At 59.9% G+C, this 266712-nt stretch overlaps 4 protein-coding genes and 5 long non-coding RNA genes across 20 annotated transcripts; 2 read left to right on the top strand and 7 right to left on the bottom strand.

The window, feature by feature from the left end:
- Positions 1 to 32453: 32453 nt before the first annotated feature.
- LOC148051832 (uncharacterized) lies at positions 32454 to 36583 on the bottom strand. Its single transcript, XR_015699445.1, has 3 exons — positions 36464 to 36583; positions 36034 to 36118; positions 32454 to 32722 (listed from the first exon to the last, which is right to left on the bottom strand). It is a non-coding gene; the product is annotated as an uncharacterized LOC148051832 (long non-coding RNA).
- A 4586-nt stretch (positions 36584 to 41169) lies between these two features.
- Positions 41170 to 56720, bottom strand: LOC148051831 (uncharacterized). Of its 2 annotated transcripts, XR_015699443.1 has the most exons (6): positions 56366 to 56720; positions 54875 to 55034; positions 54445 to 54529; positions 51112 to 51423; positions 44331 to 44426; positions 41170 to 43509 (listed from the first exon to the last, which is right to left on the bottom strand). It is a non-coding gene; the product is annotated as an uncharacterized LOC148051831 (long non-coding RNA). The 2 variants fall into 2 exon arrangements; XR_015699442.1 differs by lacking the exon at positions 44331 to 44426.
- Positions 56721 to 59660: 2940 nt separating this feature from the next.
- Positions 59661 to 86290, bottom strand: LOC148051830 (maestro heat-like repeat-containing protein family member 7). 4 transcript variants are annotated; one of them, XM_087735232.1, is made up of 22 exons: positions 86226 to 86290; positions 82387 to 82604; positions 82024 to 82108; positions 76562 to 76661; positions 75028 to 75076; positions 74342 to 74378; positions 68761 to 68855; positions 68418 to 68543; positions 67510 to 67630; positions 67202 to 67288; positions 66358 to 66462; positions 65881 to 66061; positions 65303 to 65409; positions 64736 to 64885; positions 64376 to 64530; positions 63847 to 63994; positions 63010 to 63147; positions 62141 to 62317; positions 61899 to 62054; positions 61493 to 61594; positions 60974 to 61076; positions 60137 to 60638 (listed from the first exon to the last, which is right to left on the bottom strand). In XM_087735232.1, the coding sequence occupies exons 8-22, from the start codon at positions 68456 to 68458 to the stop codon at positions 60265 to 60267; spliced, it is 2145 nt and encodes a 714-aa protein (XP_087591358.1). In that variant the 5' UTR covers positions 68459 to 68543; positions 68761 to 68855; positions 74342 to 74378; positions 75028 to 75076; positions 76562 to 76661; positions 82024 to 82108; positions 82387 to 82604; positions 86226 to 86290; the 3' UTR covers positions 60137 to 60264. The 4 variants fall into 4 exon arrangements, with proteins under 4 accessions (XP_087591356.1, XP_087591358.1, XP_087591357.1 ...); XM_087735231.1 differs by having other exon boundaries at positions 76567 to 76661; XM_087735230.1 differs by lacking the exons at positions 74342 to 74378; positions 75028 to 75076; positions 76562 to 76661; ... (1 more) ...; positions 82387 to 82604; positions 86226 to 86290 and adding exons at positions 68018 to 68097; positions 69344 to 69461 and having other exon boundaries at positions 59661 to 60289; positions 60579 to 60638.
- A 4400-nt stretch (positions 86291 to 90690) lies between these two features.
- Positions 90691 to 94032, top strand: LOC148051829 (uncharacterized). The gene is given in 2 exon segments (XM_087735243.1): positions 90691 to 91545; positions 91547 to 94032. Coding segments are annotated over 2 exon segments (2403 nt in total). The 5' UTR covers positions 90691 to 90957; the 3' UTR covers positions 93362 to 94032.
- Positions 94033 to 94321: 289 nt separating this feature from the next.
- LOC148051828 (uncharacterized) lies at positions 94322 to 97092 on the bottom strand. Its single transcript, XR_015699441.1, has 2 exons — positions 97026 to 97092; positions 94322 to 94843 (listed from the first exon to the last, which is right to left on the bottom strand). It is a non-coding gene; the product is annotated as an uncharacterized LOC148051828 (long non-coding RNA).
- An 8122-nt stretch (positions 97093 to 105214) lies between these two features.
- LOC148051827 (uncharacterized) lies at positions 105215 to 151714 on the bottom strand. Of its 2 annotated transcripts, none has more exons than XR_015699439.1 (4): positions 151563 to 151714; positions 151133 to 151217; positions 147508 to 147822; positions 105215 to 105748 (listed from the first exon to the last, which is right to left on the bottom strand). It is a non-coding gene; the product is annotated as an uncharacterized LOC148051827 (long non-coding RNA). The 2 variants fall into 2 exon arrangements; XR_015699440.1 differs by lacking the exon at positions 105215 to 105748 and adding an exon at positions 113026 to 113196.
- Positions 151715 to 180482: 28768 nt separating this feature from the next.
- Positions 180483 to 209862, bottom strand: LOC148051826 (uncharacterized). The gene is made up of 3 exons (XR_015699444.1): positions 209775 to 209862; positions 206153 to 206464; positions 180483 to 180735 (listed from the first exon to the last, which is right to left on the bottom strand). It is a non-coding gene; the product is annotated as an uncharacterized LOC148051826 (long non-coding RNA).
- A 5077-nt stretch (positions 209863 to 214939) lies between these two features.
- On the bottom strand, positions 214940 to 241645 carry LOC148051825 (maestro heat-like repeat-containing protein family member 7). Of its 7 annotated transcripts, none has more exons than XM_087735238.1 (23): positions 241578 to 241645; positions 237746 to 237963; positions 237383 to 237467; positions 237066 to 237255; positions 231847 to 231941; positions 230306 to 230354; positions 229620 to 229656; positions 224039 to 224133; positions 223696 to 223821; positions 222788 to 222908; positions 222480 to 222566; positions 221636 to 221740; positions 221159 to 221339; positions 220582 to 220688; positions 220015 to 220164; positions 219655 to 219809; positions 219126 to 219273; positions 218289 to 218426; positions 217420 to 217596; positions 217178 to 217333; positions 216772 to 216873; positions 216253 to 216355; positions 215416 to 215917 (listed from the first exon to the last, which is right to left on the bottom strand). In XM_087735238.1, the coding sequence occupies exons 9-23, from the start codon at positions 223734 to 223736 to the stop codon at positions 215544 to 215546; spliced, it is 2145 nt and encodes a 714-aa protein (XP_087591364.1). In that variant the 5' UTR covers positions 223737 to 223821; positions 224039 to 224133; positions 229620 to 229656; positions 230306 to 230354; positions 231847 to 231941; positions 237066 to 237255; positions 237383 to 237467; positions 237746 to 237963; positions 241578 to 241645; the 3' UTR covers positions 215416 to 215543. The 7 variants fall into 7 exon arrangements, with proteins under 7 accessions (XP_087591360.1, XP_087591364.1, XP_087591362.1 ...); XM_087735236.1 differs by having other exon boundaries at positions 237066 to 237252; XM_087735235.1 differs by lacking the exon at positions 237066 to 237255.
- An 8746-nt stretch (positions 241646 to 250391) lies between these two features.
- On the top strand, positions 250392 to 253636 carry LOC148051824 (coiled-coil domain-containing protein 81-like). The gene is made up of 5 exons (XM_087735228.1): positions 250392 to 250455; positions 251060 to 251172; positions 251724 to 251880; positions 252768 to 253024; positions 253436 to 253636. Exons 1-5 carry the CDS (start codon positions 250392 to 250394, stop codon positions 253634 to 253636), a joined length of 792 nt encoding a protein of 263 aa, XP_087591354.1.
- Positions 253637 to 266712: the final 13076 nt, after the last annotated feature.

Raw genomic sequence — 266712 nt, 5'->3', positions numbered from 1 at the left:
TCCCACCCACACTACCCACTCCTCATCACAGGCCAACTTTGCAAAGCAGCTCTAGTTTTGCAGCAGTCTTGCTGCTTGTCTACCGAGCCGCATCTCCCCGTACTCCGTCTCGCTACAGTTCCTCATCTCTGAGGCCGGACGACGCCGGCAGGGTTTCAAAGACGTGGCAGAGGGGCTAGGATGCTGCCGTTATCTTGCTGGGCCCGGGGGATCCTTTCTCCGTCATGGACAGCTCTAAGCTTCCCGGAAGCAACGTCCTTCTTTCCAGGGCCGGGCTGTGCTGTCCTTTCTTTTCCTTCAGCGTGAGCAATACCACAGCCTCCAGGAAAACTCCACTACCTCCTCACATTGCAGGGGATCACGTGAACTCCGCGTCTCTCTCTCTCTCTCTCTCTCCCCCGCCCCTCTCTCCACAAACCAACCTAATACACTTTCATCCTCTAAAGGCTGGTTGATGAAATGGTTAAGGACGGGACTCTTGGTAACGTGCCCTGAGGGTCCCAGCAGCCAGGGCCCCAAAAAGCCAGGGACAGGCTGACGGAGAGCCAGCAACCGCTGGGCTAGGACACCATCCCGGGGCTGGGAAAGCACCCTTGGGATGGGAAGCCATCATGCGGATGGCAAACCACCGTTGGGATGAAAAACCCTTGTGGGGGTGGGAACCCATCCTTTGGGACAGGAAAGCATGGGCAGGATGGGCAATCCTTGAGATGGGCAGCTGTTGCAGTAGGAAAAATCAACCCAGCGCAAGGCTGGCTGCAGCAGGTGCTGGCGGAATGAGCGCCGTGGAGACGAGGGCTGCTTGCCCCCAACAAACCCCACCCGGACCAAGCGCCATGGCAGGTACAGCAGCAGGCTCCCGCTCCTCCCGGTGCTCCTGCCCTCCAGGTAGCCCCCCAGCCGCCTCTGCCCGCCAAGCTCTCACCCCATTGCTCCTCTGTGCTTCCCCCAACAGACAGGTTCCCTCTCCGGCTGCCGAGGGCATCGGAGGTGCCCAGCGGGAGCTCCAGCGCCCCGGCCATGCCGCCACCGGTCACTGCCAGCGTGCTGCCCTCCTCTGGCCCAGGGCTGCCGCTGTCCCGCGCGCCTGCTCGGGTGCACGCTGTCACCTCCCAGCCGGCCCAGGCCACTGTCTGGCAGGGGGTGCCGGGGCCCCTGGGGGCCCCGGGCCAGCTCCTGCAGCTCCCTGGCGTGGTGCCGCTTCCGCCGTGGTGCAGCTCCTCCCGATGGCGCCGCTCCCCCGTGGCGTGCAGCTCCCCCACCAGGTGCAGCTCCCTCCCGTGGTGCAGCTCCCCCACGGGGCGCAGCTCCCCACCAGGCCTGCTCCCTGTCCCCCTGCCTATGGCTGGGGACAGCAGGTGCTGACGGGGACGCTGCTGCCCCACCAGCCCATGGGCCTGGGGCCGTGGGCCGTGCTCCAGGGGGAGCCCCTCTACCCCACAGGCTCCTGCCTGCTGCATGTCCCCGCCCGCCCCGGCCCCCCGCCACCGCGCCGCCCCGCGCCTCAGCACTGCCTGCAGGGCCCCCCTGTGCTCCACACCCTGCCCCGCACTGCCCACAAGCCGCCAGGGGCCTTCAAGAAGGATGCGGTGGCCAGCCAGGACAGCCACCCTGCTGCCAGCCCCCACCAGCCTGCCCTGGCTCCGCCGACCGGCACAACCACCACCAAGCCCAAAGGTGAGCAGCTGCGGGTGCCAGAGCCCGCGGGCGCGCGGCCCGCCCCCAGGAAACCTTGCAGCGCCACGGGCTTGGCTTGGCTTGCTTTGCTTTTTCAGCAGCGGTGACCACCCTGGCGGCCCTGCAGAAGCCCGCGCACCTGTCCCAGCAGGGGCCACACACCTTCGCCGAGGCCCTTCCTCAGCAGCCAGGTGACACCAACGTCAACGAGACGCTCGCCTGCCTCCAAACCGCGCACGGCACCGAGGCCGTCCCTGACATCTCCGACAGCCCCAGCTTCACCGCCTTGCTCCACCAGCTCCCCGACCTCTCCCAGTACGTGCCGAAGGGCGGCTGCCCCAAGGAGCGAGCGGTGGTGGCGGGGATGGGGGACAGCGAGGACACCGTCCCCGATGGCCCCGACGGCCCCGACTTGACCACCTCCCTCATCAACCTCCCTCACCTCTCCGAGTACAGGGCAGGGGGCGGCGGCACCAAGGAGCCAGCGGCAGCGCCCATGCTGGGGGACAGCGAGGCCACCGCCCCCGATGTCCCCGACGACCCCCATGGCCCCGGCGGCCCCGACAGCACCGCCTTCCTCAACCGGCTCCCCAGCTTCCCGCAGGACAGGGCGCAGGGCGACTGCCCCCAGCACCAAGCGGCGGCAGCCATGCTAGGGGACGCCGACGCCTCCTGGGCGGGGCTGCCGACATCCCCCTCGCTGGACCCCAAGAGGAAGCCCCACCAAGAGGTGCAGGAGGCGCTGCGGAGGCAGCCCCGCGTGCTTTTGACCTGCTTGCCGCTGCCGCCGGGCGTCACCTCCTGCCGGGTGGTGCCCAGATCGGGCAAGGCGGGCGGCAAGCAGGCCAAGCGCCCCGCGCCGGCCGGCACCCCCAAGACGCAAGACACCTCCCCGCGGGACAACATGCCGCCCAAGAAGAAGAAGGTGGTGGTGTGCCGGGTGGCAAAACACTCCAAAACCCCGCGGGAGGGGAAGCCGGACAGGGACGGTGAGGCGGCGGGTGGCAGCGGGCAGCAGGTGGGCAGCGGCGCGCACCAAGCGGGCGGCACCAAGCGCAGGGCATCTGAGGACACCAATGGGCCCGCCTCGGTGCTCCAGCCACCCAGAAGCCCTGGGGACGCCGGGGGGCAAAGCGCCCCGCCCCCGCCGCCCACCCGCCCACCCCGCCCGCTGCTGCTCGAGAAGGCGCGCAGCACGCATCCCCGCGCCATGCGACCCCACGACAGGCTGCTGCGCAAAAGCTCCAGGCCAAAACACTGCGGGGGCCGAGGACGCCCCGCTCCGACCTGAGGGCCCACCTGCTGGCCTCCATCCAAAGCTTCCACCCGCTGGGGCAAAGGGTGAAGGCGGTGGGGCCCGTGCGCCAACCGCCCCAGCCGGAGCCCCAGGCCGGCCCCAGCGTGCCCCCCAAGGTCCCCAGGCCCCTGCCCCCTGCCCCGACAGCCGGCGAGGGGCCCGCTGCCTCCGAGGCCCCAGCTGACGGCCAGAAGGAGACGGCACCGGCGGCGCCATCGAGCAGCAAGGCGCGCACCGGGGCTGCCGCCAAACCCAAGCGGCCCAGCTGGCTGCGCCTCTCGCCCACGGGGGGCCAAACCCCGCGGGAGGGGCTGCCGCAGCAGCTGCACATGCCGCCGCGCCTGACGCGCCCTCCCGCCGACTCCGCGCTGCCGCCTGACTCCCGCTGGCCCCGGGCTAGGCCCACCCCGCTGGAGGAGCAGGAGGAGTCCGTGCCCATCACGCCTGAGCAGCGGCCCGAGCGGGAGCGCCTCAAGAAGCTGGCCCAGCAGGGGCGGCAGCGGGCGGCCCTGCAGATGACACTGGGGCAGCTGCAGTTTTTTGTGCAGAGGGAGATCGACATGCAGATAGCCGACGCCTACGGCTACCCATAAGCCACCGCTCCAGCACCGTCCCCCCTAGCACCCACGCACAGAGCAGATGCGCAGGCAGGGACCTGCACCCACCCGCTCCATCCCCAGCCCTCTCCCACATCCCCCCGCTTCTTCTTTCCGTCATTAAAAGGCTTGCCTGTTCGCTTTGCAGCGCCTCTCTCTGCCTGCGGCCATTTGCTCAGCGGGGGGGTGGGGTGGGGGGGGTTTAACGCAGCCTCTGCCCACCCCGCGGGTGCCTGAGCTGGGCTGGGGATGGCCACCCAGACGATGGGTAGACGGGGCATCGCTCCGGGTGGCAGGCGCCCGTGGGAGAAACCACACTGATTCGCACCAACGCCGGGAGGACGGAGGCCTCCAGCACTGCCCCACTACCGGCATCACCGCCCCGGTACCGCCATCACCAGCACCGCCCCAGCACCAGCATCACTGCCGGCCAGCTGGATCCGGCCCTGGCAAGGAGCCGCGGCCGCCCCAGGGGGCCAGGCAGAGACAGCCTGAGCGCGCAAAACGCAGCTCGCCCCGTGGCCGGCCAGCGGGCGTCGCCTGCCAAGGCTCGCGTGCCGAGATCCCGCAGCTGCCGCTGCAACGGCTGCACGGCTCGCTCGGACCCCCTCTATGGCCTCGTCCGGCGCTGCCCGGACCTCATCCACCAAAAACCCCTGCCCACACGCCAGCCCTGAGCCGCTCTCACCAGCAACTCGCAAACGGCCCGTGCCGAACGAGGCCAGAGGCTAGGACGCAAAGGGTCCAAATACAGGGGCCAAGATTCTTTCACGCACGTGCCGGGTCCCAGCCCAACTGGGGCAGCCCCAGTGTGCCTTTACACAGGGTTCTTGTACCCTTCAGTCGGTCAGGGACCAGACCACTTGACTGATCACTCCCACCCACGCTACCCACTCCTCATCACAGGCCAACTTTGCAAAGCAGCTCTAGTTTTGCAGCAGTCTTGCTGCTTGTCTACCGAGCCGCATCTCCCCGTACTCCGTCTCGCTACAGTTCCTCATCTCTGAGGCCGGACGACGCCGGCAGGGTTTCAAAGACGTGGCAGAGGGGCTAGGATGCTGCCGTTATCTTGCTGGGCCCGGGGGATCCTTTCTCCGTCATGGACAGCTCTAAGCTTCCCGGAAGCAACGTCCTTCTTTCCAGGGCCGGGCTGTGCTGTCCTTTCTTTTCCTTCAGCGTGAGCAATACCACAGCCTCCAGGAAAACTCCACTACCTCCTCACATTGCAGGGGATCACGTGAACTCCGCGTCTCTCTCTCTCTCTCTCTCTCTCCCCCGCCCCTCTCTCCACAAACCAACCTAATACACTTTCATCCTCTAAAGGCTGGTTGATGAAATGGTTAAGGACGGGACTCTTGGTAACGTGCCCTGAGGGTCCCAGCAGCCAGGGCCCCAAAAAGCCAGGGACAGGCTGACGGAGAGCCAGCAACCGCTGGGCTAGGACACCATCCCGGGGCTGGGAAAGCACCCTTGGGATGGGAAGCCATCATGCGGATGGCAAACCACCGTTGGGATGAAAAACCCTTGTGGGGGTGGGAACCCATCCTTCGGGACAGGAAAGCATGGGCAGGATGGGCAATCCTTGAGATGGGCAGCTGTTGCAGTAGGAAAAATCAACCCAGCGCAAGGCTGGCTGCAGCAGGTGCTGGCGGAATGAGCGCCGTGGAGACGAGGGCTGCTTGCCCCCAACAAACCCCACCCGGACCAAGCGCCATGGCAGGTACAGCAGCAGGCTCCCGCTCCTCCCGGTGCTCCTGCCCTCCAGGTAGCCCCCCAGCCGCCTCTGCCCGCCAAGCTCTCACCCCATTGCTCCTCTGTGCTTCCCCCAACAGACAGGTTCCCTCTCCGGCTGCCGAGGGCATCGCAGGTGCCCAGCGGGAGCTCCAGCGCCCCGGCCATGCCGCCACCGGTCACTGCCAGCGTGCTGCCCTCCTCTGGCCCAGGGCTGCCGCTGTCCCGCGCGCCTGCTCGGGTGCACGCTGTCACCTCCCAGCCGGCCCAGGCCACTGTCTGGCAGGGGGTGCCGGGGCCCCTGGGGGCCCCGGGCCAGCTCCTGCAGCTCCCTGGCGTGGTGCCGCTTCCCCCCGTGGTGCAGCTCCTCCCGATGGCGCCGCTCCCCCGTGGCGTGCAGCTCCCCCACCAGGTGCAGCTCCCTCCCGTGGTGCAGCTCCCCCACGGGGCGCAGCTCCCCACCAGGCCTGCTCCCTGTCCCCCTGCCTATGGCTGGGGACAGCAGGTGCTGACGGGGACGCTGCTGCCCCACCAGCCCATGGGCCTGGGGCCGTGGGCCGTGCTCCAGGGGGAGCCCCTCTACCCCACAGGCTCCTGCCTGCTGCATGTCCCCGCCCGCCCCGGCCCCCCGCCACCGCGCCGCCCCGCGCCTCAGCACTGCCTGCAGGGCCCCCCTGTGCTCCACACCCTGCCCCGCACTGCCCACAAGCCGCCAGGGGCCTTCAAGAAGGATGCGGTGGCCAGCCAGGACAGCCACCCTGCTGCCAGCCCCCACCAGCCTGCCCTGGCTCCGCCGACCGGCACAACCACCACCAAGCCCAAAGGTGAGCAGCTGCGGGTGGCAGAGCCCGCGGGCGCGCGGCCCGCCCCCAGGAAACCTTGCAGCGCCACGGGCTTGGCTTGGCTTGCTTTGCTTTTTCAGCAGCGGTGACCACCCTGGCGGCCCTGCAGAAGCCCGCGCACCTGTCCCAGCAGGGGCCACACACCTTCGCCGAGGCCTTTCCTCAGCAGCCAGGTGACACCAACGTCAACGAGACGCTCGCCTGCCTCCAAACCGCGCACGGCACCGAGGCCGTCCCTGACATCTCCGACAGCCCCAGCTTCACCGCCTTGCTCCACCAGCTCCCCGACCTCTCCCAGTACGTGCCGAAGGGCGGCTGCCCCAAGGAGCGAGCGGTGGTGGCGGGGATGGGGGACAGCGAGGACACCGTCCCCGATGGCCCCGACGGCCCCGACTTGACCACCTCCCTCATCAACCTCCCTCACCTCTCCGAGTACAGGGCAGGGGCGGCGGCACCAAGGAGCCAGCGGCAGCGCCCATGCTGGGGGACAGCGAGGCCACCGCCCCCGATGTCCCCGACGACCCCCATGGCCCCGGCGGCCCCGACAGCACCGCCTTCCTCAACCGGCTCCCCAGCTTCCCGCAGGACAGGGCGCAGGGCGACTGCCCCCAGCACCAAGCGGCGGCAGCCATGCTAGGGGACGCCGACCCCTCCTGGGCGGGGCTGCCGACATCCCCCTCGCTGGACCCCAAGAGGAAGCCCCACCAAGAGGTGCAGGAGGCGCTGCGGAGGCAGCCCCGCGTGCTTTTGACCTGCTTGCCGCTGCCGCCGGGCGTCACCTCCTGCCGGGTGGTGCCCAGATCGGGCAAGGCGGGCGGCAAGCAGGCCAAGCGCCCCGCGCCGGCCGGCACCCCCAAGACGCAAGACACCTCCCCGCGGGACAACATGCCGCCCAAGAAGAAGAAGGTGGTGGTGTGCCGGGTGGCAAAACACTCCAAAACCCCGCGGGAGGGGAAGCCGGACAGGGACGGTGAGGCGGCGGGTGGCAGCGGGCAGCAGGTGGGCAGCGGCGCGCACCAAGCGGGCGGCACCAAGCGCAGGGCATCTGAGGACACCAATGGGCCCGCCTCGGTGCTCCAGCCACCCAGAAGCCCTGGGGACGCCGGGGGGCAAAGCGCCCCGCCCCCGCCGCCCACCCGCCCACCCCGCCCGCTGCTGCTCGAGAAGGCGCGCAGCACGCATCCCCGCGCCATGCGACCCCACGACAGGCTGCTGCGCAAAAAGCTCCAGGCCAAAACACTGCGGGGGCCGAGGACGCCCCGCTCCGACCTGAGGGCCCACCTGCTGGCCTCCATCCAAAGCTTCCACCCGCTGGGGCAAAGGGTGAAGGCGGTGGGGCCCGTGCGCCAACCGCCCCAGCCGGAGCCCCAGGCCGGCCCCAGCGTGCCCCCCAAGGTCCCCAGGCCCCTGCCCCCTGCCCCGACAGCCGGCGAGGGGCCCGCTGCCTCCGAGGCCCCAGCTGACGGCCAGAAGGAGACGGCACCGGCGGCGCCATCGAGCAGCAAGGCGCGCACCGGGGCTGCCGCCAAACCCAAGCGGCCCAGCTGGCTGCGCCTCTCGCCCACGGGGGGCCAAACCCCGCGGGAGGGGCTGCCGCAGCAGCTGCACATGCCGCCGCGCCTGACGCGCCCTCCCGCCGACTCCGCGCTGCCGCCTGACTCCCGCTGGCCCCGGGCTAGGCCCACCCCGCTGGAGGAGCAGGAGGAGTCCGTGCCCATCACGCCTGAGCAGCGGCCCGAGCGGGAGCGCCTCAAGAAGCTGGCCCAGCAGGAGCGGCAGCGGGCGGCCCACCAGATGACACTGGGGCAGCTGCAGTTTTTTGTGCAGAGGGAGATCGACATGCAGATAGCCGACGCCTACGGCTACCCATAAGCCACCGCTCCAGCACCGTCCCCCCTAGCACCCACGCACAGAGCAGATGCGCAGGCAGGGACCTGCACCCACCCGCTCCATCCCCAGCCCTCTCCCACATCCCCCCGCTTCTTCTTTCCGTCATTAAAAGGCTTGCCTGTTCGCTTTGCAGCGCCTCTCTCTGCCTGCGGCCATTTGCTCAGCGGGGGGGTGGGGTGGGGGGGGTTTAACGCAGCCTCTGCCCACCCCGCGGGTGCCTGAGCTGGGCTGGGGATGGCCACCCAGACGATGGGTAGACGGGGCATCGCTCCGGGTGGCAGGCGCCCGTGGGAGAAACCACACTGATTCGCACCAACGCCGGGAGGACGGAGGCCTCCAGCACTGCCCCACTACCGGCATCACCGCCCCGGTACCGCCATCACCAGCACCGCCCCAGCACCAGCATCACTGCCGGCCAGCTGGATCCGGCCCTGGCAAGGAGCCGCGGCCGCCCCAGGGGGCCAGGCAGAGACAGCCTGAGCGCGCAAAACGCAGCTCGCCCCGTGGCCGGCCAGCGGGCGTCGCCTGCCAAGGCTCGCGTGCCGAGATCCCGCAGCTGCCGCTGCAACGGCTGCACGGCTCGCTCGGACCCCCTCTATGGCCTCGTCCGGCGCTGCCCGGACCTCATCCACCAAAAACCCCTGCCCACACGCCAGCCCTGAGCCGCTCTCACCAGCAACTCGCAAACGGCCCGTGCCGAACGAGGCCAGAGGCTAGGACGCAAAGGGTCCAAATACAGGGGCCAAGATTCTTTCACGCACGTGCCGGGTCCCAGCCCAACTGGGGCAGCCCCAGTGTGCCTTTACACAGGGTTCTTGTACCCTTCAGTCGGTCAGGGACCAGACCACTTGACTGATCACTCCCACCCACGCTACCCACTCCTCATCACAGGCCAACTTTGCAAAGCAGCTCTAGTTTTGCAGCAGTCTTGCTGCTTGTCTACCGAGCCGCATCTCCCCGTACTCCGTCTCGCTACAGTTCCTCATCTCTGAGGCCGGACGACGCCGGCAGGGTTTCAAAGACGTGGCAGAGGGGCTAGGATGCTGCCGTTATCTTGCTGGGCCCGGGGGATCCTTTCTCCGTCATGGACAGCTCTAAGCTTCCCGGAAGCAACGTCCTTCTTTCCAGGGCCGGGCTGTGCTGTCCTTTCTTTTCCTTCAGCGTGAGCAATACCACAGCCTCCAGGAAAACTCCACTACCTCCTCACATTGCAGGGGATCACGTGAACTCCGCGTCTCTCTCTCTCTCTCTCTCTCCCCCGCCCCTCTCTCCACAAACCAACCTAATACACTTTCATCCTCTAAAGGCTGGTTGATGAAATGGTTAAGGACGGGACTCTTGGTAACGTGCCCTGAGGGTCCCAGCAGCCAGGGCCCCAAAAAGCCAGGGACAGGCTGACGGAGAGCCAGCAACCGCTGGGCTAGGACACCATCCCGGGGCTGGGAAAGCACCCTTGGGATGGGAAGCCATCATGCGGATGGCAAACCACCGTTGGGATGAAAAACCCTTGTGGGGGTGGGAACCCATCCTTCGGGACAGGAAAGCATGGGCAGGATGGGCAATCCTTGAGATGGGCAGCTGTTGCAGTAGGAAAAATCAACCCAGCGCAAGGCTGGCTGCAGCAGGTGCTGGCGGAATGAGCGCCGTGGAGACGAGGGCTGCTTGCCCCCAACAAACCCCACCCGGACCAAGCGCCATGGCAGGTACAGCAGCAGGCTCCCGCTCCTCCCGCTGCTCCTGCCCTCCAGGTAGCCCCCCAGCCGCCTCTGCCCGCCAAGCTCTCACCCCATTGCTCCTCTGTGCTTCCCCCAACAGACAGGTTCCCTCTCCGGCTGCCGAGGGCATCGCAGGTGCCCAGCGGGAGCTCCAGCGCCCCGGCCATGCCGCCACCGGTCACTGCCAGCGTGCTGCCCTCCTCTGGCCCAGGGCTGCCGCTGTCCCGCGCGCCTGCTCGGGTGCACGCTGTCACCTCCCAGCCGGCCCAGGCCACTGTCTGGCAGGGGGTGCCGGGGCCCCTGGGGGCCCCGGGCCAGCTGGTGCAGCTCCCTGGCGTGGTGCCGCTTCCCCCCGTGGTGCGGCTCCTCCCGATGGCGCCGCTCCCCCGTGGCGTGCAGCTCCCCCACCAGGTGCAGCTCCCTCCCGTGGTGCAGCTCCCCCACGGGGCGCAGCTCCCCACCAGGCCTGCTCCCTGTCCCCCTGCCTATGGCTGGGGACAGCAGGTGCTGACGGGGACGCTGCTGCCCCACCAGCCCATGGGCCTGGGGCCGTGGGCCGTGCTCCAGGGGGAGCCCCTCTACCCCACAGGCTCCTGCCTGCTGCATGTCCCCGCCCGCCCCGGCCCCCCGCCACCGCGCCGCCCCGCGCCTCAGCACTGCCTGCAGGGCCCCCCTGTGCTCCACACCCTGCCCCGCACTGCCCACAAGCCGCCAGGGGCCTTCAAGAAGGATGCGGTGGCCAGCCAGGACAGCCACCCTGCTGCCAGCCCCCACCAGCCTGCCCTGGCTCCGCCGACCGGCACAACCACCACCAAGCCCAAAGGTGAGCAGCTGCGGGTGCCAGAGCCCGCGGGCGCGCGGCCCGCCCCCAGGAAACCTTGCAGCGCCACGGGCTTGGCTTGGCTTGCTTTGCTTTTTCAGCAGCGGTGACCACCCTGGCGGCCCTGCAGAAGCCCGCGCACCTGTCCCAGCAGGGGCCACACACCTTCGCCGAGGCCTTTCCTCAGCAGCCAGGTGACACCAACGTCAACGAGACGCTCGCCTGCCTCCAAACCGCGCACGGCACCGAGGCCGTCCCTGACATCTCCGACAGCCCCAGCTTCACCGCCTTGCTCCACCAGCTCCCCGACCTCTCCCAGTACGTGCCGAAGGGCGGCTGCCCCAAGGAGCGAGCGGTGGTGGCGGGGATGGGGGACAGCGAGGACACCGTCCCCGATGGCCCCGACGGCCCCGACTTGACCACCTCCCTCATCAACCTCCCTCACCTCTCCGAGTACAGGGCAGGGGGCGGCGGCACCAAGGAGCCAGCGGCAGCGCCCATGCTGGGGGACAGCGAGGCCACCGCCCCCGATGTCCCCGACGACCCCCATGGCCCCGGCGGCCCCGACAGCACCGCCTTCCTCAACCGGCTCCCCAGCTTCCCGCAGGACAGGGCGCAGGGCGACTGCCCCCAGCACCAAGCGGCGGCAGCCATGCTAGGGGACGCCGACCCCTCCTGGGCGGGGCTGCCGACATCCCCCTCGCTGGACCCCAAGAGGAAGCCCCACCAAGAGGTGCAGGAGGCGCTGCGGAGGCAGCCCCGCGTGCTTTTGACCTGCTTGCCGCTGCCGCCGGGCGTCACCTCCTGCCGGGTGGTGCCCAGATCGGGCAAGGCGGGCGGCAAGCAGGCCAAGCGCCCCGCGCCGGCCGGCACCCCCAAGACGCAAGACACCTCCCCGCGGGACAACATGCCGCCCAAGAAGAAGAAGGTGGTGGTGTGCCGGGTGGCAAAACACTCCAAAACCCCGCGGGAGGGGAAGCCGGACAGGGACGGTGAGGCGGCGGGTGGCAGCGGGCAGCAGGTGGGCAGCGGCGCGCACCAAGCGGGCGGCACCAAGCGCAGGGCATCTGAGGACACCAATGGGCCCGCCTCGGTGCTCCAGCCACCCAGAAGCCCTGGGGACGCCGGGGGGCAAAGCGCCCCGCCCCCGCCGCCCACCCGCCCACCCCGCCCGCTGCTGCTCGAGAAGGCGCGCAGCACGCATCCCCGCGCCATGCGACCCCACGACAGGCTGCTGCGCAAAAAGCTCCAGGCCAAAACACTGCGGGGGCCGAGGACGCCCCGCTCCGACCTGAGGGCCCACCTGCTGGCCTCCATCCAAAGCTTCCACCCGCTGGGGCAAAGGGTGAAGGCGGTGGGGCCCGTGCGCCAACCGCCCCAGCCGGAGCCCCAGGCCGGCCCCAGCGTGCCCCCCAAGGTCCCCAGGCCCCTGCCCCCTGCCCCGACAGCCGGCGAGGGGCCCGCTGCCTCCGAGGCCCCAGCTGACGGCCAGAAGGAGACGGCACCGGCGGCGCCATCGAGCAGCAAGGCGCGCACCGGGGCTGCCGCCAAACCCAAGCGGCCCAGCTGGCTGCGCCTCTCGCCCACGGGGGGCCAAACCCCGCGGGAGGGGCTGCCGCAGCAGCTGCACATGCCGCCGCGCCTGACGCGCCCTCCCGCCGACTCCGCGCTGCCGCCTGACTCCCGCTGGCCCCGGGCTAGGCCCACCCCGCTGGAGGAGCAGGAGGAGTCCGTGCCCATCACGCCTGAGCAGCGGCCCGAGCGGGAGCGCCTCAAGAAGCTGGCCCAGCAGGAGCGGCAGCGGGCGGCCCACCAGATGACACTGGGGCAGCTGCAGTTTTTTGTGCAGAGGGAGATCGACATGCAGATAGCCGACGCCTACGGCTACCCATAAGCCACCGCTCCAGCACCGTCCCCCCTAGCACCCACGCACAGAGCAGATGCGCAGGCAGGGACCTGCACCCACCCGCTCCATCCCCAGCCCTCTCCCACATCCCCCCGCTTCTTCTTTCCGTCATTAAAAGGCTTGCCTGTTCGCTTTGCAGCGCCTCTCTCTGCCTGCGGCCATTTGCTCAGCGGGGGTGGGCGGGGTGGGGGGGGTTTAACGCAGCCTCTGCCCACCCCGCGGGTGCCTGAGCTGGGCTGGGGATGGCCACCCAGACGATGGGTAGACGGGGCATCGCTCCGGGTGGCAGGCGCCCGTGGGAGAAACCACACTGATTCGCACCAACGCCGGGAGGACGGAGGCCTCCAGCACTGCCCCACTACCGGCATCACCGCCCCGGTACCGCCATCACCAGCACCGCCCCAGCACCAGCATCACTGCCGGCCAGCTGGATCCGGCCCTGGCAAGGAGCCGCGGCCGCCCCAGGGGGCCAGGCAGAGACAGCCTGAGCGCGCAAAACGCAGCTCGCCCCGTGGCCGGCCAGCGGGCGTCGCCTGCCAAGGCTCGCGTGCCGAGATCCCGCAGCTGCCGCTGCAACGGCTGCACGGCTCGCTCGGACCCCCTCTATGGCCTCGTCCGGCGCTGCCCGGACCTCATCCACCAAAAACCCCTGCCCACACGCCAGCCCTGAGCCGCTCTCACCAGCAACTCGCAAACGGCCCGTGCCGAACGAGGCCAGAGGCTAGGACGCAAAGGGTCCAAATACAGGGGCCAAGATTCTTTCACGCACGTGCCGGGTCCCAGCCCAACTGGGGCAGCCCCAGTGTGCCTTTACACAGGGTTCTTGTACCCTTCAGTCGGTCAGGGACCAGACCACTTGACTGATCACTCCCACCCACGCTACCCACTCCTCATCACAGGCCAACTTTGCAAAGCAGCTCTAGTTTTGCAGCAGTCTTGCTGCTTGTCTACCGAGCCGCATCTCCCCGTACTCCGTCTCGCTACAGTTCCTCATCTCTGAGGCCGGACGACGCCGGCAGGGTTTCAAAGACGTGGCAGAGGGGCTAGGATGCTGCCGTTATCTTGCTGGGCCCGGGGGATCCTTTCTCCGTCATGGACAGCTCTAAGCTTCCCGGAAGCAACGTCCTTCTTTCCAGGGCCGGGCTGTGCTGTCCTTTCTTTTCCTTCAGCGTGAGCAATACCACAGCCTCCAGGAAAACTCCACTACCTCCTCACATTGCAGGGGATCACGTGAACTCCGCGTCTCTCTCTCTCTCTCTCTCTCTCCCCCGCCCCTCTCTCCACAAACCAACCTAATACACTTTCATCCTCTAAAGGCTGGTTGATGAAATGGTTAAGGACGGGACTCTTGGTAACGTGCCCTGAGGGTCCCAGCAGCCAGGGCCCCAAAAAGCCAGGGACAGGCTGACGGAGAGCCAGCAACCGCTGGGCTAGGACACCATCCCGGGGCTGGGAAAGCACCCTTGGGATGGGAAGCCATCATGCGGATGGCAAACCACCGTTGGGATGAAAAACCCTTGTGGGGGTGGGAACCCATCCTTCGGGACAGGAAAGCATGGGCAGGATGGGCAATCCTTGAGATGGGCAGCTGTTGCAGTAGGAAAAATCAACCCAGCGCAAGGCTGGCTGCAGCAGGTGCTGGCGGAATGAGCGCCGTGGAGACGAGGGCTGCTTGCCCCCAACAAACCCCACCCGGACCAAGCGCCATGGCAGGTACAGCAGCAGGCTCCCGCTCCTCCCGCTGCTCCTGCCCTCCAGGTAGCCCCCCAGCCGCCTCTGCCCGCCAAGCTCTCACCCCATTGCTCCTCTGTGCTTCCCCCAACAGACAGGTTCCCTCTCCGGCTGCCGAGGGCATCGCAGGTGCCCAGCGGGAGCTCCAGCGCCCCGGCCATGCCGCCACCGGTCACTGCCAGCGTGCTGCCCTCCTCTGGCCCAGGGCTGCCGCTGTCCCGCGCGCCTGCTCGGGTGCACGCTGTCACCTCCCAGCCGGCCCAGGCCACTGTCTGGCAGGGGGTGCCGGGGCCCCTGGGGGCCCCGGGCCAGCTGGTGCAGCTCCCTGGCGTGGTGCCGCTTCCCCCCGTGGTGCAGCTCCTCCCGATGGCGCCGCTCCCCCGTGGCGTGCAGCTCCCCCACCAGGTGCAGCTCCCTCCCGTGGTGCAGCTCCCCCACGGGGCGCAGCTCCCCACCAGGCCTGCTCCCTGTCCCCCTGCCTATGGCTGGGGACAGCAGGTGCTGACGGGGACGCTGCTGCCCCACCAGCCCATGGGCCTGGGGCCGTGGGCCGTGCTCCAGGGGGAGCCCCTCTACCCCACAGGCTCCTGCCTGCTGCATGTCCCCGCCCGCCCCGGCCCCCCGCCACCGCGCCGCCCCGCGCCTCAGCACTGCCTGCAGGGCCCCCCTGTGCTCCACACCCTGCCCCGCACTGCCCACAAGCCGCCAGGGGCCTTCAAGAAGGATGCGGTGGCCAGCCAGGACAGCCACCCTGCTGCCAGCCCCCACCAGCCTGCCCTGGCTCCGCCGACCGGCACAACCACCACCAAGCCCAAAGGTGAGCAGCTGCGGGTGCCAGAGCCCGCGGGCGCGCGGCCCGCCCCCAGGAAACCTTGCAGCGCCACGGGCTTGGCTTGGCTTGCTTTGCTTTTTCAGCAGCGGTGACCACCCTGGCGGCCCTGCAGAAGCCCGCGCACCTGTCCCAGCAGGGGCCACACACCTTCGCCGAGGCCTTTCCTCAGCAGCCAGGTGACACCAACGTCAACGAGACGCTCGCCTGCCTCCAAACCGCGCACGGCACCGAGGCCGTCCCTGACATCTCCGACAGCCCCAGCTTCACCGCCTTGCTCCACCAGCTCCCCGACCTCTCCCAGTACGTGCCGAAGGGCGGCTGCCCCAAGGAGCGAGCGGTGGTGGCGGGGATGGGGGACAGCGAGGACACCGTCCCCGATGGCCCCGACGGCCCCGACTTGACCACCTCCCTCATCAACCTCCCTCACCTCTCCGAGTACAGGGCAGGGGGCGGCGGCACCAAGGAGCCAGCGGCAGCGCCCATGCTGGGGGACAGCGAGGCCACCGCCCCCGATGTCCCCGACGACCCCCATGGCCCCGGCGGCCCCGACAGCACCGCCTTCCTCAACCGGCTCCCCAGCTTCCCGCAGGACAGGGCGCAGGGCGACTGCCCCCAGCACCAAGCGGCGGCAGCCATGCTAGGGGACGCCGACCCCTCCTGGGCGGGGCTGCCGACATCCCCCTCGCTGGACCCCAAGAGGAAGCCCCACCAAGAGGTGCAGGAGGCGCTGCGGAGGCAGCCCCGCGTGCTTTTGACCTGCTTGCCGCTGCCGCCGGGCGTCACCTCCTGCCGGGTGGTGCCCAGATCGGGCAAGGCGGGCGGCAAGCAGGCCAAGCGCCCCGCGCCGGCCGGCACCCCCAAGACGCAAGACACCTCCCCGCGGGACAACATGCCGCCCAAGAAGAAGAAGGTGGTGGTGTGCCGGGTGGCAAAACACTCCAAAACCCCGCGGGAGGGGAAGCCGGACAGGGACGGTGAGGCGGCGGGTGGCAGCGGGCAGCAGGTGGGCAGCGGCGCGCACCAAGCGGGCGGCACCAAGCGCAGGGCATCTGAGGACACCAATGGGCCCGCCTCGGTGCTCCAGCCACCCAGAAGCCCTGGGGACGCCGGGGGGCAAAGCGCCCCGCCCCCGCCGCCCACCCGCCCACCCCGCCCGCTGCTGCTCGAGAAGGCGCGCAGCACGCATCCCCGCGCCATGCGACCCCACGACAGGCTGCTGCGCAAAAAGCTCCAGGCCAAAACACTGCGGGGGCCGAGGACGCCCCGCTCCGACCTGAGGGCCCACCTGCTGGCCTCCATCCAAAGCTTCCACCCGCTGGGGCAAAGGGTGAAGGCGGTGGGGCCCGTGCGCCAACCGCCCCAGCCGGAGCCCCAGGCCGGCCCCAGCGTGCCCCCCAAGGTCCCCAGGCCCCTGCCCCCTGCCCCGACAGCCGGCGAGGGGCCCGCTGCCTCCGAGGCCCCAGCTGACGGCCAGAAGGAGACGGCACCGGCGGCGCCATCGAGCAGCAAGGCGCGCACCGGGGCTGCCGCCAAACCCAAGCGGCCCAGCTGGCTGCGCCTCTCGCCCACGGGGGGCCAAACCCCGCGGGAGGGGCTGCCGCAGCAGCTGCACATGCCGCCGCGCCTGACGCGCCCTCCCGCCGACTCCGCGCTGCCGCCTGACTCCCGCTGGCCCCGGGCTAGGCCCACCCCGCTGGAGGAGCAGGAGGAGTCCGTGCCCATCACGCCTGAGCAGCGGCCCGAGCGGGAGCGCCTCAAGAAGCTGGCCCAGCAGGAGCGGCAGCGGGCGGCCCTGCAGATGACACTGGGGCAGCTGCAGTTTTTTGTGCAGAGGGAGATCGACATGCAGATAGCCGACGCCTACGGCTACCCATAAGCCACCGCTCCAGCACCGTCCCCCCTAGCACCCACGCACAGAGCAGATGCGCAGGCAGGGACCTGCACCCACCCGCTCCATCCCCAGCCCTCTCCCACATCCCCCCGCTTCTTCTTTCCGTCATTAAAAGGCTTGCCTGTTCGCTTTGCAGCGCCTCTCTCTGCCTGCGGCCATTTGCTCAGCGGGGGGGGGGGGTGGGGGGGGTTTAACGCAGCCTCTGCCCACCCCGCGGGTGCCTGAGCTGGGCTGGGGATGGCCACCCAGACGATGGGTAGACGGGGCATCGCTCCGGGTGGCAGGCGCCCGTGGGAGAAACCACACTGATTCGCACCAACGCCGGGAGGACGGAGGCCTCCAGCACTGCCCCACTACCGGCATCACCGCCCCGGTACCGCCATCACCAGCACCGCCCCAGCACCAGCATCACTGCCGGCCAGCTGGATCCGGCCCTGGCAAGGAGCCGCGGCCGCCCCAGGGGGCCAGGCAGAGACAGCCTGAGCGCGCAAAACGCAGCTCGCCCCGTGGCCGGCCAGCGGGCGTCGCCTGCCAAGGCTCGCGTGCCGAGATCCCGCAGCTGCCGCTGCAACGGCTGCACGGCTCGCTCGGACCCCCTCTATGGCCTCGTCCGGCGCTGCCCGGACCTCATCCACCAAAAACCCCTGCCCACACGCCAGCCCTGAGCCGCTCTCACCAGCAACTCGCAAACGGCCCGTGCCGAACGAGGCCAGAGGCTAGGACGCAAAGGGTCCAAATACAGGGGCCAAGATTCTTTCACGCACGTGCCGGGTCCCAGCCCAACTGGGGCAGCCCCAGTGTGCCTTTACACAGGGTTCTTGTACCCTTCAGTCGGTCAGGGACCAGACCACTTGACTGATCACTCCCACCCACGCTACCCACTCCTCATCACAGGCCAACTTTGCAAAGCAGCTCTAGTTTTGCAGCAGTCTTGCTGCTTGTCTACCGAGCCGCATCTCCCCGTACTCCGTCTCGCTACAGTTCCTCATCTCTGAGGCCGGACGACGCCGGCAGGGTTTCAAAGACGTGGCAGAGGGGCTAGGATGCTGCCGTTATCTTGCTGGGCCCGGGGGATCCTTTCTCCGTCATGGACAGCTCTAAGCTTCCCGGAAGCAACGTCCTTCTTTCCAGGGCCGGGCTGTGCTGTCCTTTCTTTTCCTTCAGCGTGAGCAATACCACAGCCTCCAGGAAAACTCCACTACCTCCTCACATTGCAGGGGATCACGTGAACTCCGCGTCTCTCTCTCTCTCTCTCTCCCCCCCCGCCTCTCTCCACAAACCAACCTAATACACTTTCATCCTCTAAAGGCTGGTTGATGAAATGGTTAAGGACGGGACTCTTGGTAACGTGCCCTGAGGGTCCCAGCAGCCAGGGCCCCAAAAAGCCAGGGACAGGCTGACGGAGAGCCAGCAACCGCTGGGCTAGGACACCATCCCGGGGCTGGGAAAGCACCCTTGGGATGGGAAGCCATCATGCGGATGGCAAACCACCGTTGGGATGAAAAACCCTTGTGGGGGTGGGAACCCATCCTTCGGGACAGGAAAGCATGGGCAGGATGGGCAATCCTTGAGATGGGCAGCTGTTGCAGTAGGAAAAATCAACCCAGCGCAAGGCTGGCTGCAGCAGGTGCTGGCGGAATGAGCGCCGTGGAGACGAGGGCTGCTTGCCCCCAACAAACCCCACCCGGACCAAGCGCCATGGCAGGTACAGCAGCAGGCTCCCGCTCCTCCCGCTGCTCCTGCCCTCCAGGTAGCCCCCCAGCCGCCTCTGCCCGCCAAGCTCTCACCCCATTGCTCCTCTGTGCTTCCCCCAACAGACAGGTTCCCTCTCCGGCTGCCGAGGGCATCGCAGGTGCCCAGCGGGAGCTCCAGCGCCCCGGCCATGCCGCCACCGGTCACTGCCAGCGTGCTGCCCTCCTCTGGCCCAGGGCTGCCGCTGTCCCGCGCGCCTGCTCGGGTGCACGCTGTCACCTCCCAGCCGGCCCAGGCCACTGTCTGGCAGGGGGTGCCGGGGCCCCTGGGGGCCCCGGGCCAGCTCCTGCAGCTCCCTGGCGTGGTGCCGCTTCCCCCGTGGTGCAGCTCCTCCCGATGGCGCCGCTCCCCCGTGGCGTGCAGCTCCCCCACCAGGTGCAGCTCCCTCCCGTGGTGCAGCTCCCCCACGGGGCGCAGCTCCCCACCAGGCCTGCTCCCTGTCCCCCTGCCTATGGCTGGGGACAGCAGGTGCTGACGGGGACGCTGCTGCCCCACCAGCCCATGGGCCTGGGGCCGTGGGCCGTGCTCCAGGGGGAGCCCCTCTACCCCACAGGCTCCTGCCTGCTGCATGTCCCCGCCCGCCCCGGCCCCCCGCCACCGCGCCGCCCCGCGCCTCAGCACTGCCTGCAGGGCCCCCCTGTGCTCCACACCCTGCCCCGCACTGCCCACAAGCCGCCAGGGGCCTTCAAGAAGGATGCGGTGGCCAGCCAGGACAGCCACCCTGCTGCCAGCCCCCACCAGCCTGCCCTGGCTCCGCCGACCGGCACAACCACCACCAAGCCCAAAGGTGAGCAGCTGCGGGTGGCAGAGCCCGCGGGCGCGCGGCCCGCCCCCAGGAAACCTTGCAGCGCCACGGGCTTGGCTTGGCTTGCTTTGCTTTTTCAGCAGCGGTGACCACCCTGGCGGCCCTGCAGAAGCCCGCGCACCTGTCCCAGCAGGGGCCACACACCTTCGCCGAGGCCTTTCCTCAGCAGCCAGGTGACACCAACGTCAACGAGACGCTCGCCTGCCTCCAAACCGCGCACGGCACCGAGGCCGTCCCTGACATCTCCGACAGCCCCAGCTTCACCGCCTTGCTCCACCAGCTCCCCGACCTCTCCCAGTACGTGCCGAAGGGCGGCTGCCCCAAGGAGCGAGCGGTGGTGGCGGGGATGGGGGACAGCGAGGACACCGTCCCCGATGGCCCCGACGGCCCCGACTTGACCACCTCCCTCATCAACCTCCCTCACCTCTCCGAGTACAGGGCAGGGGGCGGCGGCACCAAGGAGCCAGCGGCAGCGCCCATGCTGGGGGACAGCGAGGCCACCGCCCCCGATGTCCCCGACGACCCCCATGGCCCCGGCGGCCCCGACAGCACCGCCTTCCTCAACCGGCTCCCCAGCTTCCCGCAGGACAGGGCGCAGGGCGACTGCCCCCAGCACCAAGCGGCGGCAGCCATGCTAGGGGACGCCGACCCCTCCTGGGCGGGGCTGCCGACATCCCCCTCGCTGGACCCCAAGAGGAAGCCCCACCAAGAGGTGCAGGAGGCGCTGCGGAGGCAGCCCCGCGTGCTTTTGACCTGCTTGCCGCTGCCGCCGGGCGTCACCTCCTGCCGGGTGGTGCCCAGATCGGGCAAGGCGGGCGGCAAGCAGGCCAAGCGCCCCGCGCCGGCCGGCACCCCCAAGACGCAAGACACCTCCCCGCGGGACAACATGCCGCCCAAGAAGAAGAAGGTGGTGGTGTGCCGGGTGGCAAAACACTCCAAAACCCCGCGGGAGGGGAAGCCGGACAGGGACGGTGAGGCGGCGGGTGGCAGCGGGCAGCAGGTGGGCAGCGGCGCGCACCAAGCGGGCGGCACCAAGCGCAGGGCATCTGAGGACACCAATGGGCCCGCCTCGGTGCTCCAGCCACCCAGAAGCCCTGGGGACGCCGGGGGGCAAAGCGCCCCGCCCCCGCCGCCCACCCGCCCACCCCGCCCGCTGCTGCTCGAGAAGGCGCGCAGCACGCATCCCCGCGCCATGCGACCCCACGACAGGCTGCTGCGCAAAAGCTCCAGGCCAAAACACTGCGGGGGCCGAGGACGCCCCGCTCCGACCTGAGGGCCCACCTGCTGGCCTCCATCCAAAGCTTCCACCCGCTGGGGCAAAGGGTGAAGGCGGTGGGGCCCGTGCGCCAACCGCCCCAGCCGGAGCCCCAGGCCGGCCCCAGCGTGCCCCCCAAGGTCCCCAGGCCCCTGCCCCCTGCCCCGACAGCCGGCGAGGGGCCCGCTGCCTCCGAGGCCCCAGCTGACGGCCAGAAGGAGACGGCACCGGCGGCGCCATCGAGCAGCAAGGCGCGCACCGGGGCTGCCGCCAAACCCAAGCGGCCCAGCTGGCTGCGCCTCTCGCCCACGGGGGGCCAAACCCCGCGGGAGGGGCTGCCGCAGCAGCTGCACATGCCGCCGCGCCTGACGCGCCCTCCCGCCGACTCCGCGCTGCCGCCTGACTCCCGCTGGCCCCGGGCTAGGCCCACCCCGCTGGAGGAGCAGGAGGAGTCCGTGCCCATCACGCCTGAGCAGCGGCCCGAGCGGGAGCGCCTCAAGAAGCTGGCCCAGCAGGAGCGGCAGCGGGCGGCCCTGCAGATGACACTGGGGCAGCTGCAGTTTTTTGTGCAGAGGGAGATCGACATGCAGATAGCCGACGCCTACGGCTACCCATAAGCCACCGCTCCAGCACCGTCCCCCCTAGCACCCACGCACAGAGCAGATGCGCAGGCAGGGACCTGCACCCACCCGCTCCATCCCCAGCCCTCTCCCACATCCCCCCGCTTCTTCTTTCCGTCATTAAAAGGCTTGCCTGTTCGCTTTGCAGCGCCTCTCTCTGCCTGCGGCCATTTGCTCAGCGGGGGTGGGGGGTGGGGGGTTTAACGCAGCCTCTGCCCACCCCGCGGGTGCCTGAGCTGGGCTGGGGATGGCCACCCAGACGATGGGTAGACGGGGCATCGCTCCGGGTGGCAGGCGCCCGTGGGAGAAACCACACTGATTCGCACCAACGCCGGGAGGACGGAGGCCTCCAGCACTGCCCCACTACCGGCATCACCGCCCCGGTACCGCCATCACCAGCACCGCCCCAGCACCAGCATCACTGCCGGCCAGCTGGATCCGGCCCTGGCAAGGAGCCGCGGCCGCCCCAGGGGGCCAGGCAGAGACAGCCTGAGCGCGCAAAACGCAGCTCGCCCCGTGGCCGGCCAGCGGCCGTCGCCTGCCAAGGCTCGCGTGCCGAGATCCCGCAGCTGCCGCTGCAACGCCTGCACGGCTCGCTCGGACCCCCTCTATGGCCTCGTCCGGCGCTGCCCGGACCTCATCCACCAAAAACCCCTGCCCACACGCCAGCCCTCAGCCGCTCTCACCAGCAACTCGCAAACGGCCCGTGCCGACCGAGGCCAGAGGCTAGGACGCAAAGGGTCCAAATACAGGGGCCAAGATTCTTTCACGCACGTGCCGGGTCCCAGCCCAACTGGGGCAGCCCCAGTGTGCCTTTACACAGGGTTCTTGGACCCTTCAGTCGGTCAGGGACCAGACCACTTGACTGATCACTCCCACCCACGCTACCCACTCCTCATCACAGGCCAACTTTGCAAAGCAGCTCTAGTTTTGCAGCATTCTTGCTGCTTGTCTACCGAGCCGCATCTCCCCGTACTCCGTCTCGCTACAGTTCCTCATCTCTGAGGCCGGACGACGCCGGCAGGGTTTCAAAGACGTGGCAGAGGGGCTAGGATGCTGCCGTTATCTTGCTGGGCCCGGGGGATCCTTTCTCCGTCACGGACAGCTCTAAGCTTCCCGGAAGCAACGTCCTTCTTTCCAGGGCCGGGCTGTGCTGTCCTTTCTTTTCCTTCAGCGTGAGCAATACCACAGCCTCCAGGAAAACTCCACTACCTCCTCACATTGCAGGGGATCACGTGAACTCCGCGTCTCTCTCTCTCTCTCTCTCTCTCCCCCCCCCCTCTCTCCACAAACCAACCTAATACACTTTTATCCTCTAAAGGCTGGTTGATGAAATGGTTAAGGACGGGACTCTTGGTAACGTGCCCTGAGGGTCCCAGCAGCCAGGGCCCCAAAAAGCCAGGGACAGGCTGACGGAGAGCCAGCAACCGCTGGGCTAGGACACCATCCCGGGGCTGGGAAAGCACCCTTGGGATGGGAAGCCATCATGCGGATGGCAAACCACCGTTGGGATGAAAAACCCTTGTGGGGGTGGGAACCCATCCTTCGGGACAGGAAAGCATGGGCAGGATGGGCAATCCTTGAGATGGGCAGCTGTTGCAGTAGGAAAAATCAACCCAGCGCAAGGCTGGCTGCAGCAGGTGCTGGCGGAATGAGCGCCGTGGAGACGAGGGCTGCTTGCCCCCAACAAACCCCACCCGGACCAAGCGCCATGGCAGGTACAGCAGCAGGCTCCCGCTCCTCCCGCTGCTCCTGCCCTCCAGGTAGCCCCCCAGCCGCCTCTGCCCGCCAAGCTCTCACCCCATTGCTCCTCTCTGCTTCCCCCAACAGACAGGTTCCCTCTCCGGCTGCCGACGGCATCGGAGGTGCCCAGCGGGAGCTCCAGCGCCCCGGCCATGCCGCCACCGGGCACTGCCAGCGTGCTGCCCTCCTCTGGCCCAGGGCTGCCGCTGTCCCGCGCGCCTGCTCGGGTGCACGCTGTCACCTCCCAGCCGGCCCAGGCCACTGTCTGGCAGGGGGTGCCGGGGCCCCTGGGGGCCCCGGGCCAGCTCGTGCAGCTCCCTGGCGTGGTGCCGCTTCCCCCGTGGTGCAGCTCCTCCCGATGGCGCCGCTCCCCCGTCTCGTGCAGCTCCCCCACCAGGTGCAGCTCCCTCCCGTGGTGCAGCTCCCCCACGGGGCGCAGCTCCCCACCAGGCCTGCTCCCTGTCCCCCTGCCTATGGCTGGGGACAGCAGGTGCTGACGGGGACGCTGCTGCCCCACCAGCCCATGGGCCTGGGGCCGTGGGCCGTGCTCCAGGGGGAGCCCCTCTACCCCACAGGCTCCTGCCTGCTGCATGGCCCCGCCCGCCCCGGCCCCCGCCACCGCGCCGCCCCGCGCCTCAGCACTGCCTGCAGGGCCCCCCTGTGCTCCACACCCTGCCCCGCACTGCCCACAAGCCGCCAGGGGCCTTCAAGAAGGATGCGGTGGCCAGCCAGGACAGCCACCCTGCTGCCAGCCCCCACCAGCCTGCCCTGGCTCCGCCGACCGGCACAACCACCACCAAGCCCAAAGGTGAGCAGCTGCGGGTGGCAGAGCCCGCGGGCGCGCGGCCCGCGCCCAGGAAACCTTGCAGCGCCACGGGCTTGCCTTGGCTTGGTTTGCTTTTTCAGCAGCGGTGACCACCCTGGCGGCCCTGCAGAAGCCCGTGCACCTGTCCCAGCAGGGGCCACACACCTTCGCCGAGGCCTTTCCTCAGCAGCCAGGTGACACCAACATCAACGAGACGCTCGCCTGCCTCCAAACCGCGCACGGCACCGAGGCCGTCCCTGACATCTCCGACAGCCCCAGCTTCACCGCCTTGCTCCACCAGCTCCCCGACCTCTCCCAGTACGTGCCGAAGGGCGGCTGCCCCAAGGAGCGAGCGGTGGTGGCGGGGATGGGGGACAGCGAGGACACCGTCCCCGATGGCCCCGACGGCCCCGACTTGACCACCTCCCTCATCAACCTCCCTCACCTCTCCGAGTACAGGGCAGGGGGCGGCGGCACCAAGGAGACAGCGGCAGCGCCCATGCTGGGGGACAGCGAGGCCACCGCCCCCGATGTCCCCGACGACCCCCATGGCCCCGGCGGCCCCGACAGCACCGCCTTCCTCAACCGGCTCCCCAGCTTCCCACAGGACAGGGCGCAGGGCGACTGCCCCCAGCACCAAGCGGCGGCAGCCATGCTAGGGGACGCCGACCCCTCCTGGGCGGGGCTGCCGACATCCCCCTCGCTGGACCCCAAGAGGAAGCCCCACCAAGAGGTGCAGGAGGCGCTGCGGAGGCAGCCCCGCGTGCTTTTGACCTGCTTGCCGCTGCCGCCGGGCGTCACCTCCTGCCGGGTGGTGCCCAGATCGGGCAAGGCGGGCGGCAAGCAGGCCAAGCGCCCCGCGCCGGCCGGCACCCCCAAGACGCAAGACACCTCCCCGCGGGACAACATGCCGCCCAAGAAGAAGAAGGTGGTGGTGTGCCGCGTGGCAAAACACTCCAAAACCCCGCGGGAGGGGAAGCCGGACAGGGACGGCGAGGCGGCGGGTGGCAGCGGGCAGCAGGTGGGCAGCGGCGCGCACCAAGCGGGCGCCACCAAGCGCAGGGCATCTGAGGACACCAATGGGCCCGCCTCGGTGCTCCAGCCACCCAGAAGCCCTGGGGACGCCGGGGGCAAAGCGCCCCGCCCCCGCCGCCCACCCGCCCACCCCGCCCGCTGCTGCTCGAGAAGGCGCGCAGCACGCATCCCCGCGCCATGCGACCCCACGACAGGCTGCTGCGCAAAAAGCTCCAGGCCAAAACACTGCGGGGGCCGAGGACGCCCCGCTCCGACCTGAGGGCCCACCTGCTGGCCTCCATCCAAAGCTTCCACCCGCTGGGGCAAAGGGTGAAGGCGGTGGGGCCCGTGCGCCAACCGCCCCAGCCGGAGCCCCAGGCCGGCCCCAGCGTGCCCCCCAAGGTCCCCAGGCCCCTGCCCCCTGCCCCCACAGCCGGCGAGGGGCCCGCTGCCTCCGAGGCCCCAGCTGACGGCCAGAAGGAGACGGCACCGGCGGCGCCATCGAGCAGCAAGGCGCGCACCGGGGCTGCCACCAAACCCAAGCGGCCCAGCTGGCTGCGCCTCTCGCCCACGGGGGGCCAAACCCCGCGGGAGGGGCTGCCGCAGCAGCTGCACATGCCGCCGCGCCTGCCGCGCCCTCCCGCCGACTCCGCGCTGCCGCCTGACTCCCGCTGGCCCCGGGCTAGGCCCACCCCGCTGGAGGAGCAGCAGGAGTCCGTGCCCATCACGCCTGAGCAGCGGCCCGAGCGGGAGCGCCTCAAGAAGCTGGCCCAGGAGGAGCGGCAGCGGGCGGCCCTGCAGATGACACTGGGGCAGCTGCAGTTTTTTGTGCAGAGGGAGATCGACATGCAGATAGCCGACGCCTACGGCTACCCATAAGCCACCGCTCCAGCACCGTCCCCCCTACCACCCACGCACAGAGCAGATGCGCAGGCAGGGACCTGCACCCACCCGCTCCATCCCCAGCCCTCTCCCACATCCCCCCGCTTCTTCTTTCCGTCATTAAAAGGCTTGCCTGTTCGCTTTGCAGCGCCTCTCTCTGCCTGCGGCCATTTGCTCAGCGGGGGTGGGGGGGGTTTAACGCAGCCTCTGCCCACCCCGCGGGTGGCTGAGCTGGGCTGGGGATGGCCACCCAGACGATGGGTAGACGGGGCATCGCTCCGGGTGGCAGGCGCCCGTGGGAGAAACCACACTGATTCGCACCAACGCCGGGAGGACGCAGGCCTCCAGCACTGCCCCACTACCGGCATCACCGCCCCGCTACCGCCATCACCAGCACCGCCCCAGCACCAGCATCACTGCCGGCCAGCTGGATCCGGCCCTGGCAAGGAGCCGCGGCCGCCCCAGGGGGCCAGGCAGAGACAGCCTGAGCGCGCAAAACGCAGCTCGCCCCGTGGCCGGCCAGCGGCCGTCGCCTGCCAAGGCTCGCGTGCCGAGATCCCGCAGCTGCCGCTGCAACGCCTGCACGGCTCGCTCGGCCACCTCTATGGCCTCGTCCGGCGCTGCCCGGACCTCGTATCCACCAAAAACCCCTGCCCACACGCCAGCCCTCAGCCGCTCTCACCAGCAACTCGCAAACGGCCCGTGCCGACCGAGGCCAGAGGCTAGGACGCAAAGGGTCCAAATACAGGGGCCAAGATTCTTTCACGCACGTGCCGGGTCCCAGCCCAACTGGGGCAGCCCCAGTGTGCCTTTACACAGGGTTCTTGGACCCTTCACTCGGTCAGGGACCAGACCACTTGACTGATCACTCCCACCCACGCTACCCACTCCTCATCACAGGCCAACTTTGCAAAGCAGCTCTAGTTTTGCAGCATTCTTGCTGCTTGTCTACCGAGCCGCATCTCCCCGTACTCCGTCTCGCTACAGTTCCTCATCTCTGAGGCCGGACGACGCCGGCAGGGTTTCAAAGACGTGGCAGAGGGGCTAGGATGCTGCCGTTATCTTGCTGGGCCCGGGGGATCCTTTCTCCGTCACGGACAGCTCTAAGCTTCCCGGAAGCAACGTCCTTCTTTCCAGGGCCGGGCTCTGCTGTCCTTTCTTTTCCTTCAGCGTGAGCAATACCACAGCCTCCAGGAAAACTCCACTACCTCCTCACATTGCAGGGGATCACGTGAACTCCGCGTCTCTCTCTCTCTCTCTCTCTCCCCCGCCCCCTCTCTCCACAAACCAACCTAATACACTTTTATCCTCTAAAGGCTGGTTGATGAAATGGTTAAGGACGGGACTCTTGGTAACGTGCCCTGAGGGTCCCAGCAGCCAGGGCCCCAAAAAGCCAGGGACAGGCTGACGGAGAGCCAGCAACCGCTGGGCTAGGACACCATCCCGGGGCTGGGAAAGCACCCTTGGGATGGGAAGCCATCATGCGGATGGCAAACCACCGTTGGGATGAAAAACCCTTGTGGGGGTGGGAACCCATCCTTCGGGACAGGAAAGCATGGGCAGGATGGGCAATCCTTGAGATGGGCAGCTGTTGCAGTAGGAAAAATCAACCCAGCGCAAGGCTGGCTGCAGCAGGTGCTGGCGGAATGAGCGCCGTGGAGACGAGGGCTGCTTGCCCCCAACAAACCCCACCCGGACCAAGCGCCATGGCAGGTACAGCAGCAGGCTCCCGCTCCTCCCGCTGCTCCTGCCCTCCAGGTAGCCCCCCAGCCGCCTCTGCCCGCCAAGCTCTCACCCCATTGCTCCTCTCTGCTTCCCCCAACAGACAGGTTCCCTCTCCGGCTGCCGACGGCATCGGAGGTGCCCAGCGGGAGCTCCAGCGCCCCGGCCATGCCGCCACCGGGCACTGCCAGCGTGCTGCCCTCCTCTGGCCCAGGGCTGCCGCTGTCCCGCGCGCCTGCTCGGGTGCACGCTGTCACCTCCCAGCCGGCCCAGGCCACTGTCTGGCAGGGGGTGCCGGGGCCCCTGGGGGCCCCGGGCCAGCTCGTGCAGCTCCCTGGCGTGGTGCCGCTTCCCCCCGTGGTGCAGCTCCTCCCGATGGCGCCGCTCCCCCGTCTCGTGCAGCTCCCCCACCAGGTGCAGCTCCCTCCCGTGGTGCAGCTCCCCCACGGGGCGCAGCTCCCCACCAGGCCTGCTCCCTGTCCCCCTGCCTATGGCTGGGGACAGCAGGTGCTGACGGGGACGCTGCTGCCCCACCAGCCCATGGGCCTGGGGCCGTGGGCCGTGCTCCAGGGGGAGCCCCTCTACCCCACAGGCTCCTGCCTGCTGCATGGCCCCGCCCGCCCCGGCCCCCCGCCACCGCGCCGCCCCGCGCCTCAGCACTGCCTGCAGGGCCCCCCTGTGCTCCACACCCTGCCCCGCACTGCCCACAAGCCGCCAGGGGCCTTCAAGAAGGATGCGGTGGCCAGCCAGGACAGCCACCCTGCTGCCAGCCCCCACCAGCCTGCCCTGGCTCCGCCGACCGGCACAACCACCACCAACCCCAAAGGTGAGCAGCTGCGGGTGGCAGAGCCCGCGGGCGCGCGGCCCGCGCCCAGGAAACCTTGCAGCGCCACGGGCTTGCCTTGGCTTGGTTTGCTTTTTCAGCAGCGGTGACCACCCTGGCGGCCCTGCAGAAGCCCGTGCACCTGTCCCAGCAGGGGCCACACACCTTCGCCGAGGCCTTTCCTCAGCAGCCAGGTGACACCAACATCAACGAGACGCTCGCCTGCCTCCAAACCGCGCACGGCACCGAGGCCGTCCCTGACATCTCCGACAGCCCCAGCTTCACCGCCTTGCTCCACCAGCTCCCCGACCTCTCCCAGTACGTGCCGAAGGGCGGCTGCCCCAAGGAGCGAGCGGTGGTGGCGGGGATGGGGGACAGCGAGGACACCGTCCCCGATGGCCCCGACGGCCCCGACTTGACCACCTCCCTCATCAACCTCCCTCACCTCTCCGAGTACAGGGCAGGGGGCGGCGGCACCAAGGAGACAGCCGCAGCGCCCATGCTGGGGGACAGCGAGGCCACCGCCCCCGATGTCCCCGACGACCCCCATGGCCCCGGCGGCCCCGACAGCACCGCCTTCCTCAACCGGCTCCCCAGCTTCCCGCAGGACAGGGCGCAGGGCGACTGCCCCCAGCACCAAGCGGCGGCAGCCATGCTAGGGGACGCCGACCCCTCCTGGGCGGGGCTGCCGACATCCCCCTCGCTGGACCCCAAGAGGAAGCCCCACCAAGAGGTGCAGGAGGCGCTGCGGAGGCAGCCCCGCGTGCTTTTGACCTGCTTGCCGCTGCCGCCGGGCGTCACCTCCTGCCGGGTGGTGCCCAGATCGGGCAAGGCGGGCGGCAAGCAGGCCAAGCGCCCCGCGCCGGCCGGCACCCCCAAGACGCAAGACACCTCCCCGCGGGACAACATGCCGCCCAAGAAGAAGCAGGTGGTGGTGTGCCGCGTGGCAAAACACTCCAAAACCCCGCGGGAGGGGAAGCCGGACAGGGACGGCGAGGCGGCGGGTGGCAGCGGGCAGCAGGTGGGCAGCGGCGCGCACCAAGCGGGCGGCACCAAGCGCAGGGCATCTGAGGACACCAATGGGCCCGCCTCGGTGCTCCAGCCACCCAGAAGCCCTGGGGACGCCGGGGGGCAAAGCGCCCCGCCCCCGCCGCCCACCCGCCCACCCCGCCCGCTGCTGCTCGAGAAGGCGCGCAGCACGCATCCCCGCGCCATGCGACCCCACGACAGGCTGCTGCGCAAAAAGCTCCAGGCCAAAACACTGCGGGGGCCGAGGACGCCCCGCTCCGACCTGAGGGCCCACCTGCTGGCCTCCATCCAAAGCTTCCACCCGCTGGGGCAAAGGGGGAAGGCGGTGGGGCCCGTGCGCCAACCGCCCCAGCCGGAGCCCCAGGCCGGCCCCAGCGTGCCCCCCAAGGTCCCCAGGCCCCTGCCCCCTGCCCCCACAGCCGGCGAGGGGCCCGCTGCCTCCGAGGCCCCAGCTGACGGCCAGAAGGAGACGGCACCGGCGGCGCCATCGAGCAGCAAGGCGCGCACCGGGGCTGCCACCAAACCCAAGCGGCCCAGCTGGCTGCGCCTCTCGCCCACGGGGGGCCAAACCCCGCGGGAGGGGCTGCCGCAGCAGCTGCACATGCCGCCGCGCCTGCCGCGCCCTCCCGCCGACTCCGCGCTGCCGCCTGACTCCCCCTGGCCCCGGGCTAGGCCCACCCCGCTGGAGGAGCAGGAGGAGTCCGTGCCCATCACGCCTGAGCAGCGGCCCGAGCGGGAGCGCCTCAAGAAGCTGGCCCAGGAGGAGCGGCAGCGGGCGGCCCTGCAGATGACACTGGGGCAGCTGCAGTTTTTTGTGCAGAGGGAGATCGACATGCAGATAGCCGACGCCTACGGCTACCCATAAGCCACCGCTCCAGCACCATCCCCCCTAGCACCCACGCACAGAGCAGATGCGCAGGCAGGGACCTGCACCCACCCGCTCCATCCCCAGCCCTCTCCCACATCCCCCCGCTTCTTCTTTCAGTCATTAAAAGGCTTGCCTGTTCGCTTTGCAGCGCCTCTCTCTGCCTGCGGCCATTTGCTCAGCGGGGGTGGGGGTGGTGGTGGGGGGTTTAACGCAGCCTCTGCCCACCCCGCGGGTGGCTGAGCTGGGCTGGGGATGGCCACCCAGACGATGGGTAGACGGGGCATCGCTCCGGGTGGCAGGCGCCCGTGGGAGAAACCACACTGATTCGCACCAACGCCGGGAGGACGCAGGCCTCCAGCACTGCCCCACTACCGGCATCACCGCCCCGCTACCGCCATCACCAGCACCGCCCCAGCACCAGCATCACTGCCGGCCAGCTGGATCCGGCCCTGGCAAGGAGCCGCGGCCGCCCCAGGGGGCCAGGCAGAGACAGCCTGAGCGCGCAAAACGCAGCTCGCCCCGTGGCCGGCCAGCGGCCGTCGCCTGCCAAGGCTCGCGTGCCGAGATCCCGCAGCTGCCGCTGCAACGCCTGCACGGCTCGCTCGGACCCCCTCTATGGCCTCGTCCGGCGCTGCCCGGACCTCGTATCCACCAAAAACCCCTGCCCACACGCCAGCCCTCAGCCGCTCTCACCAGCAACTCGCAAACGGCCCGTGCCGACCGAGGCCAGAGGCTAGGACGCAAAGGGTCCAAATACAGGGGCCAAGATTCTTTCACGCACGTGCCGGGTCCCAGCCCAACTGGGGCAGCCCCAGTGTGCCTTTACACAGGGTTCTTGGACCCTTCACTCGGTCAGGGACCAGACCACTTGACTGATCACTCCCACCCGCGCTACCGACTCCTCATCACAGGCCAACTTTGCAAAGCAGCTCTAGTTTTGCAGCATTCTTGCTGCTTGTCTACTGATCTGCATGTTCCTGGAGCCAGTCTCGCTACAGTTCCTGATCTCTGATGCTGGATGACGCCGGCAGGGTTTCAAAGACTTTCGAACATGGCTACATTGCAGTCCTATGCCCCAGGAACTAAGATTTCTGACCAGCATCTTAAGTGCCTCAGGACTACAGTTCTCAGCTTTTCCCTGAAATAACATGGCCACCTTGCAGCTCTGTGCTCCAGGACTACACCTCCCAGCATGCTGCGGGGTGCTCCTTTCTTCGGTCTCACCCTGCTGGGACATTGCCTCACCGTCCTGGCTGGGCCCGATCCTCCTGCAGGCCCCGGGGTTTCCTCCCTCGGTCTGCCTGTGTCCCAGACCCCAGTGGGGCAGGGAGGAGGAAGAGAGAGGGACAGAGTGGCAGACAGGGGTGGGATAGGGTGTTGGGGTGCCCGGAGAGGGAAAGAAGCAGGACAGAGGGACAGGAGAGAGACAGAGAGAGGAGGAGAATGGGGCAGGGAGCTGGGCAGCGGGTGGAGAAAGGAAAACCCTGGTGAGGAGTGGGCACAGGGACAGGGAGTAGGGCATGGAGGGGAAGGGGGCAGGGGGTGTCCCAGATCATGGTGACGAGCAGCGGGACAGAGAGAGCAGAGGAGGGCAGGAGGGAGGACAGAGGTATGGAGCAATACAGGCAGGCTGAGGGAGAGGAATAGAGGGAAAAGGAGGAGAGGAAAAAGGAAGGGGAGAGAGAAAGGGAGAGGCAGGGACAGAGAGCAGGGCACAGAGAAGCAGAAGATCTGCAAAACAGTCAGTACTGTAAACTGCCTCTTGTCTGAAAAGATGTGAAAACTGGAGTTATCGACGACACAAGCAGCTGCACAAGCCAGGGGCCTTCTCTCGCCCTATCACCTGCTCAGCAATCAGTGACATCAGAAGAAGTGTCACAAGCAAGGGGACTTCTCATACCCAGAAAGCTACTGAGCAACACGGGACACCACAAGCACCTGCACAAGCCCAGGACGTGCTGTGACGCTAACAGCTACTCAGAGACCGGTGACCTCACAAGCACCCGCGCAGCAGAAGCATCCTCACTTCCAACATCCCAGCTTTTTCCCCTCCATCACCATCCCTGTCTCCCATCTCCCCATGCTCTCCTCTCTCCCAGGCGCCTTTCTCACCCACTCCACCACCTCCCAGTGGCTGTCTCTGGCTCTCTCTGGCAGATCTTACCTCGGCGGCAGCAGTGTCCCAGCCGGGTCACCTGCATCTCCTTCTCTTCCTCCTCTGCTGTCATCGCAACTGCGCCAGGTGCCTGATGCACTTTTTGACCTCAAAGGGCATTTCGTCCTGCCTCCCTTCTGCTGTGAAATCCTGCTCCTGCAAGAGAAGTGACAGTCAGTCACGGTCACCTCTGTTGCATCTTACCTGCATCTTCCTGAGCTGGACAGCTGCTGGGACCTGTCACCATCAGCCCCGGCTCTGCTTGAAGTCTTCTCCTGGCACAGGCGTAGCTCTGGCTGAGCTTGGGGCGGGCCATGCTTCCTGAAGGAGGACAGCAACACTCACAGTTACTCCTGGGCAGTTTCCAGCTGGGAAAAGCTGATTAGAGGCAGGTTTGCCACAGGTCCGGGTGTGCTTCTTGTCCCCCAGCTCGGCCACAGGTCCCACATTTGGCTCCCTCCAGCAGGAGCTTGGAAAACCCCTTCCCAGCTGGGAGCGCCAGGCCCAGGGCACGGGGCAGAAACAGCCCCCTCCCCTGAGCACCCCAGCCCCCAGCTGGCCTCTGCCCCCACACTCCTAAAATTCCAAACAGGCTCGCCCCCTAACTTAATTATCTGCAGTTTTAAGAAAAGAAACTGTGTACTGCCAGATTCAGTAGTCCGACTAAGACTGTTAGAGGGCCATTTGGGCTTCAGCTCCAGAACAAAAGGATTTCCAGTACAGAATCTCAGCTGCCAACTCCATGACCATCTTGGCACTGACACACAAACACGCTGTTGTACTAAAACTTACGGCAAATTAAAATTATCCTCCCCTCCCCAAATCTTTGTTCTTCTCATACCCTCAGACTGCCACAGGTAGTATTTAATGTAATAGAATATAATAATATAATCATGTCATTATTCTGCAATTACCACCGATCAGAAACCCCTCCAAAGCATTACTCCCTGACGGGACTGACAGTACGGCTGATAAGGGAGAACCATCACTACCCATGCACCTGCCTGTTAGGCCTTTTGCCTCTGCGACCAAGCACTTCTACATGGACATCTCTGCCTGACAGGAGAAGACCAGGCCCCCCAAAAATATCTTACATTGCCTTGGCTCTAGAGTAAGCCAGGGATCTATGAGAGTGATACAAACAAGTTTAAGAGAAAGCAGGATAGCGGAAAAAGCAGAAAATGTAAGATATCTCACCCACCTCTCATTTCAGAAGAAAGTTTCAAGGGCGTTTTTTTTCTGTTTGGTTTGGTTTTTTTAACCACTGCAGAGCACAAGTTGAAAACACATGCCTATGTTTTAAGGAGAACTGTAAACTACAAGAGTAAAACTATCCAGTCTATGTAATGACACTTCTTTCCAGGATACATCAGTCATTTTTCTTACATTTCACTGGAGAGGTTTATGCTAAAATCACTGAATTCTGATGTGGAAATAGCAAAATGTCATCTGTAAATCTTGGAAAAGAACACCACATTGGAGGAAAACTGTTCATAGAAACTGTAAATGACGTGTTTCTGCTGCCAAAGGTTATAATGCTTTTGAGTATCTTTGCCGCCTTCATCTTCTTTGCCTTCACTTTCTTCTGATGACATTATAACTACTGTACCTCAACATAACATTAAACTGTTCAAGCACTCTTGCAAATTACATGAAATCCAAAATGCCTTACTGTACTGGCTTTGGCTGGGAGAGTTAAATTTCTTCAAAGCAGTTTTTATGGGGCTGTGGTTTGGATTTCTGCTGAAAATACTGTCGAGAATGCACCAATGTGTTAGTTACTGCTGAGCTGTACCTACACAGCATCAAGGCCTTTTCTGCTCCTCACGCTGCCCCGCCAGCGAGCAGGGTGGAGGTGCACAGCGAGTTGGGAGGGGCACAGCTGGGACAGCTGACCCCCGCTGACCCAAGGGATATTCCATACCCTATGACGTCGTGCTCGGCAATAAAACTGAGGGGGAGAGTGGCAGGGGGGACCCTGCTCAGGTACCGACTGACTGTCGGTCGGTTGGTGGTGAGCAATTGCTTTCATTTGCATCGCTTGTTTTTCTTGGGCTTTATTTTCCTCTCTCTGTTTGTTTTTTTTTTCTCTTTTCCCTACAATATTTTTTAAAAATTTCTTTTCAATTATTAAACTGGTTTTATCTCAGCCCACGAGTTTCTTTCTCACTTTTACCTTTCTGATTCTCAACCCCATCCAACTGGGTTTTGTTATTACCATCACATCCATGACACACTAGATCCTGCCAAACCTACAACCTGCAAAACCAAAAGACCAACTTATGCAAGACACGGTCCAGAAATTACCATCAGCACAGACAAGCATACGTATCTATCTTGTTCTGTCCTTGCCGGAACTGCTGGCTGACCTGTCTTCAGCCTCGGTGACTAACAGCAGGCAAGACGCTCTCAGCTGCCTTAGCTCAGATGCAGCTCCTAGGAAAACAGCTATTTCAGAAAGTCATGCCTTGTTATTTTGGGAAAGTGTTTCAAGGAAATGTTTTTAACACTCCAGAATGGTAAGACTAAGCACGGTCATCTCACTCCAAGTTCAAGCTCTGCTACAGATTACCTTTTTTTCTTTTCCCCCTCTTTTCCCCAAAAGGGTGGCACTTCTTCCTCAACACAAGATGAGTTACATGGGGTATACAGATAGCCCACGGAAAACTGAGAAATGAGCCTGTGATCCCTTCCATCCCCATTCCTTGGCACTCCAGCACTCCTTTCACACTCCTTTCCTCGCCAGCAGTCAGGCCTTACGCAGGCTGTGCCACACGTACAAGACGCCAACTTCGCCAGATATTGCCCAAATCATTTCCTACTTGAGATCTGATGGGCTCAGCTACTGCCACAACCTTTTCTGTCCTTACATGCAGTCTTGCCCCCTTCTGACCCATCCAGAAAGCTCCTCAAAGGATCACCTCACTCACTGCCTTCATTGCAACTAACAGTCTCCTTAACACCCCAAAGTTGTTTCCCTCCCTTCACACATCGAGTTAATATGGCCTTTCATGACTTAGCTCCCTCCCTCGTTATTTCCCACCAAGTACCACGACGACAGCTCCGAATTACAGGCCCTGAGAGCAGCTTCCACCAACTGCCACCTGCGACACACCAACAGGAACGGCACTGTCTTCTCCCATGCCCGTCTCCATGCTGGGGAGGAGCTGCTCACACACCCCTGGCAGCCGGCCTTGGTGCCTGAAAATCCTTGCTGTCAACCAGAACCCCCAGATCCCTCTCCATGGGGCTGCCCTCCAGCCTCTCCTTCCCCAGGCTGTACGTACATCCAGGGTTGCCATGTCCCAGGTGCAAAATCCGGCACTCGCCCTTGTTAAACCTCATACGGTTGGTGATTGCCCAGCTCTCTGATTTGTCCAGATCCCTCTGCAGGGCCTCTCTGCCCTCAAGAGTCTCAACGGCTCCTCCCAGTTTTGTGTCATCGGCAAACTTTGATAACAAACCTTCAAGTCCTCCATCCAAGTCATTTATGAAGATATTGAAGAGCGCTGGCCCCAAGATGGAGCCCTGTGGAACCCCGCTAGTGACTGGTCGCCAGCCCCATGTAACCCCATTTACTAGAACCCTTTGAGCCCGACCCATCAGCCAACTGCCCACCCACCAGAACTAACCTACACTCCCTCCTTGATTGGCACCTCTTTCTTCATCAGGTCCTTGCATTTCTACAGTTCCTGGGGAGTACCTATCAAGATTTTCCTGTTCAAAAGAAACAAGAAACATCAGTCACAACTATGCAGAAAACCTGCCCTTCACATACACGCTGCCCACCCAGGAGCATTATCAAGGCCCTGCATATATGCAAAAGATTACATGAATGCACCGGGGAGGAGAGAGCAGGAACAGCACTCCGGCGCCCATGATGAGCAACAAGAATTTCTGCTCTGAACTGGGGCTTAGTAAATGTGCAAGTACACTACTGATCCAGACACGAAACTAAGCCTGTCACTTCACCCCAGGTGCCACCCACACTGCCCGTTCTTCCATCGCCTCCTGCCGATGAACTGTTTTCCAGGCTCTTCCATCTCATCGCAGCTTCCATACCTGCACTCTGGCTCTGGGCTGACTGGGGGAACTTCTCAGCGCTTTAACTTTGCTTGGGGCTTGCTACGAGCACGAGGCTTCATCCCTCTGGCTTCGCCCCCAGCAGAAGCTGGGCAAGTGGCAGGTTTGCAAGTGCCTTGATGGAACGGAGCTTGGACACCTACCAGGCATTAAAAACCAACCAAAGAAAAAGCCAGAGAAACTGCGTTAGAGAGCAGCAGAAAGAAACAACGGGGCTCAGCACTCTTTCACACACGGGGTTTGGAATTTGGGAGACTGGGGCTCCCAACGGACTCGCCTCTTGCAATGGAAACATCCTGTAGCTTTTGAGCCTGACAGAAATATGACAGACTGCCCCCATCCCTACGCTTGCAGTTGCAAGGAAATCAGCAAGATGACCACATCCTCCTGATCCCTGGCTCTCATGGGAACTTTGGCCTGGCAACCAAGACAGGAAATGGCAGTGGGATCACAAAACCATCAAGGCTTGCCCCGGAGCAGGTGGGATGAGATTTGCTGGTGTTCTGCAGGGAAGCACAGCACAAAGAAAACCTGCTGAGGTCTAAGCATTAACAACTTTATTGGGCTTTACTGGGCTTTTGCTGCCTTCTGCAGACCTCTCGGCTGTTAACATGCCAAACTTCCCAGCCCCCTGGGTAGTGAGGTGGCTCGTTTTGGCTTGGACTAGAGTACCAGTTAACACCTGCACTCCTGAACCCTCGTAGACCTGAGCGTGTTCCTCACAGCTCCGTACCGCTGTCCCCTGGGGGAACTGGGGCTCAGGGGGAGCAGTGCTGCACAGATACGTGCTGGAAGGCAGCGCAATGGGAATACAGATACGAGACTGGTGGGGGAAAGGTCGAGTATCGACCCTGGGAAGCGTGATGCCAGTTCAGTGTCTGCAGCAGGCTCCGGGCAGCCACAGAGCTGAGCAGCGACTCTCTTTGGAGACCAGGAGGCAACGGGTACCCTCACTCCCACAACCCGCTCTAGATGACATCCCACCTCTTGCATCCTTACCCTCCCTTTCCCCTCCAGCTTCCCAGACTGTGGCAGTCATCCTCTGAGGGTACGACAAGGGAAAGTGCCCCTTGCTGAACCGCCAGCATTGCCTCCACTGGAACCAGCCTGGCTCTGCACGCAAGGACATACGACAGTGGCAGCAGGTCACTCCCGTTCTGCTCCCTGCATCCCCCCTGATGACCTGAAGGAAGTCTGCTCCCGGCATCTTCCTCGTGCCCACACCAGCCTCCTTGAAGAAGTCGACTCTCAGCCGCTTCTGCTGGCGCAGGAGCTTGCAGTGTGACAAGATCCTGGGGTGCACAAAGGGGGTCCTGCCCTTCCCCCAGGGCCGTCGGCTCTCTGCTCGTGAGCACTGGAAAAGGTGACAAAACACCCTGAGAGCACCCTTACCCAGTCGCCGTGCCAGGAGGTGTGACACCATCGGGGGTCAAGCAGCGCAGCTCTACGGATCTCTTCTGCTCTCTCCAGCCTTCCTTTTCTCCTGACGGTTTCCGTCAGCAGGGTTTGCTCCCGAGTTCTGGCAGATGTCAACAGAAACCCTGCCGTTATGGCTGAGGAACTAACTCACCCAGGAGCCATTTTTCAGAAAGGGCTACGGTTACTTGTCTGGCATAAGCAATGCCCAAACAGAGTTTCTGAGGCACCTCCTGAGCACAGGCGTGCAAACAAGGGATTGCTAAGACTCAGAGTAACTCGCATCATTTAAGAACCCACAACAGGCAACTGAATGTGAAAAGGAGCACAAAGAAAGGGGTCTTTTCAGAATCGCTATCTCTTTCATGCCCGTATTTTCCTCACCACGGGGAGCAAACACAGACTCTGCAGCCCCTGCAGGCACAGACGGTTCTGTGGGACAGAGGGGAGAAGAAAGTAGAGAGACCTGAAGAGGGAATTTTCAAACCTCGGAAGAACCAAGTCGAAACACCTGCAAAGTGTACCAGCAACTTACAGAAATTTAAACCCGATGCAGCCGACTCGTAGAAGCGAGGATTACAGAGAACTAGAGGGGAGCACTGCAATCCAAGGGGGAAGCAACACAGGCAGCTCTAACCGCACATTTTCCCCTGATTGCATTACACACAACAGGCCTGGGATCCCCACTGCTCACCTCACCCTGGAATAGTCCCATTCCTCCTCTGAAAGCTGCTGTGTGCCTGGCTGAGGACAGGCACAATCCACACAGAGAGCAACCAGAGCTAAACGCTGCGCTTTCCTGGGTGAAGTTTCCTCAGAAAAAATACATTGACAAAAACAAATAACCTGCTACTGCAAGCACCAGGAAAAAAAAAGTCCCTGACAGGTTACCGGACCTTCCCGGCTGTGGTAAAACCATCCGCCCTCGGTACCCCCGTTTCCCAGAAGCCCGCAGCACAGCTTGGGTGGGGGGACAGGCAGGTATCCCACCTTGGGGCCCAGAGAGGGGCACAAGCGTTACCTGTGGGATTCAGAAAAGGAGTTCATTACCAAGGCCTGCTTCAAAACGTTCATCATCAAGGCCAGCTTAGAAGAAGTTGGTCACCAACAACTGACAGCTCCCAAGGACAGAGTAGAGCTAGGAAGGAAGTGAATCAGCATGCCCGCAGAAAGCAAGGACAGAGCAGAGGCCTGTAAGGTAAGAAGGAATCTCTGAATCAAAGAGTGAGCTCAGCACAAAGATCATGGGCAGTCTGAACAGAAACCAAGAAACTCCCTGAGCACTGGCGAGTGTCAGCTGTCTTCTTAACAAAAGGAAACAGCCAAATCAGCATGCTGAGGTGGAAAAAAACAACGAGGTCAACAAGCGGACAGCTGGAACTTGAGGAGAACGACCACCAAGGGCCCCCAAAAGAAGCCCCAGAATCAAACAGCGCATGCTCCGGTGGGAGGGGAAATATGGTCATGATTTCTGGGAAATAATTGCAATATCAGTGACTTTCCTCGGAAAATTAGGGAGTAGGTGCGCTTTAAGTGTGATAAACACTTTGCTGGCGTGACCTACGGCATGCACACTGGGCTGAGGTATCCCCCGTGCACCCAGCGCTGCAATAAAGAAGGCCTGCTTTCTGAATGCCAAATTGGCGTTAGAAAGTTTTTGGGCCGGTTGGCGGTTGCCCAAGCATCTGCCAAGGGAGCTGCCTCCAACCAGGAGCGCTCCCCACCGGCTGCTCTGCCAACAACGCCCCGGCGCGTGCTCCCACCAGGAGGCAGAAACAGCTCCGTGTCTGGAAATCCCCATTTCTCAAAGGCTGTCGGCAGAGGCGGGGCTGTCCATCAGCACCAGACCCACAGGAGGGGACAGCAAAGGCCCCTGGCCTGTCCCCACCACAGCATGCCTGCCCCAAAGCCCGGAGCCGCCTGCAGAGAGGAGGCCACTCTGCCTTCCCCTGCCCTGCGGACATCCAACACCCACCTCCAGCTGGCAGGGCTGGGGCTGGCGACCCTGGGGGCAGCAGCAGGAACCGCTCCCACCCTGCTGCTGGGGCTGGCCCTGGGGCTGAGCCCTCGGGCCCAGGGCTGGGGACTGGGCCGTGGCGGGGCCCGTGGGCGGTGAGGCCTCCAGGCCCCTGCCCCAGGCCCATCCCCACTGGCACATACCTGCTCCTGCAGCTCCCCTGGCCCTGGGGCCTGGGCCTGGCCCTGGCCCTGGCCTGGCCCTGCTCCCCCGGGCCCCGGCTGCCCCCGGCCCGGCTCCCGCCCCTTTCTCCTCAGGCCCCTGGGCCTCGGCCCCCTCCGGCCCCGCCCCACCCGGCTCTGACTGACAGCCCGCCTCCGGCTCCGCCGATTGGCTCCGCCGTGGCCAATGGCGCGGCTGGGGGGGCTGGGCCTGCGCAGGGCGGGAGGGGAGGGAAGGGCGAGGGGCAGGGCCGGGGGCAGGGCCCTGGGGGAGCTGCCCGGGCTTTGCTGGGCACCGGCACGGCTTTCCCAAAGGGTGGCTCTGGCTGTGCTCCAGCCACCGCCCTGGGCAGGAGGAGCTGCGTGCCGGGAGCCGCTGGCAGCGGCCAGGCTGAGCCCGGCACCCAGGGCCTCCCTCAGGCCTCGCTGCCCCCGGGCGCTGAGGAGGAGAGACGCCCTGTGCTGGCGCGGCCCAGGGCGTCCTCCTGCGGCCAGAAGGGGGACAGAGCCCTGTCCCTCTCCCCACGGGGGCTGACCGCTGTCCTTGGCTTCTGTCCCCGGGGGTCCCCGGTGCTGGCAGGCCCCGCGGGGCCTCGGGGCCAAGCAAATGCCGGGGCGCCAGGGGCTGCTGGGGCCCAGGGCGGCTTTGGGCCTCTCCGAAGCTGAGGTGCAGCCGCCCCTTTGCTTCTGCAGGTGCAGTTGTTTGCTACCCCCTGGGAGTCTGGGAGGCCTTCGGGGAAACGAGGAGGTCCCAGCACGCACGCAGGGAGGAGGACAGTGAAAAGGAGCCCTGTCAGGGTTTTTCTGCTGGTTCCCATCTGAATGCAGACACCTGCGGGCATCAAAGAGCCAGGGGGGCTGAGCTGGGCTTCGGGATAACTGCGCTCCTTTCTTTTTCAGTTGTGTGCCCACCCTTTTCCTTTTCTCCACCTTTTCTTCCTTCCCCTTTCCCCCCCAGTTGCACTCTCCGTTAAAGGTGTCCCGATCCAATGTCGGGGGAGGTTTCGATACGATCCCAAGGACGAGATTAAGACGCTGGAATTGGTCAAATGTCATACAACCTTTCACTTTTATTTGAGGGGAGAAGAGAACGGAGGGAGGAGGGAGGGCAAGGGAGGAGGGTAAAAGAATAGGGGAGAGAGAAAGAGAAAGAAAGAAAAGGAGTTTATCGCCACCACCTCGAGTCCTGACGATCTTCTGCTGGGTCTCCGGTCGCCTCGGGCGTCGCTGGGGACCGAAGTGGGAGGGGGGGGAGGCTTGATGGTGCAGGAACAGAAGGAGTGTTCTCTCACGCGCCGCCGCTGCTGCCCCCGCCGAGGGGCACGTGTGCTCCTTATATAGGGGCTCACGCACGCGCGGATCACAAATGCGTACGTGCGGCTCGCCACGGATGTGCTGTCCCCGCCTCTGCTCTTTTCGCGCCTTTTTGTCCCCGCCTCGGCTCTTTTCGCGCCTTTGGTCTGTGCGCAGGCGCACGGGGTTGTTTTTCTTAAAGCTGTGGAGAAGGTGGTCTTTTCGAAGCGCGACGCTGGATGGCGCTACAGTGGCAATGTCGAGACAAAAACCACGTTTTTCTATCGGTCCTTTACACCACCCCGTGGCTCGACATTGCAGCTTGGTGGCTTAGGAGGAAGAGAAAGAAAGAGAGAGGAAAGAAGGGGGAAAGGAAGAAAACGGGAGTTGAGGGAGTTGGGGATAAGGGTGGAGGAAAATTGTGGGAAGGAAGAAGGGAACAACATTGTTTTAGGTGAAGGAACATCTTAACACAGATGAACTGAGGTGCTGCTCAATGCAAACTCATTCTCGAACAACTTTAACAATTCTTCAACTTTGGAGGACAAACATTAGGAATGGGGTTAACAGTAACTGGCAATATGCAATTTCTTCCTTCAGGAGGAATTGGGAATGGGTTTAAATGATTGGTACAGAGGTAGGTTGTGGCTGATGGATGGTACGGCTTTTCGTTGCACCATCAGGTGGAGCGCTGGGAACAAATTGCATATTTGACACAACATGTCGAATTAATTGAATAAAACAGGGAATTATGCAGGGTAGGAACAGTAAGGTGGCAGTTGCACATAATAGATACAATATTAATTGTTTCACCCAGGGTGCCCCTGGTAACCAGGACCACAAATCGCCATTCCAACCACTCCAGGTTTGAACAGGGACATGGGCTATTTTCCTGATACCTTGGGTCAACTGGAGAACTACTTCTCCCACATCATCTATTTCTAGGCAGCAGTTAGAGATATTTAATTTTCCACACACCCCTCCCTCCTCAGCCAATAAATAATCTAAAACCATACTGTGTTGAAGGATTGCCGTGCGCATTTGTTGCGATTCTCGAGTTAACAGGTCTATGGCATCAGCAGTTTTGTTGGTGATAATTTCTAGGGCTGCTTGTAGTCTAATTATTCGATTTAGATTATAAATCGGTTCTCTTGCCCCTGCAATGGGCTCGTTAGGATTCCAGGTTGCTGGCCCATAGTGTTCAATTATTCGCTCAGGGGGCCATTCGTCATTTCCCCATTTTTGTGTCCCACCTAAATTTACCTTGGTAGATCGCGTCTTACGGGCAATCCTTCTATCCCCGAGGTTATCATACACTTTTATGCCTAGTTGGGGTCCACCAGTTTCTGGCAGGAGAAAAAAGAGGGGCCTTATAATCCCTATATAACAAACTCCCGACCACCCCGCGGGTAAGAACTTATATGCCGTGTTCCCACAAATCCAGTAATGCCCCTTTTGGGCTTTATTTCCCTGAGCAAATGGCCCATCTTTCCCGGGGGAAACCGAAAATAAGTTGTGTCTTTGTCACCCAGAGGGCTGAAAAAGGTGGTTGCCCCATCCCTTATTCAGCCAGTACAATACCAAGCCCCATAAGCACCCCTCCATTTACAAGTTTGTTTGTAATGTCGGAGAATCAAGGTTTCATTTTTGCTTGACCAATATCCCTTAAACCCCAGGTTACGCCCTGTTTCATTAAGCCACAGCCACAGGTCCTTTTCCTTGTCGAGGGGCTTACGTGTGAGAGTCCATTGACATTTGCTTTCTCCCACTTCGACCCCTCCCTTCTGGGTGCGATTCAAACAATATTGCCCCTTCGTTGGAAACTGAATTGGCCAGGTGCCACTGTCATCCCATGGATCGTCTGCGGCTTCGCTGTATTTGCTTACAATTTGGTCTGGGGTGAGAGGTGCGGATGTCCACGGCCAACTCGATAGCCCTAGGGGTCCGTCGCAAACCCAACAGTGGCTCAGATTGAAAGTTTGACTCACGGCTTTTGCTAATAACACAAACTCATTGTTCTCAAAGGGGTTGTATGGAGGAGGGGAAGGTAGAGGGAGTGGTCGTTAGTCACTTTCATGGAGGTGTCCCTGAGTTAAAATGATCCAAAGTAGCAGGTGCATCGTGATCACATCGCCGCCCTTAAAAACAGAAACAGGAACAAAAGTCGCTCCTTGCGTTAGAAGGAGGGAATAATCCATTTGGTGTGGATTTTGTGGGTTCTCCCACAGGTACCTTTCGCTTTCCATGCATATTTGTGTAGGGGGGTATCTAATATGAGAGGCACAGCTCCCACGGTGGGAAGCTTGACCAGAACCAGCTGGCCACGGGACTAAGACGATGCACTGGGGGAATTAGAGTTTTGAGAGACGGGTACCATGGTTGGGGCTTGTGGACAAAAATGCTGCAATTTTCGGACACCCGTTTGTACCCCAGTGGTTACTGACATTGGCCACTGCCTCCCCCACCCGCTCAGCCCATCCCGGTTGGTGGGGTTTAGTAGGTCTCCTTTATTATTGCAGGTGAGTTGTCTGATGAACATCCACCCTCCGCCTCCCTCCTCACCCTGAGAGGGCAGAGGTTTTAGTTTCCCGCCGCCCTTTTTGTCCTTCTTAAACCCTTCCTCCTTGTCCAACGCTGGCACAGAAGGCGGGTTCAGTTTGGGAGGGGGTCCTTGCCCAGACCACCTCCGCACCAGGAGCTCCAACTTTTTGGTGGGGAGCCCGTCCATTAGGTCTCGGGGCACACCCTTTTGCAGTCCCTTCTGCCACAATTCTTGTCGGAATGGGGGTTTCTCCCTTTTTATTGGGTCGGGGCTTCCCCCTGAAGGAGCCAGCAGTTTGTTTGCGGGCTCCGCTGTCCGCACGGCCCTCGTTTCCACTTTATTGTAAGTTCTGCCTACTGGCCCGTATTTCCTCCCATAGTTTATTAGTTCCTGGGCTATCTCCCCCCAGGTCCACACCTTTCTCCCCCACTGCCGCTGTTCGGGGGTTACCGTTCCCTCCAGGGCAGCTGCGATTCGCTCCTCGCGAGGCACATTTTGAATTCTCCCCTGTAACTGGATACCGATAGGTTTTAGCGAGTCAGGGAGTCCTCTTATTAGCGGTGTCAGCCGCTCGGGGTCTACAGGTAGCAACATTGGAGAGCTTAGATTTGGTTTCAGCTCCCGGTCGTACATCATTTGTAGGCAAGCTGCCTTTTGTACGTTTTCTAGTAGTTGCTCGACCGAGACAGTTATAGCTAGGGGATCCCCCCTCTCCAATGGGTTCAGCCCCCCCCGCCCAATATGCAGCCCTCTGGGTCAGAGACCATGGGGCTCGGCGATCGCCCGTTGTGAGAAAGACGCCGGGGCCCCAATACCCCTCTGCTTCCTTTTCCGATAGCATGATCCCGTCCCCCCCGACAGGGATACCCTCCACACGTATTCGGTTTCGGACTCCCTTGCTGTTCTAGCAAAGTTCTTTCGGAGCTTAGCCAATTCGGTGGCGGTAAAAGGGATTTCTTTCGTTACAACTTGGGGATGGCTGTCACTATCGTCCTCGTATATGTATTCTGTCTTTACCAGCGGGCACATATGGGGGCGGTAAGAAAAAGGAGGGACTGCTAGGAAAATCGCATTGCTAGGAAAAACTATCGTAGCAATTAGTCTTGAGAGTAGGAAATTTTAAGACATTTCTTAAGATCCGTCTAGTTTACGTTGGATACTGCTCAGTCATGGTTCAGTCAGCATGACTGAAGGACCCCAGCTCATTGCAAGGAGGAGAAGGACAGCCCCCACCCTGAAGAAGCAAGGATACCCCTGGACTACCCAGGTCACGCCAGCATCCCAGCCCCTCCGACACCTCTGGGGAACCCTCCCCTTATCTGCCATCAGAGATACGGAACTGCAGCAAGACCGACCGCCGGGACGTCTGGATCAAGAAAGAAGCAGATGGATGACGCCGCCACAGAATGAGAGTCGCTTTGCAAAGCAGCAGCCTGTGTGTGTGCGTTCAGCAGCGCTTGGTCAAATCGCGTTGCGCCTGAATGCTTGAACCATGGGTAAGAACGATGTGTAAGACCGCATTCGGGGTGCCCCCGTTTTAATGGGACAGCTCATGCTCACAAATGCAAGAATGCCTCTTGTAATGCTCTACTTTGCATCCCGGCCTCTCTCCTCGGTCGGCACAGGCCAGTTGCCAAATTTTCCTGACAGCTCCCCATCCCGGCCACACGGAACTGGCACCGGCACCGGCACCAACACCAGTTCCACCACAGCTGGGAGCAGCAGTTCCCCCCCTGCCGCGGCAGAGAGGGGGAGGACAAAAACGACCTAAAAGCGCCCCAACCCCACCACCGGGGTGGGATGGGGCAGCACACACGTGTCGGCATTGCAGGGACGCCAGTGCCAGCCCCATCCCTTCCCCTTGCACAGGAAATTCACCTCCCCCAAAATCATGCTTGGGATGGGAAATCGTGGGGATGGGAGACCCTTGGGTTAGGAAACCATGACGGGGGCTGAGAAATCCTCATTCGCATGGGAAACCATCATGCGGTTTAAAAGCCATTGTGCGGGTGGGAACCCATCACTCAGGACAGGAAACCTCAGCAGGATGGGCAATCCTTGAGATGGGAAGCCATCATGCGGATGGCAAACCACCGTTGGGATGAAAAACCCTTGTGGGGGTGGGAACCCATCCTTCGGGACAGGAAAGACTGGGCAGGATGGGCAATCCTTGAGATGGGCAGCTGTTGCAGTAGGAAAAATCAACCCAGCGCAAGGCTGGCTGCAGCAGGTGCTGGCGGAATGAGCGCCGTGGAGACGAGGGCTGCTTGCCCCCAACAAACCCCACCCGGACCAAGCGCCATGGCAGGTACAGCAGCAGGCTCCCGCTCCTCCCGCTGCTCCTGCCCTCCAGGTAGCCCCCCAGCCGCCTCTGCCCGCCAAGCTCTCACCCCATTGCTCCTCTCTGCTTCCCCCAACAGACAGGTTCCCTCTCCGGCTGCCGACGGCATCGCAGGTGCCCAGCGGGAGCTCCAGCGCCCCGGCCATGCCGCCACCGGGCACTGCCAGCGTGCTGCCCTCCTCTGGCCCAGGGCTGCCGCTGTCCCGCGCGCCTGCTCGGGTGCACGCTGTCACCTCCCAGCCGGCCCAGGCCACTGTCTGGCAGGGGGTGCCGGGGCCCCTGGGGGCCCCGGGCCAGCTCGTGCAGCTCCCTGGCGTGGTGCCGCTTCCCCCCGTGGTGCAGCTCCTCCCGATGGCGCCGCTCCCCCGTCTCGTGCAGCTCCCCCACCAGGTGCAGCTCCCTCCCGTGGTGCAGCTCCCCCACGGGGTGCAGCTCCCCACCAGGCCTGCTCCCTGTCCCCCTGCCTATGGCTGGGGACAGCAGGTGCTGACGGGGACGCTGCTGCCCCACCAGCCCATGGGCCTGGGGCCGTGGGCCGTGCTCCAGGGGGAGCCCCTCTACCCCACAGGCTCCCGCCTGCTGCATGTCCCCGCCCGCCCCGGCCCCCCGCCACCGCGCCGCCCCGCGCCTCAGCACTGCCTGCAGGGCCCCCCTGTGCTCCACACCCTGCCCCGCACTGCCCACAAGCCGCCAGGGGCCTTCAAGAAGGATGCGGTGGCCAGCCAGGACAGCCACCCTGCTGCCAGCCCCCACCAGCCTGCCCTGCCTCCGCCGACCGGCACAACCACCACCAAGCCCAAAGGTGAGCAGCTGCGGGTGGCAGAGCCCGCGGGCGCACGGCCCGCGCCCAGGAAACCTTGCATCGCCACGGGCTTGCCTTGGCTTGGTTTGCTTTTTCAGCAGCGGTGACCACCCTGGCGGCCCTGCAGAAGCCCGTGCACCTGTCCCAGCAGGGGCCACACACCTTCGCCGAGGCCTTTCCTCAGCAGCCAGGTGACACCAACATCAACGAGACGCTCGCCTGCCTCCAAACCGCGCACGGCACCGAGGCCGTCCCTGACATCTCCGACAGCCCCAGCTTCACCGCCTTGCTCCACCAGCTCCCTGACCTCTCCCAGTACGTGCCGAAGGGCGGCTGCCCCAAGGAGCGAGCGGTGGTGGCGGGGATGGGGGACAGCGAGGACACCGTCCCCGATGGCCCCGACGGCCCCGACTTGACCACCTCCCTCATCAACCTCCCTCACCTCTCTGAGTACAGGGCAGGGGGCGGCGGCACCAAGGAGCCAGCGGCAGCGCCCATGCTGGGGGACAGCGAGGCCACCGCCCCCGATGTCCCCGACGACCCCCATGGCCCCGGCGGCCCCGACAGCACCGCCTTCCTCAACCGGCTCCCCAGCTTCCCGCAGGACAGGGCGCAGGGCGACTGCCCCCAGCACCAAGCGGCGGCAGCCATGCTAGGGGACGCCGACCCCTCCTGGGCGGGGCTGCCGACATCCCCCTCGCTGGACCCCAAGAGGAAGCCCCACCAAGAGGTGCAGGAGGCGCTGCGGAGGCAGCCCCGCGTGCTTTTGACCTGCTTGCCGCTGCCGCCGGGCGTCACCTCCTGCCGGGTGGTGCCCAGATCGGGCAAGGCGGGCGGCAAGCAGGCCAAGCGCCCCGCCCCGGCCGGCACCCGCAAGACGCAAGACACCTCCCCGCGGGACAACATGCCGCCCAAGAAGAAGAAGGTGGTGGTGTGCCGCGTGGCAAAACACTCCAAAACCCCGCGGGAGGGGAAGCCGGACAGGGACGGCGAGGCGGCGGGTGGCAGCGGGCAGCAGGTGGGCAGCGGCGCGCACCAAGCGGGCGCCACCAAGCGCAGGGCATCTGAGGACACCAATGGGCCCGCCTCGGTGCTCCAGCCACCCAGAAGCCCTGGGGACGCCGGGGGGCAAAGCGCCCCGCCCCCGCCGCCCACCCGCCCACCCCGCCCGCTGCTGCTCGAGAAGGCGCGCAGCACGCATCCCCGCGCCATGCGACCCCACGACAGGCTGCTGCGCAAAAAGCTCCAGGCCAAAACACTGCGGGGGCCGAGGACGCCCCGCTCCGACCTGAGGGCCCACCTGCTGGCCTCCATCCAAAGCTTCCACCCGCTGGGGCAAAGGGTGAAGGCGGTGGGGCCCGTGCGCCAACCGCCCCAGCCGGAGCCCCAGGCCGGCCCCAGCGTGCCCCCCAAGGTCCCCAGGCCCCTGCCCCCTGCCCCCACAGCCGGCGAGGGGCCCGCTGCCTCCGAGGCCCCAGCTGACGGCCAGAAGGAGACGGCACCGGCGGCGCCATCGAGCAGCAAGGCGCGCACCGGGGCTGCCGCCAAACCCAAGCGGCCCAGCTGGCTGCGCCTCTCGCCCACGGGGGGCCAAACCCCGCGGGAGGGGCTGCCGCAGCAGCTGCACATGCCGCCGCGCCTGCCGCGCCCTCCCGCCGACTCCGCGCTGCCGCCTGACTCCCGCTGGCCCCGAGCTAGGCCCACCCCGCTGGAGGAGCAGGAGGAGTCCGTGCCCATCACGCCTGAGCAGCGGCCCGAGCGGGAGCGCCTCAAGAAGCTGGCCCAGGAGGAGCGGCAGCGGGCGGCCCTGCAGATGACACTGGGGCAGCTGCAGTTTTTTGTGCAGAGGGAGATCGACATGGAGATAGCCGACGCCTACGGCTACCCATAAGCCACCGCTCCAGCACCGTCCCCCCTACCACCCACGCACAGAGCAGATGCGCAGGCAGGGACCTGCACCCACCCGCTCCATCCCCAGCCCTCTCCCACATCCCCCCGGTTCTTCTTTCAGTCATTAAAAGGCTTGCCTGTTCGCTTTGCAGCGCCTCTCTCTGCCTGCGGCCATTTGCTCAGCGGGGGTGGGGGGGGTGGGGGGGGTTTAACGCAGCCTCTGCCCACCCCGCGGGTGGCTGAGCTGGGCTGGGGATGGCCACCCAGACGATGGGTAGACGGGGCATCGCTCCGGGTGGCAGGCGCCCGTGGGAGAAACCACACTGATTCGCACCAACGCCGGGAGGACGCAGGCCTCCAGCACTGCCCCACTACCGGCATCACCGCCCCGCTACCGCCAGCACCAGCACCGCCCCAGCACCAGCATCACTGCCGGCCAGCTGGATCCGGCCCTGGCAAGGAGCCGCGGCCGCCCCAGGGGGCCAGGCAGAGACAGCCTGAGCGCGCAAAACGCAGCTCGCCCCGTGGCCGGCCAGCGGCCGTCGCCTGCCAAGGCTCGCGTGCCGAGATCCCGCAGCTGCCGCTGCAACGCCTGCACGGCTCGCTCGGCCCCCCTCTATGGCCTCGTCCGGCGCTGCCCGGACCTCATCCACCAAAAACCCCTGCCCACACGCCAGCCCTCAGCCGCTCTCACCAGCAACTCACAAACGGCCCGTGCCGACCGAGGCCAGAGGCTAGGACGCAAAGGGTCCAAATACAGGGGCCAAGATTCTTTCACGCACGTGCCGGGTCCCAGCCCAACTGGGGCAGCCCCAGTGTGCCTTTACACAGGGTTCTTGGACCCTTCACTCGGTCAGGGACCAGACCACTTGACTGATCACTCCCACCCACGCTACCCACTCCTCATCACAGGCCAACTTTGCAAAGCAGCTCTAGTTTTGCAGCATTCTTGCTGCTTGTCTACTGATCTGCATGTTCCTGGAGCCAGTCTCGCTACAGTTCCTGATCTCTGATGCTGGATGACGCCGGCAGGGTTTCAAAGACTTTCGAACATGGCTACATTGCAGTCCTATGCCCCAGGAACTAAGATTTCTGACCAGCATCTTGAGTGCCTCAGGACTACAGTTCTCAGCTTTTCCCTGAAACAACATGGCCACCTTGCAGCTCTGTGCTCCAGGACTACACCTCCCAGCATGCTGCGGGGTGCTCCTTTCTTCGGTCTCACCCTGCTGGGACATTGCCTCACTGTCCTGGCTGGGCCCGATCCTCCTGCAGGCCCCGGGGTTTCCTCCCTCGGTCTGCCTGTGTCCCAGACCCCAGTGGGGCAGGGAGGAGGAAGAGAGAGGGACAGAGTGGCCGACAGGGGTGGGATAGGGTGTTGGGGTGCCCGGAGAGGGAAAGAAGCAGGACAGAGGGACAGGAGAGAGACAGAGAGAGGAGGAGAATGGGGCAGGGAGCTGGGCAGCGGGTGGAGAAAGGAAACCCCTGGTGAGGAGTGGGCACAGGGACAGGGAGTAGGGCATGGAGGGGAAGGGGGCAGGGGGTGTCCCAGATCATGGTGACGAGCAGCGGGACAGAGAGAGCAGAGGAGGGCAGGAGGGAGGACAGAGGTATGGAGCAATACAGGCAGGCTGAGGGAGAGGAACAGAGGGAAAAGGAGGAGAGGAAAAAGGAAGGGGAGAGAGAAAGGGAGAGGCAGGGACAGAGAGCAGGGCACAGAGAAGCAGAAGATCTGCAAAACAGTCAGTACTGTAAACTGCCTCTTGTCTGAAAAGATGTGAAAACTGGAGTTATCGACCACACAAGCAGCTGCACAAGCCAGGGGCCTGCTCTCGCCCTATCACCTGCTCAGCAATCAGTGAGATCAGAAGAAGTGTCACAAGCAAGGGGACTTCTCATACCCAGAAAGCTACTGAGCAACACGGGACACCACAAGCACCTGCACAAGCCCAGGACGTGCTGTGACGCTAACAGCTACTCAGAGACCGGTGACCTCACAAGCACCCGCGCAGCAGAAGCATCCTCACTTCCAACATCCCAGCTTTTTCCCCTCCATCACCATCCCTGTCTCCCATCTCCCCGTGCTCTCCTCTCTCCCAGGTGCCTTTCTCACCCACTCCACCACCTCCCAGTGGCTGTCTCTGGCTCTCTGTGGCAGATCTTACCTCGGCGGCAGCAGTGTCCCAGCCGGGTCACCTGCATCTCCTTCTCTTCCTCCTCTGCTGTCATCGCAACTGCGCCAGGTGCCTGATGCACTTTTTGACCTCAAAGGGCATTTCGTCCTGCCTCCCTTCTGCTGTGAAATCCTGCTCCTGCAAGAGAAGTGACAGTCAGTCACGGTCACCTCTGTTGCATCTTACCTGCATCTTCCTGAGCTGGACAGCTGCTGGGACCTGTCACCATCAGCCCCGGCTCTGCTTGAAGTCTTCTCCTGGCACAGGCGTAGCTCTGGCTGAGCTTGGGGCGGGCCATGCTTCCTGAAGGAGGACAGCAACACTCACAGTTACTCCTGGGCAGTTTCCAGCTGGGAAAAGCTGATTAGAGGCAGGTTTGCCACAGGTCCGGGTGTGCTTCTTGTCCCCCAGCTCGGCCACAGGTCCCACATTTGGCTCCCTCCAGCAGGAGCTTGGAAAACCCCTTCCCAGCTGGGAGCGCCAGGCCCAGGGCACGGGGCAGAAACAGCCCCCTCCCCTGAGCACCCCAGCCCCCAGCTGGCCTCTGCCCCCACACTCCTAAAATTCCAAACAGGCTCGCCCCCTAACTTAATTATCTGCAGTTTTAAGAAAAGAAACTGTGTACTGCCAGATTCAGTCCCTGACGGGACTGACAGTACTGCTGATAAGGGAGAACCATCACTACCCATGCACCTGCCTGTTAGGCCTTTTGCCTCTGCGACCAAGCACTTCTACATGGACATCTCTGCCTGACAGGAGAAGACCAGCCCCCCAAAAATATCTTACATTGCCTTGGCTCTAGAGTAAGCCAGGGATCTATGAGAGTGATACAAACAAGTTTAAGAGAAAGCAGGATAGTGGAAAAAGCAGAAAATGTAAGATATCTCACCCCCCTCTCATTTCAGAAGAAAGTTTCAAGGGCGTTTTTTTTCTGTTTGGTTTGGTTTTTTTAACCACTGCAGAGCACAAGTTGAAAACACATGCCTATGTTTTAAGGAGAACTGTAAACTACAAGAGTAAAACTATCCAGTCTATGTAATGACACTTCTTTCCAGGATACATCAGTCATTTTTCTTACATTTCACTGGAGAGGTTTATGCTAAAATCACTGAATTCTGATGTGGAAATAGCAAAATGTCATCTGTAAATCTTGGAAAAGAACACCACATTGGAGGAAAACTGTTCATAGAAACTGTAAATGACATGTTTCTGCTGCCAAAGGTTATAATGCTTTTGAGTATCTTTGCCGCCTTCATCTTCTTTGCCTTCACTTTCTTCTGATGACATTATAACTACTGTACCTCAACATAACATTAAACTGTTCAAGCACTCTTGCAAATTACATGAAATCCAAAATGCCTTACTGTACTGGCTTTGGCTGGGAGAGTTAAATTTCTTCAAAGCAGTTTTTATGGGGCTGTGGTTTGGATTTCTGCTGAAAATACTGTCGAGAATGCACCAATGTGTTAGTTACTGCTGAGCTGTACCTACACAGCATCAAGGCCTTTTCTGCTCCTCACGCTGCCCCGCCAGCGAGCAGGGTGGAGGTGCACAGCGAGTTGGGAGGGGCACAGCTGGGACAGCTGACCCCCGCTGACCCAAGGGATATTCCATACCCTATGACGTCGTGCTCGGCAATAAAACTGAGGGGGAGAGTGGCAGGGGGGACCCTGCTCAGGTACCGACTGACTGTCGGTCGGTTGGTGCTGAGCAATTGCTTTCATTTGCATCGCTTGTTTTTCTTGGGCTTTATTTTCCTCTCTCTGTTTGTTTTTTTTTTCTCTTTTCCCTACAATATTTTTTAAAAATTTCTTTTCAATTATTAAACTGGTTTTATCTCAGCCCACGAGTTTCTTTCTCACTTTTACCTTTCTGATTCTCAACCCCATCCAACTGGGTTTTGTTATTACCATCACATCCATGACACACTAGATCCTGCCAAACCTACAACCTGCAAAACCAAAAGACCAACTTATGCAAGACACGGTCCAGAAATTACCATCAGCACAGACAAGCATACGTATCTATCTTGTTCTGTCCTTGCCGGAACTGCTGGCTGACCTGTCATCAGCCTCGGTGACTAACAGCAGGCAAGACGCTCTCAGCTGCCTTAGCTCAGATGCAGCTCCTAGGAAAACAGCTATTTCAGAAAGTCATGCCTTGTTATTTTGGGAAAGTGTTTCAAGGAAATGTTTTTAACACTCCAGAATGGTAAGACTAAGCACGGTCATCTCACTCCAAGTTCAAGCTCTGCTACAGATTACCTTTTTTTCTTTTCCCCCTCTTTTCCCCAAAAGGGCGGCACTTCTTCCTGAACACAAGATGAGTTACATGGGGTATACAGATAGCCCACGGAAAACCGAGAAATGAGCCTGTGATCCCTTCCATCCCCATTCCTTGGCACTCCAGCACTCCTTTCACACTCCTTTCCTCGCCAGCAGTCAGGCCTTACGCAGGCTGTGCCACACGTACAAGACGCCAACTTCGCCAGATATTGCCCAAATCATTTCCTACTTGAGATCTGATGGGCTCAGCTACTGCCACAACCTTTTCTGTCCTTACATGCAGTCTTGCCCCCTTCTGACCCATCCAGAAAGCTCCTCAAAGGATCACCTCACTCACTGCCTTCATTGCAACTAACAGTCTCCTTAACACCCCAAAGTTGTTTCCCTCCCTTCACACATCGAGTTAATATGGCCTTTCATGACTTAGCTCCCTCCCTCGTTATTTCCCACCAAGTACCACGACGACAGCTCCGAATTACAGGCCCTGAGAGCAGCTTCCACCAACTGCCACCTGCGACACACCAACAGGAACGGCACTGTCTTCTCCCATGCCCGTCTCCATGCTGGGGAGGAGCTGCTCACACACCCCTGGCAGCCGGCCTTGGTGCCTGAAAATCCTTGCTGTCAACCAGAACCCCCAGATCCCTCTCCATGGGGCTGCCCTCCAGCCTCTCCTTCCCCAGGCTGTACGTACATCCAGGGTTGCCATGTCCCAGGTGCAAAATCCGGCACTTGCCCTTGTTAAACCTCATACGGTTGGTGATTGCCCAGCTCTCTGATTTGTCCAGATCCCTCTGCAGGGCCTCTCTGCCCTCAAGAGTCTCAACGGCTCCTCCCAGTTTTGTGTCATCGGCAAACTTTGATAACAAACCTTCAAGTCCTCCATCCAAGTCATTTATGAAGATATTGAAGAGCGCTGGCCCCAAGATGGAGCCCTGTGGAACCCCGCTAGTGACTGGTCGCCAGCCCCATGTAACCCCATTTACTAGAACCCTTTGAGCCCGACCCATCAGCCAACTGCCCACGCACCAGAACTAACCTACACTCCCTCCTTGATTGGCACCTCTTTCTTCATCAGGTCCTTGCATTTCTGCAGTTCCTGGGGAGTACCTATCAAGATTTTCCTGTTCAAAAGAAACAAGAAACATCAGTCATAACTATGCAGAAAACCTGCCCTTTGCATACACGCTGCCCACCCAGGAGCATTATCAAGGCCCTGCATATATGCAAAAGATTACATTAATGCACCGGGGAGGAGAGAGCAGGAACAGCACTCCGGCGCCCCTGATGAGCAACAAGAATTTCTGCTCTGAACTGGGGCTTAGTAAATGTGCAAGTACACTTCTGATCCAGACACGAAACTAAGCCTGTCACTTCACCCCAGGTGCCACCCACACTGCCCGTTCTTCCATCGCCTCCTGCCGATGAACTGTTTTCCAGGCTCTTCCATCTCATCGCAGCTTCCATACCTGCACTCTGGCTCCGGGCTGACTGGGGGAACTTCTCAGCGCTTTAACTTTGCTTCAGGCTTGCTACGAGCACGCGGCTTCATCCCTTTGGCTTCGCCCCCAGCAGAAGCTGGGCAAGTGGCAGGTTTGCAAGTGCCTTGATGGAACGGAGCTTGGACACCTACCAGGCATTAAAAACCAACCAAAGAAAAAGCCAGAGAAACTGCGTTAGAGAGCAGCAGAAAGAAACAACGGGGCTCAGCACTCTTTCACACACGGGGTTTGGAATTTGGGAGACTGGGGCTCCCAACAGACTCGCCTCTTGCAATGGAAACATCCTGTAGCTTTTGAGCCTGACAGAAATATGACAGACTGCCCCCATCCCTACGCTGCAGCTGCCCCAAGCGTTTGCTTGTCCATGCCCCGTTCTCTTCCATGCTGACAAGGGATGTTTAATCTGCAAAAGAGGCAGTCCTACAAACCGCCAGCCAAATGCCTCTTCTCTCTCAGATGTGAAAACTGCAGTGAAAGACAACACAGGTACAGGACAAGGCTTCTGCTCTGGCTTACGTTTTCAAAAGCAAGGTCTTCCCAACCTCTCTTTTCCAGCTGCCGCCAACACCTGCAGAAAGGGTCTGGTTTTGATCAGCTGGATGATGAGTGCTAACTACCAAATCCCAGTACAGGACGTTACACCGCAGGCTGCAGATTTCCAGCCCAACCCCAAGGACTGAATAACCTCCCTCCTGCCATTGGGCTGACGGCAGCATTGCACATCCCCTGGCTTCTCCAGCTTCTCCTTCTGCAGACCTCTCGGCTGTTAACATGCCAAACTTCCCAGCCCCCTGCGTTTTGAGAAGGCTTGTTTTGGCTTGGACTAGAGTACCAGTTAACACCTGCACTGCTGAACCCTTGTAGACCTGAGCGTGCTCCTCACAGCTCTGTACCGCTCTGCCCTGGGGGAAGTGAGGCTCAGGGGGAGCCGTGCTGCACAGATATGTGCTGGAAGGCAGCGCAATGAGAATACGGATATGAGACTGGTGGGGGAAAGGTCGAGTATCGACCCTGGGAAGCGTGATGCCAGATCAGTGTCTGCAGCAGGATCCAGGCAGCCACAGAGCTGAGCAGCAACTCTCTTTGGAGACCATGACGCAACGGGTACCCTCACTCCCACAACCCGCTCTAGATGACATCCCACCTCTTGCATCCGTGCCCTCCCTTTCCCCTCCAGCTTGCCAGACATACGGCAGTGGCAGCAGGTCACTCCCGTTCTGCTCCCTACATCCCCCCTTGATGACTTGAAGGAAGGCTGCTCCCGGCATCTTCCTCGTGCCCACACCAGCCTCCCTCAACAAGTCGACTGCAGGCCACTTCTGCTTGCGCAGGAGCTTAGGCAGCGTGACAAGGTCCTGGGGTGCACAAAGAAGGGGGTCCTGCCCTTCCCCCAGGGCCGTTGGCTCTCTGCTGGTGAGCACTGGGAAAGCTGGGAAAACACCCTGAGAGCACCCTTACCCAGTCGCCGTGCCAGGAGGTGTGACACCATCGGGGGTCAAGCAGCGCAGCTCTACGGATCTCTTCTGCTCTCTCTAGCCTTCCTTTTCTCCTGACGGTTTCCGTCAGCAGGGTTTGCTCCCGAGTTCTGGCAGACGCCAACAGAAACCCTGCCGTTATGGCTGAGGAACTAACTCACCCAGGAGCTATTTTTCAGAAAGGGCTACGGTTACTTGTCTGACAGAAGCAATGCCCAAACAGAGTTTCTGAGGCACCTCCTGAGCACAGGCGTGCAAACAAGGGATTGCTAAGACTCAGAGTAACTCGCATCATTTAAGAACCCACAACAGGCAACTGAATGTGAAAAGGAGCACAAAGAAAGGGGTCTTTTCAGAATCGCTATCTTTTTCATGCCCGTACTTTCCTCACCACGGGGAGCAAACACAGACTCTGCAGCCCCTGCAGGCACAGACGGTTCTGTGGGACAGAGGGGAGAAGAAAGTAGAGAGACCTGCACACGGAATTTTCAAACCTGGGAAGAACCAAGTCGAAACACCTGCAAAGTGTACTTACAGAAATTTAAACCCGATGCAGCCGACTCGTAGAAGTGAGGATTACAGAGAACTAGAGGGGAGCACTGCAATCCAAGGGGGAAGCAACACAGGCAGCTCTAACCGCACATTTTCCCCTGATTGCCTTACACACAACAGGCCTGGGATCCCCACTGCTCACCTCACCCTGGAATAGTCTCATTCCTCCTCTGAAAGCTGCTGTGTGCCTGGCTGAGGACAGGCACAGGCCACACAGAGAGCAACCAGAGCTAAACGCTGCGCTTTCCTGGGTGAAGTTTCCTCAGAAAAAATACATTGACAAAAACAAATAACCTGCTACTGCAAGCACCAGGAAAAAAAAAGTCCCTGACAGGTTACCGGACCTTCCCGGCTGTGGTAAAACCATCCGCCCTCGGTACCCCCGTTTCCCAGAAGCCCGCAGCACAGCTTGGGTGGGGGGACAGGCAGGTATCCCACCTTGGGGCCCAGAGAGGGGCACAAGTGTTACACGTGGGATTCAGAAAAGGAGTTCATTACCAAGGCCTGCTTCAAAACGTTCATCATCAAGGCCTGCTTAGAAGAAGTTGGTCACCAACAACTGACAGCTCCCAAGGACAGAGTAGAGCTAGGAAGGAAGTGAATCAGCATGCCCGCAGAAAGCAAGGACAGAGGAGAGGCCTGTAAGGTAAGAAGGAATCTCTGAATCAAAGAGTGAGCTCAGCACAAAGATCATGGGCAGTCTGAACATAAACCAAGAAACTCCCTGAACACTGGCGAGTGTCAGCTGTCTTCTTAACAAAAGGAAACAGCCAAATCAGCATGCTGAGGTGGAAAAAAACAACGAGGTCAACAAGCGGACAGCTGGAATTTGAGAACGACCAAGGGCCCCCGAAAGAAGCCCCAGAATCAAACAGCGCATGCTCTGGTGGGAGGGGAAATATGGTCATGATTTCTGGGAAATAACTGCAATATCAGTGACTTTCCTCGGAAAATTAAGGAATCTGTACGTTTTAAGTTTCACAAATACTTTGCTGGCGTGACCTACGGCATGCACGCTGGGCTGAGGTATCCCCCGTGCACCCAGCGCTGCAATAAAGAAGGCCTGCTTTCTGAATGCCAATTTGGCGTTAGAAAGTTTTTGGGCCGGTTGGCGGTTGCCCAAGCATCTGCCAAGGGAGCTGCCTCCAACCAGGAGCGCTCCCCACCGGCTGCTCTGCCAACAACGCCCCGGCGCGTGCTCCCACCAGGAGGCAGAAACAGCTCCGTGTCTGGAAATCCCCATTTCTCAAAGGCTGTCGGCAGAGGCGGGGCTGTCCATCAGCACCAGACCCACAGGAGGGGACAGCAAAGGCCCCTGGCCTGTCCCCACCACAGCATGCCTGCCCCAAAGCCCGGAGCCGCCTGCAGAGAGGAGGCCACTCTGCCTTCCCCTGCCCTGCGGACATCCAACACCCACCTCCAGCTGGCAGGGCTGGGGCTGGCGACCCTGGGGGCAGCAGCAGGAACCGCTCCCACCCTGCTGCTGGGGCTGGCCCTGGGGCTGAGCCCTCGGGCCCAGGGCTGGGGACTGGGCCGTGGCGGGGCCCGTGGGCGGTGAGGCCTCCAGGCCCCTGCCCCAGGCCCATCCCCACTGGCACATACCTGCTCCTGCAGCTCCCCTGGCCCTGGGGCCTGGCCCTGGCCCTGGCCCTGGCCTGGCCCTGCTCCCCCCGGGCCCCGGCTGCCCCCGGCCCGGCTCCCGCCCCTTTCTCCTCAGGCCCCTGGGCCTCGGCCCCCTCCGGCCCCGCCCCACCCGGCTCTGACTGACAGCCCGCCTCCGGCTCCGCCGATTGGCTCCGCCGTGGCCAATGGCGCGGCTGGGGGGGCTGGGCCTGCGCAGGGCGGGAGGGGAGGGAAGGGCGAGGGGCAGGGCCGGGGGCAGGGCCGGGGGGGAGCTGCCCGGGCTTTGCTGGGCACCGGCACGGCTTTCCCAAAGGGTGGCTCTGGCTGTGCTCCAGCCACCGCCCTGGGCAGGAGGAGCTGCGTGCCGGGAGCCGCTGGCAGCGGCCAGGCTGAGCCCGGCACCCAGGGCCTCCCTCAGGCCTCGCTGCCCCCGGGCGCTGAGGAGGAGAGACGCCCTGTGCTGGCGCGGCCCAGGGCGTCCTCCTGCGGCCAGAAGGGGGGACAGAGCCCTGTCCCTCTCCCCACGGGGGCTGACCGCTGTCCTTGGCTTCTGTCCCCGGGGGTCCCCGGTGCTGGCAGGCCCCGCGGGGCCTCGGGGCCAAGCAAATGCCGGGGCGCCAGGGGCTGCTGGGGCCCAGGGCGGCTTTGGGCCTCTCCGAAGCCGAGGCACGGCCGCCCCTCTGCTTCTGCAGGTGCAGTTGTTTGCTACCCCCTGGGAGTCTGGGAGGCCTTTGGGGAAACGAGGAGGTCCCAGCACGCACGCAGGGAGGAGGACAGTGAAAAGGAGCCCTGTCAGGGTTTTTCTGCTGGTTCCCATCTGAACGCAGACACCTGCGTGCATCAAAGAGCGAGGGGGGCTGCGCTGGTCTTCGCGATAACTGCGCTCCTTTCTTTTTCAGTTGTGTGCCCACCCTTTTCCTTTTCTCCACCTTTTCTTTCTTTCCCTTCCCCCCCCCGTTGCACTCTCTGTTAAAGGTAATGAGGATTTGGCTTTCTGGACACATCATCGAGTAAGCAGATACAGGAAATATAGGCTGGTCTGTGTGTCCAGAGCTGTAGGCTATAGACTAGATAGATATGGGCTACGGGTAGAATTACTATTTGCTAATTGTAATTTCTTTTCCATATTCTACACCAGGTAAGCGTGGGGACAGCAGTGTAGTCCTCCTGCTGAGAAGCTGGGCTCAGTGTAGAAGGACAAGAAGCACTGGTGAGGGGGTTGTGTCGGGGCAGAGGCCAAAGGGCTGGGAGCCCGGCCTCAGCAGCCCAGAGGAGGTGGGGCAGGGTGCCCCTGAGGGCACAGCTGCTCCCTCTCCACAGGGAAACTTCTCCCCCGGCTCCCAAACAAGGATGTGCAAGCCCAGAGCATGCCAGAGGTGGCCGCGTCTGAACAGCAGGATGAAACCTCCAGGTGTGGCAGTCCAGCAGGGCAGCTGGGGCTTTGCGGCAAGGACGCCCTGCGTCCGCGTGTGCTGTGTTGCCGTGGGCACGCTCAGGGTGCTTCCTGTGTGAAGGACACCATGGCCTCGGACTTGTGCTTCCAGCTTTAATCCAACAGAGCCATTTTCTTGGAGAGCGCTTCACTTCTGCCCAGCTTTGCAGGGCCAGCAGCAGAGCGCCCACAGGGCCCATCCCCGTTTTGGCTGCTTCCTGGGAGATCTCAGGATGAGCACGGTCTGAATTGCCAGGGATGAGACTGAGAGTTCATCATCTTTCTCCAAAAGCTGTAGGGCTGCAAGAGGAGGAAAGAGAACAGAGCTGAAGCCCACCGATCTGCAGAGACCCCCAGGCATCCCCTCCGGACCATGCCAGCCCCACCCATCCCTTTCCCTGGCCAGGAGGAGCAGGTGGGACAAAGGCATCAGCTGGAAGCTGCTGCTCAGGAGCGCCCCAAATGCCCCTGAGATGTTCCCCTGCCCTTGAAGCATTTCCCTGCAGCAGGGCAAGGCATGGCAGCACCCTGCCCAGGCTGGGGCCCCTGCCCCACCAGCCCCGCCACACACAGCACTGCCCCTGCTCACCGCTGCAGAGCTCAGCCAGCTTCTCCTCGCTTTGGTCCCTCCGGTGCCGCGCAGCAAGCCCTAGGCACAGAGCTGCGTCAGACCTCCCGCTCCCCAGCGTGCTCCCAGCAGCACAGCTCCCGGCTCTGCCGGTTTGGCTGCACACCCTCCTCCCCCTCAGCAGGGTGACCCCAGGGAAGGACGGGACCCGAGGCGGGGTGGGACTGAGCAGGGCGGCCACCAAGCCCACCTGCGTGGGCAGGGCTGGGAGAGGGAGGCCCAGAGCCCCTGGCTGCCCAGGCCCTGCCCAGGGCAGCCGGGGCTCTGGCAGCCACACGGCTGCCCCTTGCTGCCAGTGCAGCGGCTGGGACTGGGGCCAGGCTGCCAAAGGAGGGTCCCCAGGGGCTGTGGCTCACCAATGAACCTCACGGCCGCCTCTCGCAAGGGGACCTGAGCATCCTTCAAGTACGGCAGGCTCTGACTCAGATAGTCTTCAAGTCTGCTCCTGTCCTGCACCAGCTGGAGAGAGCACAAGGGCATGGGGCTGGCACAGGCCCTCCCCAGTTACCCGGACCGGTCCCTCCTCCCAGCACCCCCGGTCCCCCTCCCACCTCAGGCCCTTCCCATCTCCCAGCCAGGAGCCCTGTGGGGCTGAGGTTCAGAGAAAGCCCCAGGCAGAGGCAGGTCTGGAGGTCCTGAGAGCCCTCTGTCCCACTGCCAGGGCCCGGCTGGGCTAGGGTCTCGTTCGACATCTTGAGGGTGGGGAGGGGAGAGAAGCCTGGAGAAGAGCCCTTGGGGGGCTCTGTGCCTGGGGGCAGGGAAGGAGGATGCAGCTCCAGGCTGCAGGCTCTGGGCTGGAGCAGGGCAGGCCAGGCACAGCTGCACAGGGGCACCCCTTGTCCAGCCCGGGCCCTGGGCCTGGGGGTTGTCCTCACCAAGCACTCCCCAATTCTCCAGGTCTGCTGTGTCTGGGCCAGGTGCTTGAGCTGCCTCCACTTCAGCAGCTTTGCAGCGACGAGGAGGGCTTCCTGAGAGGCCTGCAGAGGGGGACAGGGATTGGGGCTCAAAGTCCTGGCCTCCAACACTTGCAGGGGCAGGACTGTGGGGAGCAGGGATGGGAGGGGACCCCACATCTCCATCCTCTGCAGCAGTGGTGGGACTGGGACAGGGAAGGAGGGCAGCTCTGCCCTGTCCTCAGTGACTCGGGCAGTTGGAGCCTGGGGTGAGACAGACGCCAAGAGGCCAACTGCCAGCAGCCCTTGCCCCTCCCTGATGCCCAGCCCACCCCTGTGCTGGCAGCACGCCCTTCCCCGCATCACTGGTCACGTTTGAAATCTCTACCTTGGCCACGCTCTCGCTCTCGTCACTCATGCGGAAGAAGAGGGGGAGCAGGCTTCTCCGCACGCTCTCCTTCACCTGCCGCTTGTCGTTCCCCACCACCATCTGTAGCACCTCTTTGAAGAGGCAGATGGAGAGCTCTCGCAGCTGGCTGGACTCCTGGCAGGGAGGAGAACAGGAGGACGTCAGCAACAGCCGCTCCCTGAGCAAGGGCGTCAGCGTGGCTTACATCACAGCAGCCTTACATCATCAAAGAGCGGCAGGAGCTTCTCCACCAGCTGCAGAGCGGTCAGGCTGGCCTCCTCCCTCGTCATATGACCCATCACATTTCTGAAGACAAGCAGGGCCTTCATCTTGTTGTCAGTGTTGGCATTCTGCTGGGTCTCCATGATGTCCGGCAGCAGGACCAGCATTTTTCTTGCCTGTAGGAAGCACAGAATTTTCTTCTTGTGAAGCGGTGAAAGACCACCCTGGCAAAAATGCTCTGGCCACTAAGCACCAGCCTCCTCTCCGCCTTCCTGGCAGGTGGCACAGGAATCCCAAACCAAAGGGGCAGAAGGCTTGGTAACCCTCCGGGCCTGGAAAGCTCCCCAGGCAGCCACCACCAGGCCCCTCCATGGCAGCACTCTGCGGACCCCCACGGCTCGTGCACCGCAGGGTGCGGGGAAGGGCAGCCATCTCCAAGCTGGCAATGAGCAGGCGGTGACCCCGTCATGACAGAGGCCCACTGCCCCAGCCCCAGAGTCAGCCCCTAGCATCAGCTGTACCCTGGGCTCTGGCTCATCCCCCTCTCTCAGCAGAACGCTTCTTCTGGGGACAGGGCTCCCTCGACTGAGGCACCTTGGCGCTGGCTGCCTCGGTGCAGAGCAGAAATTCCTGCCTGGCACCACAGGGATGAGCCAGGAGCGAGAGCTGCTGGTGAGGGAGCTTTTCTCCTTGCGCTGCAGCGGCAAGGTCCAAGCCTGAAGGAGCCTGGGGCCCGTGAAGGGGACAGCAGGGGCATTTGGAGCTGTCACCCCACCTCCTGACTCCCAGGGCAGGCCAAGCCACCGCATTACCCACTTCCCCAGCCCCAGGCTGCCAACATGGCTTCACTTGACCAGGCCCTGCTCACCGTCTCGGGTCTCTGCGACAGCGTGATGAGGCCTCTGAGCACCAGCGAGAGCAGCACCAGGCTTGGACGCCTCAGGTACCTCTGGACTTTGTAGAGGCTAGCAAACTCCTCCGATTCAATGTCGCTGGAGGCCAGCAGCTGAAACAAAGGCGGCAGTGAGAGACTGGCAGAGCCCACTGGGCTCCCTGCTCCGTGTGGCTCCTGCTTCCCACTGGCAGCTCAGGGCAAGGGCACCGGGGCCAGACAGCCCGACCCAGGGGCAGCTCTGCCCGTGGAGGGCCGCTTGGCTTCCCCGCGCCCTGCGCCTCGCCGCACACCACATGGTTGCCTGTGCCGGCTCCTCCTGTCCTCTGAGCATCGGCAGCCTCTTGCTCTCACGCCTCTGAGGAGCGATGCAACAGCAAGAGCGGGCACAAAGGAGGCACGACACGCGAGTGGTGACGAATGTCTCCTGCCCCCAACCTTGCAGCCTGCTCAGCCTGTGCAAAGGCCACGTCTCTGCCCCTGACCCAGCCCTTGCCCTGCCCCAGGCTTCCAGTCTGCAGAGCAGGGCAGAGGGGTGCAGGCAGGGGAGAAGCAGAGAGCTGCCTGGGCAGGCAGGGGCTGCCTGGGCTTCGTGTTTGTGCACCGGGGCCCAAGCAGCGTGGGGTGGCCCTGCATGGCTGGCGCAGGGGAACCTGCTGCTGGGCGGGTCCCTGCTGGCCCTAAGGGGCTGTGTCCCTATGTCCTGGAGAAGGCGACTGTTTGGGGCAGATGGGAGGGGAGAGGGCCGTGCCTGTTTGCCTGAAGAGGCAGGCACAGCCCCGAGGGTGAGCAAGGACTGCTCTGGTCACTCACAGCCAAGTGATGGATGCAGGCGTCCTCTGTGCTGGAGCTGAACACCCTGCGCAGCCGCTGGTCCTGGAGCTGGCTGAGCAGCTCCCTCAAGACCTTCTTCAGGGTGTGGGGCTGGGAAAGCATCACGTCCCACATGGCCAGAGCAGCACTGCAGGCCCAGAGCGCTCTGTCAGCAGGGCTGCCTCGGCCACCACACTGTGCCCGGGCCAGCCCCACAGGACCCAGGCTGTCCTGGCCCTTCCCGACCCCTCGCTTGGAGTGCCCGGGTCCCTGCCCGGGCAAGGAGGAGGGGGCTGAGGCAATGTTCCCCATGGGGCAGGGAGGAACCTCGTGGCAGGGCTCTGGGCTGCCTTGGCCAGCTTTGGCTACTGCGGGCCTGGCACATCCACCAGGGCTGGAAAGTGGCGTGGGCTGGAGGGCCCTGCTCCTTGGGGGTGTCCTGCGCTTTCCCGTGGCTCCGGCAGCCAGAAAGTCTCCAGGCCCCTCTCCCCACACGGCACAAGCCCACGGGGGCTGTTGGGCTCAGTACCTGTCACACGATGGAGAGAGCTTCAGCAGGCTCGCGACCACTTCCCTGGGGCACTGCTCCGTCATCAGGAGAAGCAGCAAGTCCAGGCTCTGCCGGGCTGACGCCGTGCGGATGCATGCCGTGTTTTCATAGATGCACCTCACGATGCTTGGCACCTGGAGGGCACACAGGTGAGGATGGTGCTGCCACTGGAATGCAGCCATTTCCTCAGCTGCCTCTCAAACTGCTGCTCTTCCCATCCTGCTCTGCTGGCTTCAGATGGCTTCAAGGTGCCTGAGGCACCTGCATCAGGGAGGGAGGGAGGGAGGGAGGAACAGTGCCTGAAAGGGCTTCAGGGCAGGGCAGCCACAGGCCGCTTACCTCTGTCAGCCAGGAGGCAGGCTCTCTCCCAGCCACATCCAGGATGCTGCTCGCCTCCTCCTTGTCATAGACGCTGGAGTCTCTCATGGCCTCAATGGCCACGAGGACGACGTCTCTCTTCTCAGAAGGCTGCAGGTATTTTCCAAACGCCTATGGGAGGAAGGAAGGCGGGGAAGACATGGCACACCGAGCGCCCTGATGGTGCTGCTTAGCTGAGCAGTGAGAGCAGCTCTGGCAAGACATGGCCCAGCAGTGCTGGCAGCGGTGCCCGCAGGAAAGCTGGAAGCAGGGGCTGCAGTACTGCGTGGTGGAGGAGGAGAAGAGAGGGCCCTCAGGGTGAGGGAGGAGGGTTGGGGTCGTGAGCCCAGCGTGCCGGCCCTACAGAGAACCAGGGCTTGCTGGTGGCCAGGCGGGCTGGAGCTGATGCTGGGACACTGGAGTGCAGCCCCTTCTAGTCCCTGCTCGGGGACAGCAGCAACCCTCTCACCAGGGACAGTGAGGCCATGCCGGCCCCACTGATTCTGGATCTCTGGGCACAAGAGGCCCAGCAAGGGAGGAGCTCATTACCATTGTTATGTTGCTGGTGCTGGGCGAAGAAAGCCAGGTGGTGTTCTCAGCTTTCCATTCCCTTTGACGCCGCGGATGCTCTGGATTATCCTCTGGCAGCATCGTGCCTAAACAGGAGGGGATCACAGACAAGTGATCAAGTAGGACAAAGTGTCTTTGCCAACAAGCTTAGCAAATGGTGAAAAGAGCTTTGAACTAGGAATGGCTGAGGAGGGGGGTTCCGACCCACAGTCAGGGGAGGAGGTGGTGGGCAGGGGTATAAAGCAAAGGGTGACGACAGGCGAAGGGAACAAGAGGGACCTCAGGGACGATGGAGAAGGATGAGACACCTGCCTCAAGCATATGTGTGCAAACGCTCACGGCCTGGGAAGCTCAAAGGAACTAGAACTCTGCACGCAGTCACACAACTCACACGTTGTTGGAATAACTGAGATGCGAGGGACAGAGAAGCTGGCAGGCTTTCCTGGACAGCCTCCAGCAGGCACAAGAACGGTCCGTTGCAACACTCGGGGAAACAAGCAGGCATCTGAGGAGATGCCTGTGTGTGGAGGGACACAGCCCACCACAGCTCCTCTTACGTTTTTGCCGCAGGATGAACCTGAAGAGGCGATGAAGAGCATCCAAAGCCCCCCAGCTGATCTCCCAGTTCGTGCAAGTGCGGCAAAGGATGAGACGCCCCAGCAGCTGTCCCAGGATGGGGATACGGATCTCTGTCTGGCAGGCACGGCTGTCATCGTCTCCTACAAAGGTGCTCCGGACCTGGGTGAGGGAGGCAGGACAGGTAGAAGGGCTGAGGGGCAGCAGCTGCGACCCAAGAGGCTGCGCAGGGAAGGATCCCCGGGGAGTCAGAGCTTTGGAGGGCCCTCCCAAAGCAGCCAGCTGGGGAGAGAAGAGCATGGGAAAAAGAAAGAAAGCAAGACCCTGGCTCCAGGGCAGAGCCTTGCTGAATGCCTCAGTCGCTGCCCAGGCTTGCCTCGCAGGCATCTCTGAGCTCAGGCTGCTCTGGTGTGCAGGCAAGGGGAGACAGCCTGGCTGGAGGCTGCCTGGCTCCTTACCTCCACTGAGGAAGAGCTGGCCAGCAAATCGCTCAGCCTCCCAATCCTCCCCACAGCCCTCTCACACGCAGCTGCGTTCTGGCAGTTGACGAAGGTCAGCAGCATCTGGGAGGAGAGAAAGTGCTCACGTGCCCTGGGAGCTGGTGCCCGCGCCAGCAGAAGCAGCACTGCTGAAGCCCTGGCTGGACTCACGCAGCCCTTGTGGCCAGGCAGGTGGGCAGATGCCACCCCCAGGGCAGTGCCTGCTCCCTTCCGTGCCCTCCCCCACAACACAGCCCTGTGTCCCCTCTCCAGTGAAGGCTGGGCTCTTGGGCAGGAGCCTGCCTGCAGGGTCTGCAGTGGGGCAATGGGGATACGGCCCCCTGGGAAGCCAGGAGTACAGAGCTTCAGGGCTGGGCTGCCTGTGCAGGACAGGCAGGTCTCAGTGGCTCTCTGCCCCAGTCAGATCTGGGGAGGAAAGCACGAGGGACGGTGAGGCAGGGGAAGAGCAGCACCAGCTGCCACCGCTGAGGTGCCTAAGGAGAGGGGTCAAATGTCTGCCACCGCTTTGGTGCAAGGAAAGCTCTGGGGACGGAGCTGGCCCAGAAGTGCCATGGGCAAGGCTTTGCCGTGACACAGGAGGAGGCTGCAGAGGGGAAGCGACATTGAGTGCAGCCAGGGGACACGGGGCTGCCAGAAGAGCATGGTGGGCCAGCCCTGGCTCCCCCAGGGAGCTGGGCACCCTCCCTGCAATGTGCTCTGTGCGTGGCACTGGGGTGGGGACCATCCACTCGAGAGTGGACACTCCCGTCCCTCCAGCGTCAGGAACAGCCCCTGCGCACCCCACTCTTTGCCAATGCCACACCTGTAAGATTGTCTGCAGCTGCGTGAAGCCAGAGGCAGGAGAGCTGAGCACCAGCGTCCACAGCATGGTATCCATGGTATCCAGGGTCTGCAAGAAGGACAAAGGGTTGTGGCAGTCTTTCTGCAGTCCCTCTCACCCTGGAGATGGATCTGAACTCCCCACGCCAAGGACTGCGGGTGAAGGGAGGAGGGTGGGAAAGCAAAGCCGAGCCCCTGCCCTGCCTTGGATCTCCGGGTGTCTCTCAGCACACGGCGGCCAGGGAGCAGCCCAGAGGGACTAGGGACTCCTGCCGCTCAGCCAGCACTTACGTTAAAGTAGAGAGCAGTGTCCAGGTCCTGCATGTCCGTTTTTGGAGGAAGCAAGAAGACACTCCTGAAGCAGGCCTGTAAGAGGCTTTTCTTTTTGCCCTCCAGCACCATCTCCACTTTGCTGCAAAGAGAGAGAGGGGCCTGTTGGACACTGGTGCTGGGCGCCTCGATGCCTTGGGCAGGTGGCCACGCGCCTCTGGAGCAGGGGTCCCCGAGAGGGATGGAGGGTGTGCAGGGAGCCCTGCCAGGAGGCACCTCCTCCCTCCCCAACATGGCCTGGGCCAAAGGACAGTCCTGGCAGGCAAGCCTCCCGCCTCCTGCCTCCCGCCTCCCGCTTTGGGGAAGAGCCGAGGCATGGCAGGCAGCTGCACGATCCCTCTGGCCTCCCCTACGCCCTCCCAACAAGCCGCGAGCAGGGCAGAGCAGAGTCCCTCTGACGGCACTACTGGACTCTGCCTGGATGGGGGACGGGGAGAGGTGCCAGCCAAACCAGGGGCTGGGCAGCTACCTCAAGGCGGCGATGGCAAGCATGGCTTGCTGCCGCACCGCTGTGTGCAGGTGGTCCCTGGGCTCCTCTTCCAGCAGCACCTGCAAAGCGCAACCGGCATGGCACCTGGCAGCCACCAGCAGCCAGTGCCAGCAGACCCAGCACCAGGCGGTGGGGCTGGTGGAGACCCTCTGCCCCCGCCCCAGCACCAACCCCAGCGTGCCCCCTGCCACTCCCGGTGATGGGGTCTCTGCTGGCAGGGCTTCTCAGCGGCACCCGAGTCCCCTCAGGGCAGCTCCGCGTCCACTCACACTTGTCCCTGCCCTACCCCTGCCCGTGCACTGCCCGCACACTGCCCGCACACTGTGCCGGTGCCCGGGGACCTTGCCCCCGTCCCCAGACCTGCCAGGTGTCCCCTCACCTTGATATTCTCTGCCAACTCAAAGCTGTGGCAGAACGCATTCAGGCCCTGTGACAAGCCCTTGCACCTGGCAGCTTCGCACAGGGTGCAGATGGTCTCTAGGAACTGTATCTTCTGGGCCTCCTCCTGGCAGCCAGGGGACAGAGAGACAAACGGGGAGCGTGAGAGGGTAGACACATGGCCAGCAGCACTGGAGCCCTGGGGCTGCAGTGCTGTGCAGGAGACCTGGGGGGAGCAGCTCTGCCCAGCCACCAGCCCCCCAGCAGCCCCGGCAGCAGGCAGCAGAGCCGGTGCCACCGTCAGGAGACGCAGGCACAGCTACCATGGAAATAGCCACGCTTACCTTTTCTGAGCTCTTCAGAAAAGCCTGGATGAGCTCTACGGCTTCTTTTTCCTCTCGGTACAGAGATTGCCAGCTGGATGCACCAGCGGGGGCACCTAGTAAAGGAGGAGAGCAGGGAGGGCTGTAGAGAGGGGCTGAAGGCAAATGCAAGGAGACGGAGGAGCTCTGCCCTCCATCCGGCCCCGTGCCCACTCCCCTGGCGCAGTCTCCCCATGGGTGTCTGGCCTGGAGGGTGCCCGGCAGATGGGCTGCGATGTTGGAGCGCAGTGCGGCACAGAAAGGCACAAGTGCACCGGGCTTAGGAACTCGCTTGCAGACAGGCTGGAAAGGTGCCCGTCCCCCACCACTGCTGCCTCCCTCCAGGCCAGCTGCCTCTTGCTGCCCCATAGCCTGGAGCAGGAGCCCCGTCCCGCCCTGGGGGAGGCTGTGCTGGGGCCAGCTCCCAGCCCCGAGCAGCATTCCGCCAGTGCCGTGCTCCCCGCCCGTGGGACCCCCACTGCCGCTGTGCCCGGGAAACAGGACCCTGGCGTCGATCAGGGTGCAGGCCCCAGCCCTGCCCAGCCCGGCGGGGCCCCTCACTTACTTCTCTGCAGCGGCTGGGGCACGCACACCTCGTAGGGCTGCGGTGGAGAGCTGCTCTCCTGGGGAGCCCTCTTCTCCTCCCAGGCCACCCTGGGGCGGCTGGGGGGTCTCTCCGCCATCCTGCGCGACGCAGGAAAGGGCTAGGGGTGGGGAAGGGGGAAGCTTTGGCAAAATGCCTTGGCACCGCGGGGCTGCCGGGGAAAGACGTGGGCTGTGCTCAGGGGCTGCTCGCCAGCTCCAGGCTCCCGCCCTGTCCCGTCGCCGTCCTGCCGGACACTGCAGGCTGGGGGCTGTGACCGCGTTGACCATATGCAGTGCCACAGGGTGTCACAGAGGCGGGTCACAAAGGGCACCACTGTGACCCGCCACCCAGGCCGGGAGGGGCAGGGTGTCCTCTGGGGGCGTCACGAGGCCCACTGACCCCTGGGCACTTGGGTCCTCTTGGCGTGCCCCAAGCCCCACATTTGCCCTCATGTTCCCTGCAGACCTCCCTGTTGCTCTCCAACTGGCCCAGAGCCCCGTGTTCACGCGTCCCAGCGTGCCCCCAGGACCTTCCCTTCCCTTCTGTGCACTCCAGAGCGCTGCTTCTCTCCCTTGGCGATGTTAGATTTAGTCAAGCTGAACACAAGTCCTAGTTTTTGTCACTTCCTCTCTTCCTCCTATCAAACAGGAAGAGCTTATGCAGAAAAGAGGGAAAAGAAAAGGAAGCATCTTCCACGGAGTTTGCCCTTTTAGGAGTTGGGAACCTTTCACAAATGGAGATTGCTCTCTTGCTGCTTTTCTCTTGGCCTGGTTTTGGACCGCGAGCGAGAAGCCCTCCTCATTGTGCTGGTGCTGGCTGAGCGCCATCTCCAGCGCTCCATGGGCATCTTGTGGGCCACTTCTCCTGCCTGATGGCCTGCTCCCCCTCCCAGCTTTCAGAACGGTGGGAAGCCCATTGCTGCGCGGGCTGCACAGAAGTTTTATAATTGGAGTCTTTTGGCCTGTGGGGAATGGTAGCTCCAGGCAGGGCTGTCTTATGCTGGGTTTTTAGCAATGTGGAAACTTCTCCCCTGCAGCACAGCAGGAAATACCACTGTCTGCTTTCAGCTCGGAGCTGCATAAGAAAGTGCAAGGCTAGGATCCTAACCGAGTGTTTCTATCCCAACTGACTTTTGATGTTGCTAATGACATTTACCAGTTCTTTTGGAATCTCATGCTAATCTTTAATCATTCCCGTGAGGATACGACACTGGCCACAGTGCGGAGTTCACCACAGATGGGACGAGATGCTCTCTCCACATTTCTACAATTTCTGGCATCTTACAATTCACAGCCTTTCCTCCGTTCTGAGAATCTCTTTCAGCAAAAAGCCGTTTACACCTGCTCCTCTCTCTGATCCTTGTTTGGTGTTACAACTGTCGACGGAACGTTAACATGCTGTATTGCTGACCAGATGCTATCAGAAGAGGAAACCGGAACAAAATATGCTCTCTTTCCTAAAGTGTCTTAACATTTTCCATCAGTCCCCTCCCCTACAGGCCGACAGACAGAGAGCTTGAAGGGCGGTTCAGCAATTCTTCTTCTTTAAACATACGGATCTCGTTGGGATCCAAAGGAAAGGTGGCTGATTTGAACAGCATCCAAGCCGCTCCTTATTTGTGCCTTTAGCGATTTCTAGAGACTTCTAAGGTGGGCAGCAGAGAGGACAAACGCTATTTGATGATGTCTGCAGTCACAGATCACAGAATCACAGAATGGTTGAGGTTGGAAGGGCTCAGCCACCCACGCAGTAAAAAAGTGCGTTCTGATGTTCAGAGGGAACCTCCTGTGTTTCGGGCTGTGCCCATCGCCTCTGGTCCTGCACTGGAAAGAGCCTGTCTCCATCCTCTTTGCACCCTCCTTTTGGGTATCAAGACACATTGATGCCGTGCCCCCTGAGCCTCCTCTTCTCCAGGCTGAGCAGTCCCAGCTCTCAGCCTGTCCTCATAGGACAGATGAGTCCCTTCAGCATCTTCCTGGCCCTTTGATGGACTCTCAAGCCTGCCTAACCAAGGGTTTTGTTGGTCTCTGCCTCTTCAATAATTCAGACCTTACTATCTGTCAGGAAAAGCGGGGTCCCACTGACTTTTGATTTCTGTTACCTTGCAGATATGAAAAATGCCAAAAGGACCAATAAATCAGTTCATTAGAAGAAATAAGTCACGTGAATGTCTCCTTGGTTTACATCCCTTTGTCTTCAAAACCATGTCAAAGCACACTGAAGTTGTCAAGGGAAGGTCTGCATTCGTCCTCTTTGTACTGATGGGCCAAGACCGCCCCTGCTAAGACCGCAGATGGAAACTGGCTGTGCCTGTACTCCCGTACGGGCTCTCCTTTACTGTCTGCTGACGAGCAGGTGTCAGCTTGCTGTCGACTTATGAAATGGTCCTCTGTTCAGAGCACAGGCCTAAGCACAGGACACACCAAGTTTGTTTTCCGTGTCTTCTTCTTCTGGTTCTTTTTCTTCTGAACGTCCTTGCCAAGATCTACACAGAAATCTGAGCATGACATCACTTTGCCATGCCCATGCAGAAGGATGCTTGCATTCGCAAACACACTCCTCTGTCTCCCTCCAAGTGTGGACAGCTTGAGTTGGACTTTCAGAAGATACCAGTTCTTCTCTGGATTCCATTTTGTTCTTTGCGCATGAAACACGTTAATATTTTTTCAGATATTCCTTAGGGAGACCTATTTCTACCTAACATTCCCAGGATAATGAGAGGGATGACTCATAGCTCACCCTATTGCTAGTTTGATAGCATGATCGTACTCCGGGGGAAGGCTCTAGAAAAGGGCCCTCGGGGCTCTGTGCAGGGCTTTCCGTTGTCCCTGCCTCGCAGGACAGCAAGAGCAGGAGAACCCCGCTGCCAGCGCCAGGCGGGTCCCCAGAAATGGCGGCTGTCCCTGAGCCTGCACAGCGTCCAGAAGGAGTGGCATACAGGAAGGGTAAGGCTATTGCCACTTCTACCACAGGAGCCACCAGAGCTGTGCATTGACTTCAGGTGCTGTAGACTGGCCTCTTCTGCTACGTCAACACGCACAGCTTTCACTACTCCACAGCTACGTGCAGTGCATATCAGTTTTGTTGCAGAAAGATGCAAAGAGAGCAAGTCTTCATGGCTACAGCGCAGTATCAACCATCAAGAAAGCACAATTTAGCCTGAAGACAGTAAAGCTCAATTTTAAAATGCCACCTTAGTCCCTTCAACTTCACTGCTTCTTTGGCAACTTGTCCAGGATGCAAAAGACTTGCACTGCAATCCGACATACAGGACTATTTAACCAACACTTCTAGCCAGATGTCCTAGCAAAATTTTGCACATACCTCTAGCTCTAAGCAAGGATAGTGACCGCATGTCAGGAAAAATCATACCTAAAAGCTGCTCAACTCAGCCTCTAGGAATTGGACTCAATGCCATTACTCCAGGAAAGATACCAACAGCATTACTAACAGAGAGCTCTTCAGACTCCTGCCCGAGTGATTTTGGGGGATAGAAAACATCAGCTACCCTGACTGTTTTCTTCACAAGTTTTTCTTTTATTGTTTTTTAAAGAACCATTTCACATTATTCCGCAGGTGTCCATTAGCATCATTCCTCCTCTCAAGGTCCTTCACCAATTTAATTGTCAAATACTCACAGCTGCTTAAACGTCAAAGGGATAAGGAAGCTGTCAAGTTTCAGCTTAAGAGGACTTAAAAAAACCCCTGGAGTTTATTTGAGAAGGAAGCATCACTACAGGAAACTTCTTTTCAGTGGAGTTTGTCAATGAATCAGCTAGTGTCTCATCAGGCATACATGCACATGGTTATGCTTTTACGAACACAGCATAGTTGCCTGGCAAAATAAGTCTTTCCTTGGGTTACTTATTTATATTTTACCAGCAGCAGGACAGTGTTTTCAAACCTGAAGAAAAACGCTGCCCCTTTTCCAAAGGTACATTCAAAGCGGTGGTAGACTGAAGAAAGGCTTCACCTTTGGGAAAGTAAAGCAGCAGGCGAGCCTGAAGTCACCGAGCTCCAAACAAGTACTGCAGGCAGAAGGTAAGAAAGATGACAGGCATTTTACCCACAAATGCACCAGGCTCTAACCTTGTGCCAAAGCGTGTACGCTGGGTTTCAGGTATTTGCATTTGCAGACAAACTGTTCAACTCAACTGCTTCATCAGGTAAAGCGGAAAGATCAACTGCAGAGCTCTAGAAGACCACTTTGCGTAGCAACGCTATTGACATTCACGGCAAGGGATTCAAAACACTTATGTACCCAGAGGGGCCCAAACAATAGCACTTCAATTTCACAGTTGTAGGAACAAATACCCAGGTATTTAAGGACACAAAAAGGAATCATTCAGCTGCACAGAACTGTCCTCCAAACATAAGGGATATGTTGGTTTTGGTATTGGTTTGAACGCCCAAGGCAAAAGTAAGAAACAGTCCCAACTTTAACAATCATGGTTTCTCAGGGGGTTTTGATAACATTTTCAAAAACCAGGAGGCCAAAACGGATTTAAAACCAAAAGCTAAGTGATACAAGGTGAAAATGGCAAAAAATACGCTCCAAACCATTTTTATTGCAAGAAACAAAAAGCACACGACACCCTATACAAACATCCATATTGCTAGCTAGAGACAGACAGATGTAGAACAGGGCACCACGTTCAGTTGGGCAAACCTCGCACCTACGTGATCTCAAAATGATCATACATTATCTGTACAACTCAAAGTCATTCAGGAAATGTTCCAGCAGATTCAAGATGAAACACAATGCACTCCTAGGCACAAATACCAGTATTCCCATTAGAACTGTGCGAACGATGGCATTACTCAGTTTTTACTATGCTGAATCAAATCCCTTCTATTCACAACATATGCTGTCTTTTACTGGGAAATACATAAAGGTAATGTTTGGAAAAGTAATACAAGGTTACATTGTTTAGAATGAAGTGCAGTGTCTAGCAAAAAGTCTGCGTTTTTACATACTGCGTTTGATGCTCGGCTCACTGGCTCAGTTGGACTTCTGGAAGAAGAAATACAGGGGATCAGAACTTAAAACAGAGCACTTGTACCCAACATAAAGCGGTGAAAACAGATTCTAAAACCTGAACATCCAAACATGATGTTCTGATAGTCTAGTGAATGTGGACATTTATTCGTACACAGAAACTGTTCTCTCTTGGTACATGCAGTGCAGCTAAAAAGAAGCCCAACAATCACATTTCTACTTTGTCACAAATCACTCTAGGACTTACAGAGACAGAACACAACAGTGCAAGAGGAAGCCCTCAGGTATTTTGTCTCTGCTACATCAGTATCAAAAAGATGAAGTCTGTCCTACAGTTTTGTGTTCTTCAATCATCAGCCATCAAAACACAAAGGTCACTTTAGCCAATCTCTACACCCCTAGTACTGCAAATAGGTACCCGATAGAGTACTTGAGTGTCTGAGAAAGAACAGTCATAGCCTAGACACGTCCAAGTGCAAGTCTACTTCAGTGAAAAAAATCAAGAAATAACAGAAATGTCAGCAGCAGAGTCTTTAGGACAGTGGTTCTTTGTGGGAGCCCAAGCCCTGTGTTCAGATATCTACCACACTTGGCCAGGAAAGGGCCAAAATACTACATGTGTTCCATATGCTGTATTGACTAAAAATAGCAGTAGATATCTCACCTGACAGCAGTTCCGAGGAGTTTGTGCGATTTAGGAGCCCCGTGACAAACTAAAAAAAAAAAAGTCTTAATTGCCAGAACTTGCTTGAAGATAATCTTGAAAATGCTACAATATTCTAGGCAACATTTATTACGTTTGAAAACTTGCTGAGATTCCACACGCTCATTCATCTGTCCCTGCATGCTGCTCATCCTGACTCAGACATGCAAGCATTGACGTAGTTAGCAACCAATTCATACATCACCCAAAGTGTCCCATGAGCAGAGGCAATTCAAAGGCTGCTCTGGAATTTCTGTACAAATAGAAAGGCACGTGCTCCCTGCCACTGCTAGAACACCACCGGGCTGGCAATTACAGCCACGCACCTCCGGCAGATGAGGAAGTACAAGGAAATACTTTAGATTACCACACAAGGATTGCTTCATCCATTTCCCTTGAAGAACATGCTACAAGGCGAGTAACGCATTGCTGAAGGCCTCTCCACCCTGACAGCATACATTCATCATTCCCAAACAGGAACCACTCTACCGGTTCTTTCTGCAACGTTTCCCGCTGAAGGGATAGAAAGCTAAGCTGCCCGGTTCATTTTCTACGGGAGAACAGCAGTGCCATTCTTTCCTTATCCCCACACACGGGTATTGCCTTGAGCTTTGATGCCAGCAGCATCTCTCCTCTCCTTTCAGGGCAGCATTACAATACCAGGAGAGGGTGCCATCCAGCCAGAAACGCAGGATGCATTGACAAGACAGCGCTAAGCATACGCATTGAAATTAGCCCCCAAAACAAGGCCGTGTTTATAAGCACAACGCTGAGACATCCAGAATTCCTAGAAGAAGGCTGGAAAACATGACCAGTCAAACAATGCCAATGTAGCTGAGAGAGAACTGGACTGCATGGATACCTAACTGACAGCATTAATCCTCCAGTCAGGACTGCATTTGAATAGCTGTCATTCTAATCAGGACACCCAATTCCCTGTCCTCCATAAATCTCAGCAATACAGAATACAGAGTTAAAACCTGGAGCACAGAGATCAGCTTAGGGTAAAAACAGACTTAGAAAGGGAACTAGCAACATTTGGTAACATGTGAAACCGCTTCCTGACTTTCAAGTTTGGAAAGGATTAACTCTTCCTTCATCGTACTGACACAAAAGGAAACACGCTTTAGGATAGTGTTGGTTTTATCTTGCCTGAAATGGACATTGTCTTTAGGAAACTAGCAGGAATCCCTGAGGAGTGGAACTTCTTGTTTGCATGGTTCGCCAGCTGGCAACCCTTGGTCTCTCCTCTAGAGCTAGCATGCAAAAGACCCCGATTTGGGGCGTAGGAATACCTGCCATATCCCGCCCCCCCCTTCCCCAAATGCAAGAAAGAGTCAAACGGATACATTAAAATCTACCCCAGGACAACAACAATTAACAGCAGCTTTAACAAGAAAGATACAATCGGAATGCCTCTGTAAACTAACAGCCGTTAAAACAGTTAACACATGGAAACCCCTGACAAAGAATACAATGCTTGTTGGAGCCTTACACAACCTATGTTTTGCTGGGAGCTTTAACTCCTCCAACAGGGATTCTTCTAACAACGACCGATGAGTGCTTAGGAATCAGGGCATTATCAGCGGTGTATTCTGAAAACAACATAAATACAGAAAAAACATTAGTCAATTCGTAAGAACGTATATTGATATCTAATTACACAGCACTTCAGAGAACCCCTTTGAGCTAAAAAAGCCAAATTTGATATCGAACATCGCGCTTCTATCGTACAGTTCAAGAAACCTGCAGGTGTGATATCAAACACAAGCAGCAAGAACGGTTTCATTTTCAACGGCTCCTTTTCCGTCTTGCCTCCCACCGTATCACTCAGGGTGGGCTTCTTGTCATTCTACACTGAGCCCAGCTTCTCAGCAGGAGGACTACACTGCTGTCCCCACGCTTACCTAGTGTAGGATATGGAAAAGAAATTAGAATGAGCAAACAGGAACTCCAACGCCAGCCTACAGCTCTGAAGGTAGAGACCAGCCCACACTTCCATCCTGGCTCTCCCTTCTCTAGGTTGTGCCCAGGAAGCCAAATCATCCTTACCTCTAAGAGAGATTGGAACTGGGGGGAAGCAGGGAGAAAGAAAAGTTCCCGAGAGTCCCTCTCCCTGGCCCGCTGAATACAGCCAGAGCCCAGCCTGGGAACGGCGAACGGCCAGGGATTCCTCCCACACCAAAGGGGCCAGGACCAAAAGCTCTTGCTGCGCTTCAAGTATCCAGGCAACCCCATTCACAGCCCCACAAACGCTGGCGCTCTCTCTTTCGGGCGCCTCCGCACGAATGGATTAGCCCTAGAGCACCTTTCAGCAGCACAGGACAGAGAATGTGCATTGTCGAATAACAGCTGCTGGGGTTTTATGTCAGTCAAGACCAGAAAAATGAAACGGATAGAAACAAGAGAAAGACTCATTTAAAAATACTACATGAAGTAAGGCAGGGATCTCTCCTGAATCTGGTTGGGTGGCTAACCTCTTGGCTCCCAGACTTAGCTAGAGGCCTGTGAACTAGAAGGATTTGGGTTGTTGTAGTCACTCTCTTGTTTGGCTTTGTAATTATCTATCTGTGCGTTTCCAGTGTTCTACTACCTTATATGCTCCACATACGACTTAAAGAAGGAAGGGTATAGTGTGACCCTGATGGTCAAAAGAAAAGGAGGGACTGCTAGGAACATCTCATTGCTAGGAAAAACTATCATAGCAATTAGTCTTGAGAGTAGGAAATTGTATGACATTTCTTAAGATCCATCCAGATTACGTTGGATACTGCTCAGTCATGGTTCAGTCAGCATGACTGAAGGACCCCAGCTCATTGCAAGGAGGAGAAGGACAGCCCCCACCCTGAAGAAGCAAGGATACCCCTGGACTACCCAGATCACGCCAGCATCCCAGCCCCTCCAACACCTCTGGGGAACCCTCCCCTTATCTGCCATCAGAGATACGGAACTGCAGCAAGACCGACCGCAGGGACGTCGGGATCAAGAGCAGCGGTTGCCCCCCTGCCACGGCAGAGAGGGGGAGGACAAAAACGACCTAAAAGCGCCCCAATCCCCCCATCCCCACCACCGGGCTGGAATGGGGCAGCACACACGTGTCGGCATTGCAGGGACACCAGTGCCAGCCCCATCCCTTCCCCTTGCACAGGAAATTCACCTCCCCCCAAAAATCATGCTTGGGATGGGAAATCGTGGGGATGGGAGACCCTTGGGTTAGGAAACCATGACGGGGCTGAGAAATCCTCATTGGCATGGGAAACCATCATGCGGTTTAAAAGCCATTGTGTGGGTGGGAACCCATCAGTTAGGACAGGAAACCTCAGCAGGATGGGCAATCCTTGAGATGGGCAGCTGTTGCAGTAGGAAAAATCAACCCAGCGCAAGGCTGGCTGCAGCAGGTGCTGGCGGAATGAGCGCCGTGGAGACGAGGGCTGCTTGCCCCCAACAAACCCCACCCGGACCAAGCGCCATGGCAGGTACAGCAGCAGGCTCCCGCTCCTCCCGGTGCTCCACCCCATTGCTCCTCTGCACTTCCCCCAACAGACAGGTTCCCTCTCCGGCTGCCGATGGCATCGGAGGTGCCCAGCGTGAGCATCACCACCCCGGCCATGCCGCCACCGGTCACTGCCGGCATGCTGAGCTCCTCTGGCCCAGGGCTGCCGGTGTCCCACAGGCCTGCTCAGGTGCCCACCGTCACCTCCCAGCTGGCCCAGGCCACTGTCTGGCAGGGGGTGCCGGGGCCCCTGGGGGCCCCAGGCCAGGTGGTGCAGCTCCCCGGCGTGGTGCTGCTTCCCCCCGTGGTGCAGCTCCCCCCGATGGCGCGGCTCCCCCCTGTCGTGCAGCTCCCTTCTGGGGTGCAGCTCCCTCCTGGGGTGCAGCTCCCCCAAGGGGGGCAGCTCCCCCAAGGGGGGCAGCTTCACCCTGTGGTGCAGCTCCCCCCGATGCTGCAGCTCATTCCTGTTGTGCAGCTTCCCCGTGTCATGCAGCTCCCCTGCAGTGTGCAGCTCCCCACCGTGGCCGCTCCTTGTCCCCCTGCTTATGGCTGGGGACAGCAGGTGGTGATGGGGACACTGGTGCCCCACCACCCGATGGGCCTGGGGCTGGGGGCCAGGGGCCAGGGGGAGACCCTGAACCCCACAGGCCCCCCTGTGCTCCTCACCCTGCCGGCAGCGCCCAGAAGCCATCGGAGGCCTCCAGCAAGGACGGGGCGGCCATCGAGGACAGTGTCCCTGCTGCCAGCCCCCGCCAGACCACCCTGCCTCTGCCGACCGGCAGAACCACAACGAAGCCCAAAGGTGAGGTTTGGGGGGTGGCAGAGCCCATGGTCGGGTGGCCAAGCTTAGCAAAGCTGGCATCGCCCCGGGGTTCAATTGCTTTTGTTTCCTTTTTCAGCAGCGGTGACCACCCCGGGGGCCCCGGGGAAGCCCACGGATCTGCCCCAGCAGGGGCCAGATGCCTTCGTCGAGGCCTTTCCTGAGCAGGCAGAGGACACCACCGCCAGCCGTGTGCTCGCCTGGCTTGACATCACGGACAGCGAGGACACCGTCCCCAATGTCCCCGACTTGAGCACCTACCTCAACAAGTTCCCTCATTTCTTGGCGTACAGGGCATACGGCGGCAGCCCCAAAGAGAGAGCGGCAGTGGCGGGGCTGGGGGATGGTGATGTCATTGTCGACAATGTCCCCGACGCTACCAACTTCCTCAGCCACCTCCCTGACTTCTCCGAGTACGTGGCAGAGGGCAGCTGCCCCAGTGAACGAGTGGCGGTGGCGGGGCTGGGGGACAGTGAGGACACTGTCCCTGATGGCCTTGATTTCCCCAACAGCCTCACCAGCACTGCTTCCCTCAGTGAGCTCCACAACTCCTCAGACCACGTGGCAGACGGCGACTGCCCCCAGGACCAAACCGTGGCGGCGCGGCTAGGGGACAGCGAGGACACCATCTTGACCACCAACGTCCCCAACTTGACCGCCGACGTCCTCAATGAGCTCCCTGACCTCTCCGAGTACGTGGCAGAGGGTGGCTGCCCCAATGAACGAGCGGTGGCGGCGGGGCTGGGGGATGGTGAGGACACCGTCCCCAATGTCCCCGTCATCCCCAGCTTCACCACCTCCCTCAACAAGCTGCCCCACCTCTTGGAGTACAGGGCAGAGGGCGGCTGCAACAAGGAGCAAGTGGCAGCGGTGATGCTGGGGGACGGTGAAATCACCTTCCCTGATGTCCCCGACAGCCTTGCCAGCACCGCCTCCTTCAGCGAAGTCCCCGACTTCTGGCACAGCGGGCTGGAGGGCAACTGCCCCAAGGACCACCTGGCAGCGGCAATGCTGGAGGACGCCGACCCCTTCTGGGGGGGGCCGGCCTCCCCCTTGCAGGACCCCGAGGGGAAGCAGGGCACGGTGGCGGCAGACCTCCCCACCTGGCTGCCACTCAGCCCCTCGGAGACTTCTGAGGAGAGCTCTCCGGAGACTTCAGAGGACAGTCCTGTGGAGAGTCCCCGCAAGGATCCCCTGAAGGCTCTTGCGGAGACTCCCCTGCTGAGCCCCCTGCGGATCCCGCTGCTGAGTCCCCTGGCCAGCCCCCCGGCTGCCCCCCGGCGTCACCCGCCCCACATGGCCCAACTGGTGCAGGAGGCGCTGCGGAGGCAGCCCCGGGTGCTTTTGACCCGCTTGCTGCTGCCGCCGGGTGCCGCCTCCTGCCAGATGGTGCCCAGATCGGGAGAGATGGGCGGCAAGAAGGCCAAGCGGCCCGCACCAGCCAGCGCCCCCAAGACACAAGAGACCTCCCTGCGCAACAGCATCCCACCAAAGAAAAAGAAGAAGAGGGTGGTTGTGCCAGGTGCCCAAAAACTCAAAAACGCTGTCGGAGGGGAAGGTGGGTGGGCACGGCACGGTGTGTGTGGCAGCGGGCAGCAGGCAGGATGCAGCAAGCGGAGAGCATCCAACAGCAACAACGTGCCTGCCAAGCCATCTAGAAGCCAGAGGGATGCCAGGGGTAAAGGCCCTTCGCGCACCAGAGGGGACAGTTTTCATGCAGCCCGTCTACTGAAACCCCGCAGCACGGAGGCCTTAAACTTCTGGCCCGGGGCTCTGGCCCCGAGCCCTGCCCCGGCCCGGGGACCCTTGCCTGCCCCAGTCCCCCGGCCCCATGCTCTTCAAGCTACGGCTCCCCGCTGCCCGGGGGCTGCGATACGTTCAATGGAACGGGTGACACAGTGCTGCCAGCTGCTGGCGCCACTGGTGTCATGGCCAGGCCGCGCCCCACAGCTCCCGGCAGCAGTGGGCCGCACGCCGCTGCAGCCCCCCGGGGCAGCCCCCAGGAGCCCCTGGGCCGGGAGGAAGCTGCAGAGCGGTGGGGGCAGGGGCAAGACAGGGCAGACGCCCTCACCGCTCTGGTATGTGGGAGCCCTCTCTGCCCACCATCACGCTGCTGGCCCCAGGCCCACCCAGCGCCACTTCCACTTCTGCTGCCTTCACACCAAGCCCCTGCCTGGCACAGGCTGCAGCCGCGGCGCCACCTCGCCGTTCCTAAAGGAACAACCGCCCCCAAACCAGCATCCCCACCCCGGCCTCGTACCCACACCCCTGCTACCGCCAGCTCTGCCCCGGCCTGCTGCTGACAGCCCCACCGCCGGCATCCCCACTGCGGGCTGCAACCAGCGTCCCCAGGAACAGCATCCCCACCGCGGGCTGCAACCAGCGTCCCCAGGAACAGCATCCCCACCGCGGGCTGCCACCAGCATCCCCAGGAACAGCATCCCCACCATGGTGTTGAGGAAGCCCCGCTACGACTTGAGGGAGCACGTGCTGACCTCCATCCCGTGTTTCCACCTGCTGGGGCAAGGACTGAAGGTGGTCATCTGAAAGCTACTGAAATACCCAGTAGTTCAGCTCATTGCAATTGTTTCAGACAAGGCTTTTGGCTAGAACACAGTCAAGAAAATTGAAAACCAGAACTAACCTGAACTCCCTCCTTGACTGGCACCTCTTTCTTCATCACTCCTTTGCATTTCTATAGTTCCTGCGCAGTACATATCAAGAGTTTCCTCATGAAAAGAAGCAAGAAAGATCAGTCACAACTATGCAGAAAACCTGCCATTCACATACACAGTGCCCACACAGGAGCATTATCAAGGCCCTGCCTAGACACAGAAGATTAAATTAAGGCACCGGGGAGGAGAGAGCAGGAACAACACTCTGGCACCCACGATGAGTGACAACAATTTCTGCTCTGAACTGGGGCTTAGTCAAAGGGCAAGCACAGTACTGGTCCAGACACGAAACTGAGCGTATCGCTTAATCCCAGGTGCCACATGCACCATACCTTCTTCCATCGCCTCCTGCTGACGAATGGTTTCCCAGGCTCTTCCATCTCATCGCAGCTGCACGCTGGCTCCGGGCTGACTGGGGGAACGTCTCAGCGCTTTAACTTTGCTTTGGGCTTGCTACGAGCACGAGGCTTCATCCCTTTGGCTTGGCCCCCAGCAGAAGCTGGGCAAGTGGCAGGTTTGCAAGTGCCTTGATGGAACGGAGCTTGGACACCTACCAGGCATTAAAAACCAACCAAAGAAAAAGCCAGAGAAACTGCGTTAGAGAGCAGCAGAAAGAAACAACGGGGCTCAGCACTCTTTCACACACAGGGTTTGGAATTTGGGAGACTGGAGCTCCCAACACACTCGCCTCTTGCAATGGAAACATCCTGTAGCTTTTGAGCCTGACAGAAATATGACAGACTGCCCCCATCCCTACGCTGCAGTTGCCCCAAGCTTTTGCTTGTCCATGCCCAGTTCTCTTCCATGCTGGCAAGGGATGTTTAATCTGCAAAAGAGGCAGTCCTACAAATGGCCAGCCAAATGCCTCTTCTCTCTCAGATGTGAAAACTGCAGTGAAAGACAACACAGGTACAGGACAAGGCTTCTGCTCTGGCTTACGTTTTCAAAAGCAAGGTCTTCCCAATCTCTCTTTTCCAGCTGCCGCCAACACCTGCAGAGAGGGTCTGCTTTTGATCAGCTGGATGATGAGTGCTAACTACCAAATCCCAGCACAGGACGTTACACCGCAGGCTGCAGATTTCCAGCCCAACCCCAAGGACTGAATAACCTCCCTCCTGCCATTGGGCTGACGGCAGTATTGTACATCCCCTGGCTTCTCCAGCTCCTCCTTCTGCAGACCTCTCGGCTGTTAACACGCCAAACTTCCCAGCCCCCTGCGTTTTGAGAAGGCTGCTTTTGGCTTGGACTAGAGTAGCAGTTAACACCTGCACTGCTGAACCCTCATAGACCTGAGCGTGCTCCTCACAGCTCCGTACCGCTCTGCCCTGGGGGAAGTGAGGCTCAGGGGGAGCAGTGCTGCACAGATATGTGCTGGAAGGCAGCGCAATGAGAATACGGATACGAGACTGGTGGGGGAAAGGTCGAGTATCGACCCTGGGAAGTGTGATGCCAGATCAGTGTCTGCAGCAGGATCCAGGCAGCCACAGAGCTGAGCAGCAACTCTCTTTGGAGACCATGACGCAACGGGTACCCTCACTCCCACAACCCGCTCTAGAGGACATCCCACTTCTCGCAGCCTTGCCCTCCCTTTCCCCTCCAGCTTCCCAGACTGTGGCCGTCGTCCTCTGAGGGTACGACAAGAGAAAGTGCCCCTTGCTGAACCGCCACCATTGCCTCCACTGGAACCAGCCTGGCTCTGCACGCAAGGACATACGGCAGTGGCAGCAGGTCACTCCCGTTCTGCTCCCTGCATCCCCCCTGATGACCTGAAGGAAGTCTGCTCCCGGCATCTTCCTCGTGCCCACACCAGCCTCCTTGAAGAAGTCGACTCTCAGCCGCTTCTGCTGGCGCAGGAGCTTGCAGTGTGACAAGATCCTGGGGTGCACAAAGAAGGGGGTGCTGCCCTTCCCCCAGGGCCGTTGGCTCTCTGCTGGTGAGCACTGGAAAAGGTGACAAAACACCCTGAGAGCACCCTTACCCAGTCGCCGTGCCAGGAGGTGTGACACCATCGGGGGAAAGCAGCGCAGCTCTACAGATCTGTTCTCATCTCTACAGCCTTCCTTTTCTCCTGACGGTTTCCGTCAGCAGGGTTTGCTCCTGAGTTCTTGCAGATGCCAACAGAAACCCTGCCGTTATGGCTGAGGAACTAACTCACCCAGGAGCTATTTTTCCAGAAAGGGCTACGGTTACTTGTCCGACAGAAGCCACGCCCAAACAGAGTTTCTGAGGCACCTCCTGAGCACAGGTGTGCAAACAAGGGATTGCTAAGACTCAGAGTAACTCGCATCATTTAAGAACCCACAACAGGCAACTGAATGTGAAAAGGAGCACAAAGAAAGGGGTCTTTTCAGAATCGCTATCTCTTTCTTTTTCATGCCCGTATTTTCCTCACCACGGGGAGCAAACACAGACTCTGCAGCCCCTACAGGCACAGACGGTTCTGTGGGACAGAGGGGAGAAGAAAGTAGAGAGACCTGCACACGGAATTTTCAAACCTCGGAAGAACCAAGTCGAAACACCTGCAAAGTGTACCAGCAACTTACAGAAAGTTAAACCCGATGCAGCCGACTCGTAGAAGCGAGGATTACAGAGAACTAGAGGGGAGCACTGCAATCCAAGGGGGAAGCAACACAGGCAGCTCTAACCGCACATTTTCCCCTGATTGCATTACACACAACAGGCCTGGGATCCCCACTGCTCACCTCACCCTGGAATAGTCCCATTCCTCCTCTGAAAGCTGCTGTGTGCCTGGCTGAGGACAGGCACAATCCACACAGAGAGCAACCAGAGCTAAACGCTGCGCTTTCCTGGGTGAAGTTTCCTCAGAAAAAATACATTGACAAAACCAAATAACCTGCTACTGCAAGCACCAGGAAAAAAAAAAGTCCCTGACAGGTTACCGGACCTTCCCGGCTGTGGTAAAACCATCCGCCCTCGGTACCCCCGTTTCCCAGAAGCCCGCAGCACAGCTTGGGTGGGGGGACAGGCAGGTATCCCACCTTGGGGCCCAGAGAGGGGCACAAGCGTTACCTGTGGGATTCAGAAAAGGAGTTCATTACCAAGGCCTGCTTCAAAACGTTCATCATCAAGGCCAGCTTAGAAGAAGTTGGTCACCAACAACTGACAGCTCCCAAGGACAGAGTAGAGCTAGGAAGGAAGTGAATCAGCATGCCCGCAGAAACCAAGGACAGAGGAGAGGCCTGTAAGGTAAGAAGGAATCTCTGAATCAAAGAGTGAGCTCAGCACAAAGATCATGGGCAGTCTGAACAGAAACCAAGAAACTCCCTGAACACTGGCGAGTGTCACAGCTGTCTTCTTAACAAAAGGAAACAGCCAAATCAGCATGCTGAGGTGGAAAAAAACAACGAGGTCAACAAGCGGACAGCTGGAACTTGAGGAGAACGACCACCAAGGGCCCCCAAAAGAAGCCCCAGAATCAAACAGCGCATGCTCCGGTGGGAGGGGAAATATGGTAATGATTTCTGGGAAATAACTGCAATATCAGTGACTTTCCTCGGAAAATTAAGGAGTAGGTGCGTTTTAAGTTTGATAAACACTTTGCTGGCGTGACCTACGGCATGCACACTGGGCTGAGGTATCCCCCGTGCACCCAGCGCTGCAATAAAGAAGGCCTGCTTTCTGAATGCCAATTTGGCGTTAGAAAGTTTTTGGGCCGGTTGGCAGTTGCCCAAGCATCTGCCAAGGGAGCTGCCTCCAACCAGGAGCGCTCCCCACCGGCTGCTCTGCCAACAACGCCCCGGCGCGTGCTCCCACCAGGAGGCAGAAACAGCTCCGTGTCTGGAAATCCCCATTTCTCAAAGGCTGTCGGCAGAGGCGGGGCTGTCCATCAGCACCAGACCCACAGGAGGGGACAGCAAAGGCCCCTGGCCTGTCCCCACCACAGCATGCCTGCCCCAAAGCCCGGAGCCGCCTGCAGAGAGGAGGCCACTCTGCCTTCCCCTGCCCTGCGGACATCCAACACCCACCTCCAGCTGGCAGGGCTGGGGCTGGCGACCCTGGGGGCAGCAGCAGGAACCGCTCCCACCCTGCTGCTGGGGCTGGCCCTGGGGCTGAGCCCTCGGGCCCAGGGCTGGGGACTGGGCCGTGGCGGGGCCCGTGGGCGGTGAGGCCTCCAGGCCCCTGCCCCAGGCCCATCCCCACTGGCACATACCTGCTCCTGCAGCTCCCCTGGCCCTGTGGCCTGGGCCTGGCCCTGGCCCTGGCCTGGCCCTGCTCCCCCCGGGCCCCGGCTGCCCCCGGCCCGGCTCCCGCCCCTTTCTCCTCAGGCCCCTGGGCCTCGGCCCCCTCCGGCCCCGCCCCACCCGGCTCTGACTGACAGCCCGCCTCCGGCTCCGCCGATTGGCTCCGCCGTGGCCAATGGCGCGGCTGGGGGGGCTGGGCCTGCGCAGGGCGGGAGGGGAGGGAAGGGCGAGGGGCAGGGCCGGGGGGGAGCTGCCCGGGCTTTGCTGGGCACCGGCACGGCTTTCCCAAAGGGTGGCTCTGGCTGTGCTCCAGCCACCGCCCTGGGCAGGAGGAGCTGCGTGCCGGGAGCCGCTGGCAGCGGCCAGGCTGAGCCCGGCACCCAGGGCCTCCCTCAGGCCTCGCTGCCCCCGGGCGCTGAGGAGGAGAGACGCCCTGTGCTGGCGCGGCCCAGGGCGTCCTCCTGCGGCCAGAAGGGGGGACAGAGCCCTGTCCCTCTCCCCACGGGGGCTGACCGCTGTCCTTGGCTTCTGTCCCCGGGGGTCCCCGGTGCTGGCAGGCCCCGCGGGGCCTCGGGGCCAAGCAAATGCCGGGGCGCCAGGGGCTGCTGGGGCCCAGGGCGGCTTTGGGCCTCTCCGAAGCCGAGGCACGGCCGCCCCTCTGCTTCTGCAGGTGCAGTTGTTTGCTACCCCCTGGGAGTCTGGGAGGCCTTCGGGGAAACGAGGAGGTCCCAGCACGCACGCAGGGAGGAGGACAGTGAAAAGGAGCCCTGTCAGGGTTTTTCTGCTGGTTCCCATCTGAATGCAGACACCTGCGGGCATCAAAGAGCGAGGGGGGCTGAGCTGGTCTTCGGGATAACTGCGCTCCTTTCTTTTTCAGTTGTGTGCCCACCCTTTTCCTTTTCTCCACCTTTTCTTTCTTTTCCTTCCCCCCCCCCCGCCCCGTTGCATTCTCTCTTAAAGGTAATGAGGATTTGGCTTTCTGGACACATCATCTGGACACAGATTTCTAAGTCTGTTTTTACCCTAAGCTGCTCTTTGTGCTCTAGGTTTTAACTCTGTATTCTGTATTGCTGAGGTTTATGGAGGACCGGGAATTGGGTGTACTGACTAAAACGACAGCTATTCAAATGCAATCCTGCCTAGAGCATTAATGCTGTCATTTAGGTATTCACGCGGTCCAGTTCTCTCTCAGCTACACTGGCATTGTTTGCCTGCTCCTGTTTTCCAGCCGCCTTAAAGATACGCCTCTCCACCACAATTAGTAGATGTCATCAGCTTGTGGTTTTGCCATGTCTTTCTGATGTTGGTTCTGAAGAAATAAAGTAGACGGATGAGTTACAGGGAGTCTCAGAAAGACAATACAGCAGCATCCTGGTACCCATGAAGCATTTGCAAGCAAAAAACCCTGAATTTATGTGGCTCTGCATGTAGACTTTGGGCATATTCCTGCAGGAGTTGCTGCAGTGCTTTCAGGCACTACCTAGTAATTCTGGACGCCACAGCGTTGTGCTTATAAACATGGCCTTGTTTTGGGGGTTAATTTCAATGCGTATGCTTAGTGCTGTCTTGCCAATGCATCCTGCGTTTCTGGCTGGATGGCACCCTCTCCTGGTATTGTAATGCTGCCCTGAAAGGAGAGGAGAGATGCTGCTGGCATCAAAGCTCAAAGCAATACCCGTGTGTGGGGATAAGGTAGCTATGGTAGATAGCTGAACTCGGGGCTTGGGCTCCCACAAAGAAACACTGTTCTAAAGACTCTGCTGCTGACATTGCTGTTATTTCCTTGTCAGATGAGTGATTTTTTTCACTGAAGGAGACTTGCTCTTGGACGTGTCTAGGCTATGACTGTTCTTTCTCCGACACTCAAGTACTCTACCTGGTAGCTATTTGTAATACTAGGGGTAGAGACATTGGCTGAAGTGGCCTTTGTGTTTTCATTCTAAACAATGTAGCCTTGTAGTAATTTTCCAAACATTACCTTTATGTATTTTCCAGTAAAAGACAGCACATGTTGTGAATAGAATGGATTTGATTCAGCGTAGTAAAAATGCCATCATTCGCACAGTTCTAATGGGAATACTGGGATCAGGCCGTGGGCATTTTGCCCCTCTGGGAAGGCCCTGAGGTGGCAGCAGGTGGAGGGAGAATCGGGCTTGAGCATCTCCTGGGAGGCGTGAGCAGCCTGTGGGCCGAGGAGGCAGGTCTTGCTCACGTGCTCAGGGAATAGCCGGTCGCTGGCGGCGCTGGGGTCAGGAAGGAATTTTCCCCCGGGGCAGACTGGCACTGCTCCCTGGGGGCTTTTTGCCTTCCTCTGCAGCATTGAGCATGAGCACTTGTCAGGGCTCCTCTGGTCCCTTTTGGCTGGGTTACTGCCTGCTGCTCGTGCACCACGAAGATGGCCTCTCGTGCCCTGCAGCTGGGGGGACGAAGGCTTTTTTCCCCCCACGCTGGGCCAGCAAGTGACCCCCCGGGGCTTTTTTGCCTTCCTCTGCAGCACTGAGCACGGCCCCTTGCCAGGGCTCCTTTGGGCCATTTTGGCTAGGTGCCTGCTGCTCCTGCTCCACGAAGTTGGCCCTTGTGCCCCGCATGCGGGGGGAGGACGCTTTCTAGACTCCCAGGGCGGACGCCCAGGGTGGCCCCCGGGGGGTTGCTGCTTCTCCTCTCTAACAGCATTGAGCGCAGCCCCTTGTCAGGGCTCCTCTGGGCCCTTGGGGCTCAGTTCTTGCCTGCTGCTCTTGCACCTCCGAGGCGCCGCTCGTGCCCTGGCGCTCCCTGGCTCTTTTGCCCATTGCAGGTTTGGAGCAGGAGCGAGCTCTGCTCTTGCCTTGGCTCCGTTTCCTGAGGTGTTCTTGCTTGTGCAAAACAGCCTGTGCTTGGAAGGGCTCCAGGCTTGCTGCCCCCTCCGCAGCTGCCGCTTTTCAGCTCTCCCTGCATGCGATCCAAGCGCAGGGCAGGCAGGAGAGCGCTTTTCCTGCCTCCCTGGCCAAGAAGCACAGCGGAGCAAGTTTTGGAAGGCAAAAGGTGTGCTTGTCATCGACCCGTGTCCTACTTGGGAAAATACCCCAGGGCACCACACCCCTCTTCTTCTTCTACCTTGCTGGGGGTGGTCGGGACCCATCCTCCTTCTTCAAGTTCTTCTGCACTGTTGAGAAACGAGGGACTGCTTGGCCCGTATTCCTGCTGCTCCTTTCTGCGGCTTTCCTTTGCCACACTGCAGGGCATGATTTTTCCAACTAAACTGAAGAACACATCAGCCTGCTCCTGCCTACACGTGCGCATTGTGCTAATGCTTGTGAGCATCGGCTCTGAAAGAGATTCAGCAAAATGGCCTAAAATAGCCTCAAATAAAATCAGAGAAAATAAAATAATAAAATGATAAAATCATAACATTAAATAACAAAATAAAATAAAAACGCATAAAGCAAGGTAAAGTAAAGTAAGATTAACCAACATAAAATAAAATAATAAAAAATAAACCCAAAGAAAATTTGATAAAATCAAATACAATAACATAACATGAAAGAAACTAAACTAAAATAACATAAACCAACATAACCAGGCAGAAAATAAAATAAAGTAAAATTAAGTCAACTAAAATGAAATCCTGTTTCTACTTGTATCCCTTTTGATTTGTGTCCTCGAAAGTGTTTCTGGAGCTGTAAACCCCCTGGCATTTCAGGCAAAAAGTGGTCTCCTTGTTCTGCGCCTCATCCTGAGTGCAGGGAAGAGAAGAGGAGAGAAGAGAAGGGCTGAGTTGGCAGGGACCTCCAGGGACCTTCGGGACTATCTAGCTGAGGGGAAGACGACTAGCAGGAGCAAGACAAAGGCTGAGAGGGCTGCCGTCACTTTCAGGAAAGGTCTTGAGGGTGAAGGCCAAAGGAGGAGAAAAGCTCTTGAGTGCAAGGAAAAAGAGGGTCAAGAAGAGAAAACAATTTGGGACTTCTTTCCCAGAAGAAGACCTCACCATAAGCAGGGGAGTAGCAAATGTCCCTTGGTGCATCGGTCAGGAGCGGCGAGGCCATCCTGCACGTGCTCTACGGCTCTGCACAGTTCACGCAGAGGGAACCCAAAGCCTTGCTTTCACCTCTGGCATCCCCACAACCAAATACGTGGCTATGGTACAAACAGCCTTCATGACGCAGTCTGAATGTCCAGCTGTATTTAGCGGGACGCCCAGCAGCTGTGCCCAGTGCATGGCCAGCAAGGGCAGGGACAGCCCCCTGAGCCTCCTGGGCCCAGGGACTGCCTCGGGGCCAGCAGCCCAAAGGCCTTCCTGGGAAGGATGCTGGGCGGAGGGCCGGCGGGCGGGGCTGCGCGGGGGGGCCCCGTCCCCCCCGTGTCACAGTGCCACCACCCGGCAACGCAGCAGTCACCATGCCCCGGGACAGCATAAAAGGGAGCACGCTCCCGCGGCCCGCTGCCATAGCTGGCCTGGGGGCAGCCCAAAGACGAAGTGCGAGAGGAAGTCCTTGAGGAGGCGGTGGAATTACTTGGCGAGGGCTGAGGGAGGAAGGCTGGAGGAGGCTTGCCGAGGCTGCTGGAGACGAGAAGAACCACCAACACGTGGAGGTTCCCGAGGCTGGCTAGCCTTTTCAGCTGGCTAGCAGTGGCAAGAGCAAGGGAATGCCTTCTTGAAGAGCACTGCAGAGCTCGCCGTCCTCATCCCCTGCGGAGCCAGTGGCAGCAGCCGTGAGGAACGGGATGCAGAGATGTTGGCGGGGGTCCCGGTGCTTTGGAGCAGCCACTGGTGCCTTGCCAGGCGCAGGAAGGATCGTTGCCCCCCCAACGGATCAGGCCGCGGGCGTTTTGCCCCTCTGGGAAGGCCCTGAGCTCCCTCCTGGGGTGCAGCTCCCTCATGGTGTGCAGCTCCCCCAAAGGGTGCAGCTCCCCCCGATGGCGCGGCTCCCCCGTGTCGTGCAGCTCCCTCCTGGGCTGCAGCTCCCTCCCATGGTGCAGCTCCCCCAAGGGGTGCAGCTCCCGTGCGGGGTGCAGCTCCCCACCGTGGCCGCTCCTTGTCCCCCTGCCTACAGCTGGGGACAGCAGGTGGTGATGGGGACACTGGTGCCCCATCAGCCGATGGGCCTGGGGCCGTGGGCCGTGGGCCAGGGGGAGACCCTGGACCCCACAGGCCCCCCCGTGCTCCTCACCCTGCCCGGCAGCGCCCAGAAGCCACTGGAGGCCTCCAGCAAGGACGGGGTGGCCATCGAGGACACTGTCCCTGCTGCCAGCCCCCGCCAGACCACCCTGCCTCTGCCGACTGGCAGAGCCACGACGAAGCCCAAAGGTGAGGTCTGGGGGGTGGCAGAGCCCATGGTTGGGTGGCCAAGCTTAGCAAAGCTGGCATCGCCCCGGGGTTCGATTGCTTTTGTTTCCTTTTTCAGCAGCGGTGACCACCCCGGGGGCCCCGGGGAAGCCCGCGGATCTGCCCCAGCAGGGGCCAGACGCCTTCGCCGAGGCCTTTCCTGAGCAGGCAGAGGACACCACCGCCAGCCGTGTGCTCGCCTGGCTCGACACCACGGACAGCGAGGACACCGTCCCCGATGTCCCCGACAGCCCCAGCTTCACCGCCTTCCTCCACGAGCTCCCCGACCTCTCCGAGTACGTGGCGGAGGACGGCTGCCCCAAGGAGCGAGCGGTGGCGGCAGCGCTGGGGGACAGCGTGGGCACCGTCCCCCATGTCCTCCACTTTACTGCCTTCCTCAATGAGCTCCCCAACCTCCCCAAGTACGTGGCGGACGATGGCTACCCCAAGGAGCAAGCAGTGGCAGCGGGGCTGGGGGACAGCGAGGACACCGTCCCCGGTGTCCCCGAAGTCCCCGACTTGAGCACCTACCTCAACAAGCTCCCTCATTTCTTGGAGTACAGGGCATACGGCGGCAGCCCCAAAGAGAGAGAGGCAGTGGCGGGGCTGGGGGACGGCGAGGTCACTGTCGATAATGTCCCCAACTCTACCAACTTCCTCAGCCACCTCCCTGACTTCTCCGAGTACGTGGCAGAGGGCAGCTGCCCCAGTGAACGAGTGGCGGCGGCGGGGCTGGGGGACAGCGAGGACACTGTCCCTGATGGCCTTGATTTCCCCAACAGCCTCGCCAGCACTGCTTTCCTCAATGAGCTCCACGACTTCTCGGAGTACGTGGCGGACGGCGACTGCCCCCAGGACCAAGCCATGGCGGCGCGGCTAGGGGACAGCGAGGACACCATCTTGACCACCAACGTCCCCAACTTGACCACTGACGTCCTCAATGAGCTCCCTGACCTCTCCGAGTACGTGGCAGAGGGTGGCTGCCCCAATGAACGAGCCGTGGCAGGGGGGCTGGGGGATAGTGAGGACACTGTCCCCAGTGTCCCCGTCATCCCCAGCTTGACCACCTCCCTCAACAAGCTCCCCCACCTCTTGGAGTACAGGGCAGAGGGCGGCTGCAACAAGGAGCAAGTGGCAGCGGTGATGCTGGGGGACGGTGAAATCACCTTCCCTGATGTCCCCGACAGCCTTGCCAGCACCGCCTCCTTCAGCAAAGTCCCCGACTTCTGGGACAACGGGCTGGAGGGCAACTGCCCCAAGGACCGCCTGGCAGCGGCAATGCTGGGGGACGCCGACCCCTTCTGGGGGGGGCCGGTCTCCCCCTTGCAGGACCCCGAGGGGAAGCAGGGCACGGTGGCGGCAGACCTCCCCACCTGGCTGCCACTCAGCCCCTCGGACACTTCTGAGGAGAGCTCTCCGGAGACTTCAGACGACAGTCCTGTGGAGAGTCCCCGCAAGGATCCCCTGAAGGCTCTTGCGGAGACTCCCCTGCTGAGCCCCCTGCAGATCCCGCTCCTGAGTCCCCTGGCCAGCCCCCCGGCTGCCCCCCAGCGTCATCCACCTCGCACGGCCCAACTGGTGCAGGAGGCGCTGCAGAGGCAGCCCCGGGTGCTTTTGACCCACTTGCCGCTGCCGCTGGGTGCCGCCTCCTGCCAGATGGTGCCCAGATCGGGAGAGATGGGCGGCAAGAAGGCCAAGCGCCCCGCACCAGCCAGCGCCCCCAAAACACAAGAGACCACCCTGCGCGACAGCATCCCACCAAAGAAAAAGAAGAAGAGGGTGGTTGTGCCAGGTGCCCAATAACTCAAAAACGCTGTCAGAGGGGAAGGTGGGCGGGCATGGCACGGTGGGGGCGGCAGCGGGCAGCAGGCAGGACACAGCAAGCGGAGAGCATCCAACAGCAACAACGTGCCTGCCAAGCCATTTGGAAGCCAGAGGGATGCCAGGGGGCAAAGGCCCCTCGCACACCTGAGGGGACAGGTTTCATGCAGCCCGTCTACTGAAACCCCGCAGCACGGAGGCCTTAAACTTCTGGCCCGGGGCTCTGGCCCCGAGCCCTGCCCCGGCCCGGAGACCCTTGCCTGCCCCAGTCCCCCAGCCCCACGCACTTTGAACTACGGCTCCCCGCTGCCCGGGGGCTGCGATACGTTCAATGGAACGGGTGACACGGTGCTGCCGGCCGCCGGAGCCACTGGTGTCGCGGCCAGGCCGTGCCCCATGGCTCCCGGCAGCAGTGGGCCGTGCGGGAGGAAGCTGCAGAGCGGTGGGGGCAGGGGCAAGGCAGGGCAGACGCCCTCACCACTCTGGTATGCGGGAGCCCTCTCTGCCCACCATCACGCTGCCGGCCCTGGGCCCACCCAGCGCCACTTCCACTTCTGCTGCCTTCACACCGCGCCCCTGCCCGGCACAGGCTGCAGCCGCGGTGCCACCTCGCCGTTCCTAAAGGAACAACCGCCCCTGAACCAGCATCCCCACCCCAGCCTGGTACCCACACCCCTGCTACTGCCAGCTCCGCCCTGGCCTGCTGCTGACAGCCCCACCGCCGGCAGCCCCACCGCGGGCTGCAACCAGCATCCCCAGGAACAGCATCCCCACCGCGGGCTGCAACCAGCATCCCCAGGAACAGCATCCCCACCCTGGGGCTGAGAAGGCCCCGCTACGACCTGAGGGCGCACGTGCTGACCTCCATCCCACGTTTCCACCTGCTGGGGCAAGGACTGAAGGTGGTCATCTGAAAGCTACTGAAATACCCAGTAGTTCAGCTCATTGCAATTGCTTAAGACATTTTCCTCATGAAAAGAAGCAAGAAAGATCCGTCACAACTATGCAGAAAACCTGCCATTCACATACACAGTGCCCACACAGGAGCATTATCAAGGCCCTGCCTAGACACAGAAGATTAAATTCATGCACCGGGGAGGAGAGAGCAGGAACAGTGCTCTGGCACCCACGAGGAGTAACAACAATTTCTGCTCTGAACTGGGGCTTAGTCAAAGAGCAAGCACAGTACTGGTCCAGACACGAAACTGAGCGTATCGCTTAATCCCGGGCGCCACACGCACTGGACCTTCTTCCATCGCCTCCTGCCGACGAATGGTTTCCCAGGCTCTTCCATCTCATCGCAGCTGCACGCTGGCTCCGGGCTGACTGGGGGAACTTCTCAGCGCTTTAACTTTGCTTCAGGCTTGCTACGAGCACGCGGCTTCATCCCTTTGGCTTGGCCCCCAGCAGAAGCTGGGCAAGTGGCAGGTTTGCAAGTGCCTTGATGGAACGGAGCTTGGACACCTACCAGGCATTAAAAACCAACCAAAGAAAAAGCCAGAGAAACTGCGTTAGAGAGCAGCAGAAAGAAACAACGGGGCTCAGCACTCTTTCACACACGGGGTTTGGAATTTGGGAGACTGGGGCTCCCAACAGACTCGCCTCTTGCAATGGAAACATCCTGTAGATTTTGAGCCTGACAGAAATATTACAGACTGCCCCCATCCCTACGCTGCAGCTGCCCCAAGCGTTTGCTTGTCCATGTCCAGCTCTCTTCCATGCTGACAAGGGATGTTCAATCTGCAAAAGAGGCAGTCCTACAAACCGCATCATTTAAGAACCCACAACAGGAAACTCAATGTGAAAAGGAGCACAAAGAAAGGGGTCTTTTCAGAATCGCTATCTCTTTCTTTTTCATGCCCGTATTTTCCTCACCACGGGGAGCAAACACAGACTCTGCAGCCCCTGCCAGTCACATACGGTTCTGTGGGACAGAGGGGAGAAGAAAGGAGAGAGACCTGCACACGGAATTTTCAAACCTGGGAAGAACCAAGTCGAAACACCTGCAAAGTGTACTTACAGAAATTTAAACCCGATGCAGCCGACTCATAGAAGCGAGGATTACAGAGAACTAGAGGGGAGCACTGCAATCAAAGGGGGAAGCAACACAGGCAGCTCTAACCGCACATTTTCCCCTGATTGCCTTAGACACAACAGGCCTGGGATCCCCACTGCTCACCTCACCCTGGAATAGTCCCATTCCTCCTCTGAAAGCTGCTGTGTGCCTGGCTGAGGACAGGCACAATCCACACAGAGAGCAACCAGAGCTAAACGCTGTGCTTTCCTGGGTGAAGTTTCCTCAGAAAAAATACATTGACAAAACCAAATAACCTGCTACTGCAAGCACCAGGAAAAAAAAAGTCCCTGACAGGTTACCGGACCTTCCCGGCTGTGGTAAAACCATCCGCCCTCGGTACCCCCAATTCCCAGAAGCCCGCAGCACAGCTTGGGTGGGGGGACAGGCAGGTATCCCACCTTGGGGCCCAGAGAGGGGCACAAGTGTTACACGTGGGATTCAGAAAAGGAGTTAATTACCAAGGCCTGCTTCAAAACGTTCATCATCAAGGCCTGCTTAGAAGAAGCTGGTCACCAACAACTGACAGCTCCCAAGGACAGAGTAGAGCTAGGAAGGAAGTGAATCAGCATGCCCGCAGAAACCAAGGACAGAGGAGAGGCCTGTAAGGTAAGAAGGAATCTCTGAATGAAAGAGTGAGCTCAGCACAAAGATCATGGGCAGTCTGAACAGAAACCAAGAAACTCCCTGAACACTGGCGAGTGTCAGCTGTCTTCTTAACAAAAGGAAACAGCCAAATCAGCATGCTGAGGTGGAAAAAAACAACGAGGTCAACAAGCGGACAGCTGGAACTTGAGGAGAACGACCACCAAGGGCCCCCGAAAGAAGCCCCAGAATCAAACAGCGCATGCTCCGGTGGGAGGGGAAAGATGGTAATGATTTCTGGGAAACAATTGTAATATCAATGACTTTCCTCGGAAAATTAAGGAGTATGTGCGTTTTAAGTTTGATAAACACTTTGCTGGCGTGACCTACGGCATGCACACTGGGCTGAGGTATCCCCCGTGCACCCAGCGCTGCAATAAAGAAGGCCTGCTTTCTGAATGCCAAATTGGCGTTAGAAAGGTTTTGGGCCGGTTGGCGGTAGCACAAGCATCTGCCAAGGGAGCTGCCTCCAACCAGGAGCGCTCCCCACCGGCTGCTCTGCCAACAACGCCCCGGCGCGTGCTCCCACCAGGAGGCAGAAACAGCTCCGTGTCTGGAAATCCCCATTTCTCAAAGGCTGTCGGCAGAGGCGGGGCTGTCCATCAGCACCAGACCCACAGGAGGGGACAGCAAAGGCCCCTGGCCTGTCCCCACCACAGCATGCCCTGCCCCAAAGCCCGGAGCCGCCTGCAGAGAGGAGGCCACTCTGCCTTCCCCTGCCCTGCGGACATCCAACACCCACCTCCAGCTGGCAGGGCTGGGGCTGGCGACCCTGGGGGCAGCAGCAGGAACCGCTCCCACCCTGCTGCTGGGGCTGGCCCTGGGGCTGAGCCCTCGGGCCCAGGGCTGGGGACTGGGCCGTGGCGGGGCCCGTGGGCGGTGAGGCCTCCAGGCCCCTGCCCCAGGCCCATCCCCACTGGCACATACCTGCTCCTGCAGCTCCCCTGGCCCTGGGGCCTGGCCCTGGCCCTGGCCCTGGCCTGGCCCTGCTCCCCCCGGGCCCCGGCTGCCCCCGGCCCGGCTCCCGCCCCTTTCTCCTCAGGCCCCTGGGCCTCGGCCCCCTCCGGCCCCGCCCCACCCGGCTCTGACTGACAGCCCGCCTCCGGCTCCGCCGATTGGCTCCGCCGTGGCCAATGGCGCGGCTGGGGGGGCTGGGCCTGCGCAGGGCGGGAGGGGAGGGAAGGGCGAGGGGCAGGGCCGGGGGCAGGGCCGGGGGAGCTGCCCGGGCTTTGCTGGGCACCGGCACGGCTTTCCCAAAGGGTGGCTCTGGCTGTGCTCCAGCCACCGCCCTGGGCAGGAGGAGCTGCGTGCCGGGAGCCGCTGGCAGCGGCCAGGCTGAGCCCGGCACCCAGGGCCTCCCTCAGGCCTCGCTGCCCCCGGGCGCTGAGGAGGAGAGACGCCCTGTGCTGGCGCGGCCCAGGGCGTCCTCCTGCGGCCAGAAGGGGGGACAGAGCCCTGTCCCTCTCCCCACGGGGGCTGACCGCTGTCCTTGGCTTCTGTCCCCGGGGGTCCCCGGTGCTGGCAGGCCCCGCGGGGCCTCGGGGCCAAGCAAATGCCGGGGCGCCAGGGGCTGCTGGGGCCCAGGGCGGCTTTGGGCCTCTCCGAAGCCGAGGCACGGCCGCCCCTTTGCTTCTGCAGGTGCAGTTGTTTGCTACCCCCTGGGAGTCTGGGAGGCCTTCGGGGAAACGAGGAGGTCCCAGCACGCACGCAGGGAGGAGGACAGTGAAAAGGAGCCCTGTCAGGGTTTTTCTGCTGGTTCCCATCTGAATGCAGACACCTGCGGGCATCAAAGAGCGAGGGGGGCTGAGCTGGGCTTCGGGATAACTGCGCTCCTTTCTTTTTCAGTTGTGTGCCCACCCTTTTCCTTTTCTCCACCTTTTCTTTCTTTTCCTTCCCCCCCCCCCCGCCCCGTTGCATTCTCTCTTAAAGGTAATGAGGATTTGGCTTTCTGGACACATCATCTGGACACAGATTTCTAAGTCTGTTTTTACCCTAAGCTGCTCTTTGTGCTCTAGGTTTTAACTCTGTATTCTGTATTGCTGAGGTTTATGGAGGACCGGGAATTGGGTGTACTGACTAAAACGACAGCTATTCAAATGCAATCCTGCCTAGAGGATTAATGCTGTCATTTAGGTATTCACGCGGTCCAGTTCTCTCTCAGCTACATTGGCATTGTTTGCCTGCTCCTGTTTTCCAGCCGCCTTAAAGATACGCCTCTCCACCACAATTAGTAGATGTCATCAGCTTGTGGTTTTGCCATGTCTTTCTGATGTTGGTTCTGAAGAAATAAAGTAGACGGATGAGTTACAGGGAGTCTCAGAAAGACAGTACAGCAGCATCCTGGTACCCATGAAGCATTTGCAAGCAAAACCCCCTGAATTTATGTGGCTCGGCATGTAGACTTTGGGCATATTCCTGCAGGAGTTGCTGCAGTGCTTTCAGGCACTACCTAGTAATTCTGGACGCCACAGCGTTGTGCTTATAAACATGGCCTTGTTTTGGGGGTTAATTTCAATGCGTATTCTTAGTGCTGTCTTGTCAATGCATCCTGCGTTTCTGGCTGGATGGCACCCTCTCCTGGTATTGTAATGCTGCCCTGAAAGGAGAGGAGAGATGCTGCTGGCATCAAAGCTCAAAGCAATACCCGTGTGTGGGGATAAGGTAGATATGGTAGATATCTGAACACAGGGCTTGGGCTCCCACAAAGAAACACTGTTCTAAAGACTCTGCTGCTGACATTTCTGTTATTTCCTTGTCAGATGAGTGATGAGGGAAGGCCCTGAGGTGTTCCTGTTATTTCCTTGTCAGATGAGTGATGAGGGAAGGCCCTGAGGTGGCAGCAGGTGGAGGGAGAATCGGGCTTGAGCATCTCCTGGGAGGCGTGAGCAGCCTGTGGGCCGAGGAGGCAGGTCTTGCTCACGTGCTCAGGGAATAGCCCGGTCGCCGGCGGCGCTGGGGTCTGGAAGGAATTTTCCCCCGGGGCAGACTGGCACTGGTCCCCGGGGGTTTTTTGCCTTCCTCTGCAGCATTGAGCATGAGCACTTGCCAGGGCTCCTCTGGTCCCTTTTGGCTGGGTTACTGCCTGCTGCTCATGCACCACGAAGATGGCCTCTCGTGCCCTGCAGCTGGGGGGAGGAAGGCTTTTTTTCCCCCACGCTGGGCTAGCAAGTGTCCTCGGGGGTTTTTTGCCTTCCTCTGCAGCACTGAGCACGGCCCCTTGCCAGGGCTCCTTTGGGCCATTTTGGCTAGGTACCTGCTGCTCCTGCTCCACGAAGGTGGCCCTTGTGCCCCGCATGCGGGGGGGGGACGCTTTCTAGACTCGCAGGGCGGACGCCCAGGGTGGCCCCCGGGGGGTTGCTGCTTCTCCTCTCTAACAGCATTGAGCGCAGCCCCTTGTCAGGGCTCCTCTGGGCCCTTTGGGCTCAGCTCTTGCCTGCTGCTCTTGCACCTCCGAGGCGCCGCTCGTGCCCTGGCGCTCCCTGGCTCTTTTGCCCATTGCAGGTTTGGAGCAGGAGCGAGCTCTGCTCTTGCCTTGGCTCCGTTTCCCGAGGTGTTCTTGCTTGTGCAAAACAGCCTGTGCTTGGAAGGGCTCCAGGCTTGCTGCGCCCTCCGCAGCTGCCGCTTTTCAGCTCTCCCTGCATGCGATCCAAGCAGGAGAGCGCTTTTCCTGCCTCCCTGGCCAAGAAGCACAGCGGAGCAAGTTTTGGAAGGCAAAAGCTGTGCTTGTCATCGACACGTGTCCTACTTGTGAAAATACCCCAGGGCACCACACCCCTCTTCTTCTTCTACCTTGCTGGGGGTGGTCGGGACCCATCCTCCTTCTTCAAGTTCTTCTGCACTGTTGAGAAACGAGGGACTGCTTGGCCCGTATTCCTGCTGCTCCTTTCTGCGGCTTTCCTTTGCCACACTGCAGGGCATGATTTTTCCAACTACACTGAAGAACACATCAGCCTGCTCCTGGCTACACAGGCGCATTGTGTTAATGCTTGTGAGCATCGGCTCTGAAAGAGATTCAGCAAAATAGCCTCAGATAAAATCAGGTAAAATGAAGTAATAGGAAAAGAAAACAACAAAATAAAATAAAAACGCATAAAGCAAGGTAAAGTAAAGTAAGATTAACCAACATAAAATAAAATAATAAAAATTAAACCCAAAGAAAATTTAATAAAATCAAATACAATAACATCACATGAAAGAAACTAAACTAAAATAACATAAACCAACATAAGAAGACAGAAAATAAAATCAAGTAAAATCAAGTAAGCTAAAATAAAATCCTGTGTCTACTTGTATCCCTTTTGATTTGTGTCCTCAAAAGTGTTTCTGCAGCTGTAAACCCCCTGGCATTTCAGGCAAAGAGTGGTCTCCTTGCTATGCGCCTCATCGTGAGGGAAGGGAAGGGAAGGGAAGGGAAGGGAAGGAAGGGAAGGAAGGGAAGGGAAGGGAAGGAAGGAAGGGAAGGGAAGGGAAGGGAAGGGAAGGGAAGGGAAGGGAAGGGAAGGGAAGGGAAGGGAAGGGAAGGGAAGGGAAGGGAAGGGAAGGGAAGGGAAGGGAAGGGAAGGGAAGGGAAGGGAAGGGAAGGGAAGGGAAGGGAAGGGAAGGGAAGGGAAGGGAAGGGAAGGGAAGGGAAGGGAAGGGAAGGGAAGGGAAGGGAAGGGAAGGGAAGGGTTGAGTTGGCAGGGACCTCCAGGGATCCTTCAGGACTATCTAGCTGAGGTGAAGACGACTAGCAGGAGCAAGACAAAGGCTGAGAGGGCTGCCGTCACTTTCAGGAAAGGTCTTGAGGGTGAAGGCCAAAGGAGGAGAAAAGCTCTTGAGTGCAAGGAAAAAGAGGGTCAAGAAGAGAAAACAATTTGGGACTTCTTTCCCAGAAGAAGACCTCACCATAAGCAGGGGAGTAGCAAATGTCCCTTGGTGCATCGGTCAGGAGCGGTGAGGCCATCCTGCACGTGCTCTACGTCTCTGCACAGTTCACGCAGAGGGAACCCAAAGCCTTGCTTTCACCTCTGGCATCCCCACAACCAAATGAATGGCTATGGTACAAAGAGCCTTCACGACGCAGTCTGAATGTCCAGCTGTATTTAGCGGGACGCCCAGCAGCTGTGCCCGGTGCATGGCCAGCAAGGGCAGGGACAGCCCCCTGAGCCTCCTGGGCCCAGGGACTGCCTCGGGGCCAGCAGCCCAAAGGCCTTCCTGGGAAGGATGCTGGGCGGAGGGCTGGCGGGCGGGGCTGCGCAGGGGGGCCCCGTCCCCCCGTGTCACAGTGCCACCACCCGGCAACGCAGCAGTCACCATGCCCCGGGACAGTATAAAAGGGAGCACGCTCCCGCGGCCCGCTGCCATAGCTGGCCTGGGGGCAGCCCGAAGACGAAGTGCGAGAGGAAGTCCTTGAGGAGGCGGTGGAATTACTTGGCGAGGGCGGAGGGAGGAAGGCCGGAGGAGGCTGGCCGAGGCTGCAGGAGACGAGAAGAACCACCAACACGTGGAGGTTCCCGAGGCTGGCTGGCCTTTTCAGCTGGCTAGCAGTGGCAAGAGCAAGGGAATGCCTTCTTGAAGAGCACTGCAGAGCTCGCCGTCCTCATCCCCTGCGGAGCCAGTGGCAGCAGCCGTGAGGAATGGGATGCAGAGATGTTGGCGGGGGTCCCGGTGCTTTGGAGCAGCCACTGGTGCCTTGCCAGGCGCAGGAAGGATCGTTGCCCCCCGATGGATCAGGCCGCGGGCGTTTTGCCCCTCTGGGAAGGCCCTGAGGTGGCAGCAGGTGGAGGGAGAATCGGGCTTGAGCATCTCCTGGGAGGCGTGAGCAGCCTGTGGGCCGAGGAGGCAGGTCTTGCTCACGTGCTCAGGGAATAGCCGGTCGCCGGCGGCGCTGGGGTCCGGAAGGAATTTTCCCCCGGGGCAGACTGGCACTGGTCCCCGGGGGTTTTTTGCCTTCCTCTGCAGCATTGAGCATGAGCACTTGCCAGGGCTCCTCTGGTCCCTTTTGGCTGGGTTAGTGCCTGCTGCTCATGCACCACGAAGATGGCCTCTCGTGCCCTGCAGCTGGGGGGAGGAAGGCTTTTTTTCCCCCCACGCTGGGCTAGCAAGTGTCCTCGGGGGTTTTTTGCCTTCCTCTGCAGCACTGAGCACGGCCCCTTGCCAGGGCTCCTTTGGGCCATTTTGGCTAGGTGCCTGCTGCTCCTGCTCCACGAAGGTGGCCCTTGTGCCCCGCATGCGGGGGGGGGACGCTTTCTAGACTCGCAGGGCGGACGCCCAGGGTAGCCCCCGGGGTCTGCTGCTTCTCCTCTCTAACAGCATTGAGCGCAGCCCCTTGTCAGGGCTCCTCTGGGCCCTTTGGGCTCAGCTCTTGCCTGCTGCTCTTGCACCTCCGAGGCGCCGCTCGTGCCCTGGCGCTCCCTGGCTCTTTTGCCCATTGCAGGTTTGGAGCAGGAGCGAGCTCTGCTCTTGCCTTGGCTCCGTTTCCCGAGGTGTTCTTGCTTGTGCAAAACAGCCTGTGCTTGGAAGGGCTCCAGGCTTGCTGCGCCCTCCGCAGCTGCCGCTTTTCAGCTCTCCCTGCATGCGATCCAAGCAGGAGAGCGCTTTTCCTGCCTCCCTGGCCAAGAAGCACAGCGGAGCAAGTTTTGGAAGGCAAAAGGTGTGCTTGTCATCGACACGTGTCCTACTTGTGAAAATACCCCAGGGCACCACACCCCTCTTCTTCTTCTACCTTGCTGGGGGTGGTCGGGACCCATCCTCCTTCTTCAAGTTCTTCTGCACTGTTGAGAAACGAGGGACTGCTTGGCCCGTATTCCTGCTGCTCCTTTCTGCGGCTTTCCTTTGCCACACTGCAGGGCATGATTTTTCCAACTACACTGAAGAACACATCAGCCTGCTCCTGGCTACACAGGCGCATTGTCTTAATGCTTGTGAGCATCGGCTCTCAAAGAGATTCAGCAAAATAGCCTCAGATAAAATCAGGTAAAATGAAGTAATAGTAAAAGAAAACAACAAAATAAAATAAAAACGCATAAAGCAAGGTAAAGTAAAGTAAGATTAACCAACATAAAATAAAATAATAAAAATTAAACCCAAAGAAAATTTAATAAAATCAAATACAATAACATCACATGAAAGAAACTAAACTAAAATAACATAAACCAACATAAGAAGACAGAAAATAAAATAAAGTAAAATCAAGTAAGCTAAAATAAAATCCTGTGTCTACTTGTATCCCTTTTGATTTGTGTCCTCAAAAGTGTTTCTGCAGCTGTAAACCCCCTGGCATTTCAGGCAAAGAGTGGTCTCCTTGCTATGCGCCTCATCGTGAGTGCAGGGAAGAGGAGAAGAGAAGAGAAGAGAAGAGAAGAGAAGAGAAGAGAAGAGAAGAGAAGAGAAGAGAAGAGAAGAGAAGAGAAGAGAAGAGAAGAGAAGAGAAGAGAAGAGAAGAGAAGAGAAGAGAAGAGAAGAGAAGAGAGAAGAGAAGAGAAGAGAAGAGAAGAGAAGAGAAGAGAAGAGAAGAGAAGAGAAGAGAAGAGAAGAGAAGAGAAGAGAAGAGAAGAGAAGAGAAGAGAAGAGAAGAGAAGAGAAGAGAAGAGAAGGGTTGAGTTGGCAGGGACCTCCAGGGATCCTTCAGGACTCTCTAGCTGAGGTGAAGACGACTAGCAGGAGCAAGACAAAGGCTGAGAGGGCTGCCGTCACTTTCAGGAAAGGTCTTGAGGGTGAAGGCCAAAGGAGGAGAAAAGCTCTTGAGTGCAAGGAAAAAGAGGGTCAAGAAGAGAAAACAATTTGGGACTTCTTTCCCAGAAGAAGACCTCACCATAAGCAGGGGAGTAGCAAATGTCCCTTGGTGCATCGGTCAGGAGCGGTGAGGCCATCCTGCACGTGCTCTACGTCTCTGCACAGTTCACGCAGAGGGAACCCAAAGCCTTGCTTTCACCTCTGGCATCCCCACAACCAAATGAATGGCTATGGTACAAAGAGCCTTCACGACGCAGTCTGAATGTCCAGCTGTATTTAGCGGGACGCCCAGCAGCTGTGCCCGGTGCATGGCCAGCAAGGGCAGGGACAGCCCCCTGAGCCTCCTGGGCCCAGGGACTGCCTCGGGGCCAGCAGCCCAAAGGCCTTCCTGGGAAGGATGCTGGGCGGAGGGCTGGCGGGCGGGGCTGCGCAGGGGGGGCCCCGTCCCCCCCGTGTCACAGTGCCACCACCCGGCAACGCAGCAGTCACCATGCCCCGGGACAGTATAAAAGGGAGCACGCTCCTGCGGCCCGCTGCCATAGCTGGCCTGGGGGCAGCCCGAAGACGAAGTGCGAGAGGAAGTCCTTGAGGAGGCGGTGGAATTACTTGGCGAGGGCGGAGGGAGGAAGGCCGGAGGAGGCTGGCCGAGGCTGCAGGAGACGAGAAGAACCACCAACACGTGGAGGTTCCCGAGGCTGGCTGGCCTTTTCAGCTGGCTAGCAGTGGCAAGAGCAAGGGAATGCCTTCTTGAAGAGCACTGCAGAGCTCGCCGTCCTCATCCCCTGCGGAGCCAGTGGCAGCAGCCGTGAGGAATGGGATGCAGAGATGTTGGCGGGGGTCCCGATGCTTTGGAGCAGCCACTGGTGCCTTGCCAGGCGCAGGAAGGATCGTTGCCCCCCCGATGGATCAGGCCGCGGGCGTTTTGCCCCTCTGGGAAGGCCCTGAGGTGGCAGCAGGTGGAGGGAGAATCGGGCTTGAGCATCTCCTGGGAGGCGTGAGCAGCCTGTGGGCCGAGGAGGCAGGTCTTGCTCACGTGCTCAGGGAATAGCCGGTCGCCGGCGGCGCTGGGGTCCGGAAGGAATTTTCCCCCGGGGCAGACTGGCACTGGTCCCCGGGGATTTTTGCCTTCCTCTGCAGCACTGAGCACGGCCCCTTGCCAGGGCTCCTTTGGGCCGTTTTGGCTAGGTGCCTGCTGCTCCTGCTCCACGAAGGTGGCCCTTGTGCCCCGCATGCGGGGGGGGGACGCTTTCTAGACTCGCAGGGCGGACGCCCAGGGTAGCCCCCGGGGGGCTGCTGCTTCTCCTCTCTAACAGCATTGAGCGCAGCCCCTTGTCAGGGCTCCTCTGGGCCCTTTGGGCTCAGCTCTTGCCTGCTGCTCTTGCACCTCCGAGGCGCCGCTCGTGCCCTGGCGCTCCCTGGCTCTTTTGCCCATTGCAGGTTTGGAGCAGGAGCGAGCTCTGCTCTTGCCTTGGCTCCGTTTCCCGAGGTGTTCTTGCTTGTGCAAAACAGCCTGTGCTTGGAAGGGCTCCAGGCTTGCTGCGCCCTCCGCAGCTGCCGCTTTTCAGCTCTCCCTGCATGCGATCCAAGCAGGAGAGCGCTTTTCCTGCCTCCCTGGCCAAGAAGCACAGCGGAGCAAGTTTTGGAAGGCAAAAGGTGTGCTTGTCATCGACACGTGTCCTACTTGTGAAAATACCCCAGGGCACCACACCCCTCTTCTTCTTCTTCCTTGCTGGGGGTGGTCGGGACCCATCCTCCTTCTTCAAGTTCTTCTGCACTGTTGAGAAACGAGGGACTGCTTGGCCCGTATTCCTGCTGCTCCTTTCTGCGGCTTTCCTTTGCCACACTGCAGGGCATGATTTTTCCAACTACACTGAAGAACACATCAGCCTGCTCCTGGCTACACAGGCGCATTGTGTTAATGCTTGTGAGCATCGGCTCTCAAAGAGATTCAGCAAAATAGCCTCAGATAAAATCAGGTAAAATGAAGTAATAGGAAAAGAAAACAACAAAATAAAATAAAAACGCATAAAGCAAGGTAAAGTAAAGTAAGATTAACCAACATAAAATAAAATAATAAAAATTAAACCCAAAGAAAATTTAATAAAATCAAATACAATAACATCACATGAAAGAAACTAAACTAAAATAACATAAACCAACATAAGAAGACAGAAAATAAAATAAAGTAAAATCAAGTAAGCTAAAATAAAATCCTGTGTCTACTTGTATCCCTTTTGATTTGTGTCCTCAAAAGTGTTTCTGGAGCTGTAAACCCCCTGGCATTTCAGGCAAAGAGTGGTCTCCTTGCTATGCGCCTCATCGTGAGTGCAGGGAAGAGAAGAGAAGAGAAGAGAAGAGAAGAGAAGAGAAGAGAAGAGAAGAGAAGAGAAGAGAAGAGAAGAGAAGAGAAGAGAAGAGAAGAGAAGAGGAGAGGAGAGGAGAGGAGAGGAGAGGAGAGGAGAGGAGAGGAGAGGAGAGGAGAGGAGAGGAGAGGAGAGGAGAGGAGAGGAGAGGAGAGGAGAGGAGAGGAGAGGAGAGGAGAGGAGAGGAGAGGAGAGGAGAGGAGAGGAGAGGAGAGGAGAGGAGAGGAGAGGAGAGGAGAGGAGAGGAGAGGAGAGGAGAGGAGAGGAGAGGAGAGGAGAAGAGAGGAGAGGAGAGGAGAGGAGAGGAGAGGAGAGGAGAGGAGAGGAGAGCAGAGAAGAGAAGAGAAGAGAAGAGAAGAGAAGAGAAGAGAAGAGAAGAGAAGAGAAGAGAAGAGAAGAGAAGAGAAGAGAAGAGAAGAGAAGAGAAGAGAAGAGAGAAGAGAAGAGAAGAGAAGAGAAGAGAACAGAAGAGAAGAGAAGAGAAGAGAAGAGAACAGAGGAGAAGAGAAGAGAAGAGAAGAGAAGAGAAGAGAAGAGAAGAGAAGAGAAGAGAAAAGAGAAGAGAAGAGAAGAGAAGAGAAGAGAAGAGAAGAGAAGAGAAGAGAAGAGAAGAGAAGAGAAGAGAAGAGAAGAGAAGAGAAGAGAAAAGAGAAGAGAAGAGAAGAGAAGAAGAGAAGGGTTGAGTTGGCAGGGACCTCCAGGGATCCTTCAGGACTATCTAGCTGAGGTGAAGACGACTAGCAGGAGCAAGACAAAGGCTGAGAGGGCTGCCGTCACTTTCAGGAAAGGTCTTGAGGGTGAAGGCCAAAGGAGGAGAAAAGCTCTTGAGTGCAAGGAAAAAGAGGGTCAAGAAGAGAAAACAATTTGGGACTTCTTTCCCAGAAGAAGACCTCACCATAAGCAGGGGAGTAGCAAATGTCCCTTGGTGCATCGGTCAGGAGCGGAGAGGCCATCCTGCACGTGCTCTACGTCTCTGCACAGTTCACGCAGAGGGAACCCAAAGCCTTGCTTTCACCTCTGGCATCCCCACAACCAAATGAATGGCTATGGTACAAAGAGCCTTCACGACGCAGTCTGAATGTCCAGCTGTATTTAGCGGGACGCCCAGCAGCTGTGCCCGGTGCATGGCCAGCAAGGGCAGGGACAGCCCCCTGAGCCTCCTGGGCCCAGGGACTGCCTCGGGGCCAGCAGCCCTGAAAGGGTTAAAGCCAAGGTAGACAAAACTACTGCATGAAAATGCTTCCTGAAAGAATGAAAGCCTAGGGGCAAGGAAGATATTTTACATATCTTAATCACTTAACTAAACAAAAGAAAGGCCTATGTGATTTAGAGTGTAGTTAGAATGGTTGTAAGATAAGGGGGCTCCGGGATAATCCCATCTCAGAGAACTGGGCCTTGGGAGAAGAAATGCATGGAAGACCGGAAGTCACAAAAGAATGACAACAGCCTTGAAGGACACCGTTTAGGTGATCCTAGGACTGAGTTTGCAGAGAAGCAAGGGTCGGTCAGCGAACACAGTGAAGAAGACTACGAGCCTTCATCTGAAGACTCCCAAAGAGCACCTGAAGACCACCACGGGAGACGACTGTGCATGCAGATCGGACATTTGCATATGTTAATGAGCTCCAGGAATTCTCATGTTTATGTAAATGATTTCTTGGAATTTCTGTGAATATGTAGGACTTTATAGTATATAATCTCTGAAGGTCTACCAAATCGTTGGAGCGCTTATGGTGGAGAATCCCCAGTGCTGCCCAGCGCTGCAATAAAGAATACCTGCTTAATAGTGACTTCATTGCTATTGAGTTTCATTTCAGGGACTCTCTGAATCCTCGGTTTCTCCCCTGGGGAGATTCAGACTGTGAGGAGAAGCACCCGTGAATGTTTGTATCAGTTTTGGCGACCCAGGTGGGACCCTCTCTGTTTGGCTGCAGGACCCGTTGAGAACGGGATTCCCTAGGGTACCCCCGGAAAATTTCCGGAGGGACTCCTCCTCTGAATCGGATCACTGCGGGAGCAGATAAGGACCGTCTTCAGAAAAAGGTATTCTTTCTTAAATTTGGTTTGGGACTAGGCATTTGTTGGAAACCCCTGTAAGCCGTGAGTGGTTCACACTTGGTGGAGTATACCGGGCTGCTAGCGCCTTAAAGGTATACACCTGGGAGCACTTCGGTGCTCATTTGGAACACTTGCATTTGGATACATTGGATCTTGGCTTTGGAACTCGGTTATTTGGTTTTGGGATTGTGTTTGGCATGTTACAAGGACAAGTAGTTGCTCTGTGTTTGCTTTTAGGATTTTTGTTCATTGTATTGGTATGTGAGCGTTTTTGTTGTCAAAAGTGTCTATACCGTCCTGTGCGTGCGTGAATGAGACGTACTCTTAGTACAAAGTGAGTGCGGAGTCCTGATCCGTGGTTTCGTTGTCCCGCAAGGGAAACGGCCGGAGATGGACGAAGCGAAAGAAAAAGATTGTATGGATGTAAAACAGTAATTCTGTAACCCTCTAAGTGGTAAAGTGTGGACGGTGGAACTAACTGTTAAAATACTGCGGGAATACAGGAGAGAACTGGGACCAATAAAATGGGAGGGTCACAACAAAGTAAAGAGATACCAAAGAAATCTCCGTTAGGTTGCATTTTATATCACTGGAAGGGCATAGGGGGTCCTCCTGCAGGAAATGTGAATAAGAAAACTCTAATTAAGTATTGTAATCAGTGATGGCCATTGTATAAATTAGATGATGAAGAAAAGTGGCCTTTGAATGGGACTCTGAAGTCTAATGCCTTGCTGCAACTCCTCTGTTATTTTTAAGGAGGGAGGGAAAATGGGACGAAGCTCTGTATGTGGATACGTTTTCACCCTTCGAAATCACCCCGAGTGGCAGAAAGATTGTGGTTTTAATTTTGCTCCCCAAGATCCCATGGTGTTGGCTTTGGAAAAGGAAAACCAGAAAGAGTTCGGGAAGTTGAAGCGATGTTGTTCAGCATGTAGTATTGGACAGAGGTGTTGGAAGGTGAAAGAGAAACCCAGAAAGGCGGAAGAGAAGTGCCTTTCCGGATGGATGATGTGGATAAGTGGAAGGATGCAGTGAAGAGGTACAGGGAGGACCCAAGTGGGGCTGCGAAAAGGTTTGAGTGGATTACTAAGAACTTGGACCCGGATTGGAAAGATGTGGATCTTATGCTAGATGCTAGGACTGAACCTGAGAAGCAGCTTGTATTAAAGGCAGCCCGAGCTCCTGTAGAAACACAGACTGAGGGACGAGTTTTACAGGGCACAGCTGAAGATCCTGCGCCCTCCAGGGACCCAGGTTGGGACCCTAATGATCCAGCTCCGTACTGTTTGATTGCAACGATACTGAACCTGGATCAAATTTGGAATAGAACATGCGATCCCAAAGGCAGGTAACTGGTCGGCTCTGTATGCTGTCAAGCAGGGGCAGACTGAAACGCCCACGGAGCTTTTAGATCGCTTATGGGCTGCTGTGAGAAGATTTACTACTAGTCAGAAGCTGCCACACAGCAGCTGGTATCTCTGTTTCTGGGACAATCCACTAATGGTATCAGAAAGAAACTTGAGAAACGTAGGGAACCAGACATAAGGAATTTAGAAAAGTTGCTGGAGGAAGCGTGGAGAGTATATCGGAATGGGGAGGGGAGGACAGAAGGAAACTGGGAAAGGAGATAGTGGCTCCGTTAGCCACATTCTCTGTATTGAATCAAACCTTGTTACCTCTAAGTAAACAAAATGTTCATGTTGTGGGAGCAACTGGGCAGGTTGAAAAGGTTTTTTTCTTGAGACCATTAAAATTTAGAATTGGGAAGAGTGTGGGGATTCACAAATTTCTCCACCTGCCTGAGGCTCCTAGACCATTGCTGGGGAGAGACCTATTAGAACAACTAAATGCCGAAATAAAATTTAGAAACGGGGAAACTGAATTTAAAATACCAGATGAAAATCAGACTGAAATTTTAAGTTTGGTTCTTACTGACCCCAAATTAAAGAAGAAGAAATTACACAAGAAATAAAAGACCAGGTATACCCAGGAGCGTGGGCCTCAGGAATGCCTGGAAAGGCTAAAAATGCTGAATTGGTTGTTGTTAAACTCAAAGGAGGGGCACGACCTGTTAAGATAAAGCAATACCCCTTGAAATTGGAAGATAGGCGAGGGGTACAAAGTATTATAGAAGAGTTTATAAAATTTGGACTATTAACTGAATGCTCTTCAGAATATAACACTCCCATGCTGCCTGTCAAAAAGCCTGACGGCAAAACTTATCCATTGGGGCAAGATTTGCGGGCAATAAATCAAATAGGTGAAGATTTGTATCCAGTAGTGGCAAACCCCTGTACTCTCAGTGGTTTACTGTATTAGATTTAAAGGATGCATTCTTTTGCCTTACCTTGGCTCCAGAAAGCTGCAATTTATTTGCCTTTGAATGGGAAAACCCTGATACAGGACGAAAAACCCAACTGACCTGGACAGTGTTACCCCAAGGATTTAAAAACAGCCCTACCATTTTTGGAAATCAATTAGCTAAGGAATTAGAGACCTGGGAGAGGCCCCCAGGAAACGGGATTCTTTTGCCGTATGTGGATGATACATTAATAGGCACAGAAAAGGATGAAGAGTGTAAGGAACGGACTGTGAGCTTGTTGAACTTTCTGGGATTAAGCGGTTATCGAGTCTCATTACAGAAAGCCCAAATCTTGAAGAAGGAAGTGATATACCTGGGATTCGTGATTTCTAAGGGACAAAGACAGCTCGGGAATGACCGAAAGGAAGCTATCTGCAGAACTCCAGAACCCAACACGGTAAAAGAGCTTCGAACCCTTTTGGGAATGACAGGTTGGTGCCGGTTATGGATCTCTAATTATGGACTTTTGGTTAAACCTCTGTATGAACTGTTGAAAATAGCCAGACACAATTACTGTGGACTGATGAAGCTGAGAGGGCATTCAAGGAACTGAAATTGGAGGTAATGAAAGCTCCAGCTTTGGGCCTACCAGATGGAACGAAACCTCTCTGGCTGTTCTCGTATGAAAGGCAAGGAGTGGCTCTGGGAATTCTGGCCCAGGAGCTGGGTCCTTATAAATGAGCTGTAGCGTACTTCTCTAAACAATTGGATGAAGTAAGCAAAGGATGGCCGGGATGCCTTTGGGCAGTGGCCGCCGTTGTTTTGATTGTCCAAGAAGCTCAAAAATTTCCTTTGGGACAAAAGATGATTGTGCACACTTCCCACACTGTAACCTCCGTTTTAGAACAAAAAGGGGGACCCTGGCTTTCACTATCAAGATTCTTGACATATCAAGCAGTTTGGATGGAACAGGATGATATGGAAATCGTTACATCTACAATTATCAACCCTGCTTCCATTTTAAGTGATGAACAGGAAATGGAGACCGTCGTGCATGATTGTATAGAAACTATAGAAACCGTATATGCAAGCAGAGCAGACCTGAAGGAGGAGCCACTGGAGGAAGCCGACCGAACGGGGTATACTGATGGGAGCAGTTTCGTAAAGAACGGAGTTCGAATGGCAGGATGTGCTGGAACCACCACAGAGCGACTGGTGGAAGCGAAGTCACTCCCTAAGGGCACATCTGCACAACGAGCTGAAATGAAATAGTTGCCCTAGGGAGAGCGTTGGAGCTGGCCGAAGGGCTGCGAGTAAATATCTGGACGGATTCAAAATATGCCTTGGGTGTAGTCCATGCCCATGGAGCAATTTGGAAGGAACGAGGACTCTTGACTGCTCAAGGGAAAGGTATAAAACGTGCTGACCGAATTTTGCGACTTTTAGATGCTGTACAACTTCTGTCAGCAGTGGCAATTATGCACTGCAAAGGACATCAGAAAGGTAACACTGACAGGGAAGTGGGAAATTGGCTGATTACAAGGGCAGGCGAGCTGCAGAACAAGGTGAGGTATTAAGCATCATTCCTGAAAAATCTTTGCCACCACCTGAAACAATTGAATGTGACGAAAAGGATCAAAAGCTGATGACTAACTTAGGAGCTGAAATCAGCCCATCAGGATGGGCACTGCTGAAAGATAACAGAATAATAGTTCCCTTTAGCATATTATGGGAACTTATAAAAACAGAGCACGACAAAACTCATTGGGGAACTGAAACCTTAACCAACTCTCTTCTTAAGCAAATTGTAGCTAGAAATTTCTATCAGACTCTAAAGACTGTAGTTAATAGATGTGAAGTATGCTTAAAGAACAACCCAAAAGTAGAAAACCGTGTGAAATTTGGAAATATCAGCAAAGGAAATGTTCCAGGTCAAAACTGGCAGATAGATTTCTCGGAACTCCCCAGAAAAGGGGGATATAGGTATTTGCTAGTATTAACTGACCCTTTTTCTGGGTGGCCTGAAGCCTTCCCTTGCAGAACAAATAAAGCCCGAGAGGTAAAAAGAATTCTGTTAAAGGAAGTTATTCCTAGATTTGGAGAACCAGAGGCAATGTCCTCTGACAAGGGACCACATTTCATATCACAAGTGGTCCAGCAAGTTAGTAAGTTTTTAGGAATCTGTTCCGATCCAATGTCGGGGGAGGTTTCAATACGATCCCAGGGACGAGATTAAGACGCTGGAATCGGTCAGATGTCGTACAACCTTTTACTTTTATTTGAGGGGAGAAGAGAACGGAGGGAGGAGGGAGGGCAAGGGAGGAGAGGAAAAGAATAGGGGGGAGAGAGAGAGAGAGAGAAGAAGGAGTTTATCACCACCACTCCGAGTCCGATGATCTTCCGCTGGGTCTTTGGTGGCCTCAGGCTTCGTCAGGGATGGAGGCGAGGGGGGGCCTTGAGGGTGCAGGAACGGAAGGAGTGGTCGCGCACGCCGCCGCCGCCGCCCCCGCCGAGGGGCACGTGTGCTCCTTATATAGGGGCTCTCACGCATGCGCGGATCACAAATGCGTACGTGCGGTTTCTCACGGACATACTGCTCCCGCCTCTGCTCTTTCCGCGCCTTTAGTCCCTGCGCAGGTGCACGAGGTTGTTTTTCTCAAAACTGTGGAGAAGAGGGCTTTCTCGAAGCACAACGCTGGATAGTGCTACAGCGGCAATGTCGAGACAAAACCGCATTTCATAACGGTTCTATAAAGGCGATGGGGGGGGAGGAGGTTAAACACAGCCTCTGCCCACAGGTGGGCAGCAGGTGGGCAGCGGCGCGCACCAAGCGGGCGGCACCAAGCGCAGGGCATCTGAGGACACCAATGGGCCCGCCTCGGTGCTCCAGCCACCCAGAAGCCCTGGGGACGCCGGGGGGCAAAGCACCCCGCCCACCCCGCCCGCTGCTGGTCGAGAAGGCGCGCAGCACGCATCCCCGCGCCATGCGACCCCACGACAGGCTGCTGCGCAAAAAGGTCCAGGCCAAAACACTGCGGGGGCCGAGGACGCCCCGCTCCGACCTGAGGGCCCACCTGCTGGCCTCCATCCAAAGCTTCCACCCGCTGGGGCAAAGGGTGAAGGCGGTGGGGCCCGTGCGCCAACCGCCCCAGCCGGAGCCCCAGGCCGGCCCCAGCGTGCCCCCCAAGGTCCCCAGGCCCCTGCCCCCTGCCCCGACAGCCGGCGAGGGGCCCGCTGCCTCCGAGGCCCCAGCTGACGGCCAGAAGGAGACGGCACCGGCGGCGCCATCGAGCAGCAAGGCACGCACCGGGGCTGCCACCAAACCCAAGCGGCCCAGCTGGCTGCGCCTCTCGCCCACGGGGGGCCAAACCCCGCGGGAGGGGCTGCCGCAGCAGCTGCACATGCCGCCGCGCCTGCCGCGCCCTCCCGCCGACTCCGCGCTGCCGCCTGACTCCGGCTGGCCCCGGGCTAGGCCCACCCCGCTGGAGGAGCAGGAGGAGTCCGTGCCCATCACGCCTGAGCAGCGGCCCGAGCGGGAGCGCCTCAAGAAGCTGGCCCAGGAGGAGCGGCAGCGGGCGGCCCTGCAGATGACACTGGGGCAGCTGCAGTTTTGTGCAGAGGGAGATCGACATGCAGATAGCCGACGCCTACGGCTACCCATAAGCCACCGCTCCAGCACCGTCCCCCCTACCACCCACGCACAGAGCAGATGCGCAGGCAGGGACCTGCACCCACCCGCTCCATCCCCAGCCCTCTCCCACATCCCCCCGCTTCTTCTTTCCGTCATTAAAAGGCTTGCCTGTTCGCTTTGCAGCGCCTCTCTCTGCCTGCGGCCATTTGCTCAGCGGGGGTGGGGGGGGTGGGGGGGGTTTAACGCAGCCTCTGCCCACCCCGCGGGTGGCTGAGCTGGGCTGGGGATGGCCACCCAGACGATGGGTAGACGGGGCATCGCTCCGGGTGGCAGGCGCCCGTGGGAGAAACCACACTGATTCGCACCAACGCCGGGAGGACGCAGGCCTCCAGCACTGCCCCACTACCGGCATCACCGCCCCGCTACCGCCAGCACCAGCACCGCCCCAGCACCAGCATCACTGCCGGCCAGCTGGATCCGGCCCTGGCAAGGAGCCGCGGCTGCCCCAGGGGGCCAGGCAGAGGCAGCCTGAGCGCGCAAAACGCAGCTCGCCCCGTGGCCGGCCAGCGGCCGTCGCCTGCCAAGGCTCGCGTGCCGAGATCCCGCAGCTGCCGCTGCAACGCCTGCACGGCTCGCTCGGCCCCCCTCTATGGCCTCGTCCGGCGCTGCCCGGACCTCGTATCCACCAAAAACCCCTGCCCACACGCCAGCCCTCAGCCGCTCTCACCAGCAACTCGCAAACGGCCCGTGCCGACCGAGGCCAGAGGCTAGGACGCAAAGGGTCCAAATACAGGGGCCAAGATTCTTTCACGCACGTGCCGGGTCCCAGCCCAACTGGGGCAGCCCCAGTGTGCCTTTACACAGGGTTCTTGTACCCTTCACTCGGTCAGGGACCAGACCACTTGACTGATCACTCCCACCCACGCTACCCACTCCTCATCACAGGCCAACTTTGCAAAGCAGCTCTAGTTTTGCAGCATTCTTGCTGCTTGTCTACCGAGCCGCATCTCCCCGTACTCCGTCTCGCTACAGTTCCTCATCTCTGAGGCCGGACGACGCCGGCAGGGTTTCAAAGACGTGGCAGAGGGGCTAGGATGCTGCCGGTATCTTGCTGGGCCCGGGGGATCCTTTCTCCGTCACGGACAGCTCTAAGCTTCCCGGAAGCAACGTCCTTCTTTCCAGGGCCGGGCTGTGCTGTCCTTTCTTTTCCTTCAGCGTGAGCAATACCACAGCCTCCAGGAAAACTCCACTACCTCCTCACATTGCAGGGGATCACGTGAACTCCGCGTCTCTCTCTCTCTCTCTCTCTCCCCCGCCCCCTCTCTCCACAAACCAACCTAATACACTTTTATCCTCTAAAGGCTGGTTGATGAAATGGTTAAGGACGGGACTCTTGGTAACGTGCCCTGAGGGTCCCAGCAGCCAGGGCCCCAAAAAGCCAGGGACAGGCTGACGGAGAGCCAGCAACCGCTGGGCTAGGACACCATCCCGGGGCTGGGAAAGCACCCTTGGGATGGGAAGCCATCATGCGGATGGCAAACCACCGTTGGGATGAAAAACCCTTGTGGGGGTGGGAACCCATCCTTCGGGACAGGAAAGCCTGGGCAGGATGGGCAGTCCTTGAGATGGGCAGCTGTTGCAGTAGGAAAAATCAACCCAGCGCAAGGCTGGCTGCAGCAGGTGCTGGCGGAATGAGCGCCGTGGAGACGAGGGCTGCTTGCCCCCAACAAACCCCACCCGGACCAAGCGCCATGGCAGGTACAGCAGCAGGCTCCCGCTCCTCCCGCTGCTCCTGCCCTCCAGGTAGCCCCCCAGCCGCCTCTGCCCGCCAAGCTCTCATCCCATTGCTCCTCTCTGCTTCCCCCAACAGACAGGTTCCCTCTCCGGCTGCCGACGGCATCGGAGGTGCCCAGCGGGAGCTCCAGCGCCCCGGCCATGCCGCCACCGGGCACTGCCAGCGTGCTGCCCTCCTCTGGCCCAGGGCTGCCGCTGTCCCGCGCGCCTGCTCGGGTGCACGCTGTCACCTCCCAGCCGGCCCGGGCCACTGTCTGGCAGGGGGTGCCGGGGCCCCTGGGGGCCCCGGGCCAGCTCGTGCAGCTCCCTGGCGTGGTGCCGCTTCCCCGCGTGGTGCAGCTCCTCCCGATGGCGCCGCTCCCCCGTCTCGTGCAGCTCCCCCACCAGGTGCAGCTCCCTCCCGTGGTGCAGCTCCCCCACGGGGCGCAGCTCCCCACCAGGCCTGCTCCCTGTCCCCCTGCCTATGGCTGGGGACAGCAGGTGCTGACGGGGACGCTGCTGCCCCACCAGCCCATGGGCCTGGGGCCGTGGGCCGTGCTCCAGGGGGAGCCCCTCTACCCCACAGGCTCCTGCCTGCTGCATGGCCCCGCCCGCCCCGGCCCCCCGCCACCGCGCCGCCCCGCGCCTCTGGACTGCCCCGAGGAGCCCCCTGTGCTCCACACCCTGCCCCGCACTGCCCACAAGCCGCCAGGGGCCTTCAAGAAGGATGCGGTGGCCAGCCAGGACAGCCACCCTGCTGCCAGCCCCCACCAGCCTGCCCTGGCTCCGCCGACCGGCACAACCACCACCAAGCCCAAAGGTGAGCAGCTGCGGGTGGCAGAGCCCGCGGGCGCGCGGCCCGCGCCCAGGAAACCTTGCATCGCCACGGGCTTGCCTTGGCTTGGTTTGCTTTTTCAGCAGCGGTGACCACCCTGGCGGCCCTGCAGAAGCCCGCGCACCTGTCCCAGCAGGGGCCACACACCTTCGCCGAGGCCTTTCCTCAGCAGCCAGGTGACACCAACATCAACAAGACGCTCGCCTGCCTCCAAACCGCGCACGGCACCGAGGCCGTCCCTGACATCTCCGACAGCCCCAGCTTCACCGCCTTGCTCCACCAGCTCCCCGACCTCTCCCAGTACGTGCCGAAGGGCGGCTGCCCCAAGGAGCGAGCGGTGGTGGCGGGGATGGGGGACAGCGAGGACACCGTCCCCGATGGCCCCGACGGCCCCGACTTGACCACCTCCCTCATCAACCTCCCTCACCTCTCCGAGTACAGGGCAGGGGGCGGCGGCACCAAGGAGACAGCGGCAGCGCCCATGCTGGGGGACAGCGAGGCCACCGCCCCCGATGTCCCCGACGACCCCCATGGCCCCGGCGGCCCCGACAGCACCGCCTTCCTCAACCGGATCCCCAGCTTCCCGCAGGACAGGGCGCAGGGCGACTGCCCCCAGCACCAAGCGGCGGCAGCCATGCTAGGGGACGCCGACCCCTCCTGGGCGGGGCTGCCGACATCCCCCTCGCTGGACCCCAAGAGGAAGCCCCACCAAGAGGTGCAGGAGGCGCTGCGGAGGCAGCCCCGCGTGCTTTTGACCTGCTTGCCGCTGCCGCCGGGCGTCACCTCCTGCCGGGTGGTGCCCAGATCGGGCAAGGCGGGCGGCAAGCAGGCCAAGCGCCCCGCGCCGGCCGGCACCCCCAAGACGCAAGACACCTCCCCGCGGGACAACATGCCGCCCAAGAAGAAGAAGGTGGTGGTGTGCCGCGTGGCAAAACACTCCAAAACCCCGCGGCAGGGGAAGCCGGACAGGGACGGCGAGGCGGCGGGTGGCAGCGGGCAGCAGGTGGGCAGCGGCGCGCACCAAGCGGGCGCCACCAAGCGCAGGGCATCTGAGGACACCAATGGGCCCGCCTCGGTGCTCCAGCCACCCAGAAGCCCTGGGGACGCCGGGGGGCAAAGCGCCCCGCCCCCGCCGCCCACCCGCCCACCCCGCCCGCTGCTGCTCGAGAAGGCGCGCAGCACGCATCCCCGCGCCATGCGACCCCACGACAGGCTGCTGCGCAAAAGGTCCAGGCCAAAACACTGCGGGGGCCGAGGACGCCCCGCTCCGACCTGAGGGCCCACCTGCTGGCCTCCATCCAAAGCTTCCACCCGCTGGGGCAAAGGGTGAAGGCGGTGGGGCCCGTGCGCCAACCGCCCCAGCCGGAGCCCCAGGCCGGCCCCAGCGTGCCCCCCAAGGTCCCCAGGCCCCTGCCCCCTGCCCCCACAGCCGGCGAGGGGCCCGCTGCCTCCGAGGCCCCAGCTGACGGCCAGAAGGAGACGGCACCGGCGGCGCCATCGAGCAGCAAGGCGCGCACCGGGGCTGCCACCAAACCCAAGCGGCCCAGCTGGCTGCGCCTCTCGCCCACGGGGGGCCAAACCCCGCGGGAGGGGCTGCCGCAGCAGCTGCACATGCCGCCGCACCTGCCGCGCCCTCCCGCCGACTCCGCGCTGCCGCCTGACTCCCGCTGGCCCCGGGCTAGGCCCACCCCGCTGGAGGAGCAGGAGGAGTCCGTGCCCATCACGCCTGAGCAGCGGCCCGAGCGGGAGCGCCTCAAGAAGCTGGCCCAGGAGGAGCGGCAGCGGGCGGCCCTGCAGATGACACTGGGGCAGCTGCAGTTTTTTGTGCAGAGGGAGATCGACATGCAGATAGCCGACGCCTACGGCTACCCATAAGCCACCGCTCCAGCACCGTCCCCCCTACCACCCACGCACAGAGCAGATGCGCAGGCAGGGACCTGCACCCACCCGCTCCATCCCCAGCCCTCTCCCACATCCCCCCGCTTCTTCTTTCCGTCATTAAAAGGCTTGCCTGTTCGCTTTGCAGCGCCTCTCTCTGCCTGCGGCCATTTGCTCAGCGGGGGTGGGGGGGTGGGGGGGTTTAACGCAGCCTCTGCCCACCCCGCGGGTGGCTGAGCTGGGCTGGGGATGGCCACCCAGACGATGGGTAGACGGGGCATCGCTCCGGGTGGCAGGCGCCCGTGGGAGAAACCACACTGATTCGCACCAACGCCGGGAGGACGCAGGCCTCCAGCACTGCCCCACTACCGGCATCACCGCCCCGCTACCGCCAGCACCAGCACCGCCCCAGCACCAGCATCACTGCCGGCCAGCTGGATCCGGCCCTGGCAAGGAGCCGCGGCCGCCCCAGGGGGCCAGGCAGAGACAGCCTGAGCGCGCAAAACGCAGCTCGCCCCGTGGCCGGCCAGCGGCCGTCGCCTGCCAAGGCTCGCGTGCCGAGATCCCGCAGCTGCCGCTGCAACGCCTGCACGGCTCGCTCGGCCCCCTCTATGGCCTCGTCCGGCGCTGCCCGGACCTCGTATCCACCAAAAACCCCTGCCCACACGCCAGCCCTCAGCCGCTCTCACCAGCAACTCGCAAACGGCCCGTGCCGACCGAGGCCAGAGGCTAGGACGCAAAGGGTCCAAATACAGGGGCCAAGATTCTTTCACGCACGTGCCGGGTCCCAGCCCAACTGGGGCAGCCCCAGTGTGCCTTTACACAGGGTTCTTGGACCCTTCACTCGGTCAGGGACCAGACCACTTGACTGATCACTCCCACCCACGCTACCCGCTCCTCATCACAGGCCAACTTTGCAAAGCAGCTCTAGTTTTGCAGCATTCTTGCTGCTTGTCTACCGAGCCGCATCTCCCCGTACTCCGTCTCGCTACAGTTCCTCATCTCTGAGGCCGGACGACGCCGGCAGGGTTTCAAAGACGTGGCAGAGGGGCTAGGATGCTGCCGTTATCTTGCTGGGCCCGGGGGATCCTTTCTCCGTCACGGACAGCTCTAAGCTTCCCGGAAGCAACGTCCTTCTTTCCAGGGCCGGGCTGTGCTGTCCTTTCTTTTCCTTCAGCGTGAGCAATACCACAGCCTCCAGGAAAACTCCACTACCTCCTCACATTGCAGGGGATCACGTGAACTCCGCGTCTCTCTCTCTCTCTCTCTCTCTCCCCCGCCCCTCTCTCCACAAACCAACCTAATACACTTTTATCCTCTAAAGGCTGGTTGATGAAATGGTTAAGGACGGGACTCTTGGTAACGTGCCCTGAGGGTCCCAGCAGCCAGGGCCCCAAAAAGCCAGGGACAGGCTGACGGAGAGCCAGCAACCGCTGGGCTAGGACACCATCCCGGGGCTGGGAAAGCACCCTTGGGATGGGAAGCCATCATGCGGATGGCAAACCACCGTTGGGATGAAAAACCCTTGTGGGGGTGGGAACCCATCCTTCGGGACAGGAAAGCCTGGGCAGGATGGGCAGTCCTTGAGATGGGCAGCTGTTGCAGTAGGAAAAATCAACCCAGCGCAAGGCTGGCTGCAGCAGGTGCCGGCGGAATGAGCGCCGTGGAGACGAGGGCTGCTTGCCCCCAACAAACCCCACCCGGACCAAGCGCCATGGCAGGTACAGCAGCAGGCTCCCGCTCCTCCCGCTGCTCCTGCCCTCCAGGTAGCCCCCCAGCCGCCTCTGCCCGCCAAGCTCTCACCCCATTGCTCCTCTCTGCTTCCCCCAACAGACAGGTTCCCTCTCCGGCTGCCGACGGCATCGCAGGTGCCCAGCGGGAGCTCCAGCGCCCCGGCCATGCCGCCACCGGGCACTGCCAGCGTGCTGCCCTCCTCTGGCCCAGGGCTGCCGCCGTCCCGCGCGCCTGCTCGGGTGCACGCTGTCACCTCCCAGCCGGCCCGGGCCACTGTCTGGCAGGGGGTGCCGGGGCCCCTGGGGGCCCCGGGCCAGCTCGTGCAGCTCCCTGGCGTGGTGCCGCTTCCCCCGCTGGTGCAGCTCCTCCCGATGGCGCCGCTCCCCCGTCTCGTGCAGCTCCCCCACCAGGTGCAGCTCCCTCCCGTGGTGCAGCTCCCCCACGGGGCGCAGCTCCCCACCAGGCCTGCTCCCTGTCCCCCTGCCTATGGCTGGGGACAGCAGGTGCTGACGGGGACGCTGCTGCCCCACCAGCCCATGGGCCTGGGGCCGTGGGCCGTGCTCCAGGGGGAGCCCCTCTACCCCACAGGCTCCTGCCTGCTGCATGGCCCCGCCCGCCCCGGCCCCCCGCCACCGCGCCGCCCCGCGCCTCAGCACTGCCTGCAGGGCCCCCCTGTGCTCCACACCCTGCCCCGCACTGCCCACAAGCCGCCAGGGGCCTTCAAGAAGGATGCGGTGGCCAGCCAGGACAGCCACCCTGCTGCCAGCCCCCACCAGCCTGCCCTGCCTCCGCCGACCGGCACAACCACCACCAAGCCCAAAGGTGAGCAGCTGCGGGTGGCAGAGCCCGCGGGCGCGCGGCCCGCGCCCAGGAAACCTTGCAGCGCCACGGGCTTGCCTTGGCTTGGTTTGCTTTTTCAGCAGCGGTGACCACCCTGGCGGCCCTGCAGAAGCCCGTGCACCTGTCCCAGCAGGGGCCACACACCTTCGCCGAGGCCTTTCCTCAGCAGCCAGGTGACACCAACATCAACGAGACGCTCGCCTGCCTCCAAACCGCGCACGGCACCGAGGCCGTCCCTGACATCTCCGACAGCCCCAGCTTCACCGCCTTGCTCCACCAGCTCCCCGACCTCTCCCAGTACGTGCCGAAGGGCGGCTGCCCCAAGGAGCGAGCGGTGGTGGCGGGGATGGGGGACAGCGAGGACACCGTCCCCGATGGCCCCGACGGCCCCGACTTGACCACCTCCCTCATCAACCTCCCTCACCTCTCCGAGTACAGGGCAGGGAGCGGCGGCGCCAAGGAGACAGCGGCAGCGCCCATGCTGGGGGACAGCGAGGCCACCGCCCCCGATGTCCCCGACGACCCCCATGGCCCCGGCGGCCCCGACAGCACCGCCTTCCTCAACCGGCTCCCCAGCTTCCCGCAGGACAGGGCGCAGGGCGACTGCCCCCAGCACCAAGCGGCGGCAGCCATGCTAGGGGACGCCGACCCCTCCTGGGCGGGGCTGCCGACATCCCCCTCGCTGGACCCCAAGAGGAAGCCCCACCAAGAGGTGCAGGAGGCGCTGCGGAGGCAGCCCCGCGTGCTTTTGACCTGCTTGCCGCTGCCGCCGGGCGTCACCTCCTGCCGGGTGGTGCCCAGATCGGGCAAGGCGGGCGGCAAGCAGGCCAAGCGCCCCGCGCCGGCCGGCACCCCCAAGACGCAAGACACCTCCCCGCGGGACAACATGCCGCCCAAGAAGAAGAAGGTGGTGGTGTGCCGCGTGGCAAAACACTCCAAAACCCCGCGGCAGGGGAAGCCGGACAGGGACGGCGAGGCGGCGGGTGGCAGCGGGCAGCAGGTGGGCAGCGGCGCGCACCAAGCGGGCGGCACCAAGCGCAGGGCATCTGAGGACACCAATGGGCCCGCCTCGGTGCTCCAGCCACCCAGAAGCCCTGGGGACGCCGGGGGGCAAAGCGCCCCGCCCCCGCCGCCCACCCGCCCACCCCGCCCGCTGCTGCTCGAGAAGGCGCGCAGCACGCATCCCCGCGCCATGCGACCCCACGACAGGCTGCTGCGCAAAAGCTCCAGGCCAAAACACTGCGGGGGCCGAGGACGCCCCGCTCCGACCTGAGGGCCCACCTGCTGGCCTCCATCCAAAGCTTCCACCCGCTGGGGCAAAGGGTGAAGGCGGTGGGGCCCGTGCGCCAACCGCCCCAGCCGGAGCCCCAGGCCGGCCCCAGCGTGCCCCCCAAGGTCCCCAGGCCCCTGCCCCCTGCCCCCACAGCCGGCGAGGGGCCCGCTGCCTCCGAGGCCCCAGCTGACGGCCAGAAGGAGACGGCACCGGCGGCGCCATCGAGCAGCAAGGCGCGCACCGGGGCTGCCACCAAACCCAAGCGGCCCAGCTGGCTGCGCCTCTCGCCCACGGGGGGCCAAACCCCGCGGGAGGGGCTGCCGCAGCAGCTGCACATGCCGCCGCGCCTGCCGCGCCCTCCCGCCGACTCCGCGCTGCCGCCTGACTCCCGCTGGCCCCGGGCTAGGCCCACCCCGCTGGAGGAGCAGCAGGAGTCCGTGCCCATCACGCCTGAGCAGCGGCCCGAGCGGGAGCGCCTCAAGAAGCTGGCCCAGGAGGAGCGGCAGCGGGCGGCCCTGCAGATGACACTGGGGCAGCTGCAGTTTTTTGTGCAGAGGGAGATCGACATGCAGATAGCCGACGCCTACGGCTACCCATAAGCCACCGCTCCAGCACCGTCCCCCCTACCACCCACGCACAGAGCAGATGCGCAGGCAGGGACCTGCACCCACCCGCTCCATCCCCAGCCCTCTCCCACATCCCCCCGCTTCTTCTTTCCGTCATTAAAAGGCTTGCCTGTTCGCTTTGCAGCGCCTCTCTCTGCCTGCGGCCATTTGCTCAGCGGGGGTGGGGGGGTGGGGGGGTTTAACGCAGCCTCTGCCCACCCCGCAGGTGGCTGAGCTGGGCTGGGGATGGCCACCCAGACGATGGGTAGACGGGGCATCGCTCCGGGTGGCAGGCGCCCGTGGGAGAAACCACACTGATTCGCACCAACGCCGGGAGGACGCAGGCCTCCAGCACTGCCCCACTACCGGCATCACCGCCCCGCTACCGCCAGCACCAGCACCGCCCCAGCACCAGCATCACTGCCGGCCAGCTGGATCCGGCCCTGGCAAGGAGCCGCGGCCGCCCCAGGGGGCCAGGCAGAGACAGCCTGAGCGCGCAAAACGCAGCTCGCCCCGTGGCCGGCCAGCGGCCGTCGCCTGCCAAGGCTCGCGTGCCGAGATCCCGCAGCTGCCGCTGCAACGCCTGCACGGCTCGCTCGGCCCCCTCTATGGCCTCGTCCGGCGCTGCCCGGACCTCGTATCCACCAAAAACCCCTGCCCACACGCCAGCCCTCAGCCGCTCTCACCAGCAACTCGCAAACGGCCCGTGCCGACCGAGGCCAGAGGCTAGGACGCAAAGGGTCCAAATACAGGGGCCAAGATTCTTTCACGCACGTGCCGGGTCCCAGCCCAACTGGGGCAGCCCCAGTGTGCCTTTACACAGGGTTCTTGGACCCTTCAGTCGGTCAGGGACCAGACCACTTGACTGATCACTCCCACCCACGCTACCCACTCCTCATCACAGGCCAACTTTGCAAAGCAGCTCTAGTTTTGCAGCATTCTTGCTGCTTGTCTACCGAGCCGCATCTCCCCGTACTCCGTCTCGCTACAGTTCCTCATCTCTGAGGCCGGACGACGCCGGCAGGGTTTCAAAGACGTGGCAGAGGGGCTAGGATGCTGCCGTTATCTTGCTGGGCCCGGGGGATCCTTTCTCCGTCACGGACAGCTCTAAGCTTCCCGGAAGCAACGTCCTTCTTTCCAGGGCCGGGCTGTGCTGTCCTTTCTTTTCCTTCAGCGTGAGCAATACCACAGCCTCCAGGAAAACTCCACTACCTCCTCACATTGCAGGGGATCACGTGAACTCCGCGTCTCTCTCTCTCTCTCTCTCTCCCCCGCCCCCTCTCTCCACAAACCAACCTAATACACTTTTATCCTCTAAAGGCTGGTTGATGAAATGGTTAAGGACGGGACTCTTGGTAACGTGCCCTGAGGGTCCCAGCAGCCAGGGCCCCAAAAAGCCAGGGACAGGCTGACGGAGAGCCAGCAACCGCTGGGCTAGGACACCATCCCGGGGCTGGGAAAGCACCCTTGGGATGGGAAGCCATCATGCGGATGGCAAACCACCGTTGGGATGAAAAACCCTTGTGGGGGTGGGAACCCATCCTTCGGGACAGGAAAGCATGGGCAGGATGGGCAATCCTTGAGATGGGCAGCTGTTGCAGTAGGAAAAATCAACCCAGCGCAAGGCTGGCTGCAGCAGGTGCTGGCAGAATGAGCGCCGTGGAGACGAGGGCTGCTTGCCCCCAACAAACCCCACCCGGACCAAGCGCCATGGCAGGTACAGCAGCAGGCTCCCGCTCCTCCCGCTGCTCCTGCCCTCCAGGTAGCCCCCCAGCCGCCTCTGCCCGCCAAGCTCTCACCCCATTGCTCCTCTCTGCTTCCCCCAACAGACAGGTTCCCTCTCCGGCTGCCGACGGCATCGGAGGTGCCCAGCGGGAGCTCCAGCGCCCCGGCCATGCCGCCACCGGGCACTGCCAGCGTGCTGCCCTCCTCTGGCCCAGGGCTGCCGCCGTCCCGCGCGCCTGCTCGGGTGCACGCTGTCACCTCCCAGCCGGCCCGGGCCACTGTCTGGCAGGGGGTGCCGGGGCCCCTGGGGGCCCCGGGCCAGCTCGTGCAGCTCCCTGGCGTGGTGCCGCTTCCCCCCGTGGTGCAGCTCCTCCCGATGGCGCCGCTCCCCCGTCTCGTGCAGCTCCCCCACCAGGTGCAGCTCCCTCCCGTGGTGCAGCTCCCCCACGGGGCGCAGCTCCCCACCAGGCCTGCTCCCTGTCCCCCTGCCTATGGCTGGGGACAGCAGGTGCTGACGGGGACGCTGCTGCCCCACCAGCCCATGGGCCTGGGGCCGTGGGCCGTGCTCCAGGGGGAGCCCCTCTACCCCACAGGCTCCTGCCTGCTGCATGGCCCCGCCCGCCCCGGCCCCCGCCACCGCGCCGCCCCGCGCCTCAGCACTGCCTGCAGGGCCCCCCTGTGCTCCACACCCTGCCCCGCACTGCCCACAAGCCGCCAGGGGCCTTCAAGAAGGATGCGGTGGCCAGCCAGGACAGCCACCCTGCTGCCAGCCCCCACCAGCCTGCCCTGCCTCCGCCGACCGGCACAACCACCACCAACCCCAAAGGTGAGCAGCTGCGGGTGGCAGAGCCCGCGGGCGCGCGGCCCGCGCCCAGGAAACCTTGCAGCGCCACGGGCTTGCCTTGGCTTGGTTTGCTTTTTCAGCAGCGGTGACCACCCTGGCGGCCCTGCAGAAGCCCGTGCACCTGTCCCAGCAGGGGCCACACACCTTCGCCGAGGCCTTTCCTCAGCAGCCAGGTGACACCAACATCAACGAGACGCTCGCCTGCCTCCAAACCGCGCACGGCACCGAGGCCATCCCTGACATCTCCGACAGCCCCAGCTTCACCGCCTTGCTCCACCAGCTCCCCGACCTCTCCCAGTACGTGCCGAAGGGCGGCTGCCCCAAGGAGCGAGCGGTGGTGGCGGGGATGGGGGACAGCGAGGACACCGTCCCCGATGGCCCCGACGGCCCCGACTTGACCACCTCCCTCATCAACCTCCCTCACCTCTCCGAGTACAGGGCAGGGGGCGGCGGCGCCAAGGAGACAGCGGCAGCGCCCATGCTGGGGGACAGCGAGGCCACCGCCCCCGATGTCCCCGACGACCCCCATGGCCCCGGCGGCCCCGACAGCACCGCCTTCCTCAACCGGCTCCCCAGCTTCCCGCAGGACAGGGCGCAGGGCGACTGCCCCCAGCACCAAGCGGCGGCAGCCATGCTAGGGGACGCCGACCCCTCCTGGGCGGGGCTGCCGACATCCCCCTCGCTGGACCCCAAGAGGAAGCCCCACCAAGAGGTGCAGGAGGCGCTGCGGAGGCAGCCCCGCGTGCTTTTGACCTGCTTGCCGCTGCCGCCGGGCGTCACCTCCTGCCGGGTGGTGCCCAGATCGGGCAAGGCGGGCGGCAAGCAGGCCAAGCGCCCCGCGCCGGCCGGCACCCCCAAGACGCAAGACACCTCCCCGCGGGACAACATGCCGCCCAAGAAGAAGAAGGTGGTGGTGTGCCGCGTGGCAAAACACTCCAAAACCCCGCGGCAGGGGAAGCCGGACAGGGACGGCGAGGCGGCGGGTGGCAGCGGGCAGCAGGTGGGCAGCGGCGCGCACCAAGCGGGCGGCACCAAGCGCAGGGCATCTGAGGACACCAATGGGCCCGCCTCGGTGCTCCAGCCACCCAGAAGCCCTGGGGACGCCGGGGGGCAAAGCGCCCCGCCCCCGCCGCCCACCCGCCCACCCCGCCCGCTGCTGCTCGAGAAGGCGCGCAGCACGCATCCCCGCGCCATGCGACCCCACGACAGGCTGCTGCGCAAAAAGCTCCAGGCCAAAACACTGCGGGGGCCGAGGACGCCCCGCTCCGACCTGAGGGCCCACCTGCTGGCCTCCATCCAAAGCTTCCACCCGCTGGGGCAAAGGGTGAAGGCGGTGGGGCCCGTGCGCCAACCGCCCCAGCCGGAGCCCCAGGCCGGCCCCAGCGTGCCCCCCAAGGTCCCCAGGCCCCTGCCCCCTGCCCCCACAGCCGGCGAGGGGCCCGCTGCCTCCGAGGCCCCAGCTGACGGCCAGAAGGAGACGGCACCGGCGGCGCCATCGAGCAGCAAGGCGCGCACCGGGGCTGCCACCAAACCCAAGCGGCCCAGCTGGCTGCGCCTCTCGCCCACGGGGGGCCAAACCCCGCGGGAGGGGCTGCCGCAGCAGCTGCACATGCCGCCGCGCCTGCCGCGCCCTCCCGCCGACTCCGCGCTGCCGCCTGACTCCCGCTGGCCCCGGGCTAGGCCCACCCCGCTGGAGGAGCAGCAGGAGTCCGTGCCCATCACGCCTGAGCAGCGGCCCGAGCGGGAGCGCCTCAAGAAGCTGGCCCAGGAGGAGCGGCAGCGGGCGGCCCTGCAGATGACACTGGGGCAGCTGCAGTTTTTTGTGCAGAGGGAGATCGACATGCAGATAGCCGACGCCTACGGCTACCCATAAGCCACCGCTCCAGCACCGTCCCCCCTACCACCCACGCACAGAGCAGATGCGCAGGCAGGGACCTGCACCCACCCGCTCCATCCCCAGCCCTCTCCCACATCCCCCCGCTTCTTCTTTCCGTCATTAAAAGGCTTGCCTGTTCGCTTTGCAGCGCCTCTCTCTGCCTGCGGCCATTTGCTCAGCGGGGGTGGGGGGGGTGGGGGGGATTTAACGCAGCCTCTGCCCACCCCGCAGGTGGCTGAGCTGGGCTGGGGATGGCCACCCAGACGATGGGTAGACGGGGCATCGCTCCGGGTGGCAGGCGCCCGTGGGAGAAACCACACTGATTCGCACCAACGCCGGGAGGACGCAGGCCTCCAGCACTGCCCCACTACCGGCATCACCGCCCCGCTACCGCCAGCACCAGCACCGCCCCAGCACCAGCATCACTGCCGGCCAGCTGGATCCGGCCCTGGCAAGGAGCCGCGGCCGCCCCAGGGGGCCAGGCAGAGACAGCCTGAGCGCGCAAAACGCAGCTCGCCCCGTGGCCGGCCAGCGGCCGTCGCCTGCCAAGGCTCGCGTGCCGAGATCCCGCAGCTGCCGCTGCAACGCCTGCACGGCTCGCTCGGCCCCCCTCTATGGCCTCGTCCGGCGCTGCCCGGACCTCGTATCCACCAAAAACCCCTGCCCACACGCCAGCCCTCAGCCGCTCTCACCAGCAACTCGCAAACGGCCCGTGCCGACCGAGGCCAGAGGCTAGGACGCAAAGGGTCCAAATACAGGGGCCAAGATTCTTTCACGCACGTGCCGGGTCCCAGCCCAACTGGGGCAGCCCCAGTGTGCCTTTACACAGGGTTCTTGGACCCTTCAGTCGGTCAGGGACCAGACCACTTGACTGATCACTCCCACCCACGCTACCCACTCCTCATCACAGGCCAACTTTGCAAAGCAGCTCTAGTTTTGCAGCATTCTTGCTGCTTGTCTACCGAGCCGCATCTCCCCGTACTCCGTCTCGCTACAGTTCCTCATCTCTGAGGCCGGACGACGCCGGCAGGGTTTCAAAGACGTGGCAGAGGGGCTAGGATGCTGCCGTTATCTTGCTGGGCCCGGGGGATCCTTTCTCCGTCACGGACAGCTCTAAGCTTCCCGGAAGCAACGTCCTTCTTTCCAGGGCCGGGCTGTGCTGTCCTTTCTTTTCCTTCAGCGTGAACAATACCACAGCCTCCAGGAAAACTCCACTACCTCCTCACATTGCAGGGGATCACGTGAACTCCGCGTCTCTCTCTCTCTCTCTCTCTCCCCCGCCCCCTCTCTCCACAAACCAACCTAATACACTTTTATCCTCTAAAGGCTGGTTGATGAAATGGTTAAGGACGGGACTCTTGGTAACGTGCCCTGAGGGTCCCAGCAGCCAGGGCCCCAAAAAGCCAGGGACAGGCTGACGGAGAGCCAGCAACCGCTGGGCTAGGACACCATCCCGGGGCTGGGAAAGCACCCTTGGGATGGGAAGCCATCATGCGGATGGCAAACCACCGTTGGGATGAAAAACCCTTGTGGGGGTGGGAACCCATCCTTCGGGACAGGAAAGCATGGGCAGGATGGGCAATCCTTGAGATGGGCAGCTGTTGCAGTAGGAAAAATCAACCCAGCGCAAGGCTGGCTGCAGCAGGTGCTGGCGGAATGAGCGCCGTGGAGACGAGGGCTGCTTGCCCCCAACAAACCCCACCCGGACCAAGCGCCATGGCAGGTACAGCAGCAGGCTCCCGCTCCTCCCGCTGCTCCTGCCCTCCAGGTAGCCCCCCAGCCGCCTCTGCCCGCCAAGCTCTCACCCCATTGCTCCTCTCTGCTTCCCCCAACAGACAGGTTCCCTCTCCGGCTGCCGACGGCATCGCAGGTGCCCAGCGGGAGCTCCAGCGCCCCGGCCATGCCGCCACCGGGCACTGCCAGCGTGCTGCCCTCCTCTGGCCCAGGGCTGCCGCCGTCCCGCGCGCCTGCTCGGGTGCACGCTGTCACCTCCCAGCCGGCCCGGGCCACTGTCTGGCAGGGGGTGCCGGGGCCCCTGGGGGCCCCGGGCCAGCTCGTGCAGCTCCCTGGCGTGGTGCCGCTTCCCCCCGTGGTGCAGCTCCTCCCGATGGCGCCGCTCCCCCGTCTCGTGCAGCTCCCCCACCAGGTGCAGCTCCCTCCCGTGGTGCAGCTCCCCCACGGGGCGCAGCTCCCCACCAGGCCTGCTCCCTGTCCCCCTGCCTATGGCTGGGGACAGCAGGTGCTGACGGGGACGCTGCTGCCCCACCAGCCCATGGGCCTGGGGCCGTGGGCCGTGCTCCAGGGGGAGCCCCTCTACCCCACAGGCTCCTGCCTGCTGCATGGCCCCGCCCGCCCCGGCCCCCCGCCACCGCGCCGCCCCGCGCCTCAGCACTGCCTGCAGGGCCCCCCTGTGCTCCACACCCTGCCCCGCACTGCCCACAAGCCGCCAGGGGCCTTCAAGAAGGATGCGGTGGCCAGCCAGGACAGCCACCCTGCTGCCAGCCCCCACCAGCCTGCCCTGCCTCCGCCGACCGGCACAACCACCACCAAGCCCAAAGGTGAGCAGCTGCGGGTGGCAGAGCCCGCGGGCGCGCGGCCCGCGCCCAGGAAACCTTGCAGCGCCACGGGCTTGCCTTGGCTTGGTTTGCTTTTTCAGCAGCGGTGACCACCCTGGCGGCCCTGCAGAAGCCCGTGCACCTGTCCCAGCAGGGGCCACACACCTTCGCCGAGGCCTTTCCTCAGCAGCCAGGTGACACCAACATCAACGAGACGCTCGCCTGCCTCCAAACCGCGCACGGCACCGAGGCCGTCCCTGACATCTCCGACAGCCCCAGCTTCACCGCCTTGCTCCACCAGCTCCCCGACCTCTCCCAGTACGTGCCGAAGGGCGGCTGCCCCAAGGAGCGAGCGGTGGTGGCGGGGATGGGGGACAGCGAGGACACCGTCCCCGATGGCCCCGACGGCCCCGACTTGACCACCTCCCTCATCAACCTCCCTCACCTCTCCGAGTACAGGGCAGGGGGCGGCGGCACCAAGGAGACAGCGGCAGCGCCCATGCTGGGGGACAGCGAGGCCACCGCCCCCGATGTCCCCGACGACCCCCATGGCCCCGGCGGCCCCGACAGCACCGCCTTCCTCAACCGGATCCCCAGCTTCCCGCAGGACAGGGCGCAGGGCGACTGCCCCCAGCACCAAGCGGCGGCAGCCATGCTAGGGGACGCCGACCCCTCCTGGGCGGGGCTGCCGACATCCCCCTCGCTGGACCCCAAGAGGAAGCCCCACCAAGAGGTGCAGGAGGCGCTGCGGAGGCAGCCCCGCGTGCTTTTGACCTGCTTGCCGCTGCCGCCGGGCGTCACCTCCTGCCGGGTGGTGCCCAGATCGGGCAAGGCGGGCGGCAAGCAGGCCAAGCGCCCCGCGCCGGCCGGCACCCCCAAGACGCAAGACACCTCCCCGCGGGACAACATGCCGCCCAAGAAGAAGAAGGTGGTGGTGTGCCGCGTGGCAAAACACTCCAAAACCCCGCGGCAGGGGAAGCCGGACAGGGACGGCGAGGCGGCGGGTGGCAGCGGGCAGCAGGTGGGCAGCGGCGCGCACCAAGCGGGCGCCACCAAGCGCAGGGCATCTGAGGACACCAATGGGCCCGCCTCGGTGCTCCAGCCACCCAGAAGCCCTGGGGACGCCGGGGGGCAAAGCGCCCCGCCCCCGCCGCCCACCCGCCCACCCCGCCCGCTGCTGCTCGAGAAGGCGCGCAGCACGCATCCCCGCGCCATGCGACCCCACGACAGGCTGCTGCGCAAAAAGCTCCAGGCCAAAACACTGCGGGGGCCGAGGACGCCCCGCTCCGACCTGAGGGCCCACCTGCTGGCCTCCATCCAAAGCTTCCACCCGCTGGGGCAAAGGGTGAAGGCGGTGGGGCCCGTGCGCCAACCGCCCCAGCCGGAGCCCCAGGCCGGCCCCAGCGTGCCCCCCAAGGTCCCCAGGCCCCTGCCCCCTGCCCCCACAGCCGGCGAGGGGCCCGCTGCCTCCGAGGCCCCAGCTGACGGCCAGAAGGAGACGGCACCGGCGGCGCCATCGAGCAGCAAGGCGCGCACCGGGGCTGCCACCAAACCCAAGCGGCCCAGCTGGCTGCGCCTGTCGCCCACGGGGGGCCAAACCCCGCGGGAGGGGCTGCCGCAGCAGCTGCACATGCCGCCGCGCCTGCCGCGCCCTCCCGCCGACTCCGCGCTGCCGCCTGACTCCCGCTGGCCCCGGGCTAGGCCCACCCCGCTGGAGGAGCAGCAGGAGTCCGTGCCCATCACGCCTGAGCAGCGGCCCGAGCGGGAGCGCCTCAAGAAGCTGGCCCAGGAGGAGCGGCAGCGGGCGGCCCTGCAGATGACACTGGGGCAGCTGCAGTTTTTTGTGCAGAGGGAGATCGACATGCAGATAGCCGACGCCTACGGCTACCCATAAGCCACCGCTCCAGCACCGTCCCCCCTACCACCCACGCACAGAGCAGATGCGCAGGCAGGGACCTGCACCCACCCGCTCCATCCCCAGCCCTCTCCCACATCCCCCCGCTTCTTCTTTCCGTCATTAAAAGGCTTGCCTGTTCGCTTTGCAGCGCCTCTCTCTGCCTGCGGCCATTTGCTCAGCGGGGGTGGGGGGGGTGGGGGGGGTTTAACGCAGCCTCTGCCCACCCCGCAGGTGGCTGAGCTGGGCTGGGGATGGCCACCCAGACGATGGGTAGACGGGGCATCGCTCCGGGTGGCAGGCGCCCGTGGGAGAAACCACACTGATTCGCACCAACGCCGGGAGGACGCAGGCCTCCAGCACTGCCCCACTACCGGCATCACCGCCCCGCTACCGCCAGCACCAGCACCGCCCCAGCACCAGCATCACTGCCGGCCAGCTGGATCCGGCCCTGGCAAGGAGCCGCGGCCGCCCCAGGGGGCCAGGCAGAGACAGCCTGAGCGCGCAAAACGCAGCTCGCCCCGTGGCCGGCCAGCGGCCGTCGCCTGCCAAGGCTCGCGTGCCGAGATCCCGCAGCTGCCGCTGCAACGCCTGCACGGCTCGCTCGGCCCCCCTCTATGGCCTCGTCCGGCGCTGCCCGGACCTCGTATCCACCAAAAACCCCTGCCCACACGCCAGCCCTCAGCCGCTCTCACCAGCAACTCGCAAACGGCCCGTGCCGACCGAGGCCAGAGGCTAGGACGCAAAGGGTCCAAATACAGGGGCCAAGATTCTTTCACGCACGTGCCGGGTCCCAGCCCAACTGGGGCAGCCCCAGTGTGCCTTTACACAGGGTTCTTGGACCCTTCAGTCGGTCAGGGACCAGACCACTTGACTGATCACTCCCACCCACGCTACCCACTCCTCATCACAGGCCAACTTTGCAAAGCAGCTCTAGTTTTGCAGCATTCTTGCTGCTTGTCTACCGAGCCGCATCTCCCCGTACTCCGTCTCGCTACAGTTCCTCATCTCTGAGGCCGGACGACGCCGGCAGGGTTTCAAAGACGTGGCAGAGGGGCTAGGATGCTGCCGTTATCTTGCTGGGCCCGGGGGATCCTTTCTCCGTCACGGACAGCTCTAAGCTTCCCGGAAGCAACGTCCTTCTTTCCAGGGCCGGGCTGTGCTGTCCTTTCTTTTCCTTCAGCGTGAGCAATACCACAGCCTCCAGGAAAACTCCACTACCTCCTCACATTGCAGGGGATCACGTGAACTCCGCGTCTCTCTCTCTCTCTCTCTCTCCCCCGCCCCCTCTCTCCACAAACCAACCTAATACACTTTTATCCTCTAAAGGCTGGTTGATGAAATGGTTAAGGACGGGACTCTTGGTAACGTGCCCTGAGGGTCCCAGCAGCCAGGGCCCCAAAAAGCCAGGGACAGGCTGACGGAGAGCCAGCAACCGCTGGGCTAGGACACCATCCCGGGGCTGGGAAAGCACCCTTGGGATGGGAAGCCATCATGCGGATGGCAAACCACCGTTGGGATGAAAAACCCTTGTGGGGGTGGGAACCCATCCTTCGGGACAGGAAAGCATGGGCAGGATGGGCAATCCTTGAGATGGGCAGCTGTTGCAGTAGGAAAAATCAACCCAGCGCAAGGCTGGCTGCAGCAGGTGCTGGCGGAATGAGCGCCGTGGAGACGAGGGCTGCTTGCCCCCAACAAACCCCACCCGGACCAAGCGCCATGGCAGGTACAGCAGCAGGCTCCCGCTCCTCCCGCTGCTCCTGCCCTCCAGGTAGCCCCCCAGCCGCCTCTGCCCGCCAAGCTCTCACCCCATTGCTCCTCTCTGCTTCCCCCAACAGACAGGTTCCCTCTCCGGCTGCCGACGGCATCGCAGGTGCCCAGCGGGAGCTCCAGCGCCCCGGCCATGCCGCCACCGGGCACTGCCAGCGTGCTGCCCTCCTCTGGCCCAGGGCTGCCGCCGTCCCGCGCGCCTGCTCGGGTGCACGCTGTCACCTCCCAGCCGGCCCGGGCCACTGTCTGGCAGGGGGTGCCGGGGCCCCTGGGGGCCCCGGGCCAGCTCGTGCAGCTCCCTGGCGTGGTGCCGCTTCCCCCCGTGGTGCAGCTCCTCCCGATGGCGCCGCTCCCCCGTCTCGTGCAGCTCCCCCACCAGGTGCAGCTCCCTCCCGTGGTGCAGCTCCCCCACGGGGCGCAGCTCCCCACCAGGCCTGCTCCCTGTCCCCCTGCCTATGGCTGGGGACAGCAGGTGCTGACGGGGACGCTGCTGCCCCACCAGCCCATGGGCCTGGGGCCGTGGGCCGTGCTCCAGGGGGAGCCCCTCTACCCCACAGGCTCCTGCCTGCTGCATGGCCCCGCCCGCCCCGGCCCCCCGCCACCGCGCCGCCCCGCGCCTCAGCACTGCCTGCAGGGCCCCCCTGTGCTCCACACCCTGCCCCGCACTGCCCACAAGCCGCCAGGGGCCTTCAAGAAGGATGCGGTGGCCAGCCAGGACAGCCACCCTGCTGCCAGCCCCCACCAGCCTGCCCTGCCTCCGCCGACCGGCACAACCACCACCAAGCCCAAAGGTGAGCAGCTGCGGGTGGCAGAGCCCGCGGGCGCGCGGCCCGCGCCCAGGAAACCTTGCAGCGCCACGGGCTTGCCTTGGCTTGGTTTGCTTTTTCAGCAGCGGTGACCACCCTGGCGGCCCTGCAGAAGCCCGTGCACCTGTCCCAGCAGGGGCCACACACCTTCGCCGAGGCCTTTCCTCAGCAGCCAGGTGACACCAACATCAACGAGACGCTCGCCTGCCTCCAAACCGCGCACGGCACCGAGGCCGTCCCTGACATCTCCGACAGCCCCAGCTTCACCGCCTTGCTCCACCAGCTCCCCGACCTCTCCCAGTACGTGCCGAAGGGCGGCTGCCCCAAGGAGCGAGCGGTGGTGGCGGGGATGGGGGACAGCGAGGACACCGTCCCCGATGGCCCCGACGGCCCCGACTTGACCACCTCCCTCATCAACCTCCCTCACCTCTCCGAGTACAGGGCAGGGGGCGGCGGCACCAAGGAGACAGCGGCAGCGCCCATGCTGGGGGACAGCGAGGCCACCGCCCCCGATGTCCCCGACGACCCCCATGGCCCCGGCGGCCCCGACAGCACCGCCTTCCTCAACCGGCTCCCCAGCTTCCCGCAGGACAGGGCGCAGGGCGACTGCCCCCAGCACCAAGCGGCGGCAGCCATGCTAGGGGACGCCGACCCCTCCTGGGCGGGGCTGCCGACATCCCCCTCGCTGGACCCCAAGAGGAAGCCCCACCAAGAGGTGCAGGAGGCGCTGCGGAGGCAGCCCCGCGTGCTTTTGACCTGCTTGCCGCTGCCGCCGGGCGTCACCTCCTGCCGGGTGGTGCCCAGATCGGGCAAGGCGGGCGGCAAGCAGGCCAAGCGCCCCGCGCCGGCCGGCACCCCCAAGACGCAAGACACCTCCCCGCGGGACAACATGCCGCCCAAGAAGAAGAAGGTGGTGGTGTGCCGCGTGGCAAAACACTCCAAAACCCCGCGGCAGGGGAAGCCGGACAGGGACGGCGAGGCGGCGGGTGGCAGCGGGCAGCAGGTGGGCAGCGGCGCGCACCAAGCGGGCGGCACCAAGCGCAGGGCATCTGAGGACACCAATGGGCCCGCCTCGGTGCTCCAGCCACCCAGAAGCCCTGGGGACGCCGGGGGGCAAAGCGCCCCGCCCCCGCCGCCCACCCGCCCACCCCGCCCGCTGCTGCTCGAGAAGGCGCGCAGCACGCATCCCCGCGCCATGCGACCCCACGACAGGCTGCTGCGCAAAAGCTCCAGGCCAAAACACTGCGGGGGCCGAGGACGCCCCGCTCCGACCTGAGGGCCCACCTGCTGGCCTCCATCCAAAGCTTCCACCCGCTGGGGCAAAGGGTGAAGGCGGTGGGGCCCGTGCGCCAACCGCCCCAGCCGGAGCCCCAGGCCGGCCCCAGCGTGCCCCCCAAGGTCCCCAGGCCCCTGCCCCCTGCCCCCACAGCCGGCGAGGGGCCCGCTGCCTCCGAGGCCCCAGCTGACGGCCAGAAGGAGACGGCACCGGCGGCGCCATCGAGCAGCAAGGCGCGCACCGGGGCTGCCACCAAACCCAAGCGGCCCAGCTGGCTGCGCCTCTCGCCCACGGGGGGCCAAACCCCGCGGGAGGGGCTGCCGCAGCAGCTGCACATGCCGCCGCGCCTGCCGCGCCCTCCCGCCGACTCCGCGCTGCCGCCTGACTCCCGCTGGCCCCGGGCTAGGCCCACCCCGCTGGAGGAGCAGGAGGAGTCCGTGCCCATCACGCCTGAGCAGCGGCCCGAGCGGGAGCGCCTCAAGAAGCTGGCCCAGGAGGAGCGGCAGCGGGCGGCCCTGCAGATGACACTGGGGCAGCTGCAGTTTTTTGTGCAGAGGGAGATCGACATGCAGATAGCCGACGCCTACGGCTACCCATAAGCCACCGCTCCAGCACCGTCCCCCCTACCACCCACGCACAGAGCAGATGCGCAGGCAGGGACCTGCACCCACCCGCTCCATCCCCAGCCCTCTCCCACATCCCCCCGCTTCTTCTTTCCGTCATTAAAAGGCTTGCCTGTTCGCTTTGCAGCGCCTCTCTCTGCCTGCGGCCATTTGCTCAGCGGGGGGGGGGGGGGGGGGGGGTTTAACGCAGCCTCTGCCCACCCCGCGGGTGGCTGAGCTGGGCTGGGGATGGCCACCCAGACGATGGGTAGACGGGGCATCGCTCCGGGTGGCAGGCGCCCGTGGGAGAAACCACACTGATTCGCACCAACGCCGGGAGGACGCAGGCCTCCAGCACTGCCCCACTACCGGCATCACCGCCCCGCTACCGCCAGCACCAGCACCGCCCCAGCACCAGCATCACTGCCGGCCAGCTGGATCCGGCCCTGGCAAGGAGCCGCGGCCGCCCCAGGGGGCCAGGCAGAGACAGCCTGAGCGCGCAAAACGCAGCTCGCCCCGTGGCCGGCCAGCGGCCGTCGCCTGCCAAGGCTCGCGTGCCGAGATCCCGCAGCTGCCGCTGCAACGCCTGCACGGCTCGCTCGGCCCCCCTCTATGGCCTCGTCCGGCGCTGCCCGGACCTCGTATCCACCAAAAACCCCTGCCCACACGCCAGCCCTCAGCCGCTCTCACCAGCAACTCGCAAACGGCCCGTGCCGACCGAGGCCAGAGGCTAGGACGCAAAGGGTCCAAATACAGGGGCCAAGATTCTTTCACGCACGTGCCGGGTCCCAGCCCAACTGGGGCAGCCCCAGTGTGCCTTTACACAGGGTTCTTGGACCCTTCAGTCGGTCAGGGACCAGACCACTTGACTGATCACTCCCACCCACGCTACCCACTCCTCATCACAGGCCAACTTTGCAAAGCAGCTCTAGTTTTGCAGCATTCTTGCTGCTTGTCTACCGAGCCGCATCTCCCCGTACTCCGTCTCGCTACAGTTCCTCATCTCTGAGGCCGGACGACGCCGGCAGGGTTTCAAAGACGTGGCAGAGGGGCTAGGATGCTGCCGTTATCTTGCTGGGCCCGGGGGATCCTTTCTCCGTCACGGACAGCTCTAAGCTTCCCGGAAGCAACGTCCTTCTTTCCAGGGCCGGGCTGTGCTGTCCTTTCTTTTCCTTCAGCGTGAGCAATACCACAGCCTCCAGGAAAACTCCACTACCTCCTCACATTGCAGGGGATCACGTGAACTCCGCGTCTCTCTCTCTCTCTCTCTCTCCCCCGCCCCCTCTCTCCACAAACCAACCTAATACACTTTTATCCTCTAAAGGCTGGTTGATGAAATGGTTAAGGACGGGACTCTTGGTAACGTGCCCTGAGGGTCCCAGCAGCCAGGGCCCCAAAAAGCCAGGGACAGGCTGACGGAGAGCCAGCAACCGCTGGGCTAGGACACCATCCCGGGGCTGGGAAAGCACCCTTGGGATGGGAAGCCATCATGCGGATGGCAAACCACCGTTGGGATGAAAAACCCTTGTGGGGGTGGGAACCCATCCTTCGGGACAGGAAAGCATGGGCAGGATGGGCAATCCTTGAGATGGGCAGCTGTTGCAGTAGGAAAAATCAACCCAGCGCAAGGCTGGCTGCAGCAGGTGCTGGCGGAATGAGCGCCGTGGAGACGAGGGCTGCTTGCCCCCAACAAACCCCACCCGGACCAAGCGCCATGGCAGGTACAGCAGCAGGCTCCCGCTCCTCCCGCTGCTCCTGCCCTCCAGGTAGCCCCCCAGCCGCCTCTGCCCGCCAAGCTCTCACCCCATTGCTCCTCTCTGCTTCCCCCAACAGACAGGTTCCCTCTCCGGCTGCCGACGGCATCGCAGGTGCCCAGCGGGAGCTCCAGCGCCCCGGCCATGCCGCCACCGGGCACTGCCAGCGTGCTGCCCTCCTCTGGCCCAGGGCTGCCGCTGTCCCGCGCGCCTGCTCGGGTGCACGCTGTCACCTCCCAGCCGGCCCGGGCCACTGTCTGGCAGGGGGTGCCGGGGCCCCTGGGGGCCCCGGGCCAGCTCGTGCAGCTCCCTGGCGTGGTGCCGCTTCACCCCGTGGTGCAGCTCCTCCCGATGGCGCCGCTCCCCCGTCTCGTGCAGCTCCCCCACCAGGTGCAGCTCCCTCCCGTGGTGCAGCTCCCCCACGGGGCGCAGCTCCCCACCAGGCCTGCTCCCTGTCCCCCTGCCTATGGCTGGGGACAGCAGGTGCTGACGGGGACGCTGCTGCCCCACCAGCCCATGGGCCTGGGGCCGTGGGCCGTGCTCCAGGGGGAGCCCCTCTACCCCACAGGCTCCTGCCTGCTGCATGGCCCCGCCCGCCCCGGCCCCCCGCCACCGCGCCGCCCCGCGCCTCAGCACTGCCTGCAGGGCCCCCCTGTGCTCCACACCCTGCCCCGCACTGCCCACAAGCCGCCAGGGGCCTTCAAGAAGGATGCGGTGGCCAGCCAGGACAGCCACCCTGCTGCCAGCCCCCACCAGCCTGCCCTGCCTCCGCCGACCGGCACAACCACCACCAAGCCCAAAGGTGAGCAGCTGCGGGTGGCAGAGCCCGCGGGCGCGCGGCCCGCGCCCAGGAAACCTTGCAGCGCCACGGGCTTGCCTTGGCTTGGTTTGCTTTTTCAGCAGCGGTGACCACCCTGGCGGCCCTGCAGAAGCCCGTGCACCTGTCCCAGCAGGGGCCACACACCTTCGCCGAGGCCTTTCCTCAGCAGCCAGGTGACACCAACATCAACGAGACGCTCGCCTGCCTCCAAACCGCGCACGGCACCGAGGCCGTCCCTGACATCTCCGACAGCCCCAGCTTCACCGCCTTGCTCCACCAGCTCCCCGACCTCTCCCAGTACGTGCCGAAGGGCGGCTGCCCCAAGGAGCGAGCGGTGGTGGCGGGGATGGGGGACAGCGAGGACACCGTCCCCGATGGCCCCGACGGCCCCGACTTGACCACCTCCCTCATCAACCTCCCTCACCTCTCCGAGTACAGGGCAGGGGGCGGCGGCACCAAGGAGACAGCGGCAGCGCCCATGCTGGGGGACAGCGAGGCCACCGCCCCCGATGTCCCCGACGACCCCCATGGCCCCGGCGGCCCCGACAGCACCGCCTTCCTCAACCGGATCCCCAGCTTCCCGCAGGACAGGGCGCAGGGCGACTGCCCCCAGCACCAAGCGGCGGCAGCCATGCTAGGGGACGCCGACCCCTCCTGGGCGGGGCTGCCGACATCCCCCTCGCTGGACCCCAAGAGGAAGCCCCACCAAGAGGTGCAGGAGGCGCTGCGGAGGCAGCCCCGCGTGCTTTTGACCTGCTTGCCGCTGCCGCCGGGCGTCACCTCCTGCCGGGTGGTGCCCAGATCGGGCAAGGCGGGCGGCAAGCAGGCCAAGCGCCCCGCGCCGGCCGGCACCCCCAAGACGCAAGACACCTCCCCGCGGGACAACATGCCGCCCAAGAAGAAGAAGGTGGTGGTGTGCCGCGTGGCAAAACACTCCAAAACCCCGCGGGAGGGGAAGCCGGACAGGGACGGCGAGGCGGCGGGTGGCAGCGGGCAGCAGGTGGGCAGCGGCGCGCACCAAGCGGGCGCCACCAAGCGCAGGGCATCTGAGGACACCAATGGGCCCGCCTCGGTGCTCCAGCCACCCAGAAGCCCTGGGGACGCCGGGGGGCAAAGCGCCCCGCCCCCGCCGCCCACCCGCCCACCCCGCCCGCTGCTGCTCGAGAAGGCGCGCAGCACGCATCCCCGCGCCATGCGACCCCACGACAGGCTGCTGCGCAAAAAGCTCCAGGCCAAAACACTGCGGGGGCCGAGGACGCCCCGCTCCGACCTGAGGGCCCACCTGCTGGCCTCCATCCAAAGCTTCCACCCGCTGGGGCAAAGGGTGAAGGCGGTGGGGCCCGTGCGCCAACCGCCCCAGCCGGAGCCCCAGGCCGGCCCCAGCGTGCCCCCCAAGGTCCCCAGGCCCCTGCCCCCTGCCCCCACAGCCGGCGAGGGGCCCGCTGCCTCCGAGGCCCCAGCTGACGGCCAGAAGGAGACGGCACCGGCGGCGCCATCGAGCAGCAAGGCGCGCACCGGGGCTGCCACCAAACCCAAGCGGCCCAGCTGGCTGCGCCTGTCGCCCACGGGGGGCCAAACCCCGCGGGAGGGGCTGCCGCAGCAGCTGCACATGCCGCCGCGCCTGCCGCGCCCTCCCGCCGACTCCGCGCTGCCGCCTGACTCCCGCTGGCCCCGGGCTAGGCCCACCCCGCTGGAGGAGCAGGAGGAGTCCGTGCCCATCACGCCTGAGCAGCGGCCCGAGCGGGAGCGCCTCAAGAAGCTGGCCCAGGAGGAGCGGCAGCGGGCGGCCCTGCAGATGACACTGGGGCAGCTGCAGTTTTTTGTGCAGAGGGAGATCGACATGCAGATAGCCGACGCCTACGGCTACCCATAAGCCACCGCTCCAGCACCGTCCCCCCTACCACCCACGCACAGAGCAGATGCGCAGGCAGGGACCTGCACCCACCCGCTCCATCCCCAGCCCTCTCCCACATCCCCCCGCTTCTTCTTTCCGTCATTAAAAGGCTTGCCTGTTCGCTTTGCAGCGCCTCTCTCTGCCTGCGGCCATTTGCTCAGCGGGGGGGGGGGGGGGGGGTTTAACGCAGCCTCTGCCCACCCCGCGGGTGGCTGAGCTGGGCTGGGGATGGCCACCCAGACGATGGGTAGACGGGGCATCGCTCCGGGTGGCAGGCGCCCGTGGGAGAAACCACACTGATTCGCACCAACGCCGGGAGGACGCAGGCCTCCAGCACTGCCCCACTACCGGCATCACCGCCCCGCTACCGCCAGCACCAGCACCGCCCCAGCACCAGCATCACTGCCGGCCAGCTGGATCCGGCCCTGGCAAGGAGCCGCGGCCGCCCCAGGGGGCCAGGCAGAGACAGCCTGAGCGCGCAAAACGCAGCTCGCCCCGTGGCCGGCCAGCGGCCGTCGCCTGCCAAGGCTCGCGTGCCGAGATCCCGCAGCTGCCGCTGCAACGCCTGCACGGCTCGCTCGGCCCCCCTCTATGGCCTCGTCCGGCGCTGCCCGGACCTCGTATCCACCAAAAACCCCTGCCCACACGCCAGCCCTCAGCCGCTCTCACCAGCAACTCGCAAACGGCCCGTGCCGACCGAGGCCAGAGGCTAGGACGCAAAGGGTCCAAATACAGGGGCCAAGATTCTTTCACGCACGTGCCGGGTCCCAGCCCAACTGGGGCAGCCCCAGTGTGCCTTTACACAGGGTTCTTGGACCCTTCAGTCGGTCAGGGACCAGACCACTTGACTGATCACTCCCACCCACGCTACCCACTCCTCATCACAGGCCAACTTTGCAAAGCAGCTCTAGTTTTGCAGCATTCTTGCTGCTTGTCTACCGAGCCGCATCTCCCCGTACTCCGTCTCGCTACAGTTCCTCATCTCTGAGGCCGGACGACGCCGGCAGGGTTTCAAAGACGTGGCAGAGGGGCTAGGATGCTGCCGTTATCTTGCTGGGCCCGGGGGATCCTTTCTCCGTCACGGACAGCTCTAAGCTTCCCGGAAGCAACGTCCTTCTTTCCAGGGCCGGGCTGTGCTGTCCTTTCTTTTCCTTCAGCGTGAGCAATACCACAGCCTCCAGGAAAACTCCACTACCTCCTCACATTGCAGGGGATCACGTGAACTCCGCGTCTCTCTCTCTCTCTCTCTCTCTCCCCCGCCCCCTCTCTCCACAAACCAACCTAATACACTTTTATCCTCTAAAGGCTGGTTGATGAAATGGTTAAGGACGGGACTCTTGGTAACGTGCCCTGAGGGTCCCAGCAGCCAGGGCCCCAAAAGCCAGGGACAGGCTGACGGAGAGCCAGCAACCGCTGGGCTAGGACACCATCCCGGGGCTGGGAAAGCACCCTTGGGATGGGAAGCCATCATGCGGATGGCAAACCACCGTTGGGATGAAAAACCCTTGTGGGGGTGGGAACCCATCCTTCGGGACAGGAAAGCATGGGCAGGATGGGCAATCCTTGAGATGGGCAGCTGTTGCAGTAGGAAAAATCAACCCAGCGCAAGGCTGGCTGCAGCAGGTGCTGGCGGAATGAGCGCCGTGGAGACGAGGGCTGCTTGCCCCCAACAAACCCCACCCGGACCAAGCGCCATGGCAGGTACAGCAGCAGGCTCCCGCTCCTCCCGCTGCTCCTGCCCTCCAGGTAGCCCCCCAGCCGCCTCTGCCCGCCAAGCTCTCACCCCATTGCTCCTCTCTGCTTCCCCCAACAGACAGGTTCCCTCTCCGGCTGCCGACGGCATCGCAGGTGCCCAGCGGGAGCTCCAGCGCCCCGGCCATGCCGCCACCGGGCACTGCCAGCGTGCTGCCCTCCTCTGGCCCAGGGCTGCCGCTGTCCCGCGCGCCTGCTCGGGTGCACGCTGTCACCTCCCAGCCGGCCCAGGCCACTGTCTGGCAGGGGGTGCCGGGGCCCCTGGGGGCCCCGGGCCAGCTCGTGCAGCTCCCTGGCGTGGTGCCGCTTCCCCCGTGGTGCAGCTCCTCCCGATGGCGCCGCTCCCCCGTCTCGTGCAGCTCCCCCACCAGGTGCAGCTCCCTCCCGTGGTGCAGCTCCCCCACGGGGCGCAGCTCCCCACCAGGCCTGCTCCCTGTCCCCCTGCCTATGGCTGGGGACAGCAGGTGCTGACGGGGACGCTGCTGCCCCACCAGCCCATGGGCCTGGGGCCGTGGGCCGTGCTCCAGGGGGAGCCCCTCTACCCCACAGGCTCCTGCCTGCTGCATGGCCCCGCCCGCCCCGGCCCCCCGCCACCGCGCCGCCCCGCGCCTCAGCACTGCCTGCAGGGCCCCCCTGTGCTCCACACCCTGCCCCGCACTGCCCACAAGCCGCCAGGGGCCTTCAAGAAGGATGCGGTGGCCAGCCAGGACAGCCACCCTGCTGCCAGCCCCCACCAGCCTGCCCTGCCTCCGCCGACCGGCACAACCACCACCAAGCCCAAAGGTGAGCAGCTGCGGGTGGCAGAGCCCGCGGGCGCGCGGCCCGCGCCCAGGAAACCTTGCAGCGCCACGGGCTTGCCTTGGCTTGGTTTGCTTTTTCAGCAGCGGTGACCACCCTGGCGGCCCTGCAGAAGCCCGTGCACCTGTCCCAGCAGGGGCCACACACCTTCGCCGAGGCCTTTCCTCAGCAGCCAGGTGACACCAACATCAACGAGACGCTCGCCTGCCTCCAAACCGCGCACGGCACCGAGGCCGTCCCTGACATCTCCGACAGCCCCAGCTTCACCGCCTTGCTCCACCAGCTCCCCGACCTCTCCCAGTACGTGCCGAAGGGCGGCTGCCCCAAGGAGCGAGCGGTGGTGGCGGGGATGGGGGACAGCGAGGACACCGTCCCCGATGGCCCCGACGGCCCCGACTTGACCACCTCCCTCATCAACCTCCCTCACCTCTCCGAGTACAGGGCAGGGGGCGGCGGCACCAAGGAGACAGCGGCAGCGCCCATGCTGGGGGACAGCGAGGCCACCGCCCCCGATGTCCCCGACGACCCCCATGGCCCCGGCGGCCCCGACAGCACCGCCTTCCTCAACCGGATCCCCAGCTTCCCGCAGGACAGGGCGCAGGGCGACTGCCCCCAGCACCAAGCGGCGGCAGCCATGCTAGGGGACGCCGACCCCTCCTGGGCGGGGCTGCCGACATCCCCCTCGCTGGACCCCAAGAGGAAGCCCCACCAAGAGGTGCAGGAGGCGCTGCGGAGGCAGCCCCGCGTGCTTTTGACCTGCTTGCCGCTGCCGCCGGGCGTCACCTCCTGCCGGGTGGTGCCCAGATCGGGCAAGGCGGGCGGCAAGCAGGCCAAGCGCCCCGCGCCGGCCGGCACCCCCAAGACGCAAGACACCTCCCCGCGGGACAACATGCCGCCCAAGAAGAAGAAGGTGGTGGTGTGCCGCGTGGCAAAACACTCCAAAACCCCGCGGGAGGGGAAGCCGGACAGGGACGGCGAGGCGGCGGGTGGCAGCGGGCAGCAGGTGGGCAGCGGCGCGCACCAAGCGGGCGCCACCAAGCGCAGGGCATCTGAGGACACCAATGGGCCCGCCTCGGTGCTCCAGCCACCCAGAAGCCCTGGGGACGCCGGGGGGCAAAGCGCCCCGCCCCCGCCGCCCACCCGCCCACCCCGCCCGCTGCTGCTCGAGAAGGCGCGCAGCACGCATCCCCGCGCCATGCGACCCCACGACAGGCTGCTGCGCAAAAAGCTCCAGGCCAAAACACTGCGGGGGCCGAGGACGCCCCGCTCCGACCTGAGGGCCCACCTGCTGGCCTCCATCCAAAGCTTCCACCCGCTGGGGCAAAGGGTGAAGGCGGTGGGGCCCGTGCGCCAACCGCCCCAGCCGGAGCCCCAGGCCGGCCCCAGCGTGCCCCCCAAGGTCCCCAGGCCCCTGCCCCCTGCCCCCACAGCCGGCGAGGGGCCCGCTGCCTCCGAGGCCCCAGCTGACGGCCAGAAGGAGACGGCACCGGCGGCGCCATCGAGCAGCAAGGCGCGCACCGGGGCTGCCACCAAACCCAAGCGGCCCAGCTGGCTGCGCCTCTCGCCCACGGGGGGCCAAACCCCGCGGGAGGGGCTGCCGCAGCAGCTGCACATGCCGCCGCGCCTGCCGCGCCCTCCCGCCGACTCCGCGCTGCCGCCTGACTCCCGCTGGCCCCGGGCTAGGCCCACCCCGCTGGAGGAGCAGCAGGAGTCCGTGCCCATCACGCCTGAGCAGCGGCCCGAGCGGGAGCGCCTCAAGAAGCTGGCCCAGGAGGAGCGGCAGCGGGCGGCCCTGCAGATGACACTGGGGCAGCTGCAGTTTTTTGTGCAGAGGGAGATCGACATGCAGATAGCCGACGCCTACGGCTACCCATAAGCCACCGCTCCAGCACCGTCCCCCCTACCACCCACGCACAGAGCAGATGCGCAGGCAGGGACCTGCACCCACCCGCTCCATCCCCAGCCCTCTCCCACATCCCCCCGCTTCTTCTTTCCGTCATTAAAAGGCTTGCCTGTTCGCTTTGCAGCGCCTCTCTCTGCCTGCGGCCATTTGCTCAGCGGGGGTGGGGGGGGTGGGGGCTCTAACGCAGCCTCTGCCCACCCCGCGGGTGGCTGAGCTGGGCTGGGGATGGCCACCCAGACGATGGGTAGACGGGGCATCGCTCCGGGTGGCAGGCGCCCGTGGGAGAAACCACACTGATTCGCACCAACGCCGGGAGGACGCAGGCCTCCAGCACTGCCCCACTACCGGCATCACCGCCCCGCTACCGCCATCACCAGCACCGCCCCAGCACCAGCATCACTGCCGGCCAGCTGGATCCGGCCCTGGCAAGGAGCCGCGGCCGCCCCAGGGGGCCAGGCAGAGACAGCCTGAGCGCGCAAAACGCAGCTCGCCCCGTGGCCGGCCAGCGGCCGTCGCCTGCCAAGGCTCGCGTGCCGAGATCCCGCAGCTGCCGCTGCAACGCCTGCACGGCTCGCTCGGCCCCCCTCTATGGCCTCGTCCGGCGCTGCCCGCACCTCATCCACCAAAAACCCCTGCCCACACGCCAGCCCTCAGCCGCTCTCACCAGCAACTCGCAAACGGCCCGTGCCGACCGAGGCCAGAGGCTAGGACGCAAAGGGTCCAAATACAGGGGCCAAGATTCTTTCACGCACGTGCCGGGTCCCAGCCCAACTGGGGCAGCCCCAGTGTGCCTTTACACAGGGTTCTTGTACCCTTCAGTCGGTCAGGGACCAGACCACTTGACTGATCACTCCCACCCACGCTACCCACTCCTCATCACAGGCCAACTTTGCAAAGCAGCTCTAGTTTTGCAGCATTCTTGATGCTTGTCTACTGATCTGCATGTTCCTGGAGTCAGTCTCGCTACAGTTCCTGATCTCTGATGATGGATGACGCCGGCAGGGTTTCAAAGACTTTCGAACATGGCTACATTGCAGTCCTATGCCCCAGGAACTAAGATTTCTGACCAGCATCTTGAGTGCCTCAGGACTACAGTTCTCAGCTTTTCCCTGAAATAACATGGCCACCTTGCAGCTCTGTGCTCCAGGACTACACCTCCCAGCATGCTGCGGGGTGCTCCTTTCTTCGGTCTCACCCTGCTGGGACATTGCCTCACCGTCCTGGCTGGGCCCCATCCTCCTGCAGGCCCCGGGGTTTCCTCCCTCGGTCTGCCTGTGTCCCAGACCCCGGTGGGGCAGGGAGGAGGAAGAGAGAGGGACAGAGTGGCAGACAGGGGTGGGATAGGGTGTTGGGGTGCCCGGAGAGGGAAAGAAGCAGGACAGAGGGACAGGAGAGAGACAGAGAGAGGAGGAGAATGGGGCAGGGAGCTGGGCAGCGGGTGGAGAAAGGAAACCCCTGGTGAGGAGTGGGCACAGGGACAGGGAGTAGGGCATGGAGGGGAAGGGGGCAGGGGGTGTCCCAGATCATGGTGACGAGCAGCGGGACAGAGAGAGCAGAGGAGGGCAGGAGGGAGGACAGAGGTATGGAGCAATACAGGCAGGCTGAGGGAGAGGAATAGAGGGAAAAGGAGGAGAGGAAAAAGGAAGGGGAGAGAGAAAGGGACAGGCAGGGACAGAGAGCAGGGCACAGAGAAGCAGAAGATCTGCAAAACAGTCAGTACTGTAAACTGCCTCTTGTCTGAAAAGATGTGAAAACTGGAGTTATCGACCACACAAGCAGCTGCACAAGCCAGGGGCCTGCTCTCGCCCTATCACCTGCTCAGCAATCAGTGACATCAGAAGAAGTGTCACAAGCAAGGGGACTTCTCATACCCAGAAAGCTACTGAGCAACACGGGACACCACAAGCACCTGCACAAGCCCAGGACGTGCTGTGACGCTAACAGCTACTCAGAGACCGGTGACCTCACAAGCACCCGCGCAGCAGAAGCATCCTCACTTCCAACATCCCAGCTTTTTCCCCTCCATCACCATCCCTGTCTCCCATCTCCCCGTGCTCTCCTCTCTCCCAGGCGCCTTTCTCACCCACTCCACCACCTCCCAGTGGCTGTCTCTGGCTCTCTCTGGCAGATCTTACCTCGGCGGCGGCAGCAGTGTCCCAGCCGGGTCACCTGCATCTCCTTCTCTTCCTCCTCTGCTGTCATCGCAACTGCGCCAGGTGCCTGATGCACTTTTTGACCTCAAAGGGCATTTCGTCCTGCCTCCCTTCTGCTGTGAAATCCTGCTCCTGCAAGAGAAGTGACAGTCAGTCACGGTCACCTCTGTTGCATCTTACCTGCATCTTCCTGAGCTGGACAGCTGCTGGGACCTGTCACCATCAGCCCCGGCTCTGCTTGAAGTCTTCTCCTGGCACAGGCGTAGCTCTGGCTGAGCTTGGGGCGGGCCATGCTTCCTGAAGGAGGACAGCAACACTCACAGTTACTCCTGGGCAGTTTCCAGCTGGGAAAAGCTGATTAGAGGCAGGTTTGCCACAGGTCCGGGTGTGCTTCTTGTCCCCCAGCTCGGCCACAGGTCCCACATTTGGCTCCCTCCAGCAGGAGCTTGGAAAACCCCTTCCCAGCTGGGAGCGCCAGGCCCAGGGCACGGGGCAGAAACAGCCCCCTCCCCTGAGCACCCCAGCCCCCAGCTGGCCTCTGCCCCCACACTCCTAAAATTCCAAACAGGCTCGCCCCCTAACTTAATTATCTGCAGTTTTAAGAAAAGAAACTGTGTACTGCCAGATTCAGTAGTCCGACTAAGACTGTTAGAGGGCCATTTGGGCTTCAGCTCCAGAACAAAAGGATTTCCAGTACAGAATCTCAGCTGCCAACTCCATGACCATCTTGGCACTGACACACAAACACGCTGTTGTACTAAAACTTACGGCAAATTAAAATTATCCTCCCCTCCCCAAATCTTTGTTCTTCTCATACCCTCAGACTGCCACAGGTAGTATTTAATGTAATAGAATATAATAATATAATCATGTCATTATTCTGCAATTACCACCGATCAGAAACCCCTCCAAAGCATTACTCCCTGACGGGACTGACAGTACTGCTGATAAGGGAGAACCATCACTACCCATGCACCTGCCTGTTAGGCCTTTTGCCTCTGCGACCAAGCACTTCTACATGGACATCTCTGCCTGACAGGAGAAGACCAGCCCCCCAAAAATATCTTACATTGCCTTGGCTCTAGAGTAAGCCAGGGATCTATGAGAGTGATACAAACAAGTTTAAGAGAAAGCAGGAGAGCGGAAAAAGCAGAAAATGTAAGATATCTCACCCCCCTCTCATTTCAGAAGAAAGTTTCAAGGGCGTTTTTTTTCTGTTTGGTTTGGTTTTTTTAACCACTGCAGAGCACAAGTTGAAAACACATGCCTATGTTTTAAGGAGAACTGTAAACTACAAGAGTAAAACTATCCAGTCTATGTAATGACACTTCTTTCCAGGATACATCAGTCATTTTTCTTACATTTCACTGGAGAGGTTTATGCTAAAATCACTGAATTCTGATGTGGAAATAGCAAAATGTCATCTGTAAATCTTGGAAAAGAACACCACATTGGAGGAAAACTGTTCATAGAAACTGTAAATGACGTGTTTCTGCTGCCAAAGGTTATAATGCTTTTGAGTATCTTTGCCGCCTTCATCTTCTTTGCCTTCACTTTCTTCTGATGACATTATAACTACTGTACCTCAACATAACATTAAACTGTTCAAGCACTCTTGCAAATTACATGAAATCCAAAATGCCTTACTGTACTGGCTTTGGCTGGGAGAGTTAAATTTCTTCAAAGCAGTTTTTATGGGGCTGTGGTTTGGATTTCTGCTGAAAATACTGTCGAGAATGCACCAATGTGTTAGTTACTGCTGAGCTGTACCTACACAGCATCAAGGCCTTTTCTGCTCCTCACGCTGCCCCGCCAGCGAGCAGGGTGGAGGTGCACAGCGAGTTGGGAGGGGCACAGCTGGGACAGCTGACCCCCGCTGACCCAAGGGATATTCCATACCCTATGACGTCGTGCTCGGCAATAAAACTGAGGGGGAGAGTGGCAGGGGGGACCCTGCTCAGGTACCGACTGACTGTCGGTCGGTTGGTGCTGAGCAATTGCTTTCATTTGCATCGCTTGTTTTTCTTGGGCTTTATTTTCCTCTCTCTGTTTGTTTTTTTTTTCTCTTTTCCCTACAATATTTTTTAAAAATTTCTTTTCAATTATTAAACTGGTTTTATCTCAGCCCACGAGTTTCTTTCTCACTTTTACCTTTCTGATTCTCAACCCCATCCAACTGGGTTTTGTTATTACCATCACATCCATGACACACTAGATCCTGCCAAACCTACAACCTGCAAAACCAAAAGACCAACTTATGCAAGACACGGTCCAGAAATTACCATCAGCACAGACAAGCATACGTATCTATCTTGTTCTGTCCTTGCCGGAACTGCTGGCTGACCTGTCTTCAGCCTCGGTGACTAACAGCAGGCAAGACGCTCTCATCTGCCTTAGCTCAGATGCAGCTCCTAGGAAAACAGCTATTTCAGAAAGTCATGCCTTGTTATTTTGGGAAAGTGTTTCAAGGAAATGTTTTTAACACTCCAGAATGGTAAGACTAAGCACGGTCATCTCACTCCAAGTTCAAGCTCTGCTACAGATTACCTTTTTTTCTTTTCCCCCTCTTTTCCCCAAAAGGGTGGCACTTCTTCCTGAACACAAGATGAGTTACATGGGGTATACAGATAGCCCACGGAAAACTGAGAAATGAGCCTGTGATCCCTTCCATCCCCATTCCTTGGCACTCCAGCACTCCTTTCACACTCCTTTCCTCGCCAGCAGTCAGGCCTTACGCAGGCTGTGCCACACGTACAAGACGCCAACTTCGCCAGATATTGCCCAAATCATTTCCTACTTGAGATCTGATGGGCTCAGCTACTGCCACAACCTTTTCTGTCCTTACATGCAGTCTTGCCCCCTTCTCACCCATCCAGAAAGCTCCTCAAAGGATCACCTCACTCACTGCCTTCATTGCAACTAACAGTCTCCTTAACACCCCAAAGTTGTTTCCCTCCCTTCACACATCGAGTTAATATGGCCTTTCATGACTTAGCTCCCTCCCTCGTTATTTCCCACCAAGTACCACGACGACAGCTCCGAATTACAGGCCCTGAGAGCAGCTTCCACCAACTGCCACCTGCGACACACCAACAGGAACGGCACTGTCTTCTCCCATGCCCGTCTCCATGCTGGGGAGGAGCTGCTCACACACCCCTGGCAGCCGGCCTTGGTGCCTGAAAATCCTTGCTGTCAACCAGAACCCCCAGACCCCTCTCCATGGGGCTGCCCTCCAGCCTCTCCTTCCCCAGGCTGTACGTACATCCAGGGTTGCCATGTCCCAGGTGCAAAATCCGGCACTTGCCCTTGTTAAACCTCATACGGTTGGTGATTGCCCAGCTCTCTGATTTGTCCAGATCCCTCTGCAGGGCCTCTCTGCCCTCAAGAGTCTCAACGGCTCCTCCCAGTTTTGTGTCATCGGCAAACTTTGATAACAAACCTTCAAGTCCTCCATCCAAGTCATTTATGAAGATATTGAAGAGCGCTGGCCCCAAGATGGAGCCCTGTGGAACCCCGCTAGTGACTGGTCGCCAGCCCCATGTAACCCCATTTACTAGAACCCTTTGAGCCCGACCCATCAGCCAACTGCCCACGCACCAGAACTAACCTACACTCCCTCCTTGATTGGCACCTCTTTCTTCATCAGGTCCTTGCATTTCTGCAGTTCCTGGGGAGTACCTATCAAGATTTTCCTGTTCAAAAGAAGCAAGAAACATCAGTCACAACTATGCAGAAAACCTGCCCTTCACATACACGCTGCCCACCCAGGAGCATTATCAAGGCCCTGCATATATGCAAAAGATTACATGAATGCACCGGGGAGGAGAGAGCAGGAACAGCACTCCGGCGCCCATGATGAGCAACAAGAATTTCTGCTCTGAACTGGGGCTTAGTAAATGTGCAAGTACACTACTGATCCAGACACGAAACTAAGCCTGTCACTTCACCCCAGGTGCCACCCACACTGCCCGTTCTTCCATCGCCTCCTGCCGATGAACTGTTTTCCAGGCTCTTCCATCTCATCACAGCTTCCATACCTGCACTCTGGCTCCGGGCTGACTGGGGGAACTTCTCAGTGCTTTAACTTTGCTTGGGGCTTGCTACGAGCACGAGGCTTCATCCCTCTGGCTTCGCCCCCAGCAGAAGCTGGGCAAGTGGCAGGTTTGCAAGTGCCTTGATGGAACGGAGCTTGGACACCTACCAGGCATTAAAAACCAACCAAAGAAAAAGCCAGAGAAACTGCGTTAGAGAGCAGCAGAAAGAAACAACGGGGCTCAGCACTCTTTCACACACGGGGTTTGGAATTTGGGAGACTGGAGCTCCCAACAGACTCGCCTCTTGCAATGGAAACATCCTGTAGCTTTTGAGCCTGACAGAAATATGACAGACTGCCCCCATCCCTACGCTGCAGCTGCCCCAAGCGTTTGCTTGTCCATGTCCAGCTCTCTTCCATGCTGGCAAGGGATGTTTAATCTGCAAAAGAGGCAGTCCTACAAACCGTCAGCCAAATGCCTCTTCTCTCTCAGATGTGAAAACTGCAGTGAAAGACAACACAGGTACAGGACAAGGCTTCTGCTCTGGCTTACGTTTTCAAAAGCAAGGTCTTCCCAATCTCTCTTTTCCAGCTGCCGCCAACACCTGCAGAAAGGGTCTGCTTTTGATCAGCTGGATGATCAGTGCTAACTACCAAATCCCAGCACAGGACGTTACACCGCAGGCTGCAGATTTCCAGCCCAACCCCAAGGACTGAATAACCTCCCTCCTGCCATTGGGCTGACGGCAGTACTGGGCTTCTCCAGCTGCCTTCTGCAGACCTCTCGGCTGTTAACATGCCAAACTTCCCAGCCCCCTGGGTAGTGAGGTGGCTCGTTTTGGCTTGGACTAGAGTACCAGTTAACACCTGCACTCCTGAACCCTCGTAGACCTGAGCATGTTCCTCACAGCTCCGTGCCGCTGTCCCCTGGGGGAACTGGGGCTCAGGGGGAGCCGTGCTGCACAGATATGTGCTGGAAGGCAGCGCAATGGGAATACAGATACGAGACTGGTGGGGGAAAGGTCGAGTATCGACCCTGGGAAGCGTGATGCCAGTTCAGTGTCTGCAGCAGGCTCCGGGCAGCCACAGAGCTGAGCAGCGACTCTCTTTGGAGACCATGACGCAACGGGTACCCTCACTCCCACAACCCGCTCTAGATGACATCCCACTTCTCGCAGCCTTGCCCTCCCTTTCCCCTCCAGCTTTCCCAGACTGTGGGAGTCATCCTCTGAGGGTAAGACAAGAGAAAGTGCCCCTTGCTGAACCGCCACCATTGCCTCCACTGGAACCAGCCTGGCTCTGCACGCAAGGACATACGGCAGTGGCAGCAGGTCACTCCCGTTCTGCTCCCTGCATCCCCCCTGATGACCTGAAGGAAGTCTGCTCCCGGCATCTTCCTCGTGCCCACCCCAGCCTCCCTCAACAAGTCGACTGCAGGCCACTTCTGCTTGCGCAGGAGCTTAGGCAGCGTGACAAGATCCTGGGGTGCACAAAGAAGGGGGTGCTGCCCTTCCCCCAGGGCCGTCGGCTCTCTGCTGGTGAGCACTGGGAAAGGTGACAAAACACCCTGAGAGCACCCTTACCCAGTCGCCGTGCCAGGAGGTGTGACACCATCGGGGGTCAAGCAGCGCAGCTCTACGGATCTGTTCTCATCTCTCCAGCCTTCCTTTTCTCCTGACGGTTTCCGTCAGCAGGGTTTGCTCCTGAGTTCTTGCAGATGCCAACAGAAACCCTGCCGTTATGGCTGAGGAACTAACTCACCCAGGAGCTATTTTTCCAGAAAGGGCTACGGTTACTTGTCTGGCATAAGCAATGCCCAAACAGAGTTTCTGAGGCACCTCCTGAGCACAGGCGTGCAAACAAGGGATTGCTAAGACTCAGAGTAACTCGCATCATTTAAGAACCCACAACAGGCAACTGAATGTGAAAAGGAGCACAAAGAAAGGGGTCTTTTCAGAATCGCTATCTCTTTCTTTTTCATGCCCGTATTTTCCTCACCACGGGGAGCAAACACAGACTCTGCAGCCCCTGCAGGCACATACGGTTCTGTGGGACAGAGGGGAGAAGAAAGCAGAGAGACCTGAAGAGGGAATTTTCAAACCTGGGAAGAACCAAGTCGAAACACCTGCAAAGTGTACTTACAGAAATTTAAACCCGATGCAGCCGACTCGTAAAAGTGAGGATTACAGAGAACTAGAGGGGAGCACTGCAATCCAAGGGGGAAGCAACACAGGCAGCTCTAACCGCACATTTTCCCCTGATTGCCTTACACACAACAGGCCTGGGATCCCCACTGCTCACCTCACCCTGGAATAGTCCCATTCCTCCTCTGAAAGCTGCTGTGTGCCTGGCTGAGGATAGGCACAATCCACACAGAGAGCAACCAGAGCTAAACGCTGCGCTTTCCTGGGTGAAGTTTCCTCAGAAATAAATACATTGACAAAACCAAATAACCTGCTACTGCAAGCACCAGGCAGAAAAAAATCCCTGACAGGCTGACTGGAACTTCCCAGCTGGGGTAAAACCATCCACCCTCAGTACCCCCATTTCCCAAAAGCCCGCAGCACAGCTTGGGTGGGGGGACAGGCAGGTATCCCACCTTGGGGCCCAGAGAGGGGCACAAGCGTTACCTGTGGGATTCAGAAAAGGAGTTCATTACCAAGGCCTGCTTCAAAACGTTCATCATCAAGGCCTGCTTAGAAGAAGCTGGTCACCAACAACTGACAGCTCCCAAGGACAGAGTAGAGCTAGGAAGGAAGTGAATCAGCATGCCCGCAGAAAGCAAGGACAGAGGAGAGGCCTGTAAGGTAAGAAGGAATCTCTGAATCAAAGAGTGAGCTCAGCACAAAGATCATGGGCAGTCTGAACAGAAACCAAGAAACTCCCTGAACACTGGCGAGTGTCAGCTGTCTTCTTAACAAAAGGAAACAGCCAAATCAGCATGCTGAGGTGGAAAAAAACAACGAGGTCAACAAGCGGACAGCTGGAACTTGAGGAGAACGACCACCAAGGGCCCCCAAAAGAAGCCCCAGAATCAAACAGCGCATGCTCCGGTGGGAGGGGAAATATGGTCATGATTTCTGGGAAATAACTGCAATATCAGTGACTTTCCTCGGAAAATTAAGGAATCTGTACGTTTTAAGTTTCACAAATACTTTGCTGGCGTGACCTACGGCATGCACACTGGGCTGAGGTATCCCCCGTGCACCCAGCGCTGCAATAAAGAAGGCCTGCTTTCTGAATGCCAAATTGGCGTTAGAAAGTTTTTGGGCCGGTTGGCGGTTGCCCAAGCATCTGCCAAGGGAGCTGCCTCCAACCAGGAGCGCTCCCCACCGGCTGCTCTGCCAACAACGCCCCGGCGCGTGCTCCCACCAGGAGGCAGAAACAGCTCCGTGTCTGGAAATCCCCATTTCTCAAAGGCTGTCGGCAGAGGCGGGGCTGTCCATCAGCACCAGACCCACAGGAGGGGACAGCAAAGGCCCCTGGCCTGTCCCCACCACAGCATGCCTGCCCCAAAGCCCGGAGCCGCCTGCAGAGAGGAGGCCACTCTGCCTTCCCCTGCCCTGCGGACATCCAACACCCACCTCCAGCTGGCAGGGCTGGGGCTGGCGACCCTGGGGGCAGCAGCAGGAACCGCTCCCACCCTGCTGCTGGGGCTGGCCCTGGGGCTGAGCCCTCGGGCCCAGGGCTGGGGACTGGGCCGTGGCGGGGCCCGTGGGCGGTGAGGCCTCCAGGCCCCTGCCCCAGGCCCATCCCCACTGGCACATACCTGCTCCTGCAGCTCCCCTGGCCCTGGGGCCTGGCCCTGGCCCTGGCCCTGGCCTGGCCCTGCTCCCCCCGGGCCCCGGCTGCCCCCGGCCCGGCTCCCGCCCCTTTCTCCTCAGGCCCCTGGGCCTCGGCCCCCTCCGGCCCCGCCCCACCCGGCTCTGACTGACAGCCCGCCTCCGGCTCCGCCGATTGGCTCCGCCGTGGCCAATGGCGCGGCTGGGGGGCTGGGCCTGCGCAGGGCGGGAGGGGAGGGAAGGGCGAGGGGCAGGGCCGGGGGCAGGGCCGGGGGGGAGCTGCCCGGGCTTTGCTGGGCACCGGCACGGCTTTCCCAAAGGGTGGCTCTGGCTGTGCTCCAGCCACCGCCCTGGGCAGGAGGAGCTGCGTGCCGGGAGCCGCTGGCAGCGGCCAGGCTGAGCCCGGCACCCAGGGCCTCCCTCAGGCCTCGCTGCCCCCGGGCGCTGAGGAGGAGAGACGCCCTGTGCTGGCGCGGCCCAGGGCGTCCTCCTGCGGCCAGAAGGGGGGACAGAGCCCTGTCCCTCTCCCCACGGGGGCTGACCGCTGTCCTTGGCTTCTGTCCCCGGGGGTCCCCGGTGCTGGCAGGCCCCGCGGGGCCTCGGGGCCAAGCAAATGCCGGGGCGCCAGGGGCTGCTGGGGCCCAGGGCGGCTTTGGGCCTCTCCGAAGCCGAGGCACGGCCGCCCCTTTGCTTCTGCAGGTGCAGTTCTTTGCTACCCCCTGGGAGTCTGGGAGGCCTTCGGGGAAACGAGGAGGTCCCAGCACGCACGCAGGGAGGAGGACAGTGAAAAGGAGCCCTGTCAGGGTTTTTCTGCTGGTTCCCATCTGAATGCAGACACCTGCGGGCATCAAAGAGCCAGGGGGGCTGCGCTGGTCTTCGGGATAACTGCGCTCCTTTCTTTTTCAGTTGTGTGCCCACCCTTTTCCTTTTCTCCACCTTTTCTTCCTTCCCCTTTCCCCCCCAGCTGCACTCTCTGTTAAAGGTAATGAGGATTTGGCTTTCTGGACACATCATCCGGACACTTTCTAAGTCTGTTTTTACCCTAAGCTGGTCTCTGTGCTCCCAGTTTTAACTCTGTATTGCTGAGATTTATGGAGGACCGGGAATTGGGTGTACTGACTAAAACGACAGCTATTCAAATGCAATCCTGCCTAGAGGATTAATGCTGTCATTTAGGTATTCACGCGGTCCAGTTCTCTCTCAGCTACATTGGCATTGTTTGCCTGCTCCTGTTTTCCAGCCGCCTTAAAGATACGCCTCTCCACCACAATTAGTAGATGTCATCAGCTTGTGGTTTTGCCATGTCTTTCTGATGTTGGTTCTCAAGAAATAAAGTAGACGGATGAGTTACAGGGAGTCTCAGAAAGACAGTACAGCAGCATCCTGGTACCCATGAAGCATTTGCAAGCAACAAACTCTGAATTTATGTCGCTCTGCATGTAGACTTTGGGCAGATTGCTGCAGGAGTTGCTGCAGTGCTTTCAGGCACTACCTAGTAATTCTGGACGCCACAGCGTTGTGCTTATAAACATGGCCTTGTTTTGGGGGTTAATTTCAATGTGTATGCTTAGTGCTGTCTTGTCAATGCATCCTGCGTTTCTGGCTGGATGGCACCCTCTCCTGGTATTGTAATGCTGCCCTGAAAGGAGAGGAGAGATGCTGCTGGCATCAAAGCTCAAAGCAATACCCGTGTGTGGGGATAAGGTAGATATGGTAGATATCTGAACACAGGGCTTGGGCTCCCACAAAGAAACACTGTTCTAAAGACTCTGCTGCTGACATTTCTGTTATTTCCTTGTCAGATGAGTGATTTTTCTCACTGAAGGAGACTTGCACTTGGACGTGTCTAGGCTGTGACTGTTCTTTCTCCGACACTCAAGTACTCCACCTGGTAGCTATTTGTAATACTAGGGGTAGAGACATTGGCTGAAGTGGCCTTTGTGTTTTGATGGCTGATTCATTCTAAACAATGTAGCCTTGTAGTAATTTTCCAAACATTACCTTTATGTATTTTGCAGTACAAGACAGCATATGTTGTGAATAGAATGGATTTGATTCAGCGTAGTAAAAACTGAGCAATGCCATCGTTCGCACAGTTCTAATGGGAATACTGGGATCAGGCCGTGGGCATTTTGCCCCTCTGGGAAGGCCCTGAGGTGGCAGCAGGTGGAGGGAGAATCGGGCTTGAGCATCCTCCTTCTTCAAGTTCTTCTGCACTGTTGAGAAACGAGGGACTGCTTGGCCCGTATTCCTGCTGCTCCTTTCTGCGGCTTTCCTTTGCCACACTGCAGGGCAGGATTTTTCCAACTAAACTGAAGAACACATCAGCCTGCTCCTGGCTACACAGGCGCATTGTGTTAATGCTTGTGAGCATTGGCTCTGAAAGAGATTCAGCAAAATAGCCTCAGATAAAATCAGGTAAAATGAAGTAATAGGAAAAGAAAACAACAAAATAAAATAAAAACGCATAAAGCAAGGTAAAGTAAAGTAAGATTAACCAACATAAAATAAAATAATAAAAATTAAACCCAAAGAAAATGTAATAAAATCAAATACAATAACATCACATGAAAGAAACTAAACTAAAATAACATAAACCAACATAAGAAGACAGAAAATAAAATAAAGTAAAATCAAGTAAGCTAAAATAAAATCCTGTGTCTACTTGTATCCCTTTTGATTTGTGTCCTCGAAAGTGTTTCTGGAGCTGTAAACCCCCTGGCATTTCAGGCAAAGAGTGGTCTCCTTGCTATGCGCCTCATCGTGAGTGCAGGGAAGAGAAGAGAAGAGAAGAGAAGAGAAGAGAAGAGAAGAGAAGAGAAGAGAAGAGAAGAGAAGAGAAGAGAAGAGAAGAGAAGAGAAGAGAAGAGAAGAGAAGAGAAGAGAAGAGAAGAGAAGAGAAGAGAAGAGAAGAGGAGAAGAGAAGAGAAGAGAAGAGAAGAGAAGAGAAGAGAAGAGAAGAGAAGAGAAGAGAAGAGAAGAGAAGAGAAGAGAAGAGAAGAGAAGAGAAGAGAAGAGAAGAGAAGAGAAGAGAAGAGAAGAGAAGAGAAGAGAAGAGAAGAGAAGAGAAGGGAAGGGAAGGGAAGAGAAGAGGAGAGAAGAGAAGGGTTGAGTTGGCAGGGACCTCCAGGGATCCTTCAGGACTATCTAGCTGAGGTGAAGACGACTAGCAGGAGCAAGACAAAGGCTGAGAGGGCTGCCGTCACTTTCAGGAAAGGTCTTGAGGGTGAAGGCCAAAGGAGGAGAAAAGCTCTTGAGTGCAAGGAAAAAGAGGGTCAAGAAGAGAAAACAATTTGGGACTTCTTTCCCAGAAGAAGACCTCACCATAAGCAGGGGAGTAGCAAATGTCCCTTGGTGCATCGGTCAGGAGCGGCGAGGCCATCCTGCACGTGCTCTACGGCTCTGCACAGTTCACGCAGAGGGAACCTGTCCTGGTTTCAGCTGGGATAGAGTTAATTTTCTTCTTAGTAGCTGGTATAGTGCTGCGTTTTGGATTTAGTATGAGAATAATGTTGGTAACACACTGATGTTTTAGTTGTTGCTAAGTAGTGGTTACACCAGTCAAGGACTTTTCAGCTTCCCATGCTCTGCATGGCGTACAAGAAGCTGGGAGGGGGCACAGCCAGGGGGCCTGACCCACATTGGCCACAGGGCTATTCCACACCATATGACGTCATGCTCAGTATATAACTGGGGCAAGTTGGCCGGGGGGGAAGGGATTGCTGCTCGGGAACAGGCTGGGCATCAGTCACGGGGTGGTGAGCAATTGTGTCGTATATCACTTGCTTGGTACATTATTATTGTATTATATTATTATTATTATTATTACTACCACTACTACTATCATTCTATTTTATTTTACTTCAATTATTAAACTGTTCTTATCTCAACCCAGGAGTTGTCTGACTTTCACCCTTCCAATTCTCTCCCCCACCCCACTGGGGGGGAGTGAGTGAGCGGCTGTGTGGTTCATAGTTGCTGGCTGGGGTTAAACCACGACAGTCCTTTTTGGCACCCAACGTGGGGCTCGAGGGTTTGAGATAATAACAGATTAATCAGAGTGTATTAAGGAATTTGTATCTGTTAACAGTTGCTGGTCATAATATTGATTCATCTGCTCTCGGTATTAGTCTACCTGATCTGCACCATGCTCTTGCTTTTGCAGTACATGTTAAAGATTGGTGTTGGGTGTTGCAGTTTTCTGTGCTCTGCCGTGATTAGTGATGTTTTGCCTGGGAGATTTGTTATTAAAACACTGACCTTGAGCGCTATCTGGTATTTGGGTTCTGTACTGAAGCCATTACTGTACTTCGGGTACCACCTCATGGAGACAATTAGCAATTATACCTCTTCCTCTGAGAGGCTTTTTATGGAGGAAATACAGAATAGCACCTTCACTGCCGCCTTCTATAATGTTTCCTCCTTCATTACAACAACTTTTTTGTATCTTGAACATCCTTGGGTAGTTAAGATACATCTATTGGTATTTCTTGGGTATATTGTTTCGGTTTTGTCTAGAGTTAATATGCATTTTAAGAATATCATCCAGAGATCTGCCCCAAGGCTGGATAATTATGAGTGGCAGGGTGTGTGGGAGAGTATGGGCAAATGCCTAGGACGGTGGGCCCCTCCAGTGTTTTGGAGTTTCACCCCTGAACAAGTGCAGAATCCTGAAAAATTAGTAGAACATTTGGAAAAAGTATGCTGTCATCCTGACAATTCTAGGGAGACACAAATCACTGCAATGTGCTGGGGCCTGGCCCATGCCTACCGAGCCGTATTAAACACTATTCAGAACCCTCAAGGGGAAGAGAAGGTCTCTGGATCTGACAACAAAACGACTGGCGTTGCAGCTATGCCAGCCCCGGCAACAGATACTACTGATACGCCAGCCCCTGTAACAGGTGCTGTGGCTACACCAGAGAACCAACCCGTGCCAGTATCAGTTGCCCCTATACAGAAGAAAAAATACACAAGAAAATCAACTCGTTTAGTAAGGGCTGATGATGAACCAGGGCCATCACAAGAACAGGAGGAGGAAGAGGCAGAACCCACAAATGAGATGGTAACAACCCGATCTCTGTCCCTGAGTGAGCTGCGAGATATGCGAAAAGATTTTAGTCGTCATCCAGGCGAGCACATCATCACTTGGCTGCTCCGATGCTGGGATAATGGGGCTAGTAGCCTGGAATTAGAGAGTAAGGAAGCCAAGCAGCTGGGATCCATTTCTAGGGAAGGGGGCATTGACAAAGCGATTGGAAAAGGGGCAAAAGTCCTCAGCCTCTGGAGGCGACTTCTGGCAGCTGTGAAGGAAAGGTATCCTTTCAAGGAAGATTTTTATGTCAGCCAGGCAAGTGGACCACCATGGAGAGAGGTATCCAGTACCTGAGGGAATTAGCCGTGCTGGAGGTGATGCATAATGACTTGAACAATGAGCAGTTATCCAAAGATCCAGATGAAGTCCAGTGCACACGACCCATGTGGCGGAAGTTCGTGCGGAGCGCACCGTCATCATATGCAAACTCTTTGGCAACAATGACCTGGAAAGATGAAGAGGGACCAACGGTGGATGAATTGGCTGGCCAACTTCGACAATACGAAGAAAGTCTCTCTGCCTCCCTGCGGGCCTGCGTCGCGGCTGTGGAGAAACTGCCTGATGTGCTAGCTGAGAAATTATCCCGGGAGTTCCAGCGATTCAAAGAGGACATGTCCTACTCCTCACCTGTACGGACCAGTATCTCAGCCATCAGGAGTAAGCATCCCTCTCTTCAAGAGAGAAGATATAGTGAATACACACCACGGGCCACCCTGTGGTTTTATCTGCGTGACCATGGAGAGGACATGAGGAAGTGGGATGGAAAATCTACCTCGACCCTAGAGGCACGAGTACGTGAGTTGCAAGGAAAAACAATTACAAAAGGTGGTTCTTCCAGGAAAATTGCTGCTCCAGTTTCCAGTGAGCAGTTCCCTAGACAGGATAAAAGGGCTGATTTTGCTTCCGATCTCAATAAAGGGGTTTTTGATTCGCATTTACAAGAAGTGAGTAACGAATGCTATGACCGGGACTAGAGGGGCCCTGCCTCCAGCCAGGTGGAGGAAAGGGACAACCGGGTGTACTGGACTGTGTGGATTCAATGGCCTGGCACATCAGACCCACAGGAGTATAAGGCTTTAGTAGACACCGGTGCACAGTGTACCCTAATGCCATCAAGCTATGAAGGGGCAGAACCCATCTGTATTTCTGGAGTGACAGGGGGATCCCAACAGCTGACTGTATTGGAGGCTGAAGTAAGCTTAACCGGGAAGGAGTGGCAGAAGCATCCCATTGTGACTGGCCCAGAGGCTCCATGCATCCTTGGCATAGATTACCTCAGGAGAGGGTATTTCAAGGACCCAAAAGGGTACCGGTGGGCTTTTGGTATAGCTGCCTTGGAGACGGAAGAAATTAAACAGCTGTCTACCCTGCCTGGTCTCTCGAAGGACCCCTCTGTTGTGGGGTTGCTGAGGGTCAAAGAACAACAGGTGCCAATCGCTACCACAACAGTGCACCGGCGGCAATATCGCACCAACAGAGACTCCCTGATTCCCATCCATAAGCTGATTCGTCAACTGGAGAGCCAAGGAGTGATCAGCAAGACTCGCTCACCCTTTAACAGTCCCATATGGCCAGTGCGAAAGTCTAATGGAGAGTGGAGACTAACAGTAGACTATCGGGGCCTGAATGAAGTCACGCCGCCACTGAGCGCTGCTGTGCCAGACATGCTAGAACTTCAATATGAACTGGAGTCAAAGGCAGCCAAATGGTATGCCACAATTGACATCGCTAATGCATTTTTCTCAATTCCTTTGGCGGCAGAGTGCAGGCCACAATTTGCTTTCACTTGGACGGGGGTCCAGTACACCTGGAATCGACTGCCCCAGGGGTGGAAACACAGCCCCACCATTTGCCATGGACTGATCCAGACTACATTGGAACAGGGTGGGGCTCCGGAACACCTGCAATACATTGATGACATCATCGTGTGGGGCAACAAAGCAGAAGAAGTTTTTGAGAAAGGGAAGCAAATAGTCCAAATCCTTCTGGAGGCTGGCTTTGCCGTAAAACAAAGTAAGGTCAAGGGACCTGCACAGGAGATCCAGTTTTTAGGAGTAAAATGGCAAGATGGACGTCGTCAGATCCCAATGGATGTGATCAGCAAAATAACAGCCATGTCTCCACCAACCAGCAAAAAGGAAACACAGGCTTTCTTGGGCGTTGTGGGTTTTTGGAGAATGCATATTCCAAATTACAGTCTGATCGTAAGCCCTCTCTATCAAGTGACCCGGAAGAAGAATGATTTTAAATGGGGCCCTGAGCAACGACAGGCCTTTGAACAAATTAAACAGGAGATAGTCCATGCAGTAGCCCTTGGGCCAGTCCGGGCAGGACAAGATGTAAAAAATGTGCTCTACACTGCAGCCGGGGAGAATGGCCCTACCTGGAGCCTCTGGCAGAAAGCACCAGGGGAGATTCGAGGTCGACCCCTAGGGTTTTGGAGTCGGGGATACAGAGGATCTGAGGCTAGCTATACTCCAACTGAAAAAGAGATATTAGCAGCATATGAAGGGGTTTGAGCCGCTTCGGAAGTGGTTGGTACTGAAGCACAGCTCCTCTTGGCACCCCGACTGCCAGTGTTGGGCTGGATGTTCAAAGGGAGGGTCCCCTGTACACATCATGCAACTGATGCTACATGGAGTAAGTGGGTCGCACTGATCACACAACGGGCTCGAATAGGAAACCCCAGTCGCCCAGGAATCTTGGAAGTGATCGTGGACTGGCCAGAAAGCAAAGATTTTGGAATATCACCAGAGGAGGAGGTGACGCGTGCTGAGGAGGCCCCACCATATAATAAACTATCAGAAAATGAGAAGCAATATGCCTTGTTCACTGATGGGTCTTGTTGCCTTGTGGGGAAACATCGGAGGTGGAAAGCTGCTGTATGGAGTCCTGTACGACAAGTTGCAGAAACTGCTGAAGGAGAAGGTGAATCGAGTCAGTTTGCAGAGGTGAAAGCCATCCAGCTGGCTTTAGATATGGCCGAACGAGAAAAGTGGCCAATGCTCTATCTCTTTACCGACTCATGGATGGTGGCAAATGCCCTGTGGGGCTGGTTACAGCAATGGAAGCAGAGCAACTGGCAGCGCAGAGGCAAACCCATCTGGGCTGCCACATTGTGGCAAGATATTGCTGCCCGGATAGAGAACCTGGTTGTAAAAGTACGTCATGTAGATGCTCACGTACCCAAGAGTCGGGCCACTGAAGAACATCAAAACAATCAGCAGGTGGATCAGGCTGCTAAGATTGAAGTGGCTCAAGTGGACCTGGACTGGCAACATAAGGGTGAATTATTTCTAGCTCGGTGGGCCCATGACACCTCAGGCCATCAAGGAAGAGATGCAACATATAGATGGGCTCGTGATCGAGGGGTGGATCTGACCATGGATACTATTGCACAGGTTATCCATGAATGCGAAACATGTGCTGCAATCAAGCAAGCCAAGCGCTTCAAGCCTCTCTGGTATGGAGGACGATGGCTGAAATATAAATACGGGGAGGCCTGGCAGATTGATTATATCACACTTCCACAAACCCGCCAAGGCAAGCGCCATGTGCTTACAGTGGTGGAAGCAACCACCAGATGGCTGGAAACATATCCCGTGACCCATGCCACCGCCCGCAACACTATCCTGGGTCTTGAAAAGCAAGTCCTGTGGCGACATGGCACCCCAGAAAGAATTGAGTCAGATAACGGAACTCATTTCCGAAACAGCCTCATAGACACCTGGGCCAAAGAGCATGGCATTGAGTGGGTGTATCACATCCCCTATCATGCACCAGCCTCCGGGAAAATCGAACGATACAATGGACTGTTAAAGACTACACTAAAAGCAATGGGTGGTGGGACATTCAAACACTGGGATACACATTTAGCAAAGGCCACTTGGTTAGTCAACACTAGGGGATCTGCCAATCGAGCTGGCCCTGCCCAGTCAAGACTTCTACGTACTGCAGAGGGGGATAAAGTCCCTGTAGTGCACCTAAAAAATATGACGGGGAAGACAGTCTGGGTTACTCCTGCTTCAGGCAGAGGTAAACCCATTCGTGGGATTGCTTTTGCTCAAGGCCCTGGATGCACTTGGTGGGTGATGCGGGAGGATGGGGAAGTCCGATGTGTACCTCAAGGAGATTTGATTTTGGGTGAAAATAGCCAATGAACTGGATTGTATAATGTTAGTTGCTATATAATACTAGATGTCATCACTTCAATGATCACTATGTGCCATATCAAGGGTATACAGTAAGAATCACCCAAATTAATGAAGAAAAACTTTGAGGAAACTGAACAAAGTGCAGTGGTGATGGAACCAGAACTGACTTCAGCATACAACAATCCAACACCACACACCATCTCTCCTGCCCTGAAAGACTGTTATGACAGATGGAGCCTAAAGTCATGAACTAAATGAACTCAACAAACATTTTAGAGGGAAAGCCTATAGACTAGGGAAATTATATCTATATGTGTGTGTGTGTGTATATATATATAAAATATATCAAAAGACTGGAAAAGTGGTAATGATTAATTGGAATGTATTTGAAAGACCTGGGCATGACGTATATGGTATGGAATAAGGGGTGGATACTGTCCTGGTTTCAGCTGGGATAGAGTTAATTTTCTTCTTAGTAGCTGGTATAGTGCTGTGTTTTGGATTTAGTATGAGAATAATGTTGGTAACACACTGATGTTTTAGTTGTTGCTAAGTAGTGGTTACACCAGTCAAGGACTTTTCAGCTTCCCATGCTCTGCATGGCGTACAAGAAGCTGGGAGGGGGCACAGCCAGGGGGCCTGACCCACATTGGCCACAGGGCTATTCCACACCATATGACGTCATGCTCAGTATATAACTGGGGCGAGTTGGCCGGGGGGGAAGGGATCGCTGCTCGGGAACAGGCTGGGCATCAGTCACGGGGTGGTGAGCAATTGTGTCGTATATCACTTGCTTGGTACATTATTATTGTATTATATTATTATTATTATTATTACTACCACTACTACTATCATTCTATTTTATTTTACTTCAATTATTAAACTGTTCTTATCTCAACCCAGGAGTTGTCTGACTTTCACCCTTCCAATTCTCTCCCCCACCCCACTGGGGGGGAGTGAGTGAGCGGCTGTGTGGTTCATAGTTGCTGGCTGGGGTTAAACCACGACAGAACCCAAAGCCTTGCTTTCACCTCTGGCATCCCCACAACCAAATGAATGGCTATGGTACAAAGAGCCTTCACGACGCAGTCTGAATGTCCAGCTGTATTTAGCGGGACGCCCAGCAGCTGTGCCCGGTGCATGGCCAGCAAGGGCAGGGACAGCCCCCTGAGCCTCCTGGGCCCAGGGACTGCCTCGGGGCCAGCAGCCCAAAGGCCTTCCTGGGAAGGATGCTGGGCGGAGGGCCGGCGGGCGGGGCTGCGCAGGGGGGGCCCCGTCCCCCCCGTGTCACAGTGCCACCACCCGGCAACGCAGCAGTCACCATGCCCCGGGACAGTATAAAAGGCAGCACGCTCCCGCGGCCCGCTGCCATAGCTGGCCTGGGGGCAGCCCGAAGACGAAGTGCGAGAGGAAGTCCTTGAGGAGGCGGTGGAATTCCTTGGCGAGGGCGGAGGGAGGAAGGCCGGAGGAGGCTGGCCGAGGCTGCAGGAGACGAGAAGAACCACCAACACGTGGAGGTTCCCGAGGCTGGCTGGCCTTTTCAGCTGGCTAGCAGTGGCAAGAGCAAGGGAATGCCTTCTTGAAGAGCACTGCAGAGCTCGCCGTCCTCATCCCCTGCGGAGCCAGTGGCAGCAGCCGTGAGGAATGGGATGCAGAGATGTTGGCGGGGGTCCCGGTGCTTTGGAGCAGCCACTGGTGCCTTGCCAGGCGCAGGAAGGATCGTTGCCCCCCCGATGGATCAGGCCGCGGGCGTTTTGCCCCTCTGGGAAGGCCCTGAGGTGGCAGCAGGTGGAGGGAGAATCGGGCTTGAGCATCTCCTGGGAGGCGTGAGCAGCCTGTGGGCCGAGGAGGCAGGTCTTGCTCACGTGCTCAGGGAATAGCCGGTCGCCGGCGGCGCTGGGGTCCGGAAGGAATTTTCCCCCGGGAGAGACTGGCACTGGTCCCCGGGGGTTTTTGCCTTCCTCTGCAGCACTGAGCACGGCCCCTTGCCAGGGCTCCTTTGGGCCATTTTGGCTAGGTGCCTGCTGCTCCTGCTCCACGAAGGTGGCCCTTGTGCCCCGCATGCTGGGGGGGGACGCTTTCTAGACTCGCAGGGCGGACGCCCAGGGTGGCCCCCGGGGGGTTGCTGCTTCTCCTCTCTAACAGCATTGAGCGCAGCCCCTTGTCAGGACTCCTCTGGGCCCTTGGGGCTCAGCTCTTGCCTGCTGCTCTTGCACCTCCGAGGCGCCGCTCGTGCCCTGGCGCTCCCTGGCTCTTTTGCCCATTGCAGGTTTGGAGCAGGAGCGAGCTCTGCTCTTGCCTTGGCTCCGTTTCCCGAGGTGTTCTTGCTTGTGCAAAACAGCCTGTGCTTGGAAGGGCTCCAGGCTTGCTGCGCCCTCCGCAGCTGCCGCTTTTCAGCTCTCCCTGCATGCGATCCAAGCAGGAGAGCGCTTTTCCTGCCTCCCTGGCCAAGAAGCACAGCGGAGCAAGTTTTGGAAGGCAAAAGGTGTGCTTGTCATCGACACGTGTCCTACTTGTGAAAATACCCCAGGGCACCACACCCCTCTTCTTCTTCTACCTTGCTGGGCGTGGTCGGCACCCATCCTCCTTCTTCAAGTTCTTCTGCACTGTTGAGAAACGAGGGACTGCTTGGCCCGTATTCCTGCTGCTCCTTTCTGCGGCTTTCCTTTGCCACACTGCAGGGCATGATTTTTCCAACTACACTGAAGAACACATCAGCCTGCTCCTGGCTACACAGGCGCATTGTGTTAATGCTTGTGAGCATCGGCTCTGAAAGAGATTCAGCAAAATAGCCTCAGATAAAATCAGATAAAATTAAGTAATAGGAAAAGAAAACAACAAAATAAAATAAAAACGTATAAGGCAAGGTAAAGTAAAGTAAGATTAACCAACATAAAATAAAATAATAAAAATTAAACCCAAAGAAAATTTAATAAAATCAAATACAATAACATCACATGAAAGAAACTAAACTAAAATAACATAAACCAACATAAGAAGACAGAAAATAAAATAAAGTAAAATCAAGTAAGCTAAAATAAAATCCTGTGTCTACTTGTATCCCTTTTGATTTGTGTCCTCAAAAGTGTTTCTGGAGCTGTAAACCCCCTGGCATTTCAGGCAAAGAGTGGTCTCCTTGCTATGCGCCTCATCGTGAGTGCAGGGAAGAGAAGAGAAGAGAAGAGAAGAGAAGAGAAGAGAAGAGAAGAGAAGAGAAGAGAAGAGAAGAGAAGAGAAGAGAAGAGAAGAGAAGAAGAGAGAAGAGAAGAGAAGAGAAGAGAAGAGAAGAGAAGAGAAGAGAAGAGAAGAGAAGAGAAGAGAAGAGAAGAGAAGAGAAGAGAAGAGAAGAGAAGAGAAGAGAAGAGAAGAGAAGAGAAGAGAAGAGAAGAGAAGGGTTGAGTTGGCAGGGACCTCCAGGGATCCTTCAGGACTCTCTAGCTGAGGTGAAGACGACTAGCAGGAGCAAGACAAAGGCTGAGAGGGCTGCCGTCACTTTCAGGAAAGGTCTTGAGGGTGAAGGCCAAAGGAGGAGAAAAGCTCTTGAGTGCAAGGAAAAAGAGGGTCAAGAAGAGAAAACAATTTGGGACTTCTTTCCCAGAAGAAGACCTCACCATAAGCAGGGGAGTAGCAAATGTCCCTTGGTGCATCGGTCAGGAGCGGCGAGGCCATCCTGCACGTGCTCTACGGCTCTGCACAGTTCACGCAGAGGGAACCCAAAGCCTTGCTTTCACCTCTGGCATCCCCACAACCAAATGAATGGCTATGGTACAAAGAGCCTTCACGACGCAGTCTGAATGTCCAGCTGTATTTAGCGGGACGCCCAGCAGCTGTGCCCGGTGCATGGCCAGCAAGGGCAGGGACAGCCCCCTGAGCCTCCTGGGCCCAGGGACTGCCTCGGGGCCAGCAGCCCAAAGGCCTTCCTGGGAAGGATGCTGGGCGGAGGGCCGGCGGGCGGGGCTGCGCAGGGGGGGCCCCGTCCCCCCCGTGTCACAGTGCCACCACCCGGCAACGCAGCAGTCACCATGCCCCGGGACAGTATAAAAGGCAGCACGCTCCCGCGGCCCGCTGCCATAGCTGGCCTGGGGGCAGCCCGAAGACGAAGTGCGAGAGGAAGTCCTTGAGGAGGCGGTGGAATTACTTGGCGAGGGCGGAGGGAGGAAGGCCGGAGGAGGCTGGCCGAGGCTGCAGGAGACGAGAAGAACCACCAACACGTGGAGGTTCCCGAGGCTGGCTGGCCTTTTCAGCTGGCTAGCAGTGGCAAGAGCAAGGGAATGCCTTCTTGAAGAGCACTGCAGAGCTCGCCGTCCTCATCCCCTGCGGAGCCAGTGGCAGCAGCCGTGAGGAATGGGATGCAGAGATGTTGGCGGGGGTCCCGGTGCTTTGGAGCAGCCACTGGTGCCTTGCCAGGCGCAGGAAGGATCGTTGCCCCCCGATGGATCAGGCCGCGGGCGTTTTGCCCCTCTGGGAAGGCCCTGAGGTGGCAGCAGGTGGAGGGAGAATCGGGCTTGAGCATCTCCTGGGAGGCGTGAGCAGCCTGTGGGCCGAGGAGGCAGGTCTTGCTCACGTGCTCAGGGAATAGCCGGTCGCCGGCGGCGCTGGGGTCCGGAAGGAATTTTCCCCCGGGAGAGACTGGCACTGGTCCCCGGGGGTTTTTGCCTTCCTCTGCAGCACTGAGCACGGCCCCTTGCCAGGGCTCCTTTGGGCCATTTTGGCTAGGTGCCTGCTGCTCCTGCTCCACGAAGGTGGCCCTTGTGCCCCGCATGCCGGGGGACGCTTTCTAGACTCGCAGGGCGGACGCCCAGGGTGGCCCCCGGGGGTTGCTGCTTCTCCTCTCTAACAGCATTGAGCGCAGCCCCTTGTCAGGGCTCCTCTGGGCCCTTTGGGCTCAGCTCTTGCCTGCTGCTCTTGCACCTCCGAGGCGCCGCTCGTGCCCTGGCGCTCCCTGGCTCTTTTGCCCATTGCAGGTTTGGAGCAGGAGCGAGCTCTGCTCTTGCCTTGGCTCCGTTTCCCGAGGTGTTCTTGCTTGTGCAAAACAGCCTGTGCTTGGAAGGGCTCCAGGCTTGCTGCGCCCTCCGCAGCTGCCGCTTTTCAGCTCTCCCTGCATGCGATCCAAGCAGGAGAGCGCTTTTCCTGCCTCCCTGGCCAAGAAGCACAGCGGAGCAAGTTTTGGAAGGCAAAAGGTGTGCTTGTCATCGACACGTGTCCTACTTGTGAGAATACCCCAGGGCACCACACCCCTCTTCTTCTTCTACCTTGCTGGGCGTGGTCGGCACCCATCCTCCTTCTTCAAGTTCTTCTGCACTGTTGAGAAACGAGGGACTGCTTGGCCCGTATTCCTGCTGCTCCTTTCTGCGGCTTTCCTTTGCCACACTGCAGGGCATGATTTTTCCAACTACACTGAAGAACACATCAGCCTGCTCCTGGCTACACAGGCGCATTGTGTTAATGCTTGTGAGCATCGGCTCTGAAAGAGATTCAGCAAAATAGCCTCAGATAAAATCAGATAAAATTAAGTAATAGGAAAAGAAAACAACAAAATAAAATAAAAACGTATAAGGCAAGGTAAAGTAAAGTAAGATTAACCAACATAAAATAAAATAATAAAAATTAAACCCAAAGAAAATTTAATAAAATCAAATACAATACCATCACATGAAAGAAACTAAACTAAAATAACATAAACCAACATAAGAAGACAGAAAATAAAATAAAGTAAAATCAAGTAAGCTAAAATAAAATCCTGTGTCTACTTGTATCCCTTTTGATTTGTGTCCTCAAAAGTGTTTCTGCAGCTGTAAACCCCCTGGCATTTCAGGCAAAGAGTGGTCTCCTTGCTATGCGCCTCATCGTGAGTGCAGGGAAGAGAAGAGAAGAGAAGAGAAGAGAAGAGAAGAGAAGAGAAGAGAAGAGAAGAGAAGAGAAGAGAAGAGAAGAGAAGAGAAGAGAAGAGAAGAGGAGAGGAGAGGAGAGGAGAGGAGAGGAGAGGAGAGGAGAGGAGAGGAGAGGAGAGGAGAGGAGAAGAGAAGAGAAGAGAAGAGAAGAGAAGAGAAGAGAAGAGAAGAGAAGAGGAGAGGAGAGGAGAGAAGAGGAGAGGAGAGGAGAGGAGAGGAGAGGAGAGGAGAGGAGAGGAGAGGAGAGGAGAGGAGAGGAGAGGAGAGGAGAGGAGAGGAGAGGAGAGGAGAGGAGAGGAGAGGAGAGGAGAGGAGAGGAGAGGAGAGGAGAGGAGAGGAGAGGAGAGGAGAGGAGAGGAGAGGAGAGGAGAGGAGAGGAGAGGAGAGGAGAGGAGAGGAGAGGAGAGGAGAGGAGAGGAGAGGAGAGGAGAGGAGAGGAGAGGAGAGGAGAGGAGAGGAGAGAAGAGAAGAGAAGAGAAGAGAAGAGAAGAAGAAGAGAAGAGAAGAGAAGAGAAGAGAAGAGAAGAGAAGAAGAAGAGAAAAGAAGAGAAGAAAAGAGAAGAGAAGAGAAAAGAAGAGAAGAGAAGAGAAGAGAAGAAGAAGAGAAGAGAAGAGAAGAGAAGAGAAGAAGAAGAGAAGAGAAGAGAAGAGAAGAGAAGAGAAGAGAAGAGAAGAGAAGAGAAGAGAAGAGAAGAGAAGAGAAGAGAAGAGAAGAGAAGAGAAGAGAAGAGAAGAGAAGAGAAGAGAAGAGAAGAGAAGAGAAGAGAAGAAGAGAAGAGAAGAGAAGAGAAGAGAAGAGAAGAGAAGAGAAGAGAAGAGAAGAGAAGAGAAGAGAAGAGAAGAGAAGAGAAGAGAAGAGAAGAGAAGAGAAGAGAAGAGAAGAGAAGAGAAGAGAAGAGAAGGGTTGAGTTGGCAGGGACCTCCAGGGATCCTTCAGGACTCTCTAGCTGAGGTGAAGACGACTAGCAGGAGCAAGACAAAGGCTGAGAGGGCTGCCGTCACTTTCAGGAAAGGTCTTGAGGGTGAAGGCCAAAGGAGGAGAAAAGCTCTTGAGTGCAAGGAAAAAGAGGGTCAAGAAGAGAAAACAATTTGGGACTTCTTTCCCAGAAGAAGACCTCACCATAAGCAGGGGAGTAGCAAATGTCCCTTGGTGCATCGGTCAGGAGCGGCGAGGCCATCCTGCACGTGCTCTACGGCTCTGCACAGTTCACGCAGAGGGAACCCAAAGCCTTGCTTTCACCTCTGGCATCCCCACAACCAAATGAATGGCTATGGTACAAAGAGCCTTCACGACGCAGTCTGAATGTCCAGCTGTATTTAGCGGGACGCCCAGCAGCTGTGCCCGGTGCATGGCCAGCAAGGGCAGGGACAGCCCCCTGAGCCTCCTGGGCCCAGGGACTGCCTCGGGGCCAGCAGCCCAAAGGCCTTCCTGGGAAGGATGCTGGGCGGAGGGCCGGCGGGCGGGGCTGCGCAGGGGGGGCCCCGTCCCCCCCGTGTCACAGTGCCACCACCCGGCAACGCAGCAGTCACCATGCCCCGGGACAGTATAAAAGGCAGCACGCTCCCGCGGCCCGCTGCCATAGCTGGCCTGGGGGCAGCCCGAAGACGAAGTGCGAGAGGAAGTCCTTGAGGAGGCGGTGGAATTACTTGGCGAGGGCGGAGGGAGGAAGGCCGGAGGAGGCTGGCCGAGGCTGCAGGAGACGAGAAGAACCACCAACACGTGGAGGTTCCCGAGGCTGGCTGGCCTTTTCAGCTGGCTAGCAGTGGCAAGAGCAAGGGAATGCCTTCTTGAAGAGCACTGCAGAGCTCGCCGTCCTCATCCCCTGCGGAGCCAGTGGCAGCAGCCGTGAGGAATGGGATGCAGAGATGTTGGCGGGGGTCCCGGTGCTTTGGAGCAGCCACTGGTGCCTTGCCAGGCGCAGGAAGGATCGTTGCCCCCCCGATGGATCAGGCCGCGGGCGTTTTGCCCCTCTGGGAAGGCCCTGAGGTGGCAGCAGGTGGAGGGAGAATCGGGCTTGAGCATCTCCTGGGAGGCGTGAGCAGCCTGTGGGCCGAGGAGGCAGGTCTTGCTCACGTGCTCAGGGAATAGCCGGTCGCCGGCGGCGCTGGGGTCCGGAAGGAATTTTCCCCCGGGAGAGACTGGCACTGGTCCCCGGGGGTTTTTGCCTTCCTCTGCAGCACTGAGCACGGCCCCTTGCCAGGGCTCCTTTGGGCCATTTTGGCTAGGTGCCTGCTGCTCCTGCTCCACGAAGGTGGCCCTTGTGCCCCGCATGCTGGGGGGGGACGCTTTCTAGACTCGCAGGGCGGACGCCCAGGGTGGCCCCCGGGGGGTTGCTGCTTCTCCTCTCTAACAGCATTGAGCGCAGCCCCTTGTCAGGGCTCCTCTGGGCCCTTTGGGCTCAGCTCTTGCCTGCTGCTCTTGCACCTCCGAGGCGCCGCTCGTGCCCTGGCGCTCCCTGGCTCTTTTGCCCATTGCAGGTTTGGAGCAGGAGCGAGCTCTGCTCTTGCCTTGGCTCCGTTTCCCGAGGTGTTCTTGCTTGTGCAAAACAGCCTGTGCTTGGAAGGGCTCCAGGCTTGCTGCGCCCTCCGCAGCTGCCGCTTTTCAGCTCTCCCTGCATGCGATCCAAGCAGGAGAGCGCTTTTCCTGCCTCCCTGGCCAAGAAGCACAGCGGAGCAAGTTTTGGAAGGCAAAAGGTGTGCTTGTCATCGACACGTGTCCTACTTGTGAGAATACCCCAGGGCACCACACCCCTCTTCTTCTTCTACCTTGCTGGGCGTGGTCGGCACCCATCCTCCTTCTTCAAGTTCTTCTGCACTGTTGAGAAACGAGGGACTGCTTGGCCCGTATTCCTGCTGCTCCTTTCTGCGGCTTTCCTTTGCCACACTGCAGGGCATGATTTTTCCAACTACACTGAAGAACACATCAGCCTGCTCCTGGCTACACAGGCGCATTGTGTTAATGCTTGTGAGCATCGGCTCTGAAAGAGATTCAGCAAAATAGCCTCAGATAAAATCAGATAAAATTAAGTAATAGGAAAAGAAAACAACAAAATAAAATAAAAACGTATAAGGCAAGGTAAAGTAAAGTAAGATTAACCAACATAAAATAAAATAATAAAAATTAAACCCAAAGAAAATTTAATAAAATCAAATACAATACCATCACATGAAAGAAACTAAACTAAAATAACATAAACCAACATAAGAAGACAGAAAATAAAATAAAGTAAAATCAAGTAAGCTAAAATAAAATCCTGTGTCTACTTGTATCCCTTTTGATTTGTGTCCTCAAAAGTGTTTCTGCAGCTGTAAACCCCCTGGCATTTCAGGCAAAGAGTGGTCTCCTTGCTATGCGCCTCATCGTGAGTGCAGGGAAGAGAAGAGAAGAGAAGAGAAGAGAAGAGAAGAGAAGAGAAGAGAAGAGAAGAGAAGAGAAGAGAAGAGAAGAGAAGAGAAGAGAAGAGAAGAGAAGAAGAGAGAAGAGAAGAGAAGAGAAGAGAAGAGAAGAGAAGAGAAGAGAAGAAGAAGAGAAGAGAAGAGAAGAAGAAGAGAAGAGAAGAGAAGAGAAGAGAAGAGAAGAGAAGAGAAGAGAAGAGAAGAGAAGAGAAGAGAAGAGAAGAGAAGAGAAGAGAAGAGAAGAGAAGAGAAGAAGAGAAGAGAAGAGAAGAGAAGAGAAGAGAAGAGAAGAGAAGAGAAGAGAAGAGAAGAGAAGAGAAGAAGAGAAGAGAAGAGAAGAGAAGAGAAGAGAAGAGAAGAGAAGAGAAGAGAAGAGAAGAGAAGAGAAGAGAAGAGAAGAGAAGAGAAGAGAAGAGAAGAGAAGAGAAGAGAAGAGAAGAGAAGAGAAGAGAAGAGAAGAGAAGAGAAGAGAAGAGAAGAGAAGAGAAGAGAAGAGAAGAGAAGAGAAGAGAAGGGTTGAGTTGGCAGGGACCTCCAGGGATCCTTCAGGACTATCTAGCTGAGGTGAAGACGACTAGCAGGAGCAAGACAAAGGCTGAGAGGGCTGCCGTCACTTTCAGGAAAGGTCTTGAGGGTGAAGGCCAAAGGAGGAGAAAAGCTCTTGAGTGCAAGGAAAAAGAGGGTCAAGAAGAGAAAACAATTTGGGACTTCTTTCCCAGAAGAAGACCTCACCATAAGCAGGGGAGTAGCAAATGTCCCTTGGTGCATCGGTCAGGAGCGGCGAGGCCATCCTGCACGTGCTCTACGGCTCTGCACAGTTCACGCAGAGGGAACCCAAAGCCTTGCTTTCACCTCTGGCATCCCCACAACCAAATGAATGGCTATGGTACAAAGAGCCTTCACGACGCAGTCTGAATGTCCAGCTGTATTTAGCGGGACGCCCAGCAGCTGTGCCCGGTGCATGGCCAGCAAGGGCAGGGACAGCCCCCTGAGCCTCCTGGGCCCAGGGACTGCCTCGGGGCCAGCACCCCTGAAAGGGTTAAAGCCAAGGTAGACAAAACTACTGCATGAAAATGCTTCCTGAAAGAATGAAAGCCTAGGGGCAAGGAAGATATTTTACATATCTTAATCACTTAACTAAACAAAAGAAAGGCCTATGTGATTTAGAGTGTAGTTAGAATGGTTGTAAGATAAGGGGGCTCCGGGATAATCCCATCTCAGACAACTGGGCCTTGGGAGAAGAAATGCATGGAAGATAGGAAGTCACAAAAGAATGGCAACAGCCTTGAAGGACACCGTTTAGGTGATCCTAGGACTGAGTTTGCAGAGAAGCAAGGGTCGGTCAGCGAACACAGTGAAGAAGACTACGAGCCTTCATCTGAAGACTCCCAAAGAGCACTTGAAGACCACCACGGGAGACGACTGTGCATGCAGATCGGACATTTGCATATGTTAATGAGCTCCAGGAATTCTCATGTTCATGTAAATGATTTCTTGGAATTTCTGTGAATATGTAGGACTTTATAGTATATAATCTCTGAAGGTCTACCAAATCGTTGGAGCGCTTATGGTGGAGAATCCCCAGTGCTGCCCAGCGCTGCAATAAAGAATACCTGCTTAATAGTGACTTCATTGATATTGAGTTTCATTTCAGGGACTCTCTGAATCCTCGGTTTCTCCCTTGGGGAGATTCAGACTGTGAGGAGAAGCACCCGTGAATGTTTGTATCAGTTTTGGCGACCCAGGTGGGACCCTCTCTGTTTGGCTGCAGGACCCGTTGAGAACGGGATTCCCTAGGGTACCCCCGGAAAATTTCCGGAGGGACTCCTTCTCTGAATCGGATCACTGCGGGAGCAGATAAGGACCATCTTCAGAAAAAGGTATTCTTTCTTAAATTTGGTTTGGGACTAGGCATTTGTTGGAAACCCCTGTAAGCCGTGAGTGGTTCACACTTGGTGGAGTATACCGGGCTGCTAGCGCCTTAAAGGTATACACTTGGGAGCACTTCGGTGCTCATTTGGAACACTTGCATTTGGATACATTGGATCTTGGCTTTGGAACTCGGTTATTTGGTTTTGGGATTGTGTTTGGCATGTTACAAGGACAAGTAGTTGCTCTGTGTTTGCTTTTAGGATTTTTGTTCATTGTATTGGTATGTGAGCGTTTTTGTTCTCAAAAGTGTCTATACCATCCTGTGCGTGCGTGAATGAGACGTACTCTTAGTACAAAGTGAGTGCGGAGTCCTGATCCGTGGTTTCCTTGTCCCACAAGGGAAACGGCCGGAGATGGACGAAGCAAAAGAAAAAGATTGTATGGATGTAAAACAGTAATTCTGTAACCCTCTAAGTGGTAAAGTGTGGACGGTGGAACTAACTGTTAAAATACTGCGGGAATACAGGAGAGAACTGGGACCAATAAAATGGGAGGGTCACAACAAAGTAAAGAGATACCAAAGAAATCTCTGTTAGGTTGCATTTTATATCACTGGAAGGGCATAGGGGGTCCTCCTGCAGGAAATGTGAATAAGAAAACTCTAATTAAGTATTGTAATCAGTGATGGCCATTGTATAAATTAGATGATGAAGAAAAGTGGCCTTTGAATGGGACTCTGAAGTCTAATGCCTTGCTGCAACTCCTCTGTTATTTTTAAGGAGGGAGGGAAAATGGGACGAAGCTCTGTATGTGGATACGTTTTCACCCTTCGAAATCACCCCGAGTGGCAGAAAGATTGTGGTTTTAATTTTGCTCCCCAAGATCCCATGGTGTTGGCTTTGGAAAAGGAAAACCAGAAAGAGTTCGGGAAGTTGAAGCGATGTTGTTCAGCATGTAGTATTGGACAGAGGTGTTGGAAGGTGAAAGAGAAACCCAGAAAGGCGGAAGAGAAGTGCCTTTCCGGATGGATGATGTGGATAAGTGGAAGGATGCAGTGAAGAGGTACAGGGAGGACCCAAGTGGGGCTGCGAAAAGGTTTGAGTGGATTACTAAGAACTTGGACCCGGATTGGAAAGATGTGGATCTTATGCTAGATGCTAGGACTGAACCTGAGAAGCAGCTTGTATTAAAGGCAGCCCGAGCTCCTGTAGAAACACAGACTGAGGGACGAGTTTTACAGGGCACAGCTGAAGATCATGCGCCCTCCAGGGACCCAGGTTGGGACCCTAATGATCCAGCTCCGTACTGTTTGATTGCAACGATACTGAACCTGGATCAAATTTGGAATAGAACATGCGATCCCAAAGGCAGGTAACTGGTCGGCTCTGTATGCTGTCAAGCAGGGGCAGACTGAAACGCCCACGGAGCTTTTAGATCGCTTATGGGCTGCTGTGAGAAGATTTACTACTAGTCAGAAGCTGCCACACAGCAGCTGGTATCTCTGTTTCTGGGACAATCCACTAATGGTATCAGAAAGAAACTTGAGAAACGTAGGGAACCAGACATAAGGAATTTAGAAAAGTTGCTGGAGGAAGCGTGGAGAGTATATCGGAATGGGGAGGGGAGGACAGAAGGAAACTGGGAAAGGAGATAGTGGCTCCGTTAGCCACATTCTCTGTATTGAATCAAACCTTGTTACCTCTAAGTAAACAAAATGTTCATGTTGTGGGAGCAACTGGGCAGGTTGAAAAGGTTTTTTTCTTGAGACCATTAAAATTTAGAATTGGGAAGAGTGTGGGGATTCACAAATTTCTCCACCTGCCTGAGGCTCCTAGACCATTGCTGGGGAGAGACCTATTAGAACAACTAAATGCCGAAATAAAATTTAGAAACGGGGAAACTGAATTTAAAATACCAGATGAAAACCAGACTGAAATTTTAAGTTTGGTTCTTACTGACCCCAAATTAAAGAAGAAGAAATTACACAAGAAATAAAAGACCAGGTATACCCAGGAGCGTGGGCCTCAGGAATGCCTGGAAAGGCTAAAAATGGTGAATTGGTTGTTGTTAAACTCAAAGGAGGGGCACGACCTGTTAAGATAAAGCAATACCCCTTGAAATTGGAAGATAGGCGAGGGGTACAAAGTATTATAGAAGAGTTTATAAAATTTGGACTATTAACTGAATGCTCTTCAGAATATAACACTCCCATGCTGCCTGTCAAAAAGCCTGACGGCAAAACTTATCCATTGGGGCAAGATTTGCGGGCAATAAATCAAATAGGTGAAGATTTGTATCCAGTAGTGGCAAACCCCTGTACTCTCAGTGGTTTACTGTATTAGATTTAAAGGATGCATTCTTTTGCCTTACCTTGGCTCCAGAAAGCTGCAATTTATTTGCCTTTGAATGGGAAAACCCTGATACAGGACGAAAAACCCAACTGACCTGGACAGTGTTACCCCAAGGATTTAAAAACAGCCCTACCATTTTTGGAAATCAATTAGCTAAGGAATTAGAGACCTGGGAGAGGCCCCCAGGAAACGGGATTCTTTTGCCGTATGTGGATGATACATTAATAGGCACAGAAAAGGATGAAGAGTGTAAGGAACGGACTGTGAGCTTGTTGAACTTTCTGGGATTAAGCGGTTATCGAGTCTCATTACAGAAAGCCCAAATCTTGAAGAAGGAAGTGATATACCTGGGATTCGTGATTTCTAAGGGACAAAGACAGCTCGGGAATGACCGAAAGGAAGCTATCTGCAGAACTCCAGAACCCAACACGGTAAAAGAGCTTCGAACCCTTTTGGGAATGACAGGTTGGTGCCGGTTATGGATCTCTAATTATGGACTTTTGGTTAAACCTCTGTATGAACTGTTGAAAATAGCCAGACACAATTACTGTGGACTGATGAAGCTGAGAGGGCATTCAAGGAACTGAAATTGGAGGTAATGAAAGCTCCAGCTTTGGGCCTACCAGATGGAACGAAACCTCTCTGGCTGTTCTCGTATGAAAGGCAAGGAGTGGCTCTGGGAATTCTGGCCCAGGAGCTGGGTCCTTATAAATGAGCTGTAGCGTACTTCTCTAAACAATTGGATGAAGTAAGCAAAGGATGGCCGGGATGCCTTTGGGCAGTGGCCGCCGTTGTTTTGATTGTCCAAGAAGCTCAAAAATTTCCTTTGGGACAAAAGATGATTGTGCACACTTCCCACACTGTAACCTCCGTTTTAGAACAAAAAGGGGGACCCTGGCTTTCACTATCAAGATTCTTGACATATCAAGCAGTTTGGATGGAACAGGATGATATGGAAATCGTTACATCTACAATTATCAACCCTGCTTCCATTTTAAGTGATGAACAGGAAATGGAGACCGTCGTGCATGATTGTATAGAAACTATAGAAACCGTATATGCAAGCAGAGCAGACCTGAAGGAGGAGCCACTGGAGGAAGCCGACCGAACGGGGTATACTGATGGGAGCAGTTTCGTAAAGAACGGAGTTCGAATGGCAGGATGTGCTGGAACCACCACAGAGCGACTGGTGGAAGCGAAGTCACTCCCTAAGGGCACATCTGCACAACGAGCTGAAATGAAATAGTTGCCCTAGGGAGAGCGTTGGAGCTGGCCGAAGGGCTGCGAGTAAATATCTGGACGGATTCAAAATATGCCTTGGGTGCAGTCCATGCCCATGGAGCAATTTGGAAGGAACGAGGACTCTTGACTGCTCAAGGGAAAGGTATAAAACGTGCTGACCGAATTTTGCGACTTTTAGATGTTGTACAACTTCTGTCAGCAGTGGCAATTATGCACTGCAAAGGACATCAGAAAGGTAACACTGACAGGGAAGTGGGAAATTGGCTGATTACAAGGGCAGGCGAGCTGCAGAACAAGGTGAGGTATTAAGCATCATTCCTGAAAAATCTTTGCCACCACCTGAAACAATTGAATGTGACGAAAAGGATCAAAAGCTGATGACTAACTTAGGAGCTGAAATCAGCCCATCAGGATGGGCACTGCTGAAAGATAACAGAATAATAGTTCCCTTTAGCATATTATGGGAACTTATAAAAACAGAGCACGACAAAACTCATTGGGGAACTGAAACCTTAACCAACTCTCTTCTTAAGCAAATTGTAGCTAGAAATTTCTATCAGACTCTAAAGACTGTAGTTAATAGATGTGAAGTATGCTTAAAGAACAACCCAAAAGTAGAAAACCGTGTGAAATTTGGAAATATCAGCAAAGGAAATGTTCCAGGTCAAAACTGGCAGATAGATTTCTCGGAACTCCCCAGAAAAGGGGGATATAGGTATTTGCTAGTATTAACTGACCCTTTTTCTGGGTGGCCTGAAGCCTTCCCTTGCAGAACAAATAAAGCCCGAGAGGTAAAAAGAATTCTGTTAAAGGAAGTTATTCCTAGATTTGGAGAACCAGAGGCAATGTCCTCTGACAAGGGACCACATTTCATATCACAAGTGGTCCAGCAAGTTAGTAAGTTTTTAGGAATCTGTTCCGATCCAATGTCGGGGGAGGTTTCAATACGATCCCAGGGACGAGATTAAGACGCTGGAATCGGTCAGATGTCGTACAACCTTTTACTTTTATTTGAGGGGAGAAGAGAACGGAGGGAGGAGGGAGGGCAAGGGAGGAGAGGAAAAGAATAGGGGGGAGAGAGAGAGAGAGAGAAGAAGGAGTTTATCACCACCACTCCGAGTCCGATGATCTTCCGCTGGGTCTTTGGTGGCCTCAGGCTTCGTCAGGGATGGAGGCGAGGGGGGGCCTTGAGGGTGCAGGAACGGAAGGAGTGGTCGCGCACGCCGCCGCCGCCGCCCCCGCCGAGGGGCACGTGTGCTCCTTATATAGGGGCTCTCACGCATGCGCGGATCACAAATGCGTACGTGCGGTTTCTCACGGACATACTGCTCCCGCCTCTGCTCTTTCCGCGCCTTTAGTCCCTGCGCAGGTGCACGAGGTTGTTTTTCTCAAAACTGTGGAGAAGAGGGCTTTCTCGAAGCACAACGCTGGATAGTGCTACAGCGGCAATGTCGAGACAAAACCGCATTTCATAACGGTTCTATAAAGGCGATGGGGGGGGGGGGGGGAGGTTAAACACAGCCTCTGCCCACAGGTGGGCAGCAGGTGGGCAGCGGCGCGCACCAAGCGGGCGGCACCAAGCGCAGGGCATCTGAGGACACCAATGGGCCCGCCTCGGTGCTCCAGCCACCCAGAAGCCCTGGGGACGCCGGGGGGCAAAGCACCCCGCCCACCCCGCCCGCTGCTGGTCGAGAAGGCGCGCAGCACGCATCCCCGCGCCATGCGACCCCACGACAGGCTGCTGCGCAAAAAGGTCCAGGCCAAAACACTGCGGGGGCCGAGGACGCCCCGCTCCGACCTGAGGGCCCACCTGCTGGCCTCCATCCAAAGCTTCCACCCGCTGGGGCAAAGGGTGAAGGCGGTGGGGCCCGTGCGCCAACCGCCCCAGCCGGAGCCCCAGGCCGGCCCCAGCGTGCCCCCCAAGGTCCCCAGGCCCCTGCCCCCTGCCCCGACAGCCGGCGAGGGGCCCGCTGCCTCCGAGGCCCCAGCTGACGGCCAGAAGGAGACGGCACCGGCGGCGCCATCGAGCAGCAAGGCACGCACCGGGGCTGCCACCAAACCCAAGCGGCCCAGCTGGCTGCGCCTCTCGCCCACGGGGGGCCAAACCCCGCGGGAGGGGCTGCCGCAGCAGCTGCACATGCCGCCGCGCCTGCCGCGCCCTCCCGCCGACTCCGCGCTGCCGCCTGACTCCGGCTGGCCCCGGGCTAGGCCCACCCCGCTGGAGGAGCAGGAGGAGTCCGTGCCCATCACGCCTGAGCAGCGGCCCGAGCGGGAGCGCCTCAAGAAGCTGGCCCAGGAGGAGCGGCAGCGGGCGGCCCTGCAGATGACACTGGGGCAGCTGCAGTTTTTTGTGCAGAGGGAGATCGACATGCAGATAGCCGACGCCTACGGCTACCCATAAGCCACCGCTCCAGCACCGTCCCCCCTACCACCCACGCACAGAGCAGATGCGCAGGCAGGGACCTGCACCCACCCGCTCCATCCCCAGCCCTCTCCCACATCCCCCCGCTTCTTCTTTCCGTCATTAAAAGGCTTGCCTGTTCGCTTTGCAGCGCCTCTCTCTGCCTGCGGCCATTTGCTCAGCGGGGGGTGGGGGTGGGGGGGGTTTAACGCAGCCTCTGCCCACCCCGCGGGTGGCTGAGCTGGGCTGGGGATGGCCACCCAGACGATGGGTAGACGGGGCATCGCTCCGGGTGGCAGGCGCCCGTGGGAGAAACCACACTGATTCGCACCAACGCCGGGAGGACGCAGGCCTCCAGCACTGCCCCACTACCGGCATCACCGCCCCGCTACCGCCAGCACCAGCACCGCCCCAGCACCAGCATCACTGCCGGCCAGCTGGATCCGGCCCTGGCAAGGAGCCGCGGCTGCCCCAGGGGGCCAGGCAGAGGCAGCCTGAGCGCGCAAAACGCAGCTCGCCCCGTGGCCGGCCAGCGGCCGTCGCCTGCCAAGGCTCGCGTGCCGAGATCCCGCAGCTGCCGCTGCAACGCCTGCACGGCTCGCTCGGCCCCCCTCTATGGCCTCGTCCGGCGCTGCCCGGACCTCGTATCCACCAAAAACCCCTGCCCACACGCCAGCCCTCAGCCGCTCTCACCAGCAACTCGCAAACGGCCCGTGCCGACCGAGGCCAGAGGCTAGGACGCAAAGGGTCCAAATACAGGGGCCAAGATTCTTTCACGCACGTGCCGGGTCCCAGCCCAACTGGGGCAGCCCCAGTGTGCCTTTACACAGGGTTCTTGGACCCTTCACTCGGTCAGGGACCAGACCACTTGACTGATCACTCCCACCCACGCTACCCGCTCCTCATCACAGGCCAACTTTGCAAAGCAGCTCTAGTTTTGCAGCATTCTTGCTGCTTGTCTACCGAGCCGCATCTCCCCGTACTCCGTCTCGCTACAGTTCCTCATCTCTGAGGCCGGACGACGCCGGCAGGGTTTCAAAGACGTGGCAGAGGGGCTAGGATGCTGCCGGTATCTTGCTGGGCCCGGGGGATCCTTTCTCCGTCACGGACAGCTCTAAGCTTCCCGGAAGCAACGTCCTTCTTTCCAGGGCCGGGCTGTGCTGTCCTTTCTTTTCCTTCAGCGTGAGCAATACCACAGCCTCCAGGAAAACTCCACTACCTCCTCACATTGCAGGGGATCACGTGAACTCCGCGTCTCTCTCTCTCTCTCTCTCTCCCCCGCCCCCTCTCTCCACAAACCAACCTAATACACTTTTATCCTCTAAAGGCTGGTTGATGAAATGGTTAAGGACGGGACTCTTGGTAACGTGCCCTGAGGGTCCCAGCAGCCAGGGCCCCAAAAAGCCAGGGACAGGCTGACGGAGAGCCAGCAACCGCTGGGCTAGGACACCATCCCGGGGCTGGGAAAGCACCCTTGGGATGGGAAGCCATCATGCGGATGGCAAACCACCGTTGGGATGAAAAACCCTTGTGGGGGTGGGAACCCATCCTTCGGGACAGGAAAGCCTGGGCAGGATGGGCAGTCCTTGAGATGGGCAGCTGTTGCAGTAGGAAAAATCAACCCAGCGCAAGGCTGGCTGCAGCAGGTGCCGGCGGAATGAGCGCCGTGGAGACGAGGGCTGCTTGCCCCCAACAAACCCCACCCGGACCAAGCGCCATGGCAGGTACAGCAGCAGGCTCCCGCTCCTCCCGCTGCTCCTGCCCTCCAGGTAGCCCCCCAGCCGCCTCTGCCCGCCAAGCTCTCACCCCATTGCTCCTCTCTGCTTCCCCCAACAGACAGGTTCCCTCTCCGGCTGCCGACGGCATCGGAGGTGCCCAGCGGGAGCTCCAGCGCCCCGGCCATGCCGCCACCGGGCACTGCCAGCATGCTGCCCTCCTCTGGCCCAGGGCTGCCGCTGTCCCGCGCGCCTGCTCGGGTGCACGCTGTCACCTCCCAGCCGGCCCAGGCCACTGTCTGGCAGGGGGTGCCGGGGCCCCTGGGGGCCCCGGGCCAGCTCGTGCAGCTCCCTGGCGTGGTGCCGCTTCCCCTCGTGGTGCAGCTCCTCCCGATGGCGCCGCTCCCCCGTCTCGTGCAGCTCCCCCACCAGGTGCAGCTCCCTCCCGTGGTGCAGCTCCCCCACGGGGCGCAGCTCCCCACCAGGCCTGCTCCCTGTCCCCCTGCCTATGGCTGGGGACAGCAGGTGCTGACGGGGACGCTGCTGCCCCACCAGCCCATGGGCCTGGGGCCGTGGGCCGTGCTCCAGGGGGAGCCCCTCTACCCCACAGGCTCCTGCCTGCTGCATGGCCCCGCCCGCCCCGGCCCCCCGCCACCGCGCCGCCCCGCGCCTCAGCACTGCCTGCAGGGCCCCCCTGTGCTCCACACCCTGCCCCGCACTGCCCACAAGCCGCCAGGGGCCTTCAAGAAGGATGCGGTGGCCAGCCAGGACAGCCACCCTGCTGCCAGCCCCCACCAGCCTGCCCTGCCTCCGCCGACCGGCACAACCACCACCAAGCCCAAAGGTGAGCAGCTGCGGGTGGCAGAGCCCGCGGGCGCGCGGCCCGCGCCCAGGAAACCTTGCAGCGCCACGGGCTTGCCTTGGCTTGGTTTGCTTTTTCAGCAGCGGTGACCACCCTGGCGGCCCTGCAGAAGCCCGCGCACCTGTCCCAGCAGGGGCCACACACCTTCGCCGAGGCCTTTCCTCAGCAGCCAGGTGACACCAACATCAACAAGACGCTCGCCTGCCTCCAAACCGCGCACGGCACCGAGGCCGTCCCTGACATCTCCGACAGCCCCAGCTTCACCGCCTTGCTCCACCAGCTCCCCGACCTCTCCCAGTACGTGCCGAAGGGCGGCTGCCCCAAGGAGCGAGCGGTGGTGGCGGGGATGGGGGACAGCGAGGACACCGTCCCCGATGGCCCCGACGGCCCCGACTTGACCACCTCCCTCATCAACCTCCCTCACCTCTCCGAGTACAGGGCAGGGGGCGGCGGCACCAAGGAGACAGCGGCAGCGCCCATGCTGGGGGACAGCGAGGCCACCGCCCCCGATGTCCCCGACGACCCCCATGGCCCCGGCGGCCCCGACAGCACCGCCTTCCTCAACCGGATCCCCAGCTTCCCGCAGGACAGGGCGCAGGGCGACTGCCCCCAGCACCAAGCGGCGGCAGCCATGCTAGGGGACGCCGACCCCTCCTGGGCGGGGCTGCCGACATCCCCCTCGCTGGACCCCAAGAGGAAGCCCCACCAAGAGGTGCAGGAGGCGCTGCGGAGGCAGCCCCGCGTGCTTTTGACCTGCTTGCCGCTGCCGCCGGGCGTCACCTCCTGCCGGGTGGTGCCCAGATCGGGCAAGGCGGGCGGCAAGCAGGCCAAGCGCCCCGCGCCGGCCGGCACCCCCAAGACGCAAGACACCTCCCCGCGGGACAACATGCCGCCCAAGAAGAAGAAGGTGGTGGTGTGCCGCGTGGCAAAACACTCCAAAACCCCGCGGCAGGGGAAGCCGGACAGGGACGGCGAGGCGGCGGGTGGCAGCGGGCAGCAGGTGGGCAGCGGCGCGCACCAAGCGGGCGGCACCAAGCGCAGGGCATCTGAGGACACCAATGGGCCCGCCTCGGTGCTCCAGCCACCCAGAAGCCCTGGGGACGCCGGGGGGCACAGCGCCCCCCCCCCGCCGCCCACCCGCCCACCCCGCCCGCTGCTGCTCGAGAAGGCGCGCAGCACGCATCCCCGCGCCATGCGACCCCACGACAGGCTGCTGCGCAAAAAGGTCCAGGCCAAAACACTGCGGGGGCCGAGGACGCCCCGCTCCGACCTGAGGGCCCACCTGCTGGCCTCCATCCAAAGCTTCCACCCGCTGGGGCAAAGGGTGAAGGCGGTGGGGCCCGTGCGCCAACCGCCCCAGCCGGAGCCCCAGGCCGGCCCCAGCGTGCCCCCCAAGGTCCCCAGGCCCCTGCCCCCTGCCCCCACAGCCGGCGAGGGGCCCGCTGCCTCCGAGGCCCCAGCTGACGGCCAGAAGGAGACGGCACCGGCGGCGCCATCGAGCAGCAAGGCGCGCACCGGGGCTGCCACCAAACCCAAGCGGCCCAGCTGGCTGCGCCTCTCGCCCACGGGGGGCCAAACCCCGCGGGAGGGGCTGCCGCAGCAGCTGCACATGCCGCCGCACCTGCCGCGCCCTCCCGCCGACTCCGCGCTGCCGCCTGACTCCCGCTGGCCCCGGGCTAGGCCCACCCCGCTGGAGGAGCAGGAGGAGTCCGTGCCCATCACGCCTGAGCAGCGGCCCGAGCGGGAGCGCCTCAAGAAGCTGGCCCAGGAGGAGCGGCAGCGGGCGGCCCTGCAGATGACACTGGGGCAGCTGCAGTTTTTTGTGCAGAGGGAGATCGACATGCAGATAGCCGACGCCTACGGCTACCCATAAGCCACCGCTCCAGCACCGTCCCCCCTACCACCCACGCACAGAGCAGATGCGCAGGCAGGGACCTGCACCCACCCGCTCCATCCCCAGCCCTCTCCCACATCCCCCCGCTTCTTCTTTCCGTCATTAAAAGGCTTGCCTGTTCGCTTTGCAGCGCCTCTCTCTGCCTGCGGCCATTTGCTCAGCGGGGGTGGGGGTGGTGGTGGGGGGTTTAACGCAGCCTCTGCCCACCCCGCGGGTGGCTGAGCTGGGCTGGGGATGGCCACCCAGACGATGGGTAGACGGGGCATCGCTCCGGGTGGCAGGCGCCCGTGGGAGAAACCACACTGATTCGCACCAACGCCGGGAGGACGCAGGCCTCCAGCACTGCCCCACTACCGGCATCACCGCCCCGCTACCGCCAGCACCAGCACCGCCCCAGCACCAGCATCACTGCCGGCCAGCTGGATCCGGCCCTGGCAAGGAGCCGCGGCCGCCCCAGGGGGCCAGGCAGAGACAGCCTGAGCGCGCAAAACGCAGCTCGCCCCGTGGCCGGCCAGCGGCCGTCGCCTGCCAAGGCTCGCGTGCCGAGATCCCGCAGCTGCCGCTGCAACGCCTGCACGGCTCGCTCGGCCCCCCTCTATGGCCTCGTCCGGCGCTGCCCGGACCTCGTATCCACCAAAAACCCCTGCCCACACGCCAGCCCTCAGCCGCTCTCACCAGCAACTCGCAAACGGCCCGTGCCGACCGAGGCCAGAGGCTAGGACGCAAAGGGTCCAAATACAGGGGCCAAGATTCTTTCACGCACGTGCCGGGTCCCAGCCCAACTGGGGCAGCCCCAGTGTGCCTTTACACAGGGTTCTTGGACCCTTCACTCGGTCAGGGACCAGACCACTTGACTGATCACTCCCACCCACGCTACCCGCTCCTCATCACAGGCCAACTTTGCAAAGCAGCTCTAGTTTTGCAGCATTCTTGCTGCTTGTCTACCGAGCCGCATCTCCCCGTACTCCGTCTCGCTACAGTTCCTCATCTCTGAGGCCGGACGACGCCGGCAGGGTTTCAAAGACGTGGCAGAGGGGCTAGGATGCTGCCGTTATCTTGCTGGGCCCGGGGGATCCTTTCTCCGTCACGGACAGCTCTAAGCTTCCCGGAAGCAACGTCCTTCTTTCCAGGGCCGGGCTGTGCTGTCCTTTCTTTTCCTTCAGCGTGAGCAATACCACAGCCTCCAGGAAAACTCCACTACCTCCTCACATTGCAGGGGATCACGTGAACTCCGCGTCTCTCTCTCTCTCTCTCTCTCTCCCCCGCCCCCTCTCTCCACAAACCAACCTAATACACTTTTATCCTCTAAAGGCTGGTTGATGAAATGGTTAAGGACGGGACTCTTGGTAACGTGCCCTGAGGGTCCCAGCAGCCAGGGCCCCAAAAAGCCAGGGACAGGCTGACGGAGAGCCAGCAACCGCTGGGCTAGGACACCATCCCGGGGCTGGGAAAGCACCCTTGGGATGGGAAGCCATCATGCGGATGGCAAACCACCGTTGGGATGAAAAACCCTTGTGGGGGTGGGAACCCATCCTTCGGGACAGGAAAGCCTGGGCAGGATGGGCAGTCCTTGAGATGGGCAGCTGTTGCAGTAGGAAAAATCAACCCAGCGCAAGGCTGGCTGCAGCAGGTGCCGGCGGAATGAGCGCCGTGGAGACGAGGGCTGCTTGCCCCCAACAAACCCCACCCGGACCAAGCGCCATGGCAGGTACAGCAGCAGGCTCCCGCTCCTCCCGCTGCTCCTGCCCTCCAGGTAGCCCCCCAGCCGCCTCTGCCCGCCAAGCTCTCACCCCATTGCTCCTCTCTGCTTCCCCCAACAGACAGGTTCCCTCTCCGGCTGCCGACGGCATCGGAGGTGCCCAGCGGGAGCTCCAGCGCCCCGGCCATGCCGCCACCGGGCACTGCCAGCATGCTGCCCTCCTCTGGCCCAGGGCTGCCGCTGTCCCGCGCGCCTGCTCGGGTGCACGCTGTCACCTCCCAGCCGGCCCAGGCCACTGTCTGGCAGGGGGTGCCGGGGCCCCTGGGGGCCCCGGGCCAGCTCGTGCAGCTCCCTGGCGTGGTGCCGCTTCCCCCGTGGTGCAGCTCCTCCCGATGGCGCCGCTCCCCCGTCTCGTGCAGCTCCCCCACCAGGTGCAGCTCCCTCCCGTGGTGCAGCTCCCCCACGGGGCGCAGCTCCCCACCAGGCCTGCTCCCTGTCCCCCTGCCTATGGCTGGGGACAGCAGGTGCTGACGGGGACGCTGCTGCCCCACCAGCCCATGGGCCTGGGGCCGTGGGCCGTGCTCCAGGGGGAGCCCCTCTACCCCACAGGCTCCTGCCTGCTGCATGGCCCCGCCCGCCCCGGCCCCCCGCCACCGCGCCGCCCCGCGCCTCAGCACTGCCTGCAGGGCCCCCCTGTGCTCCACACCCTGCCCCGCACTGCCCACAAGCCGCCAGGGGCCTTCAAGAAGGATGCGGTGGCCAGCCAGGACAGCCACCCTGCTGCCAGCCCCCACCAGCCTGCCCTGCCTCCGCCGACCGGCACAACCACCACCAACCCCAAAGGTGAGCAGCTGCGGGTGGCAGAGCCCGCGGGCGCGCGGCCCGCGCCCAGGAAACCTTGCAGCGCCACGGGCTTGCCTTGGCTTGGTTTGCTTTTTCAGCAGCGGTGACCACCCTGGCGGCCCTGCAGAAGCCCGTGCACCTGTCCCAGCAGGGGCCACACACCTTCGCCGAGGCCTTTCCTCAGCAGCCAGGTGACACCAACATCAACGAGACGCTCGCCTGCCTCCAAACCGCGCACGGCACCGAGGCCGTCCCTGACATCTCCGACAGCCCCAGCTTCACCGCCTTGCTCCACCAGCTCCCCGACCTCTCCCAGTACGTGCCGAAGGGCGGCTGCCCCAAGGAGCGAGCGGTGGTGGCGGGGATGGGGGACAGCGAGGACACCGTCCCCGATGGCCCCGACGGCCCCGACTTGACCACCTCCCTCATCAACCTCCCTCACCTCTCCGAGTACAGGGCAGGGGGCGGCGGCACCAAGGAGACAGCGGCAGCGCCCATGATGGGGGACAGCGAGGCCACCGCCCCCGATGTCCCCGACGACCCCCATGGCCCCGGCGGCCCCGACAGCACCGCCTTCCTCAACCGGCTCCCCAGCTTCCCACAGGACAGGGCACAGGGCAACTGCCCCCAGCACCAAGCGGCGGCAGCCATGCTAGGGGACGCCGACCCCTCCTGGGCGGGGCTGCCGACATCCCCCTCGCTGGACCCCAAGAGGAAGCCCCACCAAGAGGTGCAGGAGGCGCTGCGGAGGCAGCCCCGCGTGCTTTTGACCTGCTTGCCGCTGCCGCCGGGCGTCACCTCCTGCCGGGTGGTGCCCAGATCGGGCAAGGCGGGCGGCAAGCAGGCCAAGCGCCCCGCGCCGGCCGGCACCCCCAAGACGCAAGACACCTCCCCGCGGGACAACATGCCGCCCAAGAAGAAGAAGGTGGTGGTGTGCCGCGTGGCAAAACACTCCAAAACCCCGCGGCAGGGGAAGCCGGACAGGGACGGCGAGGCGGCGGGTGGCAGCGGGCAGCAGGTGGGCAGCGGCGCGCACCAAGCGGGCGCCACCAAGCGCAGGGCATCTGAGGACACCAATGGGCCCGCCTCGGTGCTCCAGCCACCCAGAAGCCCTGGGGACGCCGGGGGGCAAAGCGCCCCGCCCCCGCCGCCCACCCGCCCACCCCGCCCGCTGCTGCTCGAGAAGGCGCGCAGCACGCATCCCCGCGCCATGCGACCCCACGACAGGCTGCTGCGCAAAAGCTCCAGGCCAAAACACTGCGGGGGCCGAGGACGCCCCGCTCCGACCTGAGGGCCCACCTGCTGGCCTCCATCCAAAGCTTCCACCCGCTGGGGCAAAGGGTGAAGGCGGTGGGGCCCGTGCGCCAACCGCCCCAGCCGGAGCCCCAGGCCGGCCCCAGCGTGCCCCCCAAGGTCCCCAGGCCCCTGCCCCCTGCCCCCACAGCCGGCGAGGGGCCCGCTGCCTCCGAGGCCCCAGCTGACGGCCAGAAGGAGACGGCACCGGCGGCGCCATCGAGCAGCAAGGCGCGCACCGGGGCTGCCACCAAACCCAAGCGGCCCAGCTGGCTGCGCCTCTCGCCCACGGGGGGCCAAACCCCGCGGGAGGGGCTGCCGCAGCAGCTGCACATGCCGCCGCGCCTGCCGCGCCCTCCCGCCGACTCCGCGCTGCCGCCTGACTCCCGCTGGCCCCGGGCTAGGCCCACCCCGCTGGAGGAGCAGCAGGAGTCCGTGCCCATCACGCCTGAGCAGCGGCCCGAGCGGGAGCGCCTCAAGAAGCTGGCCCAGGAGGAGCGGCAGCGGGCGGCCCTGCAGATGACACTGGGGCAGCTGCAGTTTTTTGTGCAGAGGGAGATCGACATGCAGATAGCCGACGCCTACGGCTACCCATAAGCCACCGCTCCAGCACCGTCCCCCCTACCACCCACGCACAGAGCAGATGCGCAGGCAGGGACCTGCACCCACCCGCTCCATCCCCAGCCCTCTCCCACATCCCCCCGCTTCTTCTTTCCGTCATTAAAAGGCTTGCCTGTTCGCTTTGCAGCGCCTCTCTCTGCCTGCGGCCATTTGCTCAGCGGGGGTGGGGGGTGGGGGGGTTTAACGCAGCCTCTGCCCACCCCGCGGGTGGCTGAGCTGGGCTGGGGATGGCCACCCAGACGATGGGTAGACGGGGCATCGCTCCGGGTGGCAGGCGCCCGTGGGAGAAACCACACTGATTCGCACCAACGCCGGGAGGACGCAGGCCTCCAGCACTGCCCCACTACCGGCATCACCGCCCCGCTACCGCCAGCACCAGCACCGCCCCAGCACCAGCATCACTGCCGGCCAGCTGGATCCGGCCCTGGCAAGGAGCCGCGGCCGCCCCAGGGGGCCAGGCAGAGACAGCCTGAGCGCGCAAAACGCAGCTCGCCCCGTGGCCGGCCAGCGGCCGTCGCCTGCCAAGGCTCGCGTGCCGAGATCCCGCAGCTGCCGCTGCAACGCCTGCACGGCTCGCTCGGCCCCCCTCTATGGCCTCGTCCGGCGCTGCCCGGACCTCGTATCCACCAAAAACCCCTGCCCACACGCCAGCCCTCAGCCGCTCTCACCAGCAACTCGCAAACGGCCCGTGCCGACCGAGGCCAGAGGCTAGGACGCAAAGGGTCCAAATACAGGGGCCAAGATTCTTTCACGCACGTGCCGGGTCCCAGCCCAACTGGGGCAGCCCCAGTGTGCCTTTACACAGGGTTCTTGGACCCTTCACTCGGTCAGGGACCAGACCACTTGACTGATCACTCCCACCCACGCTACCCGCTCCTCATCACAGGCCAACTTTGCAAAGCAGCTCTAGTTTTGCAGCATTCTTGCTGCTTGTCTACCGAGCCGCATCTCCCCGTACTCCGTCTCGCTACAGTTCCTCATCTCTGAGGCCGGACGACGCCGGCAGGGTTTCAAAGACGTGGCAGAGGGGCTAGGATGCTGCCGTTATCTTGCTGGGCCCGGGGGATCCTTTCTCCGTCACGGACAGCTCTAAGCTTCCCGGAAGCAACGTCCTTCTTTCCAGGGCCGGGCTGTGCTGTCCTTTCTTTTCCTTCAGCGTGAGCAATACCACAGCCTCCAGGAAAACTCCACTACCTCCTCACATTGCAGGGGATCACGTGAACTCCGCGTCTCTCTCTCTCTCTCTCTCTCCCCCGCCCCCTCTCTCCACAAACCAACCTAATACACTTTTATCCTCTAAAGGCTGGTTGATGAAATGGTTAAGGACGGGACTCTTGGTAACGTGCCCTGAGGGTCCCAGCAGCCAGGGCCCCAAAAGCCAGGGACAGGCTGACGGAGAGCCAGCAACCGCTGGGCTAGGACACCATCCCGGGGCTGGGAAAGCACCCTTGGGATGGGAAGCCATCATGCGGATGGCAAACCACCGTTGGGATGAAAAACCCTTGTGGGGGTGGGAACCCATCCTTCGGGACAGGAAAGCCTGGGCAGGATGGGCAGTCCTTGAGATGGGCAGCTGTTGCAGTAGGAAAAATCAACCCAGCGCAAGGCTGGCTGCAGCAGGTGCCGGCGGAATGAGCGCCGTGGAGACGAGGGCTGCTTGCCCCCAACAAACCCCACCCGGACCAAGCGCCATGGCAGGTACAGCAGCAGGCTCCCGCTCCTCCCGCTGCTCCTGCCCTCCAGGTAGCCCCCCAGCCGCCTCTGCCCGCCAAGCTCTCACCCCATTGCTCCTCTCTGCTTCCCCCAACAGACAGGTTCCCTCTCCGGCTGCCGACGGCATCGGAGGTGCCCAGCGGGAGCTCCAGCGCCCCGGCCATGCCGCCACCGGGCACTGCCAGCATGCTGCCCTCCTCTGGCCCAGGGCTGCCGCCGTCCCGCGCGCCTGCTCGGGTGCACGCTGTCACCTCCCAGCCGGCCCAGGCCACTGTCTGGCAGGGGGTGCCGGGGCCCCTGGGGGCCCCGGGCCAGCTCGTGCAGCTCCCTGGCGTGGTGCCGCTTCCCCCCGTGGTGCAGCTCCTCCCGATGGCGCCGCTCCCCCGTCTCGTGCAGCTCCCCCACCAGGTGCAGCTCCCTCCCGTGGTGCAGCTCCCCCACGGGGCGCAGCTCCCCACCAGGCCTGCTCCCTGTCCCCCTGCCTATGGCTGGGGACAGCAGGTGCTGACGGGGACGCTGCTGCCCCACCAGCCCATGGGCCTGGGGCCGTGGGCCGTGCTCCAGGGGGAGCCCCTCTACCCCACAGGCTCCTGCCTGCTGCATGGCCCCGCCCGCCCCGGCCCCCCGCCACCGCGCCGCCCCGCGCCTCAGCACTGCCTGCAGGGCCCCCCTGTGCTCCACACCCTGCCCCGCACTGCCCACAAGCCGCCAGGGGCCTTCAAGAAGGATGCGGTGGCCAGCCAGGACAGCCACCCTGCTGCCAGCCCCCACCAGCCTGCCCTGCCTCCGCCGACCGGCACAACCACCACCAACCCCAAAGGTGAGCAGCTGCGGGTGGCAGAGCCCGCGGGCGCGCGGCCCGCGCCCAGGAAACCTTGCAGCGCCACGGGCTTGCCTTGGCTTGGTTTGCTTTTTCAGCAGCGGTGACCACCCTGGCGGCCCTGCAGAAGCCCGTGCACCTGTCCCAGCAGGGGCCACACACCTTCGCCGAGGCCTTTCCTCAGCAGCCAGGTGACACCAACATCAACGAGACGCTCGCCTGCCTCCAAACCGCGCACGGCACCGAGGCCATCCCTGACATCTCCGACAGCCCCAGCTTCACCGCCTTGCTCCACCAGCTCCCCGACCTCTCCCAGTACGTGCCGAAGGGCGGCTGCCCCAAGGAGCGAGCGGTGGTGGCGGGGATGGGGGACAGCGAGGACACCGTCCCCGATGGCCCCGACGGCCCCGACTTGACCACCTCCCTCATCAACCTCCCTCACCTCTCCGAGTACAGGGCAGGGGCGGCGGCGCCAAGGAGACAGCGGCAGCGCCCATGCTGGGGGACAGCGAGGCCACCGCCCCCGATGTCCCCGACGACCCCCATGGCCCCGGCGGCCCCGACAGCACCGCCTTCCTCAACCGGCTCCCCAGCTTCCCGCAGGACAGGGCGCAGGGCGACTGCCCCCAGCACCAAGCGGCGGCAGCCATGCTAGGGGACGCCGACCCCTCCTGGGCGGGGCTGCCGACATCCCCCTCGCTGGACCCCAAGAGGAAGCCCCACCAAGAGGTGCAGGAGGCGCTGCGGAGGCAGCCCCGCGTGCTTTTGACCTGCTTGCCGCTGCCGCCGGGCGTCACCTCCTGCCGGGTGGTGCCCAGATCGGGCAAGGCGGGCGGCAAGCAGGCCAAGCGCCCCGCGCCGGCCGGCACCCCCAAGACGCAAGACACCTCCCCGCGGGACAACATGCCGCCCAAGAAGAAGAAGGTGGTGGTGTGCCGCGTGGCAAAACACTCCAAAACCCCGCGGCAGGGGAAGCCGGACAGGGACGGCGAGGCGGCGGGTGGCAGCGGGCAGCAGGTGGGCAGCGGCGCGCACCAAGCGGGCGCCACCAAGCGCAGGGCATCTGAGGACACCAATGGGCCCGCCTCGGTGCTCCAGCCACCCAGAAGCCCTGGGGACGCCGGGGGGCAAAGCGCCCCGCCCCCGCCGCCCACCCGCCCACCCCGCCCGCTGCTGCTCGAGAAGGCGCGCAGCACGCATCCCCGCGCCATGCGACCCCACGACAGGCTGCTGCGCAAAAGCTCCAGGCCAAAACACTGCGGGGGCCGAGGACGCCCCGCTCCGACCTGAGGGCCCACCTGCTGGCCTCCATCCAAAGCTTCCACCCGCTGGGGCAAAGGGGGAAGGCGGTGGGGCCCGTGCGCCAACCGCCCCAGCCGGAGCCCCAGGCCGGCCCCAGCGTGCCCCCCAAGGTCCCCAGGCCCCTGCCCCCTGCCCCCACAGCCGGCGAGGGGCCCGCTGCCTCCGAGGCCCCAGCTGACGGCCAGAAGGAGACGGCACCGGCGGCGCCATCGAGCAGCAAGGCGCGCACCGGGGCTGCCACCAAACCCAAGCGGCCCAGCTGGCTGCGCCTCTCGCCCACGGGGGGCCAAACCCCGCGGGAGGGGCTGCCGCAGCAGCTGCACATGCCGCCGCGCCTGCCGCGCCCTCCCGCCGACTCCGCGCTGCCACCTGACTCCCGCTGGCCCCGGGCTAGGCCCACCCCGCTGGAGGAGCAGCAGGAGTCCGTGCCCATCACGCCTGAGCAGCGGCCCGAGCGGGAGCGCCTCAAGAAGCTGGCCCAGGAGGAGCGGCAGCGGGCGGCCCTGCAGATGACACTGGGGCAGCTGCAGTTTTTTGTGCAGAGGGAGATCGACATGCAGATAGCCGACGCCTACGGCTACCCATAAGCCACCGCTCCAGCACCGTCCCCCCTACCACCCACGCACAGAGCAGATGCGCAGGCAGGGACCTGCACCCACCCGCTCCATCCCCAGCCCTCTCCCACATCCCCCCGCTTCTTCTTTCCGTCATTAAAAGGCTTGCCTGTTCGCTTTGCAGCGCCTCTCTCTGCCTGCGGCCATTTGCTCAGCGGGGGTGGGGGGGTGGGGGGGGTTTAACGCAGCCTCTGCCCACCCCGCAGGTGGCTGAGCTGGGCTGGGGATGGCCACCCAGACGATGGGTAGACGGGGCATCGCTCCGGGTGGCAGGCGCCCGTGGGAGAAACCACACTGATTCGCACCAACGCCGGGAGGACGCAGGCCTCCAGCACTGCCCCACTACCGGCATCACCGCCCCGCTACCGCCAGCACCAGCACCGCCCCAGCACCAGCATCACTGCCGGCCAGCTGGATCCGGCCCTGGCAAGGAGCCGCGGCCGCCCCAGGGGGCCAGGCAGAGACAGCCTGAGCGCGCAAAACGCAGCTCGCCCCGTGGCCGGCCAGCGGCCGTCGCCTGCCAAGGCTCGCGTGCCGAGATCCCGCAGCTGCCGCTGCAACGCCTGCACGGCTCGCTCGGCCCCCCTCTATGGCCTCGTCCGGCGCTGCCCGGACCTCGTATCCACCAAAAACCCCTGCCCACACGCCAGCCCTCAGCCGCTCTCACCAGCAACTCGCAAACGGCCCGTGCCGACCGAGGCCAGAGGCTAGGACGCAAAGGGTCCAAATACAGGGGCCAAGATTCTTTCACGCACGTGCCGGGTCCCAGCCCAACTGGGGCAGCCCCAGTGTGCCTTTACACAGGGTTCTTGGACCCTTCAGTCGGTCAGGGACCAGACCACTTGACTGATCACTCCCACCCACGCTACCCACTCCTCATCACAGGCCAACTTTGCAAAGCAGCTCTAGTTTTGCAGCATTCTTGCTGCTTGTCTACCGAGCCGCATCTCCCCGTACTCCGTCTCGCTACAGTTCCTCATCTCTGAGGCCGGACGACGCCGGCAGGGTTTCAAAGACGTGGCAGAGGGGCTAGGATGCTGCCGTTATCTTGCTGGGCCCGGGGGATCCTTTCTCCGTCACGGACAGCTCTAAGCTTCCCGGAAGCAACGTCCTTCTTTCCAGGGCCGGGCTGTGCTGTCCTTTCTTTTCCTTCAGCGTGAGCAATACCACAGCCTCCAGGAAAACTCCACTACCTCCTCACATTGCAGGGGATCACGTGAACTCCGCGTCTCTCTCTCTCTCTCTCTCTCCCCCGCCCCCTCTCTCCACAAACCAACCTAATACACTTTTATCCTCTAAAGGCTGGTTGATGAAATGGTTAAGGACGGGACTCTTGGTAACGTGCCCTGAGGGTCCCAGCAGCCAGGGCCCCAAAAAGCCAGGGACAGGCTGACGGAGAGCCAGCAACCGCTGGGCTAGGACACCATCCCGGGGCTGGGAAAGCACCCTTGGGATGGGAAGCCATCATGCGGATGGCAAACCACCGTTGGGATGAAAAACCCTTGTGGGGGTGGGAACCCATCCTTCGGGACAGGAAAGCATGGGCAGGATGGGCAATCCTTGAGATGGGCAGCTGTTGCAGTAGGAAAAATCAACCCAGCGCAAGGCTGGCTGCAGCAGGTGCTGGCGGAATGAGCGCCGTGGAGACGAGGGCTGCTTGCCCCCAACAAACCCCACCCGGACCAAGCGCCATGGCAGGTACAGCAGCAGGCTCCCGCTCCTCCCGCTGCTCCTGCCCTCCAGGTAGCCCCCCAGCCGCCTCTGCCCGCCAAGCTCTCACCCCATTGCTCCTCTCTGCTTCCCCCAACAGACAGGTTCCCTCTCCGGCTGCCGACGGCATCGCAGGTGCCCAGCGGGAGCTCCAGCGCCCCGGCCATGCCGCCACCGGGCACTGCCAGCGTGCTGCCCTCCTCTGGCCCAGGGCTGCCGCCGTCCCGCGCGCCTGCTCGGGTGCACGCTGTCACCTCCCAGCCGGCCCGGGCCACTGTCTGGCAGGGGGTGCCGGGGCCCCTGGGGGCCCCGGGCCAGCTCGTGCAGCTCCCTGGCGTGGTGCCGCTTCCCCCGTGGTGCAGCTCCTCCCGATGGCGCCGCTCCCCCGTCTCGTGCAGCTCCCCCACCAGGTGCAGCTCCCTCCCGTGGTGCAGCTCCCCCACGGGGCGCAGCTCCCCACCAGGCCTGCTCCCTGTCCCCCTGCCTATGGCTGGGGACAGCAGGTGCTGACGGGGACGCTGCTGCCCCACCAGCCCATGGGCCTGGGGCCGTGGGCCGTGCTCCAGGGGGAGCCCCTCTACCCCACAGGCTCCTGCCTGCTGCATGGCCCCGCCCGCCCCGGCCCCCGCCACCGCGCCGCCCCGCGCCTCAGCACTGCCTGCAGGGCCCCCCTGTGCTCCACACCCTGCCCCGCACTGCCCACAAGCCGCCAGGGGCCTTCAAGAAGGATGCGGTGGCCAGCCAGGACAGCCACCCTGCTGCCAGCCCCCACCAGCCTGCCCTGCCTCCGCCGACCGGCACAACCACCACCAAGCCCAAAGGTGAGCAGCTGCGGGTGGCAGAGCCCGCGGGCGCGCGGCCCGCGCCCAGGAAACCTTGCAGCGCCACGGGCTTGCCTTGGCTTGGTTTGCTTTTTCAGCAGCGGTGACCACCCTGGCGGCCCTGCAGAAGCCCGTGCACCTGTCCCAGCAGGGGCCACACACCTTCGCCGAGGCCTTTCCTCAGCAGCCAGGTGACACCAACATCAACGAGACGCTCGCCTGCCTCCAAACCGCGCACGGCACCGAGGCCATCCCTGACATCTCCGACAGCCCCAGCTTCACCGCCTTGCTCCACCAGCTCCCCGACCTCTCCCAGTACGTGCCGAAGGGCGGCTGCCCCAAGGAGCGAGCGGTGGTGGCGGGGATGGGGGACAGCGAGGACACCGTCCCCGATGGCCCCGACGGCCCCGACTTGACCACCTCCCTCATCAACCTCCCTCACCTCTCCGAGTACAGGGCAGGGGGCGGCGGCACCAAGGAGACAGCGGCAGCGCCCATGCTGGGGGACAGCGAGGCCACCGCCCCCGATGTCCCCGACGACCCCCATGGCCCCGGCGGCCCCGACAGCACCGCCTTCCTCAACCGGCTCCCCAGCTTCCCGCAGGACAGGGCGCAGGGCGACTGCCCCCAGCACCAAGCGGCGGCAGCCATGCTAGGGGACGCCGACCCCTCCTGGGCGGGGCTGCCGACATCCCCCTCGCTGGACCCCAAGAGGAAGCCCCACCAAGAGGTGCAGGAGGCGCTGCGGAGGCAGCCCCGCGTGCTTTTGACCTGCTTGCCGCTGCCGCCGGGCGTCACCTCCTGCCGGGTGGTGCCCAGATCGGGCAAGGCGGGCGGCAAGCAGGCCAAGCGCCCCGCGCCGGCCGGCACCCCCAAGACGCAAGACACCTCCCCGCGGGACAACATGCCGCCCAAGAAGAAGAAGGTGGTGGTGTGCCGCGTGGCAAAACACTCCAAAACCCCGCGGCAGGGGAAGCCGGACAGGGACGGCGAGGCGGCGGGTGGCAGCGGGCAGCAGGTGGGCAGCGGCGCGCACCAAGCGGGCGGCACCAAGCGCAGGGCATCTGAGGACACCAATGGGCCCGCCTCGGTGCTCCAGCCACCCAGAAGCCCTGGGGACGCGCGGGGGGAAAGCGCTCCGCCCCCGCCGCCCACCCGCCCACCCCGCCCGCTGCTGCTCGAGAAGGCGCGCAGCACGCATCCCCGCGCCATGCGACCCCACGACAGGCTGCTGCGCAAAAAGCTCCAGGCCAAAACACTGCGGGGGCCGAGGACGCCCCGCTCCGACCTGAGGGCCCACCTGCTGGCCTCCATCCAAAGCTTCCACCCGCTGGGGCAAAGGGTGAAGGCGGTGGGGCCCGTGCGCCAACCGCCCCAGCCGGAGCCCCAGGCCGGCCCCAGCGTGCCCCCCAAGGTCCCCAGGCCCCTGCCCCCTGCCCCCACAGCCGGCGAGGGGCCCGCTGCCTCCGAGGCCCCAGCTGACGGCCAGAAGGAGACGGCACCGGCGGCGCCATCGAGCAGCAAGGCGCGCACCGGGGCTGCCACCAAACCCAAGCGGCCCAGCTGGCTGCGCCTCTCGCCCACGGGGGGCCAAACCCCGCGGGAGGGGCTGCCGCAGCAGCTGCACATGCCGCCGCGCCTGCCGCGCCCTCCCGCCGACTCCGCGCTGCCGCCTGACTCCCGCTGGCCCCGGGCTAGGCCCACCCCGCTGGAGGAGCAGCAGGAGTCCGTGCCCATCACGCCTGAGCAGCGGCCCGAGCGGGAGCGCCTCAAGAAGCTGGCCCAGGAGGAGCGGCAGCGGGCGGCCCTGCAGATGACACTGGGGCAGCTGCAGTTTTTTGTGCAGAGGGAGATCGACATGCAGATAGCCGACGCCTACGGCTACCCATAAGCCACCGCTCCAGCACCGTCCCCCCTACCACCCACGCACAGAGCAGATGCGCAGGCAGGGACCTGCACCCACCCGCTCCATCCCCAGCCCTCTCCCACATCCCCCCGCTTCTTCTTTCCGTCATTAAAAGGCTTGCCTGTTCGCTTTGCAGCGCCTCTCTCTGCCTGCGGCCATTTGCTCAGCGGGGGTGGGGGGTGGGGGGGTTTAACGCAGCCTCTGCCCACCCCGCGGGTGGCTGAGCTGGGCTGGGGATGGCCACCCAGACGATGGGTAGACGGGGCATCGCTCCGGGTGGCAGGCGCCCGTGGGAGAAACCACACTGATTCGCACCAACGCCGGGAGGACGCAGGCCTCCAGCACTGCCCCACTACCGGCATCACCGCCCCGCTACCGCCATCACCAGCACCGCCCCAGCACCAGCATCACTGCCGGCCAGCTGGATCCGGCCCTGGCAAGGAGCCGCGGCCGCCCCAGGGGGCCAGGCAGAGACAGCCTGAGCGCGCAAAACGCAGCTCGCCCCGTGGCCGGCCAGCGGCCGTCGCCTGCCAAGGCTCGCGTGCCGAGATCCCGCAGCTGCCGCTGCAACGCCTGCACGGCTCGCTCGGCCCCCCTCTATGGCCTCGTCCGGCGCTGCCCGGACCTCGTATCCACCAAAAACCCCTGCCCACACGCCAGCCCTCAGCCGCTCTCACCAGCAACTCGCAAACGGCCCGTGCCGACCGAGGCCAGAGGCTAGGACGCAAAGGGTCCAAATACAGGGGCCAAGATTCTTTCACGCACGTGCCGGGTCCCAGCCCAACTGGGGCAGCCCCAGTGTGCCTTTACACAGGGTTCTTGGACCCTTCAGTCGGTCAGGGACCAGACCACTTGACTGATCACTCCCACCCACGCTACCCACTCCTCATCACAGGCCAACTTTGCAAAGCAGCTCTAGTTTTGCAGCATTCTTGCTGCTTGTCTACCGAGCCGCATCTCCCCGTACTCCGTCTCGCTACAGTTCCTCATCTCTGAGGCCGGACGACGCCGGCAGGGTTTCAAAGACGTGGCAGAGGGGCTAGGATGCTGCCGTTATCTTGCTGGGCCCGGGGGATCCTTTCTCCGTCACGGACAGCTCTAAGCTTCCCGGAAGCAACGTCCTTCTTTCCAGGGCCGGGCTCTGCTGTCCTTTCTTTTCCTTCAGCGTGAGCAATACCACAGCCTCCAGGAAAACTCCACTACCTCCTCACATTGCAGGGGATCACGTGAACTCCGCGTCTCTCTCTCTCTCTCTCTCTCCCCCGCCCCCTCTCTCCACAAACCAACCTAATACACTTTTATCCTCTAAAGGCTGGTTGATGAAATGGTTAAGGACGGGACTCTTGGTAACGTGCCCTGAGGGTCCCAGCAGCCAGGGCCCCAAAAAGCCAGGGACAGGCTGACGGAGAGCCAGCAACCGCTGGGCTAGGACACCATCCCGGGGCTGGGAAAGCACCCTTGGGATGGGAAGCCATCATGCGGATGGCAAACCACCGTTGGGATGAAAAACCCTTGTGGGGGTGGGAACCCATCCTTCGGGACAGGAAAGCATGGGCAGGATGGGCAATCCTTGAGATGGGCAGCTGTTGCAGTAGGAAAAATCAACCCAGCGCAAGGCTGGCTGCAGCAGGTGCTGGCGGAATGAGCGCCGTGGAGACGAGGGCTGCTTGCCCCCAACAAACCCCACCCGGACCAAGCGCCATGGCAGGTACAGCAGCAGGCTCCCGCTCCTCCCGCTGCTCCTGCCCTCCAGGTAGCCCCCCAGCCGCCTCTGCCCGCCAAGCTCTCACCCCATTGCTCCTCTCTGCTTCCCCCAACAGACAGGTTCCCTCTCCGGCTGCCGACGGCATCGGAGGTGCCCAGCGGGAGCTCCAGCGCCCCGGCCATGCCGCCACCGGGCACTGCCAGCGTGCTGCCCTCCTCTGGCCCAGGGCTGCCGCTGTCCCGCGCGCCTGCTCGGGTGCACGCTGTCACCTCCCAGCCGGCCCAGGCCACTGTCTGGCAGGGGGTGCCGGGGCCCCTGGGGGCCCCGGGCCAGCTCGTGCAGCTCCCTGGCGTGGTGCCGCTTCCCCCCGTGGTGCAGCTCCTCCCGATGGCGCCGCTCCCCCGTCTCGTGCAGCTCCCCCACCAGGTGCAGCTCCCTCCCGTGGTGCAGCTCCCCCACGGGGCGCAGCTCCCCACCAGGCCTGCTCCCTGTCCCCCTGCCTATGGCTGGGGACAGCAGGTGCTGACGGGGACGCTGCTGCCCCACCAGCCCATGGGCCTGGGGCCGTGGGCCGTGCTCCAGGGGGAGCCCCTCTACCCCACAGGCTCCTGCCTGCTGCATGGCCCCGCCCGCCCCGGCCCCCCGCCACCGCGCCGCCCCGCGCCTCAGCACTGCCTGCAGGGCCCCCCTGTGCTCCACACCCTGCCCCGCACTGCCCACAAGCCGCCAGGGGCCTTCAAGAAGGATGCGGTGGCCAGCCAGGACAGCCACCCTGCTGCCAGCCCCCACCAGCCTGCCCTGGCTCCGCCGACCGGCACAACCACCACCAAGCCCAAAGGTGAGCAGCTGCGGGTGGCAGAGCCCGCGGGCGCGCGGCCCGCGCCCAGGAAACCTTGCATCGCCACGGGCTTGCCTTGGCTTGGTTTGCTTTTTCAGCAGCGGTGACCACCCTGGCGGCCCTGCAGAAGCCCGTGCACCTGTCCCAGCAGGGGCCACACACCTTCGCCGAGGCCTTTCCTCAGCAGCCAGGTGACACCAACATCAACGAGACGCTCGCCTGCCTCCAAACCGCGCACGGCACCGAGGCCGTCCCTGACATCTCCGACAGCCCCAGCTTCACCGCCTTGCTCCACCAGCTCCCCGACCTCTCCCAGTACGTGCCGAAGGGCGGCTGCCCCAAGGAGCGAGCGGTGGTGGCGGGGATGGGGGACAGCGAGGACACCGTCCCCGATGGCCCCGACGGCCCCGACTTGACCACCTCCCTCATCAACCTCCCTCACCTCTCCGAGTACAGGGCAGGGGGCGGCGGCACCAAGGAGACAGCGGCAGCGCCCATGCTGGGGGACAGCGAGGACACCGCCCCCGATGTCCCCGACGACCCCCATGGCCCCGGCGGCCCCGACAGCACCGCCTTCCTCAACCGGATCCCCAGCTTCCCGCAGGACAGGGCGCAGGGCGACTGCCCCCAGCACCAAGCGGCGGCAGCCATGCTAGGGGACGCCGACCCCTCCTGGGCGGGGCTGCCGACATCCCCCTCGCTGGACCCCAAGAGGAAGCCCCACCAAGAGGTGCAGGAGGCGCTGCGGAGGCAGCCCCGCGTGCTTTTGACCTGCTTGCCGCTGCCGCCGGGCGTCACCTCCTGCCGGGTGGTGCCCAGATCGGGCAAGGCGGGCGGCAAGCAGGCCAAGCGCCCCGCGCCGGCCGGCACCCCCAAGACGCAAGACACCTCCCCGCGGGACAACATGCCGCCCAAGAAGAAGAAGGTGGTGGTGTGCCGCGTGGCAAAACACTCCAAAACCCCGCGGGAGGGGAAGCCGGACAGGGACGGCGAGGCGGCGGGTGGCAGCGGGCAGCAGGTGGGCAGCGGCGCGCACCAAGCGGGCGGCACCAAGCGCAGGGCATCTGAGGACACCAATGGGCCCGCCTCGGTGCTCCAGCCACCCAGAAGCCCTGGGGACGCCGGGGGGCAAAGCGCCCCGCCCCCGCCGCCCACCCGCCCACCCCGCCCGCTGCTGCTCGAGAAGGCGCGCAGCACGCATCCCCGCGCCATGCGACCCCACGACAGGCTGCTGCGCAAAAAGGTCCAGGCCAAAACACTGCGGGGGCCGAGGACGCCCCGCTCCGACCTGAGGGCCCACCTGCTGGCCTCCATCCAAAGCTTCCACCCGCTGGGGCAAAGGGTGAAGGCGGTGGGGCCCGTGCGCCAACCGCCCCAGCCGGAGCCCCAGGCCGGCCCCAGCGTGCCCCCCAAGGTCCCCAGGCCCCTGCCCCCTGCCCCGACAGCCGGCGAGGGGCCCGCTGCCTCCGAGGCCCCAGCTGACGGCCAGAAGGAGACGGCACCGGCGGCGCCATCGAGCAGCAAGGCGCGCACCGGGGCTGCCACCAAACCCAAGCGGCCCAGCTGGCTGCGCCTCTCGCCCACGGGGGGCCAAACCCCGCGGGAGGGGCTGCCGCAGCAGCTGCACATGCCGCCGCGCCTGCCGCGCCCTCCCGCCGACTCCGCGCTGCCGCCTGACTCCCGCTGGCCCCGGGCTAGGCCCACCCCGCTGGAGGAGCAGCAGGAGTCCGTGCCCATCACGCCTGAGCAGCGGCCCGAGCGGGAGCGCCTCAAGAAGCTGGCCCAGGAGGAGCGGCAGCGGGCGGCCCTGCAGATGACACTGGGGCAGCTGCAGTTTTTTGTGCAGAGGGAGATCGACATGCAGATAGCCGACGCCTACGGCTACCCATAAGCCACCGCTCCAGCACCGTCCCCCTACCACCCACGCACAGAGCAGATGCGCAGGCAGGGACCTGCACCCACCCGCTCCATCCCCAGCCCTCTCCCACATCCCCCCGCTTCTTCTTTCCGTCATTAAAAGGCTTGCCTGTTCGCTTTGCAGCGCCTCTCTCTGCCTGCGGCCATTTGCTCAGCGGGGGTGGGGGGGGTGGGGGGGGTTTAACGCAGCCTCTGCCCACCCCGCGGGTGGCTGAGCTGGGCTGGGGATGGCCACCCAGACGATGGGTAGACGGGGCATCGCTCCGGGTGGCAGGCGCCCGTGGGAGAAACCACACTGATTCGCACCAACGCCGGGAGGACGCAGGCCTCCAGCACTGCCCCACTACCGGCATCACCGCCCCGCTACCGCCATCACCAGCACCGCCCCAGCACCAGCATCACTGCCGGCCAGCTGGATCCGGCCCTGGCAAGGAGCCGCGGCCGCCCCAGGGGGCCAGGCAGAGACAGCCTGAGCGCGCAAAACGCAGCTCGCCCCGTGGCCGGCCAGCGGCCGTCGCCTGCCAAGGCTCGCGTGCCGAGATCCCGCAGCTGCCGCTGCAACGCCTGCACGGCTCGCTCGGCCCCCCTCTATGGCCTCGTCCGGCGCTGCCCGCACCTCATCCACCAAAAACCCCTGCCCACACGCCAGCCCTCAGCCGCTCTCACCAGCAACTCGCAAACGGCCCGTGCCGACCGAGGCCAGAGGCTAGGACGCAAAGGGTCCAAATACAGGGGCCAAGATTCTTTCACGCACGTGCCGGGTCCCAGCCCAACTGGGGCAGCCCCAGTGTGCCTTTACACAGGGTTCTTGTACCCTTCAGTCGGTCAGGGACCAGACCACTTGACTGATCACTCCCACCCACGCTACCCACTCCTCATCACAGGCCAACTTTGCAAAGCAGCTCTAGTTTTGCAGCATTCTTGATGCTTGTCTACTGATCTGCATGTTCCTGGAGTCAGTCTCGCTACAGTTCCTGATCTCTGATGCTGGATGACGCCGGCAGGGTTTCAAAGACTTTCGAACATGGCTACATTGCAGTCCTATGCCCCAGGAACTAAGATTTCTGACCAGCATCTTGAGTGCCTCAGGACTACAGTTCTCAGCTTTTCCCTGAAATAACATGGCCACCTTGCAGCTCTGTGCTCCAGGACTACACCTCCCAGCATGCTGCGGGGTGCTCCTTTCTTCGGTCTCACCCTGCTGGGACATTGCCTCACCGTCCTGGCTGGGCCCCATCCTCCTGCAGGCCCCGGGGTTTCCTCCCTCGGTCTGCCTGTGTCCCAGACCCCGGTGGGGCAGGGAGGAGGAAGAGAGAGGGACAGAGTGGCAGACAGGGGTGGGATAGGGTGTTGGGGTGCCCGGAGAGGGAAAGAAGCAGGACAGAGGGACAGGAGAGAGACAGAGAGAGGAGGAGAATGGGGCAGGGAGCTGGGCAGCGGGTGGAGAAAGGAAACCCCTGGTGAGGAGTGGGCACAGGGACAGGGAGTAGGGCATGGAGGGGAAGGGGGCAGGGGGTGTCCCAGATCATGGTGACGAGCAGCGGGACAGAGAGAGCAGAGGAGGGCAGGAGGGAGGACAGAGGTATGGAGCAACACAGGCAGGCTGAGGGAGAGGAATAGAGGGAAAAGGAGGAGAGGAAAAAGGAAGGGGAGAGAGAAAGGGAGAGGCAGGGACAGAGAGCAGGGCACAGAGAAGCAGAAGATCTGCAAAACAGTCAGTACTGTAAACTGCCTCTTGTCTGAAAAGATGTGAAAACTGGAGTTATCGACCACACAAGCAGCTGCACAAGCCAGGGGCCTGCTCTCGCCCTATCACCTGCTCAGCAATCAGTGAGATCAGAAGAAGTGTCACAAGCAAGGGGACTTCTCATACCCAGAAAGCTACTGAGCAACACGGGACACCACAAGCACCTGCACAAGCCCAGGACGTGCTGTGACGCTAACAGCTACTCAGAGACCGGTGACCTCACAAGCACCCGCGCAGCAGAAGCATCCTCACTTCCAACATCCCAGCTTTTTCCCCTCCATCACCATCCCTGTCTCCCATCTCCCCGTGCTCTCCTCTCTCCCAGGCGCCTTTCTCACCCACTCCACCACCTCCCAGTGGCTGTCTCTGGCTCTCTGTGGCAGATCTTACCTCGGCGGCAGCAGTGTCCCAGCCGGGTCACCTGCATCTCCTTCTCTTCCTCCTCTGCTGTCATCGCAACTGCGCCAGGTGCCTGATGCACTTTTTGACCTCAAAGGGCATTTCGTCCTGCCTCCCTTCTGCTGTGAAATCCTGCTCCTGCAAGAGAAGTGACAGTCAGTCACGGTCACCTCTGTTGCATCTTACCTGCATCTTCCTGAGCTGGACAGCTGCTGGGACCTGTCACCATCAGCCCCGGCTCTGCTTGAAGTCTTCTCCTGGCACAGGCGTAGCTCTGGCTGAGCTTGGGGCGGGCCATGCTTCCTGAAGGAGGACAGCAACACTCACAGTTACTCCTGGGCAGTTTCCAGCTGGGAAAAGCTGATTACAGGCAGGTTTGCCACAGGTCCGGGTGTGCTCCTTGTCCCCCAGCTCGGCCACAGGTCCCACATTTGGCTCCCTCCAGCAGGAGCTTGGAAAACCCCTTCCCAGCTGGGAGCGCCAGGCCCAGGGCACGGGGCAGAAACAGCCCCCTCCCCTGAGCACCCCAGCCCCCAGCTGGCCTCTGCCCCCACACTCCTAAAATTCCAAACAGGCTCGCCCCCTAACTTAATTATCTGCAGTTTTAAGAAAAGAAACTGTGTACTGCCAGATTCAGTAGTCCGACTAAGACTGTTAGAGGGCCATTTGGGCTTCAGCTCCAGAACAAAAGGATTTCCAGTACAGAATCTCAGCTGCCAACTCCATGACCATCTTGGCACTGACACACAAACACGCTGTTGTACTAAAACTTACGGCAAATTAAAATTATCCTCCCCTCCCCAAATCTTTGTTCTTCTCATACCCTCAGACTGCCACAGGTAGTATTTAATGTAATAGAATATAATAATATAATCATGTCATTATTCTGCAATTACCACCGATCAGAAACCCCTCCAAAGCATTACTCCCTGACGGGACTGACAGTACTGCTGATAAGGGAGAACCATCACTACCCATGCACCTGCCTGTTAGGCCTTTTGCCTCTGCGACCAAGCACTTCTACATGGACATCTCTGCCTGACAGGAGAAGACCAGGCCCCCCAAAAATATCTTACATTGCCTTGGCTCTAGAGTAAGCCAGGGATCTATGAGAGTGATACAAACAAGTTTAAGAGAAAGCAGGAGAGCGGAAAAAGCAGAAAATGTAAGATATCTCACCCCCCTCTCATTTCAGAAGAAAGTTTCAAGGGCGTTTTTTTTCTGTTTGGTTTGGTTTTTTTAACCACTGCAGAGCACAAGTTGAAAACACATGCCTATGTTTTAAGGAGAACTGTAAACTACAAGAGTAAAACTATCCAGTCTATGTAATGACACTTCTTTCCAGGATACATCAGTCATTTTTCTTACATTTCACTGGAGAGGTTTATGCTAAAATCACTGAATTCTGATGTGGAAATAGCAAAATGTCATCTGTAAATCTTGGAAAAGAACACCACATTGGAGGAAAACTGTTCATAGAAACTGTAAATGACGTGTTTCTGCTGCCAAAGGTTATAATGCTTTTGAGTATCTTTGCCGCCTTCATCTTCTTTGCCTTCACTTTCTTCTGATGACATTATAACTACTGTACCTCAACATAACATTAAACTGTTCAAGCACTCTTGCAAATTACATGAAATCCAAAATGCCTTACTGTACTGGCTTTGGCTGGGAGAGTTAAATTTCTTCAAAGCAGTTTTTATGGGGCTGTGGTTTGGATTTCTGCTGAAAATACTGTCGAGAATGCACCAATGTGTTAGTTACTGCTGAGCTGTACGTACACAGCATCAAGGCCTTTTCTGCTCCTCACGCTGCCCCGCCAGCGAGCAGGGTGGAGGTGCACAGCGAGTTGGGAGGGGCACAGCTGGGACAGCTGACCCCCGCTGACCCAAGGGATATTCCATACCCTATGACGTCGTGCTCGGCAATAAAACTGAGGGGAGGAGTAGCAGGGGGGACCCTGCTCAGGTACCGACTGACTGTCGGTCGGTTGGTGCTGAGCAATTGCTTTCATTTGCATCGCTTGTTTTTCTTGGGCTTTATTTTCCTCTCTCTGTTTGTTTTTTTTTCTCTTTTCCCTACAATATTTTTTAAAAATTTCTTTTCAATTATTAAACTGGTTTTATCTCAGCCCACGAGTTTCTTTCTCACTTTTACCTTTCTGATTCTCAACCCCATCCAACTGGGTTTTGTTATTACCATCACATCCATGACACACTAGATCCTGCCAAACCTACAACCTGCAAAACCAAAAGACCAACTTATGCAAGACACGGTCCAGAAATTACCATCAGCACAGAGAAGCATACGTATCTATCTTGTTCTGTCCTTGCCGGAACTGCTGGCTGACCTGTCTTCAGCCTCGGTGACTAACAGCAGGCAAGACGCTCTCAGCTGCCTTAGCTCAGATGCAGCTCCTAGGAAAACAGCTATTTCAGAAAGTCATGCCTTGTTATTTTGGGAAAGTGTTTCAAGGAAATGTTTTTAACACTCCAGAATGGTAAGACTAAGCACGGTCATCTCACTCCAAGTTCAAGCTCTGCTACAGATTACCTTTTTTTCTTTTCCCCCTCTTTTCCCCAAAAGGGTGGCACTTCTTCCTGAACACAAGATGAGTTACATGGGGTATACAGATAGCCCACGGAAAACTGAGAAATGAGCCTGTGATCCCTTCCATCCCCATTCCTTGGCACTCCAGCACTCCTTTCACACTCCTTTCCTCGCCAGCAGTCAGGCCTTACGCAGGCTGTGCCACACGTACAAGACGCCAACTTCGCCAGATATTGCCCAAATCATTTCCTACTTGAGATCTGATGGGCTCAGCTACTGCCACAACCTTTTCTGTCCTTACATGCAGTCTTGCCCCCTTCTGACCCATCCAGAAAGCTCCTCAAAGGATCACCTCACTCACTGCCTTCATTGCAACTAACAGTCTCCTTAACACCCCAAAGTTGTTTCCCTCCCTTCACACATCGAGTTAATATGGCCTTTCATGACTTAGCTCCCTCCCTCGTTATTTCCCACCAAGTACCACGACGACAGCTCCGAATTACAGGCCCTGAGAGCAGCTTCCACCAACTGCCACCTGCGACACACCAACAGGAACGGCACTGTCTTCTCCCATGCCCGTCTCCATGCTGGGGAGGAGCTGCTCACACACCCCTGGCAGCCGGCCTTGGTGCCTGAAAATCCTTGCTGTCAACCAGAACCCCCAGATCCCTCTCCATGGGGCTGCCCTCCAGCCTCTCCTTCCCCAGGCTGTACGTACATCCAGGGTTGCCATGTCCCAGGTGCAAAATCCGGCACTTGCCCTTGTTAAACCTCATACGGTTGGTGATTGCCCAGCTCTCTGATTTGTCCAGATCCCTCTGCAGGGCCTCTCTGCCCTCAAGAGTCTCAACGGCTCCTCCCAGTTTTGTGTCATCGGCAAACTTTGATAACAAACCTTCAAGTCCTCCATCCAAGTCATTTATGAAGATATTGAAGAGCGCTGGCCCCAAGATGGAGCCCTGTGGAACCCCGCTAGTGACTGGTCGCCAGCCCCATGTAACCCCATTTACTAGAACCCTTTGAGCCCGACCCATCAGCCAACTGCCCACGCACCAGAACTAACCTACACTCCCTCCTTGATTGGCACCTCTTTCTTCATCAGGTCCTTGCATTTCTGCAGTTCCTGGGGAGTACCTATCAAGATTTTCCTGTTCAAAAGAAACAAGAAACATCAGTCACAACTATGCAGAAAACCTGCCCTTCACATACACGCTGCCCACCCAGGAGCATTATCAAGGCCCTGCATATATGCAAAAGATTACATTAATGCACCGGGGAGGAGAGAGCAGGAACAGCACTCCGGCGCCCATGATGAGCAACAAGAATTTCTGCTCTGAACTGGGGCTTAGTAAATGTGCAAGTACACTACTGATCCAGACACGAAACTAAGCCTGTCACTTCACCCCAGGTGCCACCCACACTGCCCGTTCTTCCATCGCCTCCTGCCGATGAACTGTTTTCCAGGCTCTTCCATCTCATCGCAGCTTCCATACCTGCACTCTGGCTCCGGGCTGACTGGGGGAACTTCTCAGCGCTTTAACTTTGCTTGGGGCTTGCTACGAGCACGAGGCTTCATCCCTCTGGCTTCGCCCCCAGCAGAAGCTGGGCAAGTGGCAGGTTTGCAAGTGCCTTGATGGAATGGAGCTTGGACACCTACCAGGCATTAAAAACCAACCAAAGAAAAAGCCAGAGAAACTGCGTTAGAGAGCAGCAGAAAGAAACAACGGGGCTCAGCACTCTTTCACACACGGGGTTTGGAATTTGGCAGACTGGGGCTCCCAACAGACTCGCCTCTTGCAATGGAAACATCCTGTAGCTTTTGAGCCTGACAGAAATATGACAGACTGCCCCCATCCCTACGCTTGCAGTTGCAAGGAAATCAGCAAGATGACCACGTCCTCCTGATCCCTGGCTCTCATGGGAACTTTGGCCTGGCAACCAAGACAGGAAATGGCAGTGGGATCACAAAACCATCAAGGCTTGCCCCGGAGCAGGTGGGATGAGATTTGCTGGTGTTCTGCAGGGAAGCACAGCACAAAGAAAACCTGCTGAGGTCTAAGCATTAACAACTTTATTGGGCTTTACTGGGCTTTTGCTGCCTTCTGCAGACCTCTCGGCTGTTAACATGCCAAACTTCCCAGCCCCCTGGGTAGTGAGGTGGCTCGTTTTGGCTTGGACTAGAGTACCAGTTAACACCTGCACTCCTGAACCCTCGTAGACCTGAGCATGTTCCTCACAGCTCCGTGCCGCTGTCCCCTGGGGGAACTGGGGCTCAGGGGGAGCCGTGCTGCACATATATGTGCTGGAAGGCAGCGCAATGGGAATACAGATACGAGACTGGTGGGGGAAAGGTCGAGTATCGACCCTGGGAAGCGTGATGCCAGTTCAGTGTCTGCAGCAGGATCCAGGCAGCCACAGAGCTGAGCAGCGACTCTCTTTGGAGACCATGACGCAACGGGTACCCTCACTCCCACAACCCGCTCTAGAGGACATCCCACTTCTCGCAGCCTTGCCCTCCCTTTCCCCTCCAGCTTCCCAGACTGTGGCCGTCGTCCTCTGAGGGTACGACAAGAGAAAGTGCCCCTTGCTGAACCGCCACCATTGCCTCCACTGGAACCAGCCTGGCTCTGCACGCAAGGACATACGGCAGTGGCAGCAGGTCACTCCCGTTCTGCTCCCTGCATCCCCCCTGATGACCTGAAGGAAGTCTGCTCCCGGCATCTTCCTCGTGCCCACACCAGCCTCCTTGAAGAAGTCGACTCTCAGCCGCTTCTGCTGGCGCAGGAGCTTGCAGTGTGACAAGATCCTGGGGTGCACAAAGAAGGGGGTGCTGCCCTTCCCCCAGGGCCGTCGGCTCTCTGCTCGTGAGCACTGGAAAAGGTGACAAAACACCCTGAGAGCACCCTTACCCAGTCGCCGTGCCAGGAGGTGTGACACCATCGGGGGTCAAGCAGCGCAGCTCTACGGATCTCTTCTGCTCTCTCCAGCCTTCCTTTTCTCCTGACGGTTTCCGTCAGCAGGGTTTGCTCCCGAGTTCTGGCAGATGTCAACAGAAACCCTGCCGTTATGGCTGAGGAAATAACTCACCCAGGAGCTATTTTTCAGAAAGGGCTACGGTTACTTGTCTGGCATAAGCAATGCCCAAACAGAGTTTCTGAGGCACCTCCTGAGCACAGGCGTGCAAACAAGGGATTGCTAAGACTCAGAGTAACTCGCATCATTTAAGAACCCACAACAGGCAACTGAATGTGAAAAGGAGCACAAAGAAAGGGGTCTTTTCAGAATCGCTCTCTCTTTCTTTTTCATGCCCGTATTTTCCTCACCACGGGGAGCAAACACAGACTCTGCAGCCCCTGCAGGCACAGACGGTTCTGTGGGACAGAGGGGAGAAGAAAGCAGAGAGACCTGAAGAGGGAATTTTCAAACCTGGGAAGAACCAAGTCGAAACACCTGCAAAGTGTACTTACAGAAATTTAAACCCGATGCAGCCGACTCGTAGAAGTGAGGATTACAGAGAACTAGAGGGGAGCACTGCAATCCAAGGGGGAAGCAACACAGGCAGCTCTAACCGCACATTTTCCCCTGATTGCCTTACACACAACAGGCCTGGGATCCCCACTGCTCACCTCACCCTGGAATAGTCCCATTCCTCCTCTGAAAGCTGCTGTGTGCCTGCCTGAGGACAGGCACAATCCACACAGAGAGCAACCAGAGCTAAACGCTGCGCTTTCCTGGGTGAAGTTTCCTCAGAAATAAATACATTGACAAAACCAAATAACCTGCTACTGCAAGCACCAGGAAAAAAAAAAGTCCCTGACAGGTTACCGGACCTTCCCGGCTGTGGTAAAACCATCCGCCCTCGGTACCCCCGTTTCCCAGAAGCCCGCAGCACAGCTTGGGTGGGGGGACAGGCAGGTATCCCACCTTGGGGCCCAGAGAGGGGCACAAGCGTTACCTGTGGGATTCAGAAAAGGAGTTCATTACCAAGGCCTGCTTCAAAACGTTCATCATCAAGGCCTGCTTAGAAGAAGCTGGTCACCAACAACTGACAGCTCCCAAGGACAGAGTAGAGCTAGGAAGGAAGTGAATCAGCATGCCCGCAGAAAGCAAGGACAGAGGAGAGGCCTGTAAGGTAAGAAGGAATCTCTGAATCAAAGAGTGAGCTCAGCACAAAGATCATGGGCAGTCTGAACAGAAACCAAGAAACTCCCTGAACACTGGCGAGTGTCAGCTGTCTTCTTAACAAAAGGAAACAGCCAAATCAGCATGCTGAGGTGGAAAAAAACAACGAGGTCAACAAGTGGACAGCTGGAACTTGAGGAGAACGACCAAGGGCCCCCGAAAGAAGCCCCAGAATCAAACAGCGCATGCTCCGGTGGGAGGGGAAATATGGTAATGATTTCTGGGAAATAACTGCAATATCAGTGACTTTCCTCGGAAAATTAAGGAATCTGTACGTTTTAAGTTTCACAAATACTTTGCTGGCGTGACCTACGGCATGCACGCTGGGCTGAGGTATCCCCCGTGCACCCAGCGCTGCAATAAAGAAGGCCTGCTTTCTGAATGCCAATTTGGCGTTAGAAAGTTTTTGGGCCGGTTGGCGGTCGCACAAGCATCTGCCAAGGGAGCTGCCTCCAACCAGGAGCGCTCCCCACCGGCTGCTCTGCCAACAACGCCCCGGCGCGTGCTCCCACCAGGAGGCAGAAACAGCTCCGTGTCTGGAAATCCCCATTTCTCAAAGGCTGTCGGCAGAGGCGGGGCTGTCCATCAGCACCAGACCCACAGGAGGGGACAGCAAAGGCCCCTGGCCTGTCCCCACCACAGCATGCCTGCCCCAAAGCCCGGAGCCGCCTGCAGAGAGGAGGCCACTCTGCCTTCCCCTGCCCTGCGGACATCCAACACCCACCTCCAGCTGGCAGGGCTGGGGCTGGCGACCCTGGGGGCAGCAGCAGGAACCGCTCCCACCCTGCTGCTGGGGCTGGCCCTGGGGCTGAGCCCTCGGGCCCAGGGCTGGGGACTGGGCCGTGGCGGGGCCCGTGGGCGGTGAGGCCTCCAGGCCCCTGCCCCAGGCCCATCCCCACTGGCACATACCTGCTCCTGCAGCTCCCCTGGCCCTGTGGCCTGGCCCTGGCCCTGGCCCTGGCCTGGCCCTGCTCCCCCCGGGCCCCGGCTGCCCCCGGCCCGGCTCCCGCCCCTTTCTCCTCAGGCCCCTGGGCCTCGGCCCCCTCCGGCCCCGCCCCACCCGGCTCTGACTGACAGCCCGCCTCCGGCTCCGCCGATTGGCTCCGCCGTGGCCAATGGCGCGGCTGGGGGGGCTGGGCCTGCGCAGGGCGGGAGGGGAGGGAAGGGCGAGGGGCAGGGCCGGGGGCAGGGCCGGGGGGGAGCTGCCCGGGCTTTGCTGGGCACCGGCACGGCTTTCCCAAAGGGTGGCTCTGGCTGTGCTCCAGCCACCGCCCTGGGCAGGAGGAGCTGCGTGCCGGGAGCCGCTGGCAGCGGCCAGGCTGAGCCCGGCACCCAGGGCCTCCCTCAGGCCTCGCTGCCCCCGGGCGCTGAGGAGGAGAGACGCCCTGTGCTGGCGCGGCCCAGGGCGTCCTCCTGCGGCCAGAAGGGAGGACAGAGCCCTGTCCCTCTCCCCACGGGGGCTGACCGCTGTCCTTGGCTTCTGTCCCCGGGGGTCCCCGGTGCTGGCAGGCCCCGCGGGGCCTCGGGGCCAAGCAAATGCCGGGGCGCCAGGGGCTGCTGGGGCCCAGGGCGGCTTTGGGCCTCTCCGAAGCCGAGGCACGGCCGCCCCTTTGCTTCTGCAGGTGCAGTTGTTTGCTACCCCCTGGGAGTCTGGGAGGCCTTCGGGGAAACGAGGAGGTCCCAGCACGCACGCAGGGAGGAGGACAGTGAAAAGGAGCCCTGTCAGGGTTTTTCTGCTGGTTCCCATCTGAACGCAGACACCTGCGGGCATCAAAGAGCGAGGGGGGCTGCGCTGGTCTTCGGGATAACTGCGCTCCTTTCTTTTTCAGTTGTGTGCCCACCCTTTTCCTTTTCTCCACCTTTTCTTTCTTTTCCTTCCCCCCCCCCCCCCCCCCCCCCGTTGCATTCTCTCTTAAAGGTAATGAGGATTTGGCTTTCTGGACACATCATCGAGTAAGCAGATACAGGAAATATAGGCTGGTCTGTGCGTCCGGAGCTGTAGGCTATAGACTAGATAGATATGGGCTACGGGTAGAATTACTATTTGCTAATTGTAATTTCTTTTCCATATTCTACACCAGGTAAGCGTGGGGACAGCAGTGTAGTCCTCCTGCTGAGAAGCTGGGCTCAGTGTAGAAGGACAAGAAGCACTGGTGAGGGGGTTGTGTCGGGGCAGAGGCCAAAGGGCTGGGAGCCCGGCCTCAGCAGCCCAGAGGAGGTGGGGCAGGGTGCCCCTGAGGGCACAGCTGCTCCCTCTCCACAGGGAAACTTCTCCCCCGGCTCCCAAACAAGGATGTGCAAGCCCAGAGCATGCCAGAGGTGGCCGCGTCTGAACAGCAGGATGAAACCTCCAGGTGTGGCAGTCCAGCAGGGCAGCTGGGGCTTTGCGGCAAGGACGCCCTGCGTCCGCGTGTGCTGTGTTGCCGTGGGCACGCTCAGGGTGCTTCCTGTGTGAAGGACACCATGGCCTCGGACTTGTGCTTCCAGCTTTAATCCAACAGAGCCATTTTCTTGGAGAGCGCTTCACTTCTGCCCAGCTTTGCAGGGCCAGCAGCAGAGCGCCCACAGGGCCCATCCCCGTTTTGGCTGCTTCCTGGGAGATCTCAGGATGAGCACGGTCTGAATTGCCAGGGATGAGACTGAGAGTTCATCATCTTTCTCCAAAAGCTGTAGGGCTGCAAGAGGAGGAAAGAGAACAGAGCTGAAGCCCACCGATCTGCAGAGACCCCCAGGCATCCCCTCCGGACCATGCCAGCCCCACCCATCCCTTTCCCTGGCCAGGAGGAGCAGGTGGGACAAAGGCATCAGCTGGAAGCTGCTGCTCAGGAGCGCCCCAAATGCCCCTGAGATGTTCCCCTGCCCTTGAAGCATTTCCCTGCAGCAGGGCAAGGCATGGCAGCACCCTGCCCAGGCTGGGGCCCCTGCCCCACCAGCCCCGCCACACACAGCACTGCCCCTGCTCACCGCTGCAGAGCTCAGCCAGCTTCTCCTCGCTTTGGTCCCTCCGGTGCCGCGCAGCAAGCCCTAGGCACAGAGCTGCGTCAGACCTCCCGCTCCCCAGCGTGCTCCCAGCAGCACAGCTCCCGGCTCTGCCGGTTTGGCTGCACACCCTCCTCCCCCTCAGCAGGGTGACCCCAGGGAAGGACGGGACCCGAGGCGGGGTGGGACTGAGCAGGGCGGCCACCAAGCCCACCTGCGTGGGCAGGGCTGGGAGAGGGAGGCCCAGAGCCCCTGGCTGCCCAGGCCCTGCCCAGGGCAGCCGGGGCTCTGGCAGCCACACGGCTGCCCCTTGCTGCCAGTGCAGCGGCTGGCACTGGGGCCAGGCTGCCAAAGGAGGGTCTCCAGGGGCTGTGGCTCACCAATGAACCTCACGGCCGCCTCTCGCAAGGGGACCTGAGCATCCTTCAAGTACGGCAGGCTCTGACTCAGATAGTCTTCAAGTCTGCTCCTGTCCTGCACCAGCTGGAGAGAGCACAAGGGCATGGGGCTGGCACAGGCCCTCCCCAGTTACCCGGACCGGTCCCTCCTCCCAGCACCCCCGGTCCCCCTCCCACCTCAGGCCCTTCCCATCTCCCAGCCAGGAGCCCTGTGGGGCTGAGGTTCAGAGAGAGCCCCAGGCAGAGGCAGGTCTGGAGGTCCTGAGAGCCCTCTGTCCCACTGCCAGGGCCCGGCTGGGCTAGGGTCTCGTTCGACATCTTGAGGGTGGGGAGGGGAGAGGGGCCTGGAGAAGAGCCCTTGGGGGGCTCTGTGCCTGGGGGCAGGGAAGGAGGATGCAGCTCCAGGCTGCAGGCTCTGGGCTGGAGCAGGGCAGGCCAGGCACAGCTGCACAGGGGCACCCCTTGTCCAGCCCGGGCCCTGGGCCTGGGGGTTGTCCTCACCAAGCACTCCCCAATTCTCCAGGTCTGCTGTGTCTGGGCCAGGTGCTTGAGCTGCCTCCACTTCAGCAGCTTTGCAGCGACGAGGAGGGCTTCCTGAGAGGCCTGCAGAGGGGGACAGGGATTGGGGCTCAAAGTCCTGGCCTCCAACACCTGCAGGGGCAGGACTGTGGGGAGCAGGGATGGGAGGGGACCCCACATCTCCATCCTCTGCAGCAGTGGTGGGACTGGGACAGGGAAGGAGGGCAGCTCTGCCCTGTCCTCAGTGACTCGGGCAGTTGGAGCCTGGGGTGAGACAGACGCCAAGAGGCCAACTGCCAGCAGCCCTTGCCCCTCCCTGATGCCCAGCCCACCCCTGTGCTGGCAGCACGCCCTTCCCCGCATCACTGGTCACGTTTGAAATCTCTACCTTGGCCACGCTCTCGCTCTCGTCACTCATGCGGAAGAAGAGGGGGAGCAGGCTTCTCCGCACGTTCTCCTTCACCTGCCGCTTGTCGTTCCCCACCACCATCTGTAGCACCTCTTTGAAGAGGCAGATGGAGAGCTCTCGCAGCTGGCTGGACTCCTGGCAGGGAGGAGAACAGGAGGACGTCAGCAACAGCCGCTCCCTGAGCAAGGGCGTCAGCGTGGCTTACATCACAGCAGCCTTACATCATCAAAGAGCGGCAGGAGCTTCTCCACCAGCTGCAGAGCGGTCAGGCTGGCCTCCTCCCTCGTCATATGACCCATCACATTTCTGAAGACAAGCAGGGCCTTCATCTTGTTGTCAGTGTTGGCATTCTGCTGCGTCTCCATGATGTCCGGCAGCAGGACCAGCATTTTTCTTGCCTGTAGGAAGCACAGAATTTTCTTCTTGTGAAGCGGTGAAAGACCACCCTGGCAAAAATGCTCTGGCCACTAAGCACCAGCCTCCTCTCCGCCTTCCTGGCAGGTGGCACAGGAATCCCAAACCAAAGGGGCAGAAGGCTTGGTAACCCTCCGGGCCTGGAAAGCTCCCCAGGCAGCCACCACCAGGCCCCTCCATGGCAGCACTCTGCGGACCCCCACGGCTCGTGCACCGCAGGGTGCGGGGAAGGGCAGCCATCTCCAAGCTGGCAATGAGCAGGCGGTGACCCCGTCATGACAGAGGCCCACTGCCCCAGCCCCAGAGTCAGCCCCTAGCATCAGCTGTACCCTGGGCTCTGGCTCATCCCCCTCTCTCAGCAGAACGCTTCTTCTGGGGACAGGGCTCCCTCGACTGAGGCACCTTGGCGCTGGCTGCCTCGGTGCAGAGCAGAAATTCCTGCCTGGCACCACAGGGATGAGCCAGGAGCGAGAGCTGCTGGTGAGGGAGCTTTTCTCCTTGCGCTGCAGCGGCAAGGTCCAAGCCTGAAGGAGCCTGGGGCCCGTGAAGGGGACAGCGGGGGCATTTGGAGCTGTCACCCCACCTCCTGACTCCCAGGGCAGGCCAAGCCACCGCGTTACCCACTTCCCCAGCCCCAGGCTGCCAACATGGCTTCACTTGACCAGGCCCTGCTCACCGTCTCGGGTCTCTGCGACAGCGTGATGAGGCCTCTGAGCACCAGCGAGAGCAGCACCAGGCTTGGACGCCTCAGGTACCTCTGGACTTTGTAGAGGCTAGCAAACTCCTCCGATTCAATGTCGCTGGAGGCCAGCAGCTGAAACAAAGGCGGCAGTGAGAGACTGGCAGAGCCCACTGGGCTCCCTGCTCCGTGTGGCTCCTGCTTCCCACTGGCAGCTCAGGGCAAGGGCACCGGGGCCAGACAGCCCGACCCAGGGGCAGCTCTGCCCGTGGAGGGCCGCTTGGCTTCCCCGCGCCCTGCGCCTCGCCGCACACCACATGGTTGCCTGTGCCGGCTCCTCCTGTCCTCTGAGCATCGGCAGCCTCTTGCTCTCACGCCTCTGAGGAGCGATGCAACAGCAAGAGCGGGCACAAAGGAGGCACGACACGCGAGTGGTGACGAATGTCTCCTGCCCCCAACCTTGCAGCCTGCTCAGCCTGTGCAAAGGCCACGTCTCTGCCCCTGACCCAGCCCTTGCCCTGCCCCAGGCTTCCAGTCTGCAGAGCAGGACAGGGGGGTGCAGGCAGGGGAGAAGCAGAGAGCTGCCTGGGCAGGCAGGGGCTGCCTGGGCTTCGTGTTTGTGCACCGGGGCCCAAGCAGCGTGGGGTGGCCCTGCATGGCTGGCGCAGGGGAACCTGCTGCTGGGCGGGTCCCTGCTGGCCCTAAGGGGCTGTGTCCCTATGTCCTGGAGAAGGCGACTGTTTGGGGCAGATGGGAGGGGAGAGGACCGTGCCTGTTTGCCTGAAGAGGCAGGCACAGCCCCGAGGGTGAGCAAGGACTGCTCTGGTCACTCACAGCCAAGTGATGGATGCAGGCGTCCTCTGTGCTGGAGCTGAACACCCTGCGCAGCCGCTGGTCCTGGAGCTGGCTGAGCAGCTCCCTCAAGACCTTCTTCAGGGTGTGGGGCTGGGAAAGCATCACGTCCCACATGGCCAGAGCAGCACTGCAGGCCCAGAGCGCTCTGTCAGCAGGGCTGCCTCGGCCACCACACTGTGCCCGGGCCAGCCCCACAGGACCCAGGCTGTCCTGGCCCTTCCCGACCCCTCGCTTGGAGTGCCCGGGTCCCTGCCCGGGCAAGGAGGAGGGGGCTGAGGCAATGTTCCCCATGGGGCAGGGAGGAACCTCGTGGCAGGGCTCTGGGCTGCCTTGGCCAGCTTTGGCTACTGCGGGCCTGGCACATCCACCAGGGCTGGAAAGTGGCGTGGGCTGGAGGGCCCTGCTCCTTGGGGGTGTCCTGCGCTTTCCCGTGGCTCCGGCAGCCAGAAAGTCTCCAGGCCCCTCTCCCCACACGGCACAAGCCCACGGGGGCTGTTGGGCTCAGTACCTGTCACACGATGGAGAGAGCTTCAGCAGGCTCGCGACCACTTCCCTGGGGCACTGCTCCGTCATCAGGAGAAGCAGCAAGTCCAGGCTCTGCCGGGCTGACGCCGTGCGGATGCACGCCGTGTTTTCATAGATGCACCTCACGATGCTTGGCACCTGGAGGGCACACAGGTGAGGATGGTGCTGCCACTGGAATGCAGCCATTTCCTCAGCTGCCTCTCAAACTGCTGCTCTTCCCATCCTGCTCTGCTGGCTTCAGATGGCTTCAAGGTGCCTGAGGCACCTGCATCAGGGAGGGAGGGAGGGAGGGAGGAACAGTGCCTGAAAGGGCTTCAGGGCAGGGCAGCCACAGGCCGCTTACCTCTGTCAGCCAGGAGGCAGGCTCTCTCCCAGCCACATCCAGGATGCTGCTCGCCTCCTCCTTGTCATAGACGCTGGAGTCTCTCATGGCCTCAATGGCCACGAGGACGACGTCTCTCTTCTCAGAAGGCTGCAGGTATTTTCCAAACGCCTATGGGAGGAAGGAAGGCGGGGAAGACATGGCACACCGAGCGCCCTGATGGTGCTGCTTAGCTGAGCAGTGAGAGCAGCTCTGGCAAGACATGGCCCAGCAGTGCTGGCAGCGGTGCCCGCAGGAAAGCTGGAAGCAGGGGCTGCAGTACTGCGTGGTGGAGGAGGAGAAGAGAGGGCCCTCAGGGTGAGGGAGGAGGGTTGGGGTCGTGAGCCCAGCGTGCCGGCCCTACAGAGAACCAGGGCTTGCTGGTGGCCAGGCGGGCTGGAGCTGATGCTGGGACACTGGAGTGCAGCCCCTTCTAGTCCCTGCTCGGGGACAGCAGCAACCCTCTCACCAGGGACAGTGAGGCCATGCCGGCCCCACTGATTCTGGATCTCTGGGCACAAGAGGCCCAGCAAGGGAGGAGCTCATTACCATTGTTATGTTGCTGGTGCTGGGCGAAGAAAGCCAGGTGGTGTTCTCAGCTTTCCATTCCCTTTGACGCCGCGGATGCTCTGGATTATCCTCTGGCAGCATCGTGCCTAAACAGGAGGGGATCACAGACAAGTGATCAAGTAGGACAAAGTGTCTTTGCCAACAAGCTTAGCAAATGGTGAAAAGAGCTTTGAACTAGGAATGGCTGAGGAGGGGGTTCCGACCCACAGTCAGGGGAGGAGGTGGTGGGCAGGGGTATAAAGCAAAGGGTGACGACAGGCGAAGGGAACAAGAGGGACCTCAGGGACGATGGAGAAGGATGAGACACCTGCCTCAAGCATATGTGTGCAAACGCTCACGGCCTGGGAAGCTCAAAGGAACTAGAACTCTGCACGCAGTCACACAACTCACACGTTGTTGGAATAACTGAGATGCGAGGGACAGAGAAGCTGGCAGGCTTTCCTGGACAGCCTCCAGCAGGCACAAGAACGGTCCGTTGCAACACTCGGGGAAACAAGCAGGCATCTGAGGAGATGCCTGTGTGTGGAGGGACACAGCCCACCACAGCTCCTCTTACGTTTTTGCCGCAGGATGAACCTGAAGAGGCGATGAAGAGCATCCAAAGCCCCCCAGCTGATCTCCCAGTTCGTGCAAGTGCGGCAAAGGATGAGACGCCCCAGCAGCTGTCCCAGGATGGGGATACGGATCTCTGTCTGGCAGGCACGGCTGTCATCGTCTCCTACAAAGGTGCTCCGGACCTGGGTGAGGGAGGCAGGACAGGTAGAAGGGCTGAGGGGCAGCAGCTGCGACCCAAGAGGCTGCGCAGGGAAGGATCCCCGGGGAGTCAGAGCTTTGGAGGGCCCTCCCAAAGCAGCCAGCTGGGGAGAGAAGAGCATGGGAAAAAGAAAGAAAGCAAGACCCTGGCTCCAGGGCAGAGCCTTGCTGAATGCCTCAGTCGCTGCCCAGGCTTGCCTCGCAGGCATCTCTGAGCTCAGGCTGCTCTGGTGTGCAGGCAAGGGGAGACAGCCTGGCTGGAGGCTGCCTGGCTCCTTACCTCCACTGAGGAAGAGCTGGCCAGCAAATCGCTCAGCCTCCCAATCCTCCCCACAGCCCTCTCACACGCAGCTGCGTTCTGGCAGTTGACGAAGGTCAGCAGCATCTGGGAGGAGAGAAAGTGCTCACGTGCCCTGGGAGCTGGTGCCCGCGCCAGCAGAAGCAGCACTGCTGAAGCCCTGGCTGGACTCACGCAGCCCTTGTGGCCAGGCAGGTGGGCAGATGCCACCCCCAGGGCAGTGCCTGCTCCCTTCCGTGCCCTCCCCCACAACACAGCCCTGTGTCCCCTCTCCAGTGAAGGCTGGGCTCTTGGGCAGGAGCCTGCCTGCAGGGTCTGCAGTGGGGCAATGGGGATACGGCCCCCTGGGAAGCCAGGAGTACAGAGCTTCAGGGCTGGGCTGCCTGTGCAGGACAGGCAGGTCTCAGTGGCTCTCTGCCCCAGTCAGATCTGGGGAGGAAAGCACGAGGGACGGTGAGGCAGGGGAAGAGCAGCACCAGCTGCCACCGCTGAGGTGCCTAAGGAGAGGGGTCAAATGTCTGCCACCGCTTTGGTGCAAGGAAAGCTCTGGGGACGGAGCTGGCCCAGAAGTGCCATGGGCAAGGCTTTGCCGTGACACAGGAGGAGGCTGCAGAGGGGAAGCGACATTGAGTGCAGCCAGGGGACACGGGGCTGCCAGAAGAGCATGGTGGGCCAGCCCTGGCTCCCCCAGGGAGCTGGGCACCCTCCCTGCAATGTGCTCTGTGCGTGGCACTGGGGTGGGGACCATCCACTCGAGAGTGGACACTCCCGTCCCTCCAGCGTCAGGAACAGCCCCTGCGCACCCCACTCTTTGCCAATGCCACACCTGTAAGATTGTCTGCAGCTGCGTGAAGCCAGAGGCAGGAGAGCTGAGCACCAGCGTCCACAGCATGGTATCCATGGTATCCAGGGTCTGCAAGAAGGACAAAGGGTTGTGGCAGTCTTTCTGCAGTCCCTCTCACCCTGGAGATGGATCTGAACTCCCCACGCCAAGGACTGCGGGTGAAGGGAGGAGGGTGGGAAAGCAAAGCCGAGCCCCTGCCCTGCCTTGGATCTCCGGGTGTCTCTCAGCACACGGCGGCCAGGGAGCAGCCCAGAGGGACTAGGGACTCCTGCCGCTCAGCCAGCACTTACGTTAAAGTAGAGAGCAGTGTCCAGGTCCTGCATGTCCGTTTTTGGAGGAAGCAAGAAGACACTCCTGAAGCAGGCCTGTAAGAGGCTTTTCTTTTTGCCCTCCAGCACCATCTCCACTTTGCTGCAAAGAGAGAGAGGGGCCTGTTGGACACTGGTGCTGGGCGCCTCGATGCCTTGGGCAGGTGGCCACGCGCCTCTGGAGCAGGGGTCCCCGAGAGGGATGGAGGGTGTGCAGGGAGCCCTGCCAGGAGGCACCTCCTCCCTCCCCAACATGGCCTGGGCCAAAGGACAGTCCTGGCAGGCAAGCCTCCCGCCTCCTGCCTCCCGCCTCCCGCTTTGGGGAAGAGCCGAGGCATGGCAGGCAGCTGCACGATCCCTCTGGCCTCCCCTACGCCCTCCCAACAAGCCGCGAGCAGGGCAGAGCAGAGTCCCTCTGACGGCACTACTGGACTCTGCCTGGATGGGGGACGGGGAGAGGTGCCAGCCAAACCAGGGGCTGGGCAGCTACCTCAAGGCGGCGATGGCAAGCATGGCTTGCTGCCGCACCGCTGTGTGCAGGTGGTCCCTGGGCTCCTCTTCCAGCAGCACCTGCAAAGCGCAACCGGCATGGCACCTGGCAGCCACCAGCAGCCAGTGCCAGCAGACCCAGCACCAGGCGGTGGGGCTGGTGGAGACCCTCTGCCCCCGCCCCAGCACCAACCCCAGCGTGCCCCCTGCCACTCCTGGTGATGGGGTCTCTGCTGGCAGGGCTTCTCAGCGGCACCCGAGTCCCCTCAGGGCAGCTCCGCGTCCACTCACACTTGTCCCTGCCCTACCCCTGCCCGTGCACTGCCCGCACACTGCCCGCACACTGTGCCGGTGCCCGGGGACCTTGCCCCCGTCCCCAGACCTGCCAGGTGTCCCCTCACCTTGATATTCTCTGCCAACTCAAAGCTGTGGCAGAACGCATTCAGGCCCTGTGACAAGCCCTTGCACCTGGCAGCTTCGCACAGGGTGCAGATGGTCTCTAGGAACTGTATCTTCTGGGCCTCCTCCTGGCAGCCAGGGGACAGAGAGACAAACGGGGAGCGTGAGAGGGTAGACACATGGCCAGCAGCACTGGAGCCCTGGGGCTGCAGTGCTGTGCAGGAGACCTGGGGGGAGCAGCTCTGCCCAGCCACCAGCCCCCCAGCAGCCCCGGCAGCAGGCAGCAGAGCCGGTGCCACCGTCAGGAGACGCAGGCACAGCTACCATGGAAATAGCCACGCTTACCTTTTCTGAGCTCTTCAGAAAAGCCTGGATGAGCTCTACGGCTTCTTTTTCCTCTCGGTACAGAGATTGCCAGCTGGATGCACCAGCGGGGGCACCTAGTAAAGGAGGAGAGCAGGGAGGGCTGTAGAGAGGGGCTGAAGGCAAATGCAAGGAGACGGAGGAGCTCTGCCCTCCATCCGGCCCCGTGCCCACTCCCCTGGCGCAGTCTCCCCATGGGTGTCTGGCCTGGAGGGTGCCCGGCAGATGGGCTGCGATGTTGGAGCGCAGTGCGGCACAGAAAGGCACAAGTGCACCGGGCTTAGGAACTCGCTTGCAGACAGGCTGGAAAGGTGCCCGTCCCCCACCACTGCTGCCTCCCTCCAGGCCAGCTGCCTCTTGCTGCCCCATAGCCTGGAGCAGGAGCCCCGTCCCGCCCTGGGGGAGGCTGTGCTGGGGCCAGCTCCCAGCCCCAAGCAGCATTCCACCAGTGCCGTGCTCCCCGCCCGTGGGACCCCCACTGCCGCTGTGCCCGGGAAACAGGACCCTGGCGTCGATCAGGGTGCAGGCCCCAGCCCTGCCCAGCCCGGCGGGGCCCCTCACTTACTTCTCTGCAGCGGCTGGGGCACGCACACCTCGTAGGGCTGCGGTGGAGAGCTGCTCTCCTGGGGAGCCCTCTTCTCCTCCCAGGCCACCCTGGGGCGGCTGGGGGGTCTCTCCGCCATCCTGCGCGACGCAGGAAAGGGCTAGGGGTGGGGAAGGGGGAAGCTTTGGCAAAATGCCTTGGCACCGCGGGGCTGCCGGGGAAAGACGTGGGCTGTGCTCAGGGGCTGCTCGCCAGCTCCAGGCTCCCGCCCTGTCCCGTCGCCGTCCTGCCGGACACTGCAGGCTGGGGGCTGTGACCGCGTTGACCATATGCAGTGCCACAGGGTGTCACAGAGGCGGGTCACAAAGGGCACCACTGTGACCCGCCACCCAGGCCGGGAGGGGCAGGGTGTCCTCTGGGGGCGTCACGAGGCCCACTGACCCCTGGGCACTTGGGTCCTCTTGGCGTGCCCCAAGCCCCACATTTGCCCTCATGTTCCCTGCAGACCTCCCTGTTGCTCTCCAACTGGCCCAGAGCCCCGTGTTCACGCGTCCCAGCGTGCCCCCAGGACCTTCCCTTCCCTTCTGTGCACTCCAGAGCGCTGCTTCTCTCCCTTGGCGATGTTAGATTTAGTCAAGCTGAACACAAGTCCTAGTTTTTGTCACTTCCTCTCTTCCTCCTATCAAACAGGAAGAGCTTATGCAGAAAAGAGGGAAAAGAAAAGGAAGCATCTTCCACGGAGTTTGCCCTTTTAGGAGTTGGGAACCTTTCACAAATGGAGATTGCTCTCTTGCTGCTTTTCTCTTGGCCTGGTTTTGGACCGCGAGCGAGAAGCCCTCCTCATTGTGCTGGTGCTGGCTGAGCGCCATCTCCAGCGCTCCATGGGCATCTTGTGGGCCACTTCTCCTGCCTGATGGCCTGCTCCCCCTCCCAGCTTTCAGAACGGTGGGAAGCCCATTGCTGCGCGGGCTGCACAGAAGTTTTATAATTGGAGTCTTTTGGCCTGTGGGGAATGGTAGCTCCAGGCAGGGCTGTCTTATGCTGGGTTTTTAGCAATGTGGAAACTTCTCCCCTGCAGCACAGCAGGAAATACCACTGTCTGCTTTCAGCTCGGAGCTGCATAAGAAAGTGCAAGGCTAGGATCCTAACCGAGTGTTTCTATCCCAACTGACTTTTGATGTTGCTAATGACATTTACCAGTTCTTTTGGAATCTCATGCTAATCTTTAATCATTCCCGTGAGGATACGACACTGGCCACAGTGCGGAGTTCACCACAGATGGGACGAGATGCTCTCTCCACATTTCTACAATTTCTGGCATCTTACAATTCACAGCCTTTCCTCCGTTCTGAGAATCTCTTTCAGCAAAAAGCCGTTTACACCTGCTCCTCTCTCTGATCCTTGTTTGGTGTTACAACTGTCGACGGAACGTTAACATGCTGTATTGCTGACCAGATGCTATCAGAAGAGGAAACCGGAACAAAATATGCTCTCTTTCCTAAAGTGTCTTAACATTTTCCATCAGTCCCCTCCCCTACAGGCCGACAGACAGAGAGCTTGAAGGGCGGTTCAGCAATTCTTCTTCTTTAAACATACGGATCTCGTTGGGATCCAAAGGAAAGGTGGCTGATTTGAACAGCATCCAAGCCGCTCCTTATTTGTGCCTTTAGCGATTTCTAGAGACTTCTAAGGTGGGCAGCAGAGAGGACAAACGCTATTTGATGATGTCTGCAGTCACAGATCACAGAATCACAGAATGGTTGAGGTTGGAAGGGCTCAGCCACCCACGCAGTAAAAAAGTGCGTTCTGATGTTCAGAGGGAACCTCCTGTGTTTCGGGCTGTGCCCATCGCCTCTGGTCCTGCACTGGAAAGAGCCTGTCTCCATCCTCTTTGCACCCTCCTTTTGGGTATCAAGACACATTGATGCCGTGCCCCCTGAGCCTCCTCTTCTCCAGGCTGAGCAGTCCCAGCTCTCAGCCTGTCCTCATAGGACAGATGAGTCCCTTCAGCATCTTCCTGGCCCTTTGATGGACTCTCAAGCCTGCCTAACCAAGGGTTTTGTTGGTCTCTGCCTCTTCAATAATTCAGACCTTACTATCTGTCAGGAAAAGCGGGGTCCCACTGACTTTTGATTTCTGTTACCTTGCAGATATGAAAAATGCCAAAAGGACCAATAAATCAGTTCATTAGAAGAAATAAGTCACGTGAATGTCTCCTTGGTTTACATCCCTTTGTCTTCAAAACCATGTCAAAGCACACTGAAGTTGTCAAGGGAAGGTCTGCATTCGTCCTCTTTGTACTGATGGGCCAAGACCGCCCCTGCTAAGACCGCAGATGGAAACTGGCTGTGCCTGTACTCCCGTACGGGCTCTCCTTTACTGTCTGCTGACGAGCAGGTGTCAGCTTGCTGTCGACTTATGAAATGGTCCTCTGTTCAGAGCACAGGCCTAAGCACAGGACACACCAAGTTTGTTTTCCGTGTCTTCTTCTTCTGGTTCTTTTTCTTCTGAACGTCCTTGCCAAGATCTACACAGAAATCTGAGCATGACATCACTTTGCCATGCCCATGCAGAAGGATGCTTGCATTCGCAAACACACTCCTCTGTCTCCCTCCAAGTGTGGACAGCTTGAGTTGGACTTTCAGAAGATACCAGTTCTTCTCTGGATTCCATTTTGTTCTTTGCGCATGAAACACGTTAATATTTTTTCAGATATTCCTTAGGGAGACCTATTTCTACCTAACATTCCCAGGATAATGAGAGGGATGACTCATAGCTCACCCCATTGCTAGTTTGATAGCATGATCGTACTCCGGGGGAAGGCTCTAGAAAAGGGCCCTCGGGGCTCTGTGCAGGGCTTTCCGTTGTCCCTGCCTCGCAGGACAGCAAGAGCAGGAGAACCCCGCTGCCAGCGCCAGGCGGGTCCCCAGAAATGGCGGCTGTCCCTGAGCCTGCACAGCGTCCAGAAGGAGCGGCATACAGGAAGGGTAAGGCTATTTCCACTTCTACCACAGGAGCCACCAGAGCTGTGCATTGACTTCAGGTGCTGTAGACTGGCCTCTTCTGCTACCTCAACACGCACAGCTTTCACTACTCCACAGCTACGTGCAGTGCATATCAGTTTTGTTGCAGAAAGATGCAAAGAGAGCAAGTCTTCATGGCTACAGCGCAGTATCAACCATCAAGAAAGCACAATTTAGCCTGAAGACAGTAAAGCTCAATTTTAAAATGCCACCTTAGTCCCTTCAACTTCACTGCTTCTTTGGCAACTTGTCCAGGATGCAAAAGACTTGCACTGCAATCCGACATACAGGACTATTTAACCAACACTTCTAGCCAGATGTCCTAGCAAAATTTTGCACATACCTCTAGCTCTAAGCAAGGATAGTGACCGCATGTCAGGAAAAATCATACCTAAAAGCTGCTCAACTCAGCCTCTAGGAATTGGACTCAATGCCATTACTCCAGGAAAGATACCAACAGCATTACTAACAGAGAGCTCTTCAGACTCCTGCCCGAGTGATTTTGGGGGATAGAAAACATCAGCTACCCTGACTGTTTTCTTCACAAGTTTTTCTTTTATTGTTTTTTAAAGAACCATTTCACATTATTCCGCAGGTGTCCATTAGCATCATTCCTCCTCTCAAGGTCCTTCACCAATTTAATTGTCAAATACTCACAGCTGCTTAAACGTCAAAGGGATAAGGAAGCTGTCAAGTTTCAGCTTAAGAGGACTTAAAAAAACCCCTGGAGTTTATTTGAGAAGGAAGCATCACTACAGGAAACTTCTTTTCAGTGGAGTTTGTCAATGAATCAGCTAGTGTCTCATCAGGCATACATGCACATGGTTATGCTTTTACGAACACAGCATAGTTGCCTGGCAAAATAAGTCTTTCCTTGGGTTACTTATTTATATTTTACCAGCAGCAGGACAGTGTTTTCAAACCTGAAGAAAAACGCTGCCCCTTTTCCAAAGGTACATTCAAAGCGGTGGTAGACTGAAGAAAGGCTTCACCTTTGGGAAAGTAAAGCAGCAGGCGAGCCTGAAGTCACCGAGCTCCAAACAAGTACTGCAGGCAGAAGGTAAGAAAGATGACAGGCATTTTACCCACAAATGCACCAGGCTCTAACCTTGTGCCAAAGCGTGTACGCTGGGTTTCAGGTATTTGCATTTGCAGACAAACTGTTCAACTCAACTGCTTCATCAGGTAAAGCGGAAAGATCAACTGCAGAGCTCTAGAAGACCACTTTGCGTAGCAACGCTATTGACATTCACGGCAAGGGATTCAAAACACTTATGTACCCAGAGGGGCCCAAACAATAGCACTTCAATTTCACAGTTGTAGGAACAAATACCCAGGTATTTAAGGACACAAAAAGGAATCATTCAGCTGCACAGAACTGTCCTCCAAACATAAGGGATATGTTGGTTTTGGTATTGGTTTGAACGCCCAAGGCAAAAGTAAGAAACAGTCCCAACTTTAACAATCATGGTTTCTCAGGGGGTTTTGATAACATTTTCAAAAACCAGGAGGCCAAAACGGATTTAAAACCAAAAGCTAAGTGATACAAGGTGAAAATGGCAAAAAATACGCTCCAAACCATTTTTATTGCAAGAAACAAAAAGCACACGACACCCTATACAAACATCCATATTGCTAGCTAGAGACAGACAGATGTAGAACAGGGCACCACGTTCAGTTGGGCAAACCTCGCACCTACGTGATCTCAAAATGATCATACATTATCTGTACAACTCAAAGTCATTCAGGAAATGTTCCAGCAGATTCAAGATGAAACACAATGCACTCCTAGGCACAAATACCAGTATTCCCATTAGAACTGTGCGAACGATGGCATTGCTCAGTTTTTACTATGCTGAATCAAATCCCTTCTATTCACAACATATGCTGTCTTTTACTGGGAAATACATAAAGGTAATGTTTGGAAAAGTAATACAAGGTTACATTGTTTAGAATGAAGTGCAGTGTCTAGCAAAAAGTCTGCGTTTTTACATACTGCGTTTGATGCTCGGCTCACTGGCTCAGTTGGACTTCTGGAAGAAGAAATACAGGGGATCAGAACTTAAAACAGAGCACTTGTACCCAACATAAAGCGGTGAAAACAGATTCTAAAACCTGAACATCCAAACATGATGTTCTGATAGTCTAGTGAATGTGGACATTTATTCGTACACAGAAACTGTTCTCTCTTGGTACATGCAGTGCAGCTAAAAAGAAGCCCAACAATCACATTTCTACTTTGTCACAAATCACTCTAGGACTTACAGAGACAGAACACAACAGTGCAAGAGGAAGCCCTCAGGTATTTTGTCTCTGCTACATCAGTATCAAAAAGATGAAGTCTGTCCTACAGTTTTGTGTTCTTCAATCATCAGCCATCAAAACACAAAGGTCACTTTAGCCAATCTCTACACCCCTAGTACTGCAAATAGGTACCCGATAGAGTACTTGAGTGTCTGAGAAAGAACAGTCATAGCCTAGACACGTCCAAGTGCAAGTCTACTTCAGTGAAAAAAATCAAGAAATAACAGAAATGTCAGCAGCAGAGTCTTTAGGACAGTGGTTCTTTGTGGGAGCCCAAGCCCTGTGTTCAGATATCTACCACACTTGGCCAGGAAAGGGCCAAAATACTACATGTGTTCCATATGCTGTATTGACTAAAAATAGCAGTAGATATCTCACCTGACAGCAGTTCCGAGGAGTTTGTGCGATTTAGGAGCCCCGTGACAAACTAAAAAAAAAAAAAAGTCTTAATTGCCAGAACTTGCTTGAAGATAATCTTGAAAATGCTACAATATTCTAGGCAACATTTATTACGTTTGAAAACTTGCTGAGATTCCACACGCTCATTCATCTGTCCCTGCATGCTGCTCATCCTGACTCAGACATGCAAGCATTGACGTAGTTAGCAACCAATTCATACATCACCCAAAGTGTCCCATGAGCAGAGGCAATTCAAAGGCTGCTCTGGAATTTCTGTACAAATAGAAAGGCACGTGCTCCCTGCCACTGCTAGAACACCACCGGGCTGGCAATTACAGCCACGCACCTCCGGCAGATGAGGAAGTACAAGGAAATACTTTAGATTACCACACAAGGATTGCTTCATCCATTTCCCTTGAAGAACATGCTACAAGGCGAGTAACGCATTGCTGAAGGCCTCTCCACCCTGACAGCATACATTCATCATTCCCAAACAGGAACCACTCTACCGGTTCTTTCTGCAACGTTTCCCGCTGAAGGGATAGAAAGCTAAGCTGCCCGGTTCATTTTCTACGGGAGAACAGCAGTGCCATTCTTTCCTTATCCCCACACACGGGTATTGCCTTGAGCTTTGATGCCAGCAGCATCTCTCCTCTCCTTTCAGGGCAGCATTACAATACCAGGAGAGGGTGCCATCCAGCCAGAAACGCAGGATGCATTGACAAGACAGCGCTAAGCATACGCATTGAAATTAGCCCCCAAAACAAGGCCGTGTTTATAAGCACAACGCTGAGACATCCAGAATTCCTAGAAGAAGGCTGGAAAACATGACCAGTCAAACAATGCCAATGTAGCTGAGAGAGAACTGGACTGCATGGATACCTAACTGACAGCATTAATCCTCCAGTCAGGACTGCATTTGAATAGCTGTCATTCTAATCAGGACACCCAATTCCCTGTCCTCCATAAATCTCAGCAATACAGAATACAGAGTTAAAACCTGGAGCACAGAGATCAGCTTAGGGTAAAAACAGACTTAGAAAGGGAACTAGCAACATTTGGTAACATGTGAAACCGCTTCCTGACTTTCAAGTTTGGAAAGGATTAACTCTTCCTTCATCGTACTGACACAAAAGGAAACACGCTTTAGGATAGTGTTGGTTTTATCTTGCCTGAAATGGACATTGTCTTTAGGAAACTAGCAGGAATCCCTGAGGAGTGGAACTTCTTGTTTGCATGGTTCGCCAGCTGGCAACCCTTGGTCTCTCCTCTAGAGCTAGCATGCAAAAGACCCCGATTTGGGGCGTAGGAATACCTGCCATAACCGGCCCCCCAGTTCCCCAAATGCAAGAAAGAGTCAAACGGATACATTAAAATCTACCCCAGGACAACAACAATTAACAGCAGCTTTAACAAGAAAGATACAATCGGAATGCCTCTGTAAACTAACAGCCGTTAAAACAGTTAACACATGGAAACCCCTGACAAAGAATACAATGCTTGTTGGAGCCTTACACAACCTATGTTTTGCTGGGAGCTTTAACTCCTCCAACAGGGATTCTTCTAACAACGACCGATGAGTGCTTAGGAATCAGGGCATTATCAGCGGTGTATTCTGAAAACAACATAAATACAGAAAAAACATTAGTCAATTCGTAAGAACGTATATTGATATCTAATTACACAGCACTTCAGAGAACCCCTTTGAGCTAAAAAAGCCAAATTTGATATCGAACATCGCGCTTCTATCGTACAGTTCAAGAAACCTGCAGGTGTGATATCAAACACAAGCAGCAAGAACGGTTTCATTTTCAACGGCTCCTTTTCCGTCTTGCCTCCCACCGTATCACTCAGGGTGGGCTTCTTGTCATTCTACACTGAGCCCAGCTTCTCAGCAGGAGGACTACACTGCTGTCCCCACGCTTACCTAGTGTAGGATATGGAAAAGAAATTAGAATGAGCAAACAGGAACTCCAGCCCCAGCCTACAGCTCTGAAGGTAGAGACCAGCCCACACTTCCATCCTGGATCTACCTTCTCTAGGTTGTGCCCAGTAAGCCAAATCATCCTTACCTCTAAGAGAGATTGGAACTGGGGGGAAGCAGGGAGAAAGAAAAGTTCCCGAGAGTCCCTCTCCCTGGCCCGCTGAATACAGCCAGAGCCCAGCCTGGGAACGGCGAACGTCCAGGAATTCCTCCCACACCAAAGGGGCCAGGACCAAAAGCTCTTGCTGCGCTTCAAGTATCCAGGCAACCCCATTCACAGCCCCACAAACGCTGGCGCTCTCTCTTTCGGGCGCCTCCGCACGAATGGATTAGCCCTAGAGCACCTTTCAGCAGCACAGGACAGAGAATGTGCATTGTCGAATAACAGCTGCTGGGGTTTTATGTCAGTCAAGACCAGAAAAATGAAACGGATAGAAACAAGAGAAAGACTCATTTAAAAATACTACATGAAGTAAGGCAGGGATCTCTCCTGAATCTGGTTGGGTGGCTAACCTCTTGGCTCCCAGACTTAGCTAGAGGCCTGTGAACTAGAAGGATTTGGGTTGTTGTAGTCACTCTCTTGTTTGGCTTTGTAATTATCTATCTGTGCGTTTCCAGTGTTCTACTACCTTATATGCTCCACATACGACTTAAAGAAGGAAGGGTATAGTGTGACCCTGATGGTCAAAAGAAAAGGAGGGACTGCTAGGAACATCTCATTGCTAGGAAAAACTATCATAGCAATTAGTCTTGAGAGTAGGAAATTGTATGACATTTCTTAAGATCCATCCAGATTACGTTGGATACTGCTCAGTCATGGTTCAGTCAGCATGACTGAAGGACCCCAGCTCATTGCAAGGAGGAGAAGGACAGCCCCCACCCTGAAGAAGCAAGGATACCCCTGGACTACCCAGATCACGCCAGCATCCCAGCCCCTCCAACACCTCTGGGGAACCCTCCCCTTATCTGCCATCAGAGATACGGAACTGCAGCAAGACCGACCGCAGGGACGTCGGGATCAAGAGCAGCGGTTGCCCCCCTGCCACGGCAGAGAGGGGGAGGACAAAAACGACCTAAAAGCGCCCCAATCCCCCCATCCCCACCACCGGGCTGGAATGGGGCAGCACACACGTGTCGGCATTGCAGGGACACCAGTGCCAGCCCCATCCCTTCCCCTTGCACAGGAAATTCACCTCCCCCCAAAAATCATGCTTGGGATGGGAAATCGTGGGGATGGGAGACCCTCAGGTTAGGAAACCATGACGGGGCTGAGAAATCCTCATTGGCTTGGGAAACCATCATGCGGTTTAAAAGCCATTGTGCGGGTGGGAACCCATCATTGAGGACAGGAAACCTCAGCAGGATGGGCAATCCTTGAGATGGGAAGCTGTTGTGGTAGGAAAAATCAACCCAGCGCAAGGCTGGCTGCAGCAGGTGCTGGTGGAATGAGCGCCGTGGAGACGACGGCTGCTTCCCCCAACAAACCCCACCCGGACCAAGCGCCATGGCAGGTACAGCAGCAGGCTCCCGCTCCTCCCGGTGCTCCACCCCATTGCTCCTCTGCACTTCCCCCAACAGAGAGGTTCCCTCTCTGGCTGCTGATGGCATTGGAGGTGCCCAGCGTGAGCATCACCACCCCGGCCATGCCGCCACCGGTCACTGCCAGCGTGCTGCCCTCCTCTGGCCCGGGGCTGCCGGTGTCCCACAGGCCTGCTCAGGTGCCCACCGTCACCTCCCAGCTGGCCCAGGCCACCGTCTGGCAGGGGGTGCCGGGGCCCCTGGGGGCCCCAGGCCACGTGGTGCAGCTCCCCGGCGTGGTGCTGCTTCCCCCCGTGGTGCAGCTCCCCCCGATGGCGCGGCTCCCCCCTGTCGTGCAGCTCCCTTCTGGGGTGCAGCTCCCTCCTGGGGTGCAGCTCCCCCAAGGGGGGCAGCTCCCCCAAGGGGGGCAGCTTCACCCTGTGGTGCAGCTCCCCCCGATGCTGCAGCTCATTCCTGTTGTGCAGCTTCCCCGTGTCATGCAGCTCCCCTGCGGTGTGCAGCTCCCCACCGTGGCTGCTCCTTGTCCCCCTGCTTATGGCTGGGGACAGCAGGTGGTGATGGGGACACTGGTGCCCCACCACCCGATGGGCCTGGGGCTGGGGGCCAGGGGCCAGGGGGAGACCCTGAACCCCACAGGCCCCCCTGTGCTCCTCACCCTGCCGGCAGCGCCCAGAAGCCATCGGAGGCCTCCAGCAAGGACGGGGCGGCCATCGAGGACAGTGTCCCTGCTGCCAGCCCCCGCCAGACCACCCTGCCTCTGCCGACCGGCAGAACCACAACGAAGCCCAAAGGTGAGGTTTGGGGGGTGGCAGAGCCCATGGTCGGGTGGCCAAGCTTAGCAAAGCTGGCATCGCCCTGGGGTTCGATTGCTTTTGTTTCCTTTTTCAGCAGCGGTGACCACCCCGGGGGCCCCGGGGAAGCCCACGGATCTGCCCCAGCAGGGGCCAGATGCCTTCGTCGAGGCCTTTCCTGAGCAGGCAGAGGACACCACCGCCAGCCGTGTGCTCGCCTGGCTTGACATCACGGACAGCGAGGACACCGTCCCCAATGTCCCCGACTTGAGCACCTACCTCAACAAGTTCCCTCATTTCTTGGCGTACAGGGCATACGGCGGCAGCCCCAAAGAGAGAGCGGCAGTGGCGGGGCTGGGGGATGGTGATGTCATTGTCGACAATGTCCCCGACGCTACCAACTTCCTCAGCCACCTCCCTGACTTCTCCGAGTACGTGGCAGAGGGCAGCTGCCCCAGTGAACGAGTGGCGGTGGCGGGGCTGGGGGACAGTGAGGACACTGTCCCTGATGGCCTTGATTTCCCCAACAGCCTCGCCAGCACTGCTTCCCTCAGTGAGCTCCACAACTCCTCAGACCACGTGGCAGACGGCGACTGCCCCCAGGACCAAACCGTGGCGGCGCGGCTAGGGGACAGCGAGGACACCATCTTGACCACCAACGTCCGCAACTTGACCGCCGACGTCCTCAATGAGCTCCCTGACCTCTCCGAGTACGTGGCGGAGGGTGGCTGCCCCAATGAACAAGCGGTGGCGGCGGGGCTGGGGGATGGTGAGGACACCGTCCCCAATGTCCCCGTCATCCCCAGCTTCACCACCTCCCTCAACAAGCTGCCCCACCTCTTGGAGTACAGGGCAGAGGGCGGCTGCAACAAGGAGCAAGTGGCAGCGGTGATGCTGGGGGACGGTGAAATCACCTTCCCTGATGTCCCCGACAGCCTTGCCAGCACCGCCTCCTTCAGCGAAGTCCCCGACTTCTGGCACAGCGGGCTGGAGGGCAACTGCCCCAAGGACCGCCTGGCAGCGGCAATGCTGGGGGACGCCGACCCCTTCTGGGGGGGGCCGGCCTCCCCCTTGCAGGACCCCGAGGGGAAGCAGGGCACGGTGGCGGCAGACCTCCCCACCTGGCTGCCACTCAGCCCCTCGGAGACTTCTGAGGAGAGCTCTCCGGAGACTTCAGAGGACAGTCCTGTGGAGAGTCCCCGCAAGGATCCCCTGAAGGCTCTTGCGGAGACTCCCCTGCTGAGCCCCCTGCGGATCCCGCTCCTGAGTCCCCTGGCCAGCCCCCCGGCTGCCCCCCGGCGTCACCCGCCCCACATGGCCCAACTGGTGCAGGAGGCGCTGCGGAGGCAGCCCCGGGTGCTTTTGACCCGCTTGCTGCTGCCGCCGGGTGCCGCCTCCTGCCAGATGGTGCCCAGATCGGGAGAGATGGGCGGCAAGAAGGCCAAGCGGCCCGCACCAGCCAGCGCCCCCAAGACACAAGAGACCTCCCTGCGCAACAGCATCCCACCAAAGAAAAAGAAGAAGAGGGTGGTTGTGCCAGGTGCCCAAAAACTCAAAAACGCTGTCGGAGGGGAAGGTGGGTGGGCACGGCACGGTGTGTGTGGCAGCGGGCAGCAGGCAGGACGCAGCAAGCGGAGAGCATCCAACAGCAACAACGTGCCTGCCAAGCCATCTAGAAGCCAGAGGGATGCCAGGGGTAAAGGCCCTTCGCGCACCAGAGGGGACAGGTTTCATGCAGCCCGTCTACTGAAACCCTGCAGCACGGAGGCCTTAAACTTCTGGCCCGGGGCTCTGGCCCCGAGCCCTGCCCCGGCCCGGGGACCCTTGCCTGCCCCAGTCCCCCGGCCCCATGCTCTTCAAGCTACGGCTCCCCGCTGCCCGGGGGCTGCGATACGTTCAATGGAACGGGTGACACAGTGCTGCCAGCTGCTGGCGCCACTGGTGTCATGGCCAGGCCGCGCCCCACAGCTCCCGGCAGCAGTGGGCCGCACGCCGCTGCAGCCCCCCGGGGCAGCCCCCAGGAGCCCCTGGGCCGGGAGGAAGCTGCAGAGCGGTGGGGGCAGGGGCAAGACAGGGCAGACGCCCTCACCGCTCTGGTATGTGGGAGCCCTCTCTGCCCACCATCACGCTGCTGGCCCCGGGCCCACCCAGCGCCACTTCCACTTCTGCTGCCTTCACACCAAGGCCCTGCCTGGCACAGGCTGCAGCCGCGGCGCCACCTCGCCGTTCCTAAAGGAACAACCGCCCCCAAACCAGCATCCCCACCCCGGCCTCGTACCCACACCCCTGCTACCGCCAGCTCTGCCCCGGCCTGCTGCTGACAGCCCCACCGCCGGCATCCCCACCGCGGGCTGCAACCAGCATCCCCAGGAACAGCATCCCCACCGCGGGCTGCAACCAGCGTCCCCAGGAACAGCATCCCCACCGCGGGCTGCAACCAGCATCCCCAGGATCAGCATCCCCATCGCAGGCTGGAACCGGCGTCCCCAGGATCAGCATCCCCATCGCAGGCTGCAACCAGCGTCCCCAGGAACAGCATCCCCACTGCGGTGTTGAGGAAGCCCCGCTACGACTTGAGGGAGCACGTGCTGACCTCCATCCCGCGTTTCCACCTGCTGGGGCAAGGACTGAAGCTGGTCATCTGAAAGCTACTGAAATACCCAGTAGTTCAGCTCATTGCAATTGTTTAAGACAAGGCTTTTGGCTAGAACACAGTCAAGAAAATTGAAAACCAGAACTAACCTGAACTCCCTCCTTGACTGGCACCTCTTTCTTCATCACTCCTTTGCATTTCTATAGTTCCTGCGCAGTACATATCAAGAGTTTCCTCATGAAAAGAAGCAAGAAAGATCAGTCACAACTATGCAGAAAACCTGCCATTCACATACACAGTGCCCACACAGGAGCATTATCAAGGCCCTGCCTAGACACAAAAGATTAAATTAAGGCACCAGGGAGGAGAGAGCAGGAACAACACTCTGGCACCCACGATGAGTGACAACAATTTCTGCTCTGAACTGGGGCTTAGTCAAAGGGCAAGCACAGTACTGGTCCAGACACGAAACTGAGCGTATCGCTTAATCCCGGGCGCCCCATGCACTGTACCTTCTTCCGTCGCCTCCTGCCGACGAATGGTTTCCCAGGCTCTTCCATCTCATCGCAGCTGTAGGCTGGCTCAGGGCTGAGTGGGGGAACGTCTCAGCAGTTTAACTTTGCTTCGGGCTTGCTACGAGCACGAGGCTTCATCCCTTTGGCTTGGCCCCCAGCAGAAGCTGGGCAAGTGGCAGGTTTGCGAGTGGCTTGATGGAACGGAGCTTGGACACCTACCAGGCATTAAAAACCAACCAAAGAAAAAGCCAGAGAAACTGCGTTAGAGAGCAGCAGAAAGAAACAACGGGGCTCAGCACTCTTTAACACACAGGGTTTGGAATTTGGGAGACTGGGGCTCCCAACAGACTCGCCTCTTGCAATGGAAACATCCTGTAGCTTTTGAGCCTGACAGAAATATGACAGACTGCCCCCATCCCTACGCTGCAGTTGCCCCAAGCATTTGCTTGTCCATGTCCAGCTCTCTTCCATGCTGACAAGGGATGTTTAATCTGCAAAAGAGGCAGTCCTACAAACCGCCAGCCAAATGCCTCTTCTCTCACAGATGTGAAAACTGCAGTGAAAGACAACACAGGTACAGGACAAGGCTTCTGCTCTGGCTTACGTTTTCAAAAGCAAGGTCTTCCCAACCTCTCTTTTCCAGCTGCCGCCAACAGCTGCAGAAAGGGTCTGGTTTTGATCAGCTGGATGATCAGTGCTAACTACCAAATCCCAGTACAGGACGTTACACCGCAGGCTGCAGATTTCCAGCCCAACCCCAAGGACTGAATAACCTCCCTCCTGCCATTGGGCTGACGGCAGCATTGCACATCCCCTGGCTTCTCCAGCTCCTCCTTCTGCAGACCTCTCGGCTGTTAACATGCCAAACTTCCCAGCCCCCTGCGTTTTGAGAAGGCTGCTTTTGGCTTGGACTAGAGTAGTAGTTAACACCTGCACTGCTGAACCCTCGTAGACCTGAGCGTGCTCCTCACAGCTCCGTACCGCTCTGCCCTGGGGGAAGTGAGGCTCAGGGGGAGCCGTGCTGCACAGATATGTGCTGGAAGGCAGTGCAATGAGAATACGGATACGAGACTGGTGGGGGAAAGGTCGAGTATCGACCCTGGGAAGCGTGATGCCAGATCAGTGTCTGCAGCAGGATCCAGGCAGCCACAGAGCTGAGCAGCGACTCTCTTTGGAGACCATGACGCAACGGGTACCCTCACTCCCACAACCCGCTCTAGATGACATCCCACCTCTTGCATCCTTGCCCTCCCTTTCCCCTCCAGCTTGCCAGACTGTGGCCGTCGGCCTCTGAGGGTACTACAAGAGAAAGTGCCCCTTGCTGAACCGCCACCATTGCCTCCACTGGAACCAGCCTGGCTCTGCACGCAAGGACATACGGCAGTGGCAGCAGGTCACTCCTGTTCTGCTCCCTACATCCCCCCTTGATGACTTGAAGGAAGGCTGCTCCCGGCATCTTCCTCGTGCCCACACCAGCCTCCCTCAACAAGTCGACTGCAGGCCACTTCTGCTTGCGCAGGAGCTTAGGCAGCGTGACAAGATCCTGGGGTGCACAAAGAAGGGGGTCCTGCCCTTCCCCCAGGGCCGTTGGCTCTCTGCTGGTGAGCACTGGGAAAGCTGGGAAAACACCCTGAGAGCACCCTTACCCAGTCGCCGTGCCAGGAGGTGTGACACCATCGGGGGAAAGCAGCGCAGCTCTACGGATCTGTTCTCATCTCTCCAGCCTTCCTTTTCTCCTGACGGTTTCCGTCAGCAGGGTTTGCTCCTGAGTTCTTGCAGATGCCAACAGAAACCCTGCCGTTATGGCTGAGGAACTAACTCACCCAGGAGCTATTTTTCCAGAAAGGGCTACGGTTACTTGTCCGACAGAAGCCACGCCCAAACAGAGTTTCTGAGGCACCTCCTGAGCACAGGCGTGCAAACAAGGGATTGCTAAGACTCAGAGTAACTCGCATCATTTAAGAACCCACAACAGGCAACTGAATGTGAAAAGGAGCACAAAGAAAGGGGTCTTTTCAGAATCGCTATCTCTTTCTTTTTCATGCCCGTATTTTCCTCACCACGGGGAGCAAACACAGACTCTGCAGCCCCTGCAGGCACATACGGTTCTGTGGGACAGAGGGGAGAAGAAAGTAGAGACACCCGCACACGGAATTTTCAAACCTGGGAAGAACCAAGTCGAAACACCTGCAAAGTGTACTTACAGAAATTTAAACCCGATGCAGCCGACTCGTAGAAGCGAGGATTACAGAGAACTAGAGGGGAGCACTGCAATCAAAGGGGGAAGCAACACAGGCAGCTCTAACCGCACATTTTCCCCTGATTGCCTTACACACAACAGGCCTGGGATCCCCACTGCTCACCTCACCCTGGAATAGTCCCATTCCTCCTCTGAAAGCTGCTGTGTGCCTGGCTGAGGACAGGCACAGGCCACACAGAGAGCAACCAGAGCTAAACGCTGCGCTTTCCTGGGTGAAGTTTCCTCAGAAAAAATACATTGACAAAACCAAATAACCTGCTACTGCAAGCACCAGGAAAAAAAAAGTCCCTGACAGGTTACCGGACCTTCCCGGCTGTGGTAAAACCATCCGCCCTCGGTACCCCCAATTCCCAGAAGCCCGCAGCACAGCTTGGGTGGGGGGACAGGCAGGTATCCCACCTTGGGGCCCAGAGAGGGGCACAAGCGTTACCTGTGGGATTCAGAAAAGGAGTTCATTACCAAGGCCTGCTTCAAAACGTTCATCATCAAGGCCTGCTTAGAAGAAGTTGGTCACCAACAACTGACAGCTCCCAAGGACAGAGTAGAGCTAGGAAGGAAGTGAATCAGCATGCCCGCAGAAAGCAAGGACAGAGGAGAGGCCTGTAAGGTAAGAAGGAATCTCTGAATGAAAGAGTGAGCTCAGCACAAAGATCATGGGCAGTCTGAACAGAAACCAAGAAACTCCCTGAACACTGGCGAGAGTCAGCTGTGTTCTTAACAAAAGGAAACAGCCAAATCAGCATGCTGAGGTGGAAAAAACCAACGAGGTCAACAAGCGGACAGCTGGAACTTGAGGAGAATGACCACCAAGGACTCCCGAAAGAAGCCCCAGAATCAAACTGCGCATGCTCCGGTGGGAGGGGAAAGATGTTAATGATTTCTGGGAAATAATTGCAATATCAGTGACTTTCCTCGGAAAATTAAGGAGTAGGTGCGTTTTAAGTTTGATAAACACTTTGCTGGCGTGACCTACGGCATGCACGCTGGACGGAGGTATCCCCCGTTCATCCAGCGCTGCAATAAAGAAGGCCTGCTTTCTGAATGCCAAATTGGCGTTAGAAAGGTTTTGGGCCGGTTGGCGGTAGCACAAGCATCTGCCAAGGGAGCTGCCTCCAACCAGGAGCGCTCCCCACCGGCTGCTCTGCCAACAACGCCCCGGCGCGTGCTCCCACCAGGAGGCAGAAACAGCTCCGTGTCTGGAAATCCCCATTTCTCAAAGGCTGTCGGCAGAGGCGGGGCTGTCCATCAGCACCAGACCCACAGGACGGGACAGCAAAGGCCCCTGGCCTGTCCCCACCACAGCATGCCTGCCCCAAAGCCCGGAGCCGCCTGCAGAGAGGAGGCCACTCTGCCTTCCCCTGCCCTGCGGACATCCAACACCCACCTCCAGCTGGCAGGGCTGGGGCTGGCGACCCTGGGGGCAGCAGCAGGAACCGCTCCCACCCTGCTGCTGGGGCTGGCCCTGGGGCTGAGCCCTCGGGCCCAGGGCTGGGGACTGGGCCGTGGCGGGGCCCGTGGGCGGTGAGGCCTCCAGGCCCCTGCCCCAGGCCCATCCCCACTGGCACATACCTGCTCCTGCAGCTCCCCTGGCCCTGTGGCCTGGCCCTGGCCCTGGCCCTGGCCTGGCCCTGCTCCCCCCGGGCCCCGGCTGCCCCCGGCCCGGCTCCCGCCCCTTTCTCCTCAGGCCCCTGGGCCTCGGCCCCCTCCGGCCCCGCCCCACCCGGCTCTGACTGACAGCCCGCCTCCGGCTCCGCCGATTGGCTCCGCCGTGGCCAATGGCGCGGCTGGGGGGGCTGGGCCTGCGCAGGGCGGGAGGGGAGGGAAGGGCGAGGGGCAGGGCCGGGGGCAGGGCCGGGGGGGAGCTGCCCGGGCTTTGCTGGGCACCGGCACGGCTTTCCCAAAGGGTGGCTCTGGCTGTGCTCCAGCCACCGCCCTGGGCAGGAGGAGCTGCGTGCCGGGAGCCGCTGGCAGCGGCCAGGCTGAGCCCGGCACCCAGGGCCTCCCTCAGGCCTCGCTGCCCCCGGGCGCTGAGGAGGAGAGACGGCCTGTGCTGGCGCGGCCCAGGGCGTCCTCCTGCGGCCAGAAGGGGGGACAGAGCCCTGTCCCTCTCCTCACGGGGGCTGACCGCTGTCCTTGGCTTCTGTCCCCGGGGGTCCCCGGTGCTGGCAGGCCCCGCGGGGCCTCGGGGCCAAGCAAATGCCGGGGCGCCAGGGGCTGCTGGGGCCCAGGGCGGCTTTGGGCCTCTCCGAAGCTGAGGTGCAGCCGCCCCTTTGCTTCTGCAGGTGCAGTTGTTTGCTACCCCCTGGGAGTCTGGGAGGCCTTCGGGGAAACGAGGAGGTCCCAGCACGCACGCAGGGAGGAGGACAGTGAAAAGGAGCCCTGTCAGGGTTTTTCTGCTGGTTCCCATCTGAACGCAGACACCTGCGGGCATCAAAGAGCGAGGGGGGCTGCGCTGGTCTTCGCGATAACTGCGCTCCTTTCTTTTTCAGTTGTGTGCCCACCCTTTTCCTTTTCTCCACCTTTTCTTCCTTCCCCTTTCCCCCCCAGTTGCATTCTCTGTTAAAGGTAATGAGGATTTGGCTTTCTGGACACATCATCTGGACACAGATTTCTAAGTCTGTTTTTACCCTAAGCTGCTCTTTGTGCTCCAGGTTTTAACTCTGTATTCTGTATTGCTGAGGTTTATGGAGGACCGGGAATTGGGTGTACTGACTAAAACGACAGATATTCAAATGCAATCCTGCCTAGAGGATTAATGCTGTCATTTAGGTATTCACGCAGTCCAGTTCTCTCTCAGCTACATTGGCATTGTTTGCCTGCTCCTGTTTTCCAGCCGCCTTAAAGATACGCCTCTCCACCACAATTAGTAGATGTCATCAGCTTGTGGTTTTGCCATGTCTTTCTGATGTTGGTTCTGAAGAAATAAAGTAGACGGATGAGTTACAGGGAGTCTCAGAAAGACAGTACAGCAGCATCCTGGTACCCATGAAGCATTTGCAAGCAAAACCCCCTGAATTTATGTGGCTCTGCATGTAGACTTTGGGCAGATTGCTGCAGGAGTTGCTGCAGTGCTTTCAGGCACTACCTAGTAATTCTGGACGCCACAGCGTTGTGCTTATAAACATGGCCTTGTTTTGGGGGTTAATTTCAATGCGTATGCTTAGCGCTGTCTTGTCAATGCATCCTGCGTTTCTGGCTGGATGGCACCCTCTCCTGGTATTGTAATGCTGCCCTGAAAGGAGAGGAGAGATGCTGCTGGCATCAAAGCTCAAAGCAATACCCGTGTGTGGGGATAAGGTAGATATGGTAGATATCTGAACACAGGGCTTGGGCTCCCACAAAGAAACACTGTTCTAAAGACTCTGCTGCTGACATTTCTGTTATTTCCTTGTCAGATGAGTGATTTTTTTCACTGAAGGAGACTTGCACTTGGAGGTGTCTAGGCTATGACTGTTCTTTCTCCGACACTCAAGTACTCTACCTGGTAGCTATTTGTAATACTAGGGGTAGAGACATTGGCTGAAGTGGCCTTTGTGTTTTGATGGCTGATTCATTCTAAACAATGTAGCCTTGTAGTAATTTTCCAAACATTACCTTTATGTATTTTCCAGTACAAGACAGCATATGTTGTGAATAGAATGGATTTGATTCAGCGTAGTAAAAACTGAGCAATGCCATCGTTCGCACAGTTCTAATGGGAATACTGGGATCAGGCCGTGGGCATTTTGCCCCTCTGGGAAGGCCCTGAGGTGGCAGCAGGTGGAGGGAGAATCGGGCTTGAGCATCCTCCTTCTTCAAGTTCTTCTGCACTGTTGAGAAACGAGGGACTGCTTGGCCCGTATTCCTGCTGCTCCTTTCTGCGGCTTTCCTTTGCCACACTGCAGGGCATGATTTTTCCAACTACACTGAAGAACACATCAGCCTGCTCCTGGCTACACAGGCGCATTGTGTTAATGCTTGTGAGCATCGGCTCTGAAAGAGATTCAGCAAAATAGCCTCAGATAAAATCAGGTAAAATGAAGTAATAGGAAAAGAAAACAACAAAATAAAATAAAAACGCATAAAGCAAGGTAAAGTAAAGTAAGATTAACCAACATAAAATAAAATAATAAAAATTAAACCCAAAGAAAATTTAATAAAATCAAATACAATAACATCACATGAAAGAAACTAAACTAAAATAACATAAACCAACATAAGAAGACAGAAAATAAAATCAAGTAAAATCAAGTAAGCTAAAATAAAATCCTGTGTCTACTTGTATCCCTTTTGATTTGTGTCCTCAAAAGTGTTTCTGGAGCTGTAAACCCCCTGGCATTTCAGGCAAAGAGTGGTCTCCTTGCTATGCGCCTCATCGTGAGTGCAGGGAAGAGAAGAGAAGAGAAGAGAAGAGAAGAGAAGGGAAGGGAAGGGAAGGGAAGAGAAGAGAAGAGAAGAGAAGAGAAGAGAAGAGAAGAGAAGAGAAGAGAAGAGAAGAGAAGAGAAGAGAAGAGAAGAGAAGAGAAGAGAAGAGAAGAGAAGGGTTGAGTTGGCAGGGACCTCCAGGGATCCTTCAGGACTATCTAGCTGAGGTGAAGACGACTAGCAGGAGCAAGACAAAGGCTGAGAGGGCTGCCGTCACTTTCAGGAAAGGTCTTGAGGGTGAAGGCCAAAGGAGGAGAAAAGCTCTTGAGTGCAAGGAAAAAGAGGGTCAAGAAGAGAAAACAATTTGGGACTTCTTTCCCAGAAGAAGACCTCACCATAAGCAGGGTAGTAGCAAATGTCCCTTGGTGCATCGGTCAGGAGCGGCGAGGCCATCCTGCACATGCTCTACGGCTCTGCACAGTTCACGCAGAGGGAACCCAAAGCCTTGCTTTCACCTCTGGCATCCCCACAACCAAATGAATGGCTATGGTACAAAGAGCCTTCACGACGCAGTCTGAATGTCCAGCTGTATTTAGCGGGACGCCCAGCAGCTGTGCCCGGTGCATGGCCAGCAAGGGCAGGGACAGCCCCCTGAGCCTCCTGGGCCCAGGGACTGCCTCGGGGCCAGCAGCCCAAAGGCCTTCCTGGGAAGGATGCTGGGCGGAGGGCCGGCGGGCGGGGCTGCGCAGGGGGGGCCCCGTCCCCCCCGTGTCACAGTGCCACCACCCGGCAACGCAGCAGTCACCATGCCCCGGGACAGTATAAAAGGGAGCACGCGCTGCCATAGCTGGCCTGGGGGCAGCCCGAAGACGAAGTGCGAGAGGAAGTCCTTGAGGAGGCGGTGGAATTACTTGGCGAGGGCTGAGGGAGGAAGGCCGGAGGAGGCTGGCCGAGGCTGCAGGAGACGAGAAGAACCACCAACACGTGGAGGTTCCCGAGGCTGGCTGGCCTTTTCAGCTGGCTAGCAGTGGCAAGAGCAAGGGAATGCCTTCTTGAAGAGCACTGCAGAGCTCGCCGTCCTCATCCCCTGCGGAGCCAGTGGCAGCAGCCGTGAGGAATGGGATGCAGAGATGTTGGCGGGGGTCCCGGTGCTTTGGAGCAGCCACTGGTGCCTTGCCAGGCGCAGGAAGGATCGTTGCCCCCCCGATGGATCAGGCTGCGGGCGTTTTGCCCCTCTGGGAAGGCCCTGAGGTGGCAGCAGGTGGAGGGAGAATCGGGCTTGAGCATCTCCTGGGAGGCGTGAGCAGCCTGTGGGCCGAGGAGGCAGGTCTTGCTCACGTGCTCAGGGAATAGCCGGTCGCCGGCGGCGCTGGGGTCCGGAAGGAATTTTCCCCCGGGGCAGACTGGCACTGGTCCCCGGGGGTTTTTTGCCTTCCTCTGCAGCATTGAGCATGAGCACTTGCCAGGGCTCCTCTGGTCCCTTTTGGCTGGGTTACTGCCTGCTGCTCATGCACCATGAAGATGGCCTCTCGTGCCCTGCAGCTGGGGGCAGAAAGGCTTTTTTTCCCCCACGCTGGGCTAGCAAGTGTCCCCGGGGGTTTTTTGCCTTCCTCTGCAGCACTGAGCACGGCCCCTTGCCAGGGCTCCTTTGGGCCATTTTGGCTAGGTGCCTGCTGCTCCTGCTCCACGAAGGTGGCCCTTGTGTCCCGCATGCGGAGGGGGGACGCTTTCTAGACTCGCAGGGCGGACGCCCAGGGTGGCCCCCGGGGGGTTGCTGCTTCTCCTCTCTAACAGCATTGAGCGCAGCCCCTTGTCAGGGCTCCTCTGGGCCCTTTGGGCTCAGCTCTTGCCTGCTGCTCTTGCACCTCCCAGGCGCCGCTCGTGCCCTGGCGCTCCCTGGCTCTTTTGCCCATTGCAGGTTTGGAGCAGGAGCGAGCTCTGCTCTTGCCTTGGCTCCGTTTCCCGAGGTGTTCTTGCTTGTGCAAAACAGCCTGTGCTTGGAAGGGCTCCAGGCTTGCTGCGCCCTCCGCAGCTGCCGCTTTTCAGCTCTCCCTGCATGCGATCCAAGCAGGAGAGCGCTTTTCCTGCCTCCCTGGCCAAGAAGCACAGCGGAGCAAGTTTTGGAAGGCAAAAGGTGTGCTTGTCATCGACACGTGTCCTACTTGTGAAAATACCCCAGGGCACCACACCCCTCTTCTTCTTCTACCTTGCTGGGGGTGGTCGGGACCCATCCTCCTTCTTCAAGTTCTTCTGCACTGTTGAGAAACGAGGGACTGCTTGGCCCGTATTCCTGCTGCTCCTTTCTGCGGCTTTCCTTTGCCACACTGCAGGGCATGATTTTTCCAACTAAACTGAAGAACACATCAGCCTGCTCCTGGCTACACAGGCGCATTGTGTTAATGCTTGTGAGCATCGGCTCTGAAAGAGATTCAGCAAAATAGCCTCAGATAAAATCAGATAAAATGAAGTAATAGGAAAAGAAAACAACAAAATAAAATAAAAACGCATAAAGCAAGGTAAAGTAAAGTAAGATTAACCAACATAAAATAAAATAATAAAAATTAAACCCAAAGAAAATTTGATAAAATCAAATACAATAACATAACATGAAAGAAACTAAACTAAAATAACATAAACCAACATAAGAAGACAGAAAATAAAATCAAGTAAAATCAAGTAAGCTAAAATAAAATCCTGTGTCTACTTGTATCCCTTTTGATTTGTGTCCTCAAAAGTGTTTCTGGAGCTGTAAACCCCCTGGCATTTCAGGCAAAGAGTGGTCTCCTTGCTATGCGCCTCATCGTGAGTGCAGGGAATAGAACAGAAGGGAAGAGAAGAGATATTTGGTTTAAGTTCAGTCTCCCCTGATTCCTGGATTAAGTTCAGTCTCCCCCAATACCGGCTTTATGTTCATTTTCCCCCAATACTGGGTTTAAGATCAGTTTTCCCCGATACCGGGTTTAAGTGCGCTCACAGCTCTACAGAAAGAAATTTCTTCCTTAAAACAAGTAATACTTCAAAACAGGCTAGGGCTGGATTTGCTTTTTGCTAAAGAAGGAGGTTTGTGTACGGTTATTGGTGAAGATTGCTGTACCTATGTTAGCCAAGACAAAAGGATTGAAAAAGATCTATCTATCTCAAATTTGGGAAAAAACCAAAATCTTGCATGAAGTGGCCCAAGATAACACATCCTGGGGATTTAGTGACTTAATAGAAAAATTAACATCTTGGTTACCAAACTTGGCGTGGTTAAAACAATTGTTTATTATGACAATTATAGTTGTAATTCTGCCCCTGGCTCTGTGTGTAATAATTCGGTGTGCTTGGGGGTATTTCCAGAGCACAGGGGATTCCTACAGCAAATGGAAAAAGAACCAACTTCAACGAGAACTTGAATCTAACAAATATTTTGAGAAGATGTTAGATAAAGAAACATTGTATTGTTCTGAAGAAATAAAGTAGACGGATGAGTTACAGGGAGTCTCAGAAAGACAGTACAGCAGCATCCTGGTACCCATGAAGCATTTGCAAGCAAAACCCCCTGAATTTATGTGGCTCTGCATGTAGACTTTGGGCAGATTGCTGCAGGAGTTGCTGCAGTGCTTTCAGGCACTACCTAGTAATTCTGGACGCCACAGCGTTGTGCTTATAAACATGGCCTTGTTTTGGGGGTTAATTTCAATGCGTATGCTTAGCGCTGTCTTGTCAATGCATCCTGCGTTTCTGGCTGGATGGCACCCTCTCCTGGTATTGTAACGCTGCCCTGAAAGGAGAGGAGAGATGCTGCTGGCATCAAAGCTCAAAGCAATACCCGTGTGTGGGGATTTCCAGACACGGAGCTGTTTCTGCCTCCTGGTGGGAGCACGCGCCGGGGCGTTGTTGGCAGAGCAGCCGGTGGGGAGCGCTCCTGGTTGGAGGCAGCTCCCTTGGCAGATGCTTGTGCTACCGCCAACCGGCCCAAAACCTTTCTAACGCCAATTTGGCATCCCTTCTATGGGGACAGATTTGTTCCTGCAAATTGAAGCCTTTTCAAGGAGAGGCAGTAAGGGTCTTCCCTTCTGAATTGATCTGATTGTTAGACTGTTTGCAAGAGATGAGAGGTACAGATTTACAGCCTCTCAGGCAGAGGAAGAAAATGGTTCTGGTTTTTGGTTATCTTCGTGAGAATTTAAAATACTGAGATACTAGATAAAAGAAGGTTACTTTATGTGTCTCCTACACGCACTTTATATAACAGTCTCCTCATAAAGTGGAGACTTGGAGAGAGATTGAAGAGGAAGGCTCAGACTTGTGAAACCCAGGATAAATTGTTTAAGGCCAAGACAAGAGCAGACCAACTTGTTTTTCACTGTTTGCTGTGGCTGATTCCTGCTCTGCACGCGTCGGTATCATCCTGGGTATCTGATTCTTCTCATGCACCACAGAGGAAGGCAGGGCTCCCAGCTCAGGGCTGTGGTTTTTCTGGGAGAGACCAAGTGCCCTCAAGGTTACGTGTTGCACTACAAAGTGTTGTACAGCCAGATGCGCTTTTATGTTTCTAGCTTTGAACTTGGTTGCAGTAATAATAATAACAACAACAGCAACAACAACAGCAACAACAACAGCAACAACAATAATAATACTACTACAAAGAGGAAGCCAGGTTTTATTAGGTGGACTGATATGGCTAGGAAAAAAAAAGGCTAAAGTCCCAGACCCACAAGCTCTCCCAGTCTAATGTATTCCTTCTCCTTACAAACCTTGCTGACTATATTCTTGGCAGTGGTGCAGTCTCACCAGGAGAACGGATCTAAAAACAAAGAGTTGTCATTCTTTTTTAAGTAAATTGGGCACAGACAGGTTGTCCCTTAGCGCCTAGGTTTGTGACAGCTCCTGGCCATCCCTGGAGGCTGTAACACACAGGCAATGCCCCTCTGGCAATGCCTGATGAGGTGGTGGGATGCCCGGACAGCCAAGGAGTGACCTACGCTGGAGAAGAATATGCTGGGAAACAGAGGGGAGATCAGCCTCATGGATAACGCTGGCAGTGCAATGGTAGGGCCAGCACTGGAGAAAAGTGTCAAGGGGGCTGATGAACTTCAGGGCTGTGACGCCATGGAGCCCCCAGCCGGGTTTGCAGGGGAGGATTTCAGCAATAGACATCCCTCACTATCAGGAGTAACGCCTGTGGTCTGCTCTGAGGGCAGAGGGGTGCAGTTCGTTTCCACTGTGAGGATGCTAAAAGCAGCATTTGTAATGGATGCATGTCCAAATGGTACTTAAAAATGTGTTTGGCGGGGTCAAGGGTGCTCTGTGCGGGGCGTGGATAACAAGGAGTGAGCAGTGGGAGCTGCAGCGGGACCCATGTGGGAGCAGGTGAGGTGCTGCCGGGGTCAGAGACGGTTCCAGCCAGCTCCAACAGAGGTGTGAGCAGCCATCGCCTGCCAAAGCTCCAGCAGTCAGGGGAGCCCACCACTCCCCGCTGCAGACACGTTGGGCAGGAGAGGCAGGAAGAAGCAGGGAAGGGTAGAAGGAAGCCCCTAAGCACTTACAGCCCGGTGTGGCCATGTGGGGACATGGCAGGGGTGAGCCCCAGCCTGGGAAACCCCTCCTGGTCAGGAGAGAGTGAGGTGGGGGCAGCTCCCTGAAGCCCCTGCCCACTGCGGAGCCCCCCTGGCAGGGCCTGGGCGGGTGGGGCGGGGGGACGGGGGTGTGCAGCCCCTCTGTGACACGGTCTGGGGTCACAGTGGGACAGCCCCGCATCACAGTGGTGACAGCCCCCCTTTCCCCATCGTGACCAGCATCCTCCCCACACAGCCCGGCGAGGACGAGGGGACTCGAGGCGCTGGGGGCTGCTCTTGCCACCGCTCTGCTCCGGAGGAGCTGCTCTGCAGTGAGGAGGAGAAGGCAGAGGCAGGCGGCACAACAGCACTGGGAGTGGTGAAGGGCGTAGGAGGAGGAGGAGAGCAGAGAGGAGGAGGAGGCTTTTTGCAGGAAGCAAGAGAGCCATCGGCCAGCCATCTGCTGCACTAGTTGACCTGGAGCAAGGGCGGAACTAAGATGGCAAAGGACCTCTTCTTGCAGCCTGGCTTCTTTCCAACAACTGAGAAGCTCAGGAGTTCTGGTAAGGCCTTCAGACCCAATTTCATGGGTGTTGTCGGGTCAAGGCCATCTCTGAAAACAGGCGTGGAAACGCTGAGGGCTGTGGGGGTGGCTGCTCAGGACTGCTGACTGCAAGGCGGGACCTGCTTGACCATCCCTAAGGGCTGAGGGGCTGATTTGGGAGCCAGGGCTCCTGGTTCTCTTCCGACGTTGCCCCTGCCTTCCTGGGGCACCCCAGGCAGAAGTCCCTGGCCCCGAAGGGCTGCTCCTTGCCTGGCGGTGGGCATTGCCCAGCCTGAGCTCAGGTCTGAATGGAAGAGCTGAAGGTGCTCATGGGCCGTGCGGAGTCAGTGCGTTTGGAGCTGCGACACAGGGAGACTGGCCCCTGCTGGGGAGCCACCAGGGCCTGCCCTGAGCCTCTGCACTTTTCGTGGAGCACAGCACCGTGCCCTCGCTGGCGTGGCAATCCACTGCCAGTTTCGCGTGGGAGTGGGTCACACCCCGGAGAGCTGCACCTCTTGCAGGCAGGCTGAGGTGTCCTTTGGCTCTTGCCGGGCTCTAGAGAGACCATCTGAAATGCTTGTGTTAGAAATGCGTCGGTCCTTGGGCAGGAGCGGGCTGACTGGTTTTGAGGTTGCCACCTCAGAGCATGACATGTCTTTCCCTTGTTTTTCCAGAGTTGGCGAACATTTGGGCCAGCGCATCATGGTACCTCAGCCAACAGCTGGCTCTCCACCAGGTGGGACTTCCCTCCTTCTCCTCCCCTCACATCCTGATGAAGGCTGATGAAGTCCTGACAGCCCTTTGCCATGGAGTGCCATTGTTCTTGCCCTCCTTTGAAAGCATGACACTGCAATGCACAGGTGTGCAACGGACCAGCTCCTCTGTGCCTTCAGATGTACCATAAGGTCCAGGCCTAGTGTCAGAAAAAGGGCTGGACTTTTTCTGGGGCTTCTGGAGTCCCCACAGTCAGATCTGCATGACAAAACTTGGGACACTTGAGGGTTTATTCCAAGTGTGGGACCGTGCCCCCCGCCTTGCCTTTTATCTTAATGAGCCAAACGATGTTTGTCAGCTTTTCCTGACCTGTCTGTTTCTTCATGGGTGAAGGGGAGTGAGAGGCAAAAGTGCGGACCCTGTTTGTCTTCTCCCAAGGTTTCCAAGGAGCCCATCTTGCTCCTTTGTAGGAGGCAGGGCCTGGGCAGGGCACTAAGCACATCACTGTTCTCTGACAAGTCATTCGTCTGTCCCTCCAAGACTTCTTCTGATCCTCCATCTCCTCTGTTTCAGGCTGTCCGCATTCCTGGACTTGGGACTTTTGCAGTTGTCAGAGAGCGAGTAGCCAGCACGGAGCAGGATCTGGTGGTTGTGGAGAGACCCGTGTTTCATCTTGCAAAGGCTATTGCGCAGGATCATGACCTCCGATATGGTTACATAGACGTTCCTGGTAAGCAGACAGATGGAAAGCGGCGCTTGCCCTTGAGCAGAGTGGGGAGGTGTGCTCTGGTGTCCAGAGGTGACTGAGCGGAGTACCAAACTCCCGCCACAGTCCTGAGAACAGCTTCAGCGCGACAAAACGAGCCTGCTCGGAAAAAAAGGACCCTGCCTACCTACTCATTTTAAATAATCACCAGAGGACAATCCAGCCTAACAGCACACTCCCTTTGACCTGCTTTAACAACAGGTTTCCTTCCAGTTTTCTTGGTGCTGTGTCTTCTCGTTACCCGGTGTTTCAAGTCTCGCTCCCTCTTTCTGCTGCACTAGACCTCGTGCAGGCAAAGGCCAGGGCTCTTCCCGGCTCTCACAGCCGCTTTGCAAGGGGGAAAAGCAGGGGAAACCCAGCGGGGAAAGACGGTTCGTTCCAAACCCCAGTGACCACGATGCCTGTGCTTTGTAGTCGCTGCTGCCATCGCAGCAGCTGCCGTAGGACCCTGGGGGGCACCAAGAGCTTGGGTCTGTGTTTGCGGTGCATTTCTCTCTAATGACAAAGAGGGCCCCGAGGGTGGGCATGGCTCCAATGGCCTGGCACCCTCCAGCTTACTGTGGGACCTGGTGCCTATCTCCCACCTTGTCCTGCAGCCATGGCTCTTCTTCCTGCCAAGCGCCTCTTGGGCGCTTTCTTTACCTTTCTGTATCAGAGAAAGCATAGCCGTCCACTCCGCGCCTCACTTTCCCCTTGTAACAGGAAGGGACGACCCGAGCTTCTCCTCAGAGGTGCTGTACCAGCTAGACAACTCAGTAGCAATATATTGCCTGAGGGCCTGGAAGCTGCAGACCTTTGGTTGTAGCCTGCTTAGCAGCTCTGCAAGTTCACGTGTTCCTCTTACTTTTCAGGTCATCAACATTTTGAGCAGCTGCCCTATGCTCGCATAGCCTCCGACAACGCTGTCTCTGAGAGCACGGTGCAGCTTTGCATGGAAAGGACCATGCGTCTTTTCCGTGTCTGCCTAGAGAACAGGAAGAACGTTGCTCTCATTTGGAGGGACATGGGCATGCTGATCACCCAGGGAAGAGACGTAAAAATGAGTTTTTACACTGACTTTTTGCAAAGGCTGAATGGGACTGACAAGGCATTGCAAGCTGTTCTCGAGGTAGGATTTTCATTTTTGCAGCGCCACTCCTGGTTCTTCTGCCATGCGTTCTGGGGCTGGGGGGCTGCTTTCTGCTGGTCTGCCATGCCTCGTTCAGCCACCTGGGCTCCTCGTGGCCTACAGTGCAGCAGGCTCTCTGTAGAGCACTTCCCTTGTGTGCAACAGTCTGGCTTTGCAAGAGGTACCCGCAGAGGGGCCTCGCTTTGTGACCGAAGGCCAGCGCTGATGGTGGGGAGCGCTGCTTGCCCCGCTCTCGGGGCAGAGAGCAGAGGCACAGGCAGAGCAAGGCTTGCTGAGGCCAGAGCCCTTTGGCAGCTCTGGCTCTTTGCTTGCGTTGGTCTAAGGTGGACTGAGCAGCCAGCCCTTCCCAGCGTCCCCATCTCCCGTCATCTGTCTCTGTCCTCGTTGCAGATGCCAGAGATGAGGGACTTGGTCATCTCATGCCATGACACTGCTGCTGCCCAGACCTCTTCTGGATGTGTTATCGTCCTACCAGGGTACGTTTGCTCCTGCAGCCCTTGGCTGAGCAAGCGAGCAGCTTCTCAGCCCACGCTTGGGAGGGCTCCCTTGCCAGGCGCTGAGAACCGTACTCGGGATGGCACTGAGGACTGAGTGTTTCGGAGGCCTTGTTGGCAGGGAACTCCCTGCTTGCTCCTGTTTGGTTTGACTTCCTTTGGAGGAACATGGGAGAGCGACACTGCTTTATGCGTCTGTCCTACTGTGGACCTAGAGAGGCAGTTAGGCAACTTTTTCCACCAGGTTTCTCCTGCTCGTTTTCTTTCCTATGTGTGAGACTGCCTTCTGCTTGGGGCCAAGGGGTAGCGGGGTGGTTTCTTGTCCAAGCAGGAGCTTGCATCTGGCGGGGTTCTGCAGAGCTCTGTCTCGTGCCAACATTGCTGTGCAGTGCCATGGACGACTGAGGGGAGGGAGGGGACTCCTTAGAGCTGCAAAGGCATTAATCTGCGAGGCGCAGCAAGAAACTTAGAGAACAAGCTCAGAATTCCAAAGGGTGCTGGATCATCAGAGCACTAGAGATTAGTCTGCTCTCCACGGGCACTATGAGTGAGAGAGGACTCATTTTCCCCAGAAGCAGCAAGGGCGTTTTGTGGGAGGACGACCATTCTGACGGGAGGGACAGAAGGCCACTGGCACAGGCTGATGGGGCCTGGCCTGCCCCTCCAGGCACTGGAGTTCCTACTCCGGTCCTCCGGGATGGGCTGCCTTGGGAAACAATGCGGTGTCCTTTCTTCAGCCTGGTGCCTTCTTCCTCTTTCCAGGTACAAGCTTGAGACCGTGCCTAAAATGGCAACAGTGAAGGCAGACCTGACAGGACATAGGAAGGCTGCCCCAGAGCGGGGCTGGGGAAAAGGCGACGGCACTGGAAAGAAAGGTAAGGGACCAGCGGGTTGCTGGCAGGGGCTGTAGGTTTTCCTTGCTCCGTGTCTGGAGGGGATTAGAGCTGAGGTTACCCCAGGATGCCTGGAAGAGGGAGAGGCACCTCCTGTGACTCGCTGTACCCATTATGGTAAAGCTGCAGTGAGCCATTGTGGAACAAGGTCTCAGGACAGCCCTGCACCACAAACGGCCGCTGGGACTGCTGAAGGACACCTTCCCAGTGGCCTCCACTCCTCAGCCCGTGCTCCAAACAGTGCAAAGCTCTAACGCTGCTGCTTCTCCTTTCCATCGTATTCTCAGATGTTTCCGAAGCAATGCCTTTGGTGTGAACCTTCCCCAGCAGCAAATCTGTGTGCCTGGGACCAATGCAGAAACCCAAAAGCCGGCTGCTCCTGTGCTAAATGATTGCCCTCCCCAGAATGACTCTTGGAGACCACCAGCATCTCCCATTTCAGCACACAAATGAGAGAAAGCCGTGAAAACAGTTTTCCCCAGGGAATAATGGTGCACTGTAGGCATGAGGAGCTGGACAAAAAACCAGTGTTGGAAGAGGCCTAAGACCTCCCAGGAAACATGGCTTTCATCCAAAGGGATGAAAAGGACCACTTTGATCAGGGTTAGCACAGGCTTGAGCAGACCTGCCCGTCACTCATGTTGGAACTGGGACACAATAGGCACGCAGTTGCCAGAACAACATCGAGATGCTGTTCTAAGGAATCATCTCATTTCCTCTTTCTAGAGGATCTTGCCGAGAAGCGTCTCCTTCGCCGAGCAAGGCTTTCTCCAAAGCGGTTACCTGCCATGACTGTAAAGCCAGAGGAGGGTGAGAAAGCTGAGGGGAGTGAGCCTCATGCTAGGTGAGACACGTGCATAAATGTGCAATGATGCAAAGATGACCGCGTGCTCTCGTCTCTGTGGGAGCGAGATGTTTCTCCTGGACACAGAGGCTAGACGAACTCAAAGTGTGGTTATCCACGGCCCACTAACCAATGGTTTCTTGGTGGACGGCAAGCGTCCCATAGCTTCTTGACAGACTCTGCTGGCAGCGTCATTTCTTTCTTTGCTCCTCCTGTGCAGATGCGCTGAGTGAGTAACTGGAAATGCTCATTCCAGGAGCGGAAGTTCTTTTTGGCTTTCCCTTCAGATTGAAACAACCCCGACCTTTCTGTTTGCTGAGGACAGAGTTCTGCAGTTAGTTACTGCAGAGGATTCCTCTGATTAACCCGAAGCCTCTTCTATGCTAAAGCCTGCCTTATGGCCTGCAAAAGAGAAGGGCCAAAGAGAGCTCAGTGGCAGGCCTGCTTTTCGCATGGGGTCGTGTCCTCCTCCTTTTGACACTACGTCCCCAGCACCCAACCTGCTCGTAGAGCCCGTGAGCACTCTGTATTTCAGACCACTGAGCAGACTTCAGTGCACTGACCCAGAGGGCGTAGCGGTATCTCCGGGCATAGGACCCTGTTCCTCTCGTTGCTGCAGCAAGAGAGGGCCTAGACTGGGGCATGCTGAGTTTTAGTGGGGCTGTTGGGCACATCCAAGTCTGACAGCTTGGGGTCTTCTCTGTCTCTGGGCACTTGATCAGAAGGAGGCAAGCAGAGCGCATTCTGCTGCAGAAGCAGGGGCGCCACTTGGAAGCACAAGATGCAGAACCAGCTCCTCCTGCCCTCCTGCCAACGCACCCTGTTGTGTCTTTGCAGGCAGCTACCGGCCATCCAGGGGAGCTCCTTGAAGGCAAAGGAGGAGAAAGAGAAACTAATTCCTCTGGTCGAAGTAGACTTCATTGCCAGAACTATTGAGAGGAGTGAAAAGGTACCTGACACGGGCTGCTGCAGTGAGCGTGTCGTAGCGGACTGTAGAGAAGCGTTGCTCCGTGCACGCCGATTCTCACAAGATTTGTCACTGTGTGTTCACGGGGCCAATGCCTAGTTGCTTTGGTGCTTCCTTGAAGAGAGGCGGGTTACTCTGCCCTTTGAGAATAGCCTTTTCACTTCCATTGGCCTCATGAAACACACCCAAAGACCTTACTTGTGGATGTTTTCTGTCGGCAACGTGACTGCAAGGCTTGTCGGGGATAGCCAGCTGCCAGGTGGTTTTTAGCCTGGCGGTCGCTTAGCTGCCTGGTCTTTACAGGCGGGCTCTTTGTTGGAGCCTGCAGGAACCTGGGAGCAAAGCAGCGTGGAGAGAAAGGCAGAGGAGAAGGGGCAGAAGGGAGGGTAGGAATGAAACCAGCTCAGCCCTCTGCAGGGCAGACTAATGCTGCCTGCTGTTGCATTTTGGTCGCCCTCCAGAATAAACACTCCAATAGGAAGGAGAAGCTTCCAGAACACATCCAGAAATACTTGGATGAACACAAAAAGAGTAAACCAGAGCTGGTGGAAGAGAAACAGAGGAAACGGCATACCCCGCCAGCAATCAAAGGGAAGGCTAAGAGAGAAAAGGGGACACCCGGAGCGAAAGCCAAGAGACGAGAGTCGCAGAGGAGCCAGGTACTCTGAATTCCTGCAGAAAAAGAGCAGTTTCTCCTCCAGGGGGGCTGAGATTGCAAGGTGCCTCTAGCACCCAAGCCCTCATAGCAGCGTTGCTGCAGCCGATCTGGGCGGGTGACTGCTGCCTTTCCTGAGCAAGAGGGGTGACAGGGAGTTGTTGTGAAACCCTGGTGCCACTCAAGGGAGTGCTGAGGTCCTTCTCCTGGTTTTCCCTGTCCCACTAGGGTTTGTGCCAGAAGTGGTTTGGGGGTGTGCGTGCTGGGAAGCAGCACCCTCTGGGTGCAGGGCTGTTGTATGAGAGTCTCTTCCTGTGCAGGAATCCGGTTCCTCTGTGCAATCATCAGTCAGCGTCCCGACTAGCACGGACATAGGGGAATCCAGCCCTGACACCCTGGAGATGATGATGGAGGAGTGGGAAGAAGCCAGAGAAGAGGCTGGGGCTGAAAAAGAGGAAGACACTGTCCCCCCTAAGCGGTAAGAGTGCGCCAGCTCCAGCCAAGGCCTGGGGCAGTGGGGTGGTGGTGTGGCACAGGTGGTGGGTCAAGGAAGCCAAGCCCTGAGCCCTGGGGCTGCCTAGAGCGCCCGGGGATTTCTCCAGCCGTGGGCATGAGCTGGGTTAGAAAGCAATGGCAGGGACCAAAGCAGTTGCTTGAAACTCATCCTGCCCCGAAGGGGCTGTGGGGCCAAATGGGGCCACGTATGTGTGGGGCTGGGGGTGGGAAGAGGCAGGAGGGTCACAGCTGCAGGGTCAGAGAGACTTTGTCCTTGCTGGTGCAGGAGCCTTTCCCCACGGACACACCAGGCCCTGCGGGAGGTGGTGACGTGCATCCTGGGGCAGGTTGCCCGCAAGCGCAGGGGGCAGAGGGACGACCAGCTGGATCTGCAGGACAAGCTCCAGTGGTAAATCTCTCTGGACACGGGCAGTGCTTCCTCTCCCGCAGTGCCCTTCCTCCCGCTCCCCACAGCACCGGGGGAAAGAGGCGCTTTCCTGGCACCGGCCTCTCGGCAGAGCCACCTTCTGCGGCCGCGGCAGGCACCCAGCTTGGGAGCCCCCGCTGCAGAGCGGTCTCCCTGTGCTCACACCACCTCCTCCCGCTGTGTGTCTGCAGTGAGCTGGCAGTGCTGCAGTGGCATAGGTCGGGGAAAGAGGCAGGCAGCAGCCACCAACTGCAGGAAGCTGGACCTCAACCCGTACCCCCTGCTAGGCCAGGGAAGAGGAGGGCAGGACCGGTACGTGGCATGGGCTCCTGGAGGGACTGTGTCGTATCCACCTGTAGAAAAGCATAGTTATACGCGTGTGACGTCTTACAAGACCCCTTAGCATGTGCTTAGCTGAAGGCTGAAGCACTTCTCCCGAGGCTTTCTCGAGAGGCAGCCTTCACTTGTGTCATCTCCAGAAACACCCACAGACTTGATGTGGTGGTGTTTGCAATGACGACGGCAGTGCCAGGCTTGTCTGGGATAGCAAGCAGCTGGGTTGCTTTCAGCCCCATGGTCGCTTGGCTCAGGGCTCATTGCAGAAGGGCTCTGCAGTGGGGCCTGTGAGAACTGCGAGCAAAGCAGGGCTCATGGAGAGGCTGAAAAGAAGGGGCAGGAGGGAGGGGGAGAGCTAAAATCCCCCCAGCCCTCTGCCAGGGAGACTAACGTTGCCTGCTGCTGCATTGCCATGGCCCTGCAGGCACAGCCCCGCACTTGCACGGAGGAGGAAGGAGGCAAGCTGTGGGACTCCTTGCGGAAGAAGTGCCAGCAGAAGGCGAAGGCAAAAGTGGCAGCCCCGAAGGCCTGGAAAGAAGAGCGAGAGCAATGGCAGGCCCAGGTACTGCAGGCGGTGAAAAACACTTAGGAAAAGGGCATTCCTCTCCTGCCGGGGAGCCAAGGTGGGAAGGTCCCTAAGCCCTAGGAGCATGGGGGCTGACTGTCCTGTGTGGGGCCGTACCAGCTGGAGGTGCCTTCCCTGCTGCCCAGCACCACCTCCTGTGCTCAGCCCTCTCTCTCTGTGCAGGGGTCCTGCATTCGCAGCACTCCAGAGTGGTGGGGAGAGGGCAGAAAAGAGCCTTCCGTGGAGGATGAGGAGAGCCCAGAGGACAAGCTGAGTCTTCGCCTTTTGGAGCCCTCACCTCTGAAAAGGTGAGTGTGAGCCAGCTTGAGGCCAGACCTGGGCCAGCTGGGGGCTGGTGGCCCAGCTGTGGGTGAGGGAAGCAAGTCCCAGCGCCATGGGGCTGGGCACGGACAGCATCCCCTCCTTTCTCATGCCCTGGGAATGGCAGGGGTCAGTCCCCGATGCCAGGTGCCTCTCTGCAGCCTCAAGCACAGCCGGCACTGAGGGGGCTGTGGGGTTGAATGGGACTGTGTGCGTGGGGGCGACTGGGAGAGAGGAGAGGCAGGAGGGTCTCGGTCGAGATGTGAGACTTTGTCCTTGCTGCGGTAGGAGCCTTTCCCCAAGGACCCAGTGGGCTTTGCGAGGAGCAGCGACCCGCCTCCTCGAGAAGACAGAGAGAAGAGCCCATTGCCGTGGTGGTGAGGAGGAGTCCCTCAGGTAAGGATCTCCAAACATGCGCGGTGTTTGCCGCTGCCCAGCAGTGCCCTTCTTTCCTTCGACTCCCCGCAGCCCCTGGGCAAAGAGGGTCTTTTCCTGACAGCCCTCGTGGCATGGAGAGCAGCAGGCTGGGATTGCATTGCAGGGACCTTGAGCCTGCTCTCTCCAGACAGAAGCAGATCCCACCCCATGTGTCCTGACTAGACTTGCAGTGGTGCTCTGCACCTCTCTGTGCATACAAGGCTACAGAGCTTTGTATTCAACTCCTCAGCATCGGGGAGCAGATCTAGTCCACATCGGCGAGTGCCAGGAGAGCCTCTCGGGCACAGAGGCTCCTGAGAGAGATGTCCAGCAAGAGCCTCCTCCAGCATGCTGAGGGCCACTGCCGGCCAGCCAGGCTGTTAACACCAACGCTTCCTTCTCTTCAGTAAAGCCCCGTCCGCAAACAACTGGGTCTGACACTGTGGGTCTTTCCTTGGTGGCTGTGAAATCTGCTCTCGGCAGTGGGTGAGCTTTGGTGGGGCAGGGAAAGGCCGATGCAGGCAAGAGGGCTGGAGCTTCAGTCCTGCTCCAAGGGCAGCCCTCTCGCAAGGCTTTGCTGCACCTGCTCGGCTGCAGCCCTCCTCTTTGTGGCCCTTGCACCTCCTGGTCCCTGGCAGTGTGCCCTGCTGCGGCTGCACATCCCTGCTGAGGAGGGGATTTTCCCCAGGGGGAGAGGAGGTGTGGGAGTAGGGAAGTGGAGGAGGAGGAGGAGGAGGAGGAGGAGGAATGGTGGGCACCCAGGGGAGCAGAGCTGCAGGGGGAAGCTTCTGGGGGCTCTCAGAGCCAGAGCACTGCAGGGCGCCCAGGCCAGTGCTGTCAGGGGTACCCAGAGCTGTGCAGGCACCACCGTGTGCCGCAGGGACAATGAAACCCCAGGAGGGAACCATGCCTGGGGAGAGGGACGTTATAGAATCACAGAATCATTAATGTTGGAAACGACCTCTGAGGTCACCAAGTCCAACTGTTAACCTAACATCCTGGTCCACCTCTAAACCATGTCCCTAAGCACCACATCCACATGGTTTTGAATACTTCCAGGGACTGTGATTGCACCACTTCCCTGGGCAGCCTGTTCCAATGCCTAACCACCCTCCGTGAAGAAATTTTTCCTAATATCTAACCTAAATCTCCCCTGGCACAACTTGAGCCCAATTCCTCTTGTCCTATCACTTGTTTCCTGGGAGAAGAGCCTGACCCCCACCTGGCTACAATCTCCTTTCAGGTAGTTGTAGAGAGCAATAAGGTCTCCCCTCAGCCTCCTCTTCTCCAGGCTAAATAACCCCAGCTCCCTCAGCCACTCCTCATAAGACTTGTGCTCCAGACCCTTCCCCAGCTTCGTTGCCCTTTGTCGTGGTTTAACCCCAGCCAGCAACTAAGCCCCACACAGCCGCTCACTCACTCCCCCCCGCCCCCCCCCCCCCCACCCCGGTGGAGAGAATGGGAAGAGTAAAAGTGAGAAAACTCATGGGTTGAGATAAAGACAGTTTGATAGGTAAAGCAAAAGCCACACACACAAGCAAAGCAAGGAATTCATTCACTGCTTCCCATGGGCAGGCAGGTGTTCTGCCATCCCCAGGAAAGGAGGGCTCCATCACACGCAACGGTTACTTGGGAAGACAAACGCCATCACTCTGAACGTCCCCCCCTTCCCTCTTCTTCCCTCACCTTTATATACTGGGCATGATGTCATATGGTATGGCATAGCCCTTTGGCCAGTCTGGGTCAGCTGTCCTGGCTGTGCCCCCTCCCAGCTTCTTGTGCACCGGGCAGAGCGTGGGAAGCTGAAAAGTCCTTGACTGGTGTAAACTCTGCTCAGCAACAACCAAAACATCAGTGTCTTATCAACATTATTCTCCTCCTAAATCCAAAACACAGCACTCTACGAGCTACTAAGAAGAAAACTAACTCTATCCCAGCTGAACCCAGGACAAAACTGTTTCAGTGGGAGTTTTAACTGCCGCAGAGCTGCAGGCTGAAGACCTTACCATCACTGTCACAGCGCCCCAGTTCACAGCCATTACCCTTTGAAAAGGCTCAAATGAGCCCTTTGGAAAGGCTCAAATGTGCGTCACCTCCTCTGAAGAGGACCTGCTGCTTTCCTGTTGACAGCGTTAGCAGCAGAGCCCTCTGGCTCTCCAGCCCACACTTTCCCACTTTCTGCCCAGGAGTGAATGGCTTTCAGCCGCTACCTTAACGGCTCTCTTGCCCGTGCTCATTTGCCGTCTTGCTTCCCACCGTATCACTCTGGGTAGGCTTCTTGTCATTCTACACTGAGCCCAGCTTCTCAGCAGGAGGACTACACTGCTGTCCCCATGCTTACCTAGTGTAGAACATGGAAAAGAAATTAGAATGAGCAAATAGTAATTCTACCCGTAGCCCGTATCTATCTAGTCTGTAGCCTACAGCTCTGGACACACAGACCAGACTATATTTCCCGTATCTACTTACCTGAGGATGTGTCCAGAAAGCCAAATCCTAATTACCTTTAACAGAGAATGCAACGGGGGGGGGAAAGGGGAAGAAAGAAAAGGTGGAGAAAAGGAAAAGGGTGGGCACACAACTGAAAAAGAAAGGAGCGCAGTTATCGCGAAGACCAGCGCAGCCCCCCTCGCTCTTTGATGCCCGCAGGTGTCTGCGTTCAGATGGGAACCAGCAGAAAAACCCTGACAGGGCTCCTTTTCACTGTCCTCCTCCCTGCGTGCGTGCTGGGACCTCCTCGTTTCCCCGAAGGCCTCCCAGACTCCCAGGGGGTAGCAAACAACTGCACCTGCAGAAGCAAAGGGGCGGCCGTGCCTCGGCTTCGGAGAGGCCCAAAGCCGCCCTGGGCCCCAGCAGCCCCTGGCGCCCCGGCATTTGCTTGGCCCCGAGGCCCCGCGGGGCCTGCCAGCACCGGGGACCCCCGGGGACAGAAGCCAAGGACAGCGGTCAGCCCCCGTGGGGAGAGGGACAGGGCTCTGTCCCCCCTTCTGGCCGCAGGAGGACGCCCTGGGCCGCGCCAGCACAGGGCGTCTCTCCTCCTCAGCGCCCGGGGACAGCGAGGCCTGAGGGAGGCCCTGGGTGCCGGGCTCAGCCTGGCCGCTGCCAGCGGCTCCCGGCACGCAGCTCCTCCTGCCCAGGGCGGTGGCTGGAGCACAGCCAGAGCCACCCTTTGGGAAAGCCGTGCCGGTGCCCAGCAAAGCCCGGGCAGCTCCCCCCCGGCCCTGCCCCCGGCCCTGCCCCTCGCCCTTCCCTCCCCTCCCGCCCTGCGCAGGCCCAGCCCCCCCAGCCGCGCCATTGGCCACGGCGGAGCCAATCGGCGGAGCCGGAGGCGGGCTGTCAGTCAGAGCCGGGTGGGGCGGGGCCGGAGGGGGCCGAGGCCCAGGGGCCTGAGGAGAAAGGGGCGGGAGCCGGGCCGGGGGCAGCCGGGGCCCGGGGGGAGCAGGGCCAGGCCAGGGCCAGGGCCAGGGCCAGGGCCAGGCCACAGGGCCAGGGGAGCTGCAGGAGCAGGTATGTGCCAGTGGGGATGGGCCTGGGGCAGGGGCCTGGAGGCCTCACCGCCCACGGGCCCCGCCACGGCCCAGTCCCCAGCCCTGGGCCCGAGGGCTCAGCCCCAGGGCCAGCCCCAGCAGCAGGGTGGGAGCGGTTCCTGCTGCTGCCCCCAGGGTCGCCAGCCCCAGCCCTGCCAGCTGGAGGTGGGTGTTGGATGTCCGCAGGGCAGGGGAAGGCAGAGTGGCCTCCTCTCTGCAGGCGGCTCCGGGCTTTGGGGCAGGCATGCTGTGGTGGGGACAGGCCAGGGGCCTTTGCTGTCCCGTCCTGTGGGTCTGGTGCTGATGGACAGCCCCGCCTCTGCCGACAGCCTTTGAGAAATGGGGATTTCCAGACACGGAGCTGTTTCTGCCTCCTGGTGGGAGCACGCGCCGGGGCGTTGTTGGCAGAGCAGCCGGTGGGGAGCGCTCCTGGTTGGAGGCAGCTCCCTTGGCAGATGCTTGTGCTACCGCCAACTGGCCCAAAACCTTTCTAACGCCAATTTGGCATTCAGAAAGCAGGCCTTCTTTATTGCAGCGCTGGATGAACGGGGGATACCTCCGTCCAGCGTGCATGCCGTAGGTCACGCCAGCAAAGTGTTTATCAAACTTAAAACGCACCTACTCCTTAATTTTCCGAGGAAAGTCACTGATATTGCAATTATTTCCCAGAAATCATTAACATCTTTCCCCTCCCACCGGAGCATGCGCAGTTTGATTCTGGGGCTTCTTTCGGGAGTCCTTGGTGGTCATTCTCCTCAAGTTCCAGCTGTCCGCTTGTTGACCTCGTTGGTTTTTTCCACCTCAGCATGCTGATTTGGCTGTTTCCTTTTGTTAAGAACACAGCTGACTCTCGCCAGTGTTCAGGGAGTTTCTTGGTTTCTGTTCAGACTGCCCATGATCTTTGTGCTGAGCTCACTCTTTGATTCAGAGATTCCTTCTTACCTTACAGGCCTCTCCTCTGTCCTTGCTTTCTGCGGGCATGCTGATTCACTTCCTTCCTAGCTCTACTCTGTCCTTGGGAGCTGTCAGTTGTTGGTGACCAACTTCTTCTAAGCAGGCCTTGATGATGAACGTTTTGAAGCAGGCCTTGGTAATGAACTCCTTTTCTGAATCCCACAGGTAACGCTTGTGCCCCTCTCTGGGCCCCAAGGTGGGATACCTGCCTGTCCCCCACCCAAGCTGTGCTGCGGGCTTCTGGGAATTGGGGGTACCAAGGGCGGATGGTTTTACCACAGCCGGGAAGGTCCGGTAACCTGTCAGGGACTTTTTTTTTCCTGGTGCTTGCAGTAGCAGGTTATTTGGTTTTGTCAATGTATTTTTTCTGAGGAAACTTCACCCAGGAAAGCGCAGCGTTTAGCTCTGGTTGCTCTCTGTGTGGCCTGTGCCTGTCCTCAGCCAGGCACACAGCAGCTTTCAGAGGAGGAATGGGACTATTCCAGGGTGAGGTGAGCAGTGGGGATCCCAGGCCTGTTGTGTGTAAGGCAATCAGGGGAAAATGTGCGGTTAGAGCTGCCTGTGTTGCTTCCCCCTTTGACTGCAGTGCTCCCCTCTAGTTCTCTGTAATCCTCACTTCTACGAGTCGGCTGCATCGGGTTTAAATTTCTGTAAGTACACTTTGCAGGTGTTTCGACTTGGTTCTTCCCAGGTTTGAAAATTCCGTGTGCAGTTGTCTCTACTTTCTTCTCCCCTCTGTCCCACAGAACCGTATGTGCCTGCAGGGGCTGCAGAGTCTGTGTTTGCTCCCCGTGGTGAGGAAAATACGGGCATGAAAAAGAAAGAGATAGCGATTCTGAAAAGACCCCTTTCTTTGTGCTCCTTTTCACATTCAGTTGCCTGTTGTGGGTTCTTAAATGATGCGAGTTACTCTGAGTCTTAGCAATCCCTTGTTTGCACGCCTGTGCTCAGGAGGTGCCTCAGAAACTCTGTTTGGGCGTGGCTTCTGTCGGACAAGTAACCGTAGCCCTTTCTGGAAAAAGAGCTCCTGGGTGAGTTAGTTCCTCAGCCATAACGGCAGGGTTTCTGTTTGCATCTGCCAGAACTCAGGAGCAAACCCTGGTGATGGAAACCGTCAGGAGAAAAGGAAGGCTGGAGAGATGAGAACAGATCTGTAGAGCTGCGCTGCTTTCCCCCGATGGTGTCACACCTCCTGGCACGGCGACTGGGTAAGGGTGCTCTCAGGGTGTTTTCCCAGCTTTCCCAGTGCTCACCAGCAGAGAGCCAACGGCCCTGGGGGAAGGGCAGCACCCCCTTCTTTGTGCACCCCAGGATCTTGTCACGCTGCCTAAGCTCCTGCGCCAGCAGAAGTGGCTGAGAGTTGACTTCTTCAAGGAGGCTGGTGTGGGCACGAGGAAGATGCCGGGAGCAGCCTTCCTTCAAGTCATCAAGGGGGGATGTAGGGAGCAGAACGGGAGTGACCTGCTGCCACTGCCGTATGTCTGGCAAGCTGGAGGGGAAAGGGAGGGCAAGGATGCAAGAGGTGGGATGTCATCTAGAGTGGGTTGTGAGAGTGAGGGTACCCGTTGCGTCATGGTCTCCAAAGAGAGTCGCTGCTCAGCTCTGTGGCTGCCTGGATCCTGCTGCAGACACTGATCTGGCATCACGCTTCCCAGGGTCGATACTCGACCTTTCCCCCACCAGTCTCGTATCCATATTCTCATTGCGCTGCCTTCCAGCACATATCTGTGCAGCACGGCTCCCCCTGAGCCTCACTTCCCCCAGGGCAGAGCGGTACGGAGCTGTGAGGAGCACGCTCAGGTCTACGAGGGTTCAGCAGTGCAGGTGTTAACTGCTACTCTAGTCCAAGCCAAAAGCAGCCTTCTCAAAACGCAGGGGGCTGGGAAGTTTGGCGTGTTAACAGCCGAGAGGTCTGCAGAAGGAGGAGCTGGAGAAGCCAGGGGATGTGCAATGCTGCCGTCAGCCCAATGGCAGGAGGGAGGTTATTCAGTCCTTGGGGTTGGGCTGGAAATCTGCAGCTTGCGGTGTAACGTCCTGTACTGGGATTTGGTAGTTAGCACTCATCATCCAGCTGATCAAAACCAGACCCTTTCTGCAGGTGTTGGCGGCAGCTGGAAAAGAGAGGTTGGGAAGACCTTGCTTTTGAAAACGTAAGCCAGAGCAGAAGCCTTGTCCTGTACCTGTGTTGTCTTTCACTGCAGTTTTCACATCTGTGAGAGAAGAGGCATTTGGCTGGCGGTTTGTAGGACTGCCTCTTTTGCAGATTAAACATCCCTTGTCAGCATGGAAGGGAGCTGGACATGGACAAGCAAATGCTTGGGGCAGCTGCAGTGTAGGGATGGGGGCAGTCTGTCATATTTCTGTCAGGCTCAAAAGCTACAGGATGTTTCCATTGCAAGAGGCGAGTCTGTTGGGAGCTCCAGTCTCCCAAATTCCAAACCCCGTGTGTTAAAGAGTGCTGAGCCCCGTTGTTTCTTTCTGCTGCTCTCTAACGCAGTTTCTCTGGCTTTTTCTTTGGTTGGTTTTTAATGCCTGGTAGGTGTCCAAGCTCCGTTCCATGAAGGCACTTGCAAACCTGCCACTTGCCCAGCTTCTGCTGGGGGCCAAGCCAAAGGGATGAAGCCGCGTGCTCGTAGCAAGCCCAAAGCAAAGTTAAAGCGCTGAGAAGTTCCCCCAGTCAGCCCGGAGCCAGCGTGCAGCTGCGATGAGATGGAAGAGCCTGGGAAACCATTCGTCAGCAGGAGGCGATGGAAGAAGGTACAGTGCGTGTGG

The sequence above is a fragment of the Nipponia nippon genome, unplaced genomic scaffold, assembly GCF_047370975.1.
Source record: "Nipponia nippon isolate SJK-2023a ecotype South Korea unplaced genomic scaffold, ASM4737097v1 scaffold_53, whole genome shotgun sequence".
Taxonomy (NCBI): Eukaryota; Metazoa; Chordata; class Aves; order Pelecaniformes; family Threskiornithidae; genus Nipponia; species Nipponia nippon.
This window is presented reverse-complemented; position numbering and strand designations above follow the sequence as displayed.

Excerpts from the sequence above, each read along its gene's own strand:
- LOC148051825 (XM_087735233.1), bottom strand. The coding sequence starts at position 224,739 with ATGGCGGAGAGACCCCCCAGCCGCCCCAGGGTGGCCTGGGAGGAGAAG. Across the intron at positions 221,741-222,479 it reads AGCTGCAGACAATCTTACAG|ATGCTGCTGACCTTCGTCAA; the intron begins GTGTGGCATTGG and ends CTCTCCTCCCAG. Across the intron at positions 220,165-220,581 it reads GCACCAGCAACATAACAATG|GCGTTTGGAAAATACCTGCA; the intron begins GTAATGAGCTCC and ends TTCCTCCCATAG.
- LOC148051830 (XM_087735229.1), bottom strand. The coding sequence starts at position 69,461 with ATGGCGGAGAGACCCCCCAGCCGCCCCAGGGTGGCCTGGGAGGAGAAG. Across the intron at positions 62,318-63,009 it reads TGTCGCAGAGACCCGAGACG|GCAAGAAAAATGCTGGTCCT; the intron begins GTGAGCAGGGCC and ends TGCTTCCTACAG. Across the intron at positions 61,595-61,898 it reads AGAGCGAGAGCGTGGCCAAG|GCCTCTCAGGAAGCCCTCCT; the intron begins GTAGAGATTTCA and ends CCCCCTCTGCAG.
- LOC148051824 (XM_087735228.1), top strand. The coding sequence starts at position 250,392 with ATGGCAAAGGACCTCTTCTTGCAGCCTGGCTTCTTTCCAACAACTGAG. Across the intron at positions 251,173-251,723 it reads AACAGCTGGCTCTCCACCAG|GCTGTCCGCATTCCTGGACT; the intron begins GTGGGACTTCCC and ends CCTCTGTTTCAG. Across the intron at positions 253,025-253,435 it reads CATTGCAAGCTGTTCTCGAG|ATGCCAGAGATGAGGGACTT; the intron begins GTAGGATTTTCA and ends TCCTCGTTGCAG.